This window comes from Erpetoichthys calabaricus, chromosome 16, assembly GCF_900747795.2.
Source record: "Erpetoichthys calabaricus chromosome 16, fErpCal1.3, whole genome shotgun sequence".
Lineage (NCBI taxonomy): Eukaryota > Metazoa > Chordata > Cladistia > Polypteriformes > Polypteridae > Erpetoichthys > Erpetoichthys calabaricus.
The window spans coordinates 50,888,495-51,176,852 of NC_041409.2; the positions used below are offsets into that span (position 1 = coordinate 50,888,495).

A 288,358-nucleotide genomic window follows, 5' to 3' on the forward strand; every position below is an offset into this window, starting at 1 on the left:
ACAGGGGTTTAACATATTATGTAACTAGCTGTACCCCTTGGCTTCGCCCACATAGTAATGAAACAAGACAAACCTTAAAAATCAATAGACATTGGCACTATATCTGATCATGTTGAGCTCTGATGGGAAATCATTCCCCGCATAGGGAAAAAAGTACATGGCCGTGATATCTCTGGCAATCAGCAGCTACCCTCTAAAATACATGGAGCTCTGATCTCTCAAAAACGTCAAACGTTACTCCTTAACAATCTGTAGATGATAATGTCTATTGAACAAACAGGTATTGCTAGCTAAGCAGAGGCAAGGTGCATTTCAACACATGGCGAGATGTAGACTAACTCAAACAGAGGCTGGCAAGTGAATGAGGAAGGCCCCGCCCCCACTGCTCTCGGCCCACAGCCACTCTGTTGGATTTGCATAAATACATCAGTACCGCAAGCGAACTATGGTACTAAGCGCAATGACAGAAGTCGCAAAATCAACTGGAAAGTTCAAGCAAATAATAGAAAACAACCAGATCTAAATCCGTTAAGTAATTCTCTCATGAAAAGTGGACAGACAGAACGCACTTGGACCACAAAATTTTTAAAACTGCTTCTTAGCAAGCACATATGGGCCAAGGGTAACCTACATTCCAAATTTCAAGTCCTCTTCGTTTGGGAAATTTCATGATGAGTGAGTCAGTTGTATTTGGCATATTATATATGTATGTATGTATATATGTGTGTGTGTGAATGAGCTATTACCTAACTGTCACTGTTGTCTAAACATGTGATTCGTTTCTCAAGCTTAAACAGTTCTGCTGGATCAGCTTTACCAATTAGAAGACCTGGTTGAAGCTTACACAAACCCTTCTGCCCTCATTTTCATTGCCCTTAATCTATACGGAGAATGTGCCCTTTACCTCTAGGGTTGCTTTTTATTGTGGAGCTTCATTCAATGCTGTGTCTTTAGTTTTGATGTAGCGAGATGAAATGACCAACACAGGGTTTAAATAACTCTTTACAGAGTTTGACTAGAACATCCCATGATTTGTAACAGTTTCTACAATAAATCCAAAACTAAATTTGCCATTTAAAAATTTTCTGTGCTTTGCCAAAAGGATGAGAATGCTGCATGAGCACAGATACCAAACCCTTTTCGGATGTTGCTTCCTGTAGATCAACGTTGTTCATGAAGTTCACCCAGTTCTGCAGACATGTCAAGTAGTTTGTTTTTTCTTGCTGCCTCTTTACTACTTGTTATCCCTCAAATTTTGCAACTTTCGTAACTCAATATAATAGAAACAATGAGGTTAACATATAAAAGACAGAGTAATGGTGCAAGGGCTCCGCTGATGACCTTACCACCATTTTCCTCTTCTTAGTACTCAATAACCCAAGCCTATTAAGAGGCTTGAAACACAACCGTATAATAAACGTTTGATGAAAATGGCTAATCAGTTCAGAAATAGTTTTTGCTGCATAACGATATCAAAGACTTTGAGTAAATTATGTTGTATACTTCACTTTCATCTGTAATGCAAGCTGCCTAAAAAAATTCTAGCACACTGCTATGGCAGGCTTCTTCACACAACAAACCTAAATGGAAATGTTACTGGTTTCTAATCTTCCAGTGTTAACAAAACTGCCAGAACATTCTTAGTTAAGCTTTCTAAATAAAATCTTGTTATAGCTTGACTCCCCTTTAGACTTTCTGCCAACCATCCCAGGTATGTGTGTGCCTGTGGATGAAGCTTACTAAGTTTACCCATGTTTTATGAAGCCAGACTAACGCAATGACAAAACAAACGCAATTCTTGATTCAGGTAAATAAAAACATTCAGGTGTAGGTTAATTTACTCACTCTCCCATTTTGTTCAAGCTTATTTATAACTATGTTATCAAATCAACACAAAAACATTAAAAAGAAAGGTTGTTCGACTTAATCATTTAAGATAGAAGTAAAAGAGAGCAGTATGGCTAGAAATCCATAATATTGTATAATTAAACATGCTGTCATTCACCATTATAATGTGTCTGTATACGGGGTGGACAAAGATAGGTTTATAGTCGTGAGTATGAAAGGCCGGCAATTTTAGCACTTACGAGACTGCCCCTAAGTGCACTGTGCCATTGTGACATTTTTTTGAGTTAGTTGACAAAGCTATTGTAATAATCATAAGATAAGTCTTTTTCCACACAAATAACTATAAAACTACGTTTGCCCACCCCTATACACTTTTCAAACTAAAACATACTGTATATATTAAATAATAAATGTATTAATGATTAATCATGCACACAGGAACACCTGTTATCTGTCAAAACAATTTTTCTCATTCGGCTATGGCACGTATGGAGTTGCCATCCTGGGGGAACTGGACTACCTGAATTGGCTCCAGGTACAACCCAGATGCTACCAGCAGTGACAAGGACACTAGCAAAATGCAAAACTAGAGAAGAATCAGTCAGGAAGGATAAGGAGAGACCAACTGCCTGTGGCCACCACCTCCAAAGCCATTCCCTTTTTGGGGGTGTCTTGTTGTTGTGTCTCCAGGTCACCTGTTGTCACTTTCATTTGCACTCAAGTAGGTGAAGTTGGTTCACAATCGCTTGTGCTTCCTAACTAGACAGACTGATATCCATTTAGAATGTGATGGCTAAGTGCTCCCATAATTTTTCTGAACAGTGTAAATCTGTGTGTATATGATAGATTACACAGACTCAAATAAATAGTACTCTTTCATTTATTATTTATTTAAATTAAAGGCAGTGACTATATTACATGAAAAACCTCTCAACAAAGCCATATCACTATATTAAGAAACAAGGAATTTGCATACGAGCTTAAGGAGAAAATATACAATTAAGAGAACGGTGCTTGACCCTGTCTAATTAGACATGCAAAAATCTTTTATTGTGCCTAACTAGATTGTTGTTATGCAAGGAATGGGGACTCCAGGCACTATGTGTAGAATGGTAATGAATAACCTTAGCTGTTACTTTTAAATATTGCTATAAAATGCCAAGAGTATTTTCTCTTTAAGATCCTACAAATCTAAATTGCCAATGTTTATTGTTTAAAAATAACTTTTTAAATCTTTAAACTTTTTTTTCCCCCCAATTCTAAAAATGAACTGTTACTAGATACTCTGGAGGCACTGATTTCAACACAGATGTACTAAGGAAGGAATACAGACTGGGCAGAATTGAAGCAAGTGTTGCGTAAATAATGGAAAGTCATAGTTTAACCAACATTTTCTTTCCTTTTCTATTAATGATTAAACAGGTTTTTAAATATAATAAAACCCAGAAAACCAATCATCTCCAAAACTCAGGATAACAATTATATCTCTCATTTCAAGCCACTGAGCCTTAACTAATCCCAGCTGCTAAAATACATTATTTTAAAGGATCTCTATGTTGAAATCGTGAAACACAATCATCATTTGTTCCATTAGAACAAATTCTTTTCAGCAATTAATTCAAACTGTAAATTAAAAAAGTAAACAGATAAATGTGTTCCCTGCACTGCAGCAGAGTGTAAGGGTGGTTCTCACTATCTATAAAAAGCTATCTAGATAGAATACAGTCCCTAACACAATGGATGTAAACTTTCATTTGATGCCAGGGAGAACTAGGATCAAGGACAGGGACTAGGCTCAGCAAGGCCTCAAAAGATAAATAATTGTAATGTGATGAATATAATAGGATGGTTTTTGATGTTTCAAGACAGCAAGCCAAGAACCAAGAAGTGCAAAGAAACCAGGAGGAGATACTCACACGGTGTCCAACTGCCAGAAGCAAAAATCTAGGGCTGAGACAGAAGGTGAGAAAAGGAGCTGTTGATTCTTGGACTGATTTAGTGCCATCTCCTGACTGTTGAGTCCTACTCACAAACTTTAACACTGATATGGAGAAAGACAGAGTAACGTAGAGGGCTGTTTTCGGAAGAAATGGATGATCTAATCTGAATAAAAGCAATGAATTACTACTGAATAACCAACACACAACTTCTAACTTAAGGTTACTTTTAAGCACACCTGATGCCATGGCTCAAAGGTCAATGAATGAACTTACAGCTGTGTCATCTGATATGTACTCTCTGGGCAAGAATGTTGCTAAAATGTCAGATGATCACCACTTGCCAGTGAGTGGACTCCGATGAATGAAGCACCTGCTGGAAAAGCCTGCAAACCCCAAAAACAAATCTGAGGGGCTGTTAGGAGCACTTAGAGGACACAAAATTAAGTGAAATCCTACCTACAGAAGGACATGACTCCACTACTGATGTCATCTGAAAGAAAATGATGGCAAAAGGTTGTTGAAGCCCATCATGAACAATGGGACAGATGCAGCCATTAAGAGAATCTACAGAAGAATAAATCCTTCGGTGCAATGTTATTAAGAGGGTTTACAGATTTGACTGAGAGGTACCACAAACATAAAAAGGTGGCAGCTAACACAGAAAGTCAAAGCAAAGGACTATATGTATGTGGAGTTTAATGAGGCCATGGCTAACTACATTTGAAGAGCTTTGATACGATCCTGGCAGGACATTCCATGTATCATGAAGAGTAGGTATGATGTAGCCCAGGATGTCCTTAGGAAGGGGAAATGTTAACCTCAACTGGAAATACAGGTAAGATGTTAAACAGATACTCTTGAGCATTCCACTGAAAACTTGGTGTTTATTGTCACCTCAGAGAAGGTAATGCTAGAAGCATTGGTTAGGGTTGGGACCTTCACTATTTCTCAAGCGTATATTGCCTAGCACTAGACATTGTGGGGGAGTGTTGGTTAACATAGTAAAAAAAAAAAAAAAAGATCTCTCCCTTAATGGTATCCAAAAACTCATGATTAACAATGAGCAGGGCAGACATGAGAACACTATAGGGAAGCAAAAATGTCACTGTCATTTTGACGTGTCTGCTCTGAGATCCAGAGGTGGTTTGTCATGTGGTGGGTGTGGCAATACACTGTATCAGCATATGCTCCTAACCTCTCCTCTGCTCTTTAAATGTTTCTTCCAAATGAGCACACCAGTCAATATGGCTCTGAAGATTATTACCCTCCTTTAGAACTCTGGCAAAAATACAAATATTTCATAATTTCTTACAATAAGAGAATATACAGGACAGCTCACTAAACCAGGATATGAATTAAAAATAAGGCGGCGGCACCAATTGTGAAACCTGCAGCCACAGAGGTCCTGCCAGACTGAACTTGGGAACCACTGGATTGGTATAAGCATATTATGTGTATTCTAGTAAAATTGACCAGTAAGCATTACCATCTGCTCCACATAAAGTTTATATTTTAATGCATTAAAAAAAATAACTATTATATTACATTCAGGTGGTCACGCTGCAACTATTGTAATACTTTTTCTGTTTACAAAATAGGTGTAATCCAAATGGAATGCTGTTTGATTTGAAAACAGTGTCAAGTCATATCTCACATCCTGTAACAAGACAGGTGAAATAGGAAGATATGCGAGAGGAAAGAAAAGTTTAGTAACTTGATGAAACAAGCATTTCTTACAGGATTTAATAACACATAAAATTTCATTGTTTCAATTTTACTTAACAAGAAAGCATAATGTGAAGCTAGCAGATAAAATATACACTGCTAGAAAAGTCAACATTTTCACACTTTCTCCTCTGGAACTACTTAACAAAAGTTGACAAAAAAAATAAAGTAATGATAGAAAAATCAGTTTTGTGCTTAAGCGAAGACAGACAAACGCAATATAGGGTTAACTACCATATATGAGGAAACCTCAGGATGTGACAGCATTTGAAAAACATCACGGAGGAAGCGAAAATAAGAAAGACAGAGAAAGATGAACAGGACCTAATCGCCCATTACTGAGAAATGCGGTGACTGAGGCTTCACTGCTGGTGTAAAAATAAAAAAGTAACAAGCAATAAAGTATGTGGTCTAATATTAAAAGGCTTACCCACGATACTACTGAAAACTGAACTCCTTTCACTGCTGCATACAATTTCTTTTACATAATACATCTCTTAAGTGCACTAGCTGATAAAACTACTTAAAGATTAAAAATTTTAGAGTTCTCTAGAGAAATAGGCCTGATGCAATTCTGGGTGATCCCACTTACCCAGGGCACATTCTCCTTTCCAAACTAAAGTCAGGCCATAGGTATGTTACAAGTAGTATCAAAAGTAGCACCTTTTGGTTCAAGAACAGTTTTTAACCCTCTGAAGTTGCTCTTCTTAATAATGTGCGTCATTGTTAGAATAAGTAAACAGTACATTAAACATCCATCATCATAAAACGTACTCACGTAAGTCTTCTGTATTGTATTTTACTGTGTATTGTGCATGGGTGATCTGTACTGCGTTTCATGTAACAGATCAAGTAAGATTCCCTTACATGAATTTATACAACAGGCAAATAAAGAATCTTGATCTTGAGAAGGTTGCCGAGTCCTGACCAATAAATGAGGGGGAGTGGCAGATCTTCAGGCAAAAGCTCAACCCCATTTAAATGCGTTTACTGTTTTTGCACTACTCTGATTTTCAACAAGTAGTTATTTAATAACATTTTAGCAAAATATACTTGTTTGGGATGGTGTGAGTATACAACTGGATGACTTCCTTTAGGCTGCCTCACACACATACTAGGATGCTATCCAAACAAAACCAACAGTGACATTTCACACAGTGGACCAGTCTGTACTATCACACACAATGGCTGCATCAACTTAATTCAGACAAAATCTAGGCAACACAAATATTGAATGGTTAAAAAATTAACTGTTGTGGTGAACCCCGGCAACTACACACTTCATAATTTGTTCATAGTTACATAGTTCAACTCTTCTACGCAACTAAGTGCCAAAGGGGCTTGTGTATTTCATGAGACCTTCACCTGTTTTGTAAAAAGAACTCACCTTCACATATTTGCTCCATTCAACATCCAGCTTGTGAACTACTAATTCATCTCATTTGCAGAATTTACACTAAACAAGCCTCGCCAGGCTAGGTTCTCCTAATGGTATAAGAAATGTCACCAACCAGTAACAAGAGCAGCCTCTGTTTTAAAGGAAAAGTCATCTCTCTCTTTCTCTGGACAGAAATCTGACCATGTCATGGATGACAACAGAAGATATCAAAACACATATCAGGTTGTTTTTTTGAGGTGCTGTGTGAATATGCCTAATATGTTAGGTTTTTTTTTGTTCTTTATTCCGCCTTATACAATTTCTTGTATTAGGAATTTGTTAGTTTTCGCATACCCCTTGGGGTCAGAGCACAAGGTCAGCCATTGTACAGCACCCCTGGAGCAATTAAAGGTTAAAGGCCTTATTCAAGGGCACAGCAGAGTAGGATCTCTTTTGGCAGTGACGGAGACTCGAACTGGCAACCTTCGGGATACCAGCACAGATCCTTAGCCTCAGAGCCACCACTCCGCCCAGGTTGGGGAAAAAAAAAAACCCTGCAAAATCTAATACAGGTCTGCAATTTTTAGTATTGCAATGCTAACACTGGTCAACAAGCATTTTGCTACTGGGATTCTTTCACCTATTCTTTTAACAAATTTCACTTGCTGACTGCAAATCTGAAAACCGTTTTTGTTTAGCACGTCTCATTTTTCAGTTATGATGTTCCAGGTTTTCGACAACTAGGGTGACTGGACAGTAAAGATGCATAACCATTTTGATAAATACCGGTAATTTTACTAGGGATGACACACACTATTAACAGCTGTGAGTTGTTTACCTTGTCATTATTAATTTTATTTAAAAATTATTCATTTTTAATTAGCGGAAAAAATTTTTGCTACGGATTACTAAGTCTTATGACTCTTAAGCATAATGACACAACTCAGACTTGATGCTGCAGTAGGTAGTCGGTTGTACTGTTTCCTTAACATAACACTGCATTTCACGATTAGATTCACCATTACTTTGAAAATTTTATCAAGGTGATGGACAGAAACGTCGATGTGTTTCAGCATTAAAGAAATAAGTTTGGTCTCGAGAAAAGTGAAGCCGAAACTAAGGAAGGTGTTTTTGTTGGTCCTGAAATCCATGAACTGATGCTTGACAATGAGTTCGAAAGGGAACTGAAGCCAACTGAATCAGCACCATGGGCATTCGTGCAGGTTGTCCAGAATTTTCTTGGCAGTCACAGAGAAGAGAGTTGTGCTGAGCTTGTGGAGAACATGCTGGTATCGTCTTCTGGTTTGTTTTCAAAATAAACACATCAAAATTTTGGTGGGACAGAGTTCAAACTCCAGATATTGTCCTGATACACTGCCTGGCCAAAGAAAAAGTCGCCACCAAAAAAACAAGGTCACACACTCTAATATTTCGTTGGACCGCCTTTAGCTTTGATTACGGCACGCATTCGCTGTGGCATTGTTTCAATAAGCTTCTGCAATGTCACAAGATTTAGTTCCATCCAGTGTTGCATTAATTTTTCACCAAGATCTTGCATGATGGGTGCATCACTTCATCTGCCTCTCTTCTTACCCTGATGCGCCCATCACTCTGGAACAGGGTAAATCTGGACTCATCAGACCACATGACCTTCTTCCATTGCTCCAGAGTCCAATCTTTATGCTCCCTAGCAAATTGAAGCCTTTTTTTCTGGTTTGCCTCACTGATTAGTGGTTTTCTTATGGCTTCACAGCTGTTCAGTCCCAATCCCTTGAGTTCCCTTCGCATTGTGCGTGTCGAAATGCTCTTACTTTCACTATTAAACATAGACCTGAGTTCTACTGTTGTTTTTCTTCGATCTGATTTCACCAAACGTTTAAGTGATCGCTGATCACGATCATTCAGGATTTTTTTCCGGCCACATTTCTTCCTCGAAGACGATGGGTCCCCACTATCCTTCCAGTTTTTAATAATGTGTTGGACAGTTCTGAACCCAATTTTAGTAGTTTCTGCAATCTCCTTAGATGTTTTCTCTGCTTGATGCATGCCAATGATTTGACCCTTTTCAAACAGACTAACATCTTTTCCACGACCACGAGATGTGTCTTTCGACATGGTTGTTTAAGAAATGAGAAGCCAGCTGAAAGACATTCGCCCATGCAGTAATTATCCAATAGGAGGCTCGTACCTATTTGCTTAGTTAAATCCAGGTGGCGACTTTTTTTTTGGCCAGGCAGCGTATATTGATATTCAAACGTGTCAAAACGTCAATGATGTGTATCTCAAAAACCTGACGTGCTAGCTTAATTCCGATTCCACATATGAAATCAGTGTAAAAAAACTTAAGAGCTGGTGGGAAGTTCCCAGTAGCAAACAAAAAATATTTTTTGTAGACCTGTGTAATGCATGCCTGAATCCATTCATTACCTGAATATGAATGTGATGGCACAACGTTTGATTAATCACAATCAAGGCTGAAATTAATTTATTTAAGTACATTCCAAAGAGGGGTCAGGGCACAAAGAAGAGGATACTCTAAGCTTAATCTCTGAAGCAAAGTAACAACCCACAGAAACAGCTCTGACCGCCACTGTCAAAAGACTAATAACACTAAAAGTGTAGTACTTGGAAATGGCCTGCTCTTTTACTTTGCATGCTATTCTCACTCTGTCACTGTCTTACTGTCTCGTTTTCCTCCTTATCCTTTTTAGGACAGTGAGACAACAAAAATAAAAAGTCACAAACACAAACTTAAACCCTTATGGGCCACACGTATAAGCAAAGTTTAAAAATTTTCAGACACTTACTAATTTTTAATTGGAATATTTAAATCTTATTTTCTGGCTAATTCAACAGTACTAATAAAGTAGCAGTTGTTTTCTAGGAAAGTGAATGTGTTGGCCTTTCACAATTACAAAAATAATTCAAAAAAAAAAAAAAAAAAAACTTCCTGGATAGCTTCTTTAATTTGAACTTGTATTTCAAGAAAAAGAGCTAAGGCCACTTAAAATCCAAATTTAACAATTTCTTACATAATTTCTGATCATTTTAATAATCAAAAGTGATAAGAAAAAAATGTATACACAGTTAGGTCCATAAATATTTGGACAGAGACAACTCTTTTTCTAATTTTGGTTCTGTACATCACCACAATGAATTTTAAATGAAACAACTCAAATGCAGTTGAAGTGCAAACTTTCAGCTTTAATTCAGTGGGGTGAACAAAACGATTGCATAAAAATGTGAGGCAACTAAAGCATTTTTTTAACACAATCCATTAATTTCAGGGGCTCAAAAGTAATTGGACAATTGACTCAAAGGCTATTTCATGGGCAGGTGTGGGCAACTCCGTCATCATCAATTAAGCTGATAAAAGGCCTGGAGTTGATTTGAGGTGCGGTGCTTGCATGTGGAAGATTTTGCTGTGAACAGACAACATGCGGTCAAAGGAGCTCTCCATGCAGGTGAAAGAAGCCATCCTTAAGCTGCGAAAACAGAAAAAACCCATCTGAGAAATTGCTACAATATTACGAGTGGCAAAATCTACAGTTTGGTACATCCTGAGAAAGAAAGCAAGCACTGGTGAACTCAGCAACGCAAAAAGACCTGGACGTCCATGGAAGACAACAGTGGTGGATGATCGCAGAATCATTTCCATGGTGAAGAGAAACCCCTTCACAACAGCCAACCAAGTGAACAACACTCTTCAGGAGGTAGGCGTATTGATATCCAAGTCTACTGAGAAGACTGCATGAAAGTAAATACACAGGGTGCACTGTAAGGTGCAAGCCACTCATAAGCCTCAAGAATAGAAAGGCTAGATTGGACTTTGCTAAAGAACATCTAAAAAAAGCCAGCACAGTTCTGGAAAAACATTCTTTGGACAGATGAAGCCAAGATCAACCTCTACCAGAATGATGGCAAGAAAAAAGTATGGAGAAGGCATGGAACAGCTCATTATCCAAAGCATACCACATCATCTGTGAAACATGATGGAGGCAATGTGATGGCTTGGGTGTGCATGGCTGCCAGTGGCACTGGGACACTAGTGTTTATTGATGATGTGACACAGGACAGAAGCAGCCGAATGAATTCTGAGGTGTTCAGAGACATACTGTCTGCTCAAATCCAGCTAAATGCAGTCAAATTGATTGGGCGGCGTTTCATGATACAGATGGACAATGACCCAAAACATACAGCCAAAGCAACCCAGGAGTTTATTAAAGCAAAGAAGTAGACAATTCTTGAATGGCCAAGTCAGTCACCTGATCTTAACCCAATTGAGCATGCATTTCACTTGTTGAAGACTAAACTTCAGACAGAAAGGCCCACAAACAAACAGCAACTGAAAGCCGCTGCAGTAAAGGCCTGGCAGAGCATTAAAAAGGAGGAAACCCAGCATCTGGTGATGTCCATGAATTCAAGACTTCAGGCTGTCATTGCCAGGAAAGGGTTTTCAATCAAGTATTAGAAATGAACATTTTATGTACAGTTATTTAATTTGTCCAATTACGTTTGAGCCCCTGAAATGAAGGGATTGTGTTAAAAAAAATGCTTTAGTTGCCTCACATTTTTATGTAATCGTTTTGTTCACCCCACTGAATTAAAGCTGAAATGTACACAGTGTATTATATTTATTTTTTACATTTGAAACAGAATGACACTTTGCTTATTTAATACCAAGTGATTTGATTTCATGTCAATGCCTGTTAAAGTACTATCAGGAATGTACATAAGAAGCACAAGGCAATCATTGCGAGAGCATATCACCAATTTCGGGGTAAATTTTCTTCCTTTTCCCACATTCATAAGAAGTCAAAATGGTACTCTATATGCTTTCAAAGCCACCAAGTGTCAATTTTCACACTTTAAAATGAAAACTCAGTTCTCAAGTTCATTAATGACAACATTTTTTTGGTGATGAAGAACTGTGACAAATAGCAGCAGAACTGGCCATAATAGCATTTTTTCTTTTTGATTTAGCTGTCTTAAGCACAGAAAATGCCAGACTCTTTTGCTTTTATCCTTTATTTAGGTGCTGGCATTTAAAGGAGAAACTTGTCGGTTTATGTTAGGACAATATAGCATTCTACTGCACCAAGACAGGTGGCATTCAGATCCTTTGCAAAGAGTACAGAAAACATGAAGGCAGGAGGATTAACATAATCCAAACATTAATAGAGTAAAGGTTTCATGAAGAGAGACTCAACAGCTTAGGAGTAGGAGTTGCATTTGATTTAATTATAACACGTACATAACTGCTGTGACATTAAGTGACATGTTCAACTCAAACATCAGATGTAATCTTTCCAATAAAAAAGCAACAGTTGACCAGGTCTTGAAATAAAAACATAACATTTACGTGTTATATTTAAAATCGGTAGATATTCAATCAGCACTTTCAAACTATCAGAAGAAAAATGCAATGGCAGCACCAAAGCTGACCAAAGAGTCGAACGTCACTGCAGCCAAAGCTTTATTAACATTTAACTATCACAGCTGAAAATTGCTTTCTTCGAGGAGTGAGGGAGCTCTAAGCATGAAAAAGAATGGACAGAACTCCAGGCTCACTTCAAGTCATTGGGTACAAATCAAATGCAAACATCTGTAACACCAAATGAGAAAAGTTCTGTTTTTATTGTAACTTGATAAAAAACTATGCTTAACAACTCACTCAGTGTAATGCTGAACATTTCTTATAAAACTAATCTGTGAATTCTGTATTAAACTGATTATCTAAACAAAAGGCCAAAATACAATTTTGACCTTACACCCATAAAAAAAGCACACACAAATATGTCAGGAACATTCAAATTTTACCAAGGTATCTGAACCCTGATGCAGGCTGGAAAAATGTTGACCTTTGCTAATCTATAGCAATTTTCCTGTCTCGATTTCCAAGTCTCAAAGCCACACCAAAAACCATGTTCTACTGAAAAAAATCCTGGCACAGATAATAACACTGCTAAAAAAAAATTAAAATGGGGAAAGATAAATTTCCATTCTCTGGGTTCAGTTAAGTTAAAAACACATGCAGTTAAGTGTAACTTAGAGCAGATATTCCGTAGCAAGAAAAGGCTAACAAGTTACCACTTGGTCCTCATGTGAACCTACAGTACAAGCTCTGCTCAAAAGTGCATACAATGAAGCATTAAAATGATAAAAAAAACTATACTTAACTTTTACAGCTGTATAAACAGCCACACACATTGGGAGATACACAGGCATGGGAGGCGGTGACAGCAAACAGTGGGCATCTTTTAAAGCGCATTAACTGCCAAAGTAGTAAGCATGCAAAGCAAAGCGCTTCCATTATAGACTTAACATTACAAATCCACTCCTATTGAAACAGAAATTAAAAGTACACCCTTGTTGTTCAAATTGTGTTTACCACAAACCAGTAATAAAATGACTGGTTAAGAGCCTTAAAGTACTAATTCATTTTACGCTAGTTTCATCTATGATCTTTAAGCATTATGAATCACAGATATAAATATATTACTTCCCTTACTGACAAAATTAAAGTTCTTCCTCACCTTATGTAGAGTATGATCTACACTAACTTTTGATTCTTCATTTAACCTGAAGCATATGCGAAAGATGAAACCTATGATATCACTGAGGATTTTCTGTTAATGCAGCCTGTCTGCTTAGCAGTCATTAATTAGAATATGGGACACACAAGACCACACGTTTTCTCATCCTAGATATCGAAGTAGTTGTAGAGTGTTGTACAGTGTTAGCCATTATGGATACCATGAGAAGTGAAGCAAAATGACACCCTTTATTGCCTAACTGAACAGATTACAACATGCAAGCTTTCAAGGCAACTCAGGCACTATAGCTTGCCAGTAGAGAGAACTTGAGCTTTCTCAAAAGCTTGCATACTGTAATCTGTTCAGTTAGCCAATAAAAGGTGACATTTTGCTTCACTTTTAATAGGTATCGAAGATTATCACAACTCAACAGTGGATAAATGATGATAAGCATAACCTTTAAAAGCACACTTTAATCTCAAAGAGTGCTCAAGGTGGAGGGGTTTTTCTAGGTATGCTCAACCCTATTATCTTTAGTTCAAGTTATTTTTGTTCTTTTTGTGAGACATTTGAACTTCCCCTCTCATTTTTATCAGTTTACAAACTCATAAAACATTGTCTTGTTCAAAAATTAAAAGAGCACTATCGATGGACATTTACAGTCTAGGGGATTTCCATTTGAACTGTAGTACTAAACACTGAATTGATTTGCACCTTTCTACTACTTTTCTGTTTGATAAAATTTCTGTGGTGGCCGGACGTGCATGGTCAGTACAAACCTCAAGTACTGTGCCAAAAAATTAGTTAGGCTTTCCTGGCCTTTCTGGAATTACGAGAATAAATGAGTCATTTTAACCTGTCAAAGGAAAAAGACTCCAAGAGTATTCTACATCTGACTTTTTTTTTTAAAGACAGACAAATCAGAATTGAGGAACAAGCTAGTCAGCATAGCTGACTCCAATGATGGTTTAGATAAGTTATAAGAGAACCAAATATCTTTTGGATAGTTAATAGTCTAAACAATAAGTCAGTGTTATTTCAGAAGAGGCTAATCCTGTCAGTCAATCCTGTCAGTGTGACTTGTTTCTTTGAGTAAGAAAGCAACTTAAGAGGCTGGAAGCAAGACTATAACATTATTTATTTAGAGTGGTACATTAGCACAGTCATTACATGGCTCTACAGATTAACACTAGAATTACCAGAGTCTACGAAAAAACTCGTAGATCCGGCCCATCTTAAAACCATTCGCAGCTCTCTTTTGTCTTCTAAATGTGCCGATTAAGAAGCCAGCAAGCAGCCGGTTATTCCATCCCCCACCATCGCAGAGCGTTCACTAAGTTTTCCCAGCTCTTGCCTTGTTTGATTATCTGGGAGTGACTGAACTGCTAGAGTTTTAGTGTGGAAATAATAGATCGCTATTTGAAACACACACAGTTCATGTGTGTTCCATTTCTACAGCAATCTGTGTAAACACATTTTTAAAACAGAAACGTTTTTCATATTTTAGTAGTAAATGACAAAATGTAGGCATAAACTATATAATGTTATATAATATGTTATACAGTACACACATACATTTGGTTTGCGTCTGTAACACACGGTGTGCATTTATAGGACTTGTAAAAGTTACTGTTTTTTTTTTTTACTTTTATTCTCTCTAAATCACGATCACGATACATACTACCCCCCCAACCAGGGATCTGACGCTGTTATTTTTTATTTGAAACGGAATAACTGGAGATGTGAGTGGTGTTTTGAGACAATGGAACTGGACATTCTCTCATCTGGAGGGATAAAAGCTGACACACAAACGCTGGCGAATCTGCCTTCTTCGTATCTCACCGTCACTTGATTTTTTTATTCGGTTTTATTGAGTGTTCCTGCTCATGCTGAATTAGAGTGCACCTTATGGTGAATGATGTCAAAACAACAAAAAAACACAGACGTACGTATATATGATATTTGGAATTATTCGTTTTATGACCTGTATAGTACATTTCGGAAAACTTTGTGGCACAGATGCAACATTATTCATATTATTCATATTCATTCGCATAACATCTTGCGTTTTGTAATCAGTGAATGCGTATTTTTTTTCCCCGATCTTGCCAGTCCCCACATGTTGCTGTATGCTGTTTCTTTTGTATACTCCAGGACATGCAGAGGATAGAATAGTACAGAGCAGTAAGTTCAGCGTTATATGCAATAATCAGATTCAAATGTTAACTGTTCACACACACGCAAGGATAGTCTTTCCTACATTTACAACGTGTGTACCTGTTACAATGTACACGCTTCTCTCTATGCTGTGGTTCCTATTACACACCTGAAAGAAACAGACAATATATGTGAAAACATCATCGCACTAATGCAATATTATTTGAAAATGAACAGCGTCAGATCGGGTGTGGATTTATGTTGGCACTATTACTGAAAGAAAAAAAGATCAACATATGCGTTGATCCAGCAGAACTGAATAAGCTCACGCGCTCGTTAACTTTAAAATGTCAATTGCGGTTATTTCTGTTGATTAATTCATGCTTTTTTACTTAGAGTCAGAACAGGAGCTTTTTCAGCTTATTCAGCTTCTGATCTGACTCAAACAGCACCAGTATAACTTCACATCCGACCAAGGTTATTATAGTTTTGCCTTTTTATATTAGTTTTTATTTCTATATTTTTTCTGACCTTACTTGGAAATTCAGTTTAGTTTTAGTTTTCCTTCATCATGTATTTTTAGTTTTAGTTTAGTTTTTATTTCCCAAAGACATTTCTATTTTATTTTTATATATATTAGTTTCAGTTTTAGTTTTAGTAATTATGGCATGGAGTGCCTACGGAGTTAGTTTTGTGTCACAGTCAGACAGAACTGCACACTTAACAGATTTGGATACGAGTTTAATGTTAGTGGAAGCTTACTACACTGCCTGGTTTACTATCTGGTTTTGTTTTTGTCTGATAAAAACAAGCATAATCAAAACTAGACACTGAATATGAACAATTTCATAATTTTATAATTTTTAAAATATTTTCTCATGAAAATCACAGGGGCTTAGAAAGAACAGGGCTCTTGGACTTGAATGAGTGTGCAGACCCCACCTTGCTGTATTGAGGGAAACAAAGAACAACACGCATGTAGTGTCAAGGTTAGAGGTGATGAGTCTTGAACAAACCATCATAAAGGACAGTAAACCCATAATGAGCAGAGCAAGAGCAGGTAATAGGAGTATGGACAGGCATAAAACAACAGAGACAGCGCCTGTGATTAAGAACAACATATATATTATCTAAACCTGTTTATCCAGAGTAGGACTGCAGAAAATCTGGAGCCTACAGCAGCAGGTTTGGATGCAAGGCAGGAAAAATCCCTGGTATGCAATACTGTATGTATGATAAGGCTGATAAGAACAGTTGAAATATCATATTCTTTCTATCTATTTTGAGAGAGATAGAAAAACATTGAAAAAAGGGAGACAAATATTTTAAAATATAATTCTGCTAATGGATTACTTTCACAATATCAGGTATTTTGAGTTGTGCATATGAACTAAAAAAGCTAAATTAATAAATATGGAATAAATACAAAAACCCATTAGTATGTTTAGTTTTTCATCACTTGTCAGACTCTCTACCTTTGTTTGTATCACTTCGTTGTTAAACAATGTTTTTAAAGCAAAAGTGATTGGTCAGCAACAATATGCTGATCTTATATGATGACCTCGATCAGAGCCGTTTTATTTTCAAAAACCGGGAGTGCTCTCCCCTCGACTTTCTTCTATACTCAGATTTGGGGATGGATACTGTATTTGAGGAGTAAACCGCAAGACAATGATTATATTATTATATTATGTACATTAAGAAACCAGCAACAAAATCAAATTAATAATATATTGAACAATTATTATAAAAGTAAAGTTGAATAAATCGGACTCTGCGGCTGTATAAATAAAAAAAAAATCGAGTATGTGTTCAGGTAAAGTACCACTTCCGGGTGATGGATTTGGCCCAAAAGTTAATACAGATCTATAATTGTGGTGTAACAACCACATTCCAGATTTCATCCATCTATCTAGTTGCGTTTTTGAGTTAATCGTGTTTACACACACGCACACACACACCCCAACACACACATACACGCACGCGCATACACACACAATTCCAAAAAACAGTATTGTTGGACATTGGTTAGTCTAACATCAAGATTCATCAAAATATCGAGGTCGAATTTTTTCATGATTACTATACTTTCTCTATATTTCGTTTATGAGAAAGTAAAAACGATTTCTCCTGTGCGAAGTGACAGGTGAATTGCTGTCAACAAAAAGCAGACACCTGAGAAATAAACTGAAACGTTACTCACTCGTGATTTTTCTGTCCATATGATAAACGTTTTGTTGACCAGCACATTCTGACTTCAGCTGTTTGAATTACATCTTGATATACAACAAGCACAAAGAAAGGCGGCACGCAAATCGCTTTCTATTTCTCACGCTTTATGCACCCGCAATCAGCTTGCTCTGTCACCGCAAATGCTATGTGAACAGCCGCCCTCCGTCACCAGCCGCCGTTCACTTGATGAATATATTCAGGCGGCTCGTGGTGGATGACTTTCTGTTTTAGAGTTAAAACTTACAAGGGTTAAAGACTAACGGCAAGAATATTCATTCAAAAACGAAAACTAAAAATATTTTAGTAACTTATTATTTTATTTCAGTTAGTCTTTCCAGCTACTTTAATAGTTTCATTTAATTTTAGTTTTTCATTTCGGTTTTGTTAATTATTTTATTTCAGTTTACGAAAATGTTTTTTTAATAATAGTTTCAGTTTTGATTTTAGTTTTCCTTAACTATAATAACCTTGCATCCGACCTGACGCTGTTCGTTTTCAAATAATATTGCATTACTTCGATGATGTTTTCTGATTGGTACTATTCGCGTCATAAAATGATTTCTTCAAAACGCCACATATATTTGTCTCTTTCTTTTTTTAAAATGTGCGTTGTAGCACTCAGCAACTGGCCACCTGCATGTTCTTGTGCACACTGAATAAGACAGCGCTATATGCAATCATCAGATTCAAATGTTAACAGTTATATAGCACGGAATGGAAATCAGCAGTTCTTAGCATTCCACCACGCAAGCTGTCATATCAACCTCCTACTGTAACTTGCTTTCTGTTTTCTTCGGTTATAGTCTTGAATAAATGTGCACTTGTTTTGTTATACTTTTACATCAACATATGTTCCTGTGTTTGAGCTACATGGGCATACTCAAAAAATACACGTGTAATGCCACGAAAAGTGCATGCAGACACTTCAGTTCGCAAGCATTGGTACGACAATGAAGCCACAAGTACACTGCAGAGCTTTAGCGCGTCTTTATGTGAAAACAGCATTATCAGATGGGGAGTGTCTGATGATTGCATATAGCGCTGAAGTTACTGCTCTTTACTATGTTTTCCTCTGCATGTCCTGGAGTACAAAAGAAACAGCATACAGTAACACGTGGGGACTGGCAATCTTGGGGGAAAAAACACGCGGTCGTATGTATCGTGATACACTGCAGAACTATAGCGAGTCTTTATGTGAAAACAGCAGTGTCATATGGGGTAGGAAAGGATCCTGAACGCGACTGAGACAATGAAAAGTGAATTAAAAAAAATAAATAAAGCTAACCTTTACAAATATCATAAATTACACCGGCTGTTACAGACTGAAATCAAATGTATCTTTTTATTCTAAAATAGTGAAAATAAGAACACTTCTCAAAAGGGAGTTGTGCAGGATCGAACTCATGACCTTCTGATTCCCAGTCAGCGACTGATACTGTTGCGCCACGGAAGCAGTGATCGCTAATGCGTGTCAATGTCACACACTAAGGCGGCTTTTTTTGGTGGTGGCTTTTTTTTTGTACCTTTTGTGAAAGTGTTTCTTTGATATTTGGACTTCAGGCTTCATAAATTATATAGTTTATGCCTACATTTTGTCATTTGTTACTAGAATATAAAAAACGTTTCTGTTTTAACAATGTGTTTACACAGATTACTGCAGAAACGCAACACACATGAAATGCGTGTGTTCCAAATAGCGATTGATTATTTCCATTCTAAAACTCCACTCACTCCCAGATAAACAATCAAGGCATGAGCTGGGAAAAGCTCGTTTACGTTCTAAGTCGGTGGGGGGATGGAATAGCCGGCTGCTGGCAGCATGTCTTTATCAGTACATTTAGATGACAAAAGACGCTGGCAGAGAGGTGAGAACGGTTTTAAGAAGCGATTTAAGGTGGGCCGGATCTACGAGTTTTTTCGTAGGCTCTGGTAATTCTAGTGTTAAGGAGAGATTCCCCGACAGACATGATGTGAAGTGCCACATTAACACTGTGTCACAGTGCAACTTTCCTCCTACATAACTCTGGAATCAAAACCTAAAAATGAACAACTGGTTTGAAAACTGGGCAGTGTTTACATAATTGGGTAAAAAAGAACACACACTCACATTTATCAGACATAAACCTATATATAAGAGCAGAAAAAAAAACCTACAAGAAAAATTCATCAGGGATTTAAAGGATGGCAGCAAGGGTGTTTTAAATTCATAGTCCGATTACATTGAAGGTGACCTCAAAACAAAACTGGCACATTTGCAATGCAATCTTTTACTGCTTTGTTCCAAAGATGAGCATTTATCTAAGCTTCTGTTTAAAAAATATACTACATTGAGTTCACATCTATTGCACAGAAACTGAATTTAAGATGTTGAGAACAAATCAACAGCTGGCAGGATGCAAATGTCCTTAGGTTCTTATATAACACAGGCTACATGCTACACACAATTCAGGAGCACATGCAACAGACACAGATTAGTCAGCCTACCACTCCAAAGCCCTTTAGGCAATTCGATGATTACACACATACTGTACACATACACAGCAATGGCTTACTATACAGAAATTTAAAGTACTGCATTTGGAACAAAAATAAAATAACTTCAAGTCTGAAGACAGGAACTTAAAAAAGGCTTTTTTCCTCCACAAATGTTATCAAGCACTTGGTCTCAGTTGAACTGATACAATGTACGACATAGTATTAACAGGCGAATGGGACAGGTGTATAAAACCCTGGTCCTGGACTACCACTATGGCTACAGGGTTTTATTCAAAACTTTTTTTTTCTTCTTTTTTTAAACTTTGGACAAAAATAAATCAAATATCTTTCCCTGGCTATGCCTTTAGTGTCACAAATAGAAAAAGTGAATTTCTATTAACTTCAAAAGGCATCTTATTTTCGTCAAAATCATTTACTGCTCAAAGGTCAGTTCAACCTCCATTCACCTATGAACCAATTCCATTTGTATTCAGCCCTGGCCTTAGGGTGTCACATTGGTCACATGCTTTCATTCCAAATAGTTTGTTCATTAAGTTACTGTATTGGAAATGTCCAATAACTTAAATGGCTTGTCATTAAATTTTGGGCAAGACCAAGAACTTAACCCAACCTCTATTAGCCTCCCTGTCAACACATATACATTCCGTGGATCTTTCATTACCCAATTATTTCTCCTCTGTTTCTAAGTATTTGCTAGAAATCAAACCACATTTATATTTGTTCATGATAATCAGATATGAGTGCAAAGGTTTTCTGATTACATCTTGCTAACGACTGGTACTTTAGGACACAGACAATAAAATAAGTACACTTTGGTCTAATTTCATTAACAAATACAAACTGCCCTACTGGTCAGCTGTGACACTCCATGCTCTTTGACTGCAGTTAATCATTTAATTAAAAAACACAATCTAATCTATTGGCTTTACAGATTGAAATAAAAAATAAATTGGTTGGAACAAACACTTGAAGCTTTAAGGGGCATTTCAGGACCAAGGCTAAACACCCTTGGTTAAAAGAAAAATTGGGAGTGATAACTTCATTTAATGTTTACAAAAGCCACCTTTTGTTTTAAACCCATAAATGAAGGGAAAATCTGTATCTTTGCTCACAGTAAAAATTATATACCACTACAATACCCATTCCAACATTAAGTGAAAAGCAAAATAATACCTAGTGCTCAGTGCATGTCTAGTAGAACACAGAAACCTGGAAAAAGCACGATGCACAGTGAGTCAAACCTCAGAAAAAGCATATAACAATAAATATACTCTTACCAGAACAACATCAGCACACTGGACTCTACAATCAGTGACAGGTGTCATACCATGGCCCACTGCCACAAGTCTAGAGTCAATTTAAAGTAATCCACCCAAAAATCACCATTTATGTTTCTTTTTTCTCATGTTTTCTAGGAGAATAGTTATAACACAGTTCCTGATAAAATGGGCTTGAAAGGGGGACTTGGTTTAAGCATAAGCAAACAATAACAAAACATCCCTGAGGAGAAAAAAAAAAAGAAAAAATTACAAGTTAATCTTGTCACATACCCCAAAAGTCAGGTTATCCAGTTACATGGTCACAATGTCCCAAATTTGTATTTTGGCAAAAATATTGCTAAGTAAATCGTTCCTGAGAAATCTTTTTAACTGAGGATTCATTCAGCTTCATTCATTAGCGAGTCCTGCCTACTAAAAGACAATTCATTGACTGCCATGGTGCCTCATGCATCATCATCATTGCCGCAAAAAATGACCAGGTGGAAAGTTAGCCTTGTATTTGTACATTCAAGAAGATTAAACACACAGAAAGCCCCTTCACTGCTATGGCTTCACAAACTGCCAATGAAAAACCCAAAAGTACTGTAGTTGAGGAGTATATGAAGCCTCAAGTCAGCCAATGAGTAGGCAGGACTCCTGACCAATGAATAAAGAGATGGATGGATCTTCAATTCAAAAGCTATATCTCATTTAAACCTACTTCATGGTTGAGATTTTTCCAGAAACAGCTTTGAGAAGTTGTTAGCACATGACTGGTGCAGAAGACCAGCCCTGCTACAGACAGACACCAAGGACACACAATGTTCGAATGCACACTCTATTTATTTACAGTTCTTTTGGCACACAACACACAGTGCACCAATCCTCAATTATGCTCAGTCCTTTTTCTTCCTCAAGACTTCCACCGCCTCTACTCCTCTCCTCGCAAGCTCCGTCCTCTTCCACCTGACACCAGCTCCCGGCCCCTTTTATAGTGCACCCGGAAGGTGCTCCAGGTGCTTCCCAATTAACCTCAGGCAGCACTTCGGGTGTGGCGGAATTGCTGCAGATCTTGTATCCGGAGCTGTCCAGGTGCCCCCTGAAAGTGACCACGGACCCCAACAGGTTTGAGCTTCTAAGCCCCAAGCCCGTGGCCCCGATGCAACCCAGAGGGGCTGCTCTCTCATGTCCCAGGGTATAAATTACCCTTCTCCTGGTTCTCTGCTCCTCCGGGTCTCCCAGTAGGGCATGATCCCTGGCCATCCATCACACTGGATACTTGCCATTTGGATCATGTAACACCATGGAGGCTATTTGCTGGTAGTCTAGCTGGGTCCCCATTCATGCATTCTAAAAATAGAATTTAATTATCTCACTTCTCCATGAAAATACAATGTTAACATTTTTTCCAACAATCATTACAAACATGGGGTGAGTAACAGATAACTACAAGTAAGCCCGCGATTCTCTAGAGAATCATAAATCCAAGAATGTCAATCAGTTTGTGTTCTGTCCGATATTTGGATGGATGACATATCATGGAGGGTGGGTGCATCTGGGGAAATGTCATTTAATTAAATAAGCATATCTGTACTAAAGCGGTTTCATTTTGTGGAGAAGTGATTCCGTTGCCTTTGCTGACACCGACTGCTGGCAGAGTGGAGCACAGCAAGTTTAGTTTACATGTTGTGGTGTTTGTGTGCCAGCCACTGAGTCTGGGAAGCCGCTGGGTTTGAGTCTGTGACCGTTATGTGATCTATATTACTGGCACAGTGGATTAGAGCAAGTGCAGTGTACAGGTTGTGTTGTTTGGGCGCCACCTACTGACTCTGGGAAGTCACTGCGTTTGACTCTGGGGCGTGCGCTTCATTGGGAAGCCGCTGCGTGATGAAATATCATGCAGGGTGGGTGCGTCCTGGGACAGTTCATTTCAACGCGCTTCTGTTATTGTTTTTCTTCATGCAGTCTCGTGTTTGTTTTTTTATGGCTGTGTCGTCGTATATGCGGTGGTGTGGGCGGTCGCGTCCGGGCGGCTGTACAACCTGGCGTGCACGCTTCACCTCAGGTTTAGTTCACAGGTTGTAGGCATGGTAAAGTTTCCATTTAATTCAATAACCCCATTTGAACTAAAGCGGTTTCTTTGTGTGGACACCTTCGTTCATTGCTTTTATCCATGTTGTTTGGGCGCCACCTACTGACTCTGGGAAGCCGCTACGTTTGACTCAGGGCGCCGCGCCGCAGTGCGTCCGCCGTGCATAAATTAACTGTGGTTTAGTAATATAGATTAAGTCTGGGTGTACTTAAAGTCATGACCTGGCAAAACTTAAATGCAAACAGTTATAAGTCCTAAAGTAACAAAAGAAATTCTTTAAATGTTTCACAAAGTAACCTTAATGCTAAAGAGTGTAAAAACTAATGCACCACTGATTAACATCTTGCATGCATCATTATTTGTGAAAATGAAATAATTAACAAACATTTTTTAATTTTACTATTTTTTAAATCTTGAAGCAGACTTCCAGTTTTACAACTACACAAATAAAAATGGAAATCAAAAAAGAATGCAGCATAAAATCTGCTTATTTTACTGAACAGAAAGGGAGATGCCAAAAAGGAGCAGAATGGAAACATCTGCAAAAGGTACAGCAGTCGTTGGGAGATGTGCCAGTGGATCCAAACTCAAAATTAAAGATCTGCATCTATTTCACTTTACACGTCAACCAATTCCCTTTACTGTGTATGTTTTCTAAACTGTGTGTGTCATCCTTACAGGTAAGCTATGTTGACCTAAAACGCAGCATAGTTTACTAAACCAGTAAATATGAAGTCTATTAAACACAAACCCCTTACAGTAATTCAATAGTAACTACAAGGCTAAATGGCAGTTGACAGCCACTGAGGTGAATAACAGCAACTATCCTGTACAGCAATTCTGCTAATAAGGAAGGAAATGCCATTAATGTTATTTTGATAAATGCTTTGACCCCTGGAGCATAATAGCCATAATCAGCAAAGAAACAGTCGATTATTACCATCATACACATAGATCCAGGAGCACATTCATTTCATCCAGCACTGTCTCCTCCCTCTCATTTTTCAATTCCCCTCATCTTTATCACGAGGTGACATATTACATTGATCTGTCTGGCACAAGGATTAGCATTGCGGTGCAGCTGAACAGTCAAAAACAATAGTCACAAGATGCTGAGGGATATTAACTTTCATTACCAAGCAATTGGAAAAAGAAGGGCCAGAATATTAGCAGCCACATTATTTTCATGACTGGATTACACAACATATGACAGAAAAATGGAGCTCTGTAATCTTAATGTTTTATAGTTAAATTGAGTACAAACCCAAAGAAGGATGCTCCCAAGGATAAAAGCGGCTCTCGGGCCTATGCAATTTCTTTCACCTGTTCCTCTGCTCAGAATGCTCTCATTATCCCTCTGCTCATTTACCAGACAAGGACTTGAGAAAGTTCGCAAATGAAAATGGACCATTTAGGCGCTGTTGCTGATCTGGTACAGCAACTGCCTGCCTGTACCCTACATCATGGCAGTTTCCATTTTATTAAGAAAAAGATGACAGATAACATCCTGTCCTCCAAAAAAAAAACTTAAATTAATTAACCTATTATTACTATATCAAATGTATTTTAATTGCTCTGCAAAAATCCTTTCAGACAGCAGTAACCGTATCAAACGAGATACTAAGGAAGGTTTCAAGGGAGGCAGGTGAGATAATTGGGCCTCAGCTCACAGGCACTGTGTGTAAATATTACAATTTACTTCAGATTGATAAAAAGAAATGCCAGCAAGGCGGGGAAGTTAAAAAAGGATCTCACTGTCTAATGTGTTTAATGTGATAAATATAAACAAAACTGAAAAAAGAGAATACAAATGAAAAGCTTTGTCTTGTTGTGTACAATGTGTGTGTAAATATTATTAAACTAATCTCTTCATGTTCTGCAAAATCAGTTAACCCTGACCTGTAAAGAAATCATTTATCAAGGGTCATTCTTTAGATGATAAAACTAAGGCAGCCTCACCAAAGTCCAATACACAACGCAGGTAAAACACACAAATGCCAGAACAGAATAAACACCTCTGTCCCGACCTTAACCTGCAGTGGTGGATCCAGTATATCTTTTGAATGTAAGCATCATCAGTCCTGCCAAACAAAAGCAAAACAGGAGCTGTAACATTTAAAGGAAAATCGACACTGCATGGCTATTATTAGCTATATCCCAAGAAATGTAGGCTAAACCCAAAATACAAGTTGTTACTATTACTTCAAAAGATGTGCAGGGCTAAGGTCAATAAGAAAAGTGTATTTTGAAAAGTCATTTAAGACAAAGGGACACAACTGTACATAATGGGATTACATACTTATAAAAGCTGCCATTCTATGTTACAATGTTGCCTTGGGCCACAAAAAGTTTTTCTGCCATTTAAATGTGTTCATTTGTATTTGATTGTATTCATATATTTATGAAATATTACAATAGATATATACCTCACAGAAAAAAAAAATCACCAAAGCTTTAAAGGATGGCAGCAACACTGCCAAGAGAGTGCAAATTCATATTAGCAAACTGCAGCTTGGAGTTTTATGACCTGGGATCAACAAATCTACCTAATGTATTAGGGAGCCCTCAATGAGGTCCATTAAAAAAAATAAGATCTATTACTCCCTGATGTGATGTCCTCCTTCACATCAAGGTCTATCACAGCCACCAAATATTAAAAAAATAAAAATATTACTGATTGAATGAATCTATTTGGTATACCCAAACACCAGGCCCTAACCAAAGGCACTTTACTTTATTAACAATGTTAACATAAATGAGACCAGCATGCAATTTACCCAATTTCTATCAAAAGAATTTTAAATAATAAGTCATTTCCAAACATCAGCCTGTCCCTTCAATGAATGATGCAAACTTGGTGTAACAATCATGCAATTTGCTTTCTTCCATTAAACTATCCATCCTACTAACCGAAGGTTGTAAACCGGATATGGACACAGGGCGCTGGGCACATCGAGGCGCACGCGAACTGCCGCCCGCCACAGAGCAAAAAAAGAAACGAGAGGATTCGAAGGTTGTATTACAGTACGGAAACCCCAGAGGTTTACTAACCAAAGCTGTGACAACACGCTTGCGAAGGCTCAAATCAACTGTGACAACGCGCGCGCATACAATGCGCTTGTGAAAGGAGTCGCAGCTCAAACCAAAGGAGACACAGAGACGAGACTACGACCTGTGGACTGCACCTGGGGTAAAGCGTGCACGCCAGGTTGTACAGCCGCCCAGACGCGACCGCCCACACCACTGCATATACCTTCCATGATATGTCTACACGCAGCGGTTTCCCACCGAGGCGCATATTGTGCTGTGGCGCTCGCCCCACAGTCAGACGCGGCGGCTTCCCAGAGTCAGTAGGTGGCCCCCAAACAACACAATCTGTTCAAGCAGTCGGTGTCAGCGAGGGCAACAGACTCACGTCTCCACAAAACGAAGCCGCTTTAGTACAGATATGCCTATTGGATTAAATGACATTTCCCCAGACGCACCCCCCCAACATGATATGTCATCCATCCACATATCGGACGGAACAGAAACTGACTGCCATTCTAGGATTTCCGATTCGCTAGCAAATCGCGGGGATACTTCTTATGTAATAAAGCATAGCTGCTGAAGAGTTATACACATTTCTAACACTGATATTCAAAACCAGTTTAGTGTAGCTAGAGGTACACACAAATATAAGACATATCTAAAAGGCACTATATGCAGTATGTTATTACAGCTAACTTGGTTTAATCCATCATACACTATGTGTGTCTCATTTAAACCTTTATTTACAATATTATGGTTTTTAAAAATGCTATTACTGCCACACAAAGTGCAGAAGGTAATACTAACAGTACGCCCAGATATCAGCCACAACTAAAGAGTCAAAGTCAAAGTGAACTTTGTCATCTCAACCATATACAAGTATACAGATAGACGAAATTGCGAAGCTCAAGGTCCACAGTGTAACAACATGACGTGCAAATAATAAATTAAAAATAGAATTTAAATTTAAAATTAAAACACAAACAAGACAAGACATTGTGCAAAGACAAGACAAAGAAGTAGCAGGAATATTGACATGTAGTTAGCAATATGAACATTGATGCAATGTATGGTATTTGCAATCTAGATACATAAATATAGTCAATAGATATGTAATATAATAAATAAATAAATAATAGATATAGATAATACAGAAATTATCAGTGTATGATAATAGTTGTTTAAGACATGTGTAAACAATGACAGGTCAGAATGTTTCACAGCAGAAGGATATCAAGAGTGTCGAAATACTTAAAGGTCAGTATGAGATTTTCAGTTCTTTTTCTACATGCACACTAGTCTTTGCAGGAAAGTGGCTTGCATGTATAAAAGTTCTGTTTTTAGAGGTGGTTGAGGCAGTGTGGAAGATCCCAGGGGGCAGCATGGTGTTAAGAAGTCTAACAGCTTGACGGTTAAAAACTCTCCTGCAGCCTGGCAGATCTGGCTTTGATGCTGCAGTATCTTCTCTTGGATGGCAGAAGTGTAAAAAGTCCATGTGAGGGGTGTAAGGGGTCCTCCACAATGCTGCAGGCCTTGCGGACACTGCGTTTGTAAAATATGTTCTGTAGTGATGGGAGAGGCACCCCAATAATGTTCTCTGCTGCCTTCACTATCCTTTGCAGATGCTTGCAGGTTATATTTGTGGAAGCGAAAAACACGCTGAAGATTCTCACTTTACATGAAGGCTCAAGAAGTCGACGGATAGGCAAACAGAGTAATTAGGTTTATTGCAATAAACAATAACACAGACTCAACCCAATTATGCCAAACTGAGCTGAGACCCGAACAGGCCAAACAGTTTATATAATCATTTCTTATCATCTTGACCTTGTCTGAAACAATGCCTTTATCTATTCTGACTCACTACTCCAGCTGGCTTCCCACGGCCCTTCCATGGCCACCAAAATTTTCTGTATTTTGTCATTAGTATCATTCCTTGCTTCCATTTTTTCCTAAACGGCCTTCAAACAACAATTAAAAGTTACAACCAGCCAGAAATGGGTGCTCTTCTTGTAAGTTACCGTGTCTAATATGGCACACTAGACAAAGAGCCTGTTTCGACAACGTAAGATCAAATGGGCACGAGTGGAATAGCAAGTAATAAGTATAAGCACCACAAACCTGATATAGGTGTATTGAATGAATGCGTAATTAGGCCTGGAGCTGTAGTCGAAATCGCCTTTCAGGCCTCTAGAGCTTTAATCGAAGTCGCCTTTCTCTTTGAATTTTTGCGGCCATAAATCCGCCGCCTGCCGCGATGTTGGTCGAAGTCGCCTTTCTCTATGCATTTTCGCGGCCGTAAATCCGCCGCCTGCCACGATGTTGGTCGAAGTCGCCTTTCTTTTTGAATTTTGGCGGCTGTAAATCCGCCGCCTACTGCGATGTCGGTCTCGTAAGGTTTTTCGGGCAGCTGTGCAGAAGGCGACTGCGCATTCGGCTTCGGACATGCGCAGAAGGCGACTGCGCATTCGGCTTCGGACAGACCCTGCCGCGATGTTGGTCGAAGTCGCCTTTCTCTTTGAATTTTCACGGCCGTAAATCCGCCGCCTGCCACAATGTCGGTCTTGTAAGGTTTTTTGTGCAATCGCCTTCTGCGCAGCTGCCCGTTCGGCTTCGGACATGTGCAGAAGGCGACTACGCATTCGGCTTCGGATGAACGTGAGTGAGTGAGGAGACTGGCAAATTATATACAAGATTTGCATTACAGCATTCCATTTATCAATTGCTAACCAGAGTCCAGTTGATACAGACATCAGTACTCCCAAAATCGGGCATAAAGGTACTATATTTATTAGTCATGCTTAAGGTGGTCCAAAAACAGTACACAATACATTCACTGTAAATCATAATTTCTAATAATACAGTTTTGCTGACTCACAAAATCTAAACATCCCAAACATAAAACCTAAATGTTAATGTCTAACTTGGTTTGAACCATCATGTAATATGCTTACCACCTTTCAATCACTACTTAGAATATTACAATATAACATATTTCTACTATAGTCCCACAAAATCCAGCAGGTATAACCTACACTACACCAACCATACCTAAAGGACCTACCGTTGTGTTAATGATAAAACTTGGTTTAACAATTATGCAACTTATCTTCCTATAAAGTAAAGTACTGCATAATAAACAATATCAATATTATCATTTGACAAATTTATATTACTGGCCTACAAAATCCAGTAGGGATAACCAACAGTACACTCAAACACCAGCCATAAGTCAAGATGTTGTACTTTATTGATAATGTTAAGTTGAAACCAGTCGGCAATGTGCTCTCTTTTCATATTGTAAAATATCTGAAATAAGCAGATCTGCATTACAGACCTATTACAGTCCAGAAGACACTACTATTGATTATTTACAAAAGCTAAAGGCCCTATATTTTGTTTTTCATGATAAGGTGGTCCACAGCATTATTCAATATGCTCACTTCCTGCAGATCGTCATTTGTAATATTACAGTTTTACTGACTTAAAGAATCCAACAGGCATAACTAACAGTACACCAAAACATCAGCCAGACCTAAAGGCTCTACATTCTGTTAGTTCTGTTAATTTGTTTTAAACTATCAGGTAATATGGTTGCTTCCTTTAAACTGTTACTTGGATTACTACAACTTTATAGATTTCTATTACTGACCCACAAAATCCTAAAAGCTCTATGTTTTGTTAATGATACCCACTTGGTTTAACCATCATGTAGTTTGATTTCATACTGTAAACTATTGTGTAACAAAGTAGATCAATATTACAATTTTACATATTTTTACTAAAACCAAATATAATCTAGTGAAACTCCAAAAACAGGAACACCTGAAGGCGCTATATTTTATTGGCATTGTGAAGTTGAAACCTGCCTGCAATATGCTCTCTTCATAAAAATCACCATCACCTTTAATAGGGCCGATTATTACTGATCCACAAAATCCACAAAAAACAGTCTACCCAAGCACCATCCGTTACATAATTAACAAAATATAGCGCCTTTGGGTAAATTGAAATTAACCGGCAATATGCTCTCTTCATGTAAATCGTCATTTGTAATAAGGGAGGTGAACGTTACAGATTTCCACAATTCTACTGCTGATCCACAAAGTGCCAACAGTACTCCCAAAAGTGAGCATAACTAAAGGCGCTATATTTCCAACGGCATTATAACCTGACTGAAAATATTACGCAATATATTCGCTTCCTGCCAATCACGATCTGTAATCCTGCCACACTGCTTTTAGTGCCACCTTCATCAAAGGACTGATGAACCTTTACAGCCCACATCATGTATGTAATACCCAACTCCCCGCCCCGGCAGGCTTAACGAGTTTCATGACAGAACGGGATGCAAAGGAAGCCGCGCTCCTCTCACAGACACCAAATCTAGAATAGCTCAAGCCTCACCAGGAGAGAGAGAGAGAGAGTCGCAGCACAAGCCTATAAGGCACAGGACATCCACTCGCGGGCCAGCAAAAGCCGAGTCGTGATTTTATCAAAGTAGGCGACAAGTTCAAAGAAACGGGAGAACGCCGACAGGCGCTATGCTGGCAGCGCCGCGAAGAGACCCCCAACCTGCGCATTTGGTGCGGCTCGAGTTCGGCGAGACCCAAACACCGACAGTGACACTTCTACGTGTATTTTTTACACTTGAAACGACCACCGAGCTGTTTCGCTAAATACTGCCAAAAAGTCAACGCAACAAATATATGAGAAAAATATTTTGAAAGGAAAAACAGCCCACATAATCTTACCTTTATCTGCCGCGCCTGTCGAGATAACTAATAAAATGCTGTTTTTAAAGCTGCCTTCACTCGTTTTACTTGTGTTTTCAACCCACAGTCCAAATTCCAAGAAACGATTCGCCAGCACCGTCTCTCGTGCGCTGTAAAAGCAGCCGTCTCACCTGCCAGCTACTGGCTCAACCTACCCTCCTCGCCCCTAGCAACGGCCCGCCTCCCTGAACAGCCAGGAACGTGTGGGCGACTCCGGCGGCGCTAATTGCCTACGCATAAGTGACAATCACGCTGAGGAGGCGGGGCGATCACGACACTTCCGCGGCACTTCAAGATGACGCTTTTCTAATTCAAGTTTCTATTGGGGGAGCGTGCTGTCTTTTCTGCGTTACGGCCCGACTCTTGTTTGGTTTCCCTGCGAGGGAAGACGTTGTACGCATGCGTGACGCCGTTTACTTGCCAGGTTGGTGTCGATTACTGGTGGCGAGAGCTGCAGTATAACTACTGCAACTTCCACAATATTAGGATGTTGCTGATTCATTTTTTATGTTATGGATAGTAAGCAGTAAGAAGGGAATATGAATGTATTTGCCAGCTGTGAAAATGGGTACTCGCGCTCTGACTAGTCGACACGCATGAAAAAAAATCAAAGGGCTTTCGAGTTTCGCAACTGAGTGACGTAATCAAGTTTCCGGCCGGATAAAAATTCCGTAAATTCGAAATGTGCGGGCTGCTGTGATGCCGCTTTCTAGAACCTTAAACGGCCCAAAGGATATTAACGAATGATTTTCACAGAATACTAATGTAGGATGACGTTCGATGTCGTGTGAGGCCAGGAACAGTTATGTGAGAAAATCAGGATCGGAGTTCAAAGAATACGTTAGAGCAAAAATCTAACTTTACAGATCATGAGACGTCATGTTTGTGTAATTTGAATACGGACAGTGTCAAAGCATGTCATTAATGTGCACGTAAAAACGCCATAAGAGACAATATCCGCCCAATCTGCATACTTTCTGATTTCAGTGATAATGAGAATTAACTTTATCTGCCATATACACTTTTATGCATTATGATTAGTAATTTTTCACACACCCCAACTTACTGTCTAAAGAGGGAGAGAGAAGCTTGGGGTCAGAGAGCATGATCAGCTAACTGTATAGCGCCCATGGAGCAATTACAACTTAAGGACCTTTCTCAAGAGCCTAATGGAGCAGCATCCCTTGTGACACTGCTGGGATTTGAGCCGGTTACTACCACAGATTCTTTAGCCAGACTGCCATCCCTTTGTCTTGTCTATATTGTCCAATATGGAGCTGAGGAGAGGAACGGCCCAAATCAGGAGCCTAGCCTGAAAGATATGCCATTCCTCTGTTTGACACTGCTGCCCCCGCGACAGACCCAGCTACCTTCACTCAACATGCACGACTTTGGCCTGAAATGAGTAATCGGTGAAACTGGAGAAAAACAGACAGGGACAGTGAAGCAAGCTGGGAATCCAGCCAAGATTTTTGGAGTGCTAAACCACTATTACTTAATACAGAACAGCCTGCTACTTCCAATAATTAATGGGTTTTGTTTTTCTAATAATAGGGGCAACATCTGTCTGAGGAGGAGGAAGGAAAGGTGGTGCTGGACGTCAGTCTAATTGTTTAATTGTATTTATTGAGAACTGTTCACCAAATACAAGTTTAGGACATAGGGTGCTATCCAAGTGTACAGAGATGGGCACAAATTTCAAAAGTTACATCATTTTTTCCCATAGCATCCATCCAGTTGACTGAGAGTGAACTTCAGGCCCCATTTCTCAGGCCTTCTGTAGACTAGAATGACAAGCAGCAGAACTAAGGTAGGTCTGTGGACGTGCTGCCATTACAGGATCACACGTAGGTAACCCATGGTTTGAAAATATTAAATAAATAATCCAAAAATTAAAAATCCATAAAACTGAATTAAACACATACCAGAATCTGTGAACGGTGTTGAACCACATCCAGCATGACTGATCCCATTTTCCACTCATTTTCCTGTCACCTGTTCCAGCCACCCAGCCACCATCCCTGCTTTAATAATACGGTTATTCACAGAAACATGGTTTCTAAAATGCCATGCCAACTCTAATTCTGGTAGGATAAACTGGGCTAGTAAAGATATATTTCTCTACGAGTAACCTGGTTATTTTGCCATGTAAACCTGTAACTGGGTTACACTTAAGGGTTTCGTAGTGTGCGTGTGTTTGATACACTCTGTTTGCCCGTACATGTGTTGGCTTTGCACACGCTTTCAGCAGCCACAGGTAGAGGTGTCCAAAAGATACATTACCTGACGCAAATACTCAGGCAAACAAAGATTTCTTTCTCCTGACTGAAATAACCTGTCTAAATATGTTAGAAATTGCTAAAATTAGTTAGATAGATAGATAGATAGATAGATAGATAGATAGATAGATAGATAGATAGATAGATAGATAGATAGATAGAATCCACTGCATCCACTAAACAGTGTCATCTCCAGACAGAGGAGCAGCTTCAGCGACAGACTGCTGTCAATGTCCTGCTCCACTGACAGACTGAGGAGATCGTTCCTCCCCCAAACTATGCGACTCTTCAATTCCACCAGGGGAACATTACTCAATAACATTATTCAAAGTTATTGTCTGTTTTTACCTACATTTTTATTACTCTTTAATATTTTTTTTTTGTATCAATATGCTGCTGCTGGAGTATGTGAATTTCCCCTTGGGATTAATAAAGTATCTATCTATCTATGAAAGGCACTATATCCGAGACAGGACATGCTACTAGTCTGAAATATCCCATTGCCACACGAATTCAGACCCTTTACTATGAGGTTTGAAATTTGGCTAACTGTTGATCATGAATGAGATGTTCCTACACCTTGTTTGCAGTCCACCTGTGGTCAATTCAGTTGACTGGACTGATTAGGAAAGGCACACACCCGCCTATAGAAGGTTCAACAGGTAAGCAAAAACTAAACCTGGAGGTCTAAGGAAATCCCCGTAGAGCTTAAAGAGAGGATTGTATCAGCACAGATCTGGGGAGGCCCATGAAAAATTCCTGTGGCATCAAAGGTTTCCAAGAGCACACTGGCCTCCACAATTTTTAAACAAAAGAAGTTTGGAACAACCATGACTCTTCCTAGAGCTGGCCACCTGACTAAGCTAAGCATTTGTGGGAGAAGGGTTGTGGTGATGAAGATGAGCAGAAAATAGATGTTCACTCTGGGTGAGCTGTGGAGAACCTGTGTGGAGATGGGAGAAACACCCTGAAGGACAACCATCACAGCAACACTTTACTCATCTAGACTTAATGGTCAGACAGAAGCCTCTCCTCAGTAAAAGACACATGGAAAATCATCTGGAGTTTGCAAAAAGGCATCTAAAAGACTTTCAGACTGTGAGAAACGAGATTCTCTGATCTGATGGAATCAACGTTAAGTGTTATGTCTGGAGGAAACCAGGCACCGCTCATAAGTAGTGCAATACCATTCCAACAGTGAAGTGTGGTGGTGGCAGCATCATGCTGTGGGTTTGTTTTTCAGTAGCAGAGAAAGAGGGAGACTAAACAGGGCTGAGGGAAATCTGAATGGAGCAGTGTGTAAAGATATCCTTAATGAAATTCTGCTAAGAGTACTCTGCACAGCAGACTGGGCTGAAAGTTAACCATCCAACAGGACAAAGCAAAGACAACACAACAGTGGCTTAGAGACAACTCTGTGAATGTCACTGAGTGGCCCAGCCTGAGCCGAGATTTGAACATCTCTGGAGAGACCTGAAATTAGCTCTCCACTGACAGTCACCATGCAGCCTGACAGAACCTGAGAGGATCTGCAGAGATGAATGGCAGAAAATCTCCACATCCAGGTGTGTGAAGCCGGTCACATCAGGCCCAAGAAGACTCCAGGCTGGAATCACTGGCCAAGGGGCTTCCATGAAGTGCTGAGTAAAGGGTCTGAATACTTGTGTCAATGGGATAGTTCAGTTTTGAATCTTTTAATAAATGTGCATTGTTCCTAAAAATCTTGCTTTCACATTGTCATTACGGAGTACTGAGTGTTGATTAATGAGGGGAAACACTGAATTAAAATGATTTTAACACAGCAAAATATGATAACAGTAAAAGTGCCAGAATGCTTTCTGAAAGCACTATGTAAGGGACAATTTAAAAAGAAATAAGCACTTTTAAAAATGTAGTAATCAATAGCTAAGCATCATATGAAAATTAACTATGCACCAAACTGTAGAGTTGTGCTTAACATTTTGTTTTTCATACCCACTTTAAAAAAAGATTAGTGTTTGAGTATTTGTGTGTCCATCTGATTGCTAGGTCTCTGTCATTCCAACAGATGGCGCATCACAAACATTTGTAGAAATAACATTATTTTCATTTGTCATTCCAACAGATGGTACATCACACACATTAAAACTACTTTTACAAATCCCATACCAAATGGCACATAACAGCAACATATGCATTGCATTTGCCATTTCAACACAGGGTAAATCACAAACATTAGTACTAATAAAATGCATTGCGTTTGTCATTCCAATAGATGGCATATCGCTAATATTTATAGTAATAAAATGCATTGCATTTGTCATTCCAAGAGACAGCACAGTACAAACATTAATACTGCTTTTACAAATCCCATACCAAATGGCATATAACAGAGACATATGTAATGCACTTGCTATTCTAACAGATGGCACAAACATTTGTAGTAGTAAAATACATTGCATTTGTCATTCCAACAAATGGCAGGCCACAAACATTAACACTGATTTTACAAATCCCATATCAAATGGCATATAGCAAAGACATATGTATTGCATTTATCATTCCAACAGATGGTGCATCACAAACATTAACCCTGCTTTTGTGAATCCCATACCAAATGGAATATAACAGAGACATATGCATTGCATTTGTCTTTCTAAAATATGATGGATCAAAAACATTTGTAGTAATAAAATGTACTGCATTTTTCATTCCAACAGACTCACCACAAATATTAGCACTGCTTGGATGAATCCCAAACCAAATGACATATGATACAGGCACAATGACAAGACCAAACTACCGAGTCATGAAGCTGAAGCAGAAACATGAGCTATTGTGACAGCTTATGCATTTTATTACTACAAATGTTTGTGATGAGCCATCTGTTGAAGTGGCAAATGTAATGCAAATGTCTCTGTTATATACCATTTGGTATGGGATTAATAAAAGCCGTGTTAATATTTGTGATGCACCATTTGTTAGAATGCAATTCATTTTATTACTATGTGAATTACAGAGGTTAACACTGAGGTCTGCCTTAGTTGGGTAGCACAGGAAGTATTTTAATAACTAAGGAAATGGCAGAACACATGGTTACTGCCACATCAACCACCAACGGTCTGGGCTGACTTAGACTACAGGACTGATGTGTGTCATATGACATGAAAGTCGCATATTGAACAATTTGCAAAATTAAAAAACATAGTTCCTCTCCAAATTGGTTTTGTATATGTGTAAAATGGGATTAAGACCTCCATCGGCCTCTAGTGGGCTTGATGAACAGAGAGTTGATTGTACTTTTAACAATACAGAGCGTGCACACCCAGTCATTTCATTTAGTGGTGGTGGATCCACCTTTGCAATTTTGTCGCATGGAAACATAATATTTTAATCAAGTGTTGGGGAGGGAGTTTTGGTGAAAAGGTCCCTTGCTGTCATTGGCCCCTAGGGGCGCATCCAGAACGTCCTGATGGTAGAGCTGCCCCCGAGTACGTGATCATACTGACAAGCACATTTTTCAAAGTGTTCTTTTCGAATCTCCCTGTATGTGGTGAAGGGATGTAGCCCTGCTCCACTCCTTGAACCTGACACAGACGTAGGCCACTTAGTGCCGTAGTGTCGGTATCACAGTGTCAAACCTCAGACAAGCAGGTTCAGGCAGATTTTACTCCCATGCTCTATGTGTCATGGCTGCTATCCAGCATACCTTTCTACTACAATCTACACATTTTTCTACATTGCCATGTATGTTTTATTCATTTATGATTATAGACTTACTTGTTAAGCTGACTGTTGACCCAGAACTGGTGTGGTTGTGTCCTCCTTGTATCAAATGCTGTTGGAGTAGGTGCTGGTGCCCTAGGTTTTTGTAATAGAAAGCACAGTTTTAGAAAATGGAAGGATACACCACAGAGTTTGGTACTTCTGTATGTCGTACAACTGGAGTTTCCCTTTTACCCGACTTCCCTTTTTTAAGTTTCATGTTGTGCTTGCATAACATTCATTCGTTCCTCAGACCAACTTATTCCAACACACGGTCACAACATTGGGTGCAAAGCAAAAAGCAAGCCTGAAGGAGACACCTGTCCACTGCAAGACACTCTCACACAGAACTGGGTGATCAGAAGAACTTACGTGTATCTGGGATGTGGGCAGAGCAAGCAGACTTCACGCAAACTCAGCCTAGTGGGTCTGTGAAGCTGCAGTGCTGCTTACATTTGGTGGAAAAGAAGCAAAAAAAAAACATCTCTGTTGGACCAGGCCGACCAGAGCTGAGATCTTTAATAAAAAGGCTGCCCCCCCCCCAGTTTCACTGATGTCCCCTCTTCCTTTGTTCTCGGGTCCCTTTTTTTTGGCCAGTGAGCTGCCAATGCCAAGCTCTTCTATATTTACATGCCAGTATCCTTGTCACCTGGGGTTACAAAATAAGGCAGACAGCCCTCTCGTGTATTGCAAAGGCAAATAAAGGAGGTTGGCATCAGGAAGACCATCCAGCCAAAGGACGTTGCGGTACCCCCAGTCAACCCAAAAAATGCAACCTTGCATTGGTGATCGATGACCAGCTGTCCTTCAGTGACCAAGTTGCTATGGTCTCTTGGTCTTGCAGATTTACTCTATACAACATCTTCAAGATTAGAGCCTATCTGAGAGAGTATGCAGCATAGTTCCTGCTCCAGACTTTGGTCCCATCATATCTGGACTACTGTAACTCTCTGCTGGCAGGAGCACCGCCACGGGTCACCAAGCCACTGCAGATGATTGAAAATACAGCAGCATGGCTGGTGTTCAGTTCAACAGGTCACGTCTCCTTTCAGATCACTCCGCTGGGTCTCTGTAGCGGCACATATTAAGTTCAAATCCTCGATGCTCACCAACAGAATGGTCCGTGGGTCAGCACCTATATATTTGATGATACTTGTGAGGTCCTCTGCTCCCCCTCACCCATTCAGGTCTACAGATGAATGAAGTTTGGTGATGCCACCTCAGCGAGGCCTCAAATCTCAATCCAGACTCTTTTCACATGTAGCTTCCTGGCTGCTGGAATAAGCGTGATTCCTTCACTGTGTATAAGAAGCGTTTGAAGACTCTCTTGTTCTCTGTGAATTTCTGTCTTATTGAAAATGGCTTTAATTGGTTTGTTCCAAACTCTCCACTTGTGATGATCAATTTTGCACATTTCGCCCGTCACCTTGTTCCTAAACAGTCCCCAGACTGATGTTTACTCAATTATATTGAACTCCTTTGTAAGTTGCTTTGGATAAAAGCATCTGCTACACAAATAAACAGAGATGTAACTGGCTGTTTAATGGACAGAGATCCAGTTTTAGCTTTCAGCAGAATCCCATCCAGTGTCACCTGACTGCTGGACCACACTGAGTATACAGTTAGGTCCATAAATATTTGGACAGAGACAACTTTTTTTCTAATTTTGGTTCTGTACATTACCATAATGAATTTTAAATTAAACAACTCAGATGTAGTTGAAGTGCAGACTTTCAGCTTTAATTCAGTGGAGTGAACAAAACGATTGCATAAAAATGTGAGGCAACTAAAGCATTTTTTTAACACAATTCCTTCATTTCAGGGGCTCAAAAGTAATTGGACAAATTAAATAACTGGAAATAAAATGTTCATTTCTAATACTTGGTTGAAAACCCTTTGCTGGCAATGACATCCTGAAGTCTTGAACTCATGGACATCACCAGATGCTGGGTTTCCTCCTTTTTAATGCTCTGCCAGGCCTTTACTGCAGCGGCTTTCAGTTGCTGTTTGCTTGTGGGCCTTTCTGTGCAAAGTTTAGTCTTCAACAAGTGAAATGCATGTTCAATTGGGTTAAGATCAGGTGACTGACTTGGCCATTCAAGAATTTTTCACTTCTTTGCTTTAATAAAATCCTGGGTTGCTTTGGCTGTATGTTTTGGGTCATTGTCCATCTGTATCATGAAACACCACCCAATCAATTTGATTGCATTTAGCTGGATTTGAGCAGACAGTATGTCTCTGAACACCTCAGAATTCATTCGGCTGCTTCTGTCCTGTGTCACATCATCAATAAACACTAGTGTCCCAGTGCCACTGGCAGCCATGCACGCCCAAGCCATCACACTGCCTCCACCATGTTTTACAGATGATGTTGTATGCTTTGGATAATGAGCTGTTCCACGCCTTCTCCATCATTCTGGTAGAGGTTGATCTTGGTTTCATCTGTCCAAAGAATGTTTTTCCAGAACTGTGCTGGCTTTTTTAGATGTTCTTTAGCAAAGTCCAATCTAGCCTTTCTATTCTTGAGGCTTATGAGTGGCTTGCACCTTGCAGTGCACCCTCTGTATTTACTTTCATACAGTCTTCTCTTTATGGTAGACTTGGATATCGATACGCCTGCCCCCTGGAGAGTGTTGTTCACTTGGTTGGCTGTTGTGAAGGGGTTTCTCTTCATCATGGAAATGATTCTGCGATCATCCACCACTATTGTCTTCCGTGGATGTCCAGGTCTTTTTGCGTTGCTGAGTTCACCAGTGCTTGCTTTCTTTCTCAGGATGTACCAAACTGTAGATTTTGCCACTCGTAATATTGTAGCAATTTCTCAGATGGGTTTTTTCTGTTTTCGCAGCTTATGGATGGCTTCTTTCACCTGCATGGAGAGCTCCTTTGACCGCATGTTGTCTGTTCACAGCAAAATCTTCCACATGCAAGCACCACACCTCAAATCAACTCCAGGCCTTTTATCTGCTTAATTGATAATGACATAACGACGGACTTGCCCACACCTGCCCATGAAATAGCCTTTGAGTCAATTGTCCAATTACTTTTGAGCCCCTGAAATGAAGGGATTGTGTTAAAAATGCTTCAGGTGCCTCACATTTTTATGCAATCGTTTTGTTCACCCCACTGAATTAAAGCTGAAAAGTCTGCACTTCAACTGCATCTGAGTTGTTTCATTTAAAATTCATTGTGGTGATGTACAGAACCAAAATTAGAAAAAAGTTGTCTCTGTCCAAATATTTATGGACCTAACTGTATTGACCAGCAGCATCTCAGTTTGGTATGGTAGCTGCACTGTCGCTGAACAGAAGATACTTCGAAGAGTGGTGAGGACAGCGGAGAAAATCATCGGGTCTTCACTCCCATCTGTTCAAGAATTACACTACTCGCATTGCCAGAGCAGATCCTTTAAGATCATAAAAGAACCCACAAACCCGGCACATGGGCTGTTTGAACTTCTGCCCTCTGGAAAACGTTACCGCAGTATGCACTGCAGAACGAGCAGATTTAATAGGAGCTTCTTCCCCCAGGCCATCAGAATACTAAACTCTGTTAAATAAACTTTGACCTTTTGCTCTCTTACTTACTGTGCACTTTATTACCACAAATAGGTCTTAAGTTTACATTATATTGTATTGTAATATCGTACAATATTACATTGTCAGTATTGTATATATTATGTATAAATATTGTATCCATATAGTGCAATATCACAATCACTGTGAAACGATGTGTAATATTTTCTTTCATATTATATTTCACCCACTGACTGGCTTACATTTATATATATCTTTTGCATTTATTGTTTGTACCTTGTGCTGTCTTACCTACTTTCTGTGTAAGAAGTGAAAATGTTTATAATGTCTGCATGTTGTCTTGCATGCACTTGTCTTTTATGTCTGCACATTGAGCCTGGAGAAACTCAATTTCATTCAGCTATGCATCTGTTGTTGTACTGTTGTATGGTATGAATGACAATAAAGTTCACTTACTTACTTACTTACTTACTTACTTACTTACTTACTTACTTACTTACTTACTTACTTACACTGCCTCCTGGTGGCCCCCCCGAGTTCATTACAGGCTCATTATTCTCATTTTAACAGCCTGGACCCCAGGGCTGCCTCAACTAGGCAGGGTGCCAAGGCTTCTCATGTGCCTATCCTGTGTATTGGTAAGTGCAGAAGCCCCACAGACTTGCATACCACAAGGTGGGTATATGTGAGAAGCTTCCAACTGACCTTCCTGAACCCTAAACTGCCCGACTGCACTCCTGGGAGGTTGAGGATGCGCAGCATCATACAACTTTATAAGATAATTATATTATTAAGCCAGCCATCTTCCGATTTTCTAACTGATTTATGTAAGTTAAGGGTACAGGGAGCTGGGACCGATCCTGACCACACTGGGACACATCTTTGGACAGGGCTCCCTTCTAAGGTACTCTGGGCGAAATACAATCACAATTGAACTTACTAGATATGCTTTCGTGGCTCTCTGTCCCAGGTTCTCTCATTCTGTGTAACACAATGTAATGGCTACTTAATTCTTCTCCTTTGTGTATCAACACATTCTTTCCTACACCAAACATGCCATTATTCTTGCAATTCTAAGTCATCAAATGCTAAATTATTTCTGTCCTCATTTTTCAAAGCTGCTCCATGGCTGAGTTCCCAGTCTGATTCATTTTATGAGGTTGCTTTATGCTGCCACTGCCAATACTTCCCAGTAATGAAGTCCTAATATGTTAACACTTCTTACTTTTAGTGAGATTAAGAGAGATCAGATTTGCCTTTCTCTATGGCCACAGAGGACAGAGGCTCATGGACATCAAGCCGTTCACCAGATACAGTAACGACGACCAGCAGGGCAGTGATGGTGTTATGAGGGGGATCAGTGGTTCACATATGAAACATAACATAACATTGTCAAACTTACTTAATATTAACATACAAGGCAGGAATCATCCCTGGATGGTGGTCCAGGGTCTCACAGGGGTCACTCATCACTAATCAAGTTAACAGACATCTTTTGGGAAATGGGACCAAAAGTGCAGTATAACTTGCACAATCCAAACAGATGATGACCAGGCGCAGGATTTGAATCTAGAGCCATTCTAACTAAACGCATGTTTCATACACTGTTATAACTTATCCACCTTAATATAAAGGTAAGTGTCAGTGTGTCCATCTGGTTGCTATGTCTCGGTCATTCTTACAGGTGGTGCATCTCAAACATTTGCAGAAATAAATCACATTGCATTTGTCATTCTAGATGGCACACAAGAAACATTAACACTGTTTTTACAAATCCCATACCAAATGGTATTTGTCATTCCAACAGATGGCAAACCAACAGAAGGCGCATCACACATGTTAACACTATTTTAATGAAACGCATACCAAATGGCATATAGAAGAGACATATGCATTACATTTGTCATTCCAACAGATGGCGCATCACACATGTTAACACTATTTTAATGAAACGCATACCAAATAGCATATAAGAGAGACATATGCATTACATTAGTCACTCTAACAGATTGCACATCACACATATTGCCAGCAGCGCATTTTATTAAATAGATAAATAGACAGATACTTTATTAATCCCAAGGGGAAATTCACATACACCAGCAGCAGCATACTGATAAAGACAATATTAAATTAAAGAGTGATAACATTGCAGGTATACAGACAGACAATAACTTTATATAATGTTAACGTTTACCCCCCCAGGTGGAACTGAAGAGTTGCATAGTGTGGGGGAGGAACGATCTCCTCAGTCTGTCAGTGGAGCAGGACGGTGACAGCAGTCTGTCGCTGAAGCTGCTCCTCTGTCTAGAGATGATACTGTTTAGTGGATGCAGTGGATTCTCCATAATTGACTGGAGCCTGCTCAGTGCCCGTTGCTCTGCCACGGATGTCAAACTGTCCAGCTCCATGCCTACAACAGAGTCTGCCTTCCTCACCAGTTTGTGCAGGTGTGAGGCATCCCTCTTCTTTATGCTGCCTCCCCAGCACACCACCACATAGAAGAGGGCGCTCGCCACAACTGTCTGGTAGAACATCTGCAGCATCTTATTGCAGATGTTGAAGGATGGCAGCCTTGTAAGGAAGTATAGTCGGCTCTGTCCTTTCTTACACAGATCATCAGTATTGGCAGTCCAGTCCAATTTATCGTCCAGCTGCACTCCCAGGTATTTATAGGTCTGCACCATCTGCACACAGTCACCTCTGACGATCACGGGGTCCATGAGGGGCCTGGTCCTCCTAAAATCCACCACCAGCTCCTTGGTTTTGCTGGTGTTCAGTTGTTTAACAAAGTCCTTGATTAGGTTCCTATACTCCTCCTCCTGCCCACTCCTGATGCAGTCCATGATAGCAGTGTCGTCAGTGAACTTTTGCACATGGCGGGACTCCGAGTTGTATTGGAAGTTACTAAAAATATTTGTGAAGTGACATCTGTCGGAATAAGACATGCAGTGCATTTTATTACTACATTTATTATAAAATACATTCTAATACATGATGCACTGCAAATGTTAGCGATGAGGTCTATGTTGATTATTTATATTTCAAACCATCTTAGAAGGACAGCACAGCTAGTATAATATAAGCTCATTTCTGCCCATCCAGCAGTTAAAGCTAATGAAAGCTTGCTTACAGATAAAAGTAGTTTTGCTGAAATTCAGGAAAAAATCTTTCAAATTGATACCCGTTCCAAATTTTTAAGCATAATGAAGTATGTGACTTAGTCCAATATGAGTAAAAATACACAAAACAGCACTGCAGAAAGAGCACATCAAGCTCAAGAAAATGAATCGTCTGAACAACGAAAAGCAAAATTAGAAAGCATAACTGATGATGAAGAGCTCAGTAGACGAGGAAGTGAAACAGCAGCCCAGAAATTACGGCATGCAAAGGAGTATTACATCTCGATACCGAGAACTGATTTGCCAACTTCTTGTATGGAGGATGCAGACAACTTCCCATGAAACCTGCACTTTTGAGGACTACTGCTGAGTCTTAGGGACTAATGTCAGATAAGGTGGGCATTTCTTTGTTTTTGTTATTGCCAGTTTTTTCATTTGCACATCGGCAACTAGAGGCAGGTTTCTGATAAGTTGGAAAGGGAGCTCAACATGAAAATTAAGATTACTTCCAAACTGGAAGAAGCTGTTTACTTGAAATGTCATCTTAGTGTGAAGCATCTGAAATCGGACAGTAACACATTTCAACTGTTTGGCATCACAAGTGCCTTGAGAAGAGGACTTGCTGGGCACCACGAACACCTCCTGCCCTGGGTAATTAATTTGAGTTAGCAGATATTTCTTCACTACAAGTTAAACGTTAGACCAATAGGTCACAACATATCGTGGATTGGATCAACTAGTATTTTTATATTAGTTAATGACTTGCTACTTAATGTTGATGCACACCACATACTGTGTCTTGTTTTCTCAGATTCGAGCATAGCATTTGATACCATTGGCCACAGCATTCTCATTAACCTCCTTAGATGATGGACAATCTTTCTGCCAGTGCTCTCGGTCTTATGTAGCAGGCAGCTGTGAGAAGCTGTGGTTAGAGATCCGCAGTAATGTATAGCAGGTGCTGTAGGGAGGAGTTCTGGACCCGTCCATGCTCCGGTTAGGCCGGGCCATTTTAAAATATAACTGAAACTATCACAGCAAGACAGAAGACACACACCTCTATTTACGTCTAGCGCCAGATGACCCTGAGGCTTGGAGCCTTCTGTTCCAGTGTGTTACTAATACAAAAGAAGGGATGATTAATGACTTCCTAGAAAATGAGGAAAGAACAAAGTTTATTTCTAGGTTTATAGAGTCATTTTTGTTACATGCGCAGCATTGAATGAAATTCTTACTTGACGGTATTAATCAGCAGTCAACATTTGTAACTGTTGTTGCAGGCACATCAAGCTGCTTGGAGATGGTCTGTTCGGCCTGTTCATGCAGTGGGGGAAAGAAGTATTTGATCCCCTGCTGAATTTGTAAGTTTGCTCACTTACAAAGAAATGACCAGTCTCTCATTTTTATTGTAGTTTCATTTTATATCAACCAAAAATCCAGAAAAAAAACACATTACATAAAAGTTATAAATTGATTTGCATGTCATGGAGAGAAATACATATTTGATTCCCAAGCAAAACACGACTTAGTACTTGGTGGAGAAACCATTGTTGGCAAGCAGAGTGGTAAGACGTTTTGTGTAGTTGGTCACCAGGTTGGTCACCACCTCTCAGGAGGGATTTTGGCCCAGAAACTCTCTAAATCCTTCAGGTTTCTTGGCTGCCGCTTGGCAACTCGAAGCTTCAGCTCCCTCCACAGATTTTCTACAGGACTGAGGTCTGGCCACTCCATGACCTTCATGCACTTCTTCTTTAGCCGCTCCTTTGTTGCCTTGGTGATATGTTTTGGGTCATTGGCATGCTGGAAGACCCATCTTCAGTGTTGTGGTCTGAGGGAAAGAAGTTCTCGTCCAAGATTTTACGGTCCATTTGCACCTCAATGCGGTGACGTTGTCCTGTACCCTTAGCAGAAAAACAGCCCCAAAGCATAATGCGTCCACCTCCATGCCTGACTGTGGGGATGGTATGGTGTTCTTTGGGTCATAACTCAGCATTTCTGTTTCTCCAAACATGGCGGGTCGAGTTGATGCCAAAGAGCTCAACAGCACTTTCTCCCAAGCCTTCTCTGAATCATTTAGATGTTCACTGGCAAACTTAAGACACTGCAAGATTTCAATTAATTTCGGTGTAGTGTGCTACCAATGGTGTTCTTGGTGAGTCTGGTGGTCCCAACTGCATTCAGATCATTAACAAACTCCTTCCGTGTAGTTTTGGGCTGATCCCTCACCTTTCTCATCATCATCCTTACCCCATGAGGCATGGTGCTCCAGACCGAGGGTGATTGATGGTTATTTTATATTTCTTCCATTTCTGAATAATCACACCAACAGTTGTCATCTTCTCACCAAGCTTCTTGCTGATGGTCTTGTAGCCCATTCTGGCCTTGTGCTGGTCAACAATCTTGTCCCTGATGTCCTTTGACAGCTCTTTGGTATTGCCCATGGTGGTGGAGAGGTTGGAAGGGAAGAAATTGATTCTGTGGACAGGTGTGCTTTATACACACAACGAGTTGAGATCAGGAGTATCTGTGATTGATTGATTGATTGATTGTAATCTGTGTGCCACATGGGCACACAACAAATCTGTGGGAGCCAAATATTTCTGACTGGGTTGTAGGGGATCAAATCCTTATTTCACTCAATGACATGCAAATTAATTTATAGCACATGAAGGTCATGGAGTGGCCTAGTCGGTCTCCAGACCTCAGTCCTGTAGAAAATCTGTGGAGGGAGCTGAAGCTACGAGTTGCCAAGCGGCCAGCCAAGAAACCTAAAGGACTTAGAGAGTTTCAGGGCCAAAATCCCTCCTGAGATGTGTGCCAACCTGGTGACCAACTACACGAAACATCTTACCACTGTGTTTGCCAACAATGGTTTCTCCACCAAGTACTAAGTTGTGTTATGCTTGGGGATCAAATACTTATTTCACTCAATGACATGCAAATCAATTTCTAACTTGTTCTAACTTATGTAATGTGTTTTTTTCTGGATTTTTGGTTGATATTCTGTCTCTTTCCATTAAAATGAAACTACCATAAAAATGAGAGACTGGTCATTTCTTTGTAAGTGAGCAAACTTACAAATTCATCAGGGGATCAGATACTTATTTCCCCCACTGTAATTCCTTTCTAATCTCCTCAGACGACTCTCTCCTTTGCTGTCTCTGGTCCGTGTTCTGTGTGTGTGCGACACATGGTGACACCAGACAGCAGGGTGTGACACCAGACAGCAGGGGGACGACTTTTCTCCATTTTAAATCGGCTGAATTACCAATTGCACGACTGGAGACTTGTTTGGTACGAATTCAAGAAAACAGCAAGTTGGAAAAATCACTCCAATTCAATTATTTAGAATCTCTTCCTAGAATAAGCAACACGATGTCTTGTAACACTTACTTTGCTTTACTCACTGATATGGATTTTTACACGCCGAGACTCGTCTATTCAAGTACTCAACTTCGAGCGCTGAGAACAAATGCCAGTGCCGGTGTGGTTCCCTATTTACCCGACGAGGTAAGAAGGTGGTATCGTGGCAGCAGAGCTGGCACTAAGCTAAAAATGAAGCGGCGTGCGAGAAAGTGGCGTTTTAAACCTTCGGTGCCTTCTGTGATTCTGGGAAATGTGAACTCAATCTCAAATAAGATCGACGAACTGGCTGCGCTGGTGAAAAATGTCAGAACCTACAGAGAATGCAGTTTGTTGTGCTTTTGCGAAACGTGGCTAACTACCACCATCCCAGATACTAACGTGGAGCTACCCGGGTTTAGCACAGTTAGAGCGGACAGAGATGCAAGTACCTGTGGGAAGCACAAAGGAGGAGGACTCGCTCTCTATGTTAATACACGGTGGTGTAACTCTGGACATGTGAACGTCAAAGTCTCCACTTGCTGCAGGGACATTGAACTGTTGGCCGTAAGTTTGCATCCCTATTACTTGCCCAGAGAGTTTGGACATGTCATTGTTGTTATTGTTTACATCCCTCCTCGGGCGGACGTGGAGACAGCGAGTGACATCATCCATTCTGCTGTTGCTAAGTTACAAACGCAGCACCCTGAGGCGCTTGTGCTAATCGCTGGAGACTTTAATCATGTGACGCTGGACAAAACATTACCTGCATTCTCCCAGTATGTGGACTGTAACACCCGGGGAAATAAGACTATTGATTTACTGTATGCAAACGTTAAAGACGCATACAGTGCCACCCCGCTGCCTGCGCTTGGGAAAGCAGATCATAACCTGGTTCTGCTTCAGCCTCACTACAAAAAGAGTGAGGGTCCTACCTACAACCACACGCTCATTCAGGAAGTGGTCCCCTGAGGCAGAGAAGGCTCTGAGAGAATGTTTTGGAACTACAGACTGGGATATTCTGCAGGGACCACATAGTGAGAACATTGAGGAAGTTGTTGACTGCACTACTGACTACATCAACTTCTGTATGGACATTGTAGTTCCAGTAAGAACTGTACGCTGCTATGCTAACAACAAGCCATGGATTACAAGTGACACCAAGGGCCTTTTGAACCAGAAGAAAAGGGCTTTTAAAGGCGGTGATCAGCATGAGCTCAAGCGCGTGCAGAAGGAACTCCGAGTCCAGCTCAGGGTGGTGAAGGAGCAGTACAGGAGAAAGCTGGAGCAGAAGTTGCAGAATAACAGCACAAAGGAAGTGTGGGATGGGATGAAGATCATCACTGGCTGCAGCTCGAAGCGGGGTACCACCATTGAGAGAGACGTGAAGAGAGCAAACCAAATGAACAACTTCTTTAACAGGTTTGACCACCCTAACCCAATCTCACTCTCACCTCGGAGTACTGCACCCTCCACACATCCTTCTGCTGATACCAGCATAGGAGAGACATCCCCACCCATAATAACAACAGCGCAGGTGAGCAGAGAGCTGAGGAGTCTTCGTGCCAGCAAAGCAGCGGGTCCAGATGGAGTATCGCCACGACTGCTGAAGGTCTGTGCATCGGAGCTGGGGGGTCCTCTATAGCGCATCTTCAACCTGAGCCTGGAACAGGGGAGAGTCCCGAGGCTTTGGAAAACATCTTGCATCACCCCAGTCCCAAAGGTATCACGTCCTAGTGAGCTGAATGACTTCCAGCCTGTTGCTCTGACATCATATGTGATGTAGACCATGGAGAGGCTGCTGCTTCACCACCTGAGACCACAGGTCCAACACGCCCTCGACCCTCTGCAGTTCACATACCAGGAGAAGGTGGGAGCGGAGGATGCCATCTATATGCTACACCGATCCCTCTCTCACTTGGACAGAGGCAATGGTGCTGTAAGAATTATGTTTCTAGACTTCTCCAGCACCTTCAACACCATCCAACCTCTGCTCCTTAGGGACAAGCTGACAGAGATGGGAGTAGATTCATATCTGGTGACATGGATCGTGGACTATCTTAAAGACAGACCTCAGTATGTGCGTCTTGGGAACTGCACGTCTGACATTGTGGTCAGCAACATAGGAGCGCTGCAGGGGACTGTACATTCCCCGATCCTGTTCAGCCTATATACATCGGACTTCCAATCCAACTCGGAGTACTGCCACGTGCAAAAGTTCGCTGACGAGACTGCTGTTGTGGGCTGCATCAGGAGTGGGCAGGAGGAGGAGTATAGGGACCTAATCAATGACTTTGTTAAATGGTGCGACTCAAACCACCTACACCTGAACACCAGCAAAACCAAGGAGCTGGTGGTGGATTTTAGGAGGCCCAGACCCCTCATGGACCTCGTGATCATCAGAGGTGACTGTGTGCAGATGGTGCAGACCTATAAATACCTGGGAGTGCAGCTGGATGATAAATTGGACTGGACTGCCAATACTGATGCTCTGTGTAAGAAAGGACAGAGCCGGTTATACTTCCTTAGAAGACTGGCGTCCTTCAACATCTGCAATAAGATGCTGCAGATGTTCTATCAGACGGTTGTGGCGAGCACCCTCTTCTACACTGTGGTGTGCTGGGGAGGCAGCATTAAGAAGAAAGACGCCTCACACCTGGACAAACTGGTGAGGAAGGCAGGCTCTATTGTTGGCATGGAGCTGGACAGTTTGACATCTGTGGCAGAGTGACGGGCGCTCAGCAGGCTCCTATCAATTATTGAAAATCCACTGCATCCACTAAACAGTGTCATCTCCAGACAGAAGAGCAGCTTCAGCGACAGACTGCTGTCACTGTCCTGCTCCACTGACAGACTGAGGAGATCGTTCCTCCCCCAAACTATGCGACTCTTTTGTATCAGTATGCTGCTGCTGGAGCATGTGAATTTCCCCTTGGGATTAATAAAGTATCTATCTATCTATCTATCTATCTATCTATCTATCTATCTATCTATCTATCTATCTATCTATCTATCTATCCATCCATCCATCCATCCATCCATCCATCCATCCATCCATCCATCCATCCATCCATCCATCCATCTATCTATCTATCTCAAAGGCATGCAGGTCCACAAAGGACGGTGGCTTTCATTTCGTCACTTTTCAGGAGGCACATGTGTCCATGTCTGGATAATTACAAAGGCTTATTGAACAATACTGTTGTTTTTTTTAATTTTCTGACCCAAAAGGTCTGTGTTCAGAGTTTAATCTCCAGACCCAGATCTACAGAGGCCTCAGGATGTCTCAGTCTCTCTTTGAAACGTATTTGATCCTCTGAACTCGAGTGTGACGTAAGCCGATAGACACATTTGAATTTCTTATTTTGGACAGTGTTGCTCTTGCTGTTCTCCATTGTGTCTTGTTTCATATTTAGTCAGTGCCACATTCAGGCTCTTTAAGGTTTGAAGTGCAAGGTCAGCATGACACACCTCAGCCATGCAGGCAATGTGTTGGTGAACTGGAAAAAGAAACAAATGACAGCAAGACAGACGGCCGATTCCATTTCTTTTATACCCAAATACTTAGCACACTTTCATTAAGAAAAACACTTTGAATTGTACAAGTTGACAATCTTAAGAAGATAATTTCATGGAGGAATCGTCAGGTAGAGGGGTCCTTTCATTGGATTGGCTGGCCCAGCGCTGTCTCAGCCAATAGGGGGATGCAGCTTGATGGCCGATGTCTCCAGGACTCTGAACAAATTTAAATCCTATTATGTCATATCATCTACTGGATTACTTCTGTTCTGTTCTGTGGATTCTGTTGTATTGACCCCCGTTTTTTGTCACTCACTGCACGCCCAAACTACCTTGGAAAGGGGTCTCTCTCTGAACTGCCTTTCCCAAGGTTTCTTCCATTTTTTCCCACTTCAAGGAAAAGGCGGGGGGGCTGTCAAAATGCAGGGCCTGTTAAAGCCCATTGCGGCACTCCTTGTGTGATTTTGGGCTATACAAAAATAATTTGTATTGTATTGTACAGTAATTACAAACTGATATGTGTGGTAGATGGTTAGATAACAGCGGGATACAAACGTTCTCATAAACAGAATGTGCTGCTCGTGCACCGCGTCATTCGGAGCAGTAGTGACTCGAAGCGGCTGTGTAATAAGGCGTTGGATTTTCTGACAATCGCATGAATCATTCAGCAACAGCAGGATGACATCTTTCGTGTGAACATAAAGCACCACGAAGAAGATCTTTGTAGATGTTCACGACTATTACCTTTCATTTTTTTATGTGTGTGTCTATGGATTTTCTTCTATGTACCTTTTTCTGATTAAAAAAAAAACAAAAAGCCTACAATGTCAAATGAATGTACTTGGGTTTGGAGTTTGCTGTTTGGAGCCATTCGCCATACTAAACACGCAAACATCTGCCATCCCAGTGGCACCATGACTTGGAATAGAAATGAAATGCCGCTACGCAAGTGTCATAGATGGCCGAGGCCTTTGCCTGGCCGGGACACCTCTACTATGGAGGGACAGTGTGGACAGAAGTCTACCTCCCCCAAAACACTAGATGGCAGCTGTACTCAGACTACCGCAGCGCTTCATGGAAGATGGAGTCCGATAGAGCCCTGTTGGGATCCAGGGGGCGCTGCAGCTGTTCCTGAGCCCATGTGGGCGGTTCTTCTGCTACACCCAGAAGTAGGGCAACAAGCACCTGAAGCACTTCTGGGTGCCTTATATAATGGACCAGTGGACAGTACTTGGGGAGCCAGAGTCGGGTGGAAGGTGGACGAAGCTTTCTGAGGAGGAGTGGAGGAGAAAGAGAAGAGAAAGTATTAATGTATTGTGTGCTTTTGTGTTGGTGGGACTGAGTTGTGCCTGTGGGAAACGGGGAAGGTGTTTCCCACGTGGTGAAGAAAAAATAAAATTATATATGTTTTTATCAGTGTGCCTATAACGTCTGTCTGTGTCGAGCTGGGTGGTTGGAACGCCCCCCTAGAGTTGTTACAACAAGTTTTGTGTTCTTAACGTTAGTTGCTAAATCCCAAGGCAAAGTCTTTGAGAAAGTCGTAACAAAGCCAGACCCTGAATTGCCAACCCAGATGTTATTTACAACATTATGCCAATGACGCAGAAGGTCATGAACTCCAGGGGTGTGAGTGCTTGACATCAGCATGGCATCAACGGACAAAATGGCATTGTGGGATTCCAAAAATGTAAAATAAAAAATTACAATAAATAAAGGATCTAATTAACCTCAGAGGATCCTGGAGAAAAACACCTCACTGGAATGTCTTCGGTTAATAAAGAATTGAGAGAAGGATCCTAAGGATAGAGCTGCCAGACAAGAGGAACAGAGGAAGGCCTAAGAGGAGGTTTATGGATGTGGCGAGAGAGGACATGCAGGTGATGGGTGTAACAGAACAAGATGCAGAGGACAAGAAGATATGGAAGAAGATGATCCTCTGTGGCGACCCCTAACGGGAACAGCCGAAAGAAGAAGAAGAAATAATTCATGATACTGTATAGACCAACATAGTGACAAATGTGGCACGTCTGACTCACTCCTCTACAATAGAAGCAGGTTTAAAAAAATACATGAATGGAATCACTGAATCGATTCACATGACTACTCACATGACCCGACAGCAAAGTGACCACCCAACACACCCCTGGGGAGTTAGTTCACCTGTTATACTAGGGTGTTGTACCGTGTTAGCCATTGTGAATGTAGAGAAAAGCCAAGCAAAATGACACCTTTTATTGGCTAACTAAAAAGATTACAATATGCAAGCTTTCGAGGCAACTCAGGCCCATTCTTCAGGCATTACATCTTGCCTACATTCACCTGTTATGAAACACCAGAGCTGCCAAGGAGATGAACTAAAGGAGGGAACATGGAGCAGACACCAGTGGCACAGCGCAGTAGGCCAAGCACAAGAGGGCCTCACCTCCGTGCCATCAGCTGGTTCAGGTGACAAGACGAGACCAAGTGATCCTCCTAAAAGAGGAAAAAAAAGGAAAATCTGCGGTGAAGGCACTGGATAGTTAAGAAGGAAAGGGGGAAGGCATCAAAAAAGGAGAAGCTGAAACTCCACTAGAGCTGTCCAAGCACATGACCAGAGATGGTGCCCATTGCCACCCTCAATTAGCTGATTTGCAGCACGGCTTTAATTCAGTTTATTTTTACTTTCTTGTATACAAAGTACAGGGAAAGTGTTGGAATCCTCCAAAAGTTCCATTTCAAGGTTTTGATGAATCTTAAAGTTTTAGACATCCTTGAGTCTGAAAATACCATTTTTGGAATTCTGTCTGTCTGTGTGTGTGTAATCACAACAACTCGAGTACGCTTTCATGTAGGTCAGCCAAATTTTGCATACAAGTATTGGGTACAAAACGTAGATTTGTATCACCTTTTAAGCTATTTCCATTAACCAGAAGTGGTACTTTACCTTTTTATTTGTACAGCACTGATCATGGAGTACAGGCACATATTGTCTCAGGTAAAATGCAAGTAGGCATTGTACAAATGACTAACTACAGAATCAGTACACATAAAGACCAAGACACTGAAAACAAGTAGAAACTGATTAACATACATGGAGAGCAACAATACCCGTCCATTAATTAAGCTGCTGAACTGTGACCAATGGAGTAGAGGAAAACAGAAAAACTCAGTCAGCAGCATCAATGAAGAAAATGGATGTCTGGGAGGGTCCAGTCCGTCAGAACAGATAAAATCAGATGCAGTGACATTCCTGGAGACCTTGGCCACCTGGCTGCTGGCTCCACCCAACAACAAAGTCAAGTCTGGACTGTCCAATCTGATGACAGCGTCATTCCATCTGATCCATCCAGTGCTCCTTCATCTAAAATGACTTTTCCATGGGCAGGGGGAACAGCTTGGCAGTAGAGCAGCGGCACAGAGTGCCACATCCAGACACCAGCAAGAGAAACGTCAATATGCCAATAAATAAAAAGAGGCAGGCAGTGTGGCGTAGTGGTTAAGACTTCAAACCTTGCTAATGACATCCTGAAAATCAAAGGGAAAAAAATGATGCAGCAGGGAGGCTCATCCATTTTGCTGAAATTTCATTGCAGCAACTTCAAATCGTACTCAGTAGTTTGTATGCGCCCCCCAACCCGTGCTTGTATGCATGCCTGACAATGCCCTAATGGGACAATGAATAGTGTCCTGGGGGATCTCCTCCCAGATCTGGACCAGGACATCACTGAGCTCCTGGACAGTCTGAGGTGCAACCTGGCGGCGTGAGATGGACTGAACCATAATGTCTCAGAGGTGTTCTATTGGATTGAGCATGGGGGCCAGTCAATGGTATCAATTCCTTCATCCTCCAGGAACTGCCTGCATACTCTCACCACATGAGTCCAGGTATTGTCATGCACCAGGAGGAACCCAGGACCCACTGCACCAGCATAGGGTTTGACAATGGGTCCAAGGATTTCATCCCCATACCTAATGGCAGTCAAGGTGCCGTTGTCTAGCCTGTAGAGGTCTGTGTGTCCCTCCATGGATATGCCTCCCCAGACCATCACTGACCCACCACCAAACCAGTCATGCTGAACGATATTACAGGCAGCATAATGTTCTCCACGGCTTCTCCAGACCCTTTGACATCTGTCACATGTGCTCAGGGTGAACCTGCTCTCATCTGTGATAAATACTGGGCACCAGTGGTGGACCTGCCAATTCTGGTATTCTATGGCAAATGCCAATCAAGATCCACAATACCCACTAGAGGACGTTGGGCCCTCAGGCCACCCTCATGAAGTCTGTTTCTAATTGTTTGGTCAGAGACCAATGGCCTCCTGGAGGTCATTTTGTAGGCTTTGGCAGTGATTATCCTGTTCCTCCTTGCCCAAAGCAGCAGATACCGGTGGGTCCTGCTGATGGGTTAAGGACCTTCTACGGCCCTGTCCAGCTCTCCTAGAGTAACTGTCTGTCTCCTGGAATCTCCTCCATGCCCTTGAGACTGTGCTGGGAGACACAGCAAACCTTCTGGCAATGGCGCATATTGATGTACCTGCCATCCTGGAGAAGTTGGACTACCTGTGCCAGCTCTGTAGGGTCCAGGTATTGCCTTATGCTACCAGTAGTGACACTAACCATAGCCCAAATGCAAAACGAGTGAAAAAACAGATGAGGAGGGAAAAATGTCAGTGGCCTCCACCTGTTAAACCATTCATTCCTGTTTTGGAGGTTGTCTCATTGTTGCCCCTCTAGTGCACCAAAGCAGCTGAAACTAATGAACAACCCCCTCTGCTACTTAGCTGACCAGATCAATTGCCCAGAGGTTTCATTGACCTGATGCTATACTCTGATTAAAAAGGGTTCCTTTCATTTTTTTGAGCAGTATATTTTATCTCTTGTATTTCTCTACTAATGACTATAAAACAGATATGCATGCTGGACTAAAGTTGTGAGTCTTCAGCCTGATATTGAAAGGGAATCTATACTAATAAAAGGCAAAGCCCTCACTGACTCACTGACTGACTGACTGACTGACTGACTGACTGACTCACTCATCACTAATTCTCCAACTTCCCATGTAGGTAGAAGGCTGAAATTTGGCAGGCTCATTCCTTACAGCTTACTTACAAAAGTTAGGCAGGTTTCATTTCAAAATTCTACACGTAATGGTCATAACTGGAACCTGTTTTTTGTCCATATACTCTAATGGAGGAGGCAGAGTCACGTATCGTGTCATCACGCCTCCTACGTAATCACGTGAACTAAAAACAAGGAAGAGATTTACAGCACGAGTCAAACGCGGGAACGAAGGTAAATGACGTTAATTGTTGAGTGTCTTTTAATACTGTGTAAGCATACATATTAACACATGTGCAATTAAACGTGTGCATTTACGGGGTGATTTCTCAGTCTTAAAAGCTCGCCTTTTATCAAACGCGGGAACAAAGGTAAATGACGTTGTTCAGTGTCTTTTAATAATGTGTAAGCATACATATTAACACATGTGCAATTAAACGTGTGCATTTACAGGGTGATTTCTCAGGCTTAAAAGCTCGCCTTTTATTAAAAAGGTAAATGCAAACTGATTTTCATTCTGAAGGGCACAAACCACGTTAGATTTCAGACGTTAAACGCGCAAAAATGTCGGTACACCAGATAAATAAGCCCAACATATTATCAGTTGTATTGTATGCTTACAATACATATAGAAATGTGTTAATCGTTAACTAATATTATGGGATGGTGTTTTTCGACTCGCACCTTGATTTAAACGATTGCATTTCTTGGTGGGTTTGCGTAGCTTATTGTCAATATCTTTACACGTCTTTTTAAGACTTAATTTAAAAAGGTTTTCTTTTCTTCTTAATTAAAATTTAAAAGCAATACTTCACCGCTGCGAAGCCCCTCTAGCGCTGACGTCCGAGGTTCGATTACCGTAAGCGAGTGCAGTGAGTGTGTACGCCTGATGAGCCAAGAATAAGGGGGAAAGACGTGTTGCGTACTCTTTGCATTATTTGACAGTAAACTATTTTCAACCATTCTATGATCTGTCGTTTAAATCAAGTATCATTACATCTTCCTTTCTTAAAGAGAAGTAAGGCAGTACTTATAAGCTTACATATATATATATATATAGACATACATACATATATATATATATATATATATATATATATCTATATCCGAAGCCGTGCAAGCACACTCTTGAGAATGCAATGTATAGTTGTACAGGAGAAAAGCAATCTTGCCTCAAATCAATGGCAACCTTTTGTAGGTCTATGAAGTTAATTTAAACTTTAGGTTTACACGGTGCTTTCTTTCCGAAGTACCTGCACTCATGAATATGTCTGTATGTGTCAGTCGGTAAAATCCACACACTTCGCACCGGCAAAGTACCGCTTTTGAATTTTTATTAAGAAGAAAAGAAAACCTTTTTAAATTGAGGGAAAATATACTAATAACAGTTTGTTAAGGATCTGTTTTTTTGTGAAGCTGCCTTCACTCGAGTGATCACTTCCAGCTGACTTGCTGGCCAACTATAAGCGTTACCTGGTAGGTAACCACCCATACAATCAGATTGTGAATCAGACTACGAATGCCGTGAATGTAATTACCCCGATCTACATGCTGTCAAATAAACGAACCACACGCCGTGGCGCAATTTTAGGGGCTTCTCCTGTAGCGCTGACGTCCGAGGTTCGATTCCCGTAAGGGAGTGAAGTGAGTGGCTGGTTACCTACCAGGTAACGCTTATGGTTGGCCAGCAAGTGAGGTAACATCAGCCATGGTGCCTTCATTTGTGAGAAGCAGATCATAGAATGGTTGAAAATAGTTTGCTGTCAAATAATGCAAAGAGTACACGACACGTCTTTCCCCCTTATTCTTGGCTCATCAGGCGTACACACTCACTGCACTCGCTTATGGTAATCGAACTTCGGACGTCAGCGCTAGATGGGCTTCGCAGCGGTGAAGTATTACTTTTAAATTTTAATTAAGAAGAAAAGAAAACCTTTTTAAATTAAGTCTTAAAAAGACATGTAAAGATATTGACAATAAGCTACGCAAACCCACCAAAAAATGCAATCGTTTAAATCAAGGCGCGAGTTGAAAAACACCATCCCATAATATTAGTTAACGATTAACACATTTCTATATGTATTGTAAGCATACAATACAACTGATAATATGTTGCGCTTATTTATCTGGTGTACCGACATTTTTGCGCGTTTAATGTCTGAAATCTAACGTGGTTTGTGCCCTTCAGAATGAAAACAGTTTGCATTTACCTTTTTAATAAAAGGCGAGCTTTTAAGCCTGAGAAATCACCCTGTAAATGCACACGTTTAATTGCACATGGGTTAATATGTATGCTTACACAGTATTTTTTTTTTTTCTTTCTTCAGTAATATTTAATCTCCTTAAAGAAAAATAACATATGCATTTTACTTTTTTTGCATCTCTTTAGTAATATTTTAGTGTAAAAGGATAACCAGTATTTAAACCTTTTATATTACTTTATAAATTTATTTTACACAATGTTGAAAAATTAATAAGAAAGCTACATATTTTGGCAGCTGCTGCTTTAATTTTCAATGAAATGAAAAAAGCTCCCCAAGAGAAAACCTCAATGAAGAAGAAACAGTTTGCACTATCTAAAAAGGAGAAACCCTCATTTGTAAAGGTTTGCTGCAGATGACTTAACTGAAAATAAATGAATAGTTCCTATGTGTATAATACATATTTATCTATTTGACTTATGCCTTTATTCCAGCAACTTACAACATCTGAGGTACAATTTGTTACATTACTTTTGTTTTTTGCAGCACAGGCACCTGAAGTGACTTCCTCAGGGTCACACAGTGGTGTCAGTACCAGGATTTGAACTGACAAGCTCCGGGTTTGCTGAAATATTACTGAAGAAAGAAAAAAAACGAAAATGGGCAAATGGGGCTATGCATACAAATGTCCATCCATCCATTATCCAACTCGCTATATCCTAAATACAGGAGCCAATAAGTAGATATGTATATATACAGTATATATATATATATAATATACACGTCAATGTATGTATATATGTATTTCTATATTTATATGTATATATATGTAGATATGTAAATTTGTATATGTATATATATATATATGTATATGTAGATATGTGTATATGTAGATATGTATAAATATGTATATATGTTTATGTATATATATGGTTACGTAACCTCTTTAACACACTACTTCTCCGCTGCGAAACGCGGGTATTTTGCTAGTCTTTTATATTAGCAGGAAGATCAAGCCAAAGCTTCGGGCCCTGTAACTAAAGGCTGCACCTCCAAATGTTATTTTACTAATCATTTGTAGTCCGGCATCTTGAGATCTTAAGGTCAGATCTGGTTTGTAAGTTGTGATAGAAAAAATGTAGGAATCTGAAAAAAAAACAAACCACACACTACCAAGTGATGAAGATGAAGCAGAAACCTTGACATCCTTTAAGAAGCATCTGGATGAGATATTGGGACACCGAGCAACAAATGGACTGATTGAACTCCACTCTTTTGTCAAATTTCTTATGTTTGCCGACCGGAGAGGTTATCCGTACCCTTAAAGAGTATTTGCTGACAATTGTAGAATGGCGTGAATCCCCCAAGGACTGATTGCAATCCATGAGGGACATTCTACTGACAACCACAGAGCAGTGCCAGGCCTCGGCTGTTTGTGATGCATTGATTCATGTAATCTTCATTTCATACAGCACTCCTCACGGCACCAGAGACCGGTGACACCTCACATTGTGATTAAGTCAGAATTTCCTTGGACTCTGAAGTCTCTGAACATCTGAGCCCATCCAGTGGGCTATGCGACCCTACGTGGGCTCACTACATTGACAGGTTTGTTGTCTGATGGTCCATGCACAGCACAAGGCCAGTCATCTGTGAAGACCGTTACACAAAGCAGTCTATTTTGGGAAGAACTGAAAGTTTTTCTAACTTTGATGTCCTTTTTCTACCAGACTGGGGTTTCTATGGCTCAGGGTAATTGTAACAGCTAATTTTGAAACCGCCTGCAATTTTGTCATCTGTTCTCAAAAACACACCATGCTTAGATGTACCCACTCAGACACACTGGAGACAGACGGCTTCTGCAGGCCAAGAAAACGTGTCTGAGTTTTCTTTATACAGTCGATCACCTAAAAGCTATCAATATCTGTCCTCATTTAGGAAAGAAACATCTCCGTTCGGGATACGGTTGAGGCCGCAAAGAAAGAGAATTAAGTAAGCTGCTGTTGCTTGAACATTTTAAAAAATGCATTCACTTCATTTGGATGAACCTTATGAAATGTTGGAGCATTTTCATGCACGCTCCTCCAACAGCGGAGTGGACAGCAGGGCGGTGCTCACATGCCCACTGATCCACACTCTGACAGTTCGGAGTGACCCCGACAATTGTGGGCTCTGCCTGCTGGCCTCAGTCTGAGGGGCTTACAGGACATCACTGGCCATCCCTCATGCCACCCGCTTATAGACTACTGTTTGTGTCCTCATGGCCAGTAGTGCCAAATTAGACTGGGAACCCAAATTAGAGGAGTAATAAGCAAAGAGACCACCTCACAGGCTGGTTACCTTTGCTGTTGGTAGAGTCGAGATGGAGCAGAAATACAAGCTGAAGGAATATGAGGCCAAGGAGCAAATGGCCATTGATGGCATCAACAGTGACATTTGCACTCTGCCTGGAGGCTAACAGATACTTGTACCAACTGCAATGCCAATAATATCAACACCACATCGGGATAAAGATGTCTTCCAAAAACACAAAGGCATGGGAGTGGCAGCAATAAGGGCAGACACTCAATTCCTACTCTGTTAACCAAAAACAATTCACTTGGATTTCAACTGCTTGATTGTAGGAAAAAAAAGGATTTGTTATTAGCGGGAAGAAAAATCCTGTCCAGATATCAAAAAGCAGCTGGGGGGCTCACAGGCACAAGTCAAGAAGGGGCGGCTAGAGCTCATCAGCGGCTTCACATAGACAAGTAAGACCAGGAAAGGCACTATATGACAGACAGATGAATAAATAAGAAAAATACTACATAAGACAGACAGACAGATAGATAGATGGACACGAAAGGCACTATACAAAACAGGAAGACAACAAAGACACTAAACAATTCAATACAGTAAATAAAGGCAGTACATCTCTATCTATATAAAATCCAACATCTGTCTTTCTGTATGCAGGTCTGTCCGAATTTCTCAACGGATTTAGATCGGCTAGTAACAGATAAACAGATATGAAAGGCACTATATAACAGACAAACACAAAGATTGACATGAAGGGCACTATATTAAACAGGCAGATAACAAATGCAGTGTACAACAAGGTAAATAAATTGATAAGAAAGGCACTAAAAGTGGATAGATAGATAGATAGATAGATAGATAGATAGATAGATAGATAGATAGATAGATAGATAGATAGATAGATAGATAGATAGATGACGATCTTAAACACTGAACACCAGAACTACCCGAATGCCCCAATCTTAAATATCTCCTTCAGGCCATCACAAGTTAGCAATGGAACGTCATTCCTAACAAGAACACAGCCAAAGCCACACAATAACGCAACAATGCAGTAAAATATAACATTTTCAAATGAATAGCGTGGACGCCAAATGACTGGAGGAGTCGAAATGAACAGCTGCAATGCCAACCCGGCCACCCCGTTTAATGCAAGAGGTCTTTGAAAGAACCAGACACCCAACGGTCCAATCAAACAGCTACAAGGTAGTCTTTCCAGGCAGCTTAGGCATTTTAACTGAAGCAGCTCTGAAGAGTTGGTTGGCCGGTAGCCTCGGGTCCAAAACCTGATGCCATCTTTATACAGGTCCAATCAGAAGGGGCTGACCTTCTCTTGGAAATGAGGGCGAGGTCAGTTGGCCTCCTTGGGTGTGTAGAGGTTAAGAGACAATACCGTTGGCGACAGCACCCCCTCATGTCCTGGGGTGGGATCACATACCTGAGTTGAGCCCGTGAGGTGATCTTCAGACGCCCACACGTGACAACAAATAGAGAACAATAACAACAGCAATGCATTCTGTGCTGTTCATGACTCTGAGTTGTCTGGATTTTAGCAGCAATATAAAGAAAAAGAAAAGAAAAACAAAATTCTGTATTTTGATAGATAGATACTTTATTAATCCCAAGGGGAAATTCACAAAGAATTTGAACACTTTCGTATCTATCATGGCACCAGTCAGCAGCTATGTGCTAGTCAGACATGCAAGTATGAATCCACTGGACTCTGTAAATGTGTCAGCTATGGCTACTGTTACCTGATACAAGTAGCTAAAAATCTCAGCCCTTCAAGCCAAACCCGCAAGGGATCGCTGCACTTTAAACAGCCACGCCTGAGTGCCTGCCGATATCAATGAGCACACGTGAGCACCCAAGTGCCGGGCAAAGCCAAATATTCAACAGTTCAAAATGAGGAAGTATTTAAAAAACTGCAAATAAAGAGGAAAGAAAACAACAACAGTGTGAAGAGCTTACAGTCCTGCCAGGCCTCATCTTAGGTCTCTTGAAGTAGTTTGATGTCATACGCTAACTCATCAATATTCACAATCATTTTGGCTCCTGGTATACAGTGGATTGAGGAAGTATTGATTACTCTTTATTGTGCTGTAGATTTAATTTTAAACAGATACATTTGCCGTTTTCATCCATCAGTCTGCACCCAATAACTCCTAATGACAAAGTGAACACATTTTCAGAAAAGTCTGCATGCTTATTCATCAAAACCTGACTGTTGACTTCAGTACTTTGGCATTAATTCCACCATTGAGTCTTATTTGGTAAGTCTCTACACGCTTGGCCACCTGGATTTGAGCGGTTTATCCCCTTCTTCTTAACAGATTCCCTCAAGTGCTATTAGGCTGGGTGGGAAGCGCCTTTTAAACTGTCATCTTTAGGACTTTCCACACATGTTCAATGGTCTTTAGCTATGCCACACAAGGACACCCAGACGTTTGCCTCACAGCCACTCCGTCATGGTCATTGTTGTGCTGAAAGGTGAACCACTGCCCCAGTCGGAGGTGGCATGCACTCTGGAGCAGTCATCCTCCCTGCAGGACTGACCGATCTCCCTGTCCCCATGCAGCATGATGTTGCCTCCACCACACTTCACCACTGGGATGGCATTAGGCAGGAGATGAGCAGTGCCTGGGCTTTACCAGACAGAGAACTTAAAGTTCTGCTCAAAACAGTTTCATTTTTATCTCCATAGAATCTTTGTCCTCACCCTCTCAGAGGGCTTCCCTTGTTGTTATGTGCCAATAACTCAAGAGGGGCTTCCATCTGGCCACACTGCCACAATGCCTGAATGCTAGAGAGCTGCTGAAATGATCAGCTTTCCAACAGGGTCTTCTGTCTCAGTTAAGGGCTTCTGAAGCTCTGCCAGATTGACCTTTGGGTTCTTGGTCACCTTCCTGACTAAAGCACTTCTTGCCTACTTACTCAAGTTGGCCAGATGGACAACTCTAAGAGGAGACCTGGTGCCTCATGCATAACGCCATGCGTAGAATTTGCACTATAACATGATGTAAGCACAAAAGCGGAAATGTGCTTACGCACAAAAAAATCCAAATGCATAAATCTGTGTGAACGCCACCTTCCACGTTCTTCCGCTCCATAAATTGTGAAAAGTAACGCACGTGCACGCACCTGCTGTCCCGCCACAGCTCCTCCCAGAAGTACGTCTCTTTGAATATGCAAATAGATATAAATAGCCCTTAAGCTCAGTGTTCTGTGAAAAGGCAATAGCAAAAGCACGAGGGAAAATAGACTTTCAGTGAATACCAAGTGGAGGCAAGGAAAATGTACTATTTGTTGGTTTAAACAGTGGTATAAACAACAAAAGGAAGTTGATTGAGTGACATAGCATGTCGGAGAAACTCGAAAGCTCAAGTTCACAAAGTCGCACAGTGCCCGAAATAAAAAAGAAGTTGTCAGATATCAAAGTCACCGTGAAAAGGCGAGTCGTAGCCCACCGTCTGAGTGTCATATGAAAGCTTATTAGGGTACAGAGAAAAAAAATAGGCACACAGTGGGGAAAAAGCACGAAATGTCAACTTTAATCTCGAAATTTCCACTTTGATCACGTACTTTATTTTGTCATTAAAGTAGAACATCATAAACTTAATCTTAAAATGTTTAATTTAGTAGTTTCTAAAATCCCTTTGTGACTAAAGTAGCACATTAAATGCTTTGTTTTGTATTTGATCTTCTATGTGTGTGAATCACTACGTGCTTCCAGGCTTTCTCTCCCTCCAACAGGACACAGAATTCATTACATTCGTGATATTACAGCTCTCTAAATAATTAAAATACCGAGATGTATACGTGATATCATTTTCATGATGATAGGAGTTAAAGCATGTTATTAAACATGGGAACACGGTGGCGCAGTGATTGTTCATGTCTCACTGAAGATGCTTGCTGCGCCATGTGCGACCTTTGATGAAATACTTTATTGTAGCAGTGCTGTCTCTTTCAAATGTACTAACCTCCAATTCCTGTCCTTACTTTTCTTTCTCCAAATACCCAATCGCCACACAATCAGCTATATAGACGTGAAGCCATCTGTAAGCTTAGAACGCCGATTCTTCAAAACTTTTAAGGAATATCAAAATATCTTCGTAGTACGTGTTTAATTATTCTATCCATCTATCCTTCTAGTGTCGCGTCAGTACCAGCAAGAATACAGGGCAAGGCAGGAACAATCCGTGAATGGAGAGCCGGCTCCTCACTAGCGCTGCGGCACCGTGTCCTCACATGTTTAATTATTAACAATATAGATTATTTAAATGAAGTTAAAGTTTTATCTGTATACTATAATAAACATATTTTGCTGCATTTCATCTTAAAAATGATATCATCATCATATGTAAATACGCGCTTTATAAAGTGCTGCAGGTTGTGCAATATTATAACTGTATTGCAAGTTTACAGTGAGGTAATTGTACTAATAAGTCCAAACAGTTCTACAAGGAGCACTTGATGGACTGATTGAGTGCATTTATAGTTCTTGGGATGAAACTGTTTCTGAACCGCGTGATCCGTACACGAAAGGCTCTGAAGCGTATGTCACATGAGAGCAGTTCAATAGACAGCATGGCTGAGGCAGTGAGTGCTTGATGCTGTATACTGTGGAAAAAAAAAAAAAAAGATGTAATTGAACAAAATGTATGTGTGTATAGAAAATAGGACAGAATGATGAAACTTGTTTATGTTTTGCGTACGTGACAAAAAGCATGTATACTTTCTGGAAGTTTCTTTTGATGATGTGTGTGACAAGAAAATATACCTTTAGGGTAATGACTTTACAAAAACTGGAAAAGTACAATGAGTCAGGATGCTATTTTTTGCTTACATGGTCAACGATCAGGAGATTAGAAAGGTATAAAAGAACAAGGACATCTGCGCTCGAGGCAGATGAAGCGCGGTGTCCTAGGACTGTGTTTCTCTGACATTTTACCCTTGCTTGGTATGTATTAATAAAAGGTTTTGACTAATTTTAATTTTCTTCTCTGTCTTCAGTCACAAAAATCGTCCACAGTTTTGGCGCCCAACGTGGGGCAAGAGACGGCCGGTCGACTCCTCCAGCGAGACCATTTCAGTGATCCGTCTTAACAGCGGACTGCCGTTAACTTGAGATATCCGGCAGCAGAGCATGCAGCTCCGGCAAAAGTTAGGACTGCCCTGTCCTGAAGCAGTTCTTGCGTGAGGAGCCCCTGGTCTCCTCTTTGCTACATCCACGGTGACTGAACGGATTTCCAGACAGAGCTCGCACACTTCCAGGCTGGGGTAAGCACCGGGGGATTTCCGAATATTTTTTATTTTCTAAATAACGGGAGGGCGAGTTTCCTGTTGACCGTCTAGTCATACTCATATCTCAACGGGTTGCTTAAGGTGATGGAGACTTGACCCAAGCAGTTTGACGCATACGAAAGGTCTGACGAAAGGATACTGGTCTCACCCATATCCTAGACTCGGCTGGACGTATTGATGTAGTATTCTGCTGAACCGAATCGGACACGAAGTCACCTGAGCTGGAACCCGGGGATGTGAGCGGACAGGCTAACGGGACGAGTAACGGGGTGGTATGGAAATATAAACCGAAAAGAGCACAGATTGCAGGATTGCTGTTAGGACGGGATAAATAAATCTACATACGGAATAAGCAACAAAACTGTGTTCTCCTGGGAACTGGGACAGGACCGATAGTTAGGTGTCTCCCCTTGGGACTAAGAAGGGAACAGTTTAGGTTTAGTGAGTGGCACACTTAATGCCTTGCTGATTCATACGTACAAGGGATTAGACAAATCAGTATATAGTTGGAAAATTAAATACAGAACCCGGGAGAGCAAGGGGACATAATGGGAATTTATAACAGTAAGCCTGTTAATCGCCGCACAGGGGGATCAAAATCATTAGTGCTGGAAGGATTATTTTCGGAGGATCAACAGACGCCCCGTAAAAATGGGTCTCCTAGAAAATTTATAGAAAAGAAAACAGGTTTAGATTTATCCTATTATTTTTTTCCCCTCCTCAGAACCGACCTCAGACACCTCTATTATCCCCTCCTCTATTCCCCATTCCGACTGTCCCCCCTGCACTACAACTAGCAGAAGTTTCCCCTGATGAATCCCCAGGCACAGATCACTATGACTCACCCTGTACTACACAAACCCCCGTCTCCAAATGCACTCGAAGTCAAACCTCCACTCACAAACCAGCTCCAACTTTTTTCTCCTCTGATCCTTCACCTTCACTTACTTGCCCTTTAATAGAAGTTCCCAATCCCCATTATAACCCTGCCCATCCAGCTGGACCCCTAAATCCCACAACAGTTATGATAAATCGGAATTGGGACATCCAAGAACTAAAAGATGTCGTGAATGCACTTCCAGATCCAAAGGAAGTAGGAGGACTAAAATTTGTTGAACAACTTGATCAATTAGATAGCATGTATAAGCCTAATGCTGCTGAATGGACCCAGGTACTTCGTCGAAAGTTTGGGACCACATGGGCCACTGTTAGCAGGGGTGTCCGCAATGACATTCCATGGGTATGGAACCCAGCTTTAACTCGAGGACAGGGGATAGGTGGAGAAGGCGAATTTAACCCACAATGGGAGGCGTTGAGACAAAATATTGAAGAAAAATATAAAAAAGGAACGGACTGGTCCCTTATTTCTGCTGCAAAACAAAAGAGAGACGAAACAGTTGATGAATGGGCACATAGGATTCAAGACCTTATGGCTAATCACTCGGGCTTGGGAAATGCTGATGACCGCACCCGAGCTGCAGTTCCACCTTTTGTTTCCGGCTTGCGCCTTGATATACAAAACAAAGTCCGCATTTCCTGTATTGAGTGGGAAAGTGCCACGTTTGATGAAGTCAAACGACATGCTGAACAGGCCGAATCGGACTCTCATGCCAAATTATTGGTAGCACAGATGAACTATTATACCAGGAATGCTCCTGACCAAGGTCGAGGATATGGCTTTAGAGGAAGGGGACGAGGACGAGGAAGAGGACGAGGTGGTTTTAGAGCTCCTCCTGTTGACCACACTAAGAATCCTTTTATTCCCTCTCCCTTTAATTCCAATGCTAATTCCTTCTCTTGCTACGCTTGTGGTGAAACTGGACATTTTCGTCGAGAGTGCCCTCACAGACAGCAACAGCCCCCACCTCCCCTTATTCCACCTGACTAACAATACTGGCCGTAGGAAAACGCTGGAACCTCCAGCCACTCTTTTCAACTACCTTTGCTCACTCATAATTCAGAGACTGATCCTTTACTGACATTGTTCGTTGATGGCACTGAGACTGTTTTCTTAATCGACACTGGTGCCACTCGCTTGCTGGCAAAGGTCCCTGCTTCGAACGAAACTATTACTGTGCTTACTGCTTCTGGACAACCTCACCTTTTTCAAGTTTGAATCAGCTTTGTTTTTTCTGTTCAACCCCCAAGTTGTTGTGTCAAATTACCCCTTATCCCAAACCCTCTTTTGCAGCATGGACTTTAGATATTTCCCCACACACCATTCTCCTCAAAGCCCTACATTCTTTTTCCCCTTGTCTTTTTCCCAATTTACAGGCCCCTGACATTTTACACTGTACTGCCCAATACTTCCCTATAGAAGTAGACACCACCTGGCTAGAATCTTTCCTTACTTCTGGTACTTGCCCCGAAACCCTTCACATCTACTGTGTTTTTATTTCATCCACAAAGGCAGCTGCTTCTGTTCATCTTACATGCTCACAGCACATATATTATCTTGGCGGCATAGTGCCTCATTTTTCCTTAGCTAAATCACACACTGTTAATGGGAGAAAATAGGGCCATGGGTGGAAAAATGCCTTGAAAGAACAGACTGGTTACAAGTTACTCCAGGTATTTTTGATACTCCTGACCATTTAATAACTAAAGTAGTGTTTCAAAGGATAGCCCACTGTGAGCCTCTGGTGATCCACCCGAAGTCCTCCTTCCGCCCGCACCGTGCCCAATATCCTTTGTCTCCCGAAGCAGAGGCTGGCATCTCCGCCGTACATCCCGATCTCGTCAAACGCGGTACCGCCGATGGACATGGACCGTCATGCCTCAGGGATACAGAGAAGCCCTTTTGTGTTTATGGTTAAGCTCTTGCCCAAAAAAAATTTAGAAGGCTTTTGGCCGGACGGGATACAGTATGTAGATAGAAGGCTTTTGGCCGGACGGGATACAGTAGCGCTACGAAAGAAAATTGTACAAAAGATACCCAGAAATTGTTGCTGTTTTTGGGGGACAATAGATACCCAGAATGTTTTTGGGGGACAATGGCCATAAAGTTTCTAAAAGTTAAGCTGCAGCTAATCAAAACAACTGTAAAATCGCATTACAGCCACTGCAGACAGTGGGTTCTAAATTTTACTGAAAGAGCACAGCCGTTGCAACAACTGGCTGAGAAGGCTCTGTAACCTCAAAGCTACTCTTTTATCTGCGCCCGCGCTAGGTTTGCCTGATCATTCTCGTCCATTCACTTTGTTCGTGGACGAAAAGCAGGGATTTATGAATTCAGTACTGACGCAACAACATGGAGATAAACAAAGACCGGTGACTTATTTTTTCTAAAACAAAACTGGATCCAGTGGCCGCAGCATTTCCTCCGTGTCTTCGTGCTGTGGCTGCAACAACAGAAGCTGTATTAGCAAGCACGGATGTAGTTCTCATGAAATTTCTTCTGTCCTTTTCTTTTTTCTTGTGAGTTAATATTCTCTGTGACTGTAGCCTTTTTTCTGGGAATGCGGTTTTGCTGTGGTATCGTACCGTGTGGTTTCTCGATAGTTGGATTTGTCCTTGTTGTCGTAATTGGATCGCCACGGAAGTTTTTCTTCCTTGATTGTCGCTGACTCAGTTCGCCAACGAAGTCTCCTTGATCTGGAAACCGGCGCCGTTTAGCTGAGCAGGATTGTGTTAACACCAGCTAACATCATGAGAGGCTGTTTTATGTTTGTTTGTCCTGAAGAGTTGAACTTGCTTTTCTTCAGAGTCCATTCGTTTCTGTTTCCTTTGCTGCATTGTTTCCAAATATAGTGTAAATATAGAATAATACTGGGGTGAAGTGTGTTGAAAATGCTTTGGGTGATTTTGTATGTTATAGAGTGTATTAAAAGGGATCCCTATGAGTATCAGAATGTACTCTGTACTTTGTCAAATGCTACAATTGAAAAATGGAGCGCCCTCAACCAGTTACGCAGTGGTCCAAGGGGACCGCCTGCTGGAGGCAAATCAAATTTCATCAAGCTAAGTGCACAAAACAGCTGAACTCGTAGCACTCACTCAAGCATGTCAGCTGTCCGAAGGGAAGATCGTAACAATTTATACAGATTCCAGGTATGCTTTTGGAGTCTGCCATGATCATGGAACATTATGGAAACTAAGGGAATTTAAGACCAGTCCTGGTGAGCTCTAACTAAAAACTGAAAAAGATAATTATCGATTTGTGTAATTGGTTTAGCGCAAATGAATTGTCTCCACTTTTGTTTAAGGCTTGTAAATATACAAAAGTATTTTTCCTTTTAAACCCTGATCAAGTTTGAAGGGAAAATGCTCTTTTAATAATATTACATGAGAAGGGAGACAAGTTTTTTGGCGATAAGCGGAATGTGTCTAATTGTGATATGAATGTGTGTGTCTAATTGTGATATGAATGGAAGTTGTGTATTTTAGGTACTATAAAGGAAGAGCATGGTGACGCAGTGGTCAGCACACTTGATACGAATAAAGGTTCAAGCACGTATGTTTTCCTTGTTAATAATAAGCATGAAGGAAAAGACGCGTTTAAATATATTGCATAGATAACCTTTAAGCACAAATTAAGACCAGTACTGGCAAACCCATCCAACATCAGAAATTGATCGAATCCCTTTTAGAAGTTATAACCAAACCATCGGAGCTAGCGATTGTTAAATGTCAAGCTCACACAGGAAAACAGGATCCTGCTAGCAAAGGGAATGATTTAGCTGACCACTTTGCTAAAGAGGCTGCATATAGTAACACACCAATTTCTTTATTCCAACAGAGAAATGACCAGGACCCTGATAATCAAATTATTTCTTTACAGAATGCAGCCACGGATATCGAAAGGAGAAAATGGTCCAAAGAAGGGTCCCTCTCTGATGGAGTCTGGACTCATAAACACACTAACAAACCTTTTCTCCCAATGATTTTCTCTCTAGTCTTGCAGGTTTGCGAACCTCGTTGAAGGAAATCCACCAGCAGGTTGATCAAGCCTGGAGGACCAGCCCCCTTTCCAAGGATTTACCAATTCGTTTGGGCACCTGGATCCTGGTTCGAGATACTCGGAGGAAACACTGGCATCAGCCTAGGTGGAGAGGATCATTCCAAATTCTTCTATCCACACCACACGCCGTGAAAGTTGAAGGACTGCCTGCCTGGATTCACGCCTCACATTGCAAGAGATGGCACCCTTGATTGCTGTGCTACTATGTTTTTCTTTTCCCTTGTCTACTGCCCTGGTCACCTTGACTTTCCCGTTGGGAATTACCACATCAGTGCAGTTTGATTTCTGCTCTATTATCAACTGTGGGACTGGTCGACAAGCTCAGTGGACCGGATCTGACAAATACGTGTGTATGAGGGGAAGTGACTGCGACAACTGGCAATGGGTTTTTGCTAACACTGGAACTGAGAACTGGGGTTATCAACCTTTTTGAGGCCCAAAAATACGGTTTGAAAAATCGGTTTTCTATCATAAAAGGACATGCCTCTCATTGTATGTGCTGACAACCATTGTAACTCAGGTATTTATGTATTAGGGGTATATGTATCTGGAACAGACCCTTTAGGGAGATTTCTAATTAAGATTGACGATCCTGTTACTAACACACCCCTCATTCTCTGGCACACACACCCATCTCCCCAACTTTTGGTTCAGATTTTTTCTCCTGTTAAGATTATGAATATTTCCACCCTTTCATCCACTTTTTCAGTGGAAACTGGTTATGGGAATCAGAATAGATGGTTGCAGTGGGTTCTCTATTCAGCTAAGCAAGTTAATCGTTCTCATTGTTATGCGTGTGCTGCAGCCCGTCCTCATTTAGCTACAGTCCCTTTCCCATTATCTAACATTTCTGACCCCGTGGGGTTGCCCTGCCTTCTGTATTTATTCACTACTTCCAAGAAACCCCTCTCTGGTTCAAAGTGTTCTAATCTATCTATTCTTTTTTCCCCACCCGTCACATGGATACCCCTATGTTTCAAACTCACGAAGGAAATTATACATGTTTCAAATCTTATGGAACGACATGGGTAGGAGAATTACCATTTTCTTTCTGTTCTCAAACTTTTCAGGTTAACTTTTCTCTGAACACCGTTCTGTCTTCCTTTCCTCTCTCCCAAACCACTCCTAGATCAGATATTTGGTGGATGTGTCGTAGGTCCAAATTATTTGCCACCCTTCCCCCTAATTGGTCTGGTACCTGTGCTCCAATCCAATTAGTTATATCCATACCTCCCTCTCACTCCCCATATTATTCCACACCTCCTTTTTATTTCCGACATACCCGCTCCCTTTTCCATACGCCTACTGATATCTCCTTACATGGCCCTGGAGTACCTTTATTATAACCAACAACGTTTCCTTAACTTCACCAAAGACGCTATTGAAGGTATACATGAACAGCTTGATCGTACTTCTCTGATGACTTGGCAAAATCGTCTAGCCCTGGACATGTTACTTGCCGAAAAGGGAGGTGTCTGTGCTATGTTTGGTGATGCTTGTTGTACATATATTCCAAATAATACCGCGCCAGATGGATCAATAACTCGTGCATTGGCAGGCCTTACTGCTCTTTCTAAAGAACTTTCCACTAATTCTGGCATTACAAATCCTTGGGATCAGTGGTTTGCATCCTCCTTCGGATCCTGGGGACAATGGATAAGATCTGTTTTTTATTTCTTTGGTTGTGACATTTTGTCTCCTCCTCCTGGTTGGTTGTTGTATTATCCCTTTGTTTCGCTATATAATATCTAAGTACTTTACCGCCTCTATGGAAAGGGCATATGTGCTACATGATGAGCGCATGTCTCGTATAGCTTCTTCCATTTTCTCTCCCCTTTCCCTTTCATCAACCATTTCAAAATAGAATTTATAGGCCCACATCATTTTTGTTCAAAAAGGGAGGAGTGTGGAAAAAAAAAAAAAAAGATGTAATTGAACAAAATGTATGTGTGTATAGAAAATAGGACAGAATGATGAAACTTGTTTATGTTTTGCGTACGTGACAAAAAGCATGTATACTTTCTGGAAGTTTCTTTTGATGATGTGTGTGACAAGAAAATATACCTTTAGGGTAATGACTTTACAAAAACTGGAAAAGTACAATGAGTCAGGATGCTATTTTTTGCTTACATGGTCAACGATCAGGAGATTAGAAAGGTATAAAAGAACAAGGACATCTGCGCTCGAGGCAGATGAAGCGCGGTGTCCTAGGACTGTGTTTCTCTGACATTTTACCCTTGCTTGGTATGTATTAATAAAAGGTTTTGACTAATTTTAATTTTCTTCTCTGTCTTCAGTCACAAAAATCGTCCACAATACCGATAATTCACTTTCTGATCAGCTGCTGTAGAGCTGTGATTCGCACTCAGATACAGTGATATAAATACTCCGAGTGGCGCAGTGAGAGTAATATGGAAAAAGATGATCCGCTGTGGCAACCTCTAATGGGAACAGCTGAAAGAAGAAGAAGAAGGTGCAGTGAGAGTAACAACGCTAAAGCAGTTATGGTATTTGGAACAGTTTGACCATTATATTGTTACAGGTTAATTACAATCAGATGCATTAAACTAATAAACAATATGCGATTAATTTCAGTGTATTTATAAAACCACGTCAGGGATGTGCATCTAAAAAAGAAAGGATAACCACACAGGAACAGTAGCACTGCTTTGACACTGGGTGCCGCCAGTCTGAAAAACCGAGCGCAGAACTTGCATACGACAGGGTATGAGCTACCATGGAAATGTGGTTTAGCTTTATGCCAAGTTTAACTTTTATACACACAATTTGAGCGTGGAAACGTTCTTACGCAACATTTATACATGAGGCCCCTGGTGCTCCCAAACTTCTTCCAAGTCACAATTCTTGAGGCCACTGTGCTCTTGGGAACACCCAAAGCTTTAGAAATGCTCTGATCCCCCTGGCCCTGATCTGTGCCTCACCACAGTTTGACCGTGAACGTCTGCAGAGAAGTTCTTGGACTTCGTGACATGCAGTGTGAATTATGGCACCTTCTATACATGTGTGGGCCTTTCTAAATGATGTCCAGTCAATTCAGTTTGCCAAAGGTGGACTCCGATCAAGTCCTAGAAATATCTCAAGAAGAATTAAAGCAAAAACGATGAGCCTGAGTACAATTTGGAGTACCACAGTAAAGGGTCTGAATACTTAAGAGACTTCAGTTTTGGATTTTTAATTTTCTTCTAAAAACTCATTTGCATTTTGTTGTTATGGGTTATTGGGTGTAGATTGATGGGGAGAAGCGGCAAATCAATACATTTAAAATAATATATACAGTATATAAAAATCGGGTTTTTTTCTATAACTTGCATGAACATTCCAGTTGATTTTGCTACTTCACGCTAAGAATCAGAGTTCGCTTGCGGTACCGATTTATTTGTGCAATACCATGGGAGACACTGTGGGCCACGGGAAGGGGGGTGGGGCCCTCCTCACTCACGCATGCGCCAGCCTCAGTTCGAGTCGCTCGACCTCTCGCCACGTGTTGCCTGCGCTTAGGTAGCGATACTTGTTTGTTCAGCAGATATTATCATCTACAGATTGATAAGGAGTAATGTCTGACGTTTTTGAGAGAGAGATCAGAGCTCCGTGTGTTTTAGAGGATATCTGCCGATTGCCACAGATATCACGGCCACATGATTTTCTCCCCACGCTGTCCCGTCAGAGCTGAACACGATCACATACAGTGCCAACGTTTGACGTTAAGGAGCACCTACCTTCCGCTTGGCCAGAATTACATTTTTGATTGATTTTTAAAGTTTGTCCTGTCCCACTACTATGTGGGGAGGAGCCACGGGGGACAGCTAGTCTACAATACAACAAAGTGTGCAGACAGTGAAGGGGTCTCAGTGTTTCCTGAATCTGCTGTATGCCAAATCCTTGGTCCAGACTCACCATGGCTATCAATCTCCAAAGGTAAAAGCAAACTGTTTGAAAAGCCACAGCCCACAAGAGGTGAGCAGAAGTTTATGTAGAAGTACGCACGAGCAGGTGGTCAACCAAAACGTGAGGCCAGGAGCACCGAATCACAGACCCGCCACGTTAAGTGCAGAGGTAACCAACCATTTGTAAGAGTCCATCATAAAGAATGATGTGTTTACCAGTAATTTGACCCCAGTAATAATCTGATGCTCATTTTACTGCCTTGGCTGACAGTCCTTGAAACCCTGAGCACTGGGGTCCGGACGGCAGACCCCATACCAGGCTTTTCTTGTGCACAGGTAGCCAGCGCAGAAAAAGAGGAAGGTCGGTCAGCTTTGTCAGAAGACAAACAGAAGTGGATTAATGGAAACGCCGTAATCTTTGAACTGCACAACGAAGATCCGTCCTCCTTTTGATTGAGGATTAAACTCACGTAATAAAAAATTTAAAAAATGTTCCGTGGGAAATCACCGAGTTGAGGTCAAGCCAGCACTAATGAAACGTAATCTGTCTGTCGCAGCAGCTTACACTTCCTGGGCTGCACACATCCTTCGGCAGATCAGAGCCGTGGAAGGTCTGCGGTCGGGGCTGACAGGCCGCCCTCCCCACTCAACTGCTGACATTTATTGGCTCGTTCAAGGTCTGCCAGCGGATTTACAGCTCGTTGAGAAAACGTCAAAGAGGAATAGAAAAGAGATGAGCTCAGATGAAACGATGACCAAGAAAAAACAAAACAAAACGGCAATCCTTTACTTAGAGCCTTACTGGTGCCAACAAGCTGCAGCAACTTGTACACCAAGAAAATAAAGAGCGGCGCTCTCAGCTCCTTAAGGACCGCTGCCCACGTGTCTGTGCCCGGCCTACTGCCACTTCGTCCGGGCTGTCGTTAGCTCGCGACTGCGATGGCAAAGCCCCCAAACCATTCACAAAATTCTAGACGCCTGTTGTCTTTTTACTTTCTTATTTGCTATTTTTATTTTATTGTTATTCTTTTACATAAACACACAACTCACGAAAAAAGCGACCGGCGCGGCTATCTGAACTCGTCCCCCCTGCCCCTCTTTTGTGTCCCCCTCTGTCTCACGAGCTAAACCAGTCCACCAATGAATATGTCAGCCCGGGTGGACAGTAAAGCCGTTACTGTGGAACTGAGGCAAACATCCATCCATCCATTTTCCAACCCGCTGAATCCAAACACAGGATCACGGGGGTCTGCTGGAACCAATCCCAGCCAACACAGGGCAGGGAACCAATCCCGGGCAGGGTGCCAACCCACCGCAGGACACACACAAACACACCCACACACCAAGCACACACTAGGGCCAATTTAGAGTCACCAGTCCACCTAACTTGCATGTCTTTGGACCGTGGGAGGAAACCGGAGCGCCCGGAGGAAACCCACGCAGACACGGGGAGAACATGCAAACTCCACGCAGGGAGGACCCGGGAAGCGAACCCAGGTCTCCTAACTACGAGGCAGCAGCGCTACCACTGCGCCACCGTGAGGCAAACATAAATCACGAAAATGATACATCGCTATGTAAAATAAATTAATTTCTCATTTTTCATAACAAAGATTCATATAGTCTTTTATAGGGTCGTGTTGTTTAACCAGTGTGACGCGGCACAGTCGCGTGCCACGGAAATAAGAGCGTAGTGCGCCTGGGTGTGAACCTGACAGCGACCACCACCTCGGGCGCTGGAGACCTGTCAGAGGAGACAGGACCACCTGGAGAAGCCGACAGAAAAGCAGCTCCACGATCCACCCGGAGCACTTGGGACGCATCTCCTGGCTGCTAGGGGCCATCTGCCTGGGTGTGCGGTCGCCAACGAGTCTTCCAGCACTGGCAGAAAGCGAGAATATGAGTTATCTCGGAGGCAGGGTGGGACGAGCAAAGGGACCAAAGAGCTGGGAGATGCCACCAAAGTGCTGACAAAGTGCTGCCTGTGTCTGCCAACGCCGCTTTTTTACGGGCTTCTGTGGTAGTCCCACCCCTTTGGATAATTGGGCAGGTGTATGAGAGATCACGTGATTGTGGTTAGCAGAACTGTGGCTTACCTTGGCGTGTGTTTGGTTACAGTAAGTGTGTGCGTTTGGACAGGACTGTTTTAGGGTACTACATACATTCAAATAATAGATAGATAGGAAAGGCACTATATAAGAGATAGATAGATAGATAGATAGATAGATAGATAGATAGATAGATAGATAGATAGATAGATAGATAGATAGACTGGGACCCGAGTGCAGTGTAAAGGCACTATATTAAATAGATAGACAGGCAGACATAAACACAGTCTACTCTGGTGCTACTGGATGATTTTCAATCCCCCCCCCCAATACCCCTCAAGTATATAATGGTTGCACAGCCCTAATCTGAAATGCCTGGGACCAAAAGTATTTTGGATTTTGTGTAGTTTTGGATTTTGGAATATTTTCATGTACATTATGCTCTATTTTGGGGACAGATGTGATCTGGTAGGTAAATGTAGCCAAACCGACTCAATGATGCCTCACGTGTATAATAATTCAAGTCACTGCACTGATGTTAGAATGTGTGCTGATATGACAAGGTTATTACACCTCTGAAGTGATGACTACGATGCCCAGACTGTACTTCCCTTTTAAGATGGCCAGTGCAGTGAATTTGCACTGAAGAACGTTTTTAGTTTCTGGTCCGTTTATATCGGCTGCATGTTGTCACTTCTCAGACCACCTACCTACCGTGGTCATGTGGTCGAAGCCCATTGCTTCTTGGGGACCCAAACCCTAGTAATCAATCGTGTGATATTTTGTGGGGAACGTGAGGTCATCAATTGTGTTTCGCAACTTCATGGAGCTCAATGCTTGATGGGGTACCAGATAGAGACAAAAAAGGAATACATCTGCTTGGATTCTGCACATACTGTATGTAGTTTGCATCCATTGTCTCTCTATTATAAAAAAAAATCCTGCAGAGAAACAGTAGGGAGATGAGATGTGATTTTCACGTTAAGATCACAGAAAACACTTAAAAGACCCGCAGACTAAAGAGATCGACCCAGGGCCGTCTCACGATGACGTAGAACATGAGATTCTTGTAAGACATGCCCTACTTACAACCAAATAAGACAACGGGGCAGCAACACACTCAGTCGTGTGAAGGATTTGAGCACATACAGATCTAGAGCTCTCAGCGCATATAAAGTGTATAAGGACAATATGTTATAGATGAAATGTCGACGACTAAGCGAAGAAGAAAGCAGCGCAGATAAAAGAGACTCAAAAGCGTTGGAGAGACAAAAAAGAAATAGAATAATCTAGGTGCAAATTCAGAAAATAAGGAAAGTAATTATGAGCCCGGAACAAGTGAAATTGAGAAAAAAGCATGTCCAATTGGGCTCGGAATTAAAAGACAAAGTAGAACTTCATAAAGATGTTCAAAAATGTACGTTGGCACTATACACATGCAGAGCAGGTTAGAGATTATGAAAGCAGTGGAATTCGAAAGGCTAAAACAAACAAAAAAAAAAAAACGATGGCGCGATACACATGTAGAGAAAGTTAAAGAATATGAAAGGAAAATTACAAAGTATAAAAAAAGAAAGTGAAGATCGCAGGAGCACAAACAAACATTACACGAAAAAAGGGAAAATAATCACCACGGACCAGGTGTCATTGAAAAAAAAGCAGGACAAAGTGAGGTCAGAAATAAAAGACAAAAAGTAGAAAACAAAGTAAAACGTCATAAAGAGATTAAAAAACAAGGGGGCCAAACACATGCAGAGCAGGTTATAGAATATGAAAACAGAAAAAAACGACAGTGCCAAAACAAAAAAAGTAAACATCGTATTAGCACAAACAAAGAGAAATTACTACTCAGAGAAATAACTAAAAGGCGAATAGAGATTGAATATATGGACACAGGTAATATGTCAAAAGTATGTAAATATTGTAAGGCTTGGAAGTTTAAGTCAGAGAATTTCAAAAATGGGGTTTACCTCACATGCATTTATTGGTTACTTTGCAAAAAAAATTATTAACTGCTGATGATGTAGATCACTTTGTCTGTGCTGAAATTCCAAACAGAGAAACCTATCCTGAATTATGGTACAAAGTCATTAAACACACGTCTCACGGACCTCATTTAAAAGATTCAGCATATTGGGACTCGAAAGATTCCAAATATTGTTTGTACAGAAGTTTTGAAATAAAAGTGAAACTAATGAAATAGCAACAATTCAAAGAAAAAAAAAATCTTAAAAGTGTGTATCTGGAAAAACAAAAATGGGGGTTGATGAGGGAAGCGAGCAGGGGGCAAAGCCCCCTAGTGTAATAAAATTTAAAAATTAGAAGCAAATATCACTTCGGCACTCAAAAAATGTGGCATTTTGGAGCATTCTGGATGTTTAAATTTCAGATTAGGGATACTTAACCTGTATACAGTATATATACACACACACATATATACACATATCTGAGGCTAGGGATCTGCACTGGCAATCGGAAGGTTGCTGGTTCGAATCCTGTAAATGCCAATAGGGATTCTGCTCTGTTGGGCCCTTGAGCAAGGCCCTAAACCTGCAATTGCTGAGTGCTTTGAGTGAGAAAAGCTCTATACAGTATAAATGCAAAGAATTATTATATAGTGAAGTGTGAGTCCACGAGGCTGAGTGTCAGTACTTTAGCAAAACCAGCTTCTATTCAGCTAGAAACAGAAACAGCCCAGTTATTTATTGTATCGGGATCTACCACTCTCCTATACACAGACACAGACACAGCAGTCAGACAGGGTTGTGGCCATGTTAATGGCCAAGTAATCCTGCTCTCTGCATTCATAATGTTCCATGCAACACTCATCAAAGACAGGTGCTTATAGCGTGACCACGATCGGCTCAGATTTACTCCAGCGGCGAGCTGCTGCAGCGATCAGAGCCTGTGGTTGCCCCAACAATGCACTTTGGCGTGTCGTTGAGGGGGGAGTCCCAAAAGAGTTTGGAAACCTTACTATAAATATCAATATATCTCTCTGTCTCTCTCTCTTTATATATATACTGTATATATATACGCCTACCTGGACACAGACAGGCAGGAGACAGGTTTTGCCACAGAACACCTGTTTATTTACATAATACATTGCCCAAATTACCAGTCCTGCAACATATCGCAGCATAATTCCTCCTTGCCACCAGTCCTTCTGCCTTCACTCCTCCTCAGGCTTTTCTCTTCCTCTCGACTCCGGCTCCTCTACTATAGTGAGGCGGCCTCCTTTATGCTATACCCGGAAATGCTCCAGGTGCCTCTCGATTAACCGCTGGCAGCACTTCTGGGTGTGGTAGAAGTGCTGTAGTTCTTTCTTTCGGAGCTGGTGGTGGCCACGGATCCCAATAAGTTTGAGCTTCAAGGCCCCAAGCCCGTGGCCCCGATGCAACCCAGGGGGGCTGCCCTCTCATGTCCTGGGGAATGAATTGCTCTTCTCTTGGTCCCCTGTCATTCCAGGCCTCCCGGCAGGGCAAGATCCCCAGCCATCCATCACTACATATATATATATATATGGTTGAAATAGTTTACTGTCAAATAATGCAAAGAGTACGCGACACGTGTTTCGCCCTAATTCTGGGCTCATCAGGCGTACACACTCTACTGCACTCCCTCTTGGGAGTCGAACCTCGGACTACATGCTGTCAAATAAACGAACCACACACCGTGGTGCAACGTTAGGGGCTTTGCCTCTAGCGCTGACGTCCGAGGTTCGATTCCCGTAAGCGAGTGCAGTGAGTGTGTACGCCTGATGAGCCCAGAATTAGGGCGAAACACGTGTCCCATACTCTTTGCATTATTTGACAGTAAACTATTTCAACCATTCTATGATCTGCTTCTCACAACTGAGGGCATCGTGGCGGATGTTAGCCGACTTGCTGACCAACCATAAGCGTTACCTGGTAGGTAACCACCCATACAATCAGATTGTGATTCAGACTACGAATGCCGTGAATATATATATATATATATATATACAGTATATCTACTAGGGGGCTCCGCCCCCTGCTCACTTCACTCGTCCACTCCTGGGTTTGGTTTATTGGATATACAATTTAAAGAGATTGTTATTTTCATGGGAAATGTTACATATGCATTATTTTCACTTTTACTTTAAAACTTTTGTAAAAGCAATATTTGTCCTTTATTTCCTGCCCCGGGCGTGGTTACATCTGTATAACGCTGCTCGCGTTGTGAAGGGGGTGGGCGGTGAAAGCACACTAAGGAGATGCGCTCGGATCATCTGCTGTCTTTCTGCTGCTGCTGGTGAGCTGCGAGTTCTGCTTGTCGTTGTTTTATGAGCTGAGAGAACATGAAGTGTGTCTGTCAAAAGCATTCCAACAACTGCTAGGTTAAATATCCGTGAACTTGTTTTAAATTGTTTGTAAGTAGGGCGTGACGTGCAAAAGTCACCATCTCACGGGTCTTGCTTCCTAAGGTTGTAATGTCTAATCTCGCGTGTCGTCAAAGGTGTCTATCCGAGATGATCTGGTCTCAATCGCTTCGCTCAACCCCCCTGGAGGTGCGCTACACTCCTGCCACTTCGCGTCTCTCCCGCTCGTGTTGTGAAGGGGGGGGGGGGGGGGCGGAGCTGAACGCACGCTAAGCAGAAGTGGACGGATCAGCTACTGGCTTTGTGCTGCTGCTGCTGTGCTGTGTGATTTGCTTGTTGCGCTGTGTGTCGATCATTTAAAAGCGTGTACAGCAGCTGTCCTTTTGTCTCACTGCCTTGTCTCGCGGGACGGCAAATTGTCTTCCAAGAAGAAGACGTCTTGTCTCCCTGGTCTCCCTGCCAAGATTTTTTTTATAATAGAGAGATATATATACTGGTGTATATATTACATTCTTGGGTCTGAACTGCAGTCTAATTATTTGCCTGGTTAGCAACCAAGAAACACTTGTGGTTGGTCAGCCAGTTGGCAAACATCCACCACATCCTCTCAGTTGCAAGAAACAGATCAGGTACTGTATTATATTATTTATATATATATATATATATATATATATATATAAATATATAATATATATATATATATATATATACAGTATACACATACACTAGCTGTGTAAGCCTGTGCTGTAAAAAGCCCGGGGTCCTAGAAACTATTGAAATTGTCAGAAAAAAAGGTAATGAAAAGGTAATTGAAAGGAACTACTCTGTGCGTCTCTCTCCTAGGAGGTTTCGTTTTGCCGATGTACTCGCCACGTCTCTGTATTAGCAGCTAAGTAACTTTGTCTTTCTGAGGTTTTGTTTTGTTGATGTGTTCGCCTCGCTTGTGTTATTAGCAGCTAAGCGAGTTTCTGTTTCCTCGAGGTGGAGCCCTTACCCAGACTCCACCACTCACTTCCGGGCCCCACAGACAGACAGACAGACATGCACACTTCCATGTGTAGGCATTTATATACTGTATAAGATATGTGTGTATAAGAAAAGTTTCCCTTTAGTACACAATTTTTCATGCTAAACAATTAACATGAAAGTATGGGAAAAAAAAACAACTTTGAGTTGAAAAAAATGGCCAACTCTGCTTTGACGCTGCCCTAACACTACGGGACCAAAGTGTTGCTGACTCTACTGCCTTGTGTATCCCGTATGGAGTCTGCAGCACCTCAGAATATATTTGCTAGAAATCAGCCCCCTTTTCCTCATCTCATTAATGATTGTGGAGGCAAAAAAACCCAAAAACTCACCCATTAACGTCTGGAGGGGCCAATAGGTGGCGCTGTGACAACAAAAGCAGCACAGCCTTACTTGAAGCTGCACGTCTTCTACTGTCACAACATCTCCGCCGCTGTTATCTGACGTACACTCCACAGATTTATTAACACGCCACTCCAATTAGAGCACATCGAGGCATCAAAGGAGCAGACGCACCGAGATAACAGCAGAGATGAGGAATTAAAAAGTGGAGGCCACGGGACTAACGTCTGACATGAGGCATTCGGGGAGTGCTGTGTGACGAGCCAAAATGCTCCCAGTTTCCTTTGAACTTTTGACTGCAAGGGGAGATTAAAATAAAACTCCTGAAAGGACTTTCATCAAGTCGCACTTCTGAAGCGATGACCTCACTATGGAAGCTTCTGGCACAGCATCTAATGACACAGAGGCGTTAATTAGGCTTTTGGCATCCAATGTAACAGTTTTGTGGATGAAGGAATAGATTTCCCTTATCTGCAGTTATCAAAAATAACACAAACAATTCAGCCGATGATTTCTGTGAGATTCTAAGGCTGTCAGTCACAAGGCTGCAATGCACGACAATCCCTGAGAATCAGGATCTTCACTCCGTATTAAGTGGGGACGAGACCCCCCATCTACTACAGAGTTTTCAAAGGCTGGCGAGCGGAGGATGAGGAGGAGGAGGATCTGAAGGAGCAGAAACAGTAAACACCAAGCAGACAAATGTCACCCCCCTGACAACGCTGGGGATGAACTTGTAAAATACACTGTTAGGAGCTATGGAGGTTATGCAACTTTCACTCCTACTGGGACTTCTAATGACAATATGGCAGATATTCAAGTGGAGCCCCTGAATTGAAAGTCTGCTTCCTTGTTAGCTTACTTTGTTCAAAACTTCATAATTTGTTATATGTGTGCCTGGTTTAAGCACTGAACTTGTACCATTGAAGCAGAAGAGCAAATCCAGAAGCCCACCCAACTCTCTGTCCATAAAAAGCTCATTTGAAAACATCAGCACCCAGCGACATAAGTCTGGGAGGCAGTTCCACCTCGCCGAACTGGGCACAATGACAATGACAATGTCGGAGCGTGTGCTTGTGTATCCGGTCTCTCCAAGCAATCTGATTGGTCAGTTCAGCCTTGATGGCTCAGGGGTGGGCATGATGATGGCACGATACTTTAGCAGGATGACTAGTTTACACAGAAAGGAGTTCAAATGGAGAATTTTAACGCCAACAAAGTGAATCACGTAGGGTCGCTAAATACTAACGAGGTGCAAACCAAGACACCTTTAAAGATGGGAAGTATTTGCAAGAATACAAATGAGGTTCTAACAGTGGTTAAGGGGGGGGGGGGGGCGTCTACCATTGATGGCAGTCAAAAACCAGAGAGGAGGTGAGCAAGGTGTCTCGAAATGATGGAGCTGTGAGAAGCAGGCTTTTTGGTACATGAAGTGCTGGGCAAGAGAGGTTCAGACGCGCGTGGATACCAAGAAAAGGCGAAGGAATAACGCTGATTGTAAACAGAGGATGAGACACACAAAGAGACCATGGAGATGTGCAGGATGAACGCTGTTTATTACCTGTCTTTGACAGATAAGTGTGACTAGTGCCCTAATGGTCATACGAAAAGACAGTTTCCCCACAGGGATTAATGACTGTGTACCACAGAAAAAGTATTCAAGGCAGGGTGGGCATCCAAAATGGCTAAAGAGCTGTGTTGAAATAAATATGGAGTAATTGCTTGGAAAAGGTGAGCAGATTTTGCCTCCCCCATATTGAAATGAAACGATTAAACATATAATCTGTGTATAGAACAGACTCGCTCCTAAGATTATCCCACCGACTACGCTGCTAGACAGGCCTGTGCAGTCACCCAGCTTGTGTCAGGAAAGTTCATACAGATGCCAAATCCACGCTCTGTGCCTCCATCTTTCACACTGAACTGACTCACATCAAAGAGCGCAGCATCAGGGTGAAGGGTCTTCAGCAGCAGTGGCTCTCAAGTAGGACCCCCTGTAGCTGCACAGACGCATCCCTACCGACTTCCCAAGTAGTCAGTTTCACCTTAAAATGACTTCATTCTTTAAGTAGCAGACTTATATTTTTCGACTCTTATTTTACATTTGGAAAACTTGAGCAGTGTGAGGTTTATAATGATACCGGTCACATGCCCTACTGAAGACAGGTAGAAGAACGCATTTAAAAATGTTTAATCCCTCTTGATCCATGTATACCTTCAGTGTCTTTCTGTGGCAGATCTGGGTGTCCGAACTTCCCTCAAGCAGTGTTTCCCCTTGTCGAGTGCGTTCCGGTAACGCCTGCTTCTCAGACGCTGTCACTTCGAGGCGCCTCACTCTCCTCCTGTCCACTTTTAGAAATCATTGCAGAAAGACGACTCCCAGTGGGCCTCCTACACCTTCACTCCTCCTCCTTGCGTGTCTCAACCTCACACTTCCCCTGGCTTTGGGAATGCAATTTAAAAACTGACCGATCAGAATGCTTGAAGGAACCCGAACACACAGACCTATTGTCTGTTGACCATATTGTCGATTTTTTTGACCATATCTTTAAATTCTTAAGTCTGTTTTTTCATTTTGTTTTTCAATTCGCCTTTTCTGTGAAGTTTACTCTCTTAATTACATCTGCATAATGAAAATTAATGATAAGTATATAATCATTTAGCCACAATGGCTCCTTTCATTATTTTGAAAAGCTATGCAGTGGCCAGCCTTCCCAGAGTTCTCTAGAAAGCCCGATGTGTGTGACAACTTTGATGTGACCTTATTTAGATCAGCACAGCTCAAATCTCGAGCAATAAAACTCTTTGTCTCTCTCGATATTTCAAACTCATTCTTCTGTGTTTTAGGTTTACGAGTCTGGTTAGCGGTTTGATTTTGGACGATCGGTTCGGATGCTTTTCTAGCTTTGACCTTATCGATGTTGTGAGCCACTAGGGGGCGTTGCAGCACCCTGAACCCTAGACACTACTACACAGACACAAGTTCAGACTCCAATAACAAGGTTTACTGCCACAAATACCTTAAAGTATTCTGCAGTTTCAGCAATAAGACTCTTTTCCTTCTCCACCCCACCCTGGTAAGTTTTGTCGAAGTTCTCTCCCAACTCTGAACCCCCGGGTGATGTGGAGCAGCTTCATTTATACTGGACCCTGGAGTACTTCTGCTGCTATCACAATGAAACCAGGAAGCCCTTCCAGGTCATATGGAACCTCTCTGTGAAAGGATAATCTGCCTCTGGTGGCACCCAAGAACCCAAACATGGCTGCCCACCAAATCTATAACTCCAATTCCACCCTGCAGAAGTCCAAACGGGATGCATGCCAGAGAGATGTTGCCACTCAGTGTACTGGGAAGTGCAGTCCTTCACTGTCCATCTGTTGTAATGGCTTCTGGAGCAGGAAAGGCAAAGCTAATCAAACTGGTTGGGATGTCCGTCCTCCCACATCCTCTCAGCCAGGTAAGGTACCATCCATCCCAGCCGGGAATGTCACCCTGCCCATGTTGCCCATTACAACGCCTTCCTCCTGATTCAAATCATCACGGCCTCAGTACACCATGCAGCAGCGTTTCAGTAACTTGTTGTTTGTGTTGCTGCACTCAAGTGAGGGTGAAACAGTAACAGAAAGTTGCATCCAATGTTTCTCAATTTTAAGAAAGACTAGGGTGGGCTTTGCCCCCTTGCTCGCCAACCCCCCAGCCTGTGCTATGCACCAGCCACTTTGCGTCTCTGCCGCTCACATATATGGATTTCACTTTCATCAAACTACAAATCTTTTAATTCTCGTGGATAGGCCTCTTCATTGGGAAGAAACACTACTTATCCCTGATGGCAACACGAATTAGATGATCTACAAGTCTCTGACAAAGTTTAAAGCCGACCAGTATCTACATACTTCTGTCATATCACCTATGTCCATATATTTCGTTATTTCACAGAGTAATAATTTCCATTTGTTAGCGCTAATGCGATCTTTACTATCAGTTTTCTGAGACTTCGGAATTTTAGTACTTTCATTATCTCTAACCTGCTCTGCATGTGTATCGCGCCAATGTTTTAGAACCTGTTTGCGACGTTCTACTTTGTCTTCTACTCTTTGTCTTTTATTTCCGACCCTGCTTGGAGCTGAGAGTGCAGGAACTGTGTCTGAGAATAGCATTCACATGAATGAGAAGTGAGTGCACTGTGGGCCTGGTTGTAAATGTTTGAGAGGAGGGCAGGACTTATCAAAATCTCTTGGTAAAAAGTCTCGTCTCGCAGAACCTGAAATCATCTCTCACAGGGGTTGAAATTGTCTCTGAGAAAGTCTCGTCCCAGGATTTCCTTTTATAATAGAAAGACAATTTTGAAGATTTGCTGATGCTTTTCACTGCAAGTTTTTGAATTTGCAAAAAGGTGGACAGCGTGCACGTTTCAAAATATCTCAGAACTTTCCTGACACATTCCCTTGAAGAGCGAGTGCGGCAAAATTCAATAAAATCGGACCACTGGGAGCCAAGTTCTTTGTGCGGACAGACAGACTAACAGAGACAGGACGATGACAGAAGGTACCATTTGCTCTTTACCCAAACACACAATATGGCGACTTGGTGAATTTGTGTGAGAGCCGAGTGTTGGAGGGAGCGCCAAGGAGCCTCAGTGACCACAAGGGAACAACTACCAATAGGGCGATCAAGTGGCGGACCCCGGTCTGACAGGCTCACTACCGGACCTCTGGACTGTGAGTGAGGCGGTGGCAGCATAAAGCGGAGAGCAAATCAGAGTCGGTGGCCAGCAATGTAATGGACAGGCAGGCCAGTCCTGGAGACTTCGACATCCACCAGTATAAAGGGCCCCTCTTGTCTGAGTACAGAGCCCTTTACGTCATATAGTGCCTTTCGATTCTAAATGTCGAGTGAATAGTGCAGCCTTTCACACCTCTCTGTTCAATTGCACCTATCAAGTCTGAGCCTCGTTTGATTTCAGTGACTTTTTCATCCCTCCCAGTTGTGATCTGAGGTCTTCCTGTGACGTCATTTTTCTGTTTTCCTGAGATGGCCAAACGTGAGCTACAATGCGTTGCAGAAGAATTGGAATCCCTAGAGATGCAAATTCAGCAGTTCCGTGTCAGACAAAACCATCAATGGGTTTAGAAAACTTGCCATTTTTGACACCAGGATCGATTGAACGATGTCTGCTCCACGCTGCACTTCACGTTCCCTGGGCCGAGTCAGCTTTTCTCCAGTTCCTGCTCTAGACAACGACAATGATAGTGGAATCTGGGAACATTGAAAACGCAGGCAGAGTCTGAGGACTAGGACACCTCCACTTTCTCAAACTATCACCATCACTTCAACACATACTGTATATACACTGACCGGCCAGCTTTATTAGGTACATTGCTTGTTAACGCAAATATCTAATCAGCCACTCAGATGGCAGCAACTCAACGTATTTAGGCCTACAGACATTGTCAAGATGAATGGCTGAAGTTCAAACCGAGCATCAGAATGAGGAAGAAAGGTGATTGAAGTGACTTAGAATGTGGCATGGTTGTAGATGGGCTGGTCTGGGTATTTCAGAAACTGCTGATCTATTGGGATTCTCACACACATCCATCTCTAGGGTTTACAGAGAATGGTCCAAAAAGGGGAAAATATCCAGTGAGTGGACGTTGTCTGGGTGAAAATGCCTTGTTTGATGCCAGAGGTCAGAGGAGAATGGCCAGACTGGTTCAAGCTGATAGAAAGGCAATAGTAACTCAAATAGCCACCAATTACAACTGAGGTATGCAGGAGAGCATCTCTGAATGTCAAACCTTGAAGCAGATGGGCTACAGCAGCAGGAGACCACAGTGGGTGCCAGTCCTGTCAGCTAAGAACAGGCAACTGAGGCTACAGTTTTCACAGGCTCACCAAAATTAGGCAATAGAAGATTGGAAAAACGTTACCTGGTCTGACGAGTCTCGATTTCTGCTGCGACATTTGGGTGGTAGGTTCAGAACATGAAAGCATGGATCCATCCTGCCTTGTACCAACGGTTCATGCTGGTGGTGTACTGGTGTGGGTGATATTAATTTTCTTGGCACACTTTGGGCCCCTTAGTACCAACTGAGCATCGTTTAAATACTATGGCCTGCCTGAGTATTGTTGCTGACCATGTTCATCCCTTTATGACCACCATCTTCTGATGGGTCCTTCCAGCAGGATAATGTGCAATGTCACAAAGCTCAGATCATCTCAAACTGGTTTCTTGAACATGACAAGGAGTTCACTGGACTCAAATGGCTTCCACAGTCTCTAGATCTCAATCCAATAGAGCACCTTTGTGATGTGATGGAACGGCAGATTTGCATCATGGATATGCAGCTGACAAATCTGCAGCAACTGTGTGATGCTATCATGTTAATGTGGACCAAAATCCCTGAGGAATTACAGCAGTTCTGAAGACAAAAGGAGGTCCAACCTGGCGCTAGTAAGGTGTACCTAATGAAGTGGCCAGTGAGTGTATATAGCTGTCACACAATGCCCTTAAAGTATCATATTGATTATATAGTGCCCCTCAAGTCTACATATCTATTCAATAGTGCTCTTCTTAACTGTCTGCGTATTTATTTGTGCCTTTCATGTTTAAGTCTCTTTCTATTATAGAGCGCCTTTCACTTCTACCGAGCTCAGCTGTAAAGATTCCCCGTGTGCCCTTCTTCAAATCTCCTCATTCCAGACCTGCTCTACTCCTCCATTCTATGCCCCTTTGATTTCTGGGTGCCCCTAGGATGTTCTTCCCCACCACTCTCCCATCAGGAACGTCCTCTGAGATGTCAAATCGCTTGTGGAGAGGCAGGAGGGGGGCTCCATTACAACACAGCATTTCCATACCACTGTGCCCCCATGACCAGTGTGAGTGGGCGACAAACCAAAGTTTTACCATCACTTACGACATGCAGATGTCCAAATCTTCAGCTGTGAAAGGCGTTATAAAGACAGTGAACCCACCCCCACCCCCCTCTCTGTGCCCACAGCCTGGGAGTTTTGTAATCCACTGGCCTGTCAGGGTGACTTGACAAATGAAGTAATCAGACGAGGAGGAAACGCAGCAAAGGGAGCAGCAGATTTGGGCATTGAGTAACGAAGAAAAGAAAGCAGGACTGATGGCAGGAACGTGTGAACAGCATCAATTGAAGAGCCCACCCAAACCAACTGCTAGAGTGTAAGGAGCCATAGTGAGTGCCAATCACGAGCCAGCACTGGATAGAATGCCAGTCCACTGGCTGGCACTGTGTCGCACACACCGTGGAGCCACCAGACTTGGGGAGTGAAGACTCTGAAGAAAACCACAGGGACAGCTGAGAAAGAGGAAGCCATCACACACAGCGAATGGGCTGGCACACAAAGCCACTGTCCTGGGGATGGCTGGACGACAGCTGGAAGACGGCAGTGCCAACCACTGTACTCACCCATTAATCAGATGAAATCCCCATCCACCCTACTGTTTTCTACCCTGCTTATTGCATTGGGAGTTGTGGATGAGCTGGCACCTATTCTGGCAGCCACGGGCACAAAATAGGAAATGAAAGACACTGAAATGAGGGAGGAAAACCAAGGAAATAGATGGGCAGTGCCACTACTGAGAATGGGCCCTCTGCACACAGCAGGTGAGGTTCAAGTGCCAAGCAGAACCCCACCATGCCACCCAAACTTCAATCAGTAAGGAACTCCTTGGACAGCAGGACAATAGTGACACAGGAGGCAGCAGCAGAGTTAGACACCATCATGGAGCAGACATCTATCATTAATCATTATCAATCTATCCATCATATATCCATCCATCCATTATCCAACCTTAACACAGGGTCACGGGGGTCTGCTGGAGCACAGGGCGCAAGGCAGGAAACAAATCCTGGGCAGGGTGCCAGCCCACCACAGGGCACACACACACACACCAAGCACACACTACGGACAATTTAGAATCGCCAATCCACCTAACCTGCATGTCTTTGGACTGTGGGAGGAAACCCACGTAGACACAGGGAGAACATGCAAACTCCACGCAGGGAGGACCCGGGAAGCGAACCTGGGTCTCCTTACTGTGAGGCAGCAGCGCTACCACTACGCCACCGTGACGCCCCATCCATTATATAGTGCCTTTCAAATATATGATCTATTATATACTGTCTTTCATATTTACTTATTTATTTTTCTGTAATATACCTTATTTAAAGTCTAAGTATCTATCATACATCAATTATATAGTGCATTTCACATCCAACTATCTAGACTTCAAACTTTTTCCTTTATGCCCACTTCCCAGGGCAACTCAATGGCATGACATCTTGATGTCTGAGTGCCACCAGGGTACCCCAAATTCCGAGTGATGTGTTTGAAGTCTAAGCATCTTTGGGTTAAGTTCGGTGCTTCACATCTATCTAGTTATTATATAGCGCCTTTCAAGTCTGAATTTCAAAGTCCATTATTCTCACTTGTATTAATTTGTGACTGGCCACCCCCCCCCCCCATATTTAACATTGATACACTCCTTCACAGTAGACCCCCCACCCCGTACCCTCTGCTCGACTTAGACACATCACAGGCGCCGCTCACTCCGACCCACACATCATTTCCCTGTTATTTCGATGCGTCTTCCCATTGGACACCCATGACAGTGACAGCTGACAATCTCCTCAGAGGATCTCACAAGCAGTGGTGTGGAAGGGCCAGCGTGAAAGGAGCCCCTCGAAGTGCACCCTCCTGAGACACTGTCACCGATTCTCAAAGTATTGGAAGCTTTACAATCAGCCATCCAACTGTCATCTAAGATCAGCAGGAGGTCCTCAACACCCTGGTGCTGTCACAGGAGAATTTAGTGAAATATGTAAAGAAAGTCACCAGAGTCCAGGCTGGCGGAGGAGCAGAAGGGAGCCACAGCCCCATCATGGTGCTCGGTGGTCTTCAATGCTGTTATGGATACATTATAACCCAGAGCCATCATGTAGGGCCGAGGTGAAAGCTGACCGAGATGTGAACGGCTCAGCACAAACTTGGCCTTCAGGTTTACTACTTTCAAGTCCTAGTGGTAGTCGTGGGGTCCGGGTAGTCACTGATCACAGACCTGCCGCTAGGGGGCGCCGCCTGCACACACACCTGGCTTGTTTCGAAGTCTTTAGGGCTGTCCAGTGAAAGTCTTAGTCAAATGAATTGATGGACACGTCATCAATATTGGGCGCCATCTACTGGACCTCGAAAACTTTAGGCCTACTTACCTTACAGGGCTACCTTACGTTAAAACTCTGGTCTTCCTCAGCTGTATGTCTGCAGTCGTTCTCATCCAGCTCCACTTCTGGCTGCCAGTAGCAGGTCGCTGTGCCACCTACAGGAGGATTCAGGTATGACATCATTTCGATTGTTGCTGTCCTGTATGGGATTGCTGACACCCTGTTAGGTATGGTTAGAATAAAGTCACCGTCCCCCTAGTGTGACATTAAGGTGACTTAAGGAGGTCAGCACTGCGAAGTTCATCTGACTCTCAAAAGCTCTGCTAAAATTAGGGGGCAACTGGCTAAAGTGGATGAACCAAACGCTGTTGCTGGCTTTCTAGTCATTCATTCATCCACCCAGTGCTCAAGGCGCCATAATCCGGTTACACACTCCTCTGCACATTTATGTCCTGGACCCACTTGTTCTGGTTTAGACATGGGAGGCGCACGCACACACACACTTACAGTCCTCAGCCCACCCAACATGCATGTGTTTGGGATGAGGGAGGAAACTGGGGACCACGGAGAAACTCCATGTGAACTTGACACAAGGATTTGAACCCCAACCAGGAGAAGAAGCAGGGCTGAAATACAACACACTAAAAATGGAGACAGCGCTGAAGTGTTTCCTATTTAACTCAGGCAGTTGATGTCAACCATGATCTTTCCACCACACTGTGCTTGTTTGCTTGTGGAGCATTGAGAAGTAAATCGAGATGCACTGAACGACGAGGAGGAAATCACCTAAGACACACACACACCTGCCCGATGTGCGGCTCATTTTGACAGTTTAAATGACTACACATCAGTCAAGGCCATGGAAATAACAGACTGGGAGACCTGGAAAGGGAAATCTGGTAACACATGCAACCGTCTGAAGGCGAGGTACTCATCACCTAAAGCAGAGAAGTTCCACTGCCCTACCATAGAGATAAGATCATCAATGTGTCCCGCAGGAAGTGTTAGCAACACAAACGGACCAGGACCAGTCCAGAGAAGTAATAACAATAATTCTTTACATTTATTAATTGCTTTTCTCACCACTCAAAGTGCTGTTACACAGAGAGTGAGGCGTCACTTCAACCACCACTAATGTGCAGCACCCACCTGGATGATGCGACGGCAGCCACTATGCACCAGGACATTCTCCACACATTAGCTGTGAGGTGGTGAAGGGGGGGGGGGGCGGCACGGTGGCGCAGTGGGTAGCGCTGCTGCCTCGCAGTTGGGAGATCTGGGGACCTGGGTTCGATTCCCGGGTCCTCCCTGCGTGGAGTTTGCATGTTCTCCCCGTGTCTGCGTGGGTTTCCTCCGGGCGCTCCGGTTTCCTCCCACAGTCCAAAGACATGCAGGTTAGGTGGATTGGCGATTCTAAATTGGCCCTAGTGTGTGTTTGTGTGTGTCCTGTGGTGGGTTGGCACCCTGCCCAGGATTGTTTCCTGCCTTGTGCCCTGTGTTGGCTGGGATTGGCTCCAGCAGACCCCCGTGACCCTGTGTTCGGGTTCAGCGGGTTGGAAAATGGATGGGTGGAGGGATGGTGAAGGGGTGAGAGATAGTTAGCTGATTATAGACAGGGGATGATTAGGAAGTCAGAATAACCAGGCCATGTTGGACACTTTAGCCAGGACATCATGATACACCTTACTCTTTATGAAGGATGCCCAGGGATCTTTAATGACCACAGAGAGTCAGGACTTCGGTTTTACATCTCATCCAAAGTACAACCCCATTTTTACAGCAGTGTCCCCTTCACTGCTCTGGGGCACCGAGATCTACATTCAGACCACAGGTTAAGTGCTCTCTGCTGGCCTTACCAACACCTCTTCCAGCAGCAACCCAAGCTTTTCCTGGCTAATCTCCCATCCAAGTAGTGGCTGGGCCTGAACAAGCTTAGCTTCAGGTAAATGACCTCTTCTGAAGTGCAGGCGGTATGGGAGCTGAAATGCATTGTGGAGCAGAAATTCTGCTGACAGTAAGTACCACCTCAAAGCCACAATTCTGTCAGAAAAAAAAATAATTTTATAAGATTGTTTTAAAGAACGATTCAGCATGCAGTCCACATTAGGGTCTATCAGGAGAACCTCAGACTTCTTCTCTTTTCTGATTCTCTCACTCGCTGCTCCAGCCATTGTCTTCTCCAGGTGCTGACAGAGCGGGCAGAAGCTTGGAGGCTGGAAGGTTACGGAGGGCCACAATTCAAACATTAAAGGATTGAGCAGGTCAGCGGGTGGAGAGCCCCAGTGGGACCCGGGGTTCAGCAGATGTGGGGTCCTCACATTTTCTAGCATTGTCATTTTGGCTGGACTAGAACTTCAAAAGCACAAGAAAATCTGAAACAACGTAACAGTGACAGCACAAAGTGTGTAATCAGAATGCAATGCACACAGGGAAACATAATGACAGCACAAATGACAGAATACTCTTTGATAAGCTGATTATGATAAATACACAGACCACCGCTGAACACGGACTGACCTTCACCATTGCCAATGACACCAATTCTGTTGCCGTTTGCAAAAAGTCCCAACACTGCAATGCAAGAGCTGATGTTTTAGAAGTTGTCAGCCTTGCTGTGAGTTTTCAAGAAGATGAAAAACGTTCAAGTGAGGACGGAAGACAAGCGTGTGGTTTCAGAATTACCTGTGTTAGACGTGGAGAAGGCCGAATAAGACCCTCAAACCACAAAGTCGTGGCATCTTAGATTAGACGTCCAAATATTCAGGGCAGGTCATTTAGGTTTTGGTGCCACCTTGTGGCAGTCAAATTGTCTGAAACGGCTGCTCTCTCTCTAACTCCAAACCATAATTTTAATCTCCTAAGAACGTAAGAAACTTGACAAACTACGAGCAGAGGCCATTCTGTCCGTTTCTCACGCGTCCGTTTAGCTAAGCTGTCCCAATATCTCGTGTTCAGACACTTCTTAAAGGTTCTCAAGGTTTCTGCTTCACCTCCATTTGTTGTAAACTCCGGAATTCCTAAAGGTCCCAAAAATGCCAACTAGATGGGGGGACCATCAAACCAAGTTAGTGACAAAGGCAAACACAGAATCTTTATAAATGAAAAGAGTATTCTCCACGAAAATGCTCAGTAATCACAATCAGCTCTGTGGAGCACAAAAGGCAAAGGCGGACAAAGTCTAAATACGAAATATAAAGGGTGGTCAGGAACAGGGCAAAGAGGTCAAAAAAATCAGATAAATCACAAAAGCACAGCAAACACCCAAACAGACACTCACCAACTCCCAAGTGCATTCAAATGAACCGCAAGGGACTCTGAGTTACCGCTTTCCTTTCAGAGGGCTGTGGGCATCCCCCACAAAACACAATCAACATAACACAGGCAAGCACATCATAAACCAAAGCAACATTAAGATAAATCAAAGACTCAAAAATGAAGGAAAAAAAAGACGTAAAGCAAGACTTTGAACCCCAGCCAGGGGAGGAAGCCTGGCTGAAATATAACATGACGTCTCTGGATGAAGATGTGCTTCCTGGCTTCAACCCTAAAATGCCGAATCTCACTTCAAATCTGACTTTACAGTCCGCAGCCTCCTTTTCTGAGAGAACGGCAGGCGTACGAATGCTGAATCTCCACGGCTGTGTTTGGGATAAGCGGGTCGAGAAAATGAAGGACTCCAAGTTTTAGCCCCCTGGACTTGCTTTACACTCTACTGACTAGCAGGTGCAAGTGACAAAGGCAGGAGACACCAGTTCTGCAATAAAAACTGCCATCCCTGAAAGACTGAACTGCAAATCCACCTAAACAATCTGCCACTCTGAGGAAAACAGAAATCTACGGGAGAGCCGGTCTGACTATTTCTGCAAAGCCTCCATCTGCTGGAGTCTCTGTGCGGGTGTCCTTGCTCCGCCAGCGCCGGGGTGTCGGTGCCGCCTCCTGAAGACATCGTGTGTGTTCAGTCCTGTCATTTTCCCTTTCCTTCAGTAAAGTTCATTTATTCATTTGTTTTGGTTGCTCGTCAGGACGTCAGTTGAGAATATGAACTGTTACAGCTGTTTTTTTCTCTACTATATAATGACACACTATTGTCCATATGTGCGCGTTTGGATCCTCCGAGCAATCTGATTGGTCAGTTTCACTCTGGATGTTCAGTCAAACGTGATAGAGGCAAGAAGCACAGGATAAGAGACACTGACACACAGGAGGATATCGAGGAAGAGTGTAGGAGGGACGCTGAGAGTCATCTTCAAACATGAAGAGTATTCCCAGGACTACAAATGTTGTGTTCTCGATGTACTGTGGTAGCAACAGGGAGCCGCTGCATAGTTGTGTCCATTTAAAAACTACACCAGAAAGTGACAAATACGATCAGAAAAACAACAAATATGATAAAGTTACAAAAATAATAATGTGATCAATACACAAATTGAGTGTGGAAAAAATCTAAATGTCACATCATTTCAAATACAAATTCTGGCTTCCCTCACCTGTTTGAAACGTGTTTAACAGAGTGGATCTGCAGTCTGCCATTCCTAAGCTGCTCATCAAGTGTGCGATTCTCGACACATAGAGGCTTATATTGTATTTATGAATAATAAAAAAAAAAACACTGCATTTTTCATTCCAACAGATGGTGTAGACAATCAACACTAAAACCTAATATTGGACATTTTTAATGGGGGGGAAAAAATAAACATAAAGGCTGAGAAAGGAAGAATTATTCCCAGTGGAGCTCATGGACTGTCTCACAAAGCTGGTGGTTGGATGGCCAGAGTCTCGATGTTTCTTCTGATGTTTTTTACTGATGAGCAGGTATCAATGATGCATGAACTTGTACTTACCATTTACGATGCCCTCTTTAATACTCTTTCAGTTACAAGCGGTGCAAAACACCATTCCAATATAGGTGGGGGGTGTGGAGTGCCCCCTGTGATGAATCGATTGCTGTGAAGCCCCAGCACATGAACAATAAGCAGTCTGGAGGGGGTTTGGACACACGCGGTATTGAGTGGTGAAGTCCATGTGATGCAGGTGAAGGTCACCATAACAGCTACGCGTCACTTCCAAAGCGAGCAGAATGATAACAGCAGCGTGGCACCCTGAGAAATGGCGCAGCTTAGAGGGACCATGCCCACATTAGAGCTGTTTGTGGAGTCTGCTCTGTATTTCTGATTAATTCCTGCTCTCATTTTGCTACATTAATAGGGGCAGAGCACCGGAGTATTTGATGGATGCACATAACATTAGTCCTCCCTCTAAAGCTCTTTTTGTCAGTTGCCTAATCGTATTTGGTACAGGAGTCTCAACAGCAGTGCTCATGTCTGCAAAGTGCCAGGAGTTGGAAAGAAAAATGCAATTATTACATAACAAAATACATTCCAACTGACGGCCTGAACGTGCTGATGCCAGATGGACTGACACTGGCTTATATTACATAGACAATGCGAGGGGCCAGCGTTATGTCACACCTTGGCTAATTCGGGGAGCCTGCTTTCTTTAAAATTGTGGCACTGGGAGATCCTGTACCTTACAAAATTCACGATGGTAAATAATGTTACCAGAAAATTAACTTCAAAATCACCAAGTCTGCATAAAATAAAACAGGAGTGGTCTCCCCTCAACTTTCTTGTATATTCAGATATGGGGATGGAAATTTGAGGAGTAAACCACAAGACAAGGATTATATTTTTATATTATGTACATTAAAGAACCATCAACAACAAATCAAATCAAATTAACAATATATTGAACAATTATTATAAAAGTAAAGTTGAATAAATCGGACTGTGCAGCTGCATGATGTGAAGGACAGCTGGGTCCCATCCCCGGCAGGGATGCCCCTGCTGCATCTGTTCCGGGGAAGCCACCATGGGCAGCTCAGTACCTCCCCCGGGACGCTTGGTGGCAGTCTCCCTGGCGGACGATGATTCCCCAACCTGGTGCATGGCTCCATGGGACATGGAGTCCTCCACAGCCTGGTTGGGGGCTTGGATGGCCGCCAGGGGGAGCTGTAGCTGGTCAATTCCTCAGTCCCACCCGGAATTGCAATTAAGCCCAGGTGATCAAGCACCTGGAATACTTCCGGGTGGGGTATAAAAAAGGCCAACCACCACCACTCAGGAGAGCCAGAGTCGGGAGGAGGAGGAGGACTAAGCCTGAGGAGGAGTGGTGGTAAAGGAAGACAAGAGAAGAGTGTTGTGGTTAGATTGTGAGTGTTTTGGGACTGTGTTGGGCCTGTGGGACACGGGGAAGGCGTGCCCCACGGCTGAAGAAAAATAAAAATTTGCTTTGTTTAAGTATGCGTCAGTCTGTGCCGCGTCAGGCGCTATATAGCGTCTATATTACAATGAATAAAAGGTAAAAGTACCACTTCCAGTTAGTGGAAATAGCCCAAAAGGTGACAGAAATCTACGTTGTGCACCTAATACTTGTATGCAAAATTTGGCTGACCTTAGTGAAAGCGTCCTCAAGTTATCATGTTTACACACACACACACACACACACACACACAGACAGAATTCCAAAAACTGCATTTTCAGACTCAGGGAGGTCTAAAATGTCGAAATTCATCAAAATCTCGACATCGAATTTTTGAACGATTCCAATATTTTCCCTATACTTCGTATACGAGAAAGTAATAAAAAAACTAAGCCATTGAGCCTGCTTGACAGAATTGTCTCCTGACTCCTCTTCTTTATCAAACTTCTCCAGTAAAACTGTAAAGAGCTTACCTCTGTCTCTGTACAACTCCTATTTAATGCATTAAAGAACCATCAACAACAAATCAAATCAAATTAATAATATACTGAACAATTATTATAAAAGTAAAGTTGAATAAATCGGACTCTGCAGCTGCATGAATAAAAGGTAAAGTACCACTTCCAGTTAGCGGAAATAATCCAAAGGCTAATAGAAATCTACGTTTTGTACCTGATACTTGTATGCAAAATGTGGTTGATCTAAGTGAAGGTGTACTCAGGTTATCGTGTTTACACACAGACAGAATTCCAAAAATGGTATTTTCGGACTAAGGGAGGTCTAAAATGTCGAGATTTTGATGAATTTTTAGAAGATACCAATACTTTCCCTATCATATGTGAGAAAGTCAGGGAGGTCTAAAACGTCGAGATTCATCAAAATCTCAACGTTGAATCTTTGGATGATTACAATACTTTCCCTATACTTCATACAGGAGAAAGTAAAGAAATCGCCTAACACACACAACTTCTCCATTCCCTGGCCAGTCACTTCAACAGCACTTTGGTGCTGGACTGTTCAAATATAACAATAAAAAAAATACGACAGCAGTGCTCACCTGACGGAGGTAGAACATGTCTAAAACATCTGTGGAGAACTTCCTGGAGCTGAACTCCATTATGACTTGTGAAAGAGACTCTCTGGTGTTGATGGGAAATGTTTATGACAGTTGTGTGAGGAGGAGGAGGACTACAGGAATGAAAGAGAAGAAGGAAGAGATGAGAAGAGATGGAGTGTTACAAAGTGAGAGGACGATGAGGGCCTAGTTAAAGGAATACGCCACCCAAACACAATATTTTGTTTAAATGTTACTAAGCCCATATGCTTTATAGATACGGCTGAGAAAAAAAATGTAACTTCAAGTAGACAGAAGATATGAAAGTTTGTGATTTAACAGTCAGGGTAGCTGTGACCTATGTAGGACAACAGCAAACAATATCAAAACAAAAATATCTCATGTTGCTCATGTCGGATAATCCACATGCCAAGTTATCCATGTGGGTCAGGCACGGTCAATAATGATTGGGACATACACAACAAAATTAGTCCTGCATGGCCCTTCATGACACTTTTGTGACATAAAGAACCCCGACGACTGGGAAGAAAGTGGGTGACGTTCCCTGTGAACACTTGAATGGCACTTGGGCCAGCTTTATACTGAAGAGAATGAGGCTACCACAAATTTTTCACGGCCATCACCCTAAAGCACATGGGGGCCTGGAGTATTCCTTTAAGGCGAAGACTTGTTGTTGAGGTGACAGGAGAAACAGGTTGAAGTTGTTAGGGTATGCGGAGGGAAACGCACAGGAGCACCGGGTGAAGCAAAGGGGGATAAGGTCAGGTAAAGTGTGCCGTCACCTTAAAGGATGACCAGGACTAAGGAGAGTGAAGACAACAGATTTGATGGGGGCAAACCTGGTTAAACTGGGCAACCACAGAACATGGCCACCAAACTAGTGATCATGAACTTGTCAAACAAAGACCATGCATGTTGTATTTCCATACGTTGTAAACAGCAAATCCTTTTGACATGGTAAAGGGCAGAAAACGGTTGAACGTACCAGTGGGCTTTCTAATTTGCTGCAATTTTTATTTAAAAGCATTTTCATCAAAAGGAACCTTAACAGGTTCACACAAACCTTTGCAAGAGACGATTTCATAAGTTATTTAATAATCAAATCCTTTTATTTCTCTTAGGTGTTAGGAACGTAGTCACCTAAGTGATATGAAAGGGCTGACCAGGGACCCCTCGCTGGAGCAATTTTCCAAATACATCCTTAGATTTTCTCTGGGTTTGCCTGAGTGCTATTCATCCCACTTCATTATCGTCACAATTTACACGTTTTTCACTTTGTTTCGCTAGCATCTGTTGTTACGGTCGACGCTGACTGAAGCAGAAGTTCTTGCCATCAGTCGTGGAGTGCCACTGTGGCTGCAGGTTTTTGTCACGGCCAGTGTTGTTTGGTTTCACATTCGATACCATATGCTAGAAGAAGAACTTCTGCCACGACTTTGTTTGATCATCTTTTGTGTGGCCCACCAATTCCTGTAGAGTTTACTTCAGGTGCTGGCAGGGGATGCAGATGTGGGTGTAGGTGGCATGGATGCTTCCCACTATACGTGGCCCTCTAAACCTACATCAAGCCTGTTCTACTGGACCACACCCAACAACTCCATTCACAATTAACATTCCCAGCCAAACACAACACCATTTCCAGAGTGATCCTTGGTAACCAAGAAAAGAGTTCTAAGAGAAAAAAAAATGGAGGAAGAGCACTCAGAAGTCAGCTTTGGTCAAAGTGTTTTATTTTAAATATTAATCACCTCAGTCCACAGAGATAGGCGCAAGGGCAGCCCGCGGTACCAGCGCAGTACAATATTTACAGCTCCCATGTTTTTCTATAGTTGGGAACGCGACTCCCTTGCGAAGAATAGGGAGAGTAAAGCCACATGCAAAATAAATAAAGCTCCTTTGTGGCGCGTTCCACCCCCCACCACTTCTCGTCATCACGTGACCTGCTGCGTCTCCCACATCTGACTGGCCAGCTGGGCGTGGCACAAATTGATCACTGCGACTCCTGATTGGTTCTCCAGACACAGGCCACTCATTTGATGCTGGTAGGATTGGCCCTTTAACTTCCATTTCTGGTGAAATAAGAAGATAAAAACAAAAAGATAAAGAAAATGGTTAACAAATTCTTCACGCGGAGATCACAGTGCCAAACACAAAGACGGAGGCCTGGCGGTAGAAGAGTAGACAGAGATGAAGAATCCCAATATTCACTTAACACGGGAAGCCCTAACCATGAACTACACGACACAAACCCTAACCCAAACACGACCCTACCCCTACGCTTAACCAACTGAGTCCTGCTCCTACTAGCACTGACCCTCACTTCAACCCTAACCTTAACCCAGTAGAAACAGGGCCACTAACCCCCCTAGGACAGACACAGACTCCCCAGACCCCAACCCAGTGGGGACAGGACAAGGGACACAAGTCCTCAAATAAGCAGACCTAGGCGACACATCAATAAATTTGGAAAAAATATAGATTGGTTTTTGGTCCCAGAGGAGAGACATCTGATTATTGGTAATTCTCACCTGTCCAGAATTCCCGGACATGGCTTTAGCCAGGTGCAAATTGACAGCTACCCAAGGGTGAAATTTCTCCACGCTATGGCAATATTAGACAAAGCTGCACCTGATACTAAAGTCAATATGGTGATTCTCTCCTTTGGAATCAATAATAAGCAAAATAGGTTCAGGGAAACAACAGCCAAAGAGATCCATAAGGTGGTCAGGTCAGCAAAATCAGCGTTTCCAAATAGCAAAATTTACACCCCGCTAATAAACTTTTCAAAAGATTTAGATCAGATGGAACAAAATAACCTCTGAGATACAAACAGATTCATCCAGCAGAATTTTCCATACATCCCACCTATTGAGGAAGCAGACTTTAAAACAGGGAAAGATAAGATTCATTTGACTACGGACACGGCCTAAAAAATTGTAAAGCATTGGATAAAACATCTAAATTAATTGCCCCCCTGACCTCACCACCCTTAAAAAAAACAATGTAGTTAGAGGCGGCCTCTAGAATAATATCAGAACAATACCTGGATGAATAAGGAGAAGAGATGAACTGGATCAAAAAATGATCATAACACACTTTCCGTCCGGCTTAGACATGAGGGGGCATCAGTGATAGCGCAAAACAAATTAGTGTTGATGGCCCGTACTTTCTGGGCATCCATACGACTAAAAACAAACAGCTTAACTTGATAGCATTGTGGATGGAGCCTATGGAAACCCTGCTTTTTTCCCCTAACCTAACCCTCAAACTGTGGCCATCATTCATCTCCATTTATTTGCTTAGCAGATGCTCTTATCCAAAGTGACTTACAAAACAGGTCAATATACAGGAATTGAGTAACATCAGTCTGGAGGACTGTTTGGGAGCAAGTGTGATGGGACAAGGTCACAAAATTGATCATCATAAGTGAAGAGCTCGGGACAAAAAACAAGTGCCAGATTACAAAACAGACAGACATTCACCAAACGTGGGGGTCTTCAGACACTTTTATAAACACACTGAGGGAGTTAGAATTGCAAATGAAGGTGGGCAACTCGTTCTACCAGTGAGGAGCTGAAGAGTCCGGATTAAGATCTGAGACCACCCTGAGGTGGCAACACCAGATGGAGATCTGAGTGGACGAGAAGTAGCAGAGGACTTCACGAGTGTCTCCATACATACGGACCTTGTGACTACTCTGTAGGCGAGCGTTGAGGATTTGAACTTATCTGCCACTATGCTGTGATCTGAAAAGAGTAGAGATGTGTGCCTGCCTCGGCTGCTTCAACATCAGACACCATGTCTGCAGTGGCTTGGTGACACGTGCTGGGGCTCCTGCCAGCAGAGTGGTGAAGTAATCCAGACATGATAAGAGCAAAGCCTGGAGTAGTAGATGTGCTGCATACTCTCTCTGATCTTGAAGATGTTGTATTGAGTGAATCTTTAAGACTAAGAGACCATTTCAACAGGGTCCCCATAGGACATGCCGGTCAATAATCACCACACAAAGTTTGCGTAACGACTTGGTGGGCATTAGAGACAGCGAACCAAGCAAAATAGAGACAGGATAGCAAGACGGTCCATCATTGGACCTTCAAAATGAAGTGAAGACAACTTTTAACATTTAATTTCATTAAACATGGAGACTGATCAGACACCTAAAGGCTGGTTTATACTTCTGCATGGAGCCAATGTAGTAGCTACCCCGTTGAAAGCGGCTTATATTTCTGTGTTATGCTGCACTGCCGGCACATTGCTGAATGCCATGCTGTTTGCTGGCTGATATTTCATGGCACGAATTGGCCGCCACACCCTCAACTACTGCTCCCCCTGTGTTTGGGTGGGCACCATGCATCTGGCACAGTAGTCTTGCGGGGTCAGATGTGATCCTCAAATAAGAATACCAGTTAAAAAGGGTGTAGTGAATAGCGTCAAAGTCCGGTGCTGCAAAGTCTTTGCCCACAGGGCTTCTTCATAAAACACCCGATCCCAGTTCCTCCAGTCTATGCATTTTAAACCGCTGCCGGTGTCTCAGGGAGAGAGCAAAAAGACACTGAAGAGAAGACCTGATGCTGAGAGAAAATAAAAAGCTAACATGGCTGTTTTACAGGAGCTCAGTAGTACGAGGTACCTGAAGCTTAGTAATTAATTTGCACGTTACATTGAGTGCTGTGAGACAGACGGACACACAGGTAGACCACCAGAGCTACTGGGCTCCATGTGTTTAAAGAAGCACCTCTGTCTGCTACAATATCTTTCTGTCATTTTAACTATTGCATCACAATATGACATAACAACAGCAAATCGAGCTTAGATAAGCATTGTGGTCCGTGGATACACTAAGTTTTAAAAAGCTGCGTCTCTTGTTGTCCCAGCGTGTTTGCATTTGCAGTTAGACAGTTGTGTTTCACTGCCTCAGTTATGTGTTTAGATGTGCAGTCAGAAGGCAGCCTCATCTGTGCTTCTGCTGGTGTCAGTGGGCTGATTTGTTGATTCGGGTATTTTGACCACTGAAATCCGCATCTCCTGTGGCTCTTCATTATCGTCTCTCTTAACGGATTTTCATGGAGTGGGATACACACCATTTACTTCAAAGGCATATTTTGCAGTTTATATTTTCATGAATATGGCTACCAGTTCTTTCACACGTACAATGTCATCGCAACGCTCAACAACAGAGAGCACACACTGCGCAAGTGACAGAGTACTGTTCATGTTTACCGTTCGCCCATTGACGTTGGCGAATGTCAGTGTTTAATTTGATCATACAGTGAAGATTTTCACGTGCATCAGGTGGTGTTTATTTTCAAAACATGTGATGTCTTCTCTGCACACGTAACACACATTTTGATGTCTAATGGGGTCTTGTAGGAGTCTGTGGACGGTTTGTTGCAAACAGAAGCTTGTCTGTCGGACCAGGTTAAAAAGAGCACCGTTCTCAAATCTCCAGCCCTATTTTGAGCACCACCTTCATGAGATGTTGAACTGGTTTAGAAATGTGACACTCAGTGACCCGTTTAATTGTCCCCACCCAGTTTTAAGCAAAATCCACTTGTGGTTGTCCCCAGATGTATATAAAATACGTCTGCTTCAGCGAGACTACTGGCACAGTAAATCTTTATGTGAAGATGTCCAGGGCCACCGAGTGATTCCAAAGTTTGAAACCACTCAGCTACTTTTAAGACACTGTGGCAGGCGACTGGGGATCAGACTCAGCCAGGATGCCTGGAAGGACCGGGAGGCGGACAATACATCCCTCAGGCTACGAGGGGGCAACCACCCTGGTTAGTGTGGGGACCATGGGAACGAAGCATGGAGGTTCAAATCCATTGGGGCCCGTGGCCACCGCCAGGGGGCGCCCCGAGCTTCATGGAGCCCAGGATGTCAGCACTTCTACCACACCTGGGAGTATTGGTGAAAGGACCTTCCAGGGACGCCCGGAGTGCTTCCAGGTGCTCATGCGGCACTTCAGGAAGTGCCGCTGGAAGGACGTCAGGAAGCACCTGGAGCACATCCGGGTGAATATAAAAGGAGTCACCTCCCTCTAGTCAACAGCTGGAGTCAGGAGGAAGCGGACAGAGCTTGGTGGAGAGGAGTGGAGGCGGCGCAGGCCCATTGGAGGGACCGTAATGAGGGTGTTTGGTGAAGGGACACTGTGTGTTGTGTGGACGATCGGTAAATAAACATGTGCTTTTAGGAACCATCAATGTGTGCCTGTCTGTGTTCCGGGGCTGAGCTTCCACAAACCCAATACCATTTCGAATTAGACCATGAGTGTATGTGTGAGGTATGTGTGACGACTCCTTCACCATTCCGAAAATGCACATCTTAGAAACTGTCAGGTGAGCACTCCTACTCCGGCATTGAACAGTTCTTTTTACAGTCACATTGGATAGGGGACAGGAGACTGAAGACAAAAAATTCAGTCAAAACCTTCAGCTTACCTGTCTGGCATCCTTCTGACTGCACAGCTCCAGCCGCACCTTCGAGCCTGGTGAGAAAGCCGTGATGGAGAGGCACCGGTTCTGCTGGTGGATGAACGGCTCGCTGAATACCCACTCCTGCAGGACAGACAAACATAAAGGGGCTATGTGAGTGAACAGTGAAAGATTAAGAAATGAACAACCATTTGGACCAAAATAATCTGTTCATTTAATGCGTTCAATAAAATGTCAAATATTGATTAGAAGAACCCAACGATGCTGGTGTTACTTACACCAATTCCTGCACATTTAGTTCTCTTTCTGAAGAAAATCACTCCACCATCTCTCAGGAATGCACCCTTTAATAAACTTGGGCCTCATGTATAAACAATGCGTACGCACAAAAATGTTGCGTACTCTCGTTTCTACGCTCAAATCACGATGTATAAAACCTAAACTTGGCGTAAAGCCACGCACATTTTCACGCTAGCTAAATCCTTGCCGTACGCAAGCTCTCAGCTCGGTTTTGCACACTGGTGGCACCCAGCGTCAAAGCAGTGCTTCTGTTCCAGTATGGTTTCCCTTTCTTTTTTAGATCCACATCCCTGATGCAGCTTTATCAAATACGCTGAAATTAACCGCATATTGTTTATTAGTTTAAGTCATCTGATTATAAATAACCTGTAACAATATAATGGTGCACAGAATGGTCAAACTATTCCAAATACCATAGCTGCTTTAACGTTGCTACTTTCACTTATTTATATCACTGTATCTGACTGTGGAATCACAGCTCTCAAGCAGTTGATCAGAAAGAGAATTATTGGTATACAGCATCATGCACATGCTGCCTCAGCCATGCTGCCTATTTGAACTGCTCTCAAACGGCAAACACTTCAGAGCCTTTCCTGTAGGGACATCGCGGTTGAGAAACAGTTTCATCCCAAGAACTATAAACGCACTCAATCAGTCCATCAAGTGCTCCTTGTAGAACTGTTTGTACTTATTAGTACAATTATCTCACTGTAAACTTGCACTACAGTTATAATATTGCACAACCTGAGCCACTTTATAAAGCGCGTATGAAATGCAGCAAAATATGTTTATTATATTATACAGATAAAACTTTTAACTTCATTTAAATAATCTATATTGCTAATAATTAAACATGTGAGGACACAGTGTCGCAGCGCTAGCAAGGAGCTGGTACCCATTCAGGGATTGTTCCTGCCTTGCGCTGTATTCTTGCTGGTGCTTGTGTGACACTGGAAGGATAGATGGATAGAATAATTAAACATGTACTACGAAGATATTTCAATGTTCATTAAAAGTTTTGAAGAATCAGTGTTCTAAGTTTACAGATGGCTTAACATCTATTACAGAGCTGATTGTGTGGCAATTGGTTATTTGGAGAAAGAAAAGGAAAGACAGGAATTGGGGGTTAGTATGTTTGAAAGAGACAGTATTGCTGCAATAAATTATTTCATCGAAGGTCACGCACAGCGCAGCAAGCATCTTGCGTGAGGCAGGAACAATCACTGGATGGGGCGCCTGCTCGTCACTATCACTACGCCACTATGTTCCCATGTTTAATAACATGCTTTAACTCCTGTCATCGTGAAAATGATATCAAGTATACACCTCAATATTTAAATTATTCAGAGAGCTGTAATATCACGAATGTAATGGATTCTGTGTCCTGTCGGAGGAAGAGAAAGCCCGTTTAAGAAGCAGGTAGTGATTCACACACATAGAGCACATACAAGAACAAATACAAAACAAAGCATTTAACGTTCTACTCTGGTTACGATGGTATTGGAGAAACTAGCAAATCAAACGATTTAAAGATGAAGTTTATGATGTTCTACTTTAATGACAAAATAAACTACATGATTAAAGTGGAGATTTCGAGATTAAAGTTGACATTTCGAGCTTGTTTCTCACTGTGTCCCTATTTTTTTTTCTTTTCTTTGTACCCTAATAAGCTTTCATATGACACTCAGACGGTGGGCTACGACTCGCCTTTTCACGGCGACTTTAATGTGTGATTTCTTTTTTATTTCGGCCAATGTGCGACTTTGTGAACTTGAGCTTTCGAGTTTCTCCGACACTCTGTCACTCGATCAACTTCCTTTTGTTGTTTATACCACTGTTTAAACCAACAAATAGTACGTTTTTCCTTGCCTCCACTTGATGTACGCTGAAATTCTTCTATTTTCCACCGTGCTTTTGCCATTGTCTTTGCAGAGAACGCTGACCTTAATGGCTATTTATATTGATTTGCATATTCAAAGAGGCGTCATTCTGGGAGGAGTTTGGGGAGTGTCAGCAGGCGTGTGCACGTGCGTTACTTTTCACGCGGACCGGGATTTATGGAGCGGAAGTTGGAGAGTGCACAGATTTATGCATCTGGATTTTTTTGTGCGTACGCATATTTACGCTTTTGTCCTTACGCCATGTTTTAGTGTGAATACTACACACGGCGTTATGCATGAGGCCCCTTATGTAGTTGTCTCCTTGTGTCAGATTCATCATTTTTAAATAATAGTACTGGGTGCCTTCATGCGGTCCCTTAATGTCCACTGGATGAGGACGTATCGATTCTAATTCTTCAGACCTTCCCTTTAGCTCATATCCACAGTCCAGGAAGTAGTCTACTAGCTCACCTCCAGCCTCTCTCTATTAATCGTCAAGTGTTGTTGTAGTTTGAAACTAGTAGGTGGCATAGTTAAAGATGCTAAGATTTGCATTGGTTGCGACGAGGATGGATAGGATTAGAAATGAGTACATTAGAGGGTCAGCTCAAGTTGGACGGTTGGGAGACACAGTCAGAGAGGTGAGATTGCACTGGTTTAGACATGTGGAGAGGAGAGATGCTGGGTATAATAAGAGAGGGTTGCTAAGGATAGAGCTGCCAGGCAAGAGGAGAACAGGAAGGCCTAAGAGGAGGTTTATGGATGTGTTGAGAGGGGACATGCAGGTGATGGGTGTAACAGAACAAGATGCAGAGGACAGAAAGATATGGAAGAACATTATTTTTTTTTAATTTTACTATACCTTAAAGTAGACTGTTTAACTTCATACCCTTGGTTTATTGCTTGTTCTACTATTTATATAATTACCATTATACTATTACAGTAGGAATTACCAGGTTTATCCTAGACTAGTTTTTAAAATCATTCCCAGGGTTTTTTTTTTTTTTTTTAAATCTTAATATCTTAACTTAAAAGCGCTGAAGATTATTTCAAGCTTAAATATTGTTAATGAGAACATTTTCGGCAGATAGTATTAAGAATTTAACTGCAAAAGATATCTCTGTTTTAATTCTGTAACGCCACTGCAGGGTGGGGTTTGTTTTGTTTTGGACGTACTCTGTCTCTTCGTATGTCAGAGGACTGGAACATCGCGAAGTGGGATCTAGCCTCATGTGGGGAGGCAAATTGGGGGGGGTGGGGGGATAAAGGGGGGAGAGAAGGAGAGCAGGTTATATCTAATCTATTCTTGTAATCCTTATAATTATAAATATCAATGCAACAATAGGCTAAAATGCAACAACTCATGGGGAATCTTGAAACTAAGATTAAAACTGCCATATTACCAATTAAAACTATAAATGACATTAAAAACTCAGAATCAATGTCTCCATGATGGAACAGTTAACTTTGTGAGCTGGAATGTTAAAGGCCTGAATCACGAATTAAAGAGAAAGAAAGTATGCTCTCACCTAACAGGCTTAAACGCTAAAATAGTATTTTTACAGGAGACCCACTTACTAACCAAGGATCAGTTCAGATTACAAAAAGACTGGACTGGCCAAATGTTCCATTCTAGCTTTATAAAGAAAACTGGAGGGGTGGGAATTCTCTTACATAGAACAGTTCCATTTGTAGCATCAGAGGTAGTGTCGGACCCTGAAGGGAGATATGTGATGGTCATGGGCAACTTATATAATAGTAAAATGATTTTGATAAATGTTTATGCACCCAATGTTGATGATAAGGAATTCATGCAAAATCTATTTGCATCCATTCCCAATGTGAACACTCATAAAATTATAATGGCTGGGGACTTTAATTGTGTTTTAAATCCACTCTTAGATAGGACTCCTGTGACAGGAGGACGACATCTAATACTGCAAAGATAATTACACAGTTTTTAAATGATCACAACTTATCAGACCCCTGGAGGTTTCTTAACCCAAACTCAAGAACATATTCGTTCTACTCACCAGTGCATTATAGCTACTCAAGAATTGATTATTTTTTTATAGATAATAATTTCCTGCCTACAATTAAATCATGCAAATATGACACAATTGTTATCTCTGACCATGCCCCTCTAGTCTTGGAGCTAAAATCAATAAGCCCCTCATACTCACCTCGCAGATGGCGTCTTAACCCTCTTTTATTGGCAGACGAGAACTGCACAGAATTTATATCCAAACAAATCAGCTTCTTCCAAGAGACAAACACGTCCACAGAGGTTTCTGCAGGAACACTCTGGGAAACTCTAAAGGCCTTCTTAAGAGGCCAGATTATTTCATATCTTTCCCATAGAAATAAATTAGAAACCAAGAAAGTGTCAGAGCTAAGAAATGAAATTACTAGAATAGATGAAGAACAAGCCAGGCGTCCAAGTGAAGCTCTTCACAGGAAAAGGCAGGCCCTGCATACAGAACTTAACATCTTAACAACTAAAGAAACTGAACAACTTATTTATAAGTCTAGACAGCATTACTATGAACACGGAGAAAAAGCTAATAAGCTTTTAGCTCAACAAATTCATAAACAAGAAGTTCACAATGCAATACCAGTAATCACCAACAAGAATGGAGAAGAAATCATCGACCATAATAAAATAATGCACACATTTAGAGATTACTATAAGTCTTTATATTCCACTGAGCCCAAAGAAGACAACACGCAATCTAATGCATTTCTGGATAATTCACAAATACCACAAATAGATGCTTTAAGTGCTGAGGAACTGGATAAACCTCTAATGCTAACAGAATTACTAGACGCTATAAAGTCACTACAAAGCGGGAAATCATCAGGCCCTGATGGTTACCCCATAGAGTTTTATAAGAAATTCTCCACTCAGCTAGCTCCACTCTTATTGGTAACATTTACAGAAGCTAAAGACCACCAAATACTACCTCAAACATTTCGACAAGCATTAATCACCGTCTTTCCTAAACAAAATAAGGACTTGTTACAATGTGCATCATATAGACCAATTTCACTCCTGAATAATGATGTTAAGATACTCTCAAAAATCCTAGCGAGAAGGATGGAGAAAGTGCTGCCCTCGGTAATATCACAAGATCAAACTGGATTTATTAAAGGCCGACATCTATCTTCAAATCTCCGACGCTTGTTTAATGTTATATATTCACCAGCAAAATCAAACACCCCAGAGATATTACTATCACTAGACGCAGAAAAGGCATTTGACATGATCGAATGGAATTACCTTTTCACTGCATTGGAGAAATTTGGGTTTGGCCCGAATATTTGTGCTTGGATCAAACTACTGTATACCAGTCCAGAAGCTTCAGTTTGTATTAATAACATTTGCTCAGACTACTTTAAACTAGAACGTGGTACCAGACAAGGATGTCCCTTGTCGCCACTGTTGTTTGCAATCGCTATTGAACCACTGGCGGTTCACTGCCGAAATTCTTATCAGATAAAGGGGATTGTCAGAGAAGGACTGGAACAGAAAATTTCTCTATATGCAGATGATATGGTCTTATATATATCAGACCCAGAAAACACTGTCCCTGCTGTTTTAACAGCACTAACAGAATTTCAAAAGATATCTGGTCTTAGAATTAATCTGAATAAAAGTATACTCTTTCCAGTGAACTCACAAGCATATAATATTAATTTAGACACCCTACCTTTTACCATAGCAGATCAGTTTAAATACCTAGGGGTAAATATCACAAGTAAACATAAAGCTCTTTATCAACAAAATTTTGGCGTCTGTATGAAAAAAATTAAGCAAGACTTGCATAGATGGTCAACCCTTCATCTCACTCTAGCCGGAAGAATTAACATTGTTAAGATGAATATCCTTCCTAAACTTCTCTTTTTATTTCAAAACATTTCAATATATATCAATAAATCGTTTTTTAAACAGTTAGATTCAATAATAACCTCATTCATTTGGAACTCAAAACACTCACGTATCCGAAGAGCGACCCTACAAAGACCTCAGGCAGAAGGTGGCATGGCTTTACCTAATTTTCAGTTTTATTACTGGGCAGCAAACATACAAGCCATAAAAACCTGGACACAAATAAATGCACATACACAGGCTTGGTCTGCAATAGAAGTAAAATCCTGTAGTACTTCTTTATATTCCCTGCTCTGCTCTCCAATAAATGAAAGTTATCGCAAATATACTAATAACCCAATTGTGCTTTACTCACTCAGAATATGGAACCAAATTAGGAAGTATTTTAAGATGGAAAATCTTTTATCAGTGGCACCTCTGCAAGAGAACCACCTCTTTCAACCTTCGCAAGTATATCCAGTTTTTAATACCTGGAAAAGTTTTGGGATTAAAATGCTCAGAGATCTTTATATAGACAACATATTTACATCTTTTGAACAATTACGTTCAAAATTTAACCTCCCAGCTACACATTTCTTTTACTATCTTCAAATTAGAAATTTTGTTAAACAGAAATTGCCCGATTTCCCCCACCTTGCACCCTCCACAATGCTGGAAAAAATACTGCTCAATTCCGAGGAAACAAACACTATTTCCGCAATATATAAAATCTTATTAGAGTCCCTACCTTTCAAAGATCCAAGAGGACATTGGGAAGAAGATCTCTTAATCAATATATCAGAAAAGGAGTGGAAGGTAGCAAAGCAGAGAATTCACTCGAGTTCTATATGCGCAAAGCATAGAATTATTCAACTAAAAATTATATATCGAGCTCATCTGTCTCGCTTAAAACTGTCCAAAATGTTTCCAGGCCAGGATCCAACCTGCGAGCGCTGCAACCAAGCTCCTGCCTCACTGGGTCACATGTTCTGGGCCTGCACCAAACTAACATCATTTTGGACAAAAATTTTTAAGTGCCTCTCAGACAGCCTTAGTATCACAATCCCTCCTAACCCACTAACAGCTGTGTTTGGTGTCCTTCCAGATGGACTGGAATTGGAGAAGGACAAGCAAACGGTGATTGCATTCACTACACTCTTGGCACGCAGACTTATTTTGTTAAATTGGAAGAATCCTAATTCTCCTCTTATAAGTCAGTGGGAAACCGATGTTTTATATTATTTGAAATTGGAAAAAATCAAATTCTCAGTTAGAGGATCTGTACAAAATTTTTTCAAAACATGGCAGGATTTAATCAATATTATTTTAGAATAAGAGAAATAACTATTATTGCATTTAACTCCCTTCTCCATCTCTTATTTATATAGATATTTACTTCTCCCCTTCTTTTGTCTAATGTTGCCTTATTAAAAAGCTTAAAGAAATTTTCCTTTAGCTAAGCTCTCCTTCTCAGGGGTGGGGTTTGATTTGTTTTCAAATTTGTTGGGTTATAAATTGATCTGTTTGTATGGAATGATTACAATGAAAATTAATAAAATAAAAATATTAAAAAAAAAAAAAAATAAAAAAAAAATTGTGGAGCTGGAAGTTGAAGAAAGTGATAACAGAAATAGAAAGAAATCTTCTGTGCTGGTATTCTCAAAGGAAGCAACTAGTCCTACCTGAAAAACCTTGGTAAAAGGAGAAGCTGTGGAGCAGGTGGATCAATTGATATATCTGGCCGATGCGAGAACAGACCAGGAGATAGGGCACCAAGCGGCCATAGGTAAAAGTGCTTTCAAAAAGATGGCACAGGTTTTGTTATCAAAAAGGTGTCCCTAACTACTCGACAGAGAACCCTAAACCTAACACTAACTACTTGATAGCGAATATTGCAATGTTATCTTCTGTATGGTTGTGAGAGTTGGATGATTAGCAAAGCTACTGAGGGACAATTAGAAGCAGTGGAAATGTGGTTTCTCAGAAGGATAATGAAAACATCATGAGCTAAAAAGATTACAAATGTACAGGTGTGGCACTGAGCTGAAACTGCTAGAGGTGATTGTGAAAAGACAAATTCAATTTTTTGGCCATGCATTGCCAAAAGAAAAATTGGAGGAATTCGTATTGATCGGACAGATAGATGGCAAACAGGCAAGGGGTCGTCTGCCATTAACGTTTCTTGGCTGGCTACAAAGAGTTACTGGAATGAAGACACTCGACATATTAAGGAGTCTTAAAGACAGAAATGAGAAAGATGCCATAGCTGCACCCATATCAGCATTCTGGCATGGCAGTCTGAACGAAGGAATGAGATTCTCCAACGGTTACATTTTAACATACTTGTAACAAACAATGCCAAGCGCAAAAGTGTGCTGAATGTCTGATACGGCAGCAGACCTGTCAGTAGCCGTGAAATAAATAATCTGATTTGAGAAGCGTCTGTCGTCTCACAACGTTACGGAGCACCCATGGCACATGTGTACTCAAATCATTTTGTTTTCCTATGCCATGTTTACTCAAATCAAATCATAATTTTTTTAGACAACTGTCATCCTTTGACAAAGCAGTGTACTTGGTTAAGTTTTAAAGCTTTTCCTCTGTGCCCTGTAAAGTGCCAGTGTGGGCAAGGTATATTTTCTTCTACTTTACAGAAAGCGATTAATGTGACAAATGCATTTATAGCATGAGTATGAAGAAGAAACTTTGACTTTAAAAAATGCCAAACTTATCCTTTAATTTCCAGTTATGATAGTACATTCAGACGTATTCTTCGCTGCTCAGGCATCAATCACTGTTTTCATGTTCTTTACTTTGGCCTTAGCCATACTGTTGTTAACAATGACACACCACTGACAGGCATGTGGTCCTGACACTGAGTAGACTGTCATCATTTAAGATGGCATCTTTGTACCAAGACCACCGTGTACTGAATTAAAGAGCTTCGACAGAAAAAACTCTCCTGCTAGTAGTAGTGGTAGGTAAAAGACGTCACCAAGAAGCCCCAAATGGTAAGACCTTTGGCTTCTGATTAGTTAGTTCTGGCTTATGTTTTTCCTTCACATTTTGGACCACTGCCTGCTTTCATTTTATTATTTGCTGCTCGTTCTCAACTGTTCAGTGCAGACTCTGAAATCGAAGGGGCAGACATGGACTCATTCTTTTGTTTCATTATGAGCGCTCATCTGTGTCTTGCATGCCCAGTGAACATTTCACCACCGATGTCTCCTGCACTCACCTGGCTCAAAGGCAGGCTGCCCCGGGCTGCCCGACACTCTCCCAGGCCAACTAGGGTATCCCCTTGCTTATCCTGGGTCTCCGATTCTAGACACATGGACCCTTGTCGAATGAGAGCTGGACTGGCATCGGCCTCCGGGATCCTGAACAATGACAAAAGAGAAACAAAAGAATTCAATTTTCAGTGACGGCCCTGCAGATGCTCGCTTAACTTAGTGTGGCCTAGTGGTCACGTTGCTAGTTCATTCTTCTCAATCCACATTTCCTGTGAGACCGCAGTGAAAGGCACAATACAAAGGTGGTCCTCCTTGTTAAGACATGTTGGTGCTGTGACGCCAGAGTCTGCCAAGTCACTGTGCTGCCATGCTATTCCGTTTGAGACGACATATGTCCATTTTAAAGGAAGTGGCTGAGACAAGCAAAGATTTGTTAAGGGAGATGACATGGAATGTTAAACTCCGGAGGTTCACCGTCACCTGTCATGTGCAGTGGATTTAGAAAATCTTCAGTCCCCTTCCCTTTTTGCACACTTCATTTGTTCTGCTGTAGATTTCATTTGACATGGATACATTTACCATTTTTGCCCATCAAAATACACTCAATAACCCATAACGACTAAGTGAAGACATGTTTTTAGAAAGATTTGCAACTTTATTAAAAACCAAAAACTGAAATCTCTCCTTCATAGAGTTTTTCAGACCCTTTGTTGTGATATTCCAAATTGTGTTCATGCTCCTCCTGATTGGTTCAGTTCTCCTTGAGATGTGTCCAGTATTTGTGGCAAACTGAATTGACTGGGCCAGTTCAGAAAGGCACACGTGTACCTGTGTATCGAAGGGTCACAACTCACAACGCGTGTTGGGGCAAAAGTCCAAGGAACTCTCTGTAGACCACCACGACCAAAATGCGGCGATGCATACATCAGGCCATCTGAAAGGCTTTGAGTGTTCCCAGCAGCAGTGGCCTCAATAATTTAGGAAATGGAAGAAGTTTGAAACCACCAGGACTCTTCCTAGAGCTGATCATCTGGCAAAACGGAGTGAACGGGCCAGAAGGACCTTCAAGAAGCCAGTGCTTGCAGTTCAAAACCACTGACCCTACTTCAAGTGTTGCCCTCATGAGGAGTTGGATTGGTTTAGAAATATGAGCTATCTAATTGTTCCCACCTACTTTTAAACACAATTCACTCACAATTGTCTCAAGATGTAAATATTAGATGTCTGGCTCTGTGACAGCAGATTCCCAAGAACCCAATGGTCACTCTAAGAAGATGGGAGAACCTGTTGGAAGGACAACCATTTCAGCAGCACTTTCAATCCGGCATTTACGATAGAGTGACTAGATGGAAGCCACTTTTGAGTAAAATACATATGGCGGTTTATAAAGGACTCTGAGATTCTCTGGTCTGATGAGACAAACACTGAACTCTTTGAGCAGAACGCCAAAGGCCAAGTGCCACCTGCCAAATACCAAACTTAAGGTGAACCATGGTGGTGGCAGCATCAAGCTATGGGGACAGGGAGACTGGTCAGAATTGAGGGAATACACAGAGACCCCCAGAGTCTCCAGAGATAACCTGAAGCAGACAACCAAGACAATGCTGTAGAGGTTTGGTGACAAGTCCCTGGGTGCCCTTGAGTGGTCCTTACTTAAACCCCATAGAACATGTGTGGGGAGACCTGAAGATGGCAGGTACTTCCTATCCAATCTAACAGAGCACGAGAACAATGGGATAAATGGCTCAAATCAACAGTGTTTTACCGAAGACGATGCTGCCAAAGGGGCTTCTACAAAGTACTGAATTAAGGGTTACCTTTCAGGTTTGGGTTTTAAATAAATTGGCTAACCTTTCTGAAAATTAATTTTCAGTTTATCATTATGGGTTCTTGAGTGTAGATTGATGAGCAAAAGTCACAAATGCATCCGTTTAAAACACAATAAAATGTGCAGAAAGTGGAGGGGCCAGAAAAACCTCACAAATCCACTATATGTGGTCGCTATTGGTACTGGGAAAGGTCCTTCTCATCACCTTCCAGTCTCCACTCCTTGTGTGATTTTGGGCTATACAAAAATAAATCATATTGTATTGTATGTCTCCTGGGGATCCCTGACCCAATTTGGTTCTTCAGTTCTGGTGGGGGATGTCTCCACTTCAGGATGGAGACCCACCTGTTAGGTTCTGTCCAAATATGTAAGACATCCTCGGTGGAAATGCAACTGGAGACGCAATTTTTCTCCAACTTTCTTTGAAACCTTTTTCATTTTTCACTTTCTCGTATACATAGTATAGAGAAAATATAGGAATCGTGAAAAAATTCGACCTCAAGATTCTGATGACATTTTAGACCTTCCTGAGTCAGAAAATACCATTTTTGAAATGACGTCCGTCTGTTTGTCTGTGTCTAAACACAATGGCTTGAAAACACTTTGACCTGGTCAATGAGACTTTGTACACCTGCTTTATATCAAAAATAAGGAATCCTGTCAACTTTTGGACCACTTCCGGCAACTGGAAGTGATACTTTAACTTTCGTAAATTTTCAAGTAAACTATGGGTATAATTACAGATAGATGATTCAATTTTTGTATAGATATTCATAATGATAAAAATCAAACAAATATAAAATTTGAGAACAATTACTCAACCGGAAGTAGTATTTTATTTAAACAACCATCCGATTTTTTTGTATCATGGAAATGTAAACGTGTACGCGATATTAAAACTGTAATGTATATTCTTTCAATAACTATTACAGTATTCATTCTATTTTAATTTAAACATCATCAGTTTAACAATAACGTGTAAACACTGAACATGCCATGTAAATAAAAAGATGTAATGGGAACAATAAGCTGCTACGTCCCCATTGTGTTCCTGGTAATACATTTGATTTTATGATTTTTTTTTTATTTCCACCATCATTATTATAATTAAATGTAGCTAAATGCAGTTTTACCACTAGCAATTTATTGCAACAGATATTATATAACACTAACACTTCTTCTGTGTTTTTAGGTGTGTCACACACGTGCGAATAGGAGGCAGCTGAAGGGCTTAAAGAATAAAGGTAACACATCTGCCCAGGGGGCGGCGGAGTACACTAACTGTCTTTCTAAGTCCCCTGCAGACCTTTCCCAGGAAATCCCACCAGGAACCACTGCCTCATCTCGGGACACATCACTTCCGGCCCTGAGGACGACATCACTTCCCCCAGACCTGCTATAAAGCCTCACTCCCTTCCTCTGGAATTAAGTTCTGTTTTGGTCTCAGTCTTGTAAACTACTCTGGTCTTACAATTCTTTACTTTTGCAGCCAGGAACATATTATACGGGTGGCTGCCCCAAACCTTTCCCATGTCTGAAATCTCGTCTTGTTACAGGTGACTATAACTCTTTACTTTGCATGTAATTGAGATAATGCATATGTAATCAGGAAAAAATTCCACCACTGTTTTCGACCTCTCTAAGTGCGAATATATCATTTTAATTTAAAGTTATATTATAAATAGAGATAAATGATTGTATATTGATATTATCAACTAGTTATGATGAGAAACAAAGAGATATGATATTTGAGAAACATCAAAGTGGTTCTGATGAGCTTTTTCTTGATCTCAATATATGAAAAGTTGTATAAGAATCTACCTTTTAAAAAGGCCGTTGTTGTTACAGAGGTCCATGTGGGTGTTGGCAGAATGCGCATTAAAGCATCATTATGTTCATTTGTATTGTGTTACAGTGTGATTTCTAAAATGCCCGGGTTTGAAGTCTCGCCATGTGGCAGAGAAGGAGGCACAGCAGAAACTGTACAAGAATATGGAAGAGAAAAATGGACAAGTGTTGAAACAATAACAGTGCCAAAAAAATAAAAACCAAAAGCACTCACTTCAACTCTGGGTAGACGTTCTCCAAATACCACTGAAAGGAATGGCAGTTGAGCTGCCGGCGGAGCTCCAGCCGCTCAGAAATGCTGTTGTTGCACATCAGGGCGACAGCGTGAAACAAAACAATAAAATTTAATTAACAACAATATAAAAGGCATCGTCGTGAGCATTCAAGCAAATAAAAAAGTCATTACTGTTCTGTTTCTTATAAAGTCTTTTACAATACATCAAAAAATGTCAGCTGGGAAAATGAGGAACAGAAGTGTATTATTAAAATAAAATGAAAAAGCACAAGACAGAAGGGAATCCATCATATGGCACACATTTGCCCTTCAGTCCAGTCATCTGTTATCTAAAACAGTGTTTCTCGACCATAGGGTGGGTGGCGAGTTGCTATTGTTTATACTGGTTATGAGTCGTGGTGGGTCACGTTTGATTCAATAAGTGAGGACACCTCCTGCCCACTCTGTTGATTGCGCTTGATTCACCTTGTGGGGACAGACGCTGTGATGCTCATGTTCAGTTTACTTCTTTGGGAAAAAGTGGGCCATAGCACCAAAAAGTACAAAATCCAATTACAGAAATATGGGTGATGGCATCTCTCCAGGGAGCACTGGAAGCTAAACCTGGATAGAGCAGAAACTCATAACAGAAGGGCATCTTCGTACCACTCCAATACACATTACCATTAAACTAGTACTTGTGTTGTACTTAAATGCAAGCAATGGAAATTAAGTCACTATAATGGATATGGTAAAAGATGATCTGCTGTGGCAACCCCTAACAGAAGCAGCCGAAAGAAGAAGAAGAAGAAGAATGTCCTCTTTAAGATTTAAAGTTGTCTTGCCGGGCCAGACGTGATTCTCGAACAAAAGTACACATCTGGGGGCAACTTGTTGAAAAGTATGTAGTGAATAGCAGCAAAATGTGCTGCTTGAAAGGCTCCGCCCACGGGGTATGTGCTAAAAACCCACCCACAGATTCTTCCAGTCTGCGCACTTTAAACTGCTGGGGTTTCAGGGAGAGAGCAAAAGAAACTGAAAAGAAGCCGCGACTCTGCATTTTGCGTTTTGAGCGTCGCCTTCACAAGACATTGGTTTAGAATTGTGACACTCAGGGAGCCGTATAACTGTTCCCACCCACTTTTCAGCAAACTTCACTCACGGTTATCTCCAGACGTATATATTACAGTAGACGCCTGGCACTGTGAGAGTAGATTCCCAGCAATGCTGTTCTTTTCATACATCTTCACGTCAGTCCCACACTGAATGTCTCATTGTACGTCACTGCTCCACAAGAAGTTTCTCATTCTGCACTTCCATGTTGTATTTCCTTTTTACACCCTTTGCCCTTAACACTGGACTGAAGTAAAGTGAACGTAGAAAGTCACACAGATGGGACTGACCATAAAGGAGAATGATTCCAATTTCACGAGCCTGCAGCACAGCTACTTTAACCACAGTGCTGCTGTGTGGTACGTAACTTATTCAGATGGAGATTTTTCCTTCATGAAATGTTGCCGCAGACGCCTAAATGGTAAGTCCCAATAAACAAAAATGTACGTAACACCTCAATAGCTTTTGACATGTCTGTGGGGGATCTGCTTCGATCTACTGACCTGCCAAAGGCTTTGCCTTGTGCCGACGGGCGAGCGGCATAATAATACTGCTTGTAATCATCCATCCACACTTCTGCAGCCCTCCTGGTGTTTCTGTGTGAAGAAAACAAAAACAAGGTGAGTTGAAAGAGCGAGAGGACAGTGAAGAAGTCCTGATGTTCCTTTCGTTTAGATGACTTCTGCTCTGTTTTGACAGTTTTTATCAAGGTATACACAATGCTCCTTTATAACACACATACGCTTGAAGAATGGTGACCTTTGAATCTCTGACATTTAGGTGGGGGCAACACAACGAGATACAAATGAAGACAACATTTTCTGATACATCTAGAATTGAGGCGTAGTCCACAATAACATGTAGAAATTAAAAAAAACATCTTTTTTCACATACGTTTTGGTCTTTAATCACCATTGAAACAGCATTTTCAGCTTCTGAAAACAAATTTCTTTGCACACAGCCTTTAAAATGCATACATCTGACATCTATGTATGATGAAATTTGAGGAACGACAGATCCGACACTGACTTCTCCTTGCTTGTGGTAAGTCTTTGATGATCTCGTCTCTACTGTCAGGACAGTCCTTTCCCAACTTCTACACACCTTGGAACAGTCAAATATTGTGCTGTTATTTATTTCTGGAATTCCCAGTCTATACAATCCATGGTGGTGGATAACTTAAACTCATTTTTGTGACCTTTAAAAGCACTTGTACATCAGCTGTCCAGAAATAAGAAGTCTGGTTTAGGGTTTTCTTCAGGTGTGCTTTGGACATTTTGATTTACTTTGCGTTTTGCTCTGTAAACCAACATTGCTTTTGGTGCAGAAACCGCACATCACGTACAGGTAAGAATTACACGTCTTTGGCATTTCAGGTTGGATGAAGCAGGATCTGGGAACACTGCTGTGTACTGAAAACCTTTGAAATGGCTCCAATAGTGTGGACTAAGCCTTTGAAACAGAGCATCATCAGTGTAGAAGTCAGCAAAACAGCAGTTGCAGCCCACACGACACAACTTTATGATGGTGCTGTTGCACACTGTAGCAATCGTAACCACTAAGTTTCACTAAGTTTATAGTGATAAATTGACTATGGATTGCATGTCAACCCCAAACTATCTTCAGACCCCTTCCCATGGCGCTGAAAATTACATCCACTAATAAAAGTGTATTTTACAGAAATGACCCAGAGAAAAGGTGCAGAGAAAAAATGTAATTAATGATTTATATGCAATACCACAAAGTCCCCAGACATAAACCGATTCTGAAACTGCCACCCTCTCCCAACATATACAGTAAACAAATACCCAAAAATATCCCACAACGTCCACTCAATTTAGTCTCTTTATAAGATAATCATATCTCCCAATGTTTCAATTCTTCAGACGTGCAAATTCCAGAATAAAAGATTATTGCTCACTCCAATCCTGATCCCATCCACTGTCTAGTTGACTATCCTCAGTGTATTGGGATTCTTTGAGGTGGCCACACACAAACTGTATCGACTTTTGGTGCTCCACAAGAAACAATCCTTTTCCTGACCTAAGATAGGTCACATCTTTCACCTCCTCCATAAAGTTCAGGCTGTTTTTCCTCCCTCTTCCTGCCTTTTTACGCTCCTTTTCAATAGTGCGTCCGTTTCAATGGCACTCCCAAAAATTGCAACGACAGCCCCATACCTCACTAAGGTCCTCCTTATCCAACCCGCCCACCTTATGCTATAGTTGGAGACAGGATTCACACAGAGAGACAAAAGACAAACCAGAACATAAATTTATGTGGCAATGCTACAACACTACCTCTTCACTGCACTCTCTCTTACAGATACGGGGCCTGCTGACCCCTCTCATTACTCTCTGATACCTGAGACAACTGGGAAATCGGACACTTTTTGGAGTTGAGTTTGTTCGGCTGGAAGCAAAGCGAGGCTGTTCATTATTTATTAAAGGGATCTGGAGATGCCGCACGAGTCAAGATGCAAATCGCATTCATAGTCGTGAATATGAGTCAAAAAAATAAATCAGAAACCAAAAGCGAAACCAAATCGCTAAACAAAGCCGTCATCTAAATTTTATGTTACATTCATGGCCTTGAACCTATGAACAGTAACACACTTTTGTTTAGCAAACCTTAATTATGAACTGATAGATAGCAGTATCTATATACTTCCAAAACACTATAAACTTCCAAAAAATTGTATTTCAAGAAAGTAACAGAGTATACAACCAAGTTGATACAAATAACTTCAAAGTTAATCTATATAAAACACCAGAGAATTAAAAAAAACAAAACAAAACTAACAAATCAAAAATCAACCTCCACCCTACCGAAAGAGACAAGAGACAAGTGGAGAAAAAAAAAGAGAAATAGAAAAAAAAAACATCAGCTTCCCCCAATATGAATGCTTACTCCAAAATTTTATTAGTTAAATCTTGCCTTTAAAAAAAAATGTGAACAGATCATCTAAGCAAGAATTTCATTTTATTCAATTTCAAAAGTTACTCACTGATTTATAAAAAGTGGGTTTGGGTTCTTCCAGCTGAGCAAGTCAAGTCTATGTTTTTATAGTGTGGGTTCAGCTTGTCCTTCTCCACTTTAAGCCCCTCTAGAGGTTCACCTAACAAAGCTGTTAATGGGAGTCACGTGACACCAAGACCACCTGATAGGCACTCAAAGATTTTGGTCCAGAATTATGTTAATTTGGTGCAGGCCCAAAACATGTGGCCTAGTGAGCTCGATTGCAATGTTCACAGGTTGGATCTTGCTCTGGGTACATTTTCATCAATTTTAAGCAAGATAAAAGTGAAAGATTTTTCTCGTTGAATTATGGAGTGCCTGGCACATATGGAACTTGAGTGTATTCTATTAATGGCTGGCACTTCTTTTCCGAGATGTTCATGGAAATATCCTTTCCCTACCGTACCGTGGGATCTTTAAAGGGAAGAGACTTTGATATATTTTTATAGATTATTGAGATGCTGTTCGAGTCTTCAAGACTGTCCAGTATAGCCTCCAGAATAGAAATGGCTAGTGGGTCGGACTGGAACATTGGGTAGGCTTCTTTTTAGCAAAATTTATAATATGAAAGCAGTTGAAAAACTGTCCTCCTGGGAAGTTACATTTAAGACATAATTATTCATAAGACACAAATATATTGTCGATATACAGTTCAGTAAGGGTCTTAACCCGAAGCATTTTCCAAAGATTAAATAATACTCTGTAGGTTTAAGAGGGTTATCAAAGGTGATTATTATGTATAGGAACAACAGAAAAAAAAGCTTGTGTGCCATGCTTCCATATTCTGAGTGATTGGTGGGGACTGGATTATTGGTTTATTTATGGGGGCACCAAGTAGGGCATATAAAGAAGCAGAACATGAGAAGCTTGACAAATGAGAGGGGACCATTCAGTCCACCAAGCCCGTTTGTTTAGCTAACAGCTAAGCTGACCCAAAGACCAGTTGGAGCACAGGCAGGTGAAGTGACTTGCTCAGGGCCACATTGTGTCAAGTAGTGGGATTTGAAGTCCTAGATCCAAAGCCTTAACCGCTACACCACACTGCCTACCAAAACTAGAACAAGATTTAATAAAAAAAACCCAAAACAATTATGATTATGCTCAAAACATTTAAAAATTAAACAAATATATATTCAGAGCAAGAAAAATACTAATGCTGTCTGAATCATAAGAATTTTACTGTTATTTAGGAAGTTCAGGAGAAGTAGAATGAAGAATAAGACTAGGACTGTACTCTCCCAAGTCCTTCCCAAGTGACAGTCTGAACTATAATGTTTAGGACGGCACACTTCTTGTTTTGTAATGCTCTGCTCCATTAAGCTTTACAAACAGACACTATAATGCTATCATTCTCTCCTGGACATGACAGGTGTACACAACTTACTTGATGTAAGTGAGAGCATTGCCTTCTGGGAAATCATAGGGATGCCGTTTCCTGAAAACGTGGCCCACACGACTACATGGCAGGATCTCTAAGCTGCCACCACACATCCATACCCTGAAGGAGAGCTCTGCAGAGAAAAATATTAGAGTTGGTTAGAAGTGAAACCGCGACTGCTTGAAGATTGACCAATCAGCTTGGTCAAAAACACCCAAGGAAGAAACCAAGTTTGTGTTGGTTTATGTTTTCTACTGTGACCTTGAGTGCTTGGAAAGGCTCAAATACACAATGACTCTTCTGTCTTTCATAATATCAATCTGAAATGTGACTTGTAGGACTGGGAATACTGCAGTGCATAAAGAGAAATATCACAGCATGAGGAGGATGATGAGGCCCAGGTCACATAATGTAAATACACTGAGTCTTAGAGTTCTGAATATAAAGGAGCAGATGACCAATAGAAATAAAACCAACAGCAGATGTCTGACTATTCCAGCTTGATCAGTAAATGTGTAAGGTTGCCAACCAGCTACTCCAATTGGCTGATTACCACTCACCAAAGTTCTCGCCTCCCCAGATGTCCATTTGTGTGTCATACTGTCCCAGGTGGTTAAACCAGCCTTTGTCCATCACAAAGATTCCTCCCGCAATCACAGGAGTCCTAGATGAACAGAAATCCGAATGTTAAACAGAATTTAGTCATGCTTTCATCTACACTAGATGCAAATGGAACAATCTGCTAAAAGAAGATGAATTTGGTCATTTAGGTACAGAAAGCATGAGGGTCAACCACAGTGTCGCTCAATAACGCAAGCTTAGCATTGAGTGCTGAATATTGGACAGAACTCTGGAAAGAAAAAGGGCTAACTTTTTAGTGGGAATACTCCCACTAGTAATTATGCCCATGTTAGGTGACAGGGAGCAGTAGGTGGCAGTGTGTGTCCCAAATTCAAATATTTTTGAAGAACCCAGAAAGGCAAACATGGAAGCCCACCTAGGCCAGTGGTTCTTAAAGTGTTTTGGATCGGGGACCACTTTATCAAAGTCAAACATATGGAGGACCTCCCATCCACACTGACATGGCGCTTTGACCGAAAACATAATATTTTGAATATGCTGTGTAAATTTGAAAGCTCCTGGTCTTGCATAGGAGAGTGGATTGGGAAAACCAAGATTTTCTAAAATGCGGATGTATAAGAGTGACCAAGGGCCTCATGTATAAACCGTGCGTACGCACAAACATGTTGCTTACTCCCTTTTCCACGCTCAAATCGCGATGTATAAAACCTAAACTTGCCGTAAAGCCACGCACATTTTCACGCTAGCTCAAACCCTGGTATACGCAAGTTCTCCACTCGGTTTTACAAACTGCCGGCATCCATCGTCAAAGCAGTGCTTTGTTCCAGTGTGGTTTCCTTTTCTTTTTTAGATCCACATCTCTGACGCAGCTTTATCATATACACAGAAATTAACTGCATATTGTTTATGAGTTTAAGGCATCTGATTGTAATTAAGCTGTAACAATATAATGGTCCATGGAATAGTCAAACTATTCCAAATACCACAGCTGCTTTATCGTTGTTACTTTCACTGCACCTTCTTCTTCTTTCAGCTGCTCCCATTAGGGGTTGCCACAGCAGGTCATCTTTTTCCATATTACTCTCACTGCACTACTCGGAGTATTTATATCACTGTATCTGAGTGTGGAGTCAAAGCTCTACAGCAGCTGATCGGAAAGAGAATTATTGGTATACAGCATCAAGCACACGCTGCCTCAGCCATGCGGTCTATTGAACTGCTCTCATGTGACAAACGCTTCAGAGCCTTTCCTGTACGGACCTCGGGTTCAGAAACAGTTTTATCCAAGGAACTATAAATGCACTCAATCAGTCCATCAAGTGCTCCTTGTAGAACTGTTTGTACTTACAGTAAAAGTACAATTACCTCACTGTAAACTTGCATCACAGTTATAATATTGTACAACCTGAGCCACTTTATAAAGCACGTATTTACATATGATAACGATATCATTTTTAAGATGAAATGCAGCAAAATATGTTTATTACATTATACAGATAAAATGTTAACATCATTTAAATAATCTATATTTTTAATAATTAAACATGTGAAGACACGGTGTTGCAGCACTAGCAAGGAGCTAGAGCCTCGTTCAGGGATTGCTCCTGCCTTGCGCTGTATTCTTGCTGGGGCTCGCTTTACACTGGAAGGATAGATAGATTGATGGATAGAATAATTAAACATGTACTACAAAGATATTTAAATGTTCCTTAAAAGTTTTGAAGAATCGGAGTTCTAAGCTTACAGATGGATTAACGTCTATTACAGAGTTGATTGTGTGGCGATTGGTTACTTGGAGAAAGAAAAGGAAAGACAGGAATTGCGTGAGGCAGGAACAATCTCTGGACGGGGCGCCAGTTCGTCACTATCACTGCGCCACCGTGTTCCCATGTTTAATACATGCTTTAATTGATATGATATGAATACTGAAATGATATCAAGTACAGTAATCCTTCCTCCATCGCGGGGGTTGCGTTCCAGAGACACCCGCGAAATAAGAAAATCTGCGAAGTAGAAACCATATGTTTATATGGTTATTTTTATATTGTCATGCTTGGGTCACAGATTTGCGCAGAAACACAGGAGGTAGTAGAGAGACAGGAACGTTATTCAAACACTGCAAACAAACATTTGTCTCTTTTTCAAAAGTTTAAACTGTGCTCCATGACAAGACAGAGATGACAGTTCAGTCTCACAATTAAAAGAATGCAAACATATCTTCTTCTTCAAAGGAGTGAAGCAAACAAATCAATAGGGCTGTTTGGCTTTTAAGTATGCGAAGCACCGCGGCACAAAGCTGTTGAAGGCGGCAGCTCACACCCCCTCCGTCAGGAGCAGAGAGAGAGAGAGAGAGAGACAGAGAAAAATCAATACGTGCCCTTTGAGCTTTTAAGTATGCGAAGCACTGTGCAGCATGTCGCTTCACGAAGCAGCTGCACAGAAGGTAGCAACGTGAAGATAATCTTTCAGCATTTTTAGACGAGTGTCCCTATCGTCTAGGTGTGCGAACAGCCCCCCTGCTCACACCCCCTACGTCAGGATCAGAGAGAGTCAGCGCAAGAGAGAGAGAGAAAAGTAAGTTGGGTAGCTTCTCAGCCATCCACCAATAGCGTCCCTTGTATGAAATCAACTGGGCAAACCAACTGAGGAAGCATGTACCAGAAATTAAAAGACCCATTGTCTGCAGAAATTCGCGAACCAGCAAAAAATCCGCGATATATATTTAAATATGCTTACATATAAAATCCGCGATGGAGTGAAGCCGCGAAAGGCGAAGCGCGATATAGCGAGGGATTACTGTATATAAATTATTCAGAGAACTGTAATATCACGAATGTAATGGATTCTGTGTCCTGTCGGAGGAAGAGAAAGCTCGTTTAAGAAGCATGTAGTGGTTCACACACATAGAGCACATAGAAAAACAAATACAAAACAAAGCATTTAATGTGCTACTTTATTTATGACGGGATTTGAGAAACTAGTAAATTAAAGGTTTTCAAGATGAAGTTTATGATGTTCTACTTTAATGACAAAATAAACTACGTGATTAAAATTTAAATTTCGAGATTAAAGTTCACATTTTGAGGCTTTTTTCCCCACTGTGTCCCTATTTTTTAATATTTCTCTGTACCCTAATAAGCTTTCATATGACACTCAGATGGTGGGCTACGACTTGTGTTTTCAAGGCAACTTTGATATGTGACAACTTTGTTTTTATTTCGGGCACTGAGCGACTTTGTGAACTTGAGCTTTCGAGTTTCTCTGACACTCTATGTCACTCGATCAACTTCCTTTTGTTGTTTATACCACTGTTTAAACCAATAAATATAACTTTTTTATTTGCCTCCATTTGGTATTCGCTGAAATTCTTCTATTTTCCCCTGTGCTTTTGCCATTGTCTTTTCACAGAACACTGAGCTTAAGGGATATTTATATTGATTTGCATATTCAAAGAGGCGTAACTCTGAGAGGAGTTGGGGCAGCAGGCCCGTGCATGTGCGTTACTTTTCGCGCTGACTGGGATTGATGGAGCGGAAAAACGTGGAAGTTGGTGTTCACACAGATTTATGCATCTCGATTTTTTTGTGCGTATGCACATTTCTGCTTTTGTCAGTACGCCATGTTTTAATGTGAATTCTATGCATGGCATTATGCGTGAGGCCCCAGGAGATAAGGCACAGACTTCAGCTGGTTCTCCTAATTCCCCTTCCGATCTCATCTCTGCCGTGTCCCTTCCTAACTTCCCTGCATTAGCTGATGGGTACTGGGCCTTGAACCACTCTAATATTTTGCTTTTTGTACTTTAGTAGGATTCCCAGTCAATCCTTTCCGACCTTTTAACTTTTATGAACCTTCTACTCACTTCAAAGGCAGTGGCAATTCATCATCTGTCAAAATAAAGAAGTCTGCTTTGTTTGTTCTTGGGGTTTGCTCTCTAAACAAACGGTGCACTCAACTGATAAAGCTCACTGTTCAATAAGAAGTAGGCATATTTCAGTGTGGATAACAAACTTTTAGAAAGTGATCCGTAAACAATAGTATGGACAGAAAACTTTTAAAAAGGAAATGGCCTTTTCAAAGGTATCCATGTCTCTGTGGTCTTGATTTTTTGCATCAGTCTGTATGAAACTATTTATTCTATTTTATGCACATGTTGCTTTTCTTTTTTGTGGTGTATAATTTTCTTTATTGTTATGACAATGACATTTGTTTTGTTAACGGATGGCTCTATTTTGTATTTCTGATCACAGACGTCGTTTCTTAGTAAGAGTCTCCCATCGCTGTGTCATTATTTGAAGACATCCTCACTGTAAAAACCTACCACTGTCGCTCAGGCCCTAATTTGCAGCTGTATCAGTGCAGGCTCCCCACCTCTCCCTCTCAATTGTGGAGTGGTAGCTTCAATATGTTTGTTTTGTCCCAGTAATGGATTTGAATAAAAGTAAAACTCTATGGAAGTCTTTTAATTTAGAATTGTCTGGGAAAGGAGATCCTAGACAGCATTCAGAGTTTTGGTTTTTCTTTGTGAGCTTGAGTCTCTTTGACGTTTTGTTTATCATGGGCTTCCTCACTAATTCAAACTTCTACCCGTCCCTGACACCATATCTGTTCCATCTCAGTATTTATCGTTCATCCCCATCTTTGATACCAAACATCTGTACCTTCTGTTCCTTAACCTGCGATTAATGCTGTGTCTGCTTGATTTTCGTCTGACTTATCTTGCTTTATATTGCATTTGTTTGTTTTGGAAAGCCATTTATCGGGGCCCTCAAAGGGCGAGGGGAAGGACAAACATTTTTTAAATTCATGCAACTGATTTCCAGTGATTTTCCATTTTGGAAAAGCGAATATTCACTTTATAGCAATTACATATTCTACCAGCCCTATACAAGTGCAGTGGCTGATCAAAGACCTCAACCTGGCAGTGAATTCATGGACGTGATGCACGTCTGAACCCTATGGGCAGACCTAAACTATGGTAAATAGTAGCTGCATTGGCAAAAATAATGACATATCAGCTATAATGGCAGACAGGGCAGCAGACGACAGAGATGACCAACTAGGCGATAGTTTACACTTGCATCCAACAGTTTTCAAAACTGACATCATTTATTGTGCCAATAACTTAAGTTACAGAAATTTGGAAAATGTGACCCTCACTTGAGTTCACATACAAATACCTTGTTACCCCATCAGTGGTTCTTGGTTGTAATATTGTAAATATGATCTTGAGCAGATGTCAAGCAAGAGCCGCTGATATTCAAAATGGTTACAATGACCGAGCGAAGAAACAGATCTCTAGAGCGGGACGTAGACAGTTGTCACACATGCGCGATTGGGAGGCAGCTAAAGGGCCTGAATAATAGTAGTACCATGCCAGACCAGGAGGTGGAGAGGTGCACTGACTTTCTCTCTCAATCCTCTGCAGACCATCCATGGGAAATTCCGCATAGTTCTGGCGCCAATGATGATGTTACTTCTGTTTTCCGGTGTCTATGATGATGGCACTTCCGGTTCAGAAGACACCATTTCCGGTTACGGTCCCAATGACGTTACTTCCTGTCTCTGTCTTTAACCCCTTCACCGCCCTCTGCCGGATATATCCGGCACCGCTGTTTTAATGCTAACGCCATACTGCCGGAATTATCCGGCACATTTGCCTGTGGTTATATGAATGCCTGGCAAGTAGTATAACTGACGGTTTGGCGTGGGTATTATTACTACGTTGTATTTCGACAAGTCTGTGGTTGTTTTGGCCGGTCATGTGACGTGATTCGCATGTAACAGCTGTGAATATGGCGAAACGTAAACTGACTTCAAGTGAGGCTTTGCAGGCGATTTTGGACAGTTCTGATCATGATTGTAGCAGTTCTGAAGAAGATTTTAGTGACAGTGATGAGCAGCAACGTGCGCTGCATGATATTGTGAATGAAGACGCATCGGATGACGGCGCTGAGTGGGTGTATCCCCAGCATCTCAGCTGGGCTGCTGCCCGTGGTGAACTACCTTTTCTGCATTCGTTTGAGGGAACGTGTGGCTTTATTGTTGATGTAAACAATTACACTGCTGAGCAGTTTTATGAGCTGTTTGTGTCACCTGATTTGATCAGACATTTTGTTCATCAGACAAATCTGTATGCAGCACAGTTTATTGAGAAAAATCCCAATTTACCTCCACATTCCCGTGTTCGTGCTTGGTTTGACACTGATGAAAACGAAATGAAAAAATTCATTGGGATTTTGATGTTGATGGGAATAATCAGAAAACCAGATATTGAGATGTACTGGTCTACAGATCCTATGTATGCAACACCTATTTTTGCAGCTGTCATGACACGTAACCGATTCTCTTTGCTGCTGAAATTCTTTCATTTGAATGACAACAGAAACGAGCCAGATAAGAAAGATCCAAACCGCGACCACTTGTTCAAGCTACGTCCTTTGATTGATCATTTATTTGAAGCATTTCAGTTGCCCTACATGCCAGGACCGTCAGTTGCAGTTGATGAAAGTTTATTGTCGTGGAAGGGCCGCTTACAGTTTCGACAGTATCTACCATTGAAAAGGGCACGGTTTGGTATCAAGATGTTTTGCTTAGCTGAGAATTCAGGTTACATTTATAGATTTCGTGTATACACTGGCAACTTGCACAACATTTAGTGGTCAATACTGCTTGAATAAATGTAAAAAATGTAAAAAAAATGTAAAAAAGTAAAAAAACAAAAATTGTTCAGATTTCGCCTGGCTTGGGGAATATTTAGGGAGTTGGCGGTTAAAGGGTTAAACCTGCCCTCTTTAACAGCCTAAGATCAGTTCTGTTTTGGACTCTGACCTGTGAACAACTCTCAAAAAATTACCCATTCGCAGCCAGGGAATAATATACGGGTGGCTGCCCCAAACCTTTTGATGTCTCTGGTTCATTCATATGACACAGTGTTAATCACAATGCTAACTAACATGTGAACCATTTATTTTGACATAACTGAAATAAAGGGATAGGAAGTGTACCTGATTGGCTGTGTTGGGTCTGTCCTGGACATCTTCTGCTCAATGGGGATTTGCTCCCACTTGAAGTGCAAACTCCAGTCAAAACCTGCAAAGAAATTAAGTCACTCATCTTTAGGGCAGTGAAAGACAAAAATGTTCGCACACACTTGTGGTGGTGGTCACTGCCAACATTGCCAAAAAAAAAAAAAAAAAAAAAAGACTTCAGGCTGTACGTTCCTGGACTAAAGGACATACTGGACTGGGTAATGAAAATGAACCTCTTTAGAAGGCAATATGGACACCTAATATGGATCTTTAAAATTCTCACAGTCAGGGGCTGAACCAGCAGAATGTTTTCAGTTAAACACTGAGCCAGTTTACATGCGCTTTAATAACCCGATTATTCACCAAAACACTTTCTGTTTGGAGAAACCTGCATGTTGGTGTTTGTAGATTTCTCTGCGTGTAACCTGCTTCTTTGGTTGAGTAAACTCTTAACTGGGTTACACCTGAGGACTTCACAGTCTGCTGCACTCTGTTCACATCTATGCATCCAGGAGCAATGGATAGAAAATGGCGTGAGAATCCACAAAGATAAATGCGGTGCAGGCAACTAACTTCTTCTGGTCCAGGAGCTATAAAAAAAAACAAAAAACGGTGGTGGTGGTGGTGGGGGCTCATTTGGAAGATGACAATCCTGAAAGACAGAAGCCTGATGGCTGTGTTTATTTCTGTTATATTCTGTGCCATCAGATGCTTATTACTTTGTTTCAACTGTCATCAAAGTAAATGGGGCGCCTCGGTTGGCACCCCAACATTTCGACTGAGCTCCTGTCCTATACATTTGAACAATCTGGTCGAGAACAGGCCATTCAGCCCAACAATGCTCACCAGTTCTATCCACTCATTTCTCTCAATTATAAAAAAAAAATCTTGCGATGAGACGAGACTTTTTTCCTGCTACGAGACGTGATCTTTTGAAGAGAGACAGGGAGACACTTTCACGTCTCTCTGTGACTGTGAGACGGTCAGGTCACATCACGTCATACTTAAAACCTTTGGAAGCAAGTCACGTGATACACATGCAGAGCAGGTTAGAGATAATGGAAGTAGGAAAATTGTAAAGTCCCAAAAAAATAAGAGTAAAGATCGCATTAGTGCAAATAAACGGAAAATATTACTCAGTGAAATAACGGAACAGCAAAAAGAGATCGAATAATGTTTGAGGATGTCTGGGGGAGTAGAGAGACAAGGCAGTGAGACAAAAGGACAGCTGCTGCACAGGCTTTTAAATGTTCGAAGTGCCGCACAAGATGCAGATCACGTGGCACGGCAGTAGCAGCAACCCAACAGCTGATCGAGCAAAGAGGAGGTAAAAATAACAACTGTTAATTGATTCCCATTGTATCACTGTTAAAGAGGGGTTTTGGAGGAGTGCACACATCTCCCTGGGGTGTGTTCAGCCCCCCTATTCACAAGGGCGCATAGCGCTGTCGGGGGGGGGGGGCTATTAAGTGAGAGAAGCGAGCAACATCAAGTCAACAAACATCAAGTCAAGTTTTAAAAGTCCCTGAAGTCCTACTGTCTACCACACTACTTGGTAGCTTATTCCAAGTGTCTATTGTTCTTTGTGTAAAGAAAAACTTCCTAATGTTTGTGCGAAATTTGTAGCCCTGGAATCAGCCTCATTGCTCTTCTGGACCTTTTCTAGTGCTGCTATGTCCTTTTTGTAGCCTGAAGACCAAAACAGCACCCAGTACTCCAGATGAGGCCTCACCAGTGTGTTATAAAGTTTGAACAGAACCTCCTGTGACTTGTACTCCACACATCAAGGCGCTATATAACCTGACATTCTGTTAGTCTTCTTAATGGCTTCTGAATACTGTCGGGAAGTCGATAGCTTAGAGTCCACTATGACTTCTAAATCCTTCTCATAAGATGGACTCTTGATTTTCAGACCGCCCATTGTGTATTCAAATTGAACATTTTTACTTCCTATGTGTAATACTTTACATTTATTGACATTAAACGTCATTTGCCACAAATCTGCCCAAGCCTGTATACTATCCAAGTCCTTCTGTAATAATTTAACACATTCCAGATTATCTGCCAGTCCATCTATCTTGGTATCATCTGCAAACTTAACCATCTTGTTACTTATAATCCTATCCAAATCATTTACAGTGGAACCTCGGTTCATGAACATCTCGGTACACGTACAAATCGGTTTACGACCAAAAAGTTCACCAATCTTTTGCCTCGGTTCACGACCACACACTCGGTATACAAACAAGCCAGGTTCCCTTTCGGTTTGCTAAGTCTGTTCCAGTGCAGCGAGCAAGAGCGAGACAGCGAGAGAGTGCGACACACACACACACAGGCAGCGTGAGAGAGAGTGCTGGATGCATAGCATAGGTAGGAAGGCAGTTAAAGAATGCACTGGGCTTGATTTTGTTTTCACTTCTGTTTACAGCGATCGGTTCGTAGCGTGCATTGTTGCAATGTAACTTTTCTTGGTGGTTTATTAAATTACGGATTTTTTCAAATGTTCATTTTTTTCCCTGTGCTTAAAACTCATTAAAAAAAAAAGTGTTTTTAGCCAGCGGTTGGTAGCGCTATAGCGTGAACTATTGCTCTGTTGGGTTTTCTCAGTGTTATTCAATGTTTTTACATTTAGTTTACTATTATGCTGTGCATTCTATGGTTTAATTAACTATATTTGTGCTTAAAAACTTTAAAAAAATATATTTACATACAGTTTGTATGGTCTGGAACGGATTAATTGTATTTACATACAATCCTATGGGGGAAATTGGAACGAATTATATAACTGTATATATATTAAAAATAGCAACGGCCCTAGCACTGCCCCCTGCTGGACACCACTCTTGACATCAGCCAATTCTGATAAGGTTCCTCGCACCATCACTCTCTGCTTCCTATATGTTATATATATATATATATATATATCTATATTGTGAGGGATGGCCGGTCGAATATTCCGGTCCACACCTCCAGGCTGCTAGATGGAGTCCTCCCAGCAGCATGGAAGGTCCCCAAATTCCAGCAGGGCATTATGGACGGCGTAGTTTTTATAAACAACCCTGCTGGATACAATGGGGGCCATCAGGAGCCGCTGTAGGGAGGCTTACAGAGTGCTACGTGCCCTATAACCTGGAAGTGCGTCATAGTCACATGACCGGAAGGAACGAAGTGCTTCCGGGTTGAAGAAAAGGACTTTTAATCTGATCCGGAAGTGATAAGGAATCATAGACTGTAGGATTGGAACCACTTCCGGGTTAGGGAATATAAAAGGACTGTGGGAAAGCCCAGACGCTGAGCTGAGCTGGGCAGAAGGGTGGCAACGCGTCTGGGAGTGAGGAGGATTAGTGTATTGATTATTGATTATAGTGTATTGTATGTGTAGTGTGGAGTGGAGGGTGCTTTGTGCACAGTATTATTATAAAATAAATAATAATTATAGTTTTACCTGGTGTTTGGAGTGGTATCTGAGGGTTCAAGGGAGCTCTAGCACCCCCTACTGCTACAATCTATACATATTAATAAAAGGCAAAGCCCTCACTGACTGACTGACTGACTGACTCATCACTAATTCTCGAACTTCCCGTGTAGGTGGAAGGCTGAAATTTGGCTGCCTCATTCCTTACAGCTTACTTACAAAAGTTAGGCAGGTTTCATTTCGAAATTCTATGCGTAATGGTCATAACTGGAACATGTTTTTTGTCCATATACTCTAATGGAGGAGGCGGAGTCACGTATCGCGTCATCACGCCTCCTACGTAATCACGTGAACTAAAAACAAGGAAGAGATTTACAGCACGAGTCAAACGTGGGAACGAAGGTAAATGACGTTAATTTTTGAGTGTCTTTTAATACTGTGTAAGCATACATATTAACACATGTGCAATTAAACTTGTGCATTTACGGGGTGATTTCTCAGGCTTAAAAGCTCGCCTTTTACTAAAAAGGTAAATGCAAAACTATTTTCAATCATTCTATGATCTGCTTCTCACAACTGAAGGCACCGTGGCTGATGGTAAATGACGTTAATTTTTGAGTGTCTTTTAATACTGTGTAAGCATACATATTAACACGTGCAAATAAACGTGTGCATTTACGGGGTGATTTCTCAGGCTTAAAAGCTCGCCTTTTATCAAACGCAGGAACAAAGGTAAATGACGTTGTTCACTGTCTTTTAATACTGTGTAACCATACATATTAACACATGTGCAATTAAACGTGTGCATTTACGGGGTGATTTCTCAGGCTTAAAAGCTCGCCTTTAACTAAAAAGGTAAATGCAAAACTATTTTCAATCATTCTATGATCTGCTTCTCACAACTGAAGGCACCGTGGCTGATGTTACGTCACTTGCTGTCCAACCATAAGCGTTACTTGGTAGGTAACCAGCCACTCACTTCACTCCCTTACGGGAATCGAACCTCTGAGGTTTTCTTTTGTTCTTAATTAAAATTTAAAAGCAATACTTCACCGCTGCTAAGCCCCTCTAGCGCTGACGTCCGAGGTTCGATTACCGTAAGCAGGTGCGGTGAGTGTTTAATTACATTCACGGCATTCGTAGTCTGATTCACAATCTGATTGTATGGGTGGTTACCTACCAGGTAACGCTTATAGTTGGCCACCAAGTCAGGTCGAAGTGATCACTCGAGTAAAGGCAGCTTCACAAAAAAAACAGATCCTTAACAAACTGTTATTAGTATATTTTCCCTCAATTTAAAAAGGTTTTATTTTCTTCTTAATAAAAATTTAAAAGCGGTACTTCGCCGGTGCGAAGCGCGTGGATTTGACCGACTGACACATACAGACATATTCATGAGTGCAGGTACTTCGGAAAGAAACCACCGTGTAAACCTAAAGTTTAAATTAAGTTCATAGACCTACAAAAGGTTGCCATTCATTTGAGGCAAGATTGCTTTTCTTCTGTACAACTATACGTTGCATTCTCAAGAGTGTGCTTGCACGGCTTCAGATATAGATATATATATGTATGTATGTCTATATATAAATATGTAAGCTTATAAGTACTGCCTTACTTCTCTTTAAGAAAGGAAGATGTAATGATACTTGATTTAAACTATTCCATGTCTTCCTGGGTTTGCTTAGCTTATTGTTAATATCTTTACACCTTTTTTTAAGACTTATTGACTGAAACGGGCTTTCACAAAAAAAGTTAGGGCTTTGCTACAGGATACACCCTCCACAAGTTAAGCAAGTAAAAATAAAATATATATTTCTGTTTTATTTAAACCTTTTAAGTTCGTATGCATAGCCCCATTTGGCTGTTTAATTTTTTTTTTCTTTCTTCAGTAATATTTAATCTCCTTAAAGAAAAAGAACATATCCATTTTACTTTTTTTGTATCTTTTTAGTAATATTTTAGTGTAAAAGGATAACCAGTATTTAAACCTTTTATGTTACTTTATACATTTATTTTACACAATGTTGAAAAATTAATAAGAAAGCTACATATTTTGGCAGCTGCTGCTTTAATTTTCAATGAAATGAAAAAAGCTCTCCAAGAGAAAACGTCAATGAAGAAGAAACAGTTTGCACTATCTAAAAATGAGAAACCCTCATTTATAAAACTTTGCTGCAGATGACTTAACTGAAAATAAATGAATAGTTCCTATGTGTATAATACATATTTATCTATTTGACTTATGCCTTTATTCCAGCAACTTACAACATCTGAGGTACAATTTGTTACATTACTTTTGTTTTTTGCAGCACAGGCAGGTGAAGTGACTTCCTCAGGGTCACACAGTGGTGTCAGTACCAGGATTTGAACTGACAAGCTCCGGGTTTGCTGAAATATTACTGAAGAAAGAAAAAAAATGAAAACGGGCAAATAGGGCTATGCATACAGATGTCCATCCGTCCATTATCCAACCCGCTATATCCTAAATACAGGAGCCAATAAGTAGATATGTATATATACAGTATATATATATATATATATATATATATATATATATATATATATATATATGTGAATGTATGTATGTATATATGTATGTCTATATTTATATATATATATATGTAGATATGTATATGTATATATATATGTATATGTGGATGTGTATATGTATATATACTTATGTATATGTAGATATGTGTATATGTAGATATGTATATATATGTATATATGTTTATGTATATATATAGTTACCACACTACTTCTCCGCTGCGAAGCGCGGGTATTTTGCTATATATATATATATATATATATATATATATATATATATATATGACAGCAACACTCATAACAATGACAACACAATTACATATATATATATATATGTAGATATGTATATATATACGTGTCAATCTATCTATGTATGTATGTCTAGATATATATATATGTGTATACAGTATATATCTAGATGTGTATATATGTAAATATTTATATATATATATGTGTCTGTGTGTGTATATATATATATATATGTATATATGTATATATATATATATGTGTGTATGTATATGTGTGTGTTTATGTATGCGTTTATATATATGTTGATATGTGTATATATATATATATGTGTATATATATGTGGATGTGTATATGTATATATATATATAGATATGTGTATGTATATATATGTTTATATATGTGTGTGTGTATATTATATATATATAAAAGACAGCAACACTCATAACAATGACAACACAATTACATTGACAATCATGTTACGTTATTTTTAAAATGTTTCCTTTTTTTTTTCATAACCTCTTTAACACACTACTTCTCCGCTGCGAAGCGTGGGTATTTTGCTAGTATATATATATATATATTAACCCTAGCCTGAATGAATCTATTAATTTTTTACATTTAAAATTTCTCATTTAAAGATTTACCAATGTTGTTTCTTGTCCTAGTGTGTACAGTATATAAATATAGGGAACTCCAGTCTCTGTATTACATCTCGCCTGAAGAAGGGGCCTGAGTTGCCTCGAAAGCTTGCATATTGTAATCTTTTTAGTTAGCCAATAAAAGGTGTCATTTTGCTTGGCTTTTCTCTAACTTTTAATATACAATTTCAAACTCCTTCATAAATTAACATCTCTCTTCTTGATCCTTTAATGCATCGTTTGAAAACAGCAGTTCCATGTCAGCCCACCGTTCAGCCTGAGGGTCACAAATGAATTCTTAACCCACACAGGGTTAAACTCCCTCCCTTCTATAACTGCGTGGTCTCTCTCCATTCATTTGAGACCACACATTTTCCGACCATCAGGTTGGCACTGTGGTAAAATCCTGGCGCTATATGTAGAAAACTGGCTGGCCAAATGTCTGGATTTTATTAAAAACTATTAACTGTAGTGAGGCTTTAAGGTCACATAGCTGACCACCCTCAATAAAAGCTAACATGGAGCATGTCTCCTGTTCCACCAGCCAAGGCTTTAATAGCATAACATTGTCAGTGCGGTTTATTACCTTCCATTACAGCTTCCGAGAGGTTGAGATGAGTAATCGCTTTAGGCAGACAGCCTGGCAGCACTGCTCAGTTATTCGCCTTTCCAAGACTTGTTCTTCTGTATTTAATTGCTAAAGCATGCCAAGCAGTTTAAGTATCTCGGGGTCTTGTCCCTGAATGAGGGAAGAGGGGAGCGGGAGTTTGATAGGTGGGTCTGAACAATGTTTGCATACCAGTCAGTCATGGTGAAAAAAGAGAGCTGAGCAGAAAAGCAAAGCTCTCGATTTACTAGTCAATATACATCACCTAAGGCCACAAGCAGAGGGTAGTAACTGAGAGAACAGGATCATGGAGATCCAGAGAGCAGAGATGAGCTTCCTTTGCAGGGCGTCTGAGCTCAGCCTTAGTTATAGGGTGAGGAGCTCCAAGTAGAGCAGTTGAGGTGGTGCAGGCGTCTGATTATGATGTGTTCTGGACGCCTCACTGCAGAGCTGTACAGTCGTGGCCAAAAGTTTTGACTCAAGTGTTGATTTTCACAAAGTTTGCTTCTTTAGTGTTTTTAGATCTTTTTGTCAGATGTTTCTTGGCTCCAGCAGACCACTGTGACCCTGTGTTCGGATTCAGCGGGTTGGAAAATGGATGGATGGATGGTCCTTCTTTCTTTATCAAGACCTCTGCAATTCACCCTGGCATGCTGTCTGTCAATCAACTTCTGAGCCAAATCCTGACTGATGGCAGCCCATTCTTGCAGAATCAGTGCTTGGAGTTTGTCAGAATTGGTTGGTTTTTGTTTGTCCACCCGCCTCTTGAGGATTGACCACAAGTTCTCAATGGGAGTTTTCTGGCCATGGACCCCAAATTTCGATGTTTTGTTCCCCAAGCCACTTAGTTCTCACTTTTGCTCCATCATGTTGGTCACCAAACTGTTCTTGGCTGGTTGGGAGAAGTTGCTCTCGGAGGATGTTTTGGTGCCATTCTTTATTCAAAGCTGTGTTCTTAGACCACATTGTGAATGAGCCAACTGCCTTGGCTAAGAAGCAACCCCACATATGAATGGTCTCAGGATGCCTTATTGTTGGCATGACACAGGACTGATGCTAGCATCGCCCACCTTTTATTTTTTTCCAGATGCCCCAAACAATTGGAAAGGGGATTCATCAGAGAAAATGACTTGACCCCAGCAGTTCTCAGCAGTCCAATCCCTGTACCTTTTGCAGAATATCAGTCTGTCCCTGATGTTTCAAATGGCTTCTTTGCTGCCTTTCTTGATGTCCACCAGGCCATCCTCCAAAAGTCTTTGCCTCACTCACCTCTGCCTGCCGGCATTCCTGAGTAAGCTCTGTAATGGTGGTGCCCCGATCCGGAGCTATGAATCAACTTTAGGAGACGGTCAATCCTGGCACTTGCTGGATTTTCTTGGACGCCCTGAAGCCTTTTTCACAACAGCAGTGGTTTTTTGGGATTAAGTTCATTTCATGGCAAAGAGGGACTCTGCAATCTTCATAACATTCTGGAGTAGATGCAAATTGCCATCATAAAAACTGAGGCAGCAAACTTTGTGAAAATTAATATTTGAGTCATTCTCAAAACTTTTGGCCACGACTGTATTGTGTACGTCCAATTGGGAGAGGTCCTTCGGGCAGACCTGCAGCATACTGGAGAGATTACATACCCTAAGTCAGGCTTTGAAAGCCTTGGTATCCCCCTGGAGGAGTTGGATGGGAAAAGGGGAGTCTAGGCCTTTTTCTTCAGACTGCCACCTCTGGACCCGGATAATTGGCAGAAAATTGATGGATGGAATTTTATTGTCAGTTCCAAAAAACTTGCTGGTTTTGCTCACCCCCACTCTCAGTCAGGACTGCGCATTCTACTGAGAGCCAATCGTCTATGTGGCTTGCCCCTCCTGACTCATCTTAAGTAAGCAGTCCCACCCCAGAATCAGAGGAGGGCGCTGTTGCTAATGGTATTGACTCCTTCTGTTCCCGTAGACAGGAGAAGACTCCCAGTGAGGGCAACTAACTGCTCCCCTTACGGTCGGAGAAGCATGAAGGTGACATCTCATTCTGAACCCCCGCTCGAAAGAGACGGAGCCCCAAACCAGAGCTGACCAGTTACGATTCCCTGCAGTGGGCACTTTATGCTCTGTTATTGCACCATTGTGCCCTTTTTATTTAAAACTTTAAAGTCATTAAACGGGGTGACCCTGTTGGTGCCCCATTTCACCAATCCAGATGTCATACCTCACATGAGTACAGAAACTACATGAAAATTGCAGGAAAACACAGAATGAGTAAAGTCAAGAAAACATCTACACAGGAAAACATCTACGTGGGAAAACAGCAGGCTCTCTGTATTGGTCTCCTGCATTTTATGCCATACACATTTAAGAACTTCTGTTTGAGTTTATCAATAAATTAAAGAGTGTGTGATGAACGGCCGGCAGGTCAACCTGGCTGGGACGCTCCTGGAATGGAAGGATGGGGGAAGGCAGCTACTTGCCGACATTGCCTCGCCCAAAACGATAGATGGCAGCTTCCATGGAGTGTAGCGGTGCCCCGGATTGCCGCAGGGCATCCTGAGACTTGGAGTTCGGTTTCTCAGCCCTGTTTGGTGCTGCCATGGGGAGCGGTCGAAGGACCTGGGGACTCATCCTTTCCTTAAAGCCCGGAAATACGAGGTAGTCACAAGTACTTCTGGGCTGAAGAAAATGTCAGTTCTTCATTAGACCCAGAAGTGCCAGCCAGTCACGGGGTCGGAAGGACAGGAGCACTTCTGGGTCAGGGACTAAATAAAGGACTGTTGGAGATCCAGCAAGCGAGCCAGAGTCGGGAGGAGTAGGACAGGGAGGTGTGGAGGAGAGAATTGTAGGGATATATTGTTGATTTACTTGCATTTATTGGTGACTGTGGTGCTGAAGGAGAACTATTTAAAGAAGAAAAATTTTAAATATCTTCTTAGTGCTTTTACCCTATGTCTGCGCGTCTGTCTGTTGGGTTTAACAGGGCAACAGCGACCCCTAGCGTTCTTACAAGTGTCAACATGGTACAAGTTGATCAGCACATGCAAGTAGGAATTTGTGACAATAAGAAATAGTGACAATAGGAGTAGTATTTAGTTTCTTAGATACCTTTGTCTAGCAGGTAGGAATCTCGATGCCTAAAAAGGTACTGAAAATAAAGTGAGAGCCTTGCCGAAATATCTCCTTAATTACTGGCATTGCTAAAAGCAAATTCAATAAACAATGAATGGACACATTAACATCAATCCACTTTTCATCCTCCTTATGCTTGAAGAAGACCACTTCAGACTGGATGCAATGCTATTCTAATGCAAGCAAAAAACGACAATTCTGGCAAAAGACAGAGCGGAATGGAGGATCAAAAAAGCGAGGGACAGACGTGAAAAATGTAAAGAATTGTATGTCGCATGTGAAACAGAGACACAAGTAAAAGTCGAGAGTAGTACGCAGATCAAACCTTGGCACAAAATGTTTGAGAGTCTGTCTACAGTGATGTCTTGGACGACGACACACAAGCGTTGCCAGTTTAAATGTTGTTGTGTCGATGATGTCACACGGCTCGACTTCTGAGACCACACCTCCTAGCAACCAACAATCACGTCACGGTAACAAGGCCACAAAAAGTCGGTACCCATTAGGAAATAAGATAAGGTGTCACAGTATTTTCAAAAATCTACAAAAGTGGAAAACGAATGTGAAAGAAAAAAAAAAACAAGCAAAAAATGAACAAACCCCTGAGAAAAACATACTAAGCCCAGGAAAAATGAATAAAGCTCAGGCTAATCACCTTATATATAAATGTCTACGCGTGGAAGTGTGTGTGTCTGTCCGGCCCGGAAGTGAGAGTTGGAGTTGGGGTAAGGGCTCCACCTCCGAGGAAACACAAGTGAGGCGAGCACATCGGCAAAACGAAACCTCCGAGGAGAGAGACGCCCAGAGTAGTTCCTTTCAATCACCCGACATCTCTACATTTCAATTTTTTTTTTCTTACGATTTCAATAGTTTTTAGGACCCCGGGCTTTTTACAGCAAGTAACATATAAAGCTAAGAAAATATTGCCTTGTCAAAGTTAGAAAACAGATGTCTAATCCTTATGAAATGGTTTGAAGTGTAGATTAAATGTTGACGGTTAATCAAACACCTGCTAACGCCGAGCCCAAGTCATTCAGCGTGACTTCAGCAGAAGATGTGCAGGGCCTTCTGACCTCCCAGACTCCACTCAGCAATTCATGGTCTTGGTGTTTAAGGGGGTCCAACTCGTTAATCCGTAGCACAAATCTTGCAGAACACCAGGACAGGCGTGGGTCTGTGAGTTCTCAAAGCAGCTGAAAACAATTTGTTTGATCTTGATGGGAATTTTTTGGCAAAGTCTGCACATGACTGCCCCAGTTACAGCATCCGATTTTCCACTTCTTGTTATCAATGGGGGAAAAAAAAATATTTCAAGCCATCCTTGCCAAATGGGGTCCAGATTGATTGACTATGCTGTACGTCATATAAATATCTGAAAAATAACATAAACCACATGGTGTATGACTATACTTTTTATTTATTCAAGGACAGCTTCCTTCAACAGCTGTTGCTAAATGGCAGAGAAAAAGAGCTCTCAGGACTAGGGATGAGCGGAGAGTTGATATTCAGCCAGCGATCAGACTGGGGGGCCCAACCTACAATGGCAGAGGTGGAACTGGCCATACATCAGTGTGTCCCAAGTAGGACGGGCCCCTGCCTGTAATTGAGCACAGTGAACCTTTCAGCATTTGTTGTTTCAACCTGATGATGCTAAATTGATTTGTTGTGAGCAATCACCAGTGTGTCTGTCAACATACCCTATGTCACAATTGCGCTCCATTCAGATTACAGAGAAGGCAGGAAGTCCTTTTCGAGATATTCACTGTAAATGTGAAGGACCTGAAAATGCCATCCTCTTATTTTCCTTCATCTACCTTCTCCATTAGTGGGCTACAAGCAGGTGCACTGGAGGCAGGAAAGGAACCAGCATGCGACAAGATGCCAGCTCCTATAGTTTAACACCTTCTTCTTCATCCATTCCTCTATACCACTACAGCATCGGGACGTGGACCAACATAAGCTCTTTTCGGGTGGGATTAGTTTTACAGCAGGGAGTGGGGTGAAGTAATTATTAGTGGAAGACCTCTGTAAATTTAGTCTTGTCCAGTTACGGACTGTGCACTTCCATCACAGTAAAGGTTAAACTTTACCTTTACCTTCTACTAGGAGTCTGTCCACCAGAACTAGTCCCTTACAAATGTACCAATCATTTGGGCGTAAACTACAGAAGTTTTCCAGTGTTACTTTGCCTAGTGCTTGAAGAGGAAAAAAAAAGAACTGGCGGTACCCCTTGTTGGGTAGGCCAAAGGGGATCGGGATCCACCATGGAGGTCAAAAGATGTGTTGACATACACAATTTATATCAAAACACTCGGCGATGGGGTTCACCTTGGAGATGCAAATGGACATATTGATGTTATAAAGAAAGAGCTGGTAATGTTGTCGGAAACCTGTGGTACACACCAGAACACACACACATATATATAAATATATATATATATATATATATATATATATATATATATACACATGTAATATATATATTACTGGACCACTTCCACATTAACTAGCTAATCCTGGCTGAACAGGGCTTTTGAGACAGAAATGATCACAATGTGCGGATCTCCGAAAAAGACGGATAATATCTGAACAGCTTTGAGACACTTTGGTAGATCTCAAAAACATTCATGTTATCCAAAGCTGCCTTTCAGCACACATTTCAGGATTCACAAAATCAATCTTAAAGTAACTACTTGTGAAAATGTTCCATCTATGAAGTAGGACTTGCTGTTGTCACACAAGTGTGAAGGTAAACAGTTGAAGGGCCTAAATAATAGTAATTCTACGCCAGACCAGGCGGTGGTGGAGTGAGCTAACTGTCTCTCTCAGTCTCTTGCAGACCATCCATGGGAAATCCCACATGTTTCCAGTGCCATTGATGACATCACTTCTGGTCCCAAAGACGTCACTTCTGGGTCCAGGGTGCCACTAATCAGGTCAATTTCCGGCCCAGATGCTGTCACTTTCGGTTCCGGTGCCAATGATGACGCCACTTCTGGTCACGAGCACATCACTTCCGGTTCCGGCCCTCGATGACATAATTTCCCATACTGATCTTTAAAACTGCCATCTTGTCTCCATACAAGTCAGTTCTGTTTTGGACTCTGATGAATATCTCTGTTCAATTTCATTCAACTTTGCAGCCAGGAAACAATATATTGGTGGCTGCCCTAAATCTTTATGATGTCTATGACTTGTTTTCGTGACACTGTCTTGGTGTGCGGAAGCTCTCTGCCCCTGAACCTGGCATGGACTGAGACACAAAGATACTAACCACTGTCGACGGTAACTTGAACTTAATCAAGAACAGTATTAGAGAAGAGTTAAGACACACCACCGCGCAAAACCAACACAAGAAGCTGATCATGCAGTCCACCCAGGTCCTTCACTTAATTAACGGCAATGTTATCCCAGTTTCGTGTATAGACCCTTTTTAAGAACCATTAAATATGCAACTGGGACATGAGACCTGTTTTCCACCCCTGTATGGCTTTCTAAAAGCTTTGTCAAATGCTCACCTTCTTTCTCACCCACGACCATGGCACGTGTAACTGGGGGGCCCCCACAAGTTTTCAGAGTGCTCCATGCACACTCAGCACGTGTTTAACTTATCACTAGTTCAGTTACATTGTGCCCAAACAGGACCCATGGTGCCATGTCTGAGAAATTGTAGGGGCTCTAACTATGATCTTCAATCAAGTCTGTCTTTGAGGATCTGTGGGCCATGGTGTAAATGAGTATCTTGAATATTAGCAGACCTGAGTGAGCAAGAAGGAGCACAGGGCCTCACAAGTGTCTCCATATACAAAGGTGCAGACCTACCGACTACTCTGCAGGCAAGCATCAAGGATTTGAAGTTAATACATTCAGCTACAGGAAGTCAGTGTAGTGACCTGAAAAGAGGAGTGACTTATGCCCATCTCAGCTGCCACATTCTGAATGATCTGCAGTGGCCTGGTGACACAGGCCGGTAGTCCAGACGTGACAAGCCTAAAGCTTGGTCCAGCAGATGTGTTGCATACTCTGCCAGATGTGCTCAGTTCTTGCGGATGTTGCATAGTTTGAATGTGATTTAAATTCATGACACTGCAAACTGATTTTGCACCTTGTGAAACCAGATCAGGAGAACATGCTTTCCTATCAAAGGGTGCTTTAGATGTTTCCACACAATTTTTTTATTGAATCACCAGACGGACTTTTAATACAACTCAGATCCACACTGTTCTCCACAAATCTTGTACAGGTTCCATCGGCAAAACTTTGCTCCAAATTCTTTCCCCTTGGGGAATTTGTGACCTTGCCTGTACTTTAAGAAGTCAGGTGCCCCAGGAGGTACTTTTTGGACTTGGCACAGATATGCAGTGTTTGCTACTAATTGTGGGTTCACCTGGGGAATTAATTTAGTGACCACACCAGCATTTTACTCTACCTTAGCAGAGCCAGGTAACTCTGCTATTAATTTTACATTTTCAAAATCTCCATGTATTTCCTCGACCTTCATTCTTAAATGATGTACCATTGTAAAAAATGGTAAAAACAAAATGTTTCCTTGTCACGTAAAAACCTTGTGAAATGGTCATCATCTTTTCTCTTACAAGAAATGCTCGCTGGGTATTCAAACAGATCTGCTTTGGTCAGAACTTCTCTAGTCTGGTGGCATCTGTGAGTGGCTGAGCATTACCAGGGTACACCAACAGATGGCAGCAAAGAGAAGGTCAGGCTAGCCATTTCAAGACAGCAAAAAGTCGTCAGCCTTGGCATAAAGTGCAGTGCCCACTGGTTCACTCCATTTTGACTAAACCATAGAAATCTGAAGTGAAGGTGAACTTCATTCACATTCATTTACACTCAGATAACAAGTACTGGTGTTGGACAGAAAAGCACTGCCCTCTGTTCTTGATGTTGGCCCAAGACTTTCCGTCCAAAGTCAGTTCAGCTCAAGTTTCATATACTGCATACGCTTAGCATCTCTTAGAATGCACTTTCTGGATCTAATAAGATGGCATCAATCACAGTTGAGTGACACTGGTACTAGTCAAGAGCCATCTCAGTGCTGCACTTGGTTACTAAAAGGAGGCCATAACTCACACCATTAGCAATCTTAAAACCTTACACCAATTATCAACCACAAAGCGAGACTTGTGTGCACTCAAGAAAGCAAACTGTCCACTCCTTCCTCTATGCCCCAGTAGATCAGTGCTCTCTGTTCTATAGTAGGACACCAAATTGTCTAAGGTTTGAATGAATTAAAGCCTGGAATGACCCTTCTATTCTAAAGGGTAACCTAACCCAGGCCCATAAGAGAGGAAAGACTTCCGTAACGAAGTTGGATGTGGCTTCCATCGAGTCCAGCATTCCTGAAGGACAGGAGAGGAGCAAGAGAGGCTGCACGTGAAAGCAACCTGTCCATCCTGCTGAAGAAAGGAGTCAACTGACCACTGACTGCCCACGGATGTAATGACTATGCTGAGTAAGCAGCCTGAAAAAAGTGTTAACCGAAAAAGAGCTCGCCACTGTGAGGCATGAAAAGCTAAGGGCCAGAAAGTCCTTGCACGTGTACCAAAGAAAGGCTGACCCTGGAGGAACTGGGACAACGCATGTCTACCTGAGGTGACAGGAATGGAAAAGACAAGCACACCTTTCTGCTCTGTGCTCTAATACTCTGCTATTTGTAATTTTGTAGTTACGCCAACAAATTATTGAACATACTGATTTCTGATTATTGATGTCATCTTAATTGAATGTAAGAACCTGTGTGAAGGATACGTCTTTAGCCGCTTTATGTTTTAGCTCCTAAATTCAGCGGTTGAAGTGGAAAAACAGAACTACCGGTATTAATTTCTGTGTGCACTGAATAAAAGTGGGAGGGGACCTTGGAGGTTCAGAGTTATGTTGCTATACAGTAACCTTTGTGGAGAGCAAGAAGACTGGATGTGCGATTGTAAGGTGGGGCGAAGTGCTGGTACGCATGTGTTAACATCTGGTACTCATAGACTAACTACAAGAAAATGCTGGTATCGGGTACCAGAGTGTACAAGCTCCCTTAAAAAGCACTGCCTAAATTCAGCTTCCCATTAATTCAAAACAGGGGCAGCCATGGCACAGTTTCCAAAGTGTGTGACGTAAAGAAACACGCACACCCGTCCTTCACCGAGGAGAGTAGAGTGAGTACAGGCGAGCTGTAAAGATGTCAAAGCACCGGCACTGAGACTTGATACCCCATAAGAGCTGATCATCTAACAGGTAATAAAGCAGACGTATGACAGGAACATTGAAAAGCCAGTCCTGAGTGAATGAAGCTTCCTGAGGCAACTCTTTCAATACAAATTCAAGAAACAGAATTAACTTAAGTACTGAGCCTTTTCTTGTAGGACAGAATAAACTCAAATCAAGCCAACGTAGTTTTCTGTTTTGTGTCATTTGTTATCAGCCTGTGTCTGTGTAAACCTGCATTTATTCATCTTCTATTATCCTTATACCTTATACCATTGATCACAATCTTCTTAGAAATCACATTAGTCAGTGGGTGGTCCTCTCTGGCAGTGTCTTAAATTGGTTTGAGTCCTACCTGGCAGGTAGAAATTCTTTGTAAGTTGTGGTAATTATACTTCAAAGACCCATGATATTCTATATGGTTTTCTACAACGATCTATCCTGGGTCTGCTGCTCTTTTCATCTCCATACTTCCATTAGTTCAGATTATCTTGGGGCATAATGTGAGCTACCACAGCTATGCTGATGACACCCAACTGTATGTATCAATAGCACCTGATGGCCCAGACTCTCTTGGTTCACTGACCCCCAATGTCTAACTTGTGTTTCTGAATGGATGAGTAGTAATTTTCTCAAACTAAATAAGGAGAAATCAGAAAATTGACAAAAATGGATATAATGAGGGTATTAGAAATAAACTTGATCCATTAGGCTTAAAAGTCAAGAAAGAGGTAAAGAATTTAGAGGTAATTATTGACTCTGACCTACATTTTAAATCACATATTAATCAGATTACTAGGACAGCATTTGTTTTATAGTTAGATCCCTTAGAACTTTTCAAGATGCTGAAAAATGAGTTCACGCTTTTGTTTTTAGTTGGCTAGATTACTGTAACGCACTCCTCTCAGGACCACCGAAAAAAGACATCAATCGATTGCAACGAGTGCAAAATGCAGCTGCTAGAATCTTAACTAGGAAAAGAAAATCTGAGCACGTCTCTCCAATTCTGATGTCACTACACTGGTTACCTGTGTCATTTAGAATTGACTTTAAAATACTGCTTATGGTTTACAAAGCCTTAAATAATCTCGCTCCATCTTATATTTCGGAATGTCTTACACCTTAAACTCCAAATCGTAACCTTAGATCTTCAAATGAGCGTCTGCTTATTATTCCAAGAGCTAAACTTAAAAGAAGTGGTGAGGCGGCCTTCTGTTGTAATGCACATAAAATCTGGAATAGCTTACCGATAGAAATTTGCCAGGCTAATACGGTGGAGCACTTTAAAATACTGCTAAAACACATTATTTTTACATTGCTTTCTCATAGCTTCATTTTACCGTAACCCTGATATTCTGTATATGCATTGAATTATCTTTTTTTTTCATGGCCCCGCAATCCGTACTAACCCCTACTTTCTTTGCTGTTCTTTTTCCAGTTTTCTGGGGTAGCGATCTGCACCATCACCACCTGATCAAAGCACCATGACGTCCCTACATTGATGGATTGAAGGCCAGAGATCCACATGACCGTCGTCATCAGGTTCTTCCATGTGAAGCCTGAATACCATGAGGACTGATTGAGATCATTGATGTTAGGTAGAATGCCTAGAGGGGGCTGTGGTCTCATGGGGTTGGAACCCCTGCAGATTTTGTTTTTTCTGTCTTCCCTGGTCATCGGACCTTACTTTGTTCTTCGTTAATTAGTATTGCCTAATTTTTATATTTTTTCTTTTTTTATTTCTTCATCTTGTAAAGCACTTCGAGCTATGGCATTTGTATGAAAACGTGCTATACAAATAAATGTTGTTGTAGATAAAATGTATGATTTGCTCGACTGCAGCAAGTGGGTTCAGGTTATTTATTGAAAAACTGTCAAATCACTATGTCTGAACCAAAAAGGAGGAAGTAAAGGTTGATTTGTGTACACTTTTGCCAATTTATGACCTTTGTTTGCAAACTGAACAGATCACTTCATTGTTCCCGGCTGGAGTGTCAGTGAGAGATCTCCCAGATGCTCAAGAGTGTCAGTATCTCACTTCTAAAAGAGTCGTCGGAAGATTAATGAACAAAAATGTCAGTACTCCATTAGTATCTCATCCAGGAAACTTAACCTGCCTTGGCATCAATAATTAATAAAATATACATAACCAACTGCACGGTCTCCTGATCCCATAGGTTGCCTTGGATGACGGCTTCAATCAGTTTCACAATGACAATGGACTACTGTAGTGTTATTTAATACCACCTGAGTGTTAAATTATTTTAAATGGCGGGAGTTATCATATTTCACTTCTGGCCCTGCATTCAGGCCTGAATGGGTGCTGGCAGGGGACTCATCCTGGATCGATTCCTACTTTCTGCCCAATGCTGCCATCTCCCAAAAGTCCTACAATTGGATCAAGCAAGTTCAATAATGGGTTGATGATGGGGTCTCCATGGTGACGCTCATTCTAACTGGACAGTACCTGCATATTAACAATGGATAGAAATCAGTACAATGAAACACAACTGGGAGAACACAGAAGCCATTACGGGAGGTGGGCTGGGGCCATTCTGGCCAAATGTAACTTGTGGATATCAGAGACTGGAACAAAGGACCGGGTGGTCACAGATCAGACTCACTGACTAGACTTGCATGTGATCCTTATGGTTCCTATCACATGATCAAGAATTACCTACATCCATTTGTGCAGTTTAAATATATATTATTCCGTTAGCATCTGTAATGTGCTACTGTTCTGTATAAAAGCAGGCACTTAATAATTTTAGCAAACATTAGATAATCTATAGATAAAACTGTATTTGTGTTTTTTAATTTAATAAATAATATTGACCCCTCCTTGAACCGCCACCTTATCGTGGTGGAGGGGTTTGTGTGTCCCTAGGAGCTCTGTTGTCTAGGGCTTTATGCCCCTGGTAGGGCCACCCAAGGCAAACTGGTCCTAGGTGAGGGATGAGACAAAGAGCGGTTCAACAAACCTTCTATGATGAATGAAAACTTTGGACGGCATTTTCCCTCGCCCGGACACGGGTCACTGGGGCCCCCCTCTGGAGTCAGGCCTGGAGGTGGGGCTCGATGGCGAGTGCCTGGTGGCCGGGCTTGCACCCATGGGGCTCGGCTGGGCACAGCCCGAAGAGGCAACGTGGGTCCCCCTTCCCATGGGCTCACCACCTACGGGAGGGGCCAAGGAGGTCGGGTACAGTGTGAGTTGGGTGGTGGTCGAAGGCGGGGACCTTGGCGGTCCGATCCTCGGCTACAGAAGCTGGCTCTTGGGATGTGGAATGTCACCTCTCTGAAGGGGAAGGAGCCTGAGCTAGTGCACGAGGTCGAGAGGTTCCGGCTAGATATAGTCGGGCTCACCTCGACGCACAGCTTGGACTCCGGAACCAATCTCCTTGAGAGGGGCTGGACTCTCTACCAGTCTAGAGTTGCCCCTGGTAAGAGGCACCAAGCGGGTGAGGGCATACTTATTGTCCCCCGACTTGGAGCCTGTACATTGGGGTTTACCCCGGTGGACGATAGGGTAGCTTCCCTCTGCCTTCAGGTGGGGGGACGGGTCCTATCTGTTGTTTGTGCGTATGCACTGAACAGCAGTTTGGAGTACCCACCCTTTTTGGAGTCCCTGGAGGGGGTGCTAGAGGACATACCTTCTGGGGACTCACTCGTACTGCTGGGAGACTTCAATGCTCACGTGGGCAATGACAGTGAGACCTGGAAGGGCATGATTGGGAGGAATGGCCTTCCCAATCTGAACCCGAGTGGTGTTTTGTTATTGGACTTCTGTGCTTGTCACGGATTGTCCATAACGAACACCATGTTCAAGCATAGGGGTGTTCCTATGTGAACTTGGCACTAGGACACCCTAGGCCTCAGTTTGATGATCGACTTTGTGGTCGTGTCGTCGGACTTGCGGCCACATGTCTTGGACACTCGGGTGAAGAGAGGGGCGGAGCTGTCAACTGATCACCACCTGGTGGTGAGTTGGCCTTGATGGTGGGGGAGGATGCCGGTCAGGCCTGGTAGGCCCAAACGTGTTGTGAAGGTCTCCTGGGAATGTCTGGCAGAATCCCCTGTCAGAAGTAGCTTCAACTCCCACCTCTAGCAGAACTTCGACCACATCCCGAAGTAGGTGGGGGACATTGAGTCCAAATGGGTCATGTTCTGTGCCTCTATTGTTGAGGCGGCTGATCAGAGTTGTGGCAGTAAGGTGGTCGGTGCCTGTCGTGGCGGCAATCCCCGAACCCGTTGGTGGACACCGGTGGTGAGGGATGCCGTCAAGCTGAAGAAGGAGTCCTACAGGACCTTTTTGTCCTGTGGGACTCTGGAGGCAGCTGATAGGTACCGAAAGGCCAAGCGGAATGCGGCTTTGGTGGTTGCTGAGGCAAAAACTCGGGCATGGAAGGAGTTTGGGGAGGCCATGGAGAACGACCTTCAGACGGCTTCGAGGAGATTCTGGTCCACCGTCCGGCGTCTCAGGAGGGGGAAGCAGTGCAATGTCAACACTGTATATGGTGGGGATGGTGCGCTGCTGACCTCGACTCGGGACGTTGTGGGTCAGTGGGGGGAGTACTTCGAAGACCTCCTCAATCCCACTAACATGCCTTCCAATGAGGAAGCAGAGCCTGGGGACTCGGAGATGGGCTCCCCCATCTCTGGGACTGAGGTCACCGAGGTGGTCAAAAAGCTCCTTGCGGGCAGGGCCCCGGGAGTGGATGAGATATGCCCAGAGTTCATCAAGGCTCTGGATGTTGTAGGACTGTCTTGGTTGACATGCCTCTGCAACATCACATGGACATCAGGGATAGGGACTCTGGATTGGCACATCGGGGTGATGGTCCCGACTCTTTAAGAAGGGGGACCGGAGGGTGTGTTCCAAATACAGAGGGATCACACTCCTCAGCCTCCCTGGAAAAGTCTATTCGGGGGTCCTGGAGAGGAGGGTCCGTCGGATAGTCGAACCTCGGATTCAGGAGGAACAGTGTGGTTTTCGTCCTGGTCGCGGAACAGTGGACCAGCTCTACACCCTTAGCAGGGTCCTGGAGGGTGCATGGGAGTTTGCCCAACCAGTCTACATGTGTTTTGTGGACTTGGAAAAGGCGTTCGACCATGCCCCTTAGGGAATCCTGTGGGGGGTACTCCGAGAGTATGGGGTACTGGACCCCCTGATAAGGGCTGTTCAGTCCCTGTACAACCGGTGTCAGAGCTTGGTCCGCATTGCCGGCAGTAAGTCGAACCCGTTTCCAGTGAGAGTTGGACTCCGCCAGAGATGCCCTTTGTCACCGATTCTGTTCATAACTTTTATGGACAGAATTTCTAGGCGCAGCCAGGGCGTTGAGGGGGTCCGGTTTGGTGGACTCAGGATTGGGTCACTGCTTTTTGCAGATGATGTTGTCCTGTTTGCTTCATCAGGCCGTGATCTTCAGCTCTCTCTGGATCGGTTTGCAGCCGAGTGTGAAGCGGCTGGGATGGGAATCAGCACCTCCAAATCCAAGACCATGGTCCTCAGCCGGAAAAGGGTGGAGTGCCCTCTCAGGGTTGGGAGCGAGATCCTGCCCCAAGTGGAGGAGTTCAAGTATCTCGGAATCTTGTTCACGAGTGAGGGAAGAATGGAGCGTGAGATCGACAGGCGGATCGGTGCGGCGTCCACAGTGATGCAGGCTCTGCATCGGTCTGTCTTGGTGAAAAAGGAGCTGAGCCGCAAGGCAAGGCTCTCAATTTACCAGTCGATCTACGTTCCTACCCTCACCTTGATTGCGAATACAAGCGGCTGAAATGAGTTTCCTCCGCAGGGTGTCTGGGTTCTCCCTTAAAGATAGGGTGAGAAGCTCAGTCATCCGGGAGGGGCTCAGAGTAGAGCCGCTACTCCTCCGCATCGAGAGGAGTCAGATGAGGTGGCTCGGGCATCTGATCAGGATGCCTCCTGGATGCCTCCCTGGTGAGGTGTTCCGGGCACGTCCAACCGGGAGGAGGCCCCGGGGAAGACCCAGGACACGCTGGAGGGACTATGTCTCTCGGCTGACCTGGGAATGCCTTGGGATTCCCCCGGAAGAGCTAGAAGAAATGGCAAGGGAGAGGGAAGTCTGGGTATCTCTGCTCAAGCTGCTGCCCCTGCGACCCGACCTTGGATAAGCGGAAGAGGATGGATGGATGGATGGCAATAATATTGAGTATAAGTCTTACTTAAAAAATCAGTCACTTTGCAATTGCATTATTTATAAAACCTACTGTAATTACTATTTTGAAAACACTCTGTCATTAAAAAGTAATAAGCAGACATTCCATGAAACATATACGCACTAATAACACACAGTTGGGCAGTTTAAGTATCACTTATCAGCACCTATTAATAATCACACACACTACAGGCCTTTGTCACATGACATAGATGACAGCACTAGAGCCTAAAATCCACATTCCAGACATGAAAGGGGCACATTTTGCAGGTGGCCGCAGGACTACCTGGTGAAGTTGGACACAAAAGCATTCCAGGCAGACTTAGGAAGAGCCTCTCCGGTGCTTACGTCAATCAGTCTGGGTGTGTGGTCACCATCTTGGCATTTAGGAGGGCACAATGGGGCAGATGGTGTTACTACTGATGCCAGGTAAGCTGTGTTAGGCAGTGCTGGAGGTGTGAATGTGCAGGCAGTGGACAAGGCATATGGGCGTGTGTGGTGTCATGGGAGATTGGAGTGGCATTAACGAGTCATCAAGGGAGGAGTTGGCAGTTTTAGCCGCAAAAAACATTTCTTTTCCAGCTATCACAAGCTTTGCCTTAAGTGCAAATTTCATGCCTCCTTCTTGTAACCCCCCAGGATCATTACATTATTTCAAAAGGCTTAAAATTTATAATGATGACTTAATAATAATTCTTTACTCTTATATGGCGCTTTTCTTAGTGAGTGGGAAACCACTTCTACCACCACTAATGTGCAGAACCCACCTGGATGATTTGATGGGAGCCATTTTGCAACCGTTCGCTCACCACACATTAGCAGTTAGGTGGTGAAGTGGTGAGAGAGAGACAACCAATTAGAGACAGAGGATGATTGGGGGACCAGAATGATTAGGCCTCGGTGGGCAATTTAGCCAGGACATTGAGATACATCCTACTCTTTATAAAGGATTCCCAGGAACCACAGAGAGTCAAGAACTCAGCTTTACGTCTCATCTGAAGGACGGTGCCATTTTTACTGCACAGTGTCACCGTCACTGCACTGGGGCACTGGAATCCACACACATACACACACCACAGGGTAAGCGCTCTCTGCTGGCCTCACCAACACCCCTTCCAGCAGCAACCCAAGCTTTTCCTGGTTGGTCTTCCATGCAAATACTGGCGGGGCCTGAACACCCTTAGCTTCAGGAGGATGACCTGAACTGTACTGAAGTGGATGTTATTATTGTTAATAACATAATACATATAATGTTTATAGTTGTTTCCTAATGGACTAGTGATGAGTTAATGATGCTGAATTCACTTCTCATGGAAATGATCGCAAACTTCACTGGGGGAAGGAGGAACTGAACTAGCTTTTAAGTGCCACTGACGGCTATGGAAAAGTCAATCAAATATGCTGGACTGAATACTGCGACCAAAAATGTGATCTGAGCTGTGAGGTAACAGTGCTAACCACTGAGCCACTCTGCCCCAAACAGCAAAAGACAGAGGCAAACAAATACCACAAACAAAATACAACCAACAGCCACAAACTGGCAATAAGTAAATAAAATCTAGATCTTTGTGCTGAGAAAGTGGCAGGCTTGGGCACCTATTAGCTATGCCTGAAGCGGCAGGGTGGACTGGCTTGTTCCACCATTTGAAGTCACAGCTCCTGGGTAAAGAAGGAATGTCTTTTTTTTGTTTTGCTTCCCATGTATCTGTGCAGATGCTTTACACTTTCTTCTTCCATCTTCTTACATCTTGCCTGAAGAAGGGGCCTGAGTTGCCTCGAAAGCTTGCATATTGTAATCTTTTTAGTTAGCCAATAAAAGGTGTCATTTTGCTTGGCTTTTCTCTTCTTCCATCAAGAATAAAGTAACACACTGCAGAGTGTAATAAAACTGTTTTTTGAATCTACTGCATGTGTTCTGTTTTCTAATGACCTGAGCGGAGGGGAGGGGGTCCTTTAAGGCTTGGTTTAGTTGCTGAGCACATTGCTAATTTGCATGCATAATTAGCCATGCAGTTCTCAGTGTTATATATCCATTGCAGGTACCAGTAATGCTGTAAGTTTGTTTTTATTTAATTGTGTTTAACGCATGCGGAATGGAAATTTTGCAGAGTTTCTCATCCTTTGTGGCTTCGGGGCACATTTTCAACCTTTTTTAAGATCACTGGCGGCCCACATATAGCGATCAACCAACTGTGAGTGGAAGAGATGAGAGCATAGCCCGCAATCCCCTAAAGAATAAGTACCCTATAGATCAGTCATTTTCCTTAAATGCCCTTTTCCCACAAATAATTTCAATTCTTCTGTCAGTATGACAAAAATTTGACTGGTTGCCCTGTTTTTATCCATTTGTTTTACCCTTCTTTAGGCATTATGTGGTTCCAGCTCAGAAGTTTTGGGTGCAAAGCAGGTTATATGAAGAAACATGAGATATGGACAAGACACACCACATGATGAGAATCATCCGGAGAGCAAGCCATAGACATGAAGGTGAGGACACACAGCCAACTGAAGGGTAAAAGAGGACTCAGTTCAGACAGGCAGTGAGAGGTGGCACTTCTGGAGAATTCTAGATGCTATAGTAGATAACGGCTTATAGAGAAGTAAAGACTAAAGTCACCAGACAATGGGACCTGCTTGTGGCAGAGCATAAGATGATGATGATAATGATGATGATGACAACAAGGCACTAAACGGGACATAGAGATTCCTTTCCTTTGGAATCAGACTTCACTTCACTACACAGCAAGATCTAAGAATAATTTCTTTGTGTGGGTATGGCCATCAGCTAGTGTTAATTACTGGTCATTTGAAACAGAGTGTCAATGCGAAATAAAACGTTAACAACACACATGCTTTTTGGTAATGCTCTCATTTACAATTTTCTACAAAAAGATATGAAATCAAATTCACACACGTACAATGACAGCTGAGAGAATGAAAAAGCCCCCTCATCAGCTTGAAGCACAAAATCAATGATGGCTCTCTATGGCACCCACCTCCCCGGAGATCCGCTGAAGCCGCAAGGTAGGCGAAGTTGTCCAGGCTGATGACATCAATAATTGGACTCACCACACGAGTGTGGTCCTGAAAAGGAAGCAGACATTCAAAGAAGGATCAGGGATCACAAAAGCAGGTAACTGACTAACCGACCGCACTTCTGCACTGATTTCCTGTCTCCTTTTCTGTTCACCCTGGACTGTAAATATAACTGCAGGTCACAAGATTTTCTGATGATTCTGGAGTCAGGTGGAGAACTTTGAGAACTATCTGGATCTTAACATCAGAAATACTAAGGAACTGCTTATTGACTTTCATCTCACCAGACAGCCTCTATGCCTGGTCACTATTCAGGGAGTGGATGACGAGGTGGTGCACTCCTACAAGTACTTGGGGGTCCACATCAATGACAGGTGGGACTGCTCTCAGAACACTGAGGAACTATAGAAGAAAGGCTACAGCAGGGTATTCTTCCTTAGAAGACTGCATCCCTTTAAGGTGGGAGTGACATCCGTCACATCCTCTACAACTCTGTGATGTCCAGTGTGGTGGGCTGGGCTGGTAACGTCACTTCAAGAGAAACCCACCAAATTAACCAACTAATTCAAAAGGCATACTCAGTTATGGGATGCTCTCTGGACCTGCTGAAGGTAGTCATGATGTGGAAAATGAATATGAAACTGAGTGCCATTATGGACAATGCTGTACATCCTCTTTTCTGTGACACACTAACACTGAGGACTTTCAGCCAATGAATTATTCAGAAGTGGGTCAGGAAACACTGTTGGGGCTCCGATAAACCAAAAGGCAATACACCTGTATAGCGCCTCAGTGGGACTGCTTTTTTTTCAAGTCAGAAGCTTTCTTTCTTTTTAGTAATTCTAGCGTGTGTGCTTGTTTGTTACAATGTTATGTATGTATGTATTTATTTATTGAACTTCCCTAAAAAAGCCACATTCCTCCCCTTGGGACAAATAAAGTTCTATCTTATCCAATTTAAATCTTTGTTCACTTATAAATGGCTAGCTTGGGAAGGAAGGACACAATTGAAACTTAGCATTTTTGTAAAATGTATTTAACAATCATGGCAGTTTATATCACTACATTTCCAATTATACATCATACTGTACACATCACGTTTGTGAGACTTGCCCAGACACCTCTAGTCAGAAACCACATCTTCATAAAAGCACACGTTTATTTTAAGCACAAATAACACAGTTCCGCACAACACACAGTGCTCCCAGCACCAAATCACCCCTATTCCAAGCTTCTTTTCACAGTCCATGGCTGCCTTTCCTCTCCTCACGGGAGCTTTGTCCTGCTCCCACTCCCGACTCCAGCTCCTAGATTGTAGGAAGGTGGCCCCTTTTATTTCTACCCGGATGTGCTCCAGGTGCTTCGTGACATTCTTCCGGCAGCACTTCCTGGTGTGGCGGAAGTGCTGCCCTTTGCACCGGAAGCACTCCGGGCGTCCCTGGAAGGATCTTCCTTCGTCTTCCCGGGTGTGGCGGAAGTAAATGTTTCCCGGGTTCCCAGAGGCTTGAAACGCCCGCTGGCGGTGGCCACGGGTCCCGACTGGTTGGAACCTCCTTTCCCATGGTCCTCTCCTGACCCAGGGCGGTTGCCTCCTCGTGGCCCGGAAGATATTTATGCCACCTTCTGGTCCTTCCAGGCATCCCGGCTGGGTAAGAACCCCAGCCATCTGTGACACGTTATACTAGTTGCGCTTACAGTTAATTATGCACATTATTATCATCTTCTAACAGCTTTGGATGTAACATAACAGTAAACTGAAGCCCCCATCACACTACCTGATTTTCAATTGCAGATTTCATTTGCGTAATCTTAGCACGGCGTGGAGGAGTCGCAGTGAACTCCAGTGGCCACCCATCGTACCGTCTTACACAACCAGTGACTCAGTCTGTGATTTGCCTCGAAAAATATCAAGCACATTTGACTCTGTCTTAACCCAGAGTTGGGCTTGTGTACGCGTGAGAGCTGACAACCAATAAGCGCTCACCTGGTAGGACATACACTGCAAATAATGCAGCAACGAGGAATAAGGAACGTGGGTGTTTTCTACCTCACAAACAGTCTGATGTCTTGTGTTTTATGTATCAGGGCAGAACATTAAAAAAAGTCTGAAGACAGCGACTGCAGCTGAGCTCACTGTACATGGAAAGCATTTATAGAGCCCTGGAGCCATCAGGGAGCACGTTATTGGCTGTCAGAAAATAAGGGCTGGGCTTGAGAGAACTCTGTAAATGTGACACTGTGCCAAAAAGTCGCCACACACATTTCTGATTTGTCATGCTGTGCAATTCCTAGTCGCGTAATCTGACATCCTCAGTTGACAACATCAGCAAATGCAGTCATCAAGTCTGACATCCCCTCCGGCTAGAAGTCATGTAATGTGGCACTGGCTTTAACCCAATAAGCAACTGACACCTACCTCTTTGACTCTCTGGAGCAGAGGTTGCAGCCACTCGGTGTTCACTTCACAGTGGCTGTCCAGGAAGGTCAAGATGGTGGCTGTTGCAGCCTCAGCTCCTCGAACACGAGATCGAATTAGACCTGGAAATGGACAGAATGCAGCCATGATTTCTGTGCCAATTCAAAAGGCTTTGAAACAATAAACTGGTGTTACTTTAAACAGGAATTCACCTCTCAAGAACATGTGAGAGGAGCACAACGAGGTTAAAACAGATGCCAAACGCTAAGAAGATATCGATACAGACACACGAAATGATAAATCCAACGCAGAAATCAAATTATATTTCGTTAGGTTCCATGTTTAGCCACAATTGCAGCACAATATAAATATCACATAAAAACGTACATATGTGGTATTGCGGGTCAGATGAAAAGGTCAGTTTTTAAATAAATAATCGGCTTATAGAGGGGGCGTGGTAGTGTGGCTGGAGTGGTTCTCGGACACTACGTGATGCGGGCGTTTCCTTCGTTAAGTGCACAGGTGGGGAATGCCGAGAGCTGCTAATTGCCACACCTGTGCCATGTCCCTATAATAAACAGGAGAAATGCGAGTGTGGAGGGGGAGAAGGATGATCGAAAGAACACCGGTTAGAGGAGGTGAAAGAAGAAGATGCTGGAAGTGAAGGAGTCGGTGATGCGTGAGAGAATGAGTGAGAGGGCAGGCTCATTGATCAGAGAAGGCAGCTGGGAAGTGAGCCCTAGCTGGGTGTTTGGCCGACACCCGGGGGACAGCACAAAGTGGTCGCTCCTGCTGAGTACCTTTGGAGGAATAGGAGTGACCGGAAGGTGGTTGGCTCGTCGCATAAGGTAGCAGGAGTCAGGAGGCTTGGGAGGTGGAAGGCCCAGCGTGAGCGCCCTGGTCGCTGGAGAACCCGAGTCAGTCTGGAGAGCCCTATTGAGCCAGGGACCGCAAGGCTACAGACTAGAAGGAGAAGGTCAGCTGCAGGTAGGGCGATTCCCCTGGTGCAGGGCCCGGATGGGAGAAGCAGGGGAGCCGCCAGTAGAAGAAGGCAATGGGTTTGGTTTTTAAAGGACTGCTTCCAGCCATTTTTTAATCTCCTTTTTAAAGGATTTATTTATTGGATTTTAACCTCCACATTCTTCACTGTTTTAATGGATTATTTATTTATTTGACATATTGAAACACTGTACTATTTATTTGAACACTGTTTGTTTTTGTTTTAATAAAAGTGCTCTTGCGCCATTCCCTTGCTTCGTTGGTGTCCTCACTGTCCAGCTCATCCAGTTACATTACCGACGGTGTCAGGTTCAAGAGCGCCCAAAAGCGAGATGGGAGCATTAAGCTGAGCCCACATCATCACAACATAGTACTGTGTATAGCGTTAATTTATTTAGTAGTACCATTAGTGGCAATAGTGGCAGTTGTAATATCACCTCATGAAATTCTATCCAACACGCAACATGTCACATCTCCCAAGATATGCCAGACCCAGGGCTGCCAAGTCTCTCCTTGAAGACGAGCTCCAGTATTTCCTCCAACATTTTTCTGAGCCACTTACTGGTTTCTGAGAAACTGTTTGTCTGCCTGGAGGATAACGCACCCATCACTGGGCATGTTACTTTGGACTCATTGAGGAATAAAGTGTAAATTTTAATGTACTAAGCACCCAGGACATTGAGCTACTATTCTAATGCCTAGAACTTACCTTCCCTCTTGCTGTTCCTCAGGCATCGCACCTTGGGAATTTGTGTCAGAAGCTGGCAGTCATCCGCTAAAGAGAAACAGAACACAAAAACCTGCATAAGTAACGTCATATGTGGCTGACTTGATGTCAATCAGTTGTGGACTACTGGTGGACTCAATAAGTTTCTAATCTGGATGTCTGTAAATATGAAAGAACTAAACTTGCTTCTGTTGAATCAGTTTCATACATTAGCGGGAAAACTGCAAGTGTCTTGTGAAGCCTCATAACTGTCTGTGGTAGGGTTGCACCATATACCAGTACAAGGAGGAAAAAACCCCAAATTTTAATATTGTACAGTACTAGAATTTCAGGATTTTCATTACCAGACATAAATGAAAGCTTTCCTCTCAATAAACCTCCATTTCCTTCGACAATGGATATTACAGCTGTGGAAGACTTCACAACGTGAAGCGACAAGTTGAGATGCAATTGGAACTTCACAGAAGACCATCCCCCTCAATACTTCAATGCAATCACAAGGAATATTGTTTCCACGCGACTGGGATGACACAGAGGACAATTATTGCTTTGACGCGATTGGGACATCATGGCTATTAAGAGAGAACAGTGGGCAGTGCGGTGCGATGGAGATCCACACCAGGGAGGCTAGAGGAACATGGGGTCATTTTGAGTTATCTGAACTGTACTGAGGTCTGAAAGCTGCTATCGATAACGAAGTCCAAACTTTACTATCGATTCAATACTAAACTGTGCATATTCATTCTGGCATTAACAGTACTGTACTGACTCTACTGTCTGGTATAAGCATTTACATAAGAATGGAATCAGAAGACGGTTCGTGTTTTTAGTATAAGTCAAAGGTCGATACCAGAAAACAATACGCAAGTAAACAAGCGTAGGATGTGAATCCAAAATTATGATTTAAAGAGCATAAAGGAGGAGTACAAAACTAAAATAATTTCATGTTATCGGACCCAAAATGCAAGATGAAAGTCATAGTCAATTAGCAAAGTAATTCGCTGCTACAAATTACATTGAAATCCTAACGAAAATGGTAAGACTTTTCTTTCTTGTACCCATAAAGTTGGACAACCAGAAAGGACACAACACTGACCTTTATTTCTTCCATCACATACACCCTGATCTTGTTGTATAGTGTAGGGTCGAGCAGTACAGCAGTACCAGAAAAGAGCAACAACCCCAAATTTTAAAATGGTACAGCATCAGCATGATAGGATTTTCAGTACTGGAAGTAAACATCATCTTTCCTGTCAATCCCCAGGACTTCATGGGGGGGACAGACCCTAAACCATTGCTTTGATGTAATTGGGACCTCATGACTATCAAGAGTGAAACAATGCGAAGTTACGCAGCAGAGAAGCTGGAGAAGAACAGGAGCTTTCTTGGAACTATCCGTTATTTGCATCGGAACTGTTTTGGTACTAGTACTAAGGTCTGAAAGGAGGTATAGATACCAAAGTCAAAATTTTAGTATTGATTCAGCACTAGCATAGAGTGAATTTGAAAGACTAAGAGACTGTAGCATCAAGGTCCTTGAAGGACAGCTGGTCATCGATCGCCACTCTATGGTTGCACACTGACTTGGAAGGTGTTAGTGATAATGACACAAGCTGAACAGTGATGGGGTGCTGAACAAACGGGCATGCAGGCATAACAAGGTGGTCAGTCTTGGCCAGGTTGGGGTGGAGATGGTTCTCCTTCATCCACTTATAATATCAATGAGACAGGCAGAGATAGCAGATACCTTGTTATCCTCTGGGAACAACAAGTTCACCTGCAACTCATTGGCATGCCACTGATATGAGAAATCATGGGACTGGCTGATGAGGCCTAGTGAGGTGATGTATAGAGAGAAGAGGTGAGGGCTCAGCACCGATCCAAGAGGCACCCTTGTGATTTACTGGTGTACCTTTGACATTTCTCCTCACCAGGACACACGGTAGGATCTTGCCAAGAGGTAGGAATCAGGCAGAGGTGAGAAAGAGTGGTAAGGAAGATCTGATGGTAGACTGTAGAGGATGTCAAGAAGAAATCAAGAATAACGAGGACAGATGACATGCTGGTAGATCTAGCCAGCCGTAATGTGTTGACAACTGAGGACAGCTGTCTCAGAGGAATGGCCCCTCTTGAAGCCTGACCGATTTAAGATCAAGCAGTCTGTTGTGTAGAAGGAAAGAATGACAAGTGCTAAGGCTCTGCTCCTCCACAGCACTAGACATTCAGATGCTTCAGAACTAAACCTAACCAAAGTTCTACAACATGAGGACTAACTGACTCATCCTAAAGGTGACAAAAGGAGGATGAAACCCACATGCAAGTCTCTACTAGAAGATTTTAGTTTTGACCAAATAATGGCAGAATATGGTGGTTTAGGATGGTTTAAAATCTGTTTTTTCATTCAAGATGTTGTAAAGAGTGCCATTGCATCAGTGACCAACAGAGCCTCCCTAATAGGTAATAAAAAATAAAGAAGACAGACAGTGTTTCCAAATCCTTCAAGTACAACACTATCCAGTCCTCCATATGGTCCTATGCAAAGGCTCTCTGGGTTGTTTCTCAAATGTATAGGCGGCAGCCAACAAGGTGCCAGCGCATCTCAAGGCATACACACATACAGGGTGCTAGCTGCCAGTTCACACACTGTGCAAGCCTTGTGTGTTGGATAATCATAATGCATTGTGCGAGGAGATGTCTGCCATACTTGGCAACGCTAAACCAATTTTCTTCTGTATTTTTTAAAGCCTCTTACGCTTTTTGCAACAAGGCTGCAGTCTCTGGGCATCACCTATAACGTCTAGCAAACAATAGCATTTTCTCATCTCAAAAGACGCTATATACAATACAAAAATCAAACATAAACTAAGCAGCATGTTAGTAGGCCCAGCTACAGACATAGCAGAATTAGCAGCTAATATCTCACTCTCTTTTTCAAACTCCTGCTTTCAATTTACTCCCGATTAATCAATATGTCGCAGATAATCCCTGCTGTTGAAAAGAATTTTAAGAGAGAGCTCTAGCTGTAGAAATTCCAGTGCAGTCAGCCAGAATGCAAGGGGCTTATTATTTTAAAAGCTGACTGGATGCGTTTTCTATCTGGCACCAATTAGCCACACAGAAAAGATTAAAGAAAAACAAAAAAAAACACAAAGTGTTCCCGAGGGCCAGTCTCCGCAAGGAGCTGCTCTTACATCTGAGTCTCAAGGCAGTCCTGCTCGGCAAGGTGAAAAGGCCATTCGCTTCTTCAAGAGAACGCCTGCTCTTCAATAAATGAAAATGAAACATTAAGGCATAGCCCTCTGGCTAACAGCATACACTCATGGGATGACTAGAACAGACTTGACATAAATGACTAAGCATGTTTTAACGGAAACATACAAAATAACAATGGAATGAACTATAAAGCAAAACAATTGGACAAGTAAGAAATCCTCTGCTGTTCTGCCTGGAGTGAGAATAGAAAACCAGGACTGAGTGATAAATAAAAAATCAAATCAATTAATCAATCATACAAGGGCGGCAAAATCCAAAAGCGAAAGTAACAAAATCAAAACACCAACCAGAAATCGATGTCGAAAAACAGGAAATACTTAACTCTTTAAAGCATGGCAGAGGGCGGTTTTGGAATCCAGAAACCTGTGCCACCATCTAATATAGGCATGGAGTGATAGCATAATATGACCCCTGAGTCAAGTGGCAAACAGCCATATATAATAGTTTAGCCAGCTATTCAATTCGTCACAAAATAATGATCCAAAATAGAGAAATATGAACTGTAAAATTATTCAGATTACAAAAGAATGGCAGAATCTGAATCTGGATGATCAAAAGGCTGATTGACTACTTCCAGTCTCAAGCTATATTAATCTCCTTGGCATCAGCCCCAAGCATCACTCGGACTTGTAATTCTAAATAAATATGGTTAAGCCTGAGTCAGACTCGAGGTGATGTGTTATGCTCTGTTTTACAGGGTTAAGCCTGAATAATTCACGGGCCAGCATAATGAAGGCATCTAGAGGATGAAATAACATCATGCTACCAAAAATCTATACTAATAAAAGGCAAAGCCCTCACTCACTCACTCATCACTCACTCACTCACTCACTCACTCACTCACTCACTCACTCACTCACTCACTGACTCATCACTAATTGTCCAACTTCCCGTGTAGGTGGAAGGCTGAAATTTGACAGGCTCATTCCTTACAGCTTACTTACAAAAGTTAGGCAGGTTTCATTTCGAAATTCTACGCGTAACGGTCATAACTGGAACCTCTTTTTTGTCCATATACTGTAATAGACTGCAGCTCGATGGCCGTGGGAGGCAGAGTTGCGTATCGCGTCATTACGCCTCCCACGTAATCACGTGAACTGACTGTGAACGCAGTACGTAGAAAACAAGGAAGAGCCCCAAAGAGCGCTGAAGAAAACATTCATTACACAATTGAGAAGGCAGCGAAACAATAAGAAGCGAGCGAGTGACGCATACAAGCATATTCATAAGTGCAGCTACTGCGGAAACAAAGCACGGTGTAAACCGTAAGTTTAAATTAAGTTTATGGAAACGCTCCCGCTGCCGTTTGCAATACCATATTCGCGACATACAAGTTTAATGAGAAGACACGAGGTATCACACAAGAGAGCGGCTCACGTGAAGTGACTGAACGCAGCACGAGTGATCACTTCGATGAATCAAACCTGTTCAAAAAACACATTACACAATTGATAATGTAGGAAAAGAATATGAAGCGACTGACGCATACAGACATATTCATAAGTGCAGGTACTTCGGAAACAAAGCACCGTGTAAACCTAAAGTTTAAATTAAGTTCATAGACCTACAAAAGGTTGCCATTGATTTGAGGCAAGATTGCTTTTCTCCTGTACAACTATACATTGCATTCTCAACAGTAAGCTTGCACAGCTTGATCATTTTACAACTGGAGTGCTGAACTGACAACGTGGTATACAAAGAGAACTATAACAATCCTAATAAACGAACAATAAAACAGCAGAGAACCTGTGGATTAAATAAAAAGGCTGCTTCCTTGGCAAAGCAAGGAAAAAGGATGGCCTTATATGGCGTTTGTTTATAAAACCGCGGAGAAGCTGTGTAAACGCTGCTTCACAAAAAAATAGCAGAGCGTCTTATATGAGCAGGCAGTCAGCTAAAGAAGGGAATCAATAAATAACTATAATCGTAATAAACGACCAAAAAATAGCGGAGAATCCGCGGATTACATAAAGGAAATGGGTACCTGAACAGAAAACTGAGTCTCAAATAGCTACACAATAACTATAACAATCGTAATAAACGAACAATAAAACAATACAGAACCGCTAAGCAAGGAGAAAGGACGGCCTTATATGACGTTCGTTTATAAAACAGCGGAGAGGCTGTGTAAAGGCACATTCTGTGGACCATTATATTGTTACAGGTTAATTACAATCAGATGCATTAAATTTATGAACGAAATGCGGTTAATTTCAGTGTATTTGATAAAGCTGCCGTCATGGATGTTGATCTAAGAAAGGGTAACCACACAGGAACAGTAGCACTGCTTTGACGCTGGGTGCCGCCAGTCTGCAAAACCGAGTGGAGAACTTGCATACAACAGGGTATGAGCTACCGTGGAAAAGTGTGTGGCTTTACGCCAAGTGTAGGTTTTATACATCGCGATTTGAACGTGGAAATGTTCTTACGCAACATTTCTGTGCGTACGCACCGTTTATACATGAGGCCCCTGCTCCTCTAAAAACAGTTGCATCAAATCACTGTCATCCTGGGATGGGCATCTCGATATACCAAGAGGGAAACTACAGTGAAGGGCAGAAGTATTTGGAGAGTGATGAAATTGTCATTAGTGTAGCTCTCTAAGCATTCTGGGATTGAAAGGAAACTAAAGGTAGGGGCTTTTAGTGTAAACCTTCAGTCTTAAATCTAGAAATATTTATATAAAAAGGGTGTAGGAATTGTAGAAATTCTTATATGGAGTACCCTTAAGTGGCCAGTTGGCAGCTTAGCTGCTACTTGGCCAGGTGTGTGTCACTGCATTGTCATGCCTACCGTAATTAACCTGATAAAAGGCCTACGGCTGATTCCAAGTGTGACACTGTCACTTGCAATCTGTTGCTAGCGTTGCTTAACACGAGGACCAGAGAAGTGTCAATGCCATTTTGAGACCGAAAAGATCAGAAAAGGACCACATGAGACATATGAAAAACCTTAGGTTTGACGCAGTCAACTGTTTGATACTTCAAGAACGAATTAGTGAGCTCAGGAATACCAAACGACCTGGATGAACAAGGTAGATGACTTAAGTGGATGACAGAAGAATACTTTCACTCATAAAGTAGCCAGATCAAAAACAGACTGCAGGATGTCGGGGTAGGCTTGGCCAAGATGATCAGAACAAGAAGACGGTACAAGCGTAAATTCAGGGAATTCACCGCAAGATGCAAACCACACTGGTAAGTCTTAAGAACAACACTGCAAGGTTCCATTTTGCTAGGAAGTGCATCCTAAAACCTGTTCAGATTTGGATGGACAGAAGAGACAGAGATTCACTTGTACCAGAGTAGTGGAAAGAGAAAGGTGTGGAGAAAGAAAGGGACAGGTTAGGTAATGGCTTGGGCAGATATGGCTGCCACTGGACCGGCCTCTCTTGTATTTACTGATGAGGTGACTACTGGTAAAAGGAACAGAATGGAGCTCAGCTCATTATCCGTGGTTGGGTGCACAAAGAACTATCCTTGCGCTTCTTGCGTCATGCGCTTCTTTAATCAGATTCTCTGGTTTCGCTTCGCTTGCGCACCCTTTTTAACTACGTGTTTTCTCAATGTTTTCGGCTTTGTCTTTTGATCTCGCTGCCCGCTCTACTAGTATTGACTCTCATCTTGTATTCTAGCCTGTCTACATTTCCAGGTCCTGAACACTTTCCTCTTTCCGCTAGCTTGGCTCAGCTGTAACAACCAGTAAGTCAGGACATAGATGCGCAATAATTACAACAGGCGACTGCACAGTGCGTAAATGATAAATAAGCTTGTTTTTTTTTTTTTTTGTTATGTGGTGTAAGTGCCATGAAGGAAGAACAGTTATAAACACCGGCCAGAAGGCCATAATAGAAGGAGCAGGTGATCCCCCACCCAACAGGTGGCAGTGGTCTTCAGGGTTAGATCACTTTAGAACACCCACAGGGGGGCATGGGAATTGGATTCTGGAGATGCAGCCCTATTGGGGTCTTTGGGAACTGTCTGAGGGTGCTGTCAGGGGAGGACTGTCCGGAAACGCTCCAGAGGACTGAGACAGGAAGATGGAAGCAGTTTTAACAGAAAGCCTGCTACTGCACACATGTATGAGTCAGAGTCAAGAGGCAACGCTCAATTGGAGGACAGAAGGAAGAAGAATCAGTTTGTATTGTGGTTTGTTCACTGGTCTTTTCAAGGGTGACAGTTAAAAGGTGTCTTGGGTAAATAAACATCTTTTATTTTATCTCTCGAATTTTGCCAGGCATTACTGTCATTGTGCTTTGGGACTCAGTGGTGCCCCCTGGTGGTTATAGTGGACAATCCCATCTCATGTCTGCCTCATAGAAGATCACTTCATACGACACAAGACGTCAGTTACCACATTTATTAAGGTTACAGGTGTGCAGGATTACGTAAAAATTAACAATTGACATATACTGCCTTTGAAATTATAACTGTGATTATTAATTTCATTTAACAGTAGCATGAAATATGCACGCTGCCCTGGAGACTGCATATCCTGTATTCTGTTTACACACAGTACAGTAGGCCCCCCCCCCCCCCCCACATTGCAGGGAACCACCTAAAAATTGTTAAATGCTGGACACATTGAAAAATTCAAGATTTAGTGATTCTTTTTTATATTTTACAATATACAGCACACTTATTATAAGATTTCATTCACTGTTTTTTAATACCACAATTTACTGATATGCAAATATTTAGAAAATACAATTTAAGTATAACACAAACATATTCCTCCTTTTTCTAATATAAATATTCCTTCTGAAAAAAAAAAAAGAACAGTCATCTCCACCACTAACATTTAAAAACGTGTCAGACGTGTGTGAGCTTGGGAGACAACTGCTAGGCTCAGATAAATGTAATTACACCCCGAAACAGGGGGCGGCGCTGTGGACTAATCCAAAATTCTCTTCCTCTCTCTGCAAGAAGCCGTGATTGGTGGTCTCGCCCCTAATGATGTCACTTCACCTTCCCAACCATCTGAACCCACCTCTTCCTCTCCCGAGTGAAAACCAGCTCTGTGGCCATCTTGGAGCCAGAGGAAGATCGTCTCGAGTTAATGACAATACTTGATTTTGTGATTTGTTTTTTCAATCTGCCAATTTTACGAGGCCCAACACTTTATCTGTGTTTTCTCGTTCTTTTAAAATATTAAACATGGAAATGTTAAATTAGGGTCTTGCTGTATTAAGAAAACCAAAGGTGCATGTTTATATAAAACGTAAAGCTGATAATAAAATCTTAAACATCAGTTATGCAAGATTAAGGAGTTAATGTAACCACAACCTGACAGCTCTGTCATGCAGGTACGGTATGTTAACACATTCAGTGTAAGCTCCAGGAGTATTTGGAGAGTGGCACATTGTCACAAGCCAGTGCCAGCCCGTTCTTGAGGAGAGTATTGTAACGACAGGCGCGCTCATTTAAAGGAGGAACATCGTAAATATTCCTCATCAATGTAACGCACCACATGCTTCCACGGTTCTACGCAACCACAAGTCTGTCGGAGTTGCATGAAGCGCCACATATTTCAGGTCCGTTTTGACATTTGGAAAAAAGTAGAGGCAGCATAACTTTGGGAGAACAGTTTGCAGGAGGGGATGAATTCTTTGACCCTGAGTGCTCCACACTTTTTAAAACCTTCATTGTGCACGACTTTAATCAGAGCCTCATCTTTTCATAAATATATCGCAATGAATTCAGTTATCTGATTTTGCCTTCAATAGCCTGCTGTATCCGGACGTGCATTATCGTAAACAGGTAACGGTTATCTGTGTCACAGGCCTAGCGTTACTGGGACTTGGTGCCACTTGCTTAGCTTTCATGCACTTTTCATCCTAGGTTAGACATTATTTATACGTCTCAATTTTTCTGAGAGCTGCTGTGAACAGAAAAAAAATGTTGATAAACTTTTAAAAAAAAGTTGTTTGGGATCGGCCCCTCTGTACATGCTGTGGTTAGTCCTATGATTTACGTGCCTCTGATTCACCAGTGCACTCCCTGACAACCTTTAAGAAGAACCTGGAAGACATATTGGGACAACATCACTATTATCTAAATAAGCAGGCTTGATGGATTGAACGGACTTCTCTAGTTTGTCAGATTTCTTATGTTCTTACGCACTCGTGATTGGTCAATGTGTCTGTGTTTAATTAAAATGTTAGTTTGCTCTTTAAAGCAGTTTGTGACTTGGAAAGCTCAATTTGAGAGACTGGGAGTGCTAAACAGAATACAGTAATCGTTACTTTCCACGATTAGTACATTGAGGCAGTCATAGTAGTAATCACGATTAATATAAATTAAACTGTCCTGCCCTAATTAGTAATATCCATGGAGTACTTCGTCTATTGACCCCGTTCCCAAAGTGTTCCCAGAATTGTAAACTAAATACATGGCATTTGTGGATTTTCTAAGCCATGTACAGGGTTTGCCTTTCCACACCTACCTAGACACTCTGTGCTTCCAGACGTCCCAACCCTAACAAGCAGCAGATACTTACGATCCGTGCTGAAGTCATCAACCAGAATGATCTCTTGGATAAGGCTTGGGGGGCTCCGAAGTAAGACACTAGAGGGAAAAAAAAGGACCAACAGAGCATCAACTATAGAAGTAAGAGTTGTCAGAAATGGACTAAAAAAAATGTTTCTTGCATGTCCGAACAACACACAGCACGTCACCACTTCCTGTTGCAATAATAAACAAGACCGTCATGTCTATCCTTAGTGCCCCTCTAATTTCTCCTTTTTTTGGCCACTGCGGAGTTACCGTATATACTCACGTATAAGCTGGGTTATGAAACCTGAAAAATTGATCATAAAATCAGACCCCGACTCATACGCCCCTTCAAAAATGCAACACTTCATTTTTTTTTTTACATCTTCTTGCCTCCTCCAATCTCGCACCAGTTTCACAGATGCATCAAATTTTGTTGCAGCAGCGCAGTTACCAATTTCTTTTGCCAATTCAACGACCTTTAATTTAAAACCAGCTTCATATTTTCTTCTGATCAAAGGCTCCATCGTAGATAAGGGATGCTCTTACGATAAAGGTGTATGAGGGTGTGATATACAAAAAACACAAAACAGTGCAAACGTCACTTCGGAATAGTTCGGGTATTACTGTGTGGTCACGTAGGTACAATACATAGAAAAAAAGCCGTGTGCTCCGTGGTTACTCTCACAGGTGGGATATAATAATCTCTTGGACCAATAGCGTGATTTTTCCGCATTCAACTTATACGACTGACAATATAAAATACCAGAAATTATACGGTAAAATCAAGTCCTGACCTCTCCGTGGAAGAACTTATCTGCGAGTATATACGGTACTAATTTTTTCATAACAGTGCATTAGGATTTCCCTTGTCACACCAATAAGGAGTTTGGATGTCCAAGAAGAAGAGAAAGATTCGTCAGGCAAGTGCTGTTTCATATGCTGGCTTTCTGAAAGAGCACCATTGGCTTTCAGTACCCAAAACGACAACATGAAGAAGCACAACGTAACAAGACAGAAGCCTTGCTGAGGACATAACAACATGCTACATCACTTTAACAAAATGTTTTTTATTTGTTTTTTAAAGAACAATGGGAAAATAATTGTTGGTTAACATAATCAGGGGCAATGTGATTAGAAATCACGGCAATGGAAAATCGTCTACAGATGTCAAAAGGAGCGAGTCTAGTGTGAACCGAGGAGCAAATCAAGCCCTGGCTGTCCACTTCTCCAAAAACACCCACTGGAAGCTGAGGGACCCCAGACAACTCCCACTTAGCACATTAATGCTGCATGGGGGCTGACCTGGTGAAAGAAAATGATCAGAGGAATAAGCCCCCCAGGTAAGAGCAGGTCCTCAGAGAGCACTGCCAGAACATAATATTCTTCTTCTAGTACCATTCCCGTTTTCATATGGGGGTCTCTTATTTTTTTTTTTTTTAAACTAGACTTCTCCAATAGAGGTCTCGAATGATTTTAATGGCTAATTACTGCACCAGGGGTGTTAGAAAGAAAGGAGCAGACAAAGACGGTAATGAAGCACCGGACACTTTCAGCCATGACTGTTGGCACGTGGCTGTCTATGGCGTGGCACTGTCAACAGGCACGTACAGCACGTAACTTTCACAGGGCAGATTTGGAATTCTTATCAAATAAAAGGCAGAGCCGGGGTCGAGACTGATGACTCCATGAGTGTTCTGCCAAAAGAAACACATGTGGACCTCGGCTACAGCCCTACGGAATGCCTGAGATCTTAGACACCCTAAGTCGGTTGATGGATTGTTTGCTGGCAGAGATGCTTTGGGGAGGTCGACATACTCTGCTCAGCACCATACTGGTTGCTCTTTATCATTTTTTTTTGTTTTAGAGAACACGTTTGGATTCAGTTAGGAAAACATGAATCTTTAAAATAATCCCAAATGTCAGATCGGTCTCTCTTAGAACATTCCAGAAAGGTCTGGATTTAAATTAAGAAAACATCCAAGCCATTCAGCTGAGCTCACGCTCACTGAACTGTCACCTGCATTTTAAAAGTGACCTGTAAATACACCGGAGCAATTTATAATGGTAGCAAAGAGACCTGTGAGCGCACCAAAGTGGTCTAAAATCCCATCAAACCATGAATTAAGTGGAGGAATCAGAAGGAGAAGTTACTTTCTTGCTGCAAAGAGAGTCGTCTGCATCTTAACATGAGAAAAACAAAAAAAATGGACATTGTGTGCGGTCACACCAAAGAGCCTCTAAGTCTGGTGAGTATTCAAGGAGTGAACATAAAGGTGGTCCTTGGGGGTCCGTATCAGTGACAGGTTGGACTGGTTTCGGAACACAGAGGAACTAAATAAGGTAGGGTAGAGCAGGCTTAGGGGACTGTGAGTAGTGACATCCTTCACATCTTCTATAACTCTGTGATGGCCAATGGGGTGTGCTGGGCTGGTGACATCACCTCAAGAGAGGCCCACAAGCTCATTTAAAGGGCAGACTCAGTTATGGGACCCCCTGGAGGTCACTGCAAAGGAGAGAATTAAAACACAACTGTCATTATAAATAATGCTGCACATCCTCTTTGTGACACACTAACACTGAGAACTTGGAGCCAATGAATAATTCAGCAGAAGTGTGTCAGGAAAAGTGACCTTGGGGGGGGCTCATTTATACCAACAGTAATAATAATAATAATAATAATAATAATACATAACGCCTCTGACAGCCAAGTCTGAAGTTTTTGTATCTTTTACTCATTCTGGTGTGTGTGATTGTGTATATATTTATTTATCTATATATTATTATGGGGAGAAACAAAGCTTTTCATTTGTTTGTTCAGTCATTCCCACTTACAGACTTCGGACCAGACTCCCTGTCCCTGCACCCCCATAGCTCGATGCTCCACCACAAGGGTGGCATTAGGCAGGTGATGAGCAATGCCTGACATTGTCCTTGGAGTCCTGCTCAGACTGCTTCAGACCAGACAATCTTTATACTCAGATCCCAGACTCTTTTAAATTCTGTTTGGGAAACGCTTGTTATTCAAGAGTGCTTTCTGTCTAGTCCCTCTACCATCGTCACCTTCATTTATGGAGTACTGGTGAGATGCTTGTCTTTCTGACAGGTTATCCCATATCAGCAGACAGAGCTGGACAAATATGTATAGTATGAAAGTTTAGGGGCAGGCTCTCTAAATACCAAGGGTGAGCTCAGTGGACAAACTCTGATGATGCTGAGTGGGCCTTGTTACCCACTGGGTTCCATTTCTGAAAGTAAAAGTGCACACACTCTGTGTGTACACCTTAAAGTCCACGATATACAGTATACACAAAGGGACACCGTTTGTGCTACTGAAGGGGGGTGCCTATTGCAGACACCAAGGGGTTAAACAGATTGTCGAAGTCTAATAATACATCCATCCATCCATTTTCCAACCCGCTGAATCCGAACATAGGGTCACGGGGGTCTGCTGGAGCCAATCCCAGCCAACACAGGGCACAAGGCAGGAACCAATCCTGGGCAGGGTGCCAACCCACCGCAGGACATCTAATAATACAGACTATGAACAATGTGAAGTGACATCCACCCACCTCACCTAGGGCTCCAAATGGCCTCAAGTGGCACTGTTAGCAGAGGATTGGTGAAGCTCAGAGTGATAATTGGATCCTCGGTCGCCATACTGGCCAAGGCCCTTCTTGCCAGGTTACTCAGGATGCCCTGTCCTGGTGGCTCAAGATGTCTTCCTTTTTACAATAAGTGAGTCCAGAGTGCTGCTGGGAACACTTGAAAATAGTACAGCAGAATTCTGACTTGCGTGTGATAATCAACACGAATACGTTGCTAATCTCCGACGTCATGATAACGAACAAGTACAAATACCAGATCTTGAAAGTTCTGTCTTTGTTACCTGAAAAATCTCAAAAGACGTTTGTGATACAGGGATGATTATATGTGGCTATCAAAACATGTTGACAGAAAGAGCTATTGATTGACAGATACACAGAAAAGGCACTATATACCAGGGTTATACGGTCATTATAGTCACATGTACAGAGCAGAGCAAATTAACGTGCAACAGGACGCTGCTCTCTGACGCCATGATTAGAACTTCTGATAGTCTCATCTCCACTCTTTGCCTCCTTCCGATTACCAAACTTGAGCTCCAGTATTGTCGGTCACCTCTGATGCTTCTTTCTTCAAATTGAATCTTCAGCGTGGGACCTTAGTGATGGAAATTCTGTCGTATGGTTTGCTTTTGTCTCCTATTTTAGTATCCTGCTCAAAAAAAATCTAACAGACTGGGGTTTGGTAACTTGGTCTGTCGGAGACAAATAAATGATACTCGTTTAGCAGGATTAGAATGTCTGGGGACACAATCATGTGTCAATGTCACCTGCTGGCCAAATGTCATTTAAGGTGGCCTCTGGCTTCGAAGAGGAGTGTAAATGGAAATCTTGGCTAAGAAAGCACAGACAGGGAAGCCGTGCATCTCATGATGAAGAGCTGCTGAGTAAGTCTCAGGGGAAGGGGCGTGCAAATGTTACTGCTTCAGACATTTCTCTTGCTCTCCTGAAAGTCTGCACTTTTCTATTGAACTAAATTTCTCTCATTGTAAATACTGTGGCCTTATGGTGTTTAGGGATCAGCTTGAGAAACATCTACGGAAATGCATGTGGAGAAGCCATTAGCAAAATGAGGCCCCCTGAAGCTGCAATCCCAGCAAACCGTGTGCTAATCCACTTGTTTCCCATAATACCCTCATACAACGTGCCCAGAGTTACCCAACCCTGCAGCTTGCGCCACCTCACTGCCCAGCTAACAGTCACACCTTCAAACGGACATCATCCGTCTTTCTTTGTACTCAATCAGTTTTAACCATTTCATGGGCTTGGAAGGTGCCACAGTGTATTCCTCTGCAGCATTATGGGGTACCAGTCCATGCTTGGAATTGCCAATACAAATGCAGATCTTTAACATGGTGGAGGAAAACTGGAGTACTGGAAGAGATGGCCGTGGAGACATAGAGAGGGCATGCAAATGGCACACAGGACAGTTCCAGAGCCAGGACTTGAATCCAATACTCTGAAGTTGTGAAGTGATGGTGTTAGACACAACACTACTTAAAACAAAATAAAAAAAGTCACCTCTATTTAAGAGGAACACAACAAAATATCATCCTGAACTTCTTTAACCTGTATATGTATCCAAGGTGGAGGTTCTTAGTGAGTGTTACCCCTAGAAGAGGAATATGTGTCTAGTCAAAGAATTACTTTTCCATCAACCCATGGACTCCGTAAACAAATCAAGAATTTTTAAACCATGCAGTAATTCTTATCATACAACATTAGGAAAACACCGCCCATCCACTTCTGGAATCAGCGTTGGCTTGCTCAGTGCCTGCCACCCATCTGCCCCCTCATCTTCATCAGTGCAAACGGAACTTTGGACTACTGGCTGAGGCCACCCCCTTACCTACCTCTTGATTGTCCGTAGGAGGGTGGAACGAGCTTCATTGTGAAAGGTGATGATGACACTGGTGGCTGGAAGGTCTGGGTCAAAGGTTATAGCTGCACACCTAGAAGAAGGGCACAAAATAAAATGAAAAAGCATTAACCATTAGGCTTCTGTTGTATCATTTTATATTATACTAGCTGTCCCCTGCACTCCACCCATGTAGTAGTGAAACTGGAGAAAAAAAATCAATACAAAAGATAAAAAAAATATATATATACAGTATAATTCTGGCCAAGCGGAAGGTAGGTACACTTGAACATCAAACGTTGGCACTATATGTGATCGTGTTCAGCTCTGATGGGAGAGCGTCCCCCGTGTGGAGAGAAAAGCACATGGCTGTGATATCTCTGGCAATCAGCAGCTACCCTCTAAAACACATGGAGCTCTGATCTCTCTCTCAAACACGTCAGATGTTACTCTTTAACAACCTCTAGATGATAATGCCTGCTGAACAAACAGGTATCATTAGCTAAGCGGAGGCAACACATGGAGAGAGGTTGTGCGACTCAAACAGAGGCTGGCGCATGCATGAGTGAGGAGGGCCCCATCCCCTTCCCCTTGGCCCGCAGCCTCTCTCTCTACCGCAAGTGAAATATGATACATAGCATGATGAGAGACGTTGCAAACGGAATGTTCAAGCAAATTATTGGAAAAAAAACTCGATCTAAATCCGTTAAGTAGTTCTCTCATTCACTAGCTAAGTGGAGGTAAGGAACGCCCCGAGGCTGGCGTGTGAGTGAGGAGGGCTCCGCCCGGCTCCCCACTACTGATGTCACGCTTTACTCACCCCTCGACCCGCAGCCTCTCTCCCGGATTTGTGCAAATAAACTGGTGCCGCAACCAAACTATGATACTTAGTGCAATGAGAGAAGTTGCAAAATCAACCGGAATGTTCAAGAAAATTATAGAAAAAAAACCCTAAATCTAAATCCGTTAAGTAGTACTCAAGTGAAAATCGGACAGACAGACAGAGGATAGAACTGGTGTTAGATCAGCACTAAAATAGTGCCTTTGGTATCGATACAAGCTTTTATTACCAAAGTGGTTCAAAAGCAAATAACGGATAACTTCAAACCCAACCCGTCTTACTCCAATCTCCCTGGTGTGCTGCACTATGCACCACTTCCCTCTTCCTAGCTGCAAAATCCCAATCCCACTGAAGCAATAGAATCCTAGTGGAGTCCCGACTATATTGAAGAATTACCCCTGGTGAAGTCCTGATTGCGCTGAAGCAATATGTCCCAGTGAAGCTCTGATCATGTCAAACTAAAGGAGTGGGTGGCTCGGGGTCCCAGTGAAGTTCCAATTGCGCTGAAGCCATGAAGTCCTTATTGAGTCGAAGCATGAAGTTTTGTTTTGTGAGACTACAAAAAACAGACATTTTTCCACAACTGCAGTAGCGAGTGGATTAAGAGGAAAGCTGACGTTTACTGCCGATACTGAAAATCCTGTAGCAGTCGGGTGTTGTACCGTGTGAGCCTTTATGGATGTAATGGGAAGTCAAGCAAAATGACACCTTTTATTGGTTAATTAAAAAGATGACCATATGCAAGCTTTCGAGGCAACCCAGGCCCCTTCTTCTTCAAGCAAGATGTAATACAGAAACTGGAGTTCTCTGTGTTTATATTGACACCAGGACAGACAGAGCACTGGAAAACCTTTAAGGGAGACATTGTAGATGTGAAACATTAATAGACCTCTTCAGGCTAAGATTCATTTAGCAAGAGAGGAGAACAATGTCTAGTCAAGATCTTTGGATAAGATAACTGTCCAACAAAGTCTTTTGAAGTTTTTAATGAGTTTTTCCAGACATTGCAGATCAGTAGTCAGGTTGTCTGTGTCAGTCCGAACAATCTTCATATCTGGCCATAAAGCTCTTGTCTCTATAAACACAGGGAACTCAAGTTTCTATATTAAATCTTGCCGGAAGAAGGGGCCTGAGTTGCCTCGAAAGCTTGCATATAGTCCTCTTTTTAAATAACCAGTAAAAGGTGTCAATTTGCTTGACTTCTCATTGATGCTGAAAATCCTGAAATGCTTGCATCGTATCATTTAAATTTTTTTTTTTTGTGTAATATTTTACCAGTACTGGTATACCGCGCAACATTAGCTAAAACATTGATCTTGGTCTTAACCAAAAGACTATGAAATGTGATGCGCTGGAGAAGCAAAAAAATGTGGATAGCAGAAACCTCAGTGAAGTCATTGGGATTTGCATCTCTCTTATAGCAAACTGAGAAGGCGCTATGGTTGAAGGGGAAAAGAGCAGCAGCAACATCTGCTGAGCATGAAGCACATAATAAGAACGACAACAGCAGTGGCATTTGCTGAGTGCTGAGTATCGAGACACAGAATGCACACGCAACAACGACAGGATAGCAAACTGACCTGTGCTTATGTCTTCACACCAAAGTAATCATTGGGGTGCAAAATGCAGAAGCCCAACAGTGACATCTCCTGAACATCAAGCTAAACACAGGAGGTGGTCCAGCGATGAGGACTGATGAGAGTAGCCTGAATACTACGACACAGTGACATGTCATAAACACACCACGATACACAGAATGCAATAACGATAAGGACAGAGAAATGTTTGCTGACAAAATAAGAGATCGTCCAATACTCCCCAACTTGTGCCCACATACAATCCCTGCTTTTACATCCTTACGTCAAAGTTTAGCTGAAGAGCACCACTTACAACTGTTAGATCGGCGATGTGCTTATGGTGGGTCGGTATGTTCAGCTTGCTCTATATGACCGACCTTTATTGGACTGGACGTCAGTGTCCCCACCTCGAACACCACCTTATCGTGGTGGAGGGGTTTGCGTGTCCCAATGATCCTAGGAGCTCTGTTGTCCGGGGCTTTATTCCCCTGGTAGGGCCACCCAAGGCAAACTGGTCCTAGGTGAGGGATGAGACAAAGAGCGGTTCAACACAACCTCCTATGATGAATAAAAAATTTGGACGCCGTTTTCCCTTGCCCGGACGCGGGTCACCGGGGCCCCCCTCTGGAGCCAGGCCTGGAGGTGGGGCTCGATGGCGAGCGCCTGGTGGCCGGGGCTGCACCCATGTGGCTCGGTCAGGCACAGCTAGAAGAGGCAACGTGGGTCCCCCTTCACCATGGGCTCACCACCTATGGGAGGGGCCAAGGAGGGCGGGTGCAGTGTGAGTTGGGTGGTGGCCAAAGGCAGGGACCTTCGCGGTCCTATGCTCGGCTACAGAAGCTGGCTCTTGGGACGTGGAATGTCACCTCTCTGAAGGGGAAGGAGCCTGAGCTAGTGCGCGAGGTTGAGAGGTTCCGGCTAGATATAGTCGGGCTCACCTTGATGCACAGCTTGGACTCTGGAACCAATCTCCTTGAGAGGGGCTGGACTCTGTACCACTCTGGAGTTGCCCCCAGTGAGAGGCTCTGAGCGGGTGTGGGCATACTTATTGCCCCCCGACTTGGAGCCTGTACATTGGGGTTTACCCCGGTGGACGAGAGGGTAGCCTCCCTCCGCATTCGGGTGGGGGGATGGGTCCTAACTATTGTTTGTGCGTATGCACCGAACAGCAGTTCAGAGTACCCACCCTTTTTGGAGTCGCTGGAGGGGGTGCTGGAGGGCACACCTTCTGGGGACTCTCTCGTACTACTGGGAGACTTCAATGCTCACGTGGGCAATGACAGTGAGACCTGGAAGGGCGTGATTGGGAGGAATGGCCCCCCGATCTGAACCCGAGTGGTGTTTTTTATTGGACTTCTGTGCTCATCACGGATTGTCCATAATGAACACCATGTTCAAGCATAGGGGTGTTCATATGTGCACTTGGCACCAGGACACCCTAGGCCTCAGTTCGATGATCGACTTTGTGGTCGTGTCGTCGGACTTGCGGCCACATGTCGTGGACACTCGGGTGAAGAGAGGGGCGGAGCTATCAACTGATCACCACCTGGTGGTGAGTTGGCTTCAATGGTGGGGGAGGATGCCGGTCAGGCCTGGTAGGCCCAAACGTGTTGTCAGGGTCTGCTGGGAACGTCTGGCAGAGCCCCCTGTCAGAAGTAGCTTCAACTCCCACCTCTAGCAGAACTTTGACCACTTCCCGAGGGAGGTGGGGGACATTGAGTCCAAATGGGCCATGTTCCGTGCCTCTATTGTTGAGGCAGCTGACCGGAGCTGTGGCCGTAAGGTGGTCGGTGCCTGTCATGGCGGCAAACCCCGAACCCGTTGGTGGACACCGGCGGTGAGGGATGCTGTCAAGCTGAAGAAGGAGTCCTACCGGTCCCTTTTGTCCTGTGGGACTCTGGAGGCAGCTAATAGGTACCGGCAGGCCAAGCGGAATGCAGCTTCGGTGGTTGCTGAGGCAAAAACTCGGGCATGGGAGGAGTTTGGGGAGGCCATGGAGAACGACTTCCAGACGGCTTCGAGAAGATTCTGGTCCACCGTCCGGCATCTCAGGAGGGGAAGCAGTGCAGTGTCAACACTGTATATGGTGGGGATGGTGCGCTGCTGACCTCGACTCGGGACGTTGTGGGTTGGTGGGGGGAGTACTTCGAAGACCTCCTCAATCCCACTAACATGCCTTCCAATGAGGAAGCAGAGCCTGGGGACTCAGAGGTGGGCTCCCCTATCTCTGGGACTGAGGTCACCGAGGTGGTCAAAAAACTCCTTGGTGGCAGGGCCCCAGGGGTGGATGAGATACGCCCGGAGTTCCTCAAGGCTCTGGATGTTGTAGGGCTGTCTTGGTTGACATGTCTCTGCAACATCGCATGGACATCAGGGACAGTGCCTCTGGATTGGCAGACCGGGGTGGTGGTCCCCCTCTTTAAGAAGGGGGACCGGAGGGTGTGTTCCAACTACAGAGGGATCACACTCCTCAGCCTCCCTGGAAAAGTCTATTCGGGGGTTCTGGAGAGGAGTTTCCATCTGATAGTCGAACCTCGGATTCAGGAGGAACAGTGTGGTTTTCGTCCTGGTCGCGGAACAGTGGACCAGCTCTACACCCTTAGCAGGGTCCTGGAGGGTGCATGGGAGTTCGCCCAACCAGTCTACATGTGTTTTGTGGACTTGGAAAAGGCATTTGACCGTGTCACTCAGGGAATCCTGTGGGAGGTGCTCCAGGAGTATGGGGTACCGGACCCCCTGATAAGGGCTGTTCGGTCCCTGTACAACCGGTGTCACAGCTTGGTCCGCATTGCCGGCAGTAAGTCGAACCCATTTCCAGTGAGAGTTGGACTCCGCCAGGGCTGCCCTTTGTCACCGATTCTGTTCATAACTTTTATGGACAGAATTTCTAGGCGCAGCCAGGGAATTGAGGGGGTCCGGTTTGGTGGACTCAGGATTGGGTCACTGCTTTTTGCAGATGATGTTGTCCTGTTTGCTTCATCAGGCCGTGATCTTCAGCTCTCTCTGGATCAGTTCGCAGCCGAGTGTGAAGCCGCTGGGATGAGAATCAGCACCTCCAAATCCGAGACCATGGTCCTCAGCCGGAAAAGGGTGGAGTGCCCTCTCAGGGTTGGTAGCGAGATCCTGCCTCAAGTGGAGGAGTTCAAGTATCTCAGGGTCTTGTTCACAAGTGAGGGAAGAATGGAGCGTGAGATCGACAGGTGGATCGGTGCAGCGTCCGCAGTGATACGGGTTCTGCATCGGTCTGTCATGGTGAAAAAGGAGCTGAGCCGCAAGGCGAAGCTCTCAATTTACCAGTCGATCTATGTTCCTACCCTCACCTATGGTCATGAGCTATGGGTAGTGACCGAAAGAACGAGGATGCGAATACAAGCGGCTGAAATGAGTTTCCTCCGCAGGGTGTCTGGGCTCTCCCTTAAAGATAGGGTGAGAAGCTCAGTCATCCGGGAGGGGCTCAGAGTAGAGCCGCTGCTCCTCCACATCGAGAGGAGTCAGATGAGGTGGCTCAGGCATCTGATCAGGATGCCTCCTGGACGCCTCCCTGGTGAGGTGTTCCGGGCACGTCCAACCGGGAGGAGGCCCCGTGGAAGACCCAGGACACGCTGGAGGGACTATGTCTCCCGGCTGGCCTGGGAACGCCTCTGGATTCTCCCGGAAGAGCTGGAAGAAGTGGCCGGGGAGAGGGAAGTCTGGGTATCTCTGCTCAAGCTGCTGCCCCCGCGACCCGACCTCGGATAAGTGGAAGAGGATGGATGGATGGATGTCGGTGTATTTCCTTGTCAATTTACATTTTTGACAGTGGACCTGGAATTAAATTAACTGTGGTGGGGACACAGTCAAATATCCTGTGAAGCCCACTGTGTGTGTGGCACCAGCGGTGGCTCTACAGCTAACAGAACAAAGACAGCTCTCTAGTCTGACGTCAGGTCATGAAGTCTTTTGTATGGGTTAATTGTGTAAATGCAGCATTCAGACAAATATTTAAAGCAGCTCTGCACTGTGTTCCTTTAATGTGTCACCACCCCGACAGCCAACTCCGACGCACTTCAAGTTCAATCAAACTCTTGAAGGAGGCTCTGGCTGCATGTTTCAAGGAAAGGCGTTGCACAGTGCTCTAGCGGGCCGAGTCCCATCCCATTTCCAGCTGCCATTACATCATACGTAGCAACAGAAACAAACAACACAAAGAGGATTAAAACTGTAGACTGGCAAAAAAAAAAAAACAAGTTAGGGGGCTCCCGCCAAGGACAGCAACCTGCTGGATGTGGATGTGTGTGAGTGTGTCTGCTCCTAGGAAGGGCTGTCTAATTCTCTGACTCTGTAAAGATGGCTACACTACACGTGCCTGGGCACAGCACATCTTGTCCTTTAACTAGTGGATTTTGGAAAAAGCTGCAATGCAAGCCTTGAGCCAGCGCTGAGTGAGACTAATTAGTCTCAGCTGGAGGAGTCAGGAGATAAAGAGAACTTCCATGGGGGAAACAGCAGACCCTCATCCACACCTGTACCTAACTGTCAAAGCAGGTGCCACCTCTGCTTGTCACACCCCATTCTTGATAGCCCTGTGAAACTGACGCACATGAAAGCCCCAGTGGTCTTGGCGCTCTCTCAAGGTCTTACTTGCCATTGTTTTCCAGTGTCGAGAAGCAGGTTTGATCTATAAATCTGAATTGTGCTCCATTACTTCTGTAGTATCTCTTAGTTCTGACATGAGGAAACTGCAGTGGGATGGCACACCTGGTCATGCAGGTAACACACAGCTTGATCTCCAGGTTGTCCCATGTTTGTGTGATACTGGCAAGTGGACAAGGGACTCCTGTGCGCAGGTGAACAGCAGCAAATCAAAAGCAAAGGTGTGACAGTCTAGCATCCATTATAGTACGATTAATGGTGAGGTAAATCGTCTGTCTTTGGTGATATGAAGTTTTGGGGTCAAAACTGAATCTACGCTTAGATTTCAAGATCATGTTACTTTTATTTATTAGGAGTGCAGGACAAAGTTGGCATTGCTGGTCTGTGTTGATGTCCACGTATGACGAAACATGAATGGCAGTTAGGAGAGCAGAGCTGGCAGGTGATCATGGGGGGTCTGTTCAAATCCACTGCTCTTCTTGATGATCACAGAGGTGAGGACCAGAGAAGTACGTGAAGGACTGTAATGGAAGCTGTTGAACACTGACCATCTTGTACTGGTGGCAAAAAGTGAAGAAGAATGGAAAGATATTGAAATGGAAAAGTAATTTCAAAAAGATGCTGAGTTATTAACCATGCAGCTGTTTTGGAAAAGGTAGAGGTTCTGATAATGAGGTCACATGTAGTATGAAGATGGAGGTGCAAGCAAAGCCAAGAGAAGTCAGGGTGAGAGGAGTAGAGTAGAGAAGAGATTCTGGGAGGGTGCAGAACAAAGTGAGCAGTGCTAGGTTTTTAGTGGCCTGTTAAAACAGAAATTCAGCATCACCAAACCCCAAACTAATGACTGCATTTCTTAAAACAAGAGTGCTTCAGTTATCATGATGTACATCTAGTGGCCAGAGACTCGCTCCTACAAGGTAAAGGCAAGGTAAATAAAGTAAGAGCCTTACCGAGTTACTTGATTAATTATGTGCATTGCAGAAGTTAAAACCGATCATTATCATATATACCTGCGGATAAGTCGGGGCTTGATTTTACAGTATAATTTCTGGTATTTTATAATGTCTGTCTCATAAGCCGAATGAGGAAAACTCACGCTATTGGTCCAAGAGATTATGATATGCTAACGCTCACCTGTGGGTGCGGCAATGTGCTGAATCAGCACGTGCTCCTAACCTCTCTCTCTCTATTGTGCCTTTGTGACAACAGGGTAATACCCAAACTATTATGAAGCAACGTTTGCACCGATTTGTGTTTTTTGTATCTCACACCTTCGTATACCTTTATCATAAGAGCATCCCTTATCTACAATGGAGTGTTCGATCAGAAGAAAATATGAAGCTGGTTTTAAATTAAACGTTGTTGAAGTGGTGAAAGAAATTGGTAACTGTGCTGCTGCAACAAAATTTGATGTGTCTGAGAAACTGGTGCGAGATTGGAGGAGGCAAGAAGATGTAAAAAAAAAAAATAATTAAGTGTCGCATTTTTGAACGGGTGTATAAGTTGGGGTCTGATTTTATGATCAATTTTTTGGCTTTCAAGACCCGACTTATACGCGAGTATATACGGTAATTCCCCCATATTAAATTCTTACTTTTCTTACAGGAGCTTAGCAAACTGTGCACCACACGCATCTAAATCGAACACAGAGAAATCGGCCTGTGCTTCTATTTCCTCCCGTAGTGTCTACTCCAAGTCTCTGATCTCTCCAAAGTCTCCCCAATCTGCTGTGCTGCATGTGTGTTGACCAACACGCTCAAAAGACCCTCGCTTCACCCTAGTTGTGTTCTCTTTGCATTGGATGACAATCCAAGATTCTTGTTTTATGTGTATAAATGTACAGGGAGATTCACTCGAAAGAGGCCCTGAATATTCTGTATTAACTCTCGCCAGGATGAAACAATCTGAATGAAACATGCAATGTGCTCCTCAGCATATGGAGCTTCGAACAAGCCGGAATGCCCCTGTGTCGGAGCAATGAGATAGGCAGCCATTGCGACCTTTAATCTCTGTTTGCAATTTCTGAGTGCATACCACCCGTACCCCTTCACTCAGTCACTCGACTTCTCATCAGGATGGTGGTGTCCACTATTGAGCAGTGCATCTTCATGATGTGAACCTATTGGGTCACCAATTCATTTAAGCGATGTCAGAATCAAGTGGATGATTGTGAGATAACGGAAGGTTACTTCCAGTAAGATGGAGCAACGCGTCACACATTGACTAGGAGCATGGCAGAAATGGAGTCCTTCTTTGGCAACAGGGTCATTTCAAAGGGGCTTTGGCCACCATGGTCACCAGATCTGACACCACCAGACTTCTTCCTTTGGGGTCTGCTCAAAGGAAAAGTCTACCAGAACAAACCTCACACTGTGGAAGATTTGAAGGAAAACATCCAACGTGAAATTGCTGCTAATCACCCGGAGATGCTTGCCAATACGTATAGGAACATGGAGCGCCACGTCGAAATGTGTCTGGCAGACAACGGAAACCACTTCCAGCATCGCAAGGAATGCAATTGATCACATATATGACAAGGAATAGAGCGTATTTATTTGGGTTCAGATTGCTTCATCCTAACGGGAGTTACAACAGAATATTCAGGGCCTCTTTCGAATGAATCTCCTTGTATTGCCACTGTTGCTCCTTGATCCACTAACCTTTTGGTGATCCCACGGTCGAAGCTGGGCACTGCTGTCGGTCTTTCTGTTGTTGGTGCTCAGACGAAATCTGACAAAGCCTCTGCAAAACTGGGTAATTTTCGGGGAGGTTGAAGGATACGCCTGTTTAATCTGCTTATGGATTTGTATGCACGGTGACTTGTTCTTATTCTTGTATAACATTATGTCATCTGAAATTTTGTTTTAGGATTCTTACACTATTATTGTTCTTAATTACTGTTGTAATATAGTTCTTTCCTTGTGAAGCACTGTGACATGAGTTTGTTATTTAGTGAGCTATATAAATAAAGTGTTATTATTAGTATTAGCTGAACAAGTGATATGTAAAATAGGGAAAGGAGTATATCACCAAAGAGGATTTGTGTCTTCTCTTAATCAAAATGGAGTTCTGTCTTTTCTGACATTCTTATTTATCATGGCAGTGGAGAGTGGTGACATATTGCAGGTTAGAAAGACACACATTTAAGCATAAGGCTGGTGGTAAGGCTGTCCTCCTGGCATTTCAAGCAATCTTTGCTTTCATTTGAGAGACGGGTGTCATCCAAACTGACTGGAATACGGGACTTGTCAATTTCTGGAAAGGGAAGGGTGATCGCCTGGATTGCAGCAACTATAGAGCGATAACACTGCTCTCAGTGCTGGGTAAAGTCCTTGCTAGGGTCATCCTCAATAGGATCCGTGAACACTTGCTCACCTACCACCTACCTCACAGGTGGCACAGTGGTAGTGCTGCTGCTTTGCAGTAAGGAGACTGTGGAAGATTGTGGGTTCACATCCCGGTTCCTCCCTGTGTGGATAGCGCTTTGAGTACTGAGAAAAGCGCTATATAAATGTAATGAATTATTATTATTATTACCAGTGACCGGAGCAGTCTGGTTTTACGCCTAAGAAGTCTACCATCGACCTTCTCCTGGCACTGTGGGTTCTCGTCAAGCTCAAAACACAAATATTGGCAGTTTTTTTGCAGCCTTTGTTAATTTTTGTAAAGTGTTCGACTCAGTTGATCGAGCTGCCTTGTGGGACATCCTGAGACTTCGTGGGATCCCCTCAAGGTTGCTGGATATCATGGCTGGCCTGTACACTGGTACTGTGAGTGCTGTGCAGAGTGGAGGCAGAACCTCTGTGTTTTTCCCACTTGTGTTCGTCAGGGGTGTGTTCTGCTCCTACTCTGTTCAATGTTTGTATGAACTGGGTGTTGGGCAAGGTCGTGGGGTCCAATGGCTGTGGGGCATCTGTTGGTGAAGAAATATTTACTGATCTTGACTTTGCTGACGATGCTGTGATCTTCACGGAGTCAATGGAGGCTCTGATCGGGACGCTCGAGAGACTGAGCGAGGAGTCTGAGTGCCTGGGCTTGTGATTGTCCTGATAAAAACTGAACAGCCAGGCCTTTAATGACCTCTTGGGCATAGCCATCAGCAATGTGTCTGTCTGCAGAGAGAGTGTCGACATCATCGAGAGGTTTACTAACCTTGGCAGTGACATTCCTGTCTCTCGTGACTCTCTATTAGCGCTACAATAGTTACAGGTAGTGGGCTGAGGAGACAAATCGCTACTTTGTGACTGCGGACATTTTGCATGATACTACAGAGAACTGTTTTTTACTACAAGTTTCTCAGAGAGCTACGTCTAAATTGTAACACGTTAACTTACAAATTTGGATTTTCACTCAGAGACTTTTCATATTCACAGCAATGGCCTTGCGACTCTGCATTATAGTGTGACACATTGTATGTTGATTGTCACACAAGTGTGGCACCACTGAAGTATGTGATAGCACTTCACAACAAGATGGGGGGCTTCTGCTGAAACTATTATTTCTTTCACCTGCAGGCCTGAGAAGAGACCCCCCCCTCAAGTTAGGGCATCCAAGCCGGGGCCATGACACTCTTTCTGGTTGGTACTCCATAAAACTGGACGACCTTGATAGACTTTTTGAAATGTTATTAACGATTGGAAACTTTCACTTATTTTCCAATGAAGAAATCAGCAAAATGATGTAGAATTGGGTACACCTAATTCTTGTAGTCTTGGAAACAGAATAACTTCACGCCACCTGAAATTCAATACCTCTTATGTCCCCATGGATTTTAGTATGGATCTTCCTCCTTCCAAAGGGTTCTCTACCACATTAGTGGTCATCGATAGATTCTCGAAATACACTCAGGTTACTCTGATTGGAAAAACATCTGCCAAAATCTGTGCAGATGACAGTTTCTTGAAATAAATTAATTTTATTCTGCTTAAGAAGTTATCAAAGACCACTGATATGGAAGTGAACCCTTTGGAAGGAGGAAGATCCGTAATAAAAATCCATGGGGACAAAACAACAGCCTGAGTGGGCGCTACTGTTTAATGAATGGACGCCTTCATACTGTAGATTACACACAGAATTTGTTTGCTTATGTGCGTGCGTAGATGCCAAGAGCATTCTGTTTGCCATATTTGCATGTTGCAATTGCAAAGATTTTTCTTTTAATAAACATTTTATTGAATTTATTAAAATCAAGCAACATTCCATACAAGCAAATCAAATTTTACAAAACTAGGTTCAATTGCAATTGCAAAGATTAACCGAAGACAATTTCAAGTGCCAAGCAAACTTTGGCAGCTGCTAAGTAAACCCAAGTATGTGTTGCAAGTGTGTGATAAGAGGTCAGTGGCAAAGTGCCGTTTTTAAATCAATAATGGTGTCCCATGAAGTGCAGGCTCTGATTGGGTGTGGGTGCCTGCGAGCACACGCCTCACTCCGGGGTTTATTGGGGTGCTTGACATATCACACATACATGTGTAAATGCGAGCAGATCAGTCAGGCACCTCATTCACACCTCAGAGTAGACAAAGCAACCAATCAAGGGGGATAAAAAAGAGCCTAAATGATAAAGGAAGGACAAAGACAGAAAAAATAAAGATAAAGAGAGGAGAGAAAGACACGGAGGTTAAAGGAAGAGATGATAAGAGATGGCAGGATGGGAAGTGAGCCACAGCAGAGGAGCGTGTGGCCGACGCTCAAGAGGGGGCTGAGGGTTGTTCCTACTGAGCTTCTGGGGAGCAGAAGAAACCAAAAACTCCCCGTGGACTCCCACCTGAAGGTTGTGTGGTGACGAGGGACGGGGAACGGAGCAGAGGGAGTGTGACAAGGGACACGAGTCAGGTTTGCAGCGAGGGTGCACACCCATGTAAAGGACGACTGCGCTTGTCGGCAGGTGTCTCTGGGGGCTGAGTAGACCCTGAAGGGTGAGCAGCAGAGCCATCAGATTTTAAGACTGTTGCACCAAGGCTTACGACTTTTTAAAGAACCACTTCTTGCCTATGACTTGAACCTTGTTTTATGGATATATACAGTGGAACCTCAGTTTGAGAGTAACTTGGTTTCCGAGTGTTTTGTAAGATGAACTAAAATTTTTAATAAATTTTGACTTGATAAAAAAGCGAGGTCTTGCAATACGAGTAGTATGTATACGCTTTGTCTGCTGAGCGTCATGTGATCACAACTAAGCTCATGGTTCTCTCTCTCTCTCGCTGTGGGATTGTGGGCAATCATCTCCTATTCTCCGTCTGAGTCGGCGCACCTCACTCATATAGTCAACATCCGTACGAGCGTATACTGTTTACTACAGCATTGTGGCTGTGTGTGTGTGCTGTGACATGCAAGTCCCTGTCTTGTACCCCAAAACACAAAGCTGAGTCTCAGTACTTTAGCAACACCAGCTTTCTTCAGCTTGAAACAGCAACAGCGCGGTTATTTATTGTAGCGGGATCTGCCGAGCTCCTATACACAGACACAGCAGTCAGGCAGGGCCGTGGCCAAGTAGATAGATAGATAGATAGATAGATAGATAGATAGATAGATAGATAGATAGATAGATAGATAGATAGATAGATAGATAGATAGATAGATAGATAGATAGATAGATAGATAGATAGATAGATAGATAGATAGATAGATAGATAGATAGATACTTTATTAATTCCAAGGGGAAATTCACATACTCCAGCAGCACCTTACTGATACAAAAAAACAATATTAAATTAAAGATTGATAGTAATGCAGGTAAAAACAGACAATAACTTTATATGTTAACGTTTACCCCCCCCGGGTGGAATTGAAGAGTCGCATAGTTTGGGGGAGGAACGATCTTCTCAGTCTGCCAGTGGAGCAGGACATTGACAGCAGTCTGTCGCTGAAGCTGCTCTTCTGTCTGGAGATGACACTGTTTAGTGGATGTAGTGGATTCTCCATAATTGACAGGAGCCTGCTGGACGCCCGATGCTCTGCAACAGATGTTAAACTGTCCAGCTCCATGCCAACAATAGAGCCTGCCTTTCTTACCAGTTTGTCCAGGCGTGAGGCGTCTTTCTTCTTAATGCTGCCTCCCCAGCACACCACCGCGTAGAAGAGGGAGCTCGCCACAACCGTCTGATAAAACATCTGCAGCATCTTATTGCAGATGTTGAAGGACGCCAGCCTTCTAAGGAAGTATAACCGGCTCTGTCCTTTCTTACACAGAGCATCAGTATTGGCAGTCCAGTCTAATTTATCATCCAGCTGCACTCCCAGATATTTATAGGTCTGCATCATCTGCACACAGTCACCTTTGATGATCACTGGGTCTATGAGGGGTCTGGGCCTCCTAAAATCCACCACCAGCTCCTTGGTTTTGCTGGTGTTCAGTTGTAGGCGGTTTGAGTCGCACCATTTAACAAAGTCATTGATTAGGTCCCTATACTCCTCCTCCTGCCCACTCCTGATGCAGCCCACGATAGCAGTGTCATCAGCAAACTTTTGCACGTGGCAGGACTCCGAGTTGTATTGGAAGTCCGATGTATATAGGCTGAACAGGACCGGAGAAAGTACAGTCCCCTGTGGTGCTCCTGTGTTGCTGACCACAATGTCAGACGTGCAGTTCTCGAGACGCACATACTGAGGTCTGTCTTTAAGATAGTCCACAATCCATGCCACCAGGTATGAATCTACTCCCATCTCTGTCAGCTTGCAAGTAATACTGTGCCCTGCACATTTATAATGTTCCTTGTTCCTTGTATCACCCATCGACGGCAGGCGCTTATAGCATGTCCGTGATCTTTTCGGATTCGCTTTTACGGCAAACTGCTGGGAGACTGCGATTACTTTGGGACGCTCTTCCGCGTGTCATCCTGTTGGGTGGAATCCCACAAGAGTTTAGAAACTCACTCACACCAGCCATGATTCTTTTCAAAGGTAAAGTGCAGGTTAATTTGGTTTATGTATTTTTACTTTATATTTTGTATTAATCATTTTTATATGAATAGTTTTGGGTTGTGGAACGAATCATCTGAGTTTCCATTATTTCTTATGGGGAAATTCACTTTGATATACGAGTGCTTTGAACTGCGAGCACGTGTCCAGAACGAATTATGCTCGCAAACCGAGGTTCCACTGTATTTATTTGGACTTTTAACCTCTCTCATTGATTTTGTGGATTATTTATTTATTGGGACAATGTGATGCAGTGTACTTTTTATTTTTTTTGATTGAAAGCAAGGACACTATTTGCACCAACCCCTTGTTGACTGTGTATATCTTCACTTGCCCGGCTCATCTAGGTACACGACTGTCGACGGTTATGGGCTGAAGGGCTCCCAGATGCAGCAAGGGAGAGTGGAGCCGACCCAGACCGTCAAAAAGTGGCTGCTAAGCAAATTCACAACCTTATTTAGCTCACCGAACTTGTAGATTTCAGGCCGCATCTGACAGTGGCACTGTCGGCAGCATCGCAGGGCTCCAGGTTTTTAGGCTGCCAGTCATGAGAGGCAGAGGACAGCTGATCATTAAAAGTGCAGAAAGTCTAAACAGAAAGAAAAGGCCAGGCGAGAGATGAGCTAAATCTAAAAAGGCAACCCCCCTAAACCACAGACGGAGCACAGGGAGGAGTGAAAGTACAGACAAAAGTAAACGCTTGGCATACAGACTGCAATGCCCAGACGATGCCATCATGCAACAAATATTCGCTAATGGCAATAAAACAAGGTAAAAATAATGGCATGGTCAAGGAATTCTTTATGGCTTACCAATGCAAATAGATATTTTTCGTAAATTAGGGTGAAAATACATTCTTAGTGACGTGAGTGGAAAAAGAAGACAAAATGCCATCAGTCCTGAGTGCCACTTGTCACCGTCTGAATCTCGCATGACAAAGCCGCACTTACACCACCCGTATGAGGTGTCAAGTCCACTTAACAGACTGGCACATAGTGCTCGACATTAAGGGGGTGTCTGTTAGGGTGGATGTGGTCCAAATTAGTAACCCCCCCCTTCTTTGTGAACCTCATCTGTGCCCTTTCTATGATTCTGAAGCACAACGCAGGTGAGGATTTAACAGAATTTGGCTTATAACCTCCAGAACAACCACAAGCCGCCTGAAACGGGTGCCAAATTTGGGATTCGATTACAACCAACCATCGAATCAATGGGCATCTCCCTGTTTAGGGCATCTAGTAGTCGTGAACCGAGATGGACGAAGCTAAAGTGAGGAGACAACAACAAGCTTTGTTGGGCACGTTTATTAAAACACAAGTGTCCGCATGCAGTTAAAATATTATTTTTGATTTTCATTTGGCAAACTTGGCTAATCCCCGAGGTGGCTCTTCAGTCATTCATTAAACAAGTTGATAAAAACGGCGCATTCAATAAATAGTTAAAACGCAAAATTAAAATCCATGTAGTGAACCTCCCATCACATCAGAAACAAGACACCACTGGACTCGGCCTCCTCGGCTCTCTCTATCTCTGCCACCTCCGTTTGTATGCAATGAGAGGGTCCACTAGAGGGTCCTGGGCATGTCTGCTGGTGATTCATCTCAGGCCCTGTATTACGGCTCAGCAGGTTCAACTTGTCACCCTGAAACGGCACTTCACAACCCACCCAACCGGTCCACATGTCTGAGTGCGCTCTCACTCTTGTGGGCTCTCTGCGGTTTCTTTCTTTTTCAGTTTCTTTCACCCCGTTCTACTTTTACTGACTTTTTTCTCTGGTACAGTAGGCACTGCGATGATCTGAGCTGATAATGAGGGATGGCTGCGCTTATCTCTCAGTTGCGTGTGCTGACTTAATTAGCCGATTCCCCCACCTAAGCACTCCAGGCCTTGCCTCACCAGCACTACCAGCCAGAGTTGCCATTGCCCACATTAAAAACTGCACTTGCTGTTATGGACTAATATTTATTTATGGAAGAAACTGCACTGTACCTTGTTTTGTTGAACATTTTGATATATAAAAGCACAAAGCACTGTTCTGCACCATCTCTTGCTGTGTGTGCAGAGAGTATCCTCAGTTATAGAGTCATGCAAGCTGCAGCCAACCCGGATATTACAAATATGTCTTCCAAGTGGGATGAATCGTTCTCTATAGTGGTTTTCGGGACGTCAACAATCTTTACAACAGAGAACATCTTTCATATTCATTACAGAGAGCGCACATATGGTTTTACGGTGGTGGATGACGTAACCCCAGGAGTCAGACAAGGAATTTAAACCTGCAACCATGACTCTCAGTCCCTTCTTTTAACTGTCGGACTTGTCTTGTCTGTGCAGACTCTTTTATATAACATGACAACAGGCTCCTTTCCTTGTCGATCCACAAAGAGGATAATCCACAACAGAACGTGGGTTGCCAGGAGCGTTCTTTTGGATAGCTGCCACACTTTAGGCTAAGATGAGCTACCGAGAATTCACAAAAATCGCCCAAGCCTCCTCCTTCTTCCCTAAAGTGCCTTTCAAACAGGAAGCCGATGTCTGGACCCCAGCTGACAGTTTACATGAGCAATGTCTCTGAGCTTAGTGGATCAGGATGGCTCTAAACTGGCTGGGGGCTGAGACGGATGAAGAGCGGGGTCAGGCTCATCCACCGGGACGTGACATGCTCAATGTGTCCACCAGCTACTTGGCTGCTCTAGTCAGCAGAATAAGTCTTGACTCAAACAAAGAATTTGATGGGCCATGGACCGTGGGATCCTGAGGGACACCCGAGCAATGGCCACTTCTGACACAATGTATTCTGTATAGTTTTATTTTCCATAAGCTATGTGTTGGAAAGCAGATTTTGTTAATCAGGCATGTTATTCTCTACTAAAACTGATTACACTTTATTACTTTTTTCGTCAAATCAAAATCATAGAGTGGCCACCCACATGTGTGCAGTACCAATCAACCCTATGCATGTATGCACTATAAGAAAAATACGGAGGAAACAATAAAAAAATACTTATTAGGCAATATTGCTAAACTGTGATGAAACAAAACGAAGTGCCACAAAGTGGTTATAATTTTGTTTATGGTGCATACTGAGTTTTGAGAAAGAAAACAATTGAAGAATATTACCATTTGTAGAATAGTACCAACAATAATTGCCTCTATTGACTTAACAAACATTTTTAAGCATTTTTCACAAAAAAAAAACTTTTGGATGAATATCTGGCTGCTGACGTTACCTGGAGAAACCAAGCAGATTCAGCGAAATAGGGCACGCATTCTGTAAGCTTTCTAAAGCCCCTAACATTGTAATTATTCTTCCTTCGAGTGATGACTTTAAAGCTTCTCCCCTTAGTTACAATGTTTTTGGAACTACCACCCAGAAAAAGAGATGCTCCCCTGTTAATGACCTTTGGTTAAAATAAAACCAAAAAAAATCGTGAGTGGTCTCCCCTTGTCTTTCTTGTATATTCAGATATGGGGATGGATATTTGAGGAGTAAACCGCAAGACAATGATTATATTTTTATATTATGTACATTAAAGAACCATCAACAACAAATCAAATTTATATATATATATATATATATATATATATATATATATATATATATATATATATATATATATATCTATAATAATAAAAGGCAAAGCCCTCACTGACTGACTGACTCACTCACTCACTCACTGACTGACTCACTCATCACTAATTCTCCAACTTCCCATGTAGGTGGAAGGCTGAAATTTGGCAGGCTCATTCCTTACAGCTTACTTACAAAAGTTAGGCAGGTTTCATTTCGAAATTCAAAGCGTAATGGTCATAACTGGAACATATTTTTTGTCCATACACTGTAATGGAGGAGGCGGAGTCACGTATCGCGTCATCACGCCTCCTACGTAATCACGTGAACTAAAAACAAGGAAGAGATTTACAGCACGAGTCACACGCGGGAACGAAGGTAAATGACGTTAATTTTTGACTGTCTTTTAATACTGTGTGAGCATACATATTAACACATGTGCAATTAAACGTGTGCATTTACGGGGTGATTTCTCAGGCTTAAAAGCTCACCTTTTATCAAACGCGGGAACAAAGGTAACTGACGTTGTTCACTGTCTTTTAATACTGTGTAACCATACATATTAACACATGTGCAATTAAACGTGTGCATTTACGGGCTGATTTCTCAGGCTTAAAAGCTCGCCTTTTACTAAAAAGGTAAATGCAAAACTATTTTCAATCAGTTTATTGAAACGCTCCCGTTAAGGATTGCAATAACATATTCGCGAGATAAAAGAACGAAGTAGGGGGAAATGGAGGAAGAGCCGCGAACAGCTAAGAGCAAAAAATTAATTAAACAATTGAGAACGGAGCGAGTTAAGCATACAAGCATGTTCATAAGGGAAAGAAAGCACGGTGTAAAACGTAAGTTTAAATTAAGTTTATAGAAACGCTCCCGCTGCGGATTGCAATAACATATTCGCGAGATAAAACTTTAATGAGAACACACGAGGTATAAACGAACCACACGCCGTGGCGCAACGTTAGGGGCAACAGTTTCAACCATTCTATGATCTGCTTCTCGCAACTGAAAGACGGCACATGGCGGATGTTAGCCGACTTGCTGACCGCAACGTTAGGGGCTTCAACTATGGCGCTGACGCCACATCTCAGTGCCAACACTTTGCAGACTCTACTTAAAAGACACGCCCTCCTCACTGGACAGTTAAAAACACCAATCAAACTAACGATGACATCAAGTATTACCCAATCAAATGTAGGAAAGGAGGCATCTTCATAAAATGCGTGTGGGATGATTTGCATGAGACGCTGCTTTAAAAAAAAAATGATAAAAAAAATACGGGATAAATCCCGTCCAGTATTGATTCAAAACGGGACGCGCAATTTCATTCTCAAACGCGGCACGATTCCGTATTTTAAAGGACGGGTGGCAACCCTACAGTGCCAGGTAACCACCCATACAATCAGATTGTGATTCACAGTAGGAATGCAATGAATGTAATTACCCCGATCTACATACAAGGCGAAAGTCTTGCAACATTCAAAGATGATGGTTTGGGATAAGTACACCATACAACATAAAACAGCTTATGAAGCCTTGAACCGAAAAAAGCAAGATCTCAGAGATCGTAAAAAAAAAAAAGGAGGTAATGTCGTTTTACTCGCTGTAGATTTTAGTCAAACATTACCAGTTATTCCACGAGGGAGACCAGCAGATGAACTCAACGCGTGTTTAAAATCCATGCTTCTCCCACGGTCGGTTATATGTCGCGTGTTCTCGGGTAGGTACACCAAAAAAATGTATACATTTAAGCATGTAATGGGCAAAGAAAAAATGAGGTATACCCGAAGGCACTGCAGTAGTACTCAATGTAACTTTACTTCTTAAATGTTAATGTTTTACTGTTTAATAATTTATACGCTTCTTATATATTGTTCAAATTCTTTTATCAAAATACCAGTGACAGCGCAATGCACTATAACATGGAGTGAATACACCCTACGCATCTGCCCACGGCCGCCCTGGTGTGCGCAGATAGGAGTTGATTCTAAAATCAAATAAACATAAAAAGAGTAATACAATCATCACCCATAAAGCGGATAGCAGACGTGACGTATTATATGTGTACCACATTTCAAGTCAATAGGTGAAACGGTTTGCAAGCTACAGGTGATTTAAAATCCTGGACAGACCAACGAAAAGCCACGGTAGCAAATTATAGAAGAAGATTTTACTGTTTAATTATTTATATTTATATGAAATGTGCTTCTTATATATTACTTCATATTCTCATATGATAATGATGTTAATGTTGTTTATATTGATTTCTATGTTATTGTAAGTGCATCTATGTGTGTATATGTATGTATGTATGTATGTATGTGTATATATATATATATATATATATATATATATATATATATAAAAAATATATGTGTATATGTATATATAATATATCTGTATATGTGTGTATATGTGTGTGTATATGTGTATATGTATATATATATGACAGCAACACTCATAACAATGACAACACAATTACATTGACAATCATGTTACGTTTTTTTTAAAATGTTTCCTTTACTTTTTCATAACCTCTTTAACACACTACTTCTCCGCTGCGAAGCGCGGGTATTTTGCTATATGTATATATATGTTTACATAACCTCTTTAACATACTACTTCTCCGCTGCGAAGCGCGGGTATTTTGCTAGTATATATATAAAATCTAACGTCTGTCAGCTTTTCACGACAGAACTACTTAACGGATTTAGATCAGTTCTTTTTATATAATTTGCTTGAACACTCCGGTTGATTTTGCGACTTCTGTCATCGCACTATTTACCATAGTTCGCTTGCAGGAGTGATTTATTCGCGCTAATCTGAGACAGGGGCTGCGGGCCAAGGGGAGGGGAAAGTGTGACATCTGGAGTGGAGAACTGGGCGGGGCCATCTTCACTCACGTGCCAACCTCCATTCAAGTTGGTCTAACCTCTATGTTTTGGAGTGTACCTTGGCTCCGCGTAGATAGCGATACTGGTTAGTTTATTGATTTTTAAAGTTTGTCCTGTTTCACTACTACACGGGCAGAGCTAGTAAATGATAAAAGAGTTCCTGAAAAACTTAAAAGATGCTTTTTAGCAAGCAATTTATGGATGCACTTCACAATCACCCTTGTGCTTCAGCTCAGTTGATGCCCTGCGCTTCCTCATCATTGGGATCGACATCCACATCCATGTACCTTAGCTTGTTCAAAATGTCTGCGTGTACTTCTGTTATGATTCATTTTTATAAACAATTATGACGTGTAACCTTTTATTTATTTATGTTATTTATAGGTTACCATTTGCAATTTAATGTTTGTTTCAATATCACTTTGCACTGTTATTTCAAATAGAAAAATACCTTCAAGTCCTCATATTCTATAGTCTAGTAGCGAACTTACTTGCCTTATACCACCACACCTGACACTGCTGCTCTAACTGTACTTGAATAAGATAGAAGGCCAGTTAACACACTTCTAATTTGCAATATAGTATTTGGTGACTTGGTGAAACAGGAGGTAACAACATCACCTCAAAATGCCAGTTTGCCTACTATTTGGCGATTTCATGCTTACCCGATGTTCGTGTTGACTTCAGTTTGCACCCACATACCAAAGTGATGCTGACCGGATGATGTGTTGTGCACATGGGATGCTCAAATTCTCTCTTGGGACAACTGAAGTATTATCTATTAATCTAGTCTCAGATGAGCATCCCATGCACAGGTGCCTCTTGTTGTACCCACGGAGTAAACCCTGGCCACCAGTCGCATTATATTTGAAAGAGTTTGGCAAACAAATGGAAAAGCGGGCTGTCAAACAGGCAGACATTTCTTAGTTGCAAATGGGTACTCCACTCCAACTGTGCACTCCGAGTCAAAAAATTGGGAGAAAGCAATGGCAACCAAATTCTCAGAGTTGTGTCAATAATATAAAATAAAATAAAAACAAAAAAACCAAAAATGTGATCCTCCAGAAATGCCATTTTTTGTGGTTGAATTGTGTTCAAAATGACCCAATGCACTTTTAATGTGTAGAGCTGGTAATACACTGAAAAGGTGGGGGGCCTTAAAGAGAGGTCAACAAATGTCACCAGAAAGTGCTCTTCTCACAAAGTTCAGAAGTGGTCTCTGTGAGGCAGAGACTGTTAGATCTCCCATGAAGTTAGGCTGTAAGGAGACCACTTCTGTGCCAGATGCTGGAGGCTCATGGCTGACCACTGCCAATTCACTACAATGCAAATCTGTGAACTGAGATGTGTTGTAGTGTGAGTCCACATTAATACACTTGGAGACGAGGATGGGATTTCCGGTGTGGACGGGTGGGGTGTGGTGGCCGTGTTGTGCAAGAGAGAGCTCAGCTAATGTCACCAGGAAGCTCTCCCCTCGCAGTGCTCAGAAGCAGCCTCTGTATGGCTGAGACAAGGAGATCCCCTATTATCTTTTCTGACCCAAAAATCCATTTAGTTTGCTCTTTACTTTCATTAAACAATTAGAGTTAATCTTTAATTGCTTTTTTGTTCGACCCAAGTAGCAAATCAACACCGACCTGAGCCTCTCTCAAAAATCTAACCAGAAATTTAGATGAATGCAGCCAAGTGAGAAGACGAGATGTCACAACTGGGAATTCCAAAAACACAACGAATTCTGCAGCAAAGCTGTCCGCTGCGAACTCTAGTTTCTGAAACAAAAAGCTCTCATCCATGTATTTAACCACGATGAAGACAACTTTAATTTGCAAAGCAAATCATTTATACTTAGATTCTAGTTTTTCATAAAATGAGTTCTGTCGTGGGACGGCTAAGCTACAAACATTTGGGTTGATCAGTTAAGGTCATTACTTTGTATGGAGGTCAAAGCCTATTGATTTGACTGTAAAATGACTGTGCAGTGTTGTTTTACCACTATTTATTCAAAAAGATGGAAATAAACCATGAATAAATTACACCTAATGCTGTTGCTAGAAAACTCTGATAAGCCAATATTTGAAAATGGATGGCTGAATCCATGACAAGAAGCTAATACTGCTGGATACGCTTCTACCGCTTTGTGCCCTAAAAAAACGTCCCAATAATTCTACTCTGTTTGGCTCTCTTGTATCAAAACAGAAGCTGCCTCCGAGCCTGCTGATTCCCCCATGACTCTCACATGCCATCTGAATATGCTAATCAAACTCCATTCTCCCTTCCGTCTCAAGAATATCAATGCCTGCAGCAAAGGAAACTTTAGTTTGAAAAATGTGATTCTCACAACTCCTCTTTGCATCTAAGATCTTGCCGACTACTCTATTCATGACCAAGAGAAAAGAAACTTTACGGTGTCAGGCTTACCTGTAGTGGCGGGTATCTCGGATGGCACGCTCACTACTCAGACGGTTACTCTCCTGTAGGTTGAAGGCATGTTCTCGGTAGGGATCCTCACCCGCCTTCAGCTGTTTCCCAGACAGGTAAACCTTTTCATCAAAGCGGCCTCCAGAACGAGTCCCTCTGTCCAAACGGGGGGCATGTGTCACCTGAAAAATGAGTAATTGTGTAAATTAAAAAAAAAAAAAAAAAAGCACTTGCCGCTGCTAAAGCCACCAGGATGAACACCTTGGGGGGAAAAAGAAATGTTCAGCCAATGGTGAGAATTGGCAAGCTGTTTGGGCTTACTGCAGGGACCAGGAGACAAAATTGTTAGTCAGAAGATCACACAAGCGACCTAGCCAAGGACACCATGTTCTAAATATTAACAAGAACTGAAGTCAAAAGAAGAGAAGGAAGACCTTGTAACTGTAAATTAAAAAAAAATAATAATTTATGATGTATGTACTTGCAGTCTCATTTTTTCAGACATTACACACAGCTTATAAGTGAGGACAAAGATGTTGACTGGCTGAGAGTCTGGTGTTTGGACTCGGCTCCCAATTCACTACCACAGGCTGGTACAGCGCACGCACAACAGCTGCCGCCGCCGCTCCACTCTGCTTCCCTGGTGCTCCCAAGCTGGCCTCCTGATCTCTAGGAGCAGCGACTTCACTCTGAGGCTCTCCCCAAACCATAGACCCTCTCACCCAGTGAAGAAACCTCATTACTATTATTTGATCTCATTCTTTTGGTCAATACCCACGGCTCATGACCAAAGGTGAGGACAGGGATGGAGATTGACTCGCAAACAGAGGAACTAGGAAAAAAGTCATGTGTACTGAAAAAAGCTCCAAAACAAACAAAAAATAATGAAAATAATAATAATAATTTGCATTGTGCCAACATGGAATGCGACATCAAGGAAGCATAGTGTCTGTGAAAACGGTTAATCTGAAACAGCATGACGACAGGCAGGCAAGATGAATGCAAATGAAATTTGGTCTTGAAGGCCACATTACCGCAGAGACGTTTCTCCAACCTTGTCGAGATATAAAAATAAACAGAGCCTGATTGTTACTCCTGCAGAACTGACCTCATGCAACCCACATTTTTTTTCCTATTTTATGAGAGCACATTTTAATCTGCATTACTGTAATTAATGAGATGCCTGGGGAGCAAATTAGCATGGGTTTAAGTTACTGGTGGCATTGTACTTTCCATTTCAAACAATTCGACAGAAGGCGTGCAAATTTTAAAGTGGCCCAGAGAAGAAAATATATGGAAAAGTAGTAGGAAAAAAAATACAAGGACTGCCTCACTGTCTCATACCCCAGCTTCATGGGTATTGGAAACAAATGTCCTCGAGCACCTCTCTACACTGAAAACCTTCCCAATGCACTTCACAAGTTGACAATAGCTGCAGGGTCTCATTTCTTTTTTTTTTCCATGTAGGTAAAGAAAGGCAATCAAGGGCATACGGTGTACCTGACAAGTGGATGGACACATGGACTAACCACCTCTGGACTATCGAAATGCCACACATACCCCATGCTACAGAATGGAAGAATGATGACAAGGTTCGTCCACTACCACCCAACTCTGGCTCTCAGAATAGTGTCTGTTGGACCCTTACATAGGTCACCCAGAAGTGCTCCAGGTGCTCATTGACCTACTTTCAGCAGCACTTCCGAGTGTGGAGGAAGGGTCGCCCACATGGGCTCAGAAATAGTTGCAGCACATCCTGGCGGCGCCCCCAATTCCCAAAATGGCTGTAATGAACTCCAATTCCCATGAAGCCCTGTGGGAGTCTGAGGTCCCACTACCATCCAGGGGGGCTGCCATCTAGCATTTCAGGGGAGGTGATGCTCTGTCCACACTTGCTTCCCCCGGTCCTTCCAAGGCAGAGGCATCCCGGCCAGGCAAGGGCCCTGGCCATCCATGCCAGATAGAAATCATGATAGAAGTGAAACAGGACATTGAGGAGGACCCTGCATGACTCCCCACTCCTGAAAACACTCTTCCCCCTCCCCTCGGCCATCAGCCTCTGTCTCAGATTAGAGCGAATATATCGCTCCTGCAAGCAAACTATGATTCTCAGCACAATAAGAGAAGTTGCAAAATCAACCAGAATGTTCCAGCAAATTATAGAGAAAACCCCGATCTAAATCCGTTAAGGAGTTCTCTCATGAAAAGCGGACAGACATACAGACAGACATTGGATCACATATATATATACAGTATATATAATGCTAGGAAGACCTGGGGACCTGGGTTCGATTCCCGGGTCCTCCCTGCGTGGAGTTTGCATGTTCTCCCCGTGTCTGCGTGGGTTTCCTCCGGGCACTCCGGTTTCCTCCCACGGTCCAAAGACATGCAGGTTAGGTGGATTGGCGATTCTAAATTGGCCCTAGTGTATACTTGGTGTGTGGGTGTGTTGTGTGTGTCCTGCGGTGGGTTGGCACCCTGTCCGGGATTGGTTCCTGCCTTGTGCCCTGTGTTGGCTGGGATTGGCTCCAGCAGACCCCCGTGACCCTGTGTTTGGATTCAGCGGGTTGGAAAATGGATGGATGGATAATGCTAGGACTCGTGTCCACCTGTTACATGATTACTTGTAAACCACTGAAGCTGGAACCTTGATCTTCCTCTTCAATATGCACTCCAGTATGCACTGTTGAGGCACAAAATTAGGGTAGTGGCAACCCCAGGAAAGATATCAGAGTTTGCAGCTCATTTATGGTTAAATGTTGGAGTGGGTGACGTGACAGAAAGGAAAATATCAGCGGCAACATCTGCTGAGCATGAAACAGGCCAATCACAGGAAGAAAACGAACGGCTGAGCGTCAATAAGGGGAAACAACATGCACGCATGACTAAGACAAATGCCTGTACAAACTGACCTGTGCTCCTGTCCTCACCCCAAAGTGGTCATTATGATCACAAAATACAGCACTGCACACTGTGAGGATGCAAAAAAGAACTCTAGCAGCAGCATCTCCTACATATCAACCCAAACATAGGAGGCACTTCAGTGACGAAGAACAATGAGAGGCAAAATGAGCTTACAGCCACTGAGCTGCTGGCTCATACTACAGATCATCGACGTGACACACAAACTTTATGCTACAGAATGAACGACAACACCACAGAAATGTATGCTGACAAACAAGGAAATTGTCAAATACAACTTCCACACATCCATCCATCCATTATCCAACCCGCTATCTTTACATTGACGTTTGCATGAGAAGCACTACTTTATCAATTTATATCGGCAAAGCACTCCATGTGGAGCACAATTTCTTTATACTGAAAACAATTTTAAGGCATTTTTCTCACCTCCTGTCCCACTTTACACTTCTCCTCTTTGAAGGAGACTCTCAGCATGCCTCCTCCACCTTTATTCCTCCTCATGTGTTTCATGCCTTGCTCACTTCCTGTCCACTTTTTGACTGCCATCTATGGCAGACAGGCCCCCATTACCCACTGTGAAAATATCACTTTTATTCTTGTGAACACTTTTCATGCTTGAAGGCGACTCTCAGCGTTCCTCCTACACCTTTCTTCAGTATCCTCGTGTGTGTCAACCTCCTTCACCAGCTGCTTCCTTCCTCAATTACATTTGACTAAGCAACCACAACAAAATTGACTAATCACACCAAAGCCAAACTGACCAATTAGATTGCTTCAAAGAACTGGATACTCACACACACAAGCATTTTATTATATAGACTAGTTATACCAACAGTTGTGATGGGCGCCCATGGCCACGGGCACGGCCACTACCTGGCCGGGACGCCAACAGAGTGGAAGGACCAAGGGAGAGGGCATTGATGAGGCAATACCTCCCATGGGACACTACAGGGCAGGCCTCCTGGGCGGCAGTGGCACCACGGATTCCCGCAGGGCATGTCGGGAGCTGGAGTTTGGTACATCCCTGTTGGGCTCCGTGGGGGCCACCAGGGGGAGCTGCAGAGCCCTGTAGAGGACCTCCAGCGCACCTGGGAGTGATTCCAGGTAATACTGATAAGCTACCTGGAACACTCCCGGGACCTGAATAAGAGGAGCCACCTCACTCCATTGAATGGCCAGAGTCGGGAGGAAGAGGACAAAGTCTGAGAAGGAGTGGAGGCGGATGGACTGATGGCAAGAAGGGCCTGTGTATTGGTGTGTTGTGGTGTTGGTGTTTTGTGCACTTTAAACTGTAAATAAATGGTGTTGTGTTGAACCGGTGTCCTGCCTGTGTGTGTCAGGGTTAGGGCAGCTGCACACAGTGGAAGATAGGTAATAAAATTAACTTTGAAATATGTGGTATCTCTTGCTCTGTGTGTACTGTCTGCATTCTTCGTTCTATACCTTTCCTCATTATCATCACATATCCCAAAATCTCTTGCCCAGTATGTCCTCCTTCGATCGTGTTCCTGTAAGGTCCTTGCTCACTTACTCTCCACTTTTTAACTGTCTTCAATGGTAGATAGGTCCCCATGACCTGCTATGAAAATCATAATTATATTTTAGTTTGAAGGTGACTCTCAGCATTCCTCTTATGTCTTTTCTCGGTATCCTCACATGTGTCAACCTTCCTTGCTGGCCACTTGCTGTCTCAATTGCATTAAACTGAGTAACCACAGCGAAACAAACCAATCACACCAAAGCCACACTTACCAATTAGGTTGCTTGAAAGACCCAGACACAAACACGGGCATTAGCGTGCTATCATATAGACTAGCTATGTTACCAGTCGAAGTCAGGTAATAGAATAAATTTAGAAATATCTGATATCTCTTCCCTACAGGTACCATCAAGCACTCCTTATACGTCTTTCATTGTTATCTTTGTGTGTGTCAGCCTCTCTTGCCAGGCATTTCCTCTCTCAATTTTGTTACCCTTCCATGTTCAGGGCCTTGCTTGCCTCCTGTCTGCTTCTTCACTACCAATAATGGTAGATGGGCCTCCTTTACCTGTTGTGAAAACATCATTAATATTCTTGGAAATACTTCTTATGTTTGAAGGCGACTCTCAGCATTCCTCCTACACCTCTCCTCAGTATCCTTATGTGCATTGAACTTCCTTAACAACCGCTTCCTGTTTTGATAGCGTTTGACTGTGCATTCTCCGTTAAACCGGCCAAATAGAATGCCTGAAGGAACTGGATACCAAGGTTATTATAGTTAACGAAAACTAAAATCAAAAGTGAAACTATTATTAAAAAACATTTTCATAAACTGAAATAAAATAATTATCAAAACCGAAATGAAAAACTAAAACTAAACAAAACTATTAAAGTAGCTGGAAAGACTAACTGAAATAAAATAATATAGTAAAATATTTTTAGTTTTCATTTTTGAATGAATATTCTTGCCATTAGTCTTTAACCCTTGTAACTTTTAACACTAAAACAGAAAGTCAACCACCACAAGCCGCCCACACATACTCATCCAGTGAAGGGCGGCTGGTGATGGAGGGCGGGTGATCACGCAGCATTTGCGAATAAGTGCGCGTTAAGCATGTGAAATAGAAAGCAATTTACTGCACCGCCTTTCTTTACGCTTGTTGTAAATGAAGATGTAAAATCAAACGGTTGAAATCGGAATGTGCTGGTCAACATAATCTTTACCGTATGGACAGAACAATCATGAGTAACGTTTCAGTTTGTTTCTCAGGTGCCTGCTTTTCGCTGACAGTAATTCAACTGTCACTTTGCACAGGAGAAATCGGTTTTACTTTCTCGTATACGAGGTATAGGGAAAGTACAGTATAGTAATCATGAAAAAATTCAACCTCGAGATTTTGATGAATCTCAACATTTTAGACCTCCCCAAGTCTGAAAATATAGTTTTTTGGAATTATGTCTGTGTGTGTGTATAAACATGATAACTCAAATCATGTTAGATGGAGTTAGATGGATGAAATTTGGCATGTGGTTGTTATAGCAGTATTGTAGACTTGTATTAACTTTTGGGCCAAATCCATCACCTCCTCAAATATCCATTCCCATATCTGAGTACATAAAACGGCACTGATCAAGAGACTGACTAGGTCATCATACAAGATCAGGATATTGTTACTGACCAATCACTTTTGCAAACCACGTAGTGTAATAAGCTTTCAATAACATTAAACTCATAGCCAGATCCGTTAAGTGTACAGTTCTGTCTGATTGTGACACAAAATGAAACTCCGTAGGAGCTCCATGCCATAATTACTAAAACTAAAACTGAAACTAATAGATATAAAAATAAAATAGTGTCTTTGTGAAATAAAAACTAAAAATACACAATGAAGGAAAACTAAAACTAAACTGAATTTCCAAGTAAGGTCAGAGAAAATAAAAATAAAAACTAATATAAAAAGGCAAAACTATAATAACCTTGCTGGATACATACACACACACAGATTAGCATTTAATTATATATAGAGATGGCGCCTTTATCTGTATGCACTGTTTGCACGAAGGTCTCATGTTGCGCACAAGTGCACACTTTCCATGGAGTATACTTACTTTACAACACAACTGTATACGGAGAGCAAGCAACTCCATGATAAGAAAGAATAAAACTGAAAATGGTGTGTTACTGAATATAAAACATAATCAGCTTGTCCAATGTGCTCCATACTCCTGTTTCTATGCTCTCATCTAGATACAGAAAGTAACAAAACTTAAAATATTTTTGAAATATAAACAAATATGTCATCTCATCAATGGGATCAAGACTCACACTGCTCCTGAATTATCTCCAAGCAGGCTGGCAACCTACACCTAAGGCAAGTGACTGACAAGTAGTGACAATTAATTTTTTTTACACCTGCTTTCCCATCTGGACAACAATGGACTCAATCCAGAAGCCCACCACACAGCTTGGTCATACACACTCCCACCTGTCCAGCAAGTCAACCTTCGGACTACGAGAAGAATGCCACTGAATAAGGAAACGGCACTCGGGCATGCAGTCAGTGCTGCCCACTGTGTAGCTAAACCCCCTTACTGATTACATCCAATCCTTCTTTAACAGAATCAATACACACGACAAGTTTAAGGACAGGCTTATCACTTCCATTCCTGAGCAGACAGTCATTCACTTTCTTATAAACGCAGAAGCCAGGTCGTTGATGAAAGCATGTCTTGGCCTGAAAGTGGTCTTCAGAAGTCGGGCTGTTACCAAATGCCAGTGTAGAGCGCCGGCCAAAAAACACACAAAGGCACTTCATTGTTTAAGACTCAGTCAGACGGGCTGGAGAGGCACCACTGTGAAAAGAATACTTGAGTGCCCACCCCAAGTGGATACACAAGCCCCTGGGGAGGCGAATCTTAAAATCCCAAATCTGGAATAACTGCGAGCCACGGCAACAAGAGAAGGTGCTGCAGACTACCAACTCCAACGACCAGGCACAGCCACTTCTGCACTGGAGGCCTCACATTCTCCTTCTGAGCTTTGGTTCCTCCCACATCACAAATCCGACCAAACTGAAAAACTGCAGCAGAAGGACTTTGCTCGGAAAGGTGGTCACTCTAACATAGCTGTAGAAGTCCTTTACTGAGATGTCGGATGGATGACCACCACAGCGGCACTCCATCAATTATGGGAGAGTGGTCAGATGGGAGCCACTCTTGAGTGAAAAGCTTCTGTCAGTTTAACGGACTCGGAGAGCATGAGGACCGAGATTCTGTGGGCTGATGAGACAAAAACTCAACTCTTTGGGCAGAACTCCAAGCACTATGTCTGGAGAAGTCCTGGCGCTGTTCATCACCTGCCTCATACAGGCTGAGGATCCCTAATCTGAAAAATCTGGAACCAGAAAAATTTTGGATTTGAAAATATTTGCATTTATATAGTAGAAATCTTGGGGACACACATGTTCAAGTAGGGAAATGTGGCCAAACCAGCTAAATGATGATTTGCGCTTACAGTATAATAATGTGATAATATTATTACGTTAAAAGGGATGAACGTGATGTATAGATGCATGCATTTTAGTTTCTTTTTAAGACTGCTAATATGGCATATTTGTACTGAAGAACATTTTTGGTTTTTCATCAGTTTATATCAGGTAGCTGTTGTCACGTCTCAGGGAACTGGCAGAAAAGTCTGGAATATCTCAGCCAGGCTTCACTCCTGGAGACCACCAAGCGTCCGATGAGGCGTTATGCCCAGTTATTTCATATGGTGCGGGTTTAGAGATGCAACATATTTGGAGCGATGGCCAGCAGGAACACTGCAATAAGAGCGCCTTGTGAGAATGAGCAGTGACAGTCCATTAATGCACCAGTCGTCTGTGATGCCAGGATGCATTTTGAGGCACTGCAGCCAGTTTCGCATGGTGGGTTTCTGCCAACTTCAAAAGTCAATCTGCAGCAGAAACTGTTTCTCCTAAAATACCTGGAGCACTTTACTGCACTCATATTACAATAAGGGCACCTAGTGAGAATGAAGCTGCTTTTGTTAACCATAAGGAGTAACAATCCATTGGCGCTCAAGTCAAAGTGCCTTGAGCATGGGTGCTATATAAATAAAATGTTTTATCATCATCATCTGTAATTTTAACAGGGCCATGCAGCACTTTTGAACTACCATCCGGGTGTTACTGTGTCACTTCACAAGGGACAAAGCTCACCGACTGTGTTCTCGATGCATCACGGGGTAGCCCGTCCACCAATCGTTGAAAGTGTCTTGTTCCCTCATGGCAATCAATACTTAGCAGGTCCCCCCCATGGATCGTCAATAGTATTGTTGCTTCGTTATGCTCTTAACTTCAATGGGGACTCCTCTCCACCCCCATCCCACTGTTATTCATATTCACTTTTTGGCATACACATACTTTCACAATCAAATCTAAGCAAAACTTTTAAAAAGTGGCCCCCTGGTGTAGAATGTTTCCCAAGTGGCGTCATGTCGGCGCTCAAGCAGGTTTTGTACCACCCCTATGGGGACAGAGAGACTGGTCAGAATGGAGTCAAAGATGAATGCAGCCAAACACAGAGAGGTTCTTGAAGAACACTTGCTCCAGAGTGCCTGCCACCTAATACTGGGACTATGGTGCAATGACCTGAAGTGTACGGTAAGGACGATGCCAGTGTGGCTTCAGGACAAATCTCTCGGTGGGCTTTAGTGGCTCCGCCAAAGCTCAAGCTTAAACTCAGTCGAACACGTGTGGAGAGGCCTGAAAATGGCGGTTTACAGACGCTTCCCCTCTCATCAAATGGAGCCTGAGAGGATTAGCCGCAAAGAATGGGATAACCTGCTGAACCCCACGTGGGCACAACTTGCCCAAAAAGACTCAAAGCTGCAACTGCTGCCAAAGTCCTGAATATGCCTGAGAATGGGAGATTTCAGTTTGTGATTTTTACTAAATTTGCAAACCTCTCTGAAAACTTTGTCACTATGGATACTGAGTGTAGACTGATGGTCAAAATGGCAAATTTATCCATTTAAAATTATTTCTAGAACACCATAAAGTGTGCAGAAAGTGAAGGTGTCTGAATGCTTTCTGAATCCACTGTATGTTGGGGGGGACCAGCAAGTCCTGATCTCCTGTTATGCGGTAGTGAGAGTACCCAGAGGTCGGTTGTCATGGTAATAAATGTCTGCTACTTCGGAGGTCCCTGCTTCACTAGGAGGCCATCTTCACAACAACCCAAATCCCAAGGTACGCCACATGACTCATCTTCTTTTGATGACTGGAGTGTTTATTTATGTCGGTCTGCAAGGCCGGGCTCTTGTGTGGGTGGGCTTATTCATTTGTAGCGGTATATTTTAGTATCTCTCAGGTCTAAGCCTACTCGTCTAATCTAAGGAAAGGGTCCTTACCCTAAACGCCATCGGTTTGAAGCGACTCAGCTGTGCTCAGGCTCTGCTCACAAGGAGATGCTGTTGTCATGCAGCCTCTGTCTGTGCCTCCAGGTTGTGCCCCTGTCTCCGATATCAGGAGGGCTAGTTGCCTAGCAACTGCCCATATGTATGTTTCCTCTGTGCCACGCCCCTTTCCTTGTTAATGTTAAGGACACACAGGGGGAGTCGGCACTGAGATTATTCGGAAGGAAAATATGAGCAGAAAAGGAGCAGCCAAACTCCGAGTCAGGGACAAACCAGGGAAATGAACTAACCAGCAAACAAGCAGTTTACAAAAAGGATTAACAGGTGTCACATGTGCAGCATCCAGCGAAATGATTACTCGGGACTCGTTACATTATTCTTCTTGACATTGTTGCGATCAAGTGGCAACCATTATGTGTGGCTTGCTGCAATATCCTACCGTATTAGGTTTACCTTCTTATTCTTCTTCTACTGCCATGAATATTATTATTATTATTAATCACTAGCTGTGTTAGCCCGCATCGTCCCGGAAACTTAATAAAACGATGGGCCTATGAAACAGTGCCATCAGTTAAATGGCATAACGGTAAAAACCCTGATGCTGTTAGTTCAAATCCCACTACTGACACTGAATGACTGTAAGCAGGTCATTTCAACTACTTCAGTTCCAACTGGAAAACCAAAGTGTCAAATGTCAATAGGTCAATATTAATAGGTCAGTGGAGCTGCTGCTATCCAAAATGGCCCATGTACAAATCAGTTTCTGCAATTCCTACTAAATTGGCTTTTGTTGATGGTCCTTGCAAAACACAGTTTTGCAGGAAAGCATATTCTTTTGATCTGAAAAGAGCAGTCAGTAGGAATAATGTGAAATCTGAGTACACGCGTTGGTTTTTCACAAGTGATATGATGTCTTGACTCTGTTTATTGGCGGAAGGAGACAAACCTTACACCCTGAATTGTTCCCTAAAAGTGAGGTCGGCTTATATACTGTATATACTCACGTATAAGTCGGGTCTTGAAACCCGAAAAATCGATCATAAAATCAGCCCCCGACTTATGCGCCCGTTCAAAAATGCGGCACTTAATTTTTTTTTTGTTAACATCTTCTTGCCTCCTCCAATCTCGCACTAGTTTCTCAGACGCATCGAATTTTGTTGTAACAGTGCAGTTACCAATTTCTTTCGCTACTTCAATGACGTTTAATTTAAAACCAGCTTTATATTTTCTTCTGATCGAACGCTCTATCGTAGATAAGGGATGCTCTTACGATAAAGGTGTATGAGGGTGTGAGATACTAAAAAACACAAATCAGTGCAAACGTCGCTTTGGAATAGTTTGGCTATCACTGTGTGGTCACATAGGCACAATAGAGAGACAGAGAGAGCAGTTAGGAGCACACGCTGACACAGCGCATTGTCGCACCCATATAGAAAAAAAAAGGCCGCTTGCTCCGTGGTTACTCTCTCAGGTGGGTGTTAGCATATCATAATCTCTTGGACCAATAGTGGGAGTTTTCCACATACGACTTACACGAGCGACAATATAAAATACCAGAAATTATACAGTAAAATCAAGTCCTGACTTATCTGTGGGAGAATTTATCTGCAAGTATATACAGTAATCTTTTATTCGCCAGTGCCCCTTAATGCTTTGTAAGACCCGTATGATATTAAGGAGCTCTAGCAGCCATGTTGGATGGGGATGTAACTAACTGATCTGTGCCACCTGCCCAATTTGTACAGATTTCTACTGTAATCAGTCTCTGCCTTTCACTTTATGGCACTGCCGATCCACTTCACGTATGTGAGAGTCATTTATGGTGTATACAGACATGCATGATGTCACTAATAGGATTGTGTGTTACGGAAGTACTGGTTAAATTACCAGCATTGTGGGATACTCTGTACCAGAAATATACATCAGCTTTTCTCTCAATCGCCACCACCCTTGACTCCTAACACTCCCTTACAGCAACTTAGGCAAAAAGTGTGTTTTGAAGATTTCCTGAAACGACTCTCTTTGATGCAACAGGAACTTCATGGCAGAACCTTATGGCTTCAACAAAATTCGTACTTCACAGGGAACAAAGCCCTCACTGCTTCAACGTGATCTGGACTTCACGGGGACAACAAACACTTCCCTTACTTTAGCGAGACCAGGACTTCACGGCTATCAAGAGGTGTGTAGTGTGGTGCAATGCACCAGGGAGGCCAAAAATTGTGTGGCACACCAGGGAGGCTGGATTAAGATATCCGTTATTTGCTTCGGAAACGTTTTGGCATCAATACTGTGATCCAAGAGCTGAAAGAGGTACCTAAGTCAAAATTCTAGCGCCGATCCAACACTACCGACTACCCAATTGGCATTCCAGCCAGATATGCACTTCCTTTGTATTTTCACTTAAGGGGTACATTAGCTGACCGTAACAAGAATATTATGAAATACTTCATTGTTTTGTATCGCCTCAATGTATGCTGTGTCTGCATTGCTGGATTATGTATTTTACGCTCCTTGACAATGTTGAGCAGATCGAGTAGTGACAGGGCCAGCCCCCCGACTTTATGGCGTGGATCCCTTGCATCTCAGGCTATGTGGGTGTTAGTTGGTCATAGTGAATGGAGCTTGAGAGATGCAGAGAGAGATACAGGACTCAAAGCATTATGGAGTACAACTTTATCTCAGGGAGGCACAATAGCACAGCTCCAGTCACATTTTTGGCCACAACAATCAACCCACAATAGTTGGCAGATGCTTTCCTAGTCCTAAGGGGCACTTAAGGACCCACTGCTTCATTATAATCCACTCACAACTAGAGCAGTTTCTCCTTCCTTCTTATATAAAGCAGGTGGAAGACATACTTGGAGCTCTTGGTGGCAGAAATCGGGTGTGTCCAGGGACTAAACTGGTGCTCCCCCTGGCGACTAACTGGCTGAATGTGAAAGCACCCTAAAGGCATTTACATCTGAATCAGTAATGGACTCGGAGTTTGTCATTCCCTACTAAAACAGTCCCCTTGAAATGCGCTTTTTTGAAGTGCACACATTACAAAGGCTGCTTCAGCTATAACGTGACAAATATGACAGCACTGACAATGAGAACATTCTATCTCCGGCTTAACAGGATGACACAAGAATGGCAGAGACTTCATTCCAAGGCAGCACCACTGCTTCAGCTCAGGAGCCGATTCCAGATTTGCAGTCCAAAGCTGTGCGGCTCTGAACAGATGTCCGTTCTGTAATAATCAAAGATTTGGCTCCACTGAAAACGTAAAGAAAACTTGGCAACAATTGAGGGGGACGCTAAGACAACCTTCCCAGAGGAGGTGCGTGAGCTTATGCTTTGTGAGGCTGCAATGAGGAGTGTGAGACAGGCAGAGTGCAAGGTCACCATTTGGGATGGGGGCCACTCTTGAAAATGGCCGATGTGGTTTCCTGAGGATCACTGAACATCCACAGGCTACACCGAGACAGCCAAAGGCACAGCGGAGAGACGTAAATAATTGAACAAAGTTGCAAAGAGTCGATGAAGCAAGAATTCAGCAAAAGAGAAGCTGTGTGCTGCATACTGATGGAGCCGAATGGCATAGCAGTGAGAATGCATCATAGCGCTGCTAGAAAGGAAACACTAAATTATTAACTATCAGAATCGAGGCTGGACTGATGATCCGGGTGCAAACAGTCACTCTTTACTTCAGTTACATGCCAAGTCCTAAATCACATGGTGGCTTTGTATGTCAGCACTGCCATCAGACCAGCGACATCTTGACAAAGCTCACCAGCGTAGAGGAACAGCAGCCATATAAGTCATCCTCCAGACTACACGGTGATGACCGAGAGCTATAGGTCAGTAGGCTCTAATTCATCAATTTTACTGAAAAAAAATCATCATTTGTAAGGGGAGAGTATTTATTATTAGCACTTCAGGCATATTTAATAACAAAATACCACTGAGGAGCGACAACTCTACAAAATCAAGAACCAAGAAGAAAGACGGCGCCATTACGGGACCACTGTGCATGTGATTTAACTCGTTCAATTCCACTTTTATTCAATGCGACTTATAAAGGAGGTCAACACCATCGAGAATCTTCAGTCAAGGGTAAGGGGTCCCAAACTGGGGTGGTATTTCAGGGGGTGTGAAAAGGAGGAAGGCTGCATCACAAATCGCTCAAACTGAGTGAAGTGCGTTGCCCGACTTTATGGTGGTGTGGTCAGTGTCTTGCAGTGTGCCACCATTTGTAGGTCATTTATTAGTTAGGGCTCCTGTTCTGTGATACAAGAAGAATCAAGCACTGCACGTGCAATTCTCACCTCAACGAGCCACAGAAGTGTGCGTTCTCACTGGGTTGTTGCCGTGTTCAGAAAGGCGAATAACTTATAAGACAATGGAATTTGGACTATGTAATGATTTGTAGAGAAGGCCAAGGTCTAGTCTTGATTTCTGTGCAAGCGCTGATCATGACACTCCACTGATTTTGAGGTCTGATTGACATTTTTGCTTTACATGTGCCGCTTACACTCAGCCTCTCTCTCCTGCTGGTGGTCCTGGCAGTGGAGCAGCAATTCAAACTGCATGGCGCGTCTGTTTTTGAACTGCAGGGTGGGTGTTATTAGGGAAAGAAGTTTGTCAAGTATGTTTCACAGGGGTCTCCAAACCCCTCGATCATTGATTGGGTGCGAACATACTGCAAGTCAAACATTTTCTAAGGGTGTGGGGTTTAGCAGCGGTTAGGGACCACTGGTCTGAGAATACCGTTGGACACGTGTAGCAGGCCAGGCTACAAAAGTTGAACACCACCAATGAAGAGCTATAAAGCCAGCAAAACAAAAACGATCAATTTAACAATATGGCTGATACAGAAAGAGCAAAAAACATCCATTAAGAAACTGAACGATATTCACAGAACAGGAGGGATTTTTAAACACACTGAGGGAGTCAGCAATGTGGATGAATGTGGGCAGCTCGTTCCACCAGCTTGAAGCTTCACACAGAGGGAGTCTGGAATGAGATTTGATACCAGGCAGAGGTGGCATCACCAGGGGATGTGCAACAGCAGCAAGGAGCCCAGTACCTCACCAGTGTCTCCATATGCAAAGGTGCTGACCCTCTGACTATCCTGTAGGCAGACACCAAGGATTTGAACGGAATGTGTGCTGCTACTGGAAGAGACGTCACAAAAATGGATACTCAGGTACTAATTTGGCACCACATAACAGTACCAGCTTTTTTCTTATTGGTAGGACCAAAAAAAGTTAGCACTGTGCACACATGTGAAAGCAGATGAATTATTTCAGAAAGCGCAATAATACAGACGGAGTAAAAACTACACAGAAGAATGATTTAACAGTGGTGGCGCTGCAGCACCACATCAACCCACGTCGAAAGGAAAAATGGCAGAAGTCAAGTCTGTAAATGCTTTGTGTTCGTGAAGGAGAAGCGCAAGGGTGCAGTAATCGTGCTTATTATAAAAAAAAAAAACCCAACAAAAAGAGCAAAACATAAAAACTATGCCTCAAGTTATTGTCACTTTTAGATAGATAGATAGATAGATAGATAGATAGATAGATAGATAGATAGATAGATAGATAGATAGATAGATACTTTATTAATCCCAAGGGGAAATTCACATACTCCGGCAGCAGCATACTGATACAAAAACAATATTAAATTAAAGGTTTAATAAAAATGCAGGTAAAAACAGACAATAACTTTGAATAATGTTAACGTTTACTGTACATTACCACAATGAATTTTAAATGAAACAACTCAGATGCAGTTGAAGTGCAGACGTTTAGCTTTAATTCAGTGGGGTGAACAAAACGATTGCATAAAAATGTGAGGCAACTAAAGCATTTTTTTAACGCAATCCCTTCATTTCAGGGGCTCAAAAGTAATTGGACAAATTAAATAACTGGAAATAAAATGTTCATTTCTAATACTTGGTTGAAAACCCTTTGCTGGCAATGACAGCCTGAAGTCTTGAACTCATGGACATCACCAGATGCTGGGTTTCCTCCTTTTTAATGCTCTGCCAGGCCTTTACTGCAGCAGCTTTCAGTTGCTGTTTGTTTGTGGGCCTTTCTGTCCAAAGTTTAGTCTTCAACAAGTGAAATGCATGCTCAATTGGGTTAAGATCAGGTGACTGACTTGGCCATTCAAGAATTTTCTACTTCTTTGCTTTAATAATCTCCTGGGTTGCTTTGGCTGTATGTTTTGGGTCATTGTCCATCTGTATCATGAAACGCCGCCCAGTCAATTTGACTGCATTGAGCTGGATTTGAGCAGACAGTATGTCTCTGAACACCTCAGAATTCATTCGGCTGCTTCTGTCCTGTGTCACATCATCAATAAACACTAGTGTCCCAGTGCCACTGGCAGCCATGCACGCCCAAGCCATCACATTGCCTCCACCGTGTTTTACAGATGATGTGGTAGGCTTTGGATAATGAGCTGTTCCACGCCTTCTCCATACTTTTTTCTTGCCATCATTCTGGTAGAGGTTGATCTTGGTTTCATCTGTCCAAAGATTGTTTTTCCAGAACTGTGCTGGCTTTTTTAGATGTTCTTTAGCAAAGTCCAATCTAGCCTTTCTATTCTTGAGGCTTATGAGTGGCTTGCACCTTGCAGTGCACCCTCTGTATTTACTTTCATACAGTCTTCTCTTTATGGTAGACTTGGATATTGATACGCCTACCCCCTGGAGAGTGTTGTTCACTTGGTTGGCTGTTGTGAAGGGGTTTCTCTTCACCATGGAAATGATTCTGCGATCATCCACCACTGTTGTCTTCCGTGGACGTCCAGGTCTTTTTGCTTTGCTGAGTTTACCAGTGCTTGCTTTCTTTCTCAGGATGTACCAAACTGTAGATTTTGCCACTTGTAATATTGGAGGAATTTCTCGGATGGGTTTTTTCTGTTTTCGCAGCTTAAGAATGGCTTCTTTCACCTGCATGGAGAGCTCCTTTGACCGCATGTTGTCTGTTCACAGCAAAATCTTCCACATGCAAGCACCACACCTCAAATCAACTCCAGGCCTTTTATCTACTTAATTGATAATGACATAACGACGGACTTGCCCACACCTGCCCATGAAATAGCCTTTGAGTCAATTGTCCAATTACTTTTCCATCCATCCATTTTCCAACCCGCTGAATCCGAACACAGGGTCACGGGGGTCTGCTGGAGCCAATCCCAGCCAACACAGGGCACAAGGCAGGAAACAATCCTGGGCAGGGTGCCAACCCACCGCAGGACACACACAAACACACCCACACACCAAGCACACACTAGGGCCAATTTAGAATCGCCAATCCACCTAACCTGCATGTCTTTGGACTGTGGGAGGAAACCCACGCAGACACGGGGAGAACATGCAAACTCCACGCAGGGAGGACCCGGGAAGCAAACCCGGGTCCCCAGGTCACCCAACTGCGAGGCAGCAGCACTACCCACTGCACCACCGTGCCGCCCCCAATTACTTTTGAGCCCCTGAAATGAAGGGATTGTGTTAAAAAATGCTTTAGTTGCCTCACATTTTTATGCAATCGTTTTGTTCACCCCACTGAATTAAAGCTGAAAGTCTGCACTTCAACTGCATCTGAGTTGTTTCATTTAAAATTCATTGTGGTAATGTACAGAACCAAAATTAGAAAAACGTTGTCTCTGTCCAGATATTTATGGACCTAACTATATAAGCTTTGAACAGAACTTCTCCTAAACAAGGACTTTTCTAATTTTTGCTATTTTAATTTTCTCTTTTTTGTGTGAACTGTTTTACTTTGAATTTTAACTAAAAAATTTAAAAATGAAGATATTTTGTCTGTGGAATCATTTCAGCGTGTCAGGCTTTTGTTGAATCCCATTTTTTATGTTAGAGCTGCTGAACTTTGGTAATTTTGGGAAAAATGCAGCTACAACTATATTGCCCAAAGTACTGAGACCCCCTCCAAATCATTGAATTGAGGTGTTCCAATCACTTCCATGGCCACAGGCATATAACATCGAGCCCCTTGGCATGCAGACTGCTGGCTTCTACAAACATTTGTAACAGAATGGGTCGCTCTCAGGAGCTCAGTTAATTCAAGCCTGGTACCGTCATAGGATGTCACCAGTGCAATAAGTCCATTTATGACATTTCCTCGCTACTAAATATTTCACAGTCAACTGTTAGTGGGGTTATAACAAAGTGTAAATAATTGGGAACAACAGCAACTCAGCCACCAAGTGGTAGGCCGCATAAAATCACAGAGCGGGGACAGCGCATGCTGAGGTGTGCAGAAGTCGCCAACTTTGTGCAGGGTCAATGGCTACAGACCCCCAAAAGCTCAAGAACAGTGCAGCGTAGGGAAAGAGCTTCATGGACTGAATGGGTCTCCATGGCCGAGCAGCTGCAGCCAAGCCTGACATCACCAGTGCAATGCAAAGCGTCGGATGCAGTGGTGTAAAGCCCACCGCCACTGGACACTGGAGCAGTGCAAACGTGTCCTCTGGAGTGACGAATCACGAATCCTGGACTCTGACCAGGAGAACGGTACTCACCTGACTGCATTGTGCCAAGTGTAAAGTTTGGATTATGGTGTGGGGTTGAGCTTGGCCCCTTAGTTTCAGTGAAAGGAACTCTTAATGCTTCAGCATAAGAAGCCATTTTGGACAATTTCAGGCTCCTAACTTTGTAGGAACAGTTTGGCGATGGCAATATGACTGCGCACACACCAGTTCACAAAGCAAGGTCTATAAAGAAATGGAGGAGCGAGTTTGGTGTGGCTGCACAGAGCCCTGACCTCCACCTGATAGACCACCTTTGGGATGAATGAGAGCGGAGACTGTGAGCGAGCCAGGCCTTCTCATCCAACATCAGTGCCTGACCTCACAAATGCTCTCCTGGTCACACATTCCCATAAACACACTCACCCTACACCTTGTGGAAAGCCTTCCCAGAAGAGCTGATGCTGTTAGCGCTGCAAAGGGTGGGCCAACACCATATTAAAGCCTATGGATTAAGAATGGGATGTCATTATGTGTGTGTAAAGGCAGGCGTCCCAATACTTTTTGCAAAACTGTGTATTTGTGCCTGCTTTGAGAGTGAAATTAACAACACTGACCAAATGAGGTGTAATCATATACCTTGTATTGTCAGAGGATAAATGAGATTAATTGCTTTAAATAGTCTCCTGTACTGCCCTGAAAAACAAGTGAAGCCCTTGCATTCATTCTAGGAGTGTACTGAGCACTTCTACAAATGTCCATCAGTCCAAGCGTCCACCCATTTTCAAACTGGTGCTAACAATTCAGGGCCGCGACTTACACAAATTCACAGTTACACCTATAGGACTGTGGGCTGTGGAAGGACTGCCAGTACTAACAAAAGCTGCAGCAAGTAAACATCGAGGAAAGACTGGTTTGCCTACACCTGCGATGACGTGAGCTGCTTCCATTTGTCAATGCCAATATAAAATGTATTTAGAGCTTCAGTGTGTCGAAGGACAAGACACATCTCTCTAACCCAACATGTACGGTGGTATGTAAATCACCAAAACATGCAGATCACAGGACAAGAAAACAGCATATTTCATTGGTACATACAAATCTACACACCCCGAATTTGAGTCATTTGTTTTGACATTTAAAGGCAGACTCATCAGTGTGACCCATAAGGGAAAGCACACAACAAAGAACGTGATGCTGTGTCACAGTTATAAATTTACTGAGTACAGGTAACAGCAGCCCAAGTCATTTTCAGATTCTGGATTTTTGTACAAAGACATAAATGATAACAAGGAGCAATTAGTCACATAAGAAGTTCTGAAAATAAAAGATTCAAGCAAAACTGACAAGTTTGATTTTACACAGGAAGATGGGACAAAAAAGAAAAACAACAGGACCAATTTGGAAAGTTCAAGCACCATGAGCTTATGATATTTGAATGAGTTTGACTAATCTGTTTAATGTTCCTCTTTAGAAATATTTTGTAACCAGCTAATGATACAAATATAAATCTTACAATCTTATATATACAGCAGAATGTAACAGTCTTGTATGTATGTTATCATCCAGTTGACGCTTAGCAACCACAAGGGGGCGCCACAAAGCCCCAGACACAGCAATACAGTCCACAATATAAGAATATCAATACAATAAAGAGTTTTTATTGCACAAAGCACCTTCCAATGAACACCTCTCCAACAATTAGCCACAATCTTATATATAAAGCAGACTTGCATGTCTGTTATCATCCAGTTGACAGTTTTATCATGAAAAATCTGTAGTATTATTTATTTGTTGTTTAAATATTTGTTTTTGTTAACTATATTTCATCTTGCATTATTCTTATTGTTACAATGTTGTCGTGGTAATAGAATTAAATCAACCTAATAATAATATTCATTTAATTGACTTCTTTTCGTTGTCAGAAATTCTGCATGTAAAAACTTATTACTATACCACAAAACAAAAATTAATCTGTCAATTTGTGTTTTTTTAATTATATTTTTCTCAAACAATTTAAAAAAAAAAAACATTTTCCTCCCAGGCAACGCTGGGTATTGCAGCTAGTAGCAAATATTACAAACTTAATTGATTGGCTCACTGACAACCCAGACATTAAAAACGTGTTGTTAACAGCTTTAAAGAGTTTAAGTGAAAATATCTGGAATTATATGCACATAATAATGTGTGAATTCTTTGTATTTCGTATGGAGTGTTTCTTGTGTATTAGTTTTCAGTTCCTGCACAGAAAATGTCAAGAGGATAAATGTAAAATGTGCAAATGCTGAGATACATCAGCATGTTTATATGAGTATATAATTTGAAAAGCAGGGGGTTCTGGGAGTTGAGTGAGATGTTCTTTGTATATTTCACCAAAGAGTGAGTTGAGTTGCAGCTGCACTAATAAACAACTGAAACCTGAAGTGCCTGAAAACCACCAACGCTGTTACCATTCTGATTGAAAATGCGCCAGTATACTGTGCTACCCTAGCAAAGGGTATATAAAACGGTAGACTTGTCGCTCAAAACAATTTGTTTGACAAGCCATACATTACATAAAGAAAGACCTCCTGAGGAATTCACAAGAGGCAGGCCACCAGCTACGCTCACAGCCACAAATCGAGGGGCTTAAATCTGCAACTTTCAAAAACTGAGATGACAAGTTTCACGTGTCAACAGCATCCTGTGGTGCTTTACAGGTGACACGGTCAGGGTCGAGACTGAGCGCGTGATCTTGTGCTGGTTTAGTTCTTCAACTGGCGACACCATCTTAGAGCACAGCACACGTGCAGCAGCATGTTTCACCATTTTGAAAACTTACACGACCGGCAAGTAAGAACTTCACTGTATTTTACACATAATATAATACAAATACTACTACTAATGAAATCGTACAGCAGACCGGTGATGAAAAATAAGCAGGTTTCAGGTCATCCAAATTCTGAAAGGCATTCATAAAGTAGATCCAGCAGAATTCTTGGACCTTAACAGCGAATCACACACTCGAGGACGTCAGTGGAAATTAAGGGGACTGACGACAGAAAGCACTTCTTTACACAGAGAGTTGTGGGGATCTGGAGCAAACTACGAAATCAGTGAGATGAAGCAGAAACCTGGACAGACCTTTAAGAAGGATCTAGACGAGACATTGGGGCAGCTTAGCTATTACCTATTCAAAATTAAAGAAACTATAATCCACCTTAATAATAAGTGTCAGTGCGCCCATCTTGTTGTGATGTCTCAGTCATTTTTAACAGATGGTGCATCACAAATATGAACATTGCTTTTGCAGAATTTCATACTAAATGGCGTATAACAGAGGCATACACACTGCACTTGTCATTCCAACACATGGTGCATTACAAATATTTGTAGTAAAGTTATATGTTGGTGATGCACCATCAGTTGGAATGAAAAATGCAATGCATTTTTTTACTACCTGTATTACAAAATGCATTTTAATAGATGGTGCACTGTAAACATTAATGCTGAGGTCTGCATTGACTATTTAGATTTGTACCGGTCTCAGATGGGTAGCACATCTAGTAAGAAATAAATCAGAAAAGTATCCACATGAAAATAACATATTAAATAACAGCCAGCATGGGTTTACGAGAGGTGGATGCTAGCAAACCAATCTTTTACATTGCAGGTAACCTAGAAAACCAAATCTCAAGTTGGTTAACCAGCAGGAGACAGAGTACAAATAAGAGGAGAATGGGGGCATCACTGGAGTCCCTCAGGGGTCTGTCTTTGGACCGTTGCTTTTTCTAATGTATAAAAATGACACTGATTCTGGTGGAGTTGGTCAATTTGTGAAACTCACACTACAATTGGAGCAATGAATGACACTGAGGAGGCACCAAAAATGACTCAAGAATACCTGGATGAGCCTTAGAACTGGGTGAACACCTGAAAATGCACTTTAAATGTAGAAAAGTGCAAAGTGCTACACAGGGCGACAGGAACGTCAATTATAAATACAACATGGGAGGTTATCTTAAGAGCTATTGAATACCAAGCTCAGACTCTACAATACACGTCGGTTTCTGTTCAAGGAATTGTCTGTGATAAAACCGAGCACCCCAGTGGGCCTTCAGGATTCTGCCTTAGCCACAGTGCCTCTAAAAAGGGGAGCCGGTAAGGCAGGGACTCAAATGAACGGCCAGATTCTGATTATGTCTCGTTGATTAAAGGCCTTAGGTGTTTGTGGAGTCCCTCAGAAAACATAAGCCGAGGCAATGAATCGCAACGAATACCACGGGCGCCATTTTATCGTGAAGCACCCCACTGAAAGGGTCTGCATCAGTGTTGTCAAACTCCGATCCTGGAGGGTTTCCGTTCCCAGCCACTTGCTTAACTTGAACCCAAATTCTCCTGCTAATCAAATGGACTTGCTGAGCTTGAATTATCAGAATTTTCAGATTTCATCAACAAAGGGCCACCTCACTCAGGGGTCTCCACCACATTTCCTCCACCCAGGCTCCTACTTAGCTGCTAATGAAGCCGGTTGTTTATTTAATTCCCAGTTTTCTTGGGGCTCTCATCCCACCAGCCAGACATTTCCATCGACTGCTGATTTTCTTTTGTTCGGAGTGCAGCACCAGCATGTTTTGAAACAAAGAAAGGCCCGGAAAACCAAAAAAATCAAGTCGATTAACATTAGGGAGAATGTCTGCTATGACAGCAGCAGTAATCATCTACCTCTTAAAACAATGGCTGGCATGAAAACTGGCAGGCACAGCCGCCCTACAGGATCTGAGCTAAGCAAACTAAATATCTCAATGCCAAGCAGTGCCATGGGAGTCTGCCAGCTCACTGTTCAACTGCGTAACTGTTAGATTTTAAAACTAGATTTTAAAACAATAACTTGATAGATCCTTGTGAACTCTCATTTATTTAAATTCTTAACACCAGGATATTCCTTGCCCTCTGTGCAGGAAGGATTTGGGAATGTGATGAATACGAGTGAACTTCGAAGACCTGCTGCCTTGCATTTTAAGGTCCTTTGCAGTGAGAGAAAACTTGAAAAAATGAAGGAGTGACAGCAAAGTGGGCACAAAGGTAAACAACAGTAAAGCGCGCAGCGCCCCCCCACTGGACTGTCTGCTTGCACCTGGGCACAATGCGGACAGTGAAGCCCCCTTGTGAATAACATGCTGGTGTGCAAAACACATAACAGCAGCTTTTATTTATATGGTATTTACTTTTACACGCAAAGCGCTCTACAACAAGATGAACAGATAGGTAGATAAAGGCGCTATATAACAGATAGCTAGGAAAGGTGCTAAATGAAGTGCTATATACAGACAGATAAACAACACAGGCAAGATATGAAAGGCACTATATAATAGATAGATAGATAGATAGATAGATAGATAGATAGATAGATAGATAGATAGATAGATAGATAGATAGATAGATAGATAGATAGATAGATAGATAGATAGATAGAAAAGGCACTAGATGGACAGACAGACAGATTGCTCTGAAGGGTGCTCTTTAACAGAGATGAGATATGAAAGGCACTATTTAGTAAATACTACTAGGTCAATGTGAAATGCACATATTAATACTTATCAGATAATAGATAGATAAACTTGATATGAAGCCACCATATAAGAATGATAGGCAATGTGAAGAGCACCATATAATATACATGCATACATTATAAAATGCATTATTATTATTATTATTAGCATGTGTAGTAATAAACTGATAGATGGACTTTCATGAGATTCAACAGATCACTGACAGATAGATATGAAAAGCACTATATAAATCTGATGGCATACAGACAGCCATGAAAGGCACTACATACCATACTGTGAAGAAAGCAGATGAAAGACAGATAAACAAATAAAAAGAAATCACAAAAAGCAAAATAAAAACAGAAGTATCCCACCCTGAATTAAGAACAATTAAGGCAAACCCCGTGACTCACCACACCACATGAGCCACAGGAGAGCTGAATGGACATTGAGACAGCAGTCACCACAGAGGCACAATACATTGAAGATGTTATGTTTTGTTTGATAATACTACGCCATTAGTAAAGAAACATTTGAGGATGTGAAGTGACTACAACACAGACAGCTTCAACTATTCTAAGTTGCCTTGAACAAAGGTGTCATCTACTCAACAACAACAACAACAATAACAATAATAATAATAGCGGACCGTTAATAACGTTATTGCTTTCTTAGTTGGCTCAGTTTATAAAGACACTGGATTGTGCCTCATGACGACGTCAGGTCAGTCCCCAATTCCGACTCACTGTGTGACCCTGGCAGACTTGTTGAAGTTGCTGGTGTTTACTTTAAGCAGCACAGAAATGTGTAAATACCTCACAATGATAACCACTATGAGAGACGTCATATGAAAGCTAAAAATGTAGCTGGCAACTTACATAAACTGGCTTATCTGTCAATACACACACTGAAGAACAATGGTGTTAAAAATATATTAGCAGTGCTATCTGCAAACAAAGTGCTGGATACAAAGAACTTCTTGTGCCCTGCAGAGGACTGGCACCCCAATGCATGGCTGGCTTTCACCTTCTGCCCAGTGGCACCCACAACCCAAAGCAGAAAACACAGGACACGCTTATAATGCAAGTTATTGTGTCTGTTCTTTCTGTACCTTGTGGTATCTTCCACAAAAAAGTGCATTCCTCTGCAACACTAAACTTGAAAATTAAGTTTATATCTAAAGTATTAGGAAACAACTTAATATTCATAAGATGTGGGGTAATATTATTTAGGGTGAACTGCAGATTTGTTGGCAGTGTCCCCAGCGGGGTAAAGATGTAAAGTCTAAACCATTATGTTGCTAGTTTAGCATCATAAGATGATGTTCCTCGTGAAAATGTGCTATAGACAAAATCATAAGGTTGAGTCCCCCAGAGACCTTGCGTCCTATCAGAGGAATACAGAAACAGGTGATCGATGCCTTTAAGATGCCCTGCTACAGTGTTTACATTTACTTATTTGGCTGACGTCTTTATCCAAGGTGACTTACAACATTTCTGATACAATTGCTTACATTTCTTTGTTCTTTCCAGTTGGAGCTCAGACAGGTGAAGTGGTCACAGTGTGTCAGTAATGGCATTTGTATCTGCAATTTGAAGGTCCAAAGCCTTAGCCATTATGCCACACTGCTTTTGGTGTTCAGTATGGAAAAGTTATATTTAATAAAGATATATAAATATGAATATACTGTATATTTATTTTATATATTTTATACCAAAAGCAGTATGCCTTTAAACTGTGACTGACTGCTCTGTTTCATCTTTAGCCAAGTCAGACCCCTTTCTTCTTTTTTAATAACTTTTGGTTTATTAATTTATTTACTTATTCTATTGAGCATCTGTAAGAGACCAAACAATTTTCCTTTGGAGAAGTAAAGTTCTACGGTATGTAATCTAATTTAATCAAATAGGTATTAAAATAAATATAAAATGTGCTGTTTCAGGTCCTGTGGTTTAAAGGTTTTGGATTTAAAACGTATACTACAAGGCTGCTGGTTCAACTGTATGCACCACCAAAGTCGCTTCATCTGCTAACACTCACTCCAGTTATGGAAACACAGACATCATTAGATTTCGCTTTTAACATTTCAAAGTCTCTTTGGATTAAAAGAGATTTTGGCAGAGCACAGTAAATGAGAATTGAACATCAAGGAATGGCATACAGTAAACTGAAATGAGCAGTCAAGGCAGCTTAAACTGTGTGTGTGTGTGGGGAGGGGGTTTCTGGTCCGGACTGTCTGAGCATTAGATAATAAAAAATATAAATGTTCAGTTTTAGGAATACTGCACAATTTTGGTTTAAAGAATAGGTGTCCACATTTGTATTGATTTCAGTTTAGTTTTGAATTCATTAATAAGAGAGTGTGCTGCCTGTCAAGGGGTCGGACCATAAAAATACTAAATGCATTGTCCTCCTGGGCTTCTACCTTAAACTTAATACGTTGAATAAATAAAAACTGTTTTTTTTTACGTCAAAGAAATAGAAGCCTCCCAAACTCCGAGGTCTCAATGCACTTTACAAACCGCGGGCTGATCCTTGCGTTTTAAACTTCGACAGCTTAATCAAGCTGTTGGACTTAAGGGAGAGGAGCCGAGAACTTCCTGATAGATCAGTGACTATCGAAGGCCCCCGCGACACATCATCTTGCTGCAGAAGGTCCCTCAAGTTGACAGATCCTTCAGCAACTCTAGCCAAAGTGGACTCCACATTACCCATATCGAACACGCACACCCAGGACCGACCGCGTCAAAGTGCTTGCAGACCATTCATCCACAGAAGTGACCCGTGCTCCTCGGGATGGAATCCATGGGTGTCACCCAAGGAAAAGCCGCCGCAGGACTGCAGGGTGTCAAACGGATAAGCGACGAGGAAGGGGGATTAGGGTGGGGGCGCGAGTGAGCTGCGCACATCAGCATGCAATGCACACCCACTTGCAGCAGCCGAGCGGCGCGGCACGGTCACTCACGATTAGCGGGATGCTCCTCTCCTCCCGGTGGATCTCCAGGCGGCCCGTCTGCTTCTGGCCGACGCTTTTGGTGGACTTGGGATGCGAAACCGATGACGGAGACGAATGCGGCTTGTTGTCCTGCCACAGGTAGTAGAAGGTCCCGAGGATCCATGCCACGGTTAGGATTGCGATGGCATTGGCCCTGATCCTTCGCATGGTGAGCCCATATGGAGAAGCCGGAGATCTGCGTATACGCCACACCTGGCGACCCGCACCTCACGCTGCCAGCAGCCCCAAAATGCCCACACTCAGGGTCAAACTGCCCACACTTTTTATTGAGCACGCAGACCTAGCAGTCCGATCAGCAAGATGCTACCGGAGCTGGAGGAGGGAGGCGGGGTGGGGGCAAGATGAAGGATGCTACTGCTGCAGCAGCTGTAGAGAGAGAGAGAGAGAACGAGAGCGAAAGACCCTGGTGAGGCACCTTTCACGACAAGGGATACGTGCGAGACACCCAGCGGCTCGGTGGGGCCGGAAGGCTGATGCGAAGACCCTCAAGTATAACCCGGAGCCGGGGTGCAGGCGAGAGCCAAGCAAGAGATGGCAGGACTGACCGAGCGTCGCCGCTGCTCTCTGAGAGCTGCGCGTGTGTGCGCGCTGAGCTACAGAGCAAGTGAGCGAGAGAGTGGAGAGTGAGGAAGCAGCGGGCATGGTCCTAGCGCCCGCCCTTTCACCTGCTCGGCCAGAAATCCAACCACAGAGTGCGCGTGCCCGGGCGAGCGGGCGGGCGGCGCGCGCACACACGAGCTCGGGAGTTTAGGACTGCCTGCGTGACAAAGGGGCGCTCGGCTTCTTTGTGTTAAACGCGAAGCACACACAGTGAATGAATTAGCAAATGTCACATATGCATGGGCACACGCAGCAAGGGGATTTGAGGGGTCGTCCCTAAACGACGTCATAGTATTATGACATAAAGTGACCCATGCACCCCCCCCCCCACTCCTGTCGTATCTCGTCACAAATAATTTATTTCTTGTATAGCCCAAAAGCACACAAGGAATGCCTTAATGGGCTACACATCTAACCTCCTCCCATTCCAAATAAACCCTTATCTCACTATCGGTAAAGTGGAGCTTTTAATCTGTTCAACATCTGAGCTCGCCCTCAAGACACACCAGCGTGAGTGTAACAGTGAAGCGTATCCCGACCTCTGGAAACTCGTACAGTGAGCTCTTACAGTACCGTTTGCATCTGCAACATCTGAACGTAGCATTTCTGCAATGAGAAGAACTCGGAACCGGCGGCATTCTACAGGGTGGCCCACGAAAAAGTGTCCGTGTGCAAAGAGTGTACATGAACATGCTGAAACGGGCACAGGGATGTACTGATGCACAACGAGATCACTTTCAGCATCTCCTGTAAACGTGAGTACCCAAATCTGATCGTTTTTCTCTTCACCACGTTAAGGCAGTCGTCTCGGTGGAGGCGGGCCACTTTTTAGTGTACCACGCGGGATGAACGATTCCCTTCACTGGCTGATCCTAACATTGAACCGGGCTTAAAGGTTCGTTTTGACTCTGTTCTTTGAAGCTTTTATAGCAGACCACCGTTTAGATAATGTTTCCCTCCTCTTACTTAAAAAGAGAAACTCTGCTTATGCACAAAACATTTTTTTTACTAAACCAAATTATTACTAGCAGTGTGCTCGGTTTAAGCATTAATCATGCATGCAGCCAGCTTGTAAGTAGTTTACTGTTGTGTTATTAAAGAAAAACGATGTGCCATTCTGCTGACATGAGCAGAGAGCCCACCGAGGTCCAAGTCATCTTCACCTTTCCACTTCACACATTTTCATTTTAGCAGCCGACTACATCATCTGACTGAATATGACAGCGTTTGGCTGTTCCATCATTACATTCAAACAAGTTACAAGCCATACGTTGGTGGTATGCTGACCGATGACTAAGCTCAGAGTCCGATGTTGGGTTAGCTGTTAAACGATAGCAGAGTTAGCTCCCATCATAATCGGAATCAGATATGTCATACCTCATTGTCACATAGTATCACAAAATTCATAATCCCCTGCGGTCATCAGCAGGAAAAAGATGGACTGTCCATTCCGAGTGGGAGGTGAGTTACTGACTCAAGTGGAGGTGCTTAAGTACCTCTGGGTCTTGTTCAAGATGATGAGATCAACAGGTGGATCCGGGCAGCGTGTGCAGTAATGTAGTCACTATACTGATCCATAGTGGTGAAAAAGGAGTTGCGCCAGAAGGCAAAGCTCTTGATTTACCAGACACTTATGGTCATGCATGAGCTTTGGCTGATGACCAAAATAATGAGGTCGCCTGTATAAGTGGCCAAAATGAGCTTCCTCCACAGGGTGTTTGGGCTCTCCCTTAGAGACAGGGTAGGAAGCACAGACATCAGGGAGAGGCTAGGAGTAGAGCCGTTGACCATCTGCATCGAGAGGTGCCAATGGTTGTGGTTTGGGCATCTGATACTGATGCCTCGCTGTGGAGGCTTTATGGACATGACCAGCTGGCAGAAGACCCCAGTGAAGCCCTAAGGATCACTGGGAGGATTATATGGAAAAGCCTTGGGATCCCACAGCATGACTTGGCAAGCATGGCTAGGGAAAGCCTGTATGAGCCTTACTGCTAAGACTGTTGATTCCACGACCTGGTCTTGGACAGGCAGTGGAAAACAAATGAATGCATTCTATGTGTTGTACTTCCAGATGAGCATTCATTGGTTGTCAGCTCTCACGCACACAGAGTCACCCTTACGACTTAAAATAAAAATCAAACTATAGGGAGAGAGACGCTAGATAGTCAGGCTAGACGAGTGTCATTCATGGGAGGGCGCCGATGACTGCCTCCGACCCCCCTAAGATTTAGTAAATGAAGGCAACAACTGAAAATTGCTGGAAAAGTCACCCAATGTGACAAGATCTTTAGACGAGCTCTAATATGCATTTGGTGAGGGGTCAATGCAGATCTAATGAAATATTCCCAGCTCTGATGCTGAAACAGGCTTTAATTCACACTGACCCCAAAAGTGGACTAGTTGAATTCAGTAAATGGTTAGGTAGCCCAGGTTGTATTATTGGGGTTTTGGATCCTTACTATCCAATTTACCGAGTAGTTGAATGTGCTCATCAACACATCGCCACACTGCAGCACTGTGATTAGTGACTATGACAAGCTCACCAAGGAATTTGTGTCTTCTTTACCTGAAATAACTAACAATCTTACCTCACTTGAATCTTAGACTGGAAAACAAAACCTCACTACCAAAAAAATGTTCCTCAGAGGAGCCGTGGGGAAGGCTCACTTGAAGGGAATTCAATCAGAAGAGACGACAATCCCACAGGGCCAGAAGCACGAGAAGGTAAGTTGATCTACCCTCCGACCTGAAAAAAAGACGGCAAAGAATTGTGTGGTTAGACCGAGTGAGGTAACACACACACACACACACACACACACACAAGAGTTGTACTGCAATGGACTCAAACAAACATTTTCATTTTTGCTCTCTAGCCCTGCCATCCATACTTGTCCAGTATCTTATTGTAGAAGTCACTATCTGGTATACAATAAAGCTCTAAGGTCTGTGTGCATGTCTGGTTACTCTGAGTCATTAGCCTTACGTGACACAAACGAAAGAGGAAGAGTAAGTGTGAGACACTTGAGGAGGAGTAAAAAGGTGTAGGAGGCATGCTGAGAGGTCCTTAAAGGTATAGCCACAGTAATTTGAATTATAAAAAAATAAATAAACAAACAAACTAAGAATATCATTGTCAGGAACATTTCATTCACAAGACGTCACGCTGCTTCTTGATTCTTATTCACCACTGAGGAGGGCCACGCTAAATTTCAAAAAGCATCTGAGGAGGCCTATGTGTTCTCCTTCCAGTTGGCGACAAAGAAGCCAGCAGTCTGATGCTCCCCTTTAAAAGAAGTGCAGAAAGAACAAGTTGGCATGGAGAAAATCATTTCTTCACTGCCGTGTGCACTTCGAGTCGTGTTCTGTGTGTTCTCTCCATGTTCCTATGGTTTCTCCTTTTTCACCTCTGAGTCTTTGGATTCTAAATGTGAGGTGTTGCTGTTTCAGTTTAGGCAGTTCATAGAAAGTGGATATTCCTGGGCAGCAGGTGTTTGCGAGGTTCTCATGTTACTTAGTTTTGGACACCACATCGATCCACCACAACATTAAAAGCACCTGCCTTGTATCATGTAGGTCCTCCAAAACGGCTCTGACGTGTTGAGGCATGGACTCCATGAGACCCCTGAAGGTGTCTAGTGGTATCTGGCATCAAGAAGTTACCAGCAGATCCTTCAGGTCCTGTAAATTATAAGGTGGGACCTCCATGTATCGGACTTGTTTTTCCAGCACATTCCACAAATGCCTAATCGGATTGAGAGCTGGGGAATTTGGAGAGCAAGTCGATACCTTGAACTCTTTCTCAGGCTCCTCAATCCATTCCTGAACAATGGATTGCATTATCCTGATGAAAGAGGCCTCTGCCATCAGGGAATACCCTTGCCATGGAGGGGTTCGCAATGGTCTGCAACAATCTTTTAGTAGACAGTACATAGATGGAGCTAAGGTTTCCCAGCAAAACATTGCCTCAGCTGGATTGAATCATCTTGCTTCTACTGTATTTCTTCCCCAGGTAAACATTGCACACACACCCAGCTGACCAGGCCACCTTCTTCCATGGTCCATTTCTGATGCTCACATGCCCATTGTACGTCAGTGGACAGGGGTCAGCGTGGGTACCCTGACCAGTCCTGCAGCTACACAAGCTGCGATGCACTGTGTGTTCGGACACCTTTTTGTCAGGGTCAGCATTAAGGTTACAGTAACTCTACTCACAAGACCTGCCATTTTAGGAAGACACTCTGACCCAGTTGTCTAGCCATCACAATTTGTCCCTTGTTGAAGTTGCTCAGATCCTTACGCATGTCCAATTCTCCTGCTTCCAATACATCACCTTCAAGAACCAACTGTTCAGTTTCTGGCCTGACATATCCCACACCAGGATGACATAATCCATGTAGTTCACTTCACTAGCAGTGGCATGAATGTTGAACTTTACTGGTGTATATGGCTCTAATTTGTTAGATGATGACAATGTCTGAGGTAGATAGATAGATAGATAGATAGATAGATAGATAGATAGATAGATAGATAGATAGATAGATAGATAGATAGATAGATAGATAGATAGATACTTTATTAATCCCAATGGGAAATTCACATTCTTCAGCAGCAGCATACTGATACAATAAATAATATTAAATTAAAGAATGATAATAATACAGGTGAAAAAACAGACAATAACTATGTATAATGTTAAATATTAACGTTTACCCCCCCGGGTGGAATTAAAGAGTCGCATAGTTTGGGGGAGGAACGATCTCCTCAATCTGTCTGTGGAGCAGGACAGTGACAGCAGTCTGTTGCTGAAGCTGCTCTTCTGTCTGGAGATGATACTATTTAGTGGATGCAGTGGATTGTCCATAATTGATAGGAGGTACCACAAAGAGAAGGACCAGGCACCAGCATCCCAATGTTTGATAGATTTTTTTGGAAGTGAAGGTCCATAAACTTTAATGTTTCACTAATCATTAGCAAAAGATGGACAAACATGGTTAGTGAGGCAAGTTAACTCTGCTGTTGTTATGCCGTACAGTGATGCAACAGTGAAAATGACAGAAAGATAAGGTCCCAGTTCTCAAACACGTGCAGCCAAGTAGCTGCGGTGTTCGTTCATGTATGTGTGTCTGTCGGCCTCTTCTGTCGCCGCTTTCATTACAACGTACAAATCAATCATTAAACTTCAGTTACCTTGTGCTCCAGAAAGGATAACTGGAATTTCAGCTTTTGATTTTGAGTTGAGTCATTTGTTCTCTTCCTGAAACCCGGGTAGTTTGAGGTGCACGGACTGGAGAAACTGGGAGGTGGGAATTTCAGGAAGAAACCCTGTGGGCGGAGCCTTTGCACACCCGAATTTTGCTACCATTCACTACAAACTTTTTAAAAGTTTTACCCAGACGTGTATTCTTGATTGAAAATCATGTCTAGCCCTGTCAGACTACTCCACTGGCCACACCTCAGTAGCTCAGCAATTTCCAGAGTGTTGCATCCATCGGAAAGGCATTTTACAATTTTTGGCTTTTCAGTGCCAGTTTCATCTCTTAAATGAAGGTGTTAATCACTTTTAAGCCACACCATCCCTCATTAATAACTGTGTATCACCTGAAAATGAGCACATCTAACTAGGCATTCCAGTTTAGACTTTGGAAAATATACACAGAAATATTGACAAGGTCAGAAAACCAACCGGCCTAATAATTGCACATGCTGTATAAAAAACTACATTTGAAGAAAGTTCATAAACCCGTTTAGAACATGCAGTCTCGTTCTAAACATGAGGTGCTGGTGGTTTCAATCCCACCAGTAGACTTTCTGTAGCCAAATTTAATGTTTAAATCTCTCTGTCTGTATTTTAACAGATGATGTCGATGTCCAAAGGTATCAAGACAACAACTTGATGGCAATCGAGAGAGAGCGGGCACCACATCCCGTTGTTTGATTGTTTTTGTGAAATAAAAGTTGCGTGAACTGACAGGATTACCAAGGTAAATTAATGTCAGCACACTTAGAAGAGATCTCTGTTATGGCCTCAGCACAATTTTCATTTCAAAATGGTTCTGTATAGGACTCTAAGAGTTTTCATTTTTGCTCTCTGGACCTACCATTCTTTTTTTTTTTTTATCATATACCTACTGGTCGTGTAGTCTCTGAGTACAGTGAAATTCTCACTGGCACATCCCACTAATGATGGCACAGTGCAGGGTTTGCATCTCGGGTCCTCCCTGTATGGAGTCTGCATGTTAATTCATGCATTTATCTCTAGTAGGATTGACTACTGCAATGCGGTGTTCACTGGATGTTCAAATTGTTCTTTATACAGCCTCCAGTTAATCCAAAATGCTGCTGCAAGAACTTTTACAAGAACAAGAAAATACAAACACATAACTCCAGTTCTCTCATCCTTACACCTTCTCCTGGTTAAGTTTAAGGCAGATTTCAAAATCCTTCTTTTAACATATAAAGACTTAAATGGCCAAGGTCCGGCTTACTAATCATGACTTATTATTCTAAGGATTAATAAAATATCAGTGGGAGGTCGAGCTTTTAGTTAGAGGGTCCCTAAACTGTTGACTGGTCTGCCTGCTACAATAAGAGATCAGTCTCAGCTTTCAAATCCCGGCTGAAGACTCACTTCTTCAGTTTAGCACACCCTGACTAGAGCTGCTGACTAACTGTACAGACTGAGCTGCTGACTAACTGTACAGACTGTATCTCTGTTGTTAGTCATTAGCACTAAAACATGATAGTTATAATTTGTTACTAACCCTCACCTATTCTATTTCTCTTCTCGGTACTCAAATGTGGCACTTGGTGCCACTGCCCACCTGCCAAGAGGTTTTGCCTGCCTAAGGTAAAGTCATCCCTGATGGAGGATCACAGGAATCATCGGGTAGAGGGATCCTCTCATCGGATTGGCTGGTCCAGCACTGACTCGACTGTGGAATGGCCAATACAGGGAGGCAGCTTGATGGCTGAAGTCTCCAGGGCTCTGAACAAATCCAAATCATATTATGTGATATTTTTATTTTACTATTATACTGTATTGAGGATTACTTGTTCTGTTTTGTGTATTGTATTGTATTGACCCCCTTCTTTTTGACACCCACTGCACACTCAGCAATTCTCTCTTTGAATTGCCTTTCCCAAGGTTTCATCAATTTTTTTCCCTACTAGGGTTTTTCCTTGTCTTCTTAGAGAGTCAAGGCTGGGGGGCTGTCAAGAGGCAGGGCCTGTTAAAGCCTATTGCGGCCCTTCTTGTGTGATTTTGGGCTATACAAAAATAAAATGTGTTGTATTGTATTGTGTTATATGCTCTTCCAGTGTTTGTGTGAGTTTCCTGCGGGTTCTCCGATTTCCTCCAACACTCCTAAGACATGCAGTTTAGGTGAACTGGTGATCCTAAATCGGCCTCTGTGTGTGTATGTGTGTGTGTGTGTGTGTGTGTGTGTGTGTGTGTGTGTGTGTTCACCCTGCAAAGAACCGGCACCCTGTCCAGGGTTTGTTCCTGCCTTGTGCTGCATGCTGGCTGGGATAGGCTCCAGAACCCGCCATGTGACCCTGTTCAGGAATGAGTGGTATAGAAAATGACTGACTGACATCCTACTAAATTGAAACACATTGTCCCTCTCCGATACCAAGATAAACAAGAATGGAGTGAAATACACATCTTAATATTTAGTGAGTTGAACACAGAGAGCACAAACTGAACCACAGATCAGCCATCGACCTTCGCAAGTGCTGCCTAGCATTGCATACCGGAAATGATTCTTCAGTGTGACTGACATAACCGAGTGGAGTGAGAGAATTCAACTCTTGAACGTCGCCTGCCAAACATGACTTGACATTGCTAACAGATCCAGGAGATGCGCTGTGGAGGACCTGGCAGCTTGTGAGGCCGAGGCCCCGTCTGTGTTTGCTGACATGACGAGAACTCCTGGGGAAGTCATGCGAGTTTGGCAGTGCTGGGAAACCCAAGCCACGGACACAGATTTTTAAAATGCCAGCGCTCCTCTTCCACAACTTGTGCACGCACCAGCTGAACAAGTAGAGATTTGTTCTCTATGGTGGTGATCCCCCCCAGGCTGCTTCGACAACTTTGAGACTTCTCTGCAGCTGCTCATCAGAGTACATTAGAGTAACAAATTTGGGTGGAGGTACTATTTTTTTATTGAAATCATTTTTTAAACAAGACAGTCCATAAACAAAAGAGCAAGTGAGGCGTGCACTGCATACATGTTTACTTGATATGGCGCCTATCCCTGAGTACGCAATTCAAAGTAACAAGATGAGATGGTAACCGATAAAGCAAATGTTACCTCACAGTCAGCAGTGGGTGAAAAACGGCTCAGTGGTGTCCTGTCTGTGTTCCCAAACTTCTAGTGGGTGGCAATTTCTAAGCCTTACAGTCGAAGCCATTATGACCCTTGACCTCTTAATGAACCCTCTTGCTGAAATCTCAGTTTGCTGTCATTTTGTTAATAAAGTCAGATTAGGACTTTCAGAATGTAGTCTGCAAGGTAACTCTGGTGACACTTGAGAATAAACGTCCTCAGAGGTCAATGCAGTCTTCTTTGTGCTGGCATCCTTTCATCAATGCAGGTGACCCGCCACCAGCCGCGCTCCCCCTAACAATGGTGGGATCTCGTCACTTCTTCACTATACAGGAAAGGGCAGATGACACCTGTACACTCTATTTTTTTTAAAAGACTGTTCCTATAAAGAACACTCTACCCAAAAACTATATAGAGTAGAATCCCGATTATCTACACCCCAATTTAACAAAGTTCCTCTTTATCCAAGGCAAATCAAACGTTCAATATACTCCTTGACTAATTATTTATAAAAGCTTTGTACTCTGCACCTAAATACCATACTGCATACCGTTAACCTCAGCTGTACCGAGTGAGCGGTCGAGGAGGCGGGGACTCTGGGAATGTGGGCGGGACTCACTCACCTTTCCCTTGGCTACTGTCAGTGTGTCGCCATTACTGTCATTTTCTCCTGCACTACTGTTTTGTTCACTTAGGATTTTTGTATTTCTACAACAATGAGGACTGCACAGAAAATCCACACACAATTTCTCGTACAGAAACAGCAATTTTGTATACTGAACAGCAGGAAGACAATAAACCTGCTGACCTTTTGGTTGCGAACTGGCAACTGCGGAACATTACCATTTTAAGGGATGAAAAGAGGCTTAAAAGTGTTACTGTGCCGTATCAGTTGAGAAAATCATTGAGTTTTCATTTATTCAAAGTAGTATTGGTCCACATTACCTTGGATAATCAGGTTATACTGTATTCTTATGTTACTTACCCCAGTGAGAATTCTTAGTCGCATGTTTCATGGAGAACAGCGATTAAAAAACGTTTCTGATAGGGAAGGAGTCTATGGTTACCAGCAGTTATCAATATGTGCATTAAAAAAATGTTAAGTCATCCAGTTGTGTGCTCCCAACATGTAAAACACATGCATTTTAGCTTAGAGATTGCTTAGTGAGTCACTTCTAGAAAACGGCACCATGACCTAAAATGGAACAGGCACAGACACACCTGAGCATCTGCATGGCAGACCTGGAGAAAATCCAACATGCAGACTCCACGCAGTCAACAACTGGGCACAGGCTCTGGACTGCCAACGTGCTGCCAGTGACTTAAATTCTGTATAACTTAGATTAGTAATTGTGAACAACATTCTCAGCTTGTCAGCAGAGGGTAAGCAATATACATAAAGAAATGAACAGAAAATGGGGGCGGTGATTGTCTTGTTCTGCTCCAAGTATGCATGCATCTTCTCCTCCTGCTGGTAGAGCGTTTCTCTGGGTACTCTTGTTTTCCTCTCCATCTCAAACACTGACAGACTTTGTTAATGTGTGACTCTTAACCTCCTTGGCGTTAACCCGGAGTGTCTCTTGGGCTCAGAATTCTTTGTAAATACGGTTAAGCTCAAGTCAGACTTGGGGTGATGAGTAACGGTCCGTTTTAAATTAAAGTGTGAAGCCCACATAATGCTTTGGGTAGTATTCTGCTGCCATCTGGTGGATCAAATAACTATTTCTATCTGTTTTGTCACTATAAGGAAACTTATCAATATTCATGAGTGGAGTGGAGCTTCAACTATAACACACGATGTTGTGCAAAGAAACTAAATCTGAACCATCAATTGAGTCAAGTGATGGTGAAGACAATGTGAATTAGTCAGACACTGACACAGATAATAAAGGTGGTGCATACGACACTGTACGACTGAACCGCTGTGATGTGTCTGATGAATTCAGTTGTGTAAAGCTGCAGTGGGGAGTAGCATCAACATGGTGAAAACGCAATATGATTGCAATTAAGTGGAAAGCCAAAAAAAGACGTTAGCCCCCTAAGCACTGTTTACAATGCAACAACTGTCGACGTTTGTAACGGGGAAATGAGGAAGTTGCTAAGCCTTGTGCTTTGGTAACCCACAATAACACAAGGGGCACGTCTGTCATGCTAACCAGGCAGTGATATTCTACCCTCTCGTGTGCAAATAGAAAAAAAATATAAGAAAAGTGTGCAAACACACACGCTGCTCCTGTCCCGTTTGTGACGTCGGGCTGTGCGTAGGTGATGGTCTCAAAACATATCACACAGAGGTCATGTACTAAATCTGCGTCAGTACAGCAGTGGACACTCCACAGACCTTTCCTACTGTATTCATGTTGACATTTTGGTATTTACATATTTCTGTTATAAGCAATACATTTTATATTGTTGGTAAAAATAAAAAAAAATCACCGTTTTTGGCTCGTTTGTCCAGGGGTAAACAGTAGTAGTAGTTTAATGTGCATGTCAGGCCTTGGATGGACTGCCATCCTACCCAGAAAATGGAGGCAATGCTGAAATCTATATGCTTTGGACACGTGTTACTGCGGCATGGTGCTTAGTGCTGCAGTCTACTGTGGGGTCATGTCATGTGGCCCCCAAAACAAAGGACATACCTCAGGCTGGTTTCGAAACCTAGGCCTTGCACTTGCAAATTCTTCAAAATTCCCTCAATTCTGAAAGATGAATGCTAGCCACCGTCACGTCTTCACTGTTACACATTCAAGTATTTACTGCTTGAGGGTTAAAGAACAAACAAATGAATTAAAAGACGAGCTTAATTTATTCACAAGAATTTTTTAACATTTTTGACTGAATGATTGCAGAGTACAGGTGACACTGGGACAACACTGTGCCAATCTAGGCTATTAAAATGGACCACACGTTTTTCTTTAAAAACTAATTCTTCCCTTTATTCCATGGATTGGGGTTTTCCTCAGCAGGATTAGTGGCTCTTTGTGATTTGCCCAAACTTTTAATTCCTGATGAAAAGAAGCCAGTTGAGATGACACCATGGAGGGACACATTTGGCCGACTCAGCTTGACTTAACACCACCACCTTTTCCAGACAACATCAGGTAAAAGACGACACATTTTTAAAGCAGCAAAAATTCAAGAAGATGAACCTAAAACTATTGGATGGCTTCAGAGATTTATCTTTTCAAGGAGGAGTCATCATGGCTGTGGCAGATTTCAAGCTTTGTGCCTCAGGCTGTCTCTTCAGTAATCACACATTTCACTAAAGGTCGGCCGTCGGCTCCTCTGCTTACACACATGCAAAGCACTCATGTAAACGATGAAGAGCAGCAAACCACCCCAGCTGTCCTCCTTTGTATTAAGGAAGTATCTTGGCGCCCATGCTGTCTGATGGCGAGATGTGGCATCTGTTGGTTGCATGTCTCCTGTAATGTGAGCCGCGGCCCAGGAAGGATACGTGAGCCCTGATCATTTTGTTATTCTTTCATTTTAGCTGTTGCACCAGATGGCTGAGATGTTGCAATTGTCTAACTTGTGCATTTAGCATCTAAAAGGGTGTTAACCTCAAGAGCAGCAATCCAGCTTTTTATACAATATGTGGAAACAGAACACTGAGCCCCCTTCTGTTAGGAACATCACCCCTCTGTGATTTACAAGTACTTAATAACAATAATGTGATAATTCTGAGTTATATACAACCTGCCACCCTGTGCTTACAAAAACTATTTGCCCTTTACAGATGCAGAGGTGGCAATTAGACAAACACTTGCACATTCACTTGGTACATTTAATACAGTGTAAATTTAAGAAACTCCATTATGAGCCCAGCGCAAATGCTCTTGCACCCAGCATCCTCTACAGAGGCCTTAGGGGAAAAAGTAAGTTCATGCTTTTTGATGTGAAACCCCAGGCTAGCGTTGGATCAGTACTAAAAAAATTTGCTTCAGTATCGATACCAACTTTCGGATCTCAGTACCAGTACCAAAGTGCTTTTGAAACAAACAACGGATAACTAGCACCCTGCTTCAGTCCCCCAGCCCTCAAAAATGGGCCCCTCCCTGCTTGGCTGTACTCCACAAATCATTCACAAGAGTGCAACTACCCCTTGGAGTGTCCAGCATGCTTCTACCTCTTCTTCTTTCGGCTGCTCCTGTTAGGGGTTGCCACAGCGGTTCATCTTTTTCCATATCTTCCTGTCCTCATCCTCTTGTTCTGTTACACCTGTCACCTTCATGTCCTCTCTCATCACATCCATAAACCTTCTCTTAGGCCTTTCTGTTTTCCTCTTCCCTGGCAGCTCTATCCTTAGCATCCTTCTCCCAATATACACAGCATCTCTCCTCTGCACATGTCCAAACCAACGCAACATCGCCTCTCTGACTTTGTCTCTCAACTGTCCAATTTGAGCTGACCCTCTAATGTCCACATTCCTAATCCTGTCCATCCTCGTCACTCCCAATACAAATCTTAGCAACTTTAACTCTGCCACCTCCAGCTCTGTCTCCTGCTTTCTGGTCAGTGCCACAGTCTCCAACCCATATAACATAGCTGGTCTCACTACCATCCTGTAGACCTTCCCTTTCACTCTTTCTGATATGTCTGTCACAAATCACTCCTGACTCTCTTCTCCACCCATTCCACCCTGCCTGCACTCTCTTTTTCTCCTCTCTTCCACAATCCCCATTACTCTGTACTGTTGATCCCAAGTATTTAAACTCATCCACCTTCGCCAGCTCTACTCCCTGCATTCTCACCATTCCACTGACCTCCCTCTCATTTACACACAGGTATTCTGTCTTGTTCCTCCTGACCTTCATTCCTCTCCTCTCTAGAGCAGGGGTGTCAAAATCCAGTCCTGGAGGGCCGCATTGGCTCCAGGCTTTCATTCTAACCATCTTCTTAATTAGCGACCTGTTTTTGCTGTTAATTAATGTCTTTTGCCTTAGTGTTAAATAATTTGACTCAGCAGCCACAAAACAAGCTGCCACATGAGCAGCTCACCTGTGCCCATGACACAACATCTGAAAATAAAGAAAGGTGAAGGTCTCCGTTAGGTTGATCTCTCAGGTCATCAAAACATTTTGATAGTGTTCTTAGAAAAGACAGAAAATGAACAGTTGTGGAAATGTCTGCTGTGGTAGAATGAGAGCAGCAACAAGCCATGGGATTAAATAGCGGGTTTAATTAGCAACAAAATGGGGCTTCTAATTTAGAAACTGGCTGGAGTGAAACTGGTTGGAGTTTGAAGCTCGAATTTAGGTGGTCATCTGTCGGCTTGTTTCATGTCTCATTTCTGTTTGGCTATCATTTAATGAAGAAACAAATCAGTTCAGAGGACTGAATCCTTAAAAACAGGGCTATTAAAATGAAGGGAAAAGGAGTTCATTAGCAGAGAAAAATGGTCACTGATTAGGAAAAGGGCTAGAATGAAAACCTGCATCCACTGTGGCCCTTCAGGATCGGAGTTTGGCACCCCTGCTCTAGAGCATATCTCCATCTCTCCAGGGTCTCCTCAACCTGCTCCCTACTATCACTACAGATCACAATGTCATTATCAAACATCATAGTCCACAGGGACTCCTGTCTAATCTCGTCTGTCAGCCTGTCCATCACCATTGCAAATAAGAAAGGGCTCAGAGCCGATCCCTGATGTAATCCCACCTCCACGTTGAATGCATCCGTCACTCCTACCGCAGACCTCACCACTGTCACACTTCCCTCGTACATCTCCTGTACAACTCTTATGTACTTCTCTGCCACTCCCAACTTCCTCATACAATACCACAACTCCTCTCAAGGCACCCTGTCATATTCTTTCTCCAGGTCCACGTGCTTATATAAAAAAACTTGTTTGAAGAGCAGAGGTGGGCGGTGGTCTTACTTTGTGATTTAGAGCTAGATATAACACACATAATAAATGTAACAGCAGTAGGAGACCCCCCACATGGAGCGCCAATAAAGACTGAGTGTGAGGTGCTTGAAAACTGCCTTTTCCTTTAGGTGCTGAAATTACAACAATGCTGGTACTCTAAGATCTTTAAAAACTGCAGAGTACTGGTTCACCATGCAGCACTACCTCAGATATGAGCTTACTAGCAAAGTAACAAAGTCCACAGTCAATGGCAAGCAAACGAAAGGGGACTTTTGATGAATTACAATGTGTATGTCAGCAAACTTACAAATGGAAGATATAAAGTACTGTGAAAAAGTGTTGTGTCCCCTTCCTGATATCCGCTATTTCTGCAAAATCTGTCACAGTGAATGGCTTTGAATTTTTAGACACAATATTAGAAAATGGGAACCAGAGAAGGCATAGCCCACCATTCCTAAATTGCTACTTAAAATATTGAAGTAAGAAAGTTATCCAAAAGCTATTTGGTCTGTGTGAAAAGGTCATTGCTCTCTTAGTTATTCACTTAAACAGCCTCTGCCAGCCCGTTAAATCTCCCCATATACTGACTGTCACCACGAAAGTGACGTTGACATCATCACAAGGTCTAGAAGAACACTGGGCTTCGATTACAGTAGGGGTGTCCAACTCCGGTCCTGGTGGGCCGCAGTGGCTGCAGGGTTTCATTCTAACTCTTTTCCTAATCAGTTTTCACTCCTAATTAACTCCTTTTCCCTTTGTTTTAAAAGCCCTGTTTTTAAGAATTCAGTCCTCTGAACTGATTTGTTTCTTCATTAAATGGCAGCCAAACAGAAATGAGATGTGAAACGAGCCAACAGATGAGCAACTAAACTGGGATTTCAAACTCCAGCCAATTTCACTCCAATCACTTTCTTAATGAGAAGCCGATTCTTGCTGTTAATTAAAGCCGTTATTGAATATCATGACTTGTTGCTGCTCTTGTTCTACCACAGCAGACTGTTGAGTTTCTGGTTTTTCTAGGACCACCGTCAAGATGTTTTGGTGACCTGAGCGGACCATCATGACCAAGACCTTTACCTTTCTTTATTTTCAAGTTAGCTGGGCTCGTTTTGTGTCTCATTATTGGTAAGCTGCTCATTAAGGAAAAAGAAACAACTAAGGGGTCTGAGTCACGTCAATTAAAACGAAGGCAAAACAAGTGAATCAGCAGCAAAAACGGTTCTCTGATTAAGAAGATGGTTAGAGTGAAAACCTGCAGCCACTGTGGCCCACCAAGACTGGAGTTGGACACCCGTGGATTACAGGAAGTACCAAAAAAGATCCAGAATAAAAAAAAAAAAACTAAAAAAAAACAAAAAGCAGTTGAATCCTAGCAATAAGGAACAGGTTACAAAGCCACAACTATGGCTCTGGGGCTCAACCCCAATTATATCCACATGGTTAACATTTGGAGCAGAATTAAATCCTCTCTGTTTTTGTCTATGTGTCACAATGAATTGAGATCTTTACATAAAATGTAAGTTTATATAAAGAGAGCCAAAGTAAGAACAGAACATCATTTCTAAATTACTACTTAATATATTTAACCTCCTTGGCATTAGGCCTGACAGTGACTCAGTTAAGGAATTGTATGCAATTCTGGTTATTCCCAAGTCAGAATCGAGGTGATGTTTAATGATCCCCTTTACATGTTTAACCCTGAAAAGGTGTGGGACAGTATTGTACTGCCATCTAGTGGATTGAATAACATCATGCCACAATAAAAGGCCATGAATATTTCAATGCATTTTGCCTCTCTATGGTAACTTATTAATATTCATGAGTGTGGTGGAGCCTTAAAAATAAACAAAATCACACAAATGCCTGTAAACAAGAAGCTGCAAAGTCAGTGTTGGTACAATGAAACGGAACCATTAGTTGAATCACGCGACAGAGACAACAATGTGAACTGGCCATCAGATGTTGACTGATGAATACGGCACTGTAGGACTAAACTGCCATGACATGTCTGGTGATTTTAGTCATGTAGCGCTGCAGCTGTGTGCAGTTTCTACCTGGCAAAAGTGCAACTTGCAATCAAGTGGAAGAGCAAAAAAAGACATTAGCCCCCTAAGCACTGTTCATAATGCAGCAACTGGGGGAAATGTAGACATCATTGAGCCTTGTGGTGTGGTAGCCTGCAATAACCTAAGAGATGCATTGATCGTACATACCAGGCACTGGCAATCTACCTCCTCATGCTCAAGGAACAGAAAAAAAATATAAGAAAAGAACGCAAAGAAACACACTTCTCATGTCCCAACTGTGACATCGAGCTGTGCGTCAGTAGCTGCCTCAAAAATCAGTACAGCAGTGGCCACTAGACATGTCTTTCCTACAGGATTTTTGTTGAGTTTTTGGATTTACATGTTTGTGTTACCCGCAATAATATGTTTTATTGTTGAAAAAAATTTTTTTTTTCATTTTTCTGGGGGTAGACATAATGCTACGTAATAAGGTTTTCCAATACCCCTGATGCCCCCTTAGTTATTCACTCAATCACCTAACCAAAGTTTCTTGCTAATTAAACTCTGCTGACTGAACACAGCCAGACCTGTTGAATCTGAACCTCCCCACATAAAGACCCTCAACCATAAGAGTGAAATTGTTGCCACATGTTTCCCCCAGCCCCAAGATCAATAGGCCTCAATCAAATGAATATTTAAAAGAGATCAGGATAAAGTTTCTAAGGCTCTGGCACTCCAGTACACCACAGTGAGAGCCATCATCTCCAAAAGCAAAACATCTGGAACAACGGGGAATCGTTCCACGAAAGGCTGGCCTTTAGCCTAAGGACAAAGTGACAACCCATTCAAGAAGTCTTCCAAAGAACTGCAGGCCTCTCTACATTCAACTAAGTTCAGTATTCATTACTCCATTATAAGAGAGAGACGGAGTAAAAATGGGAGTAGCAAGGCAGGAACCTCTGCTGTACAAGAGTAGCATCACTGCTAGAAACCCTTGGATGATCCCCAAACCTTTTAGAAAAATGTGCTAAGGACAAGCGTGTCAAACGTGTTGGAACTGTTTGGATGACTCAGGCGCCACTATATTTAGTGTTCAAAGGTAAGATCATGAGACCTCCAAGAATACCCGGACGTGGGATAGTGTGGGGATTATATGCTGCCTCAGGACTTGGAACTCTCAACCATTACAAAGTGAACTATGAATTTTGTATTTTACCAGGATTTTCTTAAGACATCGTCCAGTTACCTGTCCATAACCTGAAGCTGAAGCATTATTTGGTTATGCAGCAGGACAATAACCCAAAAGACAAAAGCAAGTCTAACACTGAATAGTATAGGAGAAACAAAATTCACGTCTCACTGAAGTTCTGACTTGAACCCAATAGCAGGACTGGAAATGCACACATACAAACCTCCATGTCTCTGAATGAAAGAGTGGGCTACACATGAAAGGCTGATATCAAATAGAAAGGGTATAGTTGGAATTAATGTAAGTATTCAAACAATGGGAGCAAAAATGTAACATGTTGGATAAGATCTTTCCTCAAATAAACAAAGAAATGATTTAAAAATGGTATTGTGTGTCTGGGTCTCTTTTTCTAATACTGCATTTCATGTAAAGGTCTGAGATCACTTACTAATTAAACTATTCAACAACAATAGATATTATGAATGTGTATTTTTTCATGAGTGTCCTACCATCTGACAGGAACGCAAAGTCCCAGAAGCACCCTTTGGCACTCATAAATTGTCGTCAAGAAGCCCTACATCTCACTGCCACCTGTGTGGGCTCTCCATTGTGTCTCCAGCAGTGATTATTATGCTCAAAAATAACAAGTACCATCTTCTCATTTTTAGCACTGGGTTCTCTGTGCTTCACAGGCTGACTCGCACTAGATCTTCTGTGACACCTCGGCCCAGAATCAGGTCATCTGTGAATGATTTTTTTTTCTCTTTACCATCAAGAGCTGACAAATTTGTAAACGGCTTCCGCTGAAAATAATTTTACTAATTAGTGCAACAACCATACTGCTGGCACTCATGTTGGTCTATTAAGTCAAATCTGTCTGATGCATTTGGCTTTATTAATTTTGCACAAGACGACACATTCAGGCGTCTGAATGCTCTCATTGGATTTCAGCCATTTGCAAAAACTCATCTGCACAGTCAGACAATGAAAAACATAACAACATATGAGTCAAAAATTGGCATTGTGTCATTTGTAGCTGTAAATAACTTGAAAGTTGGAAGGAACAATTCATGTTGTTTATCTCTGGGCTGCTTGGTTCCACTGGGGATGGTAAAGGCAGAGAAAACATTCAGTATAAGACACTAGGAAAGGAAAAGAAAAGGGATAAGACGGAGAAAAACGGAGAGAACAAGGAGAATGTGGGAAACCATTGGAGGAGCAAACCAAATCGGTGAAGATGGTTCCTCAGATTCAGCATACATTCCAGGAGAACAATGATATCTATTTATTCCCAGTATAGGCTTTAACACTAAACGGACAAAAAGCACCCTCATGTGATTGCTAAACGTCTCATTCCTAACCAATGGGTATTAGCATGGAGTTGGCCCTCCTCTTTGTTGCAATCACAACTTCCACTCTTCTTTTCACTTCATTTGGTAACACGGAAATGGTGAGATGCTTCCATTTAGCCATGAGAGTCCTAGCAAGGTTGGATACCAATTTTGGGTTTACAGTGGGCATTCCAGTTCATCTGAAAGGTGTCTGTTGGGGCTGAATTCAGTGCTCCAAACAACCCAGTCAAGTTCTTCCCCACGATTTCAGTATGAGCTTTGTCTTATGCTAAAACAGCAGCAGAGTACCTACTGTTGACACAATGTTGGCAAGTTATGATCCTCTCAAATGTCACTGTATGGCTGTAGCATTAAGAACGAAGGGACCTCATCAAACTTCATGACAAAGAGACCCAGCCCAGTATTCCTCCTCTACCGAACTTTCTTCTGGTATCTGCCAGATGGTGAAGGTGACTCCAGAAAACGTGCCTTCTTTGCCCCAACAGCAATGAAGTCTGACACTCCTCAAGCCAACAGCTTGAGTAGGGGATGATGGGATAGCAGGCTGCTTGCTGCTAGTGATGATCGACACATTTACAAGACAAAAGACACTGAATGGACTGAAAGGACTATGAATTACAGTAATTGGTTCAGCTTGCATGGCTTACCAGTTTGTAGCCGAGATGTTTCTGCCTCACAATAGCAGAACTGAAGAGTTCACCAGGGCAGAAATCTTACTTGTAGGAAAACTGCATCCTATGGCCATGCCATGTTCAAAGTCCTTGAAAACGTATTATGACCCATTCTACTGCCAGCACTTGTCCATGGAGATTGCAGGGCTGTAGGCTTGATGGGTGTGGCAAAACCAGCAGTCATTTAGAGTACTGTTTACTGGGTCACCAGAGTGTATCCCAGCACCCTTACTTCGTGTTCTCTCTTTGGTGGAGAACACTGCTATCAAACTCTTCAATATTGCTGTCAGTGTCTTAGTTCAAGTAGACTCTAGTGTTGAGCCCGTCTCTTCTGCTTTCTACTTTATTTTGCACCTCACTTCAGATTTACCGCCCTGCCTCTTTTGTGTTAATTCCACAACTTTTTCTGATCTCACGTTTTTGACTTTTTGTTCAATACGACTACATTTTGTTTCTGACGACCACCTTCTTGGTGTCTTTGTCGCCCTCTCACAATAATCCTCAGACATGCTTTGTATCCTAACAACCTCAAGTCACACACAACAAACACCAGGCCAACTCAGGTTCCAATTACCCATAACTTTTGACCAAATTGCCCTGAAAAAGCCAACCTGCCACCCTACTCAGAGCTCCAATATGTCTTTCTAGACATTAATCTGAACCCATACAGCTGGGAAGAAGCAGTGCATCTAATCACTGAACCTCCATTTCACTTAGACATATCAGTTTTAACCATCTATCTACTTAGCGGTTGGTGCATTATGACATTACAGGGCAAATCACTATATGCAGACAAGTTAGTAAAGTTGCAGTACCCGCATCGAAACCATTCAAACTACTACACTTTTGCAGATCTAACCAACATGGTACCATATGTGATGCCCTGGGTGCCCACAATCTTGGTATCTTCCATCCCCAGGACATCGATAGTCATAACTGAGTCATAATAGTCATTAACATGGACTTGGGCTAATGAGGACACAAACAACAAGGAAGGTGCAAAATGTGCACAGTACTTTGTAATAAAACAATCATAGCGTCTAAATTGCAGGGCAATGGTCTTCGAGAAATAAACCATACAAACAGTGTTTGTGAGTTAGTCAAAATCAATCAATAAATAAAGCAATAAAAGTTTTAAAATCGATGATAAAAACAGAGTCAGAATCAGCTCAGTCCCCAGTGCTTCCATCTCATCTCGCCTTCCTCATTCATTTCTTCAGGTATGCTCAGCTGGGCAGAGACACCAGTGAAAGTGGTCCAACATGACTGCCATCCCAGACACTTTCTATCAGGATGCTCTGAGCCAGACTCCCTAGTCCCACCACCTCCATCGACGTCAATAGGACCCTTGTAGCACACCATTGCTCTTGCTCCCAAGTTCAACAGGAGCGATCCAATCTGCCACCGCTCCTCGACGGGGCTTTTCTGACCGTGTCACCACATTCCTCAAACTACTGGCTACAGCCCAATTCTATTCTCGTTTCCCTTTGCTTTCTTTATCTTTCTTCATTCTTGATCACCTCCTCTTATTCTTCTGATCTCTTCTCAGTCTCTTTATACCTTTGTGGGTGTTGGTGCTTTTCCTTAATGACCCGTGGAGCATCAATGAGGAAACTGGCCGAGCCGATCGTGTTTGCACATGAGCAATTGTCCAATTGTCCCTAATGAACACCCTGTGGCCACACGGCTTTCCATCTGCACCAAGTGGGACCCGTACTGTCTTGCGACTAAAATTATGCACCTCTACTGCCCCTAAAACACTTTACCACACTACTCTATACCAATGTTTTAATTATTCAGGCATCAAGCATGGACCTGTCTTCAGTTCCTGGAGAAGTCACTGCCTGTGTCGAGTCTGTACCACCAATACATCAAGATTAGTAATGTGACCTCACAGATTCCCATGTTTCTTTCCACCGCCCAGGAATGTTCATGTTGGATTATGTAGCCTGGAGTGATCTGTGATGGACTGGCATCCCGCCAGTTATTCTGGCTAATGCTTTTGGGACAGGGTCCAACCCGCCAGCCATGCACAATTTACACGCTCAAGTTCTGATCAGCTGAAAAGGTTATATTGGAGAAAAACAACAATACATGCTGGTTGTTCATGCGTCTTTCTCAAATTCTTCTAATTGTTTTTGTTTTCTTTTCTCAAATTCCGCCGGTGGAATCGCTGAACTAGCAGTCCAAGGTATTTGGAGCCCATGTGCCAGGTCACTTCTCAGTCAGCAGTTCAGCAGGAATGCCTCCAGTTTTCTAACCTGGTGGCAAAAAAAAAAATTCTCTGCAATTCCAGGAAAGGCCAAGGTAGTGGTGGTAAAATCTATTAACATGCCGACGCTGAATCCCACACGGAAATGGGACCTCTGTTTTCAGGGCCTGGTGAACAAGTGTGTCTTGTGACTGAAGAGCAGCACGGTGGGGGCCCAGGGGATAAAGTGGTAAGATCTCCTCAGCGAATGACTTGATCTGCATGGACCCTCATGGATGAATAATGGTAACAATGGAGCTCTGACTGTGAGGCATTCACGATGAAAGCTTCAGCACTAACGACGACTTTAAAGAATTGCAGTCATGCTGCGAGTTTTAGGCCGATAGGCTACACAATTGAATGTCTGGAGCCATGCAGGGCTATAATCGCTCAATATTTATTCCTGTTTTTATAGCTGAAGTGCTTTGTTGACTTAAACTCTCTGAGTGGCAGACATATACGCTGTACTGTAATATTTGCATGTCATGTCGTTTTTCTGCATTACACCACATAAGAACGGGCTTTGACTCTCTTGCTCGACGTGTTCATATTTGTTTACTGTTTTCCACCCTGTACTCATTAGAGCAGACGTTGCGAGACCTCAGCAGTGATTCCTCTAACCCCACTTGCAGATTGCTTTATTTTAAGCTTATCTTGTACTGGATTGGATGTTCTCTTTGTGGAGCTGGGAAAGGAGTAGGTATGCGATATAAAAGGAAGCGTAAGATGGAATGCTAAAGACCTTGTTTGTATGTTTTTGTAATCGGTAGTGTTACCTTAATGTTGCATTTAATCATTCAAAGCAGGTTTAGTCTTTCAGCTCTATCTGTTATAACTAAAGTTGATGTCATATTATTCACCTTCTAGTCGTTGGGTATGTCAAACTTGCCGGCTGCCATTATATTAAATTAGATAAACTCTACTAATGCCACAGGGAAATTTAGAATTTAGAACTGCCTGTCTCATTGATGGATTGTGTCAATTTCCACAAACATGGACATTCCACTGGACATGTCAAATTTAGCAACTGCTTGACAACCCACCTGCAGTTGTGCTTGCCCTTTTTCCTGACGGCACCAGAGCTGTTTGAAAGGTTAACGGGTATGGCGAGCAATCTCTGCACCCCCTTTTTTTTTTCTTTAATCAATTCTGTTGTGGTACCTAAAACATGAGACATCTTAAAGTACCACGACAAACCAGCTTCTCCTCTGTTTGTGAGGTCTACATCACCAGCATGCCTTATTTTCTGGCACTGGATTATAAGCATTGTACTTCAGGAAGGGCGCTCATTGGCTGTCAGCTCTCATCACACAATAGTCCAGGACTATGACAAGTCACAGCATCGATCTGTTGTTAGAACATTGTAGCTTATCATCATATAATGACATTTGACTTTTATAAATCACAACTTTTGTTTTTCAAAATTGCTCAGGAGGCTAGGGTTATAGTGGCAAAGCACTCGGGAGGGAAGGGTTCAGAGGTCTAACATATCAGTATATAATTACTTAATGTCAATTTGCAGCTTAATTCTTTAATGTAAACTAGGGGTTGTCAAAGTTGGTCCTGGGGGGCCCACTGTGGCTTCAGGTTTTTGTTCCAACCAGCTACATAATCACCTGATAACGCCGATCTCAATTAATTAGCTGTTGTTTGTTTTTCTCTTCTCTTATTTTACATTAAGAAAGCACCGCAGCATGATTTTTACATTTATAAGACATTTAGGAAAATTTCCATTTTTGCTAGAAATTTAAATGCTTAACCCTCTTTTGTTGATTTTATTATATTTTGTCCTTTCTCTGTGCAGTTTGCTCCCTTCATTGTATCTTAATGATGATAACCAGCAGAGCAGACAGCCAGGCAAACAACACTGAATCATGAAAGTCTGCGACTACTTCAGCGTTAGACCCACTAATTAGAAAATAATGAATTAATTAAACAATTAGAACACCCGGCAAAAAATAGAATGAAAATCAAGATGAAAATATTGTTAAAAAGAAAAACATATACTGTAAATGCTTGGTAGATTTTAATATATATATATATACTAGGGGGCTCTGCCCCCTGCTCGCTTTCGCCAATTCCTGGGTTTGGCTAACCAAATATATGAGTTTGTTATTTTCATGGGAATTGTTACGTAAGCATTATTTTCACTTTTACTTTAAAACGTCAGTAAAAACAATATTTGGAATTAACTTTTCGTGAATAACGCATTGAATTTTGATTCTGTGTTTGGACTTACATCGTGACAACGCCACGTATAACTGCCCATGAGTGAATATCGTTTCTTTGTCTCTAATAATGTTTGCCCCTGCACTTTGTTAATTGTCATAGAAAAGCTATTCTAACAGGAAACTGTAAACATTTTAATACGAATGGCATATCAAGATTTCCTTTGATGTCTAATGTTATCCCCTGAAGATGTACTACTTTACCTTTCTTGTCGCTGTTAAAATTTTACATGTCAGAATTGTTCGACCAATTTTGAATACAACTAATTTTGTCCTATTGCATAGCCCATCACTCAGATATAAATTACGCAAGAACATTACGACACATCCTTCTTTCAACAGTAATTCAGCTGGTGGAAGACCGGACGGTGTTAACGGTTGTGGATATTCTTCGGGATATTGTAAATTGATGTTTTCATCTTCTGCACCATCACCACCAACTGCTTCAGCATAGTCTATTGATACGCATTTAACCAATTTGCTGTGTAACTGATCGACAATTTTCGCATTAATTCATTTGACTTCATTGTTTCTCGCTGCCATATTTAAATGAATGGGTGATTCTAAACTGGATCTTCGTAAGTGTGTGTGTGTGTGTGTTCATAAGTAAACCCTTTAATGGATTGGTGTCTGTCCAGGTTAAGTGCCGGAATGCACCTGATGACCGTGGTCTTGGTTGAAAATAGTTGTAAGTAGGGCGTGACTTGAAAAAAATATCATGGTGAAAGTCTCCATCTTGTGGGACTTCCTTCCAAAAAGTCTCTCCAAAAAGTCACATCTCATTGCAGGATTAGTCTTGTCTTGTCCCAAGATTTTTTTATTATAATATTATAATATATTTATATATATATATATATATATATATAGTATATAGTTTTACTGTCAAATAATGCAAAGAGTACGTGACACGTGTTTCGACCCTAATTCTGGGCTCATCAGGCGTACACGCTCACTGCACTCCCTCTCGGGAATCGAACCTCGGATGTCAGCACTAGAGGCGAAGCCCCTAACGTTGTGCCACGGAGCCACACGCAGTGTCGCGTACTCTTTGCATTATTTGACAGTAACACTATTTTCAACCATTCTATGATCTGCTTCCCGCAACTGAAAGAGGGCACCGTGGCGGATGTTAGCCGACTTGCTGACCAACCACAAGCGTTACCTGGTTGGTAACCATCCACATAATTCAGGTCGTCGAGACTCAGTCTACGAATGCAATGAATGTAATATATATACATATATATATATATATATATATATATATATATATATATATATATATATATATATATATATACACAACAGCTATGCATTTCACTTGTTGAAAACTAAACTTCGGACAGAAAGGCCCACAAACAAACAGCAACTGAAAGCCGCTGCAGTAAAGGCCTGGCAGAGCATTAAAAAGGAAGAAACCCAGCATCTGGTGATGTCCATGAGTTCAAGACTTCAGGCTGCCATTGCCAGCAAAGGGTTTTCAACCAAGTATTAGAAATGAACATTTTATTTCCAGTTATTTAATTTGCCCAATTACTTTTGAGCCCCTGAAATGAAGGGATTGTGTTAAAAAAATGCTTTAGTTGCCTCACATTTTTATGCAATCGTTTTGTTCACCCCACTGAATTAAAGCTGAAAGTCTGCACTTCAACTGCATCTGAGTTGTTTCATTTAAAATTCATTGTGGTAATGTACAGAACCAAAATTAGAAAAAAGTTGTCTCTGTCCAAATATTTATGGACCTAACTGTGTATATATATATATATATATACATATATATATATATATATATATATATATATATATACATATGTATATTGTGGACTATGGCCGGCAGCTTATCCCGGCCAATACCCCCAAGCCGCCAGGTGGAGCCCTCCCTGCAACGTGGAGATGCCCCGGGTTCCAGCAGGGCATCATGGACCTTGGAGTTTCCCTTCCTAACCCTGCTGGATACCATGGGGACTGCCAGGGGACACTGCAGGGAGGCCCAGGGACTTCTATTTGCCTTATAACCCGGAAGTACTTCCCAGTCGAGGAGACAGAAGCAATGATGTACTTCCGGGTTGAAGAAAAGGAGTTTTCACCTGAACCGGAAGTGTTAAGAGTCACATGGACTGAGGGACAGAAACACTTCCGGGTCAAGAAGCATAAAGGGACTATGGGTAACCCCAGCAGATCAAGCCGGAGTTGGGAGGGAGTGCGACAGAGCTGCTGGGAGGAGTGGAGGATTGAATATTGTGATTGTTTATTGGATTAGTGTGGAGTAGTGGTGCTTGTGCACAGTATTATTATCATAAATTAAAAATATTGGACTTGTATCAGGTGTCTGACGTGTCATCAGAGGGTTCAAGGGGATGAGAGCGCCCTTATTTGCCACAGTGGCGTAGTCGGCAGGATTCTCTGGCTGTCGGTTTGGCAGAGGAACTGAGTAAAGAAATAATTCTGTGTACAGAACCCAAAGACATTGTCACGACATGCGGGGAAACAATTGGAATCCACACTGACGCAAGCCCTACAGACAGCACTGCAACACCAGAAAGCTTCACTAAACATCGGTCCGAGATGGGAATAATCCGGGAAAAAGAATGGGGGTGCCCAAAAGGAGCAGATTACCAATGACGCCACACATCTATGGACATACCTGGTGGGAAGTGAAGAAGACAGGGCAATGATCGACGCTGAGAGGAACATAGCGTTACAGCAGCGGGATGGCTGTCGGACATTGGACACAAAGGACAACCTCTTTGTACACCGGGAACACCATCGGAGTCCAGAGGTATGTGCCACAAAAACGTCCGTATTTTAGTTGTTTTGCAGGAGCCTGTCTTCTCGCATCTGACGGTGAGTCGAAAACATACTTCCCACCTGAGCAAGATGGCTGTGATGACGAGGGGTCTGGCCAATCTGGGAGTCTGAACTGTGGGATCCTATTTGAAACGAATAGTCACTTGGACTATCCTGGGGCAGGCTGGGGAAACCAAAAGGACTACAAATGGTCACCTGACCAGGATGGGGTCCTTTCATTTGCCAAAAGAGGACACGTGATCGCTCCCACAGGATTGTGGGAAGGAGAACGTCAGCATCGGTCCATAGGTGAGGTCGTCATTTCCCCAACGGAACCAAGCACCCTGAAGGGGAAGGGGGAGGCAAGCGAAGCGACGCTAGCCACGAATGATGGTAAAAAGGAACGGGATGTGACTGAACGGTCCGCCGCTAAATTTGAAAAGGCGGATCGCAGTCAGCCAGTGGCGGCGACCCGTACCTCTACCGTGCGAAACTCCAATTCCCAGGAGCCTGTGCGAGTCCCAACAGAGCAACGGCCGAAGCGCCCTTGAGAAAGGTAGAGGAATACCTACGGCGGTTTAGTCGGGATTCTCCCGTATTAGTTGATTTGGCGGTACAGGTGAGTATTACCAGTACCGTACATAATACAGGGACACAGAGTGATTCGGGCCCGCGATTAATAAGTAGCGGGTGCCAAGTAGCTGCGGGCCCTACAAAGGAGTGTGGTGTAATGACCGAGCCTCCGTTGGAAAGATCGATTGGACCGGAGCAGCTGAATATTGCTGTCTCCCAGAACGATGAGATCCGAAAGACAGCGGGGCCGGTTATTTACAGGTCGAAGGGGGTGCAGACAGTAAAAGGGCTCTCTCTTTCCCATAGAGAGACCCAAACTGTGGACAAACCCCAGATTAAACAGGGGATCCTAAAAGAGAAATGAGGGTCTCCTGACAAAATGGAAAAGGGAGCAGAGAGTACAAGGGCAGCTGTGGAACCCTCCTCAGCGAGAAAAGGGGTGGAACCCGAGTTTCCGGACTGTTTCCAGTTCCGCAGAAGGAAAATAGCAGGAAAACAAAGGCAGTGTTAAAATTGCCGCCAGCCAGGCCATATTTGCCAAAACTGTCCTTGGAGAACGGGGAATAGAGTGTCCCACTATTATGTTGTTCCCCTAGGTTCTCCAGGGACTACTTTAAACGGAATGATCAAGGTCCGACTGGAACCCCCTCCTGGAGGAAGACATCCCTCGCGAGGCTGGACGCTTTGAACCATGGTTCTTCGCTGAGGGGGGAATATTATGGACTATGGCCAGCAGTTTATCCCGGCCAATACCCCCAAGCCGCCAGGTGGAGCCCTCCCTGCAACGTGGAGATGCCCCGGGTTCCAGCAGGGCATCATGGACCTTGGAGTTTCCCTTCCCAACCCTGCTGGATATCATGGGGACCGCCAGGGGATGCTGCAGGGAGGCCCAGGGACTTCTATTTGCCTTATAACCCGGAAGTACTTCCCAGTCGAGGGGACAGAAGCAATGACGTACTTCCGGGTTGAAGAAAAGGAGTTTTCACCTGACCCGGAAGTGTTAAGAGTCACATGAACTGAGGGACAGAAACACTTCTGGGTCAAGAAGTATAAAGGGACTATGGGTAACCCCAGCAGATCGTGCCGGAGTTGGGAGGGAGTGCGACAGAGCTGCTGGGAGGAGTGGAGGATTGATTGTTTATTGAATATTGTGATTGTTTATTGGAGTAGTGTGGAGTAGTGGTGCTTGTGTACAGTATTATTATAATAAATTCATATTATAATACTTGTATCAGGTGTCTGACATGTCGTTTGAGGGTTCAAGGGAACGAGAGCACCCTTATTTGCCACAATATATATGTATATATATATATTACATACTGTATATATACTTTACCAAAACTTAGTTTTCTAATTTCTACATTTTTCCCAAAACACAGAATCTGGCAAATAACAGTTCAATTAATTAGCCCAGGAGTCCAATTAAATATAGAAGCTGGTAGGAACAAAAACCTGCAGCACAGTGGGCCCCAGGACAGACACTGAGAACCCCTACTGTAAACCAACTAGCTCTATGCAGGTAAAGGATTTTGAACACAGCAAGACATTTTATAATCTGAAAATAAAGTTTTTCGAAGTTTTCAGGATCCTTATTGTTGCATGTACAGAGTCCAGTGCTGTGTTAATCAACATACAACACATATCTGGGGCCACGATGGGCAAGAACAACTACCTCATCTTGAATACATTTGCCCTACCTGAAAAAATCTCATGACATAATGAGCGCCCCGTTGATCAGTTCATGACAGCCATACGTCTACATCTAGAAGGCCCAATTTACAACGTTGTATTTGGGTGCAGATCTGCTGTCAAGACAAGATGTTCTTGATGATGGATATTGGAGCTCCTAATGGGTAGAAATGAAAGGAGTTCGGCACCTCTACAGTTGAAGTTACGTTCTAAAGCCGAATTTAATGTCTTCTGACTGACGTCTAAAACTACACAAAAACTAGGAATTTATAACTCAAGGAATCCTTTCATTTACTTTTATTTCTCATTCCAAGTTCTCCCATGACATTTTGGTTTTGTTACTGGTGTTGACAGTTGTCGGGGGAGTGATCCTGAAGTTGCATCATATGATGTCATCAGTGCAACATACTGGGACACGTCGTCCATGATTGAGGATTCTTTCATAATGATGTTTTTCTTTTCCTTTTGGTTTCTGACAGTCCAGTAAATAAATATCAACTCTCTTTATGAATAAGATTAATGTTTGGTTACGTGTTAACTCCCTGGTTCTCAACTTAGCACCATGTTATTTGACTGCTACAATTGTTACAAAAATTGGTCGACGTCCTGGTTATGACTTTTGCCATTCTCATTATGACTTACCTCCTAGTTCCAATTGTTATGGCTGCCTTGCCTGTGCAAGTTGAACAAAGTACTCTATTATAACTTATTTTTGGCTTCATTTGAATTATTTTTAAATGTCTAGTTTGAATAGGCAAATCATGTATGATGTTATTCCAAATTCCTACAAATGTAAGAATAAAGAACTTTTTGAAAAACAAACAGAAGACAAAAATTTGGTTAACAAATATTAATTACCCTACAGCAACCATAGTCAGGGAAGCATACTTATATATAAATACACTAAATGACAGATTAGAGATAAGATTATTGTTCTTCCACAATAACACAAACTGTTTGAAGTCAATGTGTGCAATTACAGTAACTCAATCCAAATTACAAAGAAGGTTGAATACAAGAAAAAGCCCAGAAGGAAGGTTTAATTTTAAACAAACTCGCTCACCAGGGGGCTTCAGTGCCAGTGGTGGAAGGTAACATTCAGTCAAGACAGAGGAGCACAGCCAGGCAGTGCAGGACCAGGCATGATAGACTTACAGTCATGGCCGAAATTATCGGCACCCCTGGAATTTTCCTTGAAAATGCACCATTTCTCCCAGAAAATTGTTGCAATTACAAATGTTTTGGTATACACGTGTTTATTTCCTTTATGTGCATTGGAACAACACAAAAAACAGAGAAAAAAAGCCAAATCTGACATCATTTCAAACAAAACTCAAAAACCGGGCTGGACAAAATTATTGGCACCCTCTACTTAATATTTGGTTGCACGCCCTTTGGAAAAAATAACTGAAATCAAGCGCTTCCTATAACCATCAACAAGCTTGTTACACCTCTCAACTGGAATTTCCGACCACTCTTCTTTTGCAAACTGCTCAAGGTCTCTGAGATTTGAAGGGTGCCTTCTCCGAACAGCAATTTTGAGATCTCTCCATAAGTGTTCAATCGGATTTAGATCCGGACTCATTGCTGGCCACTTCAGAACTCTCCAGCGCTTTGTCTTCAACCATTTCTGGGTGCTTTTAGAGGTATGTTTGGGGTCATTGTCCTGCTGGAACACTCTTGACCTCTGATGCAAACCTAGCTTTCTGACACTGGGCCCTACATTGCACCCCAATATCTTTCAGATTTCATGATGCCTTGCACACAGTCAAGGCATCCAGTGCCAGAGGCAGCAAATCATCCCCAAAACATCTTAGAACTTCCACCATGTTTGACTGTAGATACTGTGTTCTTTTCTTCATAGGCCTCATTCTGTTTTCTGTAAACAGTAGAATGATGAACTTTACCAAAAAGCTCTACCTTGTTCTCATCTGTCCACAAGAGGTTCGCCCAGAAGGATTTTGGCTTCCTCAAGTACATTTTGGCAAACTCCAGTGTGGCTTTTTTATGTTTCTGTGTCAGCAGTGGGGTCCTCCTGGCTCTCCTGCCATAGTGTTTCATTTCGTTCAGATGTCAACAGATAGTTCAAGCTGACACTGTTGCACCCTGAGTCTGCAGAACAGCTTGAATATGTTTTGAAGTTGATTGGGGTTGTTTATCCACCATTCGGACTATCCTTTGTTGCAGTCTTTTATCAATTTTTCTCTTCCATCCACGTCCAGGGAGATGAGCTACACTGCCATGTGTTGTGAACTTCTTGATTATGTTGCACACAGTGGACAAAGGAACATGAAGATCTCTGGAGATGGACTTGTAGCGTTGAGATTGTTGATATTTTTCCACAATTTTTGTTCTCAAGTCCTCAGACAATTCTCTGCTCTTCTTTCTGTTCTCCATGCTTAGTGTGGCACACTCAGACACACAACAGAAAGGTTGAGTCAACTTTTCTCCATTTTAACTGGCTTCAGGTGTGATTGCTATATTGCCAGCACCTGTTTCTTGCCACAGGTGAGTTCAAACGAGCATCTTATGCTTGAAATAAAATGCTTTACCCACAATTTTGAGAGGGTGACAATAATTTTGTCCGACCCATTTTTGGAGTTCTGTGTGACATGATGTCAGATTTGGCTTTTTTTCTGTTTTTTTGTGTTGTTCCAATGCACATAAAGGAAATAAACATGTACAGTATATACAAAAACATTTGAAATTGCAATAATTTTCTGGGATAAATGGTGTATTTTCTGGGAAAATTCCAGGGGTGCCGATAATTTCGTCCATGACTGTATATGGTCCTTACTATCTCACACACACACACACACACACGCAAAGCAACTCTCTGTTGGTGAATAACAATTTCTCTTTTTCAACAATCAGTCTCCCTAAAATGTCAACTATCAATATACAGTAGCTGTAGCCCATCTGCTTCAAGGTTTGACATGTTGCGTGTTCAGAGATGCTCTTCTGTATACCTCGGTAGTAATTGGTGGTTATTTGATTTACTGTTGCCTTTTTATTAACTCAAACCAGTCTGGCCATTCTCCTCTGACCTCTGGCATCAACAAGGCATTTCACCCTGAGAATGTCAACTATCTCTGGTTCTTTTTCCTTTTCTGGACCATTTTCTGTAAACCCTAGAGATGGTTGTACATTAGAATCCCAGTAGATCAGTAGTTTCTGAAATACTCAGACCAGCCCGTCTGGCACTAATAACCAAGTCACGTTCAAAGACACTTCAATCCCTTTTCTGCCCCATTCTGATGCTTGGTTTGCACTTCAGTAGGTCATCTTGACAATGACTGCAGGCCTAAAGGCATTGAGTTGCTGCCATCTGAGTGGCTGATTAGATATTTGCGTTAAGAAGCAGTTGAATAGGTCTACCTAATAAAGTGGCTGGTGAGTGTGTATATGTGTATGTGTATAATAGTCTATATTATATATATACTACAGAAATTGTCAGAAAAAAATCGAAATGTAGAGATGTCAGGTAATTGAAAGGAACTACTCTGGGCATCTCCCTCCTTAGAGGCTTCGTGTTGCCAACATGTTCAGCTCGCTTGTGCCTTTGCGGTGGAAGGAAAAGTAAAATGGATACCATTTTTCCGATGTTAGCGGCTAAGCAACTTTGTCTTTCTTCTGATGTTTAATTTTGTTGACGTGATGGCCTCGCTTATGTTATTAGAGGCTAAGCAAGTTTTCCATTTCCTCGGAGGCAGAGCCCTTACCCCAACTCCACCTCTCACTTCTGGGCTGGACAGACACACACTTCCACCGATAGACATTTATATATAAGATATACACATACATACATACAGTATATATTGCCACACACATGCGATTCGGAGACATCTGAAAGGCCTTAAGAATAGTACTACCATGCCAGACCAGGGGGTGGCAAGCTGCTCTAACTCTCTTTCTCAATCTTCTGCAGATCATACACGGGAAATCTCGCCAGGTCCCGGCGCCATGGATGATGTCAACTCTGTTTCCGGCGCCAGTGATGATGTCACTTCCGGTCCCAGGTTTTAAAACCACAATCTTTTCCTATTACATTCAGTTCTGTTTTGGATTCGAACCTGTGATCATCTCAATCAATTTAAACCCATTTGCAGCCAAGGCACAATATACGGGTGACTGCCCCAAACCTTTTTATGTCTGTGGTTGTGACGATAGATAGATTGATTGATTAAAGTAAAGTTGACTGACAGACTCACTCATCAACAAAAACAGTATTTCCAATTTAGTTAAAAAGCAACAATTTATCAGGATTATACATATAGGGCAGTAAGCTTCCGCTAAGAAACAACATTTTGATATATTAATAATTAGGGGTAATCCCCCTCCACTCAATAGAAAAATAAAACACAGCAAAATGAAATGCTTTCACTGATTTGGTTTAAATTCTGTGACATAGAAAAAAAACAAATTAGCAGAACATTTTTCTTTATTTGTCAATAGTTTTTTTTTGGCCGAGATTTATTAGTATTATGCTAACATTTATGATTTGTATATGCTCTGTACTTTGCTGAGAGCATCCATCCATCCATCCATTTTCCAACCCGCTGAATCCGAACACAGGGTCACGGGGGTCTGCTGGAGCCAATCCCAGCCAACACAGGGCACAAGGCAGGAAACAATCCTGGGCAGGGTGCCAACCCACCGCAGTGCTGAGAGCATGCTTTATGCACCCCTAGGATGGAGCAGAAGCGATTCAGTGGCCAAGCCAACAGCACCACTAACCAATCTGGTGGATGGACAACTGAAGAAGAATAAGTGGTGTACTGGACAGGGAAAAAGAGATGGGATCACGATTGGTGTGTACAGTCAGGTAGGAAATGGATGGACAAAGTTTGGCAAAGATCAAAGAGGATGCAGAGCTCAGTAGTTGGCATGCACGCTATAAACCTTGAGTGCCAGTGCCAGACGCTGTGGCTGTGGTGGGCGAGAGAAGCAAAGATACAAGTGGTGTCCTCGGGTCTAAGACGAGCCAGGAGTGAAGCAGTGGCATTGGGATAGGGGTATAGATCTCAGAAGGTTAAGCCCCTGACTTTTTTCTCTATTATATACATTATCAATAAGTGCTAAGTCCCTGATCTTTTTGTCCATCATACACAATATAGGCAGGGTGCATGATGGATGGGGCAGCCAGCAATAGCAAGAGGGTCACCATTTTAAAAACACATAAACCTTTTTTTAACCCAAATACAAAGAAGCAACTAATACTTCTGCTGGTGTTGTATACAGAAAAGCACTTTAGTTACTTCTGACACATCGATTAACTGACAGCACTATACCTCAGGCCCATTGTTCACCACACGTCCTGGGTGAAGCCAGGTAACACAGCTAGTGTCTAATATGTGGGTGAAGGTTTTATTGGTATTGACTTTCACGGATGCTCTTTTTATTCTCCACCTAAAATGTATTGTAGTCAAAACTTTATTAGTAGTCTGATTAGGTTGGGACCGACCCATTCTAACTATGGCTTCTAAAACACGTGAATCAGACTCAGAACCTGGAGGGCTGCAGTTGCTGCAGCTTTTCTTTTTATCCACTTTCCTGATCAGAAAACAATTCATGCTTCTAACAGAGGCCTACTTTTTGCATTGTTTAAATGACTTGTTTTGTAAGATTCACAAACCTTAATTGTTTCCAACAGCCAAAACATTACGAGTTGAAATGCAAGCCAACAGAATTCTGGGCCACAAATCAGTTGTATGGTGCTCTCGGAAAAAAGAAAACCATTGACATTGTCCTGTGTGGCATAATGAGAGCACCGAGAAGCCATAAATAAAATAATGACTTACATTAGCAGTGAGAACTGGCCTCTAATTGAGAAATTGGTCAGAGCAAAAATGATGCCCTCGAGTAACTGAATTTGAGACCCCGAGTCAGTGGGTCATCTGCTTTGTATCTCACTACCGTTTGGTTGCTGGTTAAGGAAAAAAGAAACAATGAAGGGTTATGAAAAGCAAGTCAGTTCAAATGAAGGCAAGACGCCTGCAGTATTAGCTGCAGTGATTGATTACTAACTCATCAAATGCAAATTGTAGCCCTTCAGGATCTGAGTTTGACATCCCTGCTCTAAAATGTTAATTTAGTTTTGGAAATCCTCATACCTTTTCTGTAAACAAATTATTGTGCATCTCTGACTGTTTCTTCAAGGAAAAATTCAGGTCATAAAATGGGTGGCCTTCATCCAGAATTTCCTCAGCTAGGTCTTCCCAGGTAGGATGGTAAACTGCTACTGAAAAGGAATCTGGAAAAATCAACCATCATAGACTAGTAAAGTATGAACAATCACATTTATAAAGTAATGTAGTTGAGAGTCAATAAAAAAAGAACAACTAATTCTATCTCATTAACAGTATGCAGAATATTCAAAAGCATTTTTACTTTCCTTTCTCCACAGGATGAAGATGGATTAACAGCCTAACTAGCACACTCAGTTCGAATACTCCTGCAACAGTAAAGACTTGACAATAAATCCAGTTAGGGGAGTCAAATACTGTGCGACTGTCAGCATTTGAGTGCACATTACTCCCGCCATTCCTAAGGATTTCCTCTTTGAAGCCCAGCTTGGTCCCACAATTCAGTTCTGCCGCCAGTTTGATAAACTCACAAAAGGATCGAGTCAGGCTGAATCAAGCCCATGGGTTAGGATACAGTGAAACGGTACAGCAATAACAAAACAAGGCTTCAGTAACTGCTGAGCTTAAGGAACAACCCCACCAAACAGGTTGTTGTGTATCTGAAATGGCAAAATATCATAAAGATTACGCCAATGTGTAAGATCGGAAAAGTGTGACAGAATTCTGCAGCTGATCATTAAAATCAAAATGTAACCAAGTCCATTTCCCTTTCAATTACAGCGAGTGAAAGACAGTAGGGTGCTGAAGAGAACCTCCAATCCGGAGCACTGAGCAGATGGGTTGTTGAGAAGCCGTCTGGGAGTTGGTCGAGAACACTACCCGGTCTGGCAGGGTTGTCAGGTCATGAAAAAAATGCCAGCCCAAGGACAGCTCCAAACCTGCATAGTGGCACAAGAAAACAGCCGTAATACCTGACTTGTACAAACCGACTCACCGAAAAGCGGGGGCATGAACCCCCCTTGGAGATTTGAGAGCGGTGTATTAGGTACATACTACGGACACTCCGGTCAGGTTTCTTATGGCTGATACCGATCACCAATTTCATGTTACTTCATCAGCTGATCCCAATTTTTTTTTCCTTTATCCCTTAAAATTTTTTTTTACACTAATCACCTGCATAACCAGATACATGGCAGCCTTGCCCCTATAATAAACTGTATTTTTATTAGTAAACTATAGAGCAAGGGTGTTATCTGTTCATTTTTTATTAACAAACTGAAACTCTGTAGGCACTGTTCAGTGACCGTACAAATACTAAAATAAATAAAATTTCCTTGAATTACATACTTTAATAAAATATGTATGAAAATATGTATCCATAATACATACAACATAAAAAAAATTAAAATGCTTCTCATAATTATAAGCTGTTGAATTGTTTATTTTTTCTGTAAAACAAAGCTTAATTTTAAATAAAGGTAATTTTTCACTAATATATATATATATACATACAGTACTGTGCAAAGGTTTTAGGCAGGTGTGAAAAAATGCTGTAAACAAAGAATGCTTTCAGAAATATAAATAATGATTGTTTATTGTTATCAATTTACAAAATGCAAAGTGAGCGAACAAAAGAAAAATCTAAATCAAATCAATATTTGGTGTTCCTACCTTTTGCCTTCAAACCAGCATCAATTCTTATAGGTACACTTGCACAAAGTCAGGGATTTTGTAGGATTCTAGTCAGGTGTATGATCAACCAATTATGCCAAACAGGTGCTAATGATCATCAATGTCACACGTAGGTTGAAACACAGTCATTAACTGAAACAGAAACAGCTCTGTAGGAGGCTTAAAACTGGGTGAGGAACAGCCAAACTCTGCTACCAAGGTGAGGTTGTGGAAGACAGTTTCATGTCATGGCAAGATTGTGCACAGTAACAAGACACAAGGTAGTTATACTGCATCAGCAAGGTCTCTCCCAGACAAAGATTTCAAAGCAGACTGGGGTTTCAAGATGTGCTGTTCAAGCTCTTTTGCAGAAGCACAAAGAAACGGGCAACGTTAAGGATCGTAGACACAGGATTTGGCCAAGGAAACTTAGTGCAGCAGATGAAAGACACATCAAGCTTATTACCCTTCGAAATCGGAAGATGTCCAGCAGTGCCATCAGCTCAGAACTGTCAGAAACCAGTGGGAACCAGGTACACCCATCTACTGTCCGGAGAAGTCTGGCCAGAAGTGGTCTTCATGGAAGAGTTGCAGCCAAAAGCCATACCTCCGACGTGGAAACAAGGCCAAGCGACTCAAGTATGCACGAAAACATAGGAACTGGGGTGCAGAAAAATGGCAGCAGGTGCTCTGGACTGATGAGTCAAAATTTGAAATATTTGGCTGTAGCAGAAGGCAGTTTGTTCGTCGAAGGGCTGGAGAGTGGTACAATAATGAGTGTCTGCAGGCAACAGTGAAGCATGGTGGAGGTTCCTTGAATGTTTGGGGCTGCATTTCTGCAAATGGAGTTGGAGATTTGGTCGGGATTAATGGTGTTCTCAATGCTGAGAAATACAGGCAGATACTTATCCATCATGCAGTACCATCAGGGAGGTGTATGATTGGCCCCAAATTTATTCTGCAGCAGAACAAACATACAGCCAAAGTCATTAAGAACTATCTTCAGCGTAAAGAAGAACAAGAAGTCCTGGAAGTGATGGTATGGCCCTCACAGAGCCCTGATCTCAGCATCATCGAGTGTGTCTGGGATTACATGAAGAGACAGAAGGATGTGAGGAAGTCTACATCTACAGAAGATCTGTGGTTAGTTCTCCAAGATGTTTGGAACAACCTACCAGCCGAGTTCCTTCAAAAACTGTGTGCAAGTGTACCTAGAAGAATTGATGCTGTTTTGAAGGCAAAGGGTGGTCACACCAAATACTGATTTGATTTAGATTTCTCTTTTGTTCATTCACTGCATTTTGTTGATTGATGAAAATAAATGATTAACACTTCCATTTTTGAAAGCATTCTTTGTTATATATATATAGGGTGGTGCAGTGGTAGTGCTGCTGCCTTGCAGTAAGGAGACCTCGGTTTACTTCCCGGGTGCTCCCTGCGTGGAGTTTGCATGTTCTCCCCGTGTCTGCGTGGGTTTCCTCCCACAGTCCACAGACATGCAGGTTAGGTGGATTGGCGATCCTAAATTGTCCCTAGTGTGTGCTTGGTGTGTGTGTGCCCTGCGGTGGTCTGGCACCCTGCCCGGGGTTTGTTTCCTGCCTTGCACCCTGTGTTGGCTGGGATTGGCTCAGCAGACCCCCCATGATCCTGTAGTTAGGACATAGCGGGTTGGATAATGGATGGATGGATGGATGTGTGTGTGTGTATTTTTTTATATTATATATATATATATGCACACACAGAGTGAGTCAAAATCATGTTAACATTTGAATGGCAGGAACAATTTATTCACAAAACATTTTTTTCAAATGTGCAAGATGATTTACAGGAATGTCTCACCCTGTTCGCCATCATGTTCAACACACAAAAACTAAAGAGCAGCAGTACCAAAAATAAAAGTGTTTTTATTGCAGAACTTTTTACTGTTTTAACATCTTTGTGTGCAATGTCTACTAATGTCATCCTCATGGGTGATTTTAACATACATGTTGACGTGCCAACTGATGCACTGAAAAATGATTTTAATGAAATCCTTGACTGTTTTAATTTAATTCAATAAGTCAACTTTTCGACTCATAACAAGGGTCATATTTTAGGCTTTGTTTTCTGCTCTGGTATCACACCTCACAATCTTATTCCTACTGAATTACCTATCTCGGATCACAAAATGATCACATTTGATGTTAGCTTACCTCTCAGTAAATCAAAGGTTCAGCGTGTAATTTCATTTTGTAATGTCAAGCATGTAAACCCAGAGACCTTTATACATTTATTGCAATCCCAGCCTGTTTCTCCTTCCGCTACCACACCATCAGAATTAGTAGACCATTACAATGCTGCTCTGTCTTCTGCCTTTGATACATTAGCTCCCTTAAAAACACGGACTGTTTCATTTATTCGCACTTTTGACGATGCGGGTTCCACTCCATACTCCCATCTTCCTTCTGGGAGCTCTGAACCCGACACCGTCAGTAATGTCACTGATGAGCTAGGCAGTGAGGCATAACAATGAAGCAAGGTGATGGTGCATAAAAGTGCTTTTATTATTACAGAAAACAAAAACAAAGTGTCCAAAATAAAGTGCAGTGCATCAAAATATGTCATTAAATAAATAATCCATAAAAACAGGTTAAAATCCATTAGAAAAAAAATCTTTTTAAAAAACAACGAGGGTAAAACGATGGCTGGAAGTTGTCCCTTTTAAAAATAAAGCCCGGTGCCTTTCTTCTACTGGTGACTCCCCTGCTTCTCCCATCCAGGCAATGCACCAGGGGAGTCACCCTAGCTGCAGCTGACCTGCTCTGCCTTCTGATCCGGAGGCTTCCTGATCCCTGGCTTCGGTTCTGCTCTCCCCAGACAGAGACTTGGGTTCCCCAGTGACCAGGATGCTCACACTGGGGAATCCACCTCCCAAGCCTCCTGACTCCCGCTGTCTTCCGCGGCAAGCCATCCTTCTTCCGGTCACTCCCGCTCTTCATAAAATGCTCAGCGGGAGCGACCACAATCGACTGCCCTAGGCATTGGCCAAACACCCTGGCTCACTGCTCAACTGCCCTTGAGCCTGCACGCACTCGCTCGCACCGGCTATCCTCTCCCTGCTTCCAGCCTTCTTCTCCTGCAACCTCCGTTTGTCTTTTCTTCCCTTTTCCCTGCTAACCACCTTGCGCTTCTATTTATCACAGGGACGTGGATCAGGTGTGGCAATCAGCAGGTCCCGGGAACAATTACGGATGCAGACGATACCTCTCCTATGCACTTAAGCGAGGATTGCCTGCATCACAAATTCCCCTGGGAACCGCTTCCGCCACACTACCACGCCCCCTTCTCTAAGCCGCGAGTGCAGCGATTATTTATTTAAAAAGTGGCCTTTTTGACGTGAGCTGTGGACCTGCTACACCACATCACTGCTCCCTGGTTTACATCTGAACTCCGTCAGCTCGAAGCCACGGGCAGACAGTTGGTGCGCCCAGCTAAAAAGACGGGTCTTGTACACAAGGAAATGTACTCAAATCATATGTTAAAATACAAAAATGCTTTCTCTGCTGCCAAAACTGTATACTATTCTAACATTATCAATACAGGAGGGAAAAATACTAGAGCTCTTTTTTCTACAATGAAAAGGCTAATTACACCACCAGAAAATGTTGCTTACCGTAACCTCTCTGTTAAATACCGCTGCACTTTTTTTTGGATTTCTTCAGCTCAAAAATTGAAAAAATCCACCCGGAACTTGCTTCCTCTATTACTGCAGAAAATGACATACTCTCCACTCAGTGGCGTAGCAAGGTCTGGTGGCATCCGGTGCGGAGTTTAAACTTTTCACCCCCATGTCCACCAAAATATAAAATGAAATTTATTGAGAAAGCAATTTTTTTATTTAATTGGTTAAGTAAAGAGGGCATAATGTTAATTATTTTGTAAACAAAAAAAAAAGTAAAATGCCTTTTTATTAATAAGGAATAATGCAACACAGTAACCTGTTCTATATCCACTGAACATATTACACCTATTGTCTCTCAACTTCACTGGCTCCCTGTTAACTACACAATACAATACAAAATTCACAACCTTACCCCCCCCCCCCCCCCCTCACTGATTTCCTACAGACTTACACTCCCTGTCACTCACTCAGATCCTCATATGCAGCTCTACTTTCTGTACCACACATCAGACTCTGTTGTATGGGAGCTCGAGCATCTCTCATAATGCTCCTCAACTCTGGAATTCTCTTCCCTCTCATATTCGTCAGCTCGATTCAATAAAACAGTTTAAAACTGCCCTCAAAACTTATCTTTTCAAACTGGCATACCAATTGTGAATTTTGCACTGTTACTGCCTGTTATCTTTGTTTGTTTGCCAATTATTGCTTTTTGATTTATCATTCTCTTGTTTTAATTGTACTAATGTTGTTTAATTTCATTGTAAGGTGACCTTGAGTGCTAAGAAAGGTGCCTAATAAATAAAATGTATTAATTTTATTATTACCATTTAAAGCACGGACACACATTTTACGGGGAATAGATGATACCACAGTCCGTATTTTGTCCTTCAAGTCATTGATATCACAAACTTTCCTGCTATCCACGCGCTCCTTCACCATACCCCATAACCAGAAATCACAGGGTGTCAAATCAGGGGAGTGTGGAGGCCTGGCAATGGTCCACCATGAGCTGTCCATCGACCTGGAAAGGTGTGGCCGAGATAAAAATAATCCATTACTGTTAACATAATTACTCAACCCTATGTGTGTATATTTTATACATATACAGTATATTGTCATAGACGGCTGCACAGTCTGGATGCCTGGGACGTGGAAGGACCGGGAGAGCGCCAATACCTCCCCCGGGACACGAGAGGGCGACTGCCCTGGGGTGCAGGGGAGCCACATGATCGGAGTGTGGAGGCTCCACCCAGTTGGGGCATGTGGCCACTGCCAGGGGACGCACAAATATTCCAGGGAACATAGACTGCAGCACTTCCGCTACAACAGGAAGTGCTGCTAAGCCCAAAAGCAAATACACCAGGTGTGCTTCCGGGTGCTCATGCAGCACTTCTGCCACAACTGGAGGTGCTGCAGGAAGCTCGTCAGGAAGCACCTGGAGCACATCTGGGTACTGGATAAAAGAGGCCGCCTCACTCCATTCAAGGAGCTGGAGTTGGGAGGTAGTGTGATGGAGCTTTGCGAGAGAGGAGTGGAGGCGGCAAGAGAAGAAAGTAATAAGGACTGTGAGTGATTTGTACTGTACTAGAGGAAAAACAACAATAAAAGAGTGTGTTTTGTTGAAGCTGTCTTGGTGTCTGTTTGTGGTCGAGGCTGGTCTTTCACAATATATAAATACAGTATATATGTTATGGCCAAAGCCTGAAATCGGCCAAAGTGGGAAGTGTCCGGCCAAAGCAGGAAATGGCCAATGTCACTGTAAATTGACCAGCCAATGTCCGATCTTTACATTGATTTCGGGATTTGGCCAGCCAGTTTGTGAAATAGCATGGGGCAATCGGACCAAGTCGGAAGAAAAAAGGCATTAGTAACAATTTGTTGCGCACTTAGTAGTGCAATTGTATTGAGTGTAGCCTTGGCGGCTCTTGTTCAGAAAGTGGATGCCACTTGGTTGTTTTACAATAATTAAGATTAGGTATATAAGTAGGTTTCATATTTCTGTTATCATTTTAGCCCTAAAATAGTGACTTAACATCAGGGACCTATTTTATTGACCTTAAGGTTAGCGTTTGGGCGAGGGGAAGGCCATCTCAAGTGGCGTCCGCTTTCTGAACAAGACCCGCGGACAGTCTTATATCAGCATATCGAATTTTGGCCAGGGAGTTCTCGCCACTTCACGAAATGGCTGGCCAAAGTAGCATATAGCATATACACTGGTCATTTCTAGTAATTCGGACTTTGGCCACATCACTCGGCCAAAATGCGACATAGCCGGCCAATTTGGGAACTGGCCAAACTTCGGGTTTTGGCCATAACATATATATATATTATATACAAATATAAATATATCTGCTCTATATATTTAAAATCCAAAGCCTAAAAGCGCATCGATTTTATGTGACGTTTTTATGTCACTTTTTGTCATGCTTTAAATCGGGTTTATTTTAAAACCTACATATATATATATATATATATATATATATATATATATTTGGTGTCATTCTTTTCAGAATTTATTGAAGTTTAATATGATGTTATTAGATTTTCAGATTATTATTCCGGTTTTAAATTATAAACTAAAATATCAAGAAAGTCATGCATCGAGCATAGTTGACCTCAGCTTAACGGGAATGCTTCAATCGGTAAGAGAGTAAATATTTTATTCTCATTTCATGATTTTTACTCCATTAAATAATAATTTTTCTTTAACATATTTATAGAATTTCGTGATTTTGACTCCAATAAGATAATAATTTTTCTTTTGTACATTTACAGATTTTACTAATAATCTGGCTGCAACTGGGGGTTGGGCGCCAGGGGGGCTTGCCCCCCTAGTAAATATATATAAATGCACTTATTGGTTTTAATCATTTTATATCATTAATTTCACTACAGCTTTTTTGCTGATAAAATATACATTTACTATATTAATACAAGCATCGTTTCTTCAGTGTATCAGCTACATATTTGTAATTCTTGAGCTGTAATTATAAAATATGGATTACAGTGATCCCTCGCTATATCACGCTTCCACTTTCGCGGCTTCACTCTATCGCGATTTTTTCTCATACACACTTACGTCACTATGCATGCGCTTTCTGAGAACTTTTGTCTAAGCCCCACGATGGCTCCTAAATGTGCTGCTTTTTCTAAGCCTTCTGACAATGAAACTAAGCGCCAGAGGAAGATGCTTACCATCCAGGAGGTGAAATTCTTGGATATGATCAAAGATGGCAATACCCTACAAAAGCCTCCTCACGCATACGAAAAGACAGCGCCAGCAACTGCCTATCAAGATGTTCTTCAGCCGCGCACCCAGAGCCTAGTCGTAGTACTCCTTCAGCGGAAGAAGACAACGACGCACTTGCTGAAGATACTGCACCACCTGAAGACTCTCCTACTGAGCTCATGCCTTCATAGGTTAGTGGTTGTGTGTAAGAACTGTGTGTGTGTGTAATTAAATTTACAGTACAATAATAATAAGATATTTGTAACGTCTAATATGTCTTATTTTCTCTTATTTTGTCTAATATATTGGGTAATACGAGTGTAATGGTGACTAAAAGGTGTTATTTCATGTCTAGAGGGCTCTAATAATGTTAAAAAATGTATTTAGAAGGTCGTAAACAGGTTTTCTATACTCTAACTGCGAAAACATTCCATTTATAAATAAAGAATCCTACTTCGCGAAAATTCATTTATCACGGTAGAGTCTGGAATGGATTAACCGTGATAAACGAGGGTTCACTGTACCATTTTAATTATGTAGCACTTGTTTCTTACCAAAACTTAATGTTGTATGACACACAGCAACAAATAATAAACACAGTACAAATCACAAACCTATCAAATGTTTATAAGTTGTTTGTCAAGAAGACAAGACTAACATTATTAACAGGTTTATAAGTAAAAGATATTTTCCTGTAAGCTAACATTTTTCTTTTTCCAATTGAAAATGTAAGCTGCTGCACTTAAAATAAACTTACTGTCCAAACTAAAATGGTGTCTGTTTTAAAGGACAAAATAAATAATGTTCTATCTCTTGTGATGGAAGGCCAGTACACCAGCTGGATGGAAGGAGCATCTGCAAGGCACTGCCTGCCCTGGGACGCTACAGCACTGTGGCACCACGGGAGTTGGAGTTTGGTGCAGCCCTATTGGGTCCCATGGGGGCCACCAGGGGGAACTGTAGAGTCTTTTCCTTGAGCTTCCATCACACCTGGGAGTGATTCCAATTAACACTAATGAGCCACCTGAAGCACTCCCAGGAGCAACATAAAAGAGGCTGCCTCACTCCATTCAAGGAGCCAGTGTGGGGAAAAGGTGGACACAGCTTGCAGGGAGAGGTGTGAAGGAGGAGGAAGAAAAGGTTTTGTGCTGGACTGTACAATTGTTGCTTGTACTGTGCTTATGTGGGTGCTAATGTACTGTGCTAATTAGTGATGGAAAAGCGCTTCCCACGTGAATAAACGTGTGTTGTGTGGCAAACTAGACTCTCTACTTGTCTGTGTCAGGTATGGGGCAGCTGCACATGCCCCAGGTTTCAACACCATCTATCATAAAAAGGTCTGAATTCATTCAAGTAACTTTTCTTGTCATCTTATTGTCTAATTGCATAGGACTCCTCTGATTTCTTTTTGTCAGTTCTCAAGAACAGAGAAGGGTAAACAGCATGCTAACAGAGGGAAGGAAAGGGCTTGAGAAATAGTCCAAAACACTGTTTTTATTAAAAAAAAAAAAAAAAAGCAAACCACAACCTGTTAAAGCCCATTTTTCCACACTGACACCAATCAAAAATAGCCTAATTGGACTTGGCAACACTGCAATCTGGACACTGGGGAAGTTGCCCAGGGATTTCAGGAAGTCATGCCAGCAGCCAACCAAGGTCTCCAGCTGGCAGTCAGTCCTCTGGTTCACTCTGAGAAGCAGCAGGTGGCTTCAGCTGTGGCCCAGCCCCAGTTATTGACAGCATGATCTTATGAAGGTACAATACTAGGCCTCCTACAGGGTTTTAAGCAGCCCAGAAATACTGTGTGTTTTGGTTGGATGGCCAGTACGCCACAAGTCTTCTCGAGGTCCGTTATTTAAAATGACTTCCAATCTCCGGCCTGGAGAAGAGGTAAGGGCTCACATCAAACAGGGGAGGTGTTCAAGGCCAATGCTAAAGTAATAAGTAAGAGGTAAGTGAGGGCTGCGAGGGTTTAGGAAGCTAGATTCAACAAAGCCCAAGTGAGGCTGGTTTGCTATTCTGTTGGCTCATCCTTAGTTAATGACACCCTTACTGACCTCAATGAATTATAATTTTTTTAATGTTACCTGGCGCCAGGACATTTATTAGGTTTGGGGCTGCTTGAGAACACTCTCTGTAGTTTACAAGCATCAGAGAAAGCTAAATCCCCCAAATGCTGAAAGGTCCACCCAACCTTCCACCTTCAGGACCTGCTGAATGGAAATTTAGAGTTGTGGAACTTGACAACCCTGCAGGTGACACTTAGCTTATTCAGTCACCAAGGTCAACAGGTGAAAAAACCACACACACATAAAGGGAACATCCTCTTCTTCTTCTTCTCCTTTCGGCTGCTCCCGTTAGGGGTTGCCATAGTAGATTATCTTCACTGCCACCCAGTGCCTGTCTCACCTTCTCCCTAAACTCAACCTTGCAGTCTTCCTTTTTCAACTTCCACCATTTGATCTTTGGCTCTGCCCTCCCTCTCTTTCTCCTCTTCTTCTTGATCTCCAACGTCATCCTAAAGACCACCAACCTATGCTGCCTAACTACACTTTCTGCTGCCACAACTCTAAAGTCTTTAATATCCTTCAGATTGACTCTTCTGCACAGGATATAATCTACCTGTGGAACATCCTCTGGTCACCTTAAATCAAACAAATCACAAAAGAAAAAAATCAAACCTCAAATAGAAAACTGACTTGAATTCAGCTTAAGGAGTTTATTTTGCTCTTCACACATTTAATGTGGCGTGAAATAGAGTCTAAAACAGGGTATGACCACAAGTGCATGAACAAACAGCAACTCTCAAAAACTGGAACTGGAGTTCAAAATGAGACAACATTTGAATTGTAAAATACATCAATGACTTAAATCTTGTATTTAAGGTAGAAAATGGTGAAATAAAAGCATGCTGTCCTACCTGTCCAGATGTAGGGGACATGTCTGTCCAGTTCCATACAACACATACTGTAAGTACTCAAATACACAGGACTGCAATTTGGAAATTTTAAAAAAAATTCCTGTTTTGAAATATCCATGACAGAAATTAAGAAGTGTTTTAAAATCTTTAATAGTTTTTTAATAAGTTTGTTCATATTAAGCTGTCCAAAGCTGTGATAGCATCAGGTCCTATACAGAATGAAACTGGATATGTGATTATAAACACTTTACATACAAGGTGCCTAAAAGAGGAACTATAATACAAGTGCTTCTGTACAAACGTCTGACGTCAACCTCCTGCTAGAAAGACACATTATGATAAATGTACTTTTTTCCCCACACTTTGACTGATTTTAGTTCGCCTGCATGCATTAGAATGTCCTCTGTCCTAATATTTGCTTGTCACCTAAGAAAAAAATTCAGAGTGCGCGAGCAGGCAGGATCCCCATCACTACAAGTCAGTGATCAAGCATAAAGAGATCCCCTCAAGCGCAATGTGACATTAATAAGAAGAAACAATTATTAGGCACTCTGGTACAGCTGTCCATCAAAAGAATAAAAGTGCTTTAGGTGCATAAAAAGTAGCATCTTGAAATGGCATGGAGATGACTGTGTGTGATGTTGCCAGCTCCTGTCCTTTCAATCCTTCACCTCACCTACCATCCATATGTCATCTCGGCCATAATTTCCAGTTATTTATCACATTGTATCAGCCACAGTAAGACACCAGTGAATCGATAAGGCGATTTTTGCCACATCTTTCTAATCGATCAAAGTACAATTTACAGATAAGAGACAGCTAGTCCCACTAAAAATCCCAGTTTAAAGGCCAACAAGCACTACATATGTAACTCTGCTCCAAAAATGGAAAAATAAAGCTTGTGTTTTTTTTGACAGAAAAGCATAAAAGCAATTTCAGATCAGAGTGGGTGTTTTGGCTAACCAAAACAAAAAATAAAGAGATGGACTGTAGGCACAGCTCTAAAGAGTGAAAGAAAAACACTGAAGAACAGGTGCAAGTTCGTACACGCTGTTGCAAACCAGCAGACTGGAGGAGCATTAGAACGTGTCACAGAAGTAACCGGCCGAAGGACAATCATCAATGTAGTCCTCTGTTTCAATTCTAGCTCAGTAGTCGGTCCTGTAACATAAAGCGGGGACTTGTCTGAAGAAGAAACCGTTTTATTTTTGAAGTGATCCCAGCTATGGGCTGTCCATTGTGCTTAAGCCCCTGGTTTCTTCTCATCTGATTTTTTTTTTATTCGAGTCAGTTCCTTGGTTTTCTCTGACTTCATTTTAGCTCAAGATTATTTTCAAGCTGCATGTTTAGCCCATGAGTAACGCTTCAAGCAAAAGGCAACACATGGGGTGGAGGTATTAAACCCTTTCCAATAAGATCATGTTTCTCTACAGGGATTGACAATCCTCCAAGCAGGAGAGGTCAAACAAAGCTCACAAATCCCCACTCCCCTGTGGCCTGCGCCAGCTCAGAAATCTTTTTTTTTTTTTCCTTTTCCCATCCTGTCTGCAGTTGTCCCTATATGCCAGTTGTCTGTTTCCCACCAGGCTGTCATGACCCCTCCTTTGGCTGCACCTCCCCTTGTATAAAAGTTAGATTGGGAAGGTCCCAGCTGCTTGCATGGCCACAGAACAAGCAGCATAGAAACAAAACTGCTCAATCCAGTTAATGTCCTCCTTTCTCTGTTTTTCTCTTCCAAATTCAACAGCTGGAGCACATGAGAGAAAGCTCATCCTTGCCCCTTATTATCTGCTGTCTAATGTTTACGGTATTGCTTCTTCCAGGCAACAGGTTGAGCAAAATAGCCTGAAATCCAAGGAAGTGAAGCTGCCAGCCAGGCCCAAGTTCACAGCTCAGTAGGACATACACTGCGGTCTTTGCAGCAGAAGTAATGAACCACCACTCCATTGGGGTACCTTGCAAACGCACTGTGAAGACAAAGAATGAGTCCGTGTTAGCCATCTGTTACCACAAGACACCAATTCAATTAATCTGCATCTGGTCTTTACAGATTTATAGGGTCCTTATGGCGACGAGTACAGAGTCCAGTGAAATACTTACTTGAATGGGCCAAGCAACATACAACACGTCACCACTCTCTGGCACCATGATGAGAGTTGTTGGAGCTACCTTACCTCAAAACTTGGGTCTTCCTTTAAAAAAAAATGATCATACCTTGCAGAGCTGTAAGATTTGAACTCTTTTTTCACATACTAAAATTGAATACTGTTAACACTAGAATTACCAGAGTCTACGAAAAAACTCGTAGATCCGGCCCACCTTAAAACCATTCTCACCTCCCTTTTGTCTTCTAAATGTGCCGATTAAGATGAGCAGCAAAAAGCCGGCTATTCCATCCCCCACCATCGCAAAACGTTCACTAAGTTTTCCCAGCTCATGCCTTGTTTGATTATCTGGGAGTGACTGAACTGGAGTTTTAGAGTGGAAATAATAGATCGTTATTTGGAACACACGCATTTCATGTGTGTTCCGTTTCTGCAGTAATCTGTGTAAACACATTGTTAAAACAGAAACTTTTTCATATTTTAGTAATAAATGTTATAAAATGTAGGCATAAACTATAGAATGTGTGAAGCCTGACGGCCAAACATCAAATAAACACTTTCACAAAAGGTTCAAGGATGTCAGAACACCTTCCGTGGCGTAATGCTGAGATTTGCTGACTGAGAGCACGGCAGCCCTGCCGCGCCGTAGACACCCTTGTTCGATTCCCCGCTGGGGAGGAAGTGTTTTTTTTCTCTTTGTAACCTCAAACGGACATAAAATTTATAAATTGGTATGCACTGTAAATCGTTAAGTTTAAAATGTTAATCGCGGTTATTTCTGTTGATTAATTCATGCTTTTTGACTTAGAGTCAGAACAGGAGCTTATTTGGCTTCTGATCTGACTAAGTAACAGCGCCAGTATAAATCACACCCAATCTGACGCTGATCGTTTTCAAATACAGTGGTGTGAAAAACTATTTGCCCCCTTCCTGATTTCTTATTCTTTTGCATGTTTGTCACACAAAATGTTTCTGATCATCAAACACATTTAACCATTAGTCAAATATAACACAAGTAAACACAAAATGCAGTTTGTAAATGGTGGTTTTTATTATTTAGGGAGAAAAAAAAAATCCAAACCTACATGGCCCTGTGTGAAAAAGTAATTGCCCCCTGAACCTAATAACTGGTTGGGCCACCCTTAGCAGCAATAACTGCAATCAAGCGTTTGTGATAACTTGCAATGAGTCTTTTACAGCGCTCTGGAGGAATTTTGGCCCACTCATCTTTGCAAAATTGTTGTAATTCAGCTTTATTTGAGGGTTTTCTAGCATGAACCGCCTTTTTAAGGTCATGCCATAGCATCTCAATTGGATTCAGGTCAGGACTTTGACTAGGCCACTCCAAAGTCTTCATTTTGTTTTTCTTCAGCCATTCAGAGGTGGATTTGCTGGTGTGTTTTGGGTCATTGTCCTGTTGCAGCACCCAAGATCGCTTCAGCTTGAGTTGACGAACAGATGGCCGGACATTCTCCTTCAGGATTTTTTGGTAGACAGTAGAATTCATGGTTCCATCTATCACAGCAAGCCTTCCAGGTCCTGAAGCAGCAAAACAACCCCAGACCATCACACTACCACCACATTTTACTGTTGGTATGATGTTCTTTTTCTGAAATGCTGTGTTCCTTTTACGCCAGATGTAACGGGACATTTGCCTTCCAAAAAGTTCAACTTTTGACTCATCAGTCCACAAGGTATTTTCCCAAAAGTCTTGGCAATCATTGAGATGTTTCTTAGCAAAATTGAGACGAGCCCTAATGTTCTTTTTGCTTAACAGTGGTTTGCGTCTTGGAAATCTGCCATGCAGGCCGTTTTTGCCCAGTCACTTTCTTATGGTGGAGTCGTGAACACTGACCTTAATTGAGGCAAGTGAAGCCTGCAGTTCTTTAGACGTTGTCCTGGGGTCTTTTGTGACCTCTCGGATGAGTCGTCTCTGCGCTCTTGGGGTAATTTTGGTCGGCCGGCCACTCCTGGGAAGGTTCACCACTGTTCCATGTTTTTGCCATTTGTGGATAATGGCTCTCACTGTGGTTCGCTGGAGTCCCAAAGCTTTAGAAATGGCTTTATAACCTTTACCAGACTGATAGATCTCAATTACTTCTGTTCTCATTTGTTCCTGAATTTCTTTGGATCTTGGCATGATGTCTAGCTTTTGAGGTGCTTTTGGTCTACTTCTCTGTGTCAGGCAGCTCCTATTTAAGTGATTTCTTGATTGAAACAGGTGTGTCAGTAATCAGGCCTGGGGGTGGCTACGGAAATTGAACTCAGGTGTGATACACCACAGTTAGGTTATTTTTTAACAAGGGGGCAATTACTTTTTCACACAGGGCCATGTAGGTTTGGATTTTTTTTCTCCCTAAATAATAAACACCATCATTTAAAAACTGCATTTTGTGTTTACTTGTGTTATATTTGACTAATGGTTAAATGTGTTTGATGATCAGAAACATTTTGTGTGACAAACATGCAAAAGAATAAGAAATCAGGAAGGGGGCAAATAGTTTTTCACACCACTGTAATATTGCATTACTTCGATGATGTTTTCTGATTGGTACTATTCGCGTCATAAAATGATTTCTTCAAAACGTCACATATATTTGTTTTGAGATAATGAATAGAGCTGCAAATTACAGGTGCTTGTTCAGTGTAATAGGAACCATAGCACAGAGAGCTGTGTACACTGCAAAAAGTACACATGTTGTAAATGTAGGAAGGGCGCTCCGTGGGTGAGCTATAGCGCGTCTTTATGTGAAAACAGCAGTGTCATATGGGGAGTGTCTGATGATTGCATATAGCGCTGAAGTTACTGCTCTTTACTATGTTTCCTCTGCATGTCCTGGAGTACAAAAGAAACAGCATACAGCAACATGTGGGGACTGGCAAGATTGGGGGAAAAAAACATGCAGTCGTATGTATCGTGATACACTGCAGAGCTATAGCACGTCTTTATGTGAAAACAGCAGTGTCAGATGGGTTAGGGAAGGATCCTGAACGCGACTGAGAGAATGGAAAGTGAATTTAAAAAAAAAAACCAAAAACAAAGCTAACCTTTACAAATATCATAAATTACACCGGCTGTTACAGACTGAAATCAAATGTATCTTTTTATTCTAAAATAGTAAAAATAAGAGCAGTTCACTTCTCAAAAGGGAGTCGTGCAGGATCGAACTCATGACCTGTTGATTCCCAGTCAGCAACTGATACTGTTACGCCACGGCGGCAGTCATAGTAAATGAGGTCAATGTTGCACACTAAGGCGGCTTTTTTTTTTCTGCAGTTATATTTTTGAATAAAAGTGCACTTGTTCTGTTATATCTGTACCTTTCGTGAAAGTGTTTTTGATATTTGGACTTCAGGCTTCATACATTATATAGTTTATGCCTACATTTTGTCATTTACTACTAGAATATGAAAAACGTTTCTGTTTTAAAAATGTGTTTACACAGATTACTGTAGAAATAGAACACACATGAAATGTGTGTGTTCCAAATAACGATCTATTATTTCCACTCTAAAACTCCACTTCACTCCCAGATAATCAATCAAGGCATGAGCTGGGAGAAGTTCGTGCACGTTCTAAGTCGGTGGAGGGATGGAATAGTCGGCTGTTTGCAGTTTGTCTTTATCTGCACATTTAGAAGACAAAAGACGATGGCGGAGAGGTGCGAATGGATTTAAGAAGCAATTTAAGGTGGGACGGATCTACGAGTTTTTTTGTAGGCTCTGGTAATTCTAGTGTTAAAGCACTAACATATACATTAATAATTATGAGCAATGAGCAGCAGGATTTGTAAAGTGAACAATATGCAGCCACCAGCATGGACCTGTGAGTGACTAGCAGTAGGGTCACACACAACGTTGCGCTAGTGCTGCACAGGAGTGCAAGTAACAGTTGCCCAGAATTAGGACAGCTACTTAATTCAAGAACCACGGAGTTCACCATCTTCTCCTTAGTCTGCATCTGCAGTGTCTGTTGTAAATGTGGCACTGACAGCCAAACATCTCCATCCATTCTACCAACTACTTACTCAACTGGAAGATGACACGCCAATCAAAGAACTGTCATCACTGGAGCCCACTCTCACATCCTTGACAGGTGACAGTTCAAACTTCATGTAGCATGTCATGTCATTGAAATACATAAATAATTCAATAATTAAATACAACAAACAAGTAACAAAATATTTTTCGTGACACTAGGGCTGCAAAAACTGATTGACATCGTAGATGATATCTGATGAAGAAAACAGTTGTCAATTTATTCGGAGATTTCTATGTATCATGTGCTGCATGTCACTTTATTGACCAAGAGTGAGGCCTTAGCTTCCCTGAATGGAATAAGCAGATTCAGAAAATGGAATGCTACATTTTTTTCGTTCTCTTTGTTCTGTTATTTAGATTTCTCCTTAGTGAGAATTCAAAATATCTTTTAATTAAAACCAGATGATTGTATTCTGCAAACCCACATGAACTGCTCAATAAAACAACTGCTGGCTGAAACCATATTTATTTTTGACATATTACGGTGGTCAAGTTAAGTAACTTCATATCATATTAGATTTGCTAACCTAAGGAGACACTTAAAGAGATATGTATCATCACAAAGAACACGGTTACCACTTAACTGCTCGAGCAGCACAGACAGCTTATTAACACTAGAATTACCAGAGCCTACGAAAAAACTCGTATATCCGGCCCACCTTAAATCACTTCTTAAATCCGTTCACACCTCTCCGCCAGCATCCTTTGTCCTCTAAATGTGCTGATAAAAGACAAGCTGCCAGCAGCCGGCTATTCCATCCCCCCACCGACTTAGAAGGTGAGCAAAGTTTTCCCAGCTCACGCCTTGATTGATTATGTGGGAGGGAAGTGGAGTTTTACAGTGGAAATAAGAGATCATTATTTTAAAGTAATCTGTGTAAACACATTGTTAAAACAGAAACTTTTTCATATTTTAGTAATAAATGTTACAAAATGTAGTAGGCAAAAACTATAGAATATATAAAGCCCGAATTCCAAAGATCAAATAAACACTTTCACAAAAGCTTCAAGAATGATTCAACAGCTTCTGTGGTGTAGTGTGCTAAGATTTGCCTCTTAGCGCAGAGCAGCTTTTCCTTGCCTCACAGACCTGAGTTCGATTCCCCGCTGGGGATGAAGTGTTGCTTTTTTTTTTCTTTTCTTTTAAACCTCAAACGGACATAAAATTTATACATTGGTATGCACTGTCAGTTACTGAGATTGTTATATTTTCATGTGGGATGCTCCTTTTCAAATATTTTTTTAACAATTGAGACTGCAATTAACAGGAACAACTGTCCTTATAACTTATTTTTAAGATCCATAACACACAGACAGACAGAGCACTGCGTAATAGAGAGACAGGCAGAGAAGTCACTAGATATATAAATAAACAGGGAAGCCACGTGTACTGAAAGAAAAAAAGAACAACATGTGCGTTGTCACTGCTGCACTGAATAAGCGCAGGCGCTCTAACATCACCCCTCCCCTCATCTGACTCTCTCTCTCTTATTCAGTGCAGCAGGGACAACGCACATGTTGTTCTTTTTTTCTTTCAGTACACGTGGCTTCCCTGTTTATTTATATATCTAGTGACTTCTCTGCCTGTCTGTCTCTCTATTACGCAGTGCTCTGTCTGTCTGTGTGTTATGGATCTTAAAAATAAGTTATAAGGACAGTTGTTCCTGTTAATTGCAGTCTCAATTGTTAAAAAAATATTTGAAAAGGAGCATCCCACATGAAAATATAACGATCTCAGTAACTGACAGTGCATACCAATGTATAAATTTTATGTCCGTTTGAGGTTTAAAAGAAAATAAAAAAAGAAAAGCAACACTTCATCCCCAGCGGGGAATCGAACTCAGGTCTGTGAGGCAAGAAAAAGCTGCTCTGCGCTAAGAGGCAAATCTTAGCGCGCCACGCCACAGAAGCTATTGAATCATTCTTGAAGCTTTTGTGAAAGTGTTTATTTGATCTTTGGAACTCGGGCTTTATATATTCTATAGTTTATGCCTACTACATTTTGTAACATTTATTACTAAAATATGAAAAAGTTTCTGTTTTAACAATGTGTTTACACAGATTACTTTAGAATAATGATCTCTTATTTCCACTGTAAAACTCCACTTCACTCCCACATAATCAATCAAGGCGTGAGCTGGGAAAACTTCGCTCACGTTCTAAGTCGGTGGGGGGATGGAATAGCCGGCTGCTGGCAGCTTGTCTTTTATCAGCACATTTAGAGGACAAAGGATGCTGGCGGAGAGGTGTGAACGGATTTAAGAAGCGATTTAAGGTGGGCCGGATATACGAGTTTTTTCGTAGGCTCTGGTAATTCTAGTGTTAATCTACAGTATGCCATTACACAATTTTCATTATTTTTGGTTTACAGGGTCATTAACTGTCCTCTGTACAAGGTACAGTACAGTCAAACTCTTGCATGTGTTAATCCACATGCCAGAAGGTGTCCCTTGGTGCTATGACTTGTGAGCAGAACTGCTTTATACCAAAATATTCTGTCTTCCCTCACCTATGATCGGCACTAACTTTAGAATATTTATTGAACTTGAAGCATCAATGAGTAAGTTTGCATGAACTCACAAATCCAGGATAAGGTCATTGACCTGGTAAAGACAAAAACCTGGTTTCTTAAAAACCTCTCTTTATATCTGCAAGTACATTTCTGGAGCTGTCCTTTGGCAAAATGTTCCAACGTCATTAAACTGTGCAAGAAAGAGTTAAACAGCATCAGCCACCATGAATTCAAAAATAAGCAATGAAGCCTGTGATCATTTTTTTCTGTTTTATAAAAAACAACATCCATCCCCTTTTAAACATCCTCGATCTGAGCCACTGATGATTTGCGGTATGGACAATGGCTACAGCATCACCCAGTCACCCTCTTTCAACATGTTTCTAGCAAATAGCTGGATGAAAACTAAACTAACGCTTTACTACTATGCTTCTGTTACAGGATTAATAATAATAATACATTTATAAAGGATTGCATGAAGCACATGCTTTTCTGCTTGGTAGTTTAACTGAGCCCTGCAAAGGAGTGGCATAACAGTATGTATGCTCCTTGCTTAACACCCAGTGCTGCTAGGATAATAAAAATGCAAGTATTCTAACATAAATAAAATAAGTACTACGTTTGATTACTTTTTAAATTCACGAGTAACCTGACTACTTAATGCATTACACTACTGTTTCTGAAATTGTGCTGCCTAACACAGTACTGTAAGTTCAACTGAAATATTGAGTCAGATTTTAACTTTTCAGTTTAAAACACAATGCAATCGCCCCAGCATTTGTCTCAGAAAATGCATCTTTTAGACTAGTCTACACGTGGCTGCTGAAAGCGCATACAAAGCCAGCCCAGGTAAGATTGAAGAGATTAGAGGGCATAACGCGTGGCTCAAATTTTGGTGCTGGGTAGAAGGTTATAGGTTTATGGAAAATTGGGACTCCTTCAGAAAAGATGGGACCTGTTTCGCCATGATGGGTTACATCTGAACTGAAGGGGCACCAATGTATTGGGGAGGTGTATGAGTAGGCTAGTCGAGGATTGTTTATACTAGGGACGGGGGGGTGGGGCAGGGAGTTTAGGACAGGCCAGGTTTAGAATTATATGTGGAGGAACAAGCAACGTTGTAGAAAAAAATGTGTACTAATGTAAATTCTAACCCAACATTTAAATATGGAAGGGGTAACACATTAAAAATAGCTTGCCTTAATGCTACAAGTATCAACAATAAGGCAAGTGAGTTGGATTTGCATGTAGCAGAGCACAATTATGATATTATAGCAATAACGGAAACCTGGCTAAATAACAAAGATGTGGATGAGTGTAACATAGAGGGATACACATTTATGTTTATGTCAAACAGAATTTAAACACAAGTCCTCTTCAATTGAACAATGAGCCCCATCTTAGTGAGGACATGTGGCTTTGCCAGGAAAGCATTAGGGAAATAGGTCTTATTTTAGGAGTGTGTTATTGACCGTCCAATGTAGACAGTAATTTCAACACACATCTTTTAAGGAATATTAAAACGTTTACAAGGGGATATTATAGTCTTGGGGGAACTAATTATCCGAATAACTGGGATAACCTTGCAAATGAAGGAACACAACAGCATACGTTTTTAGAAGTAATCAGTGACTGTTTTGTAACACAGCATGTTTAAAGCACTAATGCAGGGTGAAGCTTGTCTGGATTTAGTATTTTGTAATAATCAGGATAGAATTGAGGGTGTAGAAGTGATTGAACCACTAGGGTTACATGACCATAATATAATACAGTTCTCAGTGTTTTATAATAGTACGGATGCAATGATTAAAAGTTAGCTTTAACTTTGGTAGGGCAAATTTTGAGCAGATGTGGCAAAGTCTAAGGAGAGTAGCCTGGGATAAGCTTTGAAGTGTGAAGACAGTCGAGGAGTACTGGAACAGGTTTAAAAATGTTTTACATGTAATGCAGGACAGGTACATACCAAAATTTGGAATTAATAGGAAACTTTTAAAAAAACTCCACAGTGGATTAATAAAGAGTTAAAAAAAAGAAGCTGCAAAGGAAAAAACAGATTTATAAGGCATGCAAGGATAATAACTCCGAAATGAATCGTAGGTCATATGAGAACAGGTGGGAAAACATTAAGAAGGATATTAGGTAGCCTAAAAGACAGTTGGAGGGGAATATAGCAGATAAGTCGAAAGACAACCCTAAGAGATTCTTTCAGTATTTTAGTAGTAAAAGAACAGTGAAAGAGGGAGTTAAGTACATCAGGAACAGTAAAGAAGAATTAACACTAGAATTACCAAAGCCTACAAAAAAACTTGTAAATCCCACCTTAAATCCCTTTGCACCACTCTGTCAGCATCTTTTGTCTTGTAAATGTGTAGATAAGCAGCAAGCAGCCTGCTATCACATCCCCCCACCTATGCACAAAGTTTTCTCAGCTCAGCGTTTACCTGCGTGTCAGTTGCTTATAGTTGTAGAGAGTAAATACTATAGTTATTTAGAAATCATGCATTTCATGTGTGTTCCGTGTCTACAACAATCTATGTAAACATTGTTAAAACAAGCGTTTTTCATGTTTTAGTAATAATTGACAAAATGTATACATGAAGCGTATAATTTGTGAGGCCTTTAGTCCAAATATCAAACACTTTCACAAAAGGTACAAGTATAACAAAACAAGCACACTTTTATTCAAGAATATAACTGCAGAAAAAGAACCCGCATTAGGGTGCGACATTGACATGTCTTTATTATGACCGATTTGGTGGTGCAGTGATAACAGTTGCTGACTGGTAATCAAAAGGTCATGAGTTCCATCCTGGACAAATCCGTTTTGAGAAGTGAGCTGCTCTTATTCTTACTATTTTAGAATAAAAACATACATTTGATTTGAGTCTGTAACAGCCGGTGTAAATTTGTGGTACTTACAAAGGTTAACTTTTTTTTTTTTTTAATTCAGTTTTATTCTCTCAGTCGCATTCATGCTCTCCCTCCCTCCCCGATCTAACTAACAGCGCCAGCATAAATTCACACCTGATCTGACACTGTTCATTTTCCAATAATATTGCATTAGTGCGATGATGTTTTCTGATTGGTGTTATTCAGGTCATAAAATGATTTCTTCAAAATGTCACATATATTCTTTTTTTTTTTGCCCGGTGTTACATTGACATCATGCACCAGAAGGTGTTAGATTATTCAGAACGAGCAGGAGCATGTGGGTGGCTGGTTGCTTGTGCTATAACAAGCTTGACCTGGCAGCGATCAACGCACATGTACTGTACAAGGCATGTATGGGGTCCACTGAGAAGAGTGTTCTTTGCTCACTTTGCAGAGGAACATCTTCGTCACTTTTTACAAGAAAAGGCGATGGATAAAGCAAAAGAGGATGCAACATCGACAAGCCTCTGTTCCAAGACCGACGCTTCCCCCAGGAAAACAAACTCAGTCAGTCAGTGCCAGGCACCCCTTCAGTATAATAGGAACTACAGCTTAGAAAGAAGTGTGTACACTGCAGCAGGTACACATGTCATAAATGTAGGAAGGACGGTCCTTGGATGTGTGGGAAGTGTTAACATTTGAATTTGATGATTGCATATAGCGCGGAACTGACCTCTCTCTACTATTCTTTCCTCTGCTTGTCCTAGAGTACAAAAGAAACACCACCATGCACCAAAATGTGGAGACTGGGCAAGATCAGGGGAAAAAAAACGCGGTCACTGATTACAAGCGCAAGAAGGCATGCGAATGAATATGAATAATATGAATAATGTTGCATCAGTGCCACAATGTTTTCCGAAATGTACTATACAGGTCATAAAATGAATTATTCCAAATATCATATACACCTATGTCTCTGTTTTTTGTCAGTGCGGCTTTGATATCATGGATCGTCACTGAAAGAATAAAAGTAAAAAAAAAAAACGCTAACTTTTACAAGTACTATAAATTTACACTGGCTGTTACAGACACAAATCAAAAGTATGTTTTTATTGTATAGTATTAACAATAAGTGCAGCTTACTACTCAAAACAGTAAATTTGCGGCGAGCTGGTTTCAAACTCACGACCACAGGATTATAACTCTGCAGTTCTTACCGCTGCACCACGGAAGCTGTCGTATTGCACTTGTACCTTTTGTGAAAGTGTTTATTTGATATGTGGTCATCAGCCTTCACACATTATAAAGTTCATGTCTACATTATGTCACTTATTACTAAAACATGAAAAACGTTTCTGTTTTAACAATGTGTTTACATAGATTGTTGTAGACACAGAACACACATGAAATTATTTACTCTGTATAACTCTAGGTGGCTCACTCCCACATAATCAAGGCTTGAACTGGGAGAACTTCTTGCCTGTTCTGCGGTGGTGGGGGGGATGGTATAGCAGGCTGTTTGCTGCTTGTGCTTATCAACACATTTACAGGAAGGGAAGGGATTTAAGGTGAACTGGGTTTACGAGTTTTTTTGTAGGCTTTGGTAATTCTACTGTTAAGGAGGCTAGTGAATACATATATAGACCAGTGACGCATACTTTTAGGAAGTAACTGCGCACTGGAGCGATTCCAAAGGACTGGAAAATGGCAATTATCATCACATTATAAAAAAAGGGTGAACGGGCAGATCCAATCAACTATAGACCAGTAAGATTAACATGCATCGCTGGAAAATTAATAGAAGGAATTATTAAGGATAAGGTTGTTCAGTAAAACTCCTATACTTGCCATGTGCTGCTCAATCAGTGTGGGTTCAGAAGAGAGTGGTCGTGTTTAACTAACATGCAGGAATTCTATG

General features: G+C 42.2%; 3 protein-coding genes across 5 annotated transcripts in view; all 3 read right to left on the minus strand.

Moving 5' to 3' along the window:
• The window catches only part of numb (NUMB endocytic adaptor protein), a 260,447-nt gene extending 228,814 nt beyond the window's left edge, over positions 1 to 31,633 (minus strand). For both annotated transcript variants that reach the window (XM_028822133.2, XM_028822132.2), the window contains exon 1: positions 31,448 to 31,633. The gene's annotated coding sequence lies outside the window, so the exon portion shown is untranslated. The remainder of the gene's footprint in view (positions 1 to 31,447) is intronic.
• Positions 31,634 to 100,709: 69,076 nt separating this feature from the next.
• Positions 100,710 to 228,397, minus strand: galnt16 (UDP-N-acetyl-alpha-D-galactosamine:polypeptide N-acetylgalactosaminyltransferase 16). The gene is made up of 15 exons (XM_028821821.2): positions 227,752 to 228,397; positions 200,948 to 201,129; positions 177,087 to 177,185; positions 171,636 to 171,703; positions 161,847 to 161,912; positions 160,139 to 160,260; positions 157,683 to 157,770; positions 131,708 to 131,792; positions 124,679 to 124,782; positions 124,125 to 124,251; positions 120,226 to 120,318; positions 118,610 to 118,693; positions 114,725 to 114,866; positions 105,445 to 105,561; positions 100,710 to 101,070 (listed from the first exon to the last, which is right to left on the minus strand). The coding sequence occupies exons 1-15, from the start codon at positions 227,947 to 227,949 to the stop codon at positions 100,933 to 100,935; spliced, it is 1,713 nt and encodes a 570-aa protein (XP_028677654.1). The 5' UTR covers positions 227,950 to 228,397; the 3' UTR covers positions 100,710 to 100,932.
• Positions 228,398 to 275,043: 46,646 nt separating this feature from the next.
• Positions 275,044 to 288,358, minus strand: part of vps39 (VPS39 subunit of HOPS complex) — a 199,400-nt gene continuing 186,085 nt past the window's right edge. For both annotated transcript variants that reach the window (XM_028821154.2, XM_028821153.2), the window contains exon 25: positions 275,044 to 276,878. In XM_028821154.2, coding sequence (XP_028676987.1) covers positions 276,797 to 276,878 — 82 coding nt within the window. In that variant the 3' untranslated portion in view covers positions 275,044 to 276,796. The remainder of the gene's footprint in view (positions 276,879 to 288,358) is intronic.

Bases quoted from the DNA above. Each gene is read 5' to 3' on its own strand.
- galnt16 (XM_028821821.2), bottom strand. From the start codon at position 227,949: ATGCGAAGGATCAGGGCCAATGCCATCGCAATCCTAACCGTGGCATGG. The intron at 157,771-160,138 runs GTAGGTGTCAGT...CTTCCTTTTCAG, and splicing joins TGCTCCAGAGAGTCAAAGAG to GACCACACTCGTGTGGTGAG. The intron at 131,793-157,682 runs GTGGGTGCCATA...ATTTCTTTGCAG, and splicing joins TTCAGCGGATCTCCGGGGAG to GTTTTGACTGGAGTTTGCAC.